This window comes from Erpetoichthys calabaricus, chromosome 17 (assembly GCF_900747795.2).
Source record: "Erpetoichthys calabaricus chromosome 17, fErpCal1.3, whole genome shotgun sequence".
NCBI lineage: Eukaryota > Metazoa > Chordata > Cladistia > Polypteriformes > Polypteridae > Erpetoichthys > Erpetoichthys calabaricus.
Window position 1 is genome coordinate 20,619,078 of NC_041410.2, and position 288,358 is coordinate 20,907,435.

The 288,358-nt window shown below is 40.6% G+C and overlaps 6 protein-coding genes across 9 annotated transcripts in view; 3 read left to right on the forward strand and 3 right to left on the reverse strand.

Moving 5' to 3' along the window:
• Positions 1 to 11,492, reverse strand: part of myo1ea (myosin IEa) — a 150,997-nt gene extending 139,505 nt beyond the window's left edge. The window contains exon 1 of one of the 2 annotated variants that reach the window (XM_028823814.2): positions 11,158 to 11,492. In XM_028823814.2, the coding sequence (XP_028679647.1) occupies positions 11,158 to 11,160 (3 nt within the window). In that variant the 5' untranslated portion in view covers positions 11,161 to 11,492. The remainder of the gene's footprint in view (positions 1 to 11,157) is intronic. The other variant, XM_028823813.2, reaches the window with a different exon arrangement.
• Positions 11,493 to 32,034: 20,542 nt separating this feature from the next.
• LOC114667981 (protein FAM81A-like) lies at positions 32,035 to 106,635 on the forward strand. 2 transcript variants are annotated; one of them, XM_028823541.2, is made up of 9 exons: positions 32,035 to 32,206; positions 45,896 to 45,962; positions 56,129 to 56,408; positions 59,927 to 60,045; positions 79,158 to 79,287; positions 89,651 to 89,748; positions 89,955 to 90,090; positions 97,289 to 97,484; positions 104,868 to 106,635. In XM_028823541.2, exons 1-9 carry the CDS (start codon positions 32,050 to 32,052, stop codon positions 105,008 to 105,010), a joined length of 1,326 nt encoding a protein of 441 aa, XP_028679374.2. In that variant the 5' UTR covers positions 32,035 to 32,049; the 3' UTR covers positions 105,011 to 106,635. The 2 variants fall into 2 exon arrangements, with proteins under 2 accessions (XP_028679374.2, XP_051776428.1); XM_051920468.1 differs by lacking the exon at positions 32,035 to 32,206 and adding an exon at positions 32,295 to 32,408 and having other exon boundaries at positions 104,868 to 106,632.
• A 5,510-nt stretch (positions 106,636 to 112,145) lies between these two features.
• Positions 112,146 to 217,984, forward strand: mtmr10 (myotubularin related protein 10). Its single transcript, XM_028823539.2, is given in 17 exon segments — positions 112,146 to 112,925; positions 125,809 to 125,869; positions 153,330 to 153,466; positions 154,513 to 154,585; positions 166,839 to 166,981; positions 185,588 to 185,678; positions 186,360 to 186,531; positions 196,551 to 196,638; positions 196,991 to 197,079; positions 200,979 to 201,109; positions 206,254 to 206,323; positions 206,475 to 206,545; positions 207,371 to 207,543; positions 210,197 to 210,367; positions 210,962 to 211,144; positions 213,251 to 213,541; positions 213,543 to 217,984. Coding segments are annotated over 17 exon segments (2,310 nt in total). The 5' UTR covers positions 112,146 to 112,868; the 3' UTR covers positions 213,852 to 217,984.
• Positions 217,985 to 218,873: 889 nt separating this feature from the next.
• Positions 218,874 to 240,237, reverse strand: fan1 (FANCD2 and FANCI associated nuclease 1). Its single transcript, XM_028823538.2, has 14 exons — positions 240,091 to 240,237; positions 238,426 to 239,774; positions 237,824 to 237,964; positions 237,541 to 237,742; positions 236,143 to 236,376; positions 233,920 to 234,051; positions 232,862 to 232,970; positions 228,841 to 228,960; positions 226,890 to 227,054; positions 224,230 to 224,407; positions 223,480 to 223,583; positions 223,065 to 223,259; positions 221,841 to 221,969; positions 218,874 to 219,066 (listed from the first exon to the last, which is right to left on the reverse strand). Exons 2-14 carry the CDS (start codon positions 239,741 to 239,743, stop codon positions 218,929 to 218,931), a joined length of 3,165 nt encoding a protein of 1,054 aa, XP_028679371.2. The 5' UTR covers positions 239,744 to 239,774; positions 240,091 to 240,237; the 3' UTR covers positions 218,874 to 218,928.
• An 8,357-nt stretch (positions 240,238 to 248,594) lies between these two features.
• mphosph10 (M-phase phosphoprotein 10 (U3 small nucleolar ribonucleoprotein)) lies at positions 248,595 to 272,318 on the reverse strand. 2 transcript variants are annotated; one of them, XM_028823267.2, is made up of 11 exons: positions 271,967 to 272,318; positions 270,754 to 271,438; positions 265,786 to 265,925; positions 264,387 to 264,561; positions 259,607 to 259,748; positions 257,713 to 257,780; positions 257,079 to 257,216; positions 256,821 to 256,931; positions 256,032 to 256,139; positions 255,389 to 255,619; positions 248,595 to 248,841 (listed from the first exon to the last, which is right to left on the reverse strand). In XM_028823267.2, the coding sequence occupies exons 1-11, from the start codon at positions 272,158 to 272,160 to the stop codon at positions 248,692 to 248,694; spliced, it is 2,142 nt and encodes a 713-aa protein (XP_028679100.2). In that variant the 5' UTR covers positions 272,161 to 272,318; the 3' UTR covers positions 248,595 to 248,691. The 2 variants fall into 2 exon arrangements, with proteins under 2 accessions (XP_028679100.2, XP_028679099.2); XM_028823266.2 differs by having other exon boundaries at positions 265,786 to 265,928; positions 271,967 to 272,316.
• A 162-nt stretch (positions 272,319 to 272,480) lies between these two features.
• mcee (methylmalonyl CoA epimerase) lies at positions 272,481 to 280,495 on the forward strand. The gene is made up of 3 exons (XM_028822824.2): positions 272,481 to 272,532; positions 276,519 to 276,859; positions 280,109 to 280,495. Exons 1-3 carry the CDS (start codon positions 272,505 to 272,507, stop codon positions 280,259 to 280,261), a joined length of 522 nt encoding a protein of 173 aa, XP_028678657.1. The 5' UTR covers positions 272,481 to 272,504; the 3' UTR covers positions 280,262 to 280,495.
• The last annotated feature ends 7,863 nt before the right edge of the window (positions 280,496 to 288,358 follow it).

Below are 288,358 nucleotides of genomic sequence, written 5' to 3' on the forward strand. Positions count from 1 at the left end.
ATCCATATTACTAACCGAGAATGCTAAACCGGATGATGGACGCAGGCACATCCGGCCATGGGCCGTAGCTGCAAAAAGACGTACTGCGCAGGCGCAAATTGAGTCCGCGAGAGTCGGCTGAGGAGCCGAGAAAGGCGGACAAAAGAGGGCGAGAGAGGCGGATGAGGGGCCGTGAGAGGCGCAGGCGCAAAAAGAGTCCGCGAGAGTCGGAGAAAGGCGGAGAAAAGAGGGCGACAAAGGCGGATGAGGGGCCGCGAGTGGCGGACAAGACCACAGTAAAAAGGAGTGAGCACATACAAAAAGGAGAAATGAGGCGCAAAGTCAAACGCAGGAAAAGCACGAAACACATTGCACACGAAACTAGACCCGAAAAAAAAAAAAAAAAGAGGCTCGCGCACAACAGCAAGGCACCCCCCCCCCCCCACAGGCACCGGACGGGACACACACCAAGAGGGGGATTCAACAAGCCCATGGAACACAAAAAAAAGAACACAAAACCACCCCACAGACCCTACAAGCGAGGGACGGGACACACACAAAGAGGGGGATTCAACAAGACACAGGAACACAAAAAGAAAGAAGACGCTCGCGCAACAACAATCCTCAACAACCCCCCCCCCCCCATCCATAAGAAGTCACACTAGACAGCATAGGTGTCAGCATTGGTGGATCTCCTTACAATAAAGCACTATTAACCGTTCAACTGCAGAAAAGGAAACATATTAACAGTGAGTGCAATACTCCTTATTACTTATCCATATTTCGCATGCTGAGAAAGAAACAAGTCATGAATACACGGTCACGGGTACAAAACGAAAAGGAAAGGATAACAGGAACAAACACACGAACACGAAAGAAACAACAAAATAGACGGCTATGCAGCATAGGTGGATCTCATTACAATAAGGCACTATTAACCGTTCAACCGCAGAAAAGTCTCCATATTAACAGTGAGTGCAATACTCCTTATTACTTATCCATATTTCTAAAAGAAAAAATGTCTCGACTCCAAAAACGCAAAGCTCAACTAAAGCTTCTAACTAACGATGTACCTAAAAGTAAAAACTTTATGAACTGCGTTAGATCCTACAATAGTTCATTTGCTTTTAGTAAATATCAGGCCACCAAAAGGCAATGGCCCATACTGCTTTCCCATATGTGCACAAATACTGCATCGCATTGGAACAGTGCACCCTGAAACAAATCAACAACGCAAATATGCACAAATCTACATCCTGGATCCACATGACGCAATCTATCAATCAAAGTGCTGCATCGCAACAGGCACGGATTCAAAACGAAACACCTCCCGTCTCAGACATACGTTAACGGCAAGGAAGGCTACAACGGGCGTCTCACACAGCGCACAGGCAAATCGATTACAGCTCCAAAACAACACGTCCCAAATACTACATATGCAACAACGCGCCTCTCAAACGGCACAAGCAAAACATACACCGGGAAAATTCATTCGGATTAATGAATGTCATTTGCAATCATTGTCATTCAGTTCACTTCCCTGAAGAAACAACTGGCAATACAAGTAATACATTTAGACGTTGTTGTCAAAAGGGTCAAATTAGACTGCCTTCTTTACATTCATATACTGAATATCTACAGAAGATTCTAACTGACGATGTACCTGAAAGTGAAATCTTTATAAACTGCATTAGATCCTACAAATCGGTATCCACTATGAACATTAACGGTGGCACTGCACGTGACATCCGTCTTCAAAAAATGTTGTTTATTGATGAATGTACAATGGCATGAAGTCACTTACTCAACACCATTCATAAACTTCTACAAACGTTTATGAATAATAATATTCGATTTGGAGGAAAGGTACTTTTATTAGGAGGAGATTTTAGACAGTGATTAGCTATTCTTCCAGATGCCATGCACTCAGCTATTGTTCAGTGCACCTTAAAATACGCAGACAATTGGCATTGCTTTCAAAAGATACAGTTAGTAAAAAAGATACGATGTCCAGAACCAGATCATAACAATTGCTTATTACAACTGAGAGATGGTACACTCACCAATACAGATGGACTTCAGCCACATATTATTACAATTCCTCAAGCCTTTATCTGCGACGACTTAGTTACAGAGAGATTTGGAACAGCAATCTCATTAGACCAAATGCCCCTTTTAACACAACGCACTATATTATGTCCAAAAAATATTAATGTGGAAAACATAAATACCTAAGTCATTCCATTACTTCCTGGAGAGACACAACTCTTTCTAAGCTCTGACAAAGTTGACTCTGATCACGATAATGACCATCTTCATTGACCTTACAAGTTCTGACCTGGAATTACCTTTTACACTTAAACGGCGTGTACAAAGAAATTTTCCAATAAACCTTTACACTGTGCCACACACTTTATTGTTTGCTTTCTATTTGCATCATCTACACCGTCACACTATTCTATATCTCATTCATACATCACGCTCTTTGTCATTCCCAACACCAGGGGTTGGCGAGCGAAGCGAGCAGGGGGCGGAGCCCCCTAGTTTCATACTAAACAATAACACAAGGCCCACTTGCAATCTTAAATGACATACTGGCAATAAATGCTTCAGTACTATTTATATTCATGCTTCCAAACTCCTCAGAAAGATTACAGGAGTTCCACCCTTTCAGTTAAAAGTTTGGTTTCAAGTTCTGTTTACACACTAGGAAAACACTGTGCTTGGATTATGTTTCAGTAGCTTAAATCAGGCAGAAAAAATTGAAATGGAGAGTAGCCCAAAACCAAACCAACTGAATTTTTCAGGATATAGAAAATGTAAATAGAATAGTGCAGACTAATGTGATGTAAAAATAGACCTACACACATAAACAATTATGGTGTTTAGAGAAAGAAAATATAATAAAAGAACAGCCACATGGAAGAGCAGGGGTTATTAACTTCCTGGGTTTAAATCGTTCACCTGGCTGTTCTCCATGTGTATGTGTCTGTGTCAACATGTTAAATCTCTGCAGGTCTATCAATATGACATAAACTCACTGATATGTACACATTGTGCATACTGTATGTAATCTACAAATGTTTACACTTTGACTATCTGTAATAAAAAAGGTTTTCTCTGTAACAGGAGAAGGGATGAAATAAAGGAGTAAGGGGGGGGGGGGTTGGTCGCTTCAGTGCAAAACCAGCTACAAAGATTGGAATGTTTGGGATGATAGCGAAAGAATGTGCAAAAACTTGCTTCTCATAAAGAGTTTCAGAATGTTATGGGAATACAGTCAAGGCCATGTACTTGTTTTTCACTTCGAGGGGCTTCATTGCAAGCAACGCTTGTTATTGTGTGTCTTCTGATACTAGGCACCATCTCAGTGAGGGCCAAGTAGAAGAAAAACAATACTGCGTCCCGTGGAAGGGTGTGTGCTGAAACTGATCACTTCTGTATACACTGCTTACACGTAAGCCATTTTGGGTAAGGACACTCAATTAGTATATAAGGGAAGGTTCCGCCCTCAGTTTCTTCGGAAGCTCAACCGTGGGGAACGTGCACACCGCCCGGTATTGGACCAGGCTCACGAGTTGATCCTCTGACGAGACTGACACGCGGGCTCCCTCAGTCTACTGGTCTAGGATGATGGCTCTGGGTCTTTTGATATTACTGTAAGTATAGTATAATTCACATATCTGTATTACTGTAAGTCAATAGTATAATTCACATATCTGTATTACTGTAAGTCAATAGTATAAATCATATATCTTTAAGTCAATAGTACAATTCCTATATCTGCATGTATATTGCTATTATATTGTATGTAACTGATATTATATTTGAACAAGTAAACAATTGAAGTATTGGACCTTTCCTCTCTGATTCTTGCCTGCTTATTTTCTGTTAAAACCTTTGAACCATTTTCCCAAACTAAAACACTATCAAAAATGCAAGACGACAAACAAGCAATTATACATTGTGGAGTTTCTTTCAGGACCCCCCCCCCCCCAGCCCACCCCACCCCACACCAAAGGGACGACATGGCGAAGCACGAGATGTGGAGGACTGCTTATTTGTTGCCGAGGCAACTGCAGGATCGCAGCGCAGCAGCATAGCGCTGCAGACACAAGTACGACCCAACTGAGATCGCACTATATGCGCCTGTCGCCGATGGGGGATGCAAAGAACATTATAAATGCAGGGAACAGTATAACTTGACCACTGACCTGGCCCCAACTCTGCCCGTTTGCTGTGTCTGTGTATAGGAGAGTGGTAGCTCCCATTGAAATAAATAACCCTGCTGTTTCTGTTTCAAGTTAAATAAAGCTGGTTTTGCTGAAGTACTGAGACTCAGCCTCGTGTTTTGGGGTGCAAGACAGTGACTCACGTGTCACATGGTACCAGGAGTGGGGTTTTGCACCAATGAAACCCCAAGAGGCATAATAGCCCGATACCAGTGAAGTAAAATGAGTCTCATGTGGGCAATCCGGGCTTCGCACTCCCTAGGGATATGCTGGTGAAGATGGCTCCCTTGCATGACCCAGAGTGTTTGCCGTTTTGCTTCAAGGGCACGGCAACATTGATGCGCTGGGACAGGGGAACCTGGCCGGCTATCGTGGCCCCGTTTTTAACTGGGGAGGCCCTACAGGTTGTGTGAAATGTCCCTCACGAAAAGCTTGATGATTATGACTTCCTGAAGCAACAGTCCTCCTCCGCATGTCTGTGAGCCCAGTGGTCAAGAGGTGCCAATTCCGTCTGTGGCATATTGATCTGTACCACCCCCTATTAGGACAAATCCAGGACTTAGTGGACCTGATTCAAAGTTGGACCGGCGGAGACACTTTCAAACACATTGTGGAGAAGCTTGCTATTGATGCAGTCCTTTCAGGGATAAACGAAAGCCTTTGTGATGAAATACTACAGAACAATGTCCACTCGCTGCTGGCTCTGACCCACAGACTAGAGGGTGCACAAACCACCTGGAAACAACAGGGCTACTCAGGCTTGACCCTGATTTCGATCCAGCCAGCACAGACTTCCAGGGTTCCTGGTGCCACAGGTAGAAGGTGCCAAAGTGGATACACCATAGTGCAGATTGAACGCAGCTCCTTTCCCTGTGATCAACAGGGACATCTGGCTCGGGAGTGCTATCTCCCACCTGCGTAAACTATGACCATTGGTCTGGCCCAGGTATGCAGCTCGCAAGTGTCCCCCAAAATGTTAAAGAATGACAGTTTTATGGTTTCCATTACATTTGCCGGACATGAATTCTTGGCACTGTTGGGACTCTGGTAGCAACCTCTGCATATTCCACCAGGACTTCCTCCGGCAGACCCCTTAGAAGACCACAGACAAAGTCCGCTGCATCCATGGGGACATTAAAACATACAAGACTACATTACTCTTTCTGAAATTTAAAGGGAAGAACTTTAAATCTGACACATCAGACCCCTCACCCTGGCCACTCCTAATAGGAAAAAGGAATGCCCTCTTCCCATGGGTCTTGGCCACCTGCAGAGCTCCTTCCCCCATAGCGGATAAAGAGGGGCTCGTTGCAAACGGACCCACAATGAAACGACTGCTGCGTCTGTAGAAGACTGCTTATCCGTTGCAGCATAGCACCGTGGAAACAACTACAAGCTGATCGAGATCGCACTATACACGCCTGTCGCCAATGAGTGATTCAAGGAACATTATAAATGTAGGGAACAGTATAACTTGGCCACTGACCTGGCCCTGACTATGCCCATTTGCTTTGTCTGTGTAACGGAGAGTGGTTGCTCCCACTGCAATAAAAAACCCTGCTGTTCCTATTTTAAGTTAAATAAAGCTGGTTTTGCTGAAGTACTGAGACTCAGCCTTGTGTTTTGGTGTGCAAGACGGTGACTCACGCGTCACAACATGTATGATATTAACAATTCATATGTATTCGTTTGTGTATCACATGCAACGCAAACTTACCAGAAAAGTGTAAAGTATACTAATGAACATGTATAAACTAATCCAAGAACTACTGTTTCCCAAAACACAGAAACAGAATAACTACCATATCTCCCAATACAGAGGGATTTGTGGCCTCAAATTTTAATCAAAAAATGGGGTGGTCTTTAAGCTTTGCAAATACTGGAATACTATAGCATTTCACTTTTGATGGGGAAGTGCTTCCATGTCTTTTACTTAACGTTTTAGGTTTCAAATACCCACACATCCAACATGAGCTTCTACTATTGTGCTTCTCACGTTTCTCTTAAGCTAGTATAACAAATATGATTTGATTTCATAATAAGGTGATGAATCACACATCAATACTGCAAATTTCAAATAAATGTTTCATCTCACCTGATGGATTTAATTACAATCATAGAAAATATAACTTATTCTAAGAAGAGATTCATATACTACTATTGTAGGGAGTATACAATTTTCACCCTAAATAGCTGCAATAGCTACAGGTTTTCAACTTTCATATCTGTAGTTCTCATTTTATTAAATTCCTAGTCTAATTTAATTATAGTTTTCAAGGTGTTCAAGTGCCCAGCTCAATATAAAATAACCATGTAACACATGCTTTTGAATTTCAACAGGTGTCTGGACTGAAAATGTCAAATTCAATGTGTTCTACGTGAAGAACTGAATTGTAAAACCTAGACATGCTCAATAAATGCCTTCATTTTGTCTAGAATTTATTTAAAAGGAAGATGATTTCTGCAGAACAGGTATATTATTGGCCGTGCCTGAAAAAATTGTCAGCATTAAATCCATAAGAGAAGACAGACATTTAGTCTACCAACAAGAATACAGTATTTGTGAAATTTACACTGGACATCAAATTGTAAAATTCATATGTTGGAATACTTTAGAAACTAATTCTGTTCCAAGCATGAACCAGCCAGTGATCCTCCATGGCCAATGGAAATTCCAGACATAGAGTTTAGTGCAGATATCATTCTCTACCGGATTGTCTTCACAAACCTGCATCTTGAACACCTCTTTGGGTACTCATGCGTTATAACCCCGCCACTCAACCCAGACAGCGCTTCTCCAACGGCGATGGCCATTTCGATGTTATACTTATAAATTTATAAAGTATAAAATTTATACTTATAAATTTATAACTTATAAAGTTGTGAATTTCCCCTTGGGATTGATAATCTATCTATCTATCTATCTATACTTAATAACATTAGAAACCTCACAACATATGTAATGTTTCAAAAGTAATTAAAACTCTTAATTTTTCCTGTTTTTGTTCTGTAAATAAACAAATGTAAAAAACAAAGGTTTTTCCTGTTGCCTGTGGCGGGGTTATAACACACGTGTACTGTACCCCTCTTTGAAATAAAAATGTTGGTAAATAAATGTAATCTATGACATATTTGCCCTAACCAAGTCTTAATCCATTTCAAAAAATGTCATCATACCCAAATATACTTGTTCATAACTGCTTTAATAATTCATTAGCCTGACTGCATCACATGTAACAAGGAAATGGTGACTAGAAGCAGGTCTGTTTTTGTCTTCCTTAATGAGACACACTCAAATGAGTTATGCACTGTCACTTAATTTCCTTCAGACAAATTAATTCAATTTCTGGGTAAGTAGTTGCTTCTTTAAATATTCCTTAAACTTACATTTTTTAAGCATAATGTTAAAGTCGAGCAGGCGTACACGCAAACAGGAATCAATTCCAAAAAATACTAATCTAATTTAGAGTTAGCTGCATGTACAGTAACTCATGCTTCAGGCAGCTGCTTCATTCAGGAATTAAAAGAAGAGTACTTTGATTACATTTAAGTAGATCACTATAGCCCCTGTGACTTACAAATTAAAAACTTGTTTTATTTCATTTTGTAGAAATGCAAGAGGTAGCCAAAACTACAGCATATAAACTAAATTCTATCAAGGTTACCATGATAAATTCACCCAGTGAATATATTAAAAACTACTCCAATGTAAATTCTTTAGAACACATTTGAGCTGGTATTTCTGGGTTCAGAGAACAAAGTATCAAGGCAGGAGTCTCACTAAAAGTTGGAGCTAGCAATAAAATGAACCAGCAACCACAAATAAGTGAAAAGGCTCCCGCAGCTGGACTCTACAGCCATCCATTCATTTTCAAAATCAGCTTTACAAGCCCTACACTAGACAAACCAGAAACTGGCTATATGTGTTGGCCTGAAAGGAATGCTCATTTAACATTTTCCTTATGACCTTGAATGCATTTTTTGTCTTACACCGAGTAGCAGAATTGTGTTTGTTTTTATTTTGTGAGAAAGACAATTTGGACCCCTGTTGGCAAATCCACTTAACTATAAACCACAAAGCTACAGGTTCAACTTCCAAAAGTGTGGAAGTCTATCTGTCTGTCTGCCTGTCCGACCTGGAAGAGAGAGGTGGAGTTGGTGTAAGGGCTCCACCTCCGAGGATGCAGAAGCAAGGCCAGCACGTCGGCAAAACGAAACCTCCGAAGAAAGAGTCACTCGCTTAGCCGCTAATACATAAGTGTGGTGAGCACATCGGCAAAATGGGATCCCTTTTACTTTTCCTCCCACCACTAATAGATAGATAGATAGATAGATAGATACTTTATTAATCCCAGGGGGAAATTCACATACTCCAGCAGCAAAAAATATTAAAGAGTAATAAAAAATGCAGGTAAAAAACAGACAATAACTTGAATAATGTTCAACGTTTACCCCCTCTGGTGGAATTGAAGAGTCGCATAGTTTGGGGGAGGAATGATCTTCTCAGTCTGTCGGTGGAGCAGGACAGTGACAGCAGTACATACACAATACAGTAATACACAAGCGAGGCAAGGCCGTCGGCAAACTGAAACATCCAAAGAAAGACAAAGTCGCTTAGCCGCTAATGCACAAGCGATCCCAGTACGTCGGCAAAACAAAACCTCCTAGGAGGGAGATGCCCAGAGTAGTTCCTTTCAATTACCTGACATCTCTACATTTCAATTTTTTTCTGACATACTGTATATTCTGATAGATGAAAAATACATTACACAACTGTTATTTTGCAAGTTTTCAAATAAACTTTATGAATCTTAGTAAGCCACTTCACCTGCTCATGTGAGGTATAAACATCTGGATATAAATGTACTTTAATGCTATGATTAGTAAGCATCAGGCCAAGAGATGTTATAAATGTACACATACACTGATACAGAAACCTTGCTGAACAGAATTATCAAAAGGTTAACAGGCTTTTGTTTCTCTAAGCAAGCATCCATAGTGGGGCAGCAGGGTGTCATTACCATCTCACAGCCTCTAGTTTGATTTCTAGCTGGGTTTTCTTTTGCTTCCAAAGAGAGGTGCTGTTTAACAGTAATATTTGGTGTATGCATGGAAGGGATATCTATTTTATAACCCTGGTCAACTTGAAGAATTCCAATCTTCCATCTACAGTATAACTCAGTGGTATAAGCAATGTTCTACATCATCTCAGATTAGAAATAAATCAAATCATCACTTAAATGATATTTGCAAAGTTTTTTTTTTTTTTTTTTTTTAGAATAATCATGCCAGGCCCATGATTGACTCTTTAATGCTTTTAATTGTTTTATCATATTTAAAAAGGTTTTTTTCTGCTTGTGTCTTTCTTGTTTTTCTCTCTTTTTGGCTGGGGTTGAATCTTGGTTTCTTTTTCCTTTGTATTTCTGTTTTCCCTGTATTAATTTCAAATTATCAAATGGCTGTTATCTGTTATGTTACTATTATGTTTGAGTAGCATGCCATTATGAAGTAAAAAACAGAGATGCTTTTGAGATAATATACAAATTAATCTGGCTTGTTGTCAGCAACAGTATCTGAATATGGGCTGGTATACCATCCATGTCTGGTTCTTGCCACAACCCTAAGCGGGACAGCATGGTCAAGAACAACTTCAGAGGGGAATGAGAAAATGCATAAATCATAATTCTGATTATTGATTAATCCATTGGAACTGTCATAAAATATTGGGGTGCATGGGGTTCAAATCCAAAATCCACCCTCTGGCAACACTTAGGTGTAAGCAAATGTTTACATTACCAATGTTTCCGTTTTAAACAGCCCGTTAAGATGCACATTAGTGCTCCATCAGCTTCATAAAGAAAATGTGCATTACTTAGCCAAAGGTTTGGTTGTTCAGAGCTGAATGGGTTCTGTGCACTCCTATACTGAACTCAAGGTTTTGCTCCACGATGTTATAAACATTTGTCCCCGTTTTCTCACACCCTGCTGCGTTTGTGGGGGAATCCCCCTAGAGTTGTCTTTTCAGTCAAACCTAACCCGAAACTGGTTAACTTGTCAAACAATGCCCACTCTAGCTAAATGAATGAATTCCACTCTCATTCCAGGACAACGCTGAATCGCCAGTCCAACTGACGTACATATTTAGTCCAAGCTGGACACGCATCCCGAACAGTGGCCCCAGTCCCCCCGTGGAGAACCGTGTGCGTCTTCACTAACGTCAATGACACGGGAGCAGGTGTTAGCGCTCTCACTTGCACTACAAAACACACCCAAACGAAAACAAACAACCTGCGTTCGCTACACCTAATGCCTTCTCCGCCTTACTGTGAGATCTCAAACAACAGGAACTTTATTTTTTAGATGACTGAAATACCATACTCTAGCCCAGCCTAATAAATAATTATCTGCCAACTGTCACATGGTCACGGCCTCTGCAGCTGACGGGCATCAAGTTGCCCGGTTACCTTCCCCAAGCCACGCACCGTTCTCGCCCTCCAGCCCGATGCACCCGTGACGGGCACGCTCAACACAGGCTGGGGTCCGCAACGCCAACTCTAGCGGTACACATCAACTTTGAACAATAACACAACTTTACGAGAATGTAAATTTAAAATACTGTCGTGTGGTCTAGTCATTAACAACCCAGCTACCATAAGTAAAAAAACATACGCGAGGAGCCGGAATGCCGGTCAGTTCAGACGCATCATGCGCGACAACCTGTTTGCGCCTAGACCTCTAAACCCAGCCGGCACAGAGAGGGAGGGACGAGAGGCCAGCACAATATATACAAGACGGACTGTTTAGACAAGTTTATTTTTGTAATTTTAACCACAAAATTAAAGTTAAGTAAAAACTAAAAAAGCAACATCACTCCACCGAAGGCAGCAGCCCGACTCATTTCCACTCCGTCTTTGAACTTAAACAAATAAAAACTCGCTAAACTCACCATCGCGTGGACGCTTACGAAGTTGCTGGGTTTTCAGTTTTATTCTTGCCTCCTTTGTATGCGCTCCCGGGATTTCTCTTTTCCACAAACCAACTGTCCCCAGTGCCAGCCAACAGACCGATGAACATTCAATCCAAATGATACACAAGTTAAATTAACGAGGACAGCTCCGGCTGCATCCGTGTGTTTGGAAGCACTCCGCTCTGCTGTCTCATATCGTCGGAGCGTAATGCGAGTGACTCCGACACTGCGGCTACTTTTGACGACCGCACTGAAACTGGTCCATTGTAACCAATGCTGCAATCCAGTTAAACAGTCCATAAATGGCGAAATGGAGAATTCGTCTTTTCATCAGCCAATAGGATACACTCATCCCCGCGTCACTCCAAAAGGGAAATCCCACCGATGACTTCAGGCTGGATATTATCTAAAAAAAAAAGGTTGGGAAAACCGAGACTAAGGAGTGATGCTTCATGGGAGTTGAAGTTTCATATTTATAGACTTAAATTGTTTATTTAGATAACGAACTATTCAATTTATGTGCCAGAGTTCCTAATATTTTGTTGCAATAAGTAGGAGAGAGGACTTGGTTAAATTTATTAAATGTCCATATTTGCACAACAGTGTTATATTTGAGCACACACGTTATTCTTTTAACATGGATTTACTTGTATTTATTTCAATGGCAAGAATTATTTCTTAACTAGGAACTTGTGTCTATTTGCCTTGGTTTTGATCAAGTATAATGTGTAGTCCACTTATTTAGTTTCTATTAATTTTCTCTTCTATTTGTTTTCTATTATTTTGGCAATATTTAGCAATTATTTTTATACATGGCCTATAATGCATCTCTACTTCCAAAAACTTTGATGGCTTTATGCACAACTGGAAGATGATATAATGACATACACTTAGTAATAAAAGGTAACACCTGAAAGTGCTACAATTTCTATAATAATCAGTGTACTGATTAAGTAATGTAACCACAACATAAACAAAAGAACCAAACTGTAGTCTTTACTATTATTATTATTATTATTTAACACCACAAACCACAACTTATGTAAAAAAATTATGTAAGCTGAACACTTCATTTTTAAGTATTTATTGACAAAAAAAAACAATGTCCTATAGTGTGCCATACCAGGAAGCAGTCAGGCTGATGTTTATCATTTTTACAATTGCTGATAAAGACAGTTATGTATATGTGGTCATATTTTATCTGGAGACCATCATGGAAAAGCTTGGGTTCCTGTTGGAAGAGGTGTTGGTGAGACCACTGAGGGCACTGATCCCTGTGTTATGTGTGTAGATCTCAATGCCCCAATGAAGTGTGAATTACAACTGGAATTGGGCCCAGCTCATGAGGAAAAGAATTGGAATGGAAGGAAACTAAATTCTATTAAACATTACAAAATTGCACCTCTGAGATAATTTGTCTTGATCTGTTAAATATTGTATATCAGATATATTAAATACAAACACTTTTCTATTTTCTCTCCTCTCCTTCTCTCTTTTCTATTTTCTCTTCTCTCCCCTGAGCTTCTGTAAAGTTTCAATTTTCCCTGGGAATAACTAATAATAATAATACATTTTATTTATATAGCGCCTTTCCAATGATCAAGATCTATCAATCTATTTATCCATCTATTATATAGTGCTTTTAAGTTCTTTCTTTCATCTATCTATCTATCTATCTCCTTCAGATGAAACATAAAACCGAGGTCCTGACTCCTTGTGGTCATCTTTCAAAAGGAGTTTCCTGATATCCTGGTTAAATTGCCCAGCACGGCCTGGTCATTCTGGCCCCCTAATCATCCTCTACCTCTCTTACCACTTCACCACCTAATAGCTAATGTGTGGTGAGCGACCTGGTCCAAGAATGGCTGCTGTTGCATCATCTTGTTGGATGCTATTTGAAGACACCAGTGGAAGTTAAGGGGAAGTGCATTTAAGATTGAAGCCAGGTAGTACGTCTTTACTCAAAGAGTTGTGGGAATCTGGAACAAATTATTGAGACATGCGGTTAAATCAGAAAACCTTGACAACCTTTAAGAAGTATCTCGGTGAGATATTGGGACAGCTTAGCTATTAGCTAAACAAATGAGCTTGACAGATTGAATGGTCTCCACTCATTTGTTAAATTTCTGATTTTCTTTTGTGCTTATTTTACTCATTGGTGGTGGTTGAGGAGGTTCCTTGATGTTCGTGTGAACACTTTGAGTAGATTAGAAAAGCACTATATGCATTTAATGAATTAATAATAATAATAATAATCATGTAAACTCGTTGACATTTACTTGTCTAGAGATGTACTGGTTTGAGTAGTGTTGTGGAGCAGATGTGTTAGAGCTGATATCATGCGAGCACTCTCAGGAGATTGCAGACATGTATGTGTTGTTGAAAAATGGCAGGGGACAAGCCTTTGACTAAACGTTGTAAAAAGAGCAATAGTATTCCCTTGATGTACTGCATCGATGGACAGTAATTCTGCTCCTAACAAATCAGAAGATGCAGCTGACTATGATAGGAGATGTCCAACTGCATCATCACACAAGCTGTTTTGCTCTGATTACACTGTGTCCACATCATATCCATGTGTAAATCCAGTGGAGAGCAAGTGTAAAGAAGAAGAGGGACTGTTCTAAAGATGATCCAATGACAATCTACAGCATACAAGGAAATTAAAACCAACACTAGTCAAAATATATGTGGTTGTAGATAGATAGATAGATAGATAGATAGATAGATAGATAGATAGATAGATAGATAGATAGATAGATAGATAGATAGATAGATAGATACTTTATTAATCCCAAGGGGAAATTCACATACTCCAGCAGCACCTTACTGATACAAAAAACAATATTAAATTAAAGACTGATAATAATGCAGGTAAAAAACAGATAGACAGACAATAACTTTGTAATGAATGGTATAAATGGAGTCTCACCTTTCGGAGTCATCTTTACATAATATGAGGCATTAACCTGCAATCCACAAAGACAAGGGAGACACACCCACCACATGACAAATCAACTAAGGATCCCAGAATAGGACCTGAATGCAGCCATGCAACGGGTGACACCTCAGCACCACACAAGTTCAGATGGAGTGGAACAGTTTGAGGTTTTTTTATGGTGACTGGAGTGCCAGTTCTGCCACCCACCCCAAGGTTTTTCCCTGCAGGTTGGAGGGACTACTTGCAGGGCTGGATGCAGATTAACATCATACCCAGGATGGAGCAATTGCAGGTTAAGGGCCTTGCTCAAGGGCCCAACAAAGTAGAGTCATTTTTGGTTATTACACTGGCAACCTTCCAATTGCCAGTGCAACTCCCTACCCTCAGAGTCACCACTCCACCCAATCCACAAAGAATTTATATTAAATGTCAGAAATTGTGGACACACACTACATTGGCTTGACATGCAGTCTTCTAGTCCTCTAAAGCAGGGGTTCCCAAACTTTTAAGCTCACGACCCCCAAAATAACCATGCCAGTGACTCGTGACCCCCACTATCCTCGGAAGTGGTTAAAATATATAAATGTTGCGCGCAACGGTGCACATGTGCCAATAGGCCTATCCAAACATGAGCATGACAACACGAAAGAACACAATGGTCTAACAACCATATAATTTATTTTAATAGTAATTTACTCATTTGTTTAATTTCAACAAAATATCCTTTCCAAACAAGAGCATGACAACAAAAAAGAACATAACGCTCTAACAACCATATAACTTTAAAAAATTGTTATTTACTCATTCGTTTAATTTCAACAAAACACCTCACCTAATGAGATGGGTGGATTAATTAATTTCTAAAAAGTTTTAAAAAAGTATTTAATTTCTTGGAAATCATCTCGCGACCCCCCCCCCCCCAATGTCTCACGACCCCCCAGAGGGTCGCGACCCCTACTTTGGGAACCACTGCTCTAAAGCAATTGTTTTTCTGAGGGTTCTATATCTTTCTCATGTGTATGAAAGCTTTTCTGCAACCAATGACAGCAGTATTCTTCCAGTGCCACCTTGCCAGCCAGTTTACAAAGAACAATAAGGCAGCTTCCAAGAAGTTCTCTCAATAGCTTACTCAACTGAAAACACATCCTTGCAATGTTTTTGGTGTACTGTAGGGGAAGCACAAGAATCTGAAGGTTGTTATTAATTACCCTTTTAAATCCGAATGGATTTTTTATGGTGATCCCAATATCTGGGCCACAATTCACAATTGCTATCGTAACGGACATGCAAACGTAATTATTTTCATACCTGAATGCCACCATGGGACATCTCAAAGACCTAAAGGGCTCAAACCCTGCAGCTGCATCTGATATCTGTATTTTCCAAAGAGGACATGTGTGGCAGGTTAAGGGCTTCTTCAGGGTATTCCTTGTGTCTCTTCATGCTATCCTTTTTGCAAAGTACTGTTTTGCCAGGCTTGCTGAAAACAGTCTTGGATAATGTATAGTATCATCATCCTTCTTGAGTCATTGAATGATTTACAAGAACTTGTTTGAGCTAATATTTAATTAACCTCACCAAACTCCTTTTGTGCCCATATATTTACTTTGGCAAATTAAACATACATTATTCTACTTTGATGACCCCCTAGTAGTTCTTCTCCTTCTTTTGTCTGCTCCTGTTAGGGGTCGCCACAGCAGATCATCATTTTCCACATTTTCCTGTCCTCTCCATCTTTCTCTGTTACACCCATCACCTGCATGTCCTCTCTCACCACATCCATAAGCCTTCTCGTAGGCCTTCCTCTTTTCCTCTTGCCTGCCAGCTCTATCCTTAGCACCCTTCTCCCAATATACCCAGCATGTCTCCTCTGCACATGTCCAAACCAATGCAATCTCACCTCTCTGACTTTGTCTCCCCACCATCCAACCTGAGTTGACCCTCTAATGTATTCATTTCTAATCCTGTCCATCCTCATCACACCCAATGCAAATCATTTAACTTTGCCACCTGCAGCTCTGTTTCCTGTTGGCCCCCTTGTACAACTTGATAAATTCAAGACCATATTTCTCCTTAGACTGACTTGACAAACTTAATTTGTTTAGAGAGTTCTCCCACTAGTTATATTCACCAATAAATATAAAGTGGTGCTACCAAACTAGGCACCAGTCTGGAAAAATATCTTTCAGCTATAACTCTATGTGGTTGCATGTAGCTGTAGCTGAAAGATATTGATAGTCCAAACCACTAGTAGTGTCTTGAAAACAGCAAATTCAGACTACACGTCGCCAACATTTCTCAAAATTCATAGCAACATTGTCCAAAAGTAAGAGTTAAACTGTTTCTAGACCTTGACATTTGTAAGACAAATCCAGGAAGCCCTCATATCTTATTTGGGTCTCCTAGTTTACTCATGTGATTAGAAAGTATGAGCTCAGATAAGATGACACAACTACAAAGGTGCTCACTGACCTTTGGTTCACAGTGCTCTGCTTCCCAGTTATGCTTTTGTGTTTAAATACGGTGTAAATTGAAAGGCCATGTCTACCGTACCACACAGATCTGATTCACCACTCATAGTCACATGAGGCTGAGTTGGTCCTCCCTGTCATGATCTTCTAGGTATCTCTTTCATTCTTTCTATGAGCAATGAGGCATCCAAGTAGTACTGCTACAGTGACAGGAGGAGAAGTCCTAAATGCACTCTACAGGCCTTCTCTAAGAAGGTAATCTATTCTAAATATTTTTTGGCCATATACACATAAACAGACAACGTTTTCTTCTTGAAATTGTTAGTATGAGTTTTTTTTTTAATGCACAACACTCATGTGGCTTCTAGTGGGCAATTCTGCATTGACTCACAGCAACCCCTGTTAGTCACCTCCACAACAGTAGAGAGATCACCCAGTTCAAGATGCTGTATGTAGAGATGAGTGCCATTATATCTGATAATTGCTTTTCAACTCCCCAAACAAGTTATACTTATGTGTTCATTATTCTAATAACATTTCTAAAATTTCTAGTGGCAGTTTCCATTTCTAAAATCTAGTCAAGTGACATATGTCCCTCAAATTCTTGTCATCACCTTTCATATTTTTGGCAGTAATAAATCCATAAGGGGGTTTCAAGGATTGATCCTGTCTGGGAAAGTTGATGAGAATTATTATGCTTTGATGAGATCCATCATGTGAATACATTTATCTTTCTTTGTGTGATTCCTCCCCTAATTTACCATGGGTAACCCTGCTAAGTGCATATGGTTTCACCAACATAGTTTTAAAAATTTCTAGGGCATGCTGACTGTTCCACTACATCAAAGCACAGTCTTAGGAGTATCTTTGGCTTTTCTGGTTGGGGCTGACAAGGCTAATGTAAGTCAGCAGTCATTTGTTGGTGACACCCACCCTGTAGCCCACAGGGTGACCCTTGTTTTGATAAGGAATATGGCAATAAGGGGTGAAGAGCCCAGGACCTCCACTAACCTGCCTAGATGTAGTCTCACCCCTCAAGTCACCCTGCTCCCAGCTACTACCTGCAGGCTGTGGCCTAAAAAAAAAGTTTAAGATGCTGGATAGTCCCAGAATATATCAAAGAGTCGAACAAGGGGAAAAGCAAACGTAAAAACTCTGGCTTGTAGAGACAAGATTAACAAATAATTTTTATAAATGAAGATATTTATTTAATTAAGTCAAAGAAGAACAAAAATTACAAAGGGGGAAAAATAAGGTAAAAAAGATTTGCCTAAAAACGGAATCCAAGGCAAACTAGTCCCAAATCACAATCCAATAGCAAAAATCCAATAAAGAAAGCAAAATAATTCAGTAATCAGAATTAAATAAAGACAAGCAATACTCACTACACTTCTATAACAAATTCAGTAATCCACTGCTGGCTCGCTCTTTCTGATTGCCAAATTTAAAACCAGAGGGAGGTCCCAGCAGTGGTGATGTCCTGTCTCCCTTCCTGTTTACTCTCTACACAATAGGCTTCCAGCACAATACCAGCACTTGCCATTTACAGAACGTTTCAGATGACTCCTACATCATAGGCTGCATTAATAATGGAGATGAGCTGGAGTACAAGAAAGTCATAGATGTCTTTGTTTTGTAGTGCAGGGACAACAACCTGCAACTCAACATCGGCAAGATAGAAGAACTGGTGGTGGACCTCTAACATGCCAAGAAACCTCTGAGACCAGTCACCATTTACAGGGAGGACATGAAAGTGGTGAAGAGCTACAAGCAGCTGGGGGTTCACATAAACAGCAAACTGCACTGGTCTGACAACACAGCGGCATCAGACAAGAAGCACCAGAGCAGGCTGGACTTGTTAAGGAGACTTGGGTCTTTTGATGTGTGTAGCAAGCTGCTGGAAATGTTCTACCAGTTCATGGTAGCCAGTGTGGTGTAATACACAGCAGTCTCTTGGAGAAGCTACCTGAGTTCAAAAGAAGCACAAGGCTTGAGCAAACTTATCATGAAAGCCTGCACCATCACAAGTCGAACCCTGGACACACTGAAAGCTGTTGTGGAAAAAAGGATGGTGGCAAAATTGGATGGCATCATGAAAAATCCCCTCCAGGAAGGTGTTCTCTTGGAGCACTTTGAGCCACAGGCTCTGGGGCTAAAGAAACACCTCTGGGGGTCTTTTCTGCTCAGTACTTTCAGGCAATTTTGTGTTTCCACCTGATGTACTCATTAAATTTATTGATTGATTGATTGATTGGCTATATTATCTCCTGTGAGTCTATATTCTTGTTTTTTATGTTTCTTCTGCTATATGCATTTGAATTTCTCATGGGATTAATAAAAGTTTAATCTACTCTATTCTATTCTACTCTACTCTACTCTAATTTAATCTAATGTCAGGTTGGTCTCACCTCCGGGGGCTTCACCCACAAAGTACAAGGAATGGCAACACATTTAAAGTAATGGCACATAAATTTTAAATCAAAAACAAACATAACAGAAGTAACACAAAAACATCCATCCATCCATCCATTGTCTCCCGCTTATCCGAGGTCGGGTCGCGGGGGCAGCTGCTTGAGCAGAGATGCCCAGACTTCCCTCTCCCCGGCCACTTCTTCTAGCTCTTCCGGGAGAATCCCAAGGCGTTCCCAGGCCAGTCGAGAGACATAGTCCCTCCAGCGTGTCCTGGGTCTTCCCTGGGGCCTCCTCCCGGTTAGACGTGCCCGGAACACCTCACCAGGGAGGCGTCCAGGAGGCATCCTGATCAGATGCCCGAGCCACCTCATCTGACTCCTCTCAATGCGGAGGAGCAGCGGCTCTACTCTGAGCCCCTCCCGGATGACTGAGCTTCTCACCCTGTCCTTAAGGGAAAGCCCAGACACCCTGCGGAGGAAACTCATTTCAGATGCTTATATTCACGATCTCGTTCTTTCGGTCACTACCCACAGCTCATGACCATAGGTGAGGGTAGGAACATAGATCGACTGGTAAATTGAGAGCTTCGCCTTGCAGCTCAGCTCCTTTTTCACCACGACAGACCGATGCAGTGCCCGCATTACTGCGGATGCCGCACCGATCCGCCTGTCGATCTCACGCTCCATTCTTCCCTCACTCGTGAACAAGACCCCGAGATACTTGAACTCCTCCACTTGGGGCAGGATCTCGCTCCCAACCCTGAGAGGACACTCCACCCTTTTCCGGCTGAGGACCATGGTCTCGGATTTGGAGGTGCTGATTCTCATCCCAGCCGCTTCACACTCGGCTGCGAACCGATCCAGAGAGAGCTGAAGATCACGGCCTGATGAAGCAAACAGGACAACATCATCTGCAAAAATCAGTGACCCAATCCTGAGTCCACTAAACCGGACCCCCTCAACGCCCTGGCTGCGCCTAGAAATTCTGTCCATAAAAGTTATGAACAGAATCGGTGACAAAGGGCAGCCCTGGCGGAGTCCAACTCTAACTGGAAACGGGTTCGACTTACTGCCGGCAATGCGGACCAAGCTCTGGCACCGATTGTACAGGGACCGAACAGCCCTTATCAAGGGGGCCGGTACCCCATACTCTCGGAGTACCCCCCACAGGATTCCCCGAGGGACACGGTCGAATGCCTTTTCCAAGTCCACAAAACACATGTAGACTGGTTGGGCAAACTCCCATGCACCCTCCAGGACCCTGCTAAGGGTACAGAGCTGGTCCACTGTTCCGCGACCAGGACGAAAACCACACTGTTCCTCCTGAATCCGAGGCTCGACTATCCGACGGACCCTCCTATCCAGGACCCCTGAATAGACTTTTCCAGGGAGGCTGAGGAGTGTGATCCCTCTATAGTTGGAACACACCCTCCGATCCCCTTTCTTAAAGAGGGGGACCACCACCCCGGTCTGCCAATCCAGAGGCACTGTCCCTGATGTCCATGTGATGTTGCAGAGGCGTGTCAACCAAGACAGTCCTACAACATCCAGAGCCTTGAGGAACTCCGGGCGTATCTCATCCACCCCCGGGGCCCTGCCACCAAGGAGTTTTTTGACCACCTCGGTGACCTCAGTCCCAGAGATGGGGGAGCCCACCTCTGAGTCCCCAGGCTCTGCTTCCTCATTGGAAGGCATGTTAATGGGATTGAGTAGGTCTTCGAAGTACTCCCCCCACCGACCCACAACGTCCCGAGTCGAGGTCAGCAGCGCACTATCCCCAAAAACATGAAAAAGAATAATTCAATATTAACCAAAACAACATCAAAACAAAATATGAATACGCCTACATAACAATCTTACCATCCATGTTTCAGAAGATGTTCCATTAAATTGTATTGTGTGGTATCCTCTCTTAGACAAATCTGTAATTGCTAACTCTAGGAAACACACAAGGGTCCAGACATTCTGGCTTTAAGTGTCACTGGACACTCAAACTCCATCTCCACAGTAAAGAGTTCAGCAATCCAGCTGGATCTCAGAGCAGTGCTGCTACTCCTGCAGTTCAATAAGATCAAATGAAAGTTATTTGGGAGGTGAATCGGGGCAGCCCACTGAGGAGAGAGGTTTTCACATGAAGATATGAATTGCCTAATATACGTTGGCTCAGTGGAAGTGAGTGAATGTTGGGTAGATGTTTTGTTGTGCCCAGTGACGGACTGGTGACTTATCTTGGGCTGGCTCCTAACATGCTGCCAGGATAGTCCCTGGCTCCTGTGTATCTCAACTGAATAAGTGGGATAAATGATGGATGCATGGCTGGCAATAGGACAATTCATATTCTGAAAAAAAAAACACCTCTTCAGACTTCATCAGGGAAAAACGTTTGCTGAGGATTTCATTTTGTTTTCAACTCTCTTTTCCTGATGATGGTTTCACAGTTTGATTGTTCTCCCTGTGTCCATGTGGGTTGTTTCCTCTTGGTGCTTTGGTTTCCACCCACAGCTCAAACACACGCAGGTTAGGTGGATTGGCAATGTGTGTTTGTGTGTCTGTGTGTTCACCCTGTGACAGACTGGGTCATCCTGTCCAGAGATTATTACTACCGTGTGCCCTGTGCTTGCTGGGATATGCCCCAGCTTCCCTGTGACTCTGCTTTGGATAAAGTAGGGGCAGAAAATGGAAAAATGGATGGATGGTTAGTGTTGTGATGTGAGATTTTGCATATAAGCTGATAAATATTTTGTATGTCTTTATTTGTAACTTAGGTAAAGAAATGCAATATTAGCGTTACATTATTGATAATAACAGCAATGATTTGATGGTTTAAGAACCCCTTCTCCTCTTTAGGACTGAGTCTCTTGGAATTTTACGACAGGATTTGGGGGAAGTGCCTCAAACCAGTTTGTAAGTGTTTCTCTGCTAAAGTCTCTCCCTCACCACCCCGCAGGAAAGCCAGGCTGCCTAACTACCAAGCTTTACCTTAACATACAGTTTTGGGGGCAGGTATGAAGGTGTTCTATTCCCCCATTGGTCTGACGTATGGCTGTTTGGAACTGGCTAATATCAGAAGCCTTTAAGTTCCATGACGTCCTATTGGCTCTAGGGGTTGGCTCTATAAATTTGCTCACTCTCTCTCTCTTACCACTGTATATCTATGTCTCTTCACTGTCTCTTGTGAATTTCCCCTTGAATAAAGTATCTATCTATCTATCTATTGATGAACTGAAAAGGACAACACAATGAAGAGCACAGCTCGGCAGCCATATTGAGACAGGCATGCAGCCTGTTCTGAAGAAAGCTGAGCACCAATGATGCCTTAACTGGAGACATTTTAAGTAACGTAACGTTTGTGTGCCGCCTGAAACTACACATCACCATTTATCAGGTTGTATGGTTGACAGTATTCAAATGTACTTTGCATATTGTTATTATTTATGATATTATCAATAATACATTGTTTAAATTGTAATTTAACTCCTGCTTGTCTTTTACTACACCTAATTGCCTGAGGTTATAGATATAGAAGGGAAGGTGGGGAGAAGATATATGGGACAATACCTTATAAACAGTGGTAGGTCTGTGAGATTTGAGGCATTCTGACAAAGGCTACATATTAATAATACGAAAGGGGAAAGTAGAGTAATATTTCACTCTACCAAGACAGTTAGAAAGGCAAAAGAACCAGTGATTCTGATCAAACATTCTTGTCCTACCACCGTCTGAGGAATTCCTGGACACTACCTGAACAAATGTGAGATATCATCTCAAGCTGATTTCAATTTTCCTTTACATTGTTTAAAGCTTGTAGAAAATGTTGTCCCTAAAACACAAACTCTTGGTAACATTTCAGTTCATCTTTCACTCCCTTTTAGAACAGAAACAGCCATAAGTCATGTAAATGATGTCATCATCGATAGAACAAAGACCATCAGTGAGTCAGTGGCAGCTATTTCTGGTCAGCTATTTCATGTCAAAAAGTAGTCATCACCAAAACAAAGTTCAAAATTGATCTAACCTAAAGAAACTATTAAGAAAAACAGCTTTTAAGTTATAAAAATGTCCATTTGAATACAGAGAAGTAAACAGGAGAGGAAAAACAGTGTAGAACATTAAAACAAGATAAAGCCTTGCAAGGCCTCCGCATTAGGAAAAGCTGGAACTGCGTTTTAGTAATTGCTGTAAAAGGAAGCCTGGCTGGAATTACAGAAAAAAATGTGCCGTTAGCCCAAAAGACATGATATGATTATTGAAAATTAACATTTTTTTTGCAAATGTTCAAAATAATTTTGAATGTTTGTTTGATACCACTGATCTCGATTTCATTTTAGAAAACTTATCAACAGAGAAAGGGACAAAGCCTGTGGTGTCCCAATATTCTTCATTCTTCCTTCCCATTTAGTTGGTAATTTCTCTCAGACCCCTAAAACTGCAGTCAGGTGCAAATAAAACTGGAGTCTGTAGGACACGTCAAGTCATTTAATCCAACTAAAATCTTAAGAAGAGTATTTGAGGTACATTGCCTATAAAAAGTATTCACCCCCTTTGACGTTTTCACATTTGTGACTGTAGATGGCGCAATACCAGCGCTTAACCCGACACAGACCAACACAGGAGGCACACTACTAAAACAAAGTGCTTTTATTTTTCTTTACTCAGGGAGAATGTCTTCCCCGTTCCCACGAGTCCACAACACACAGTCCAAAGCACAATACTGCACAATGTTATACTTCTTCACTCTCTATCTTCACCACTCCTCTCTGGCAAGCTTAGACCCTCTCCTCCTGAATTTGGCTACTGGAGTGGTGGCTGCTGGCTCCTTTTATAGCCCACCAAGGTGCTCCAGGTGTTTGATGACCTATTTCTGGCTGCACTTCTGGGTGTGGTGGAAGAACAGCACTCATTGGCTCAGGAACAACTGCAGCACCCCCTGGTGGCACCCCTGTAACCCAACAAGGTTGTAGAGAACTCCATCTCCAATGGAGACCTGCGGGAATCCGAGGCACCACTGCCACCCAGGGGGGCTGCCATCTTGCGTCCCGGGGGAGGTACTGTTTTGACCAGGCTTGCTCCCCGAGTCCATATAGTGAAGAGGCATCCCGGCCGGACAAGAACCCTGGCCATCTGTGACACATTTTATTTTTATACAACATTGAACTGCAGTGAATTTAATTTGGCTTTTTTGGCACTGATCAACAGAAAATGACTTCAATGTCAAAGTGAAAAACTGATTTCTTGCAAATTAGTCTGAATTAATAACAAATATAAAAGAGAAAATAATTGATTGCATAAATTCAAGTCAGCATTTAGTGGATGCACCTTCAGCAGCAATGACAGCCTTGCGTCTGTGTGCACAGGTCTCTATCAGCTTTGCACATCTGGCCTCTTTCATATTTTTGCTCCCATTCTTCTTTGCAAATTGCTCAAGCTCTGTCATATTACATGAAGATCGTGAATCAACAGCCACAGATTTTCGATTGGACTGAGATCTGGACTCGGTCACTCCAGGACATTAACATTGTTGTTTTGAAGCCATTCCTCTGTATGCTTTATACTTAGTGTTGGTGTCTTACTCGAAAACAAATCTTCTCAAGAGGAGCAAATTTCTTGCAGACTGAATCGGGTTATTCTCCAGAATTTCCATATATTTTACTGCATTTCCTTTGCCCTCCCAAGCCTTCCAGAACCTGCTGCAGAGAAGCATCTCCACAGCATGATGCTCCCACCACCTTGCTTTACAAATGGGGCAACATGTTTTTTTAAAATGTGCAGTGTAACATAGCGTGTAGTCAAATGGCTAAATAGCTCAATTTTGGACTCATTGGACCATAGAACCTTCTTCCAACTAACGTCAATATATCAAAAAAGACAAATTTGTGATTTAAAGTTGTCTAGCAAAAAAAAAAAAAAAAAGCAAAAACTCCTGAGGTTTGAACACAAAAGATGGAGACACGGAAGTAGATGCAAAGCGCTGCATCGGGAAGGTCACAGCAGTCTTCGGGAGGATGAACAACATCTCGTACATTGCCATCCATTATCCTGAAGATCAAGCTTCACCTGTTTACCTCTATTGTGATTCCTACGGCCATTTATACTAGTGAAGTCTGGGATGCATTAGCAAGTAGCTTGACGTCTTCCAGCAGAGGAGCCTACGCCGACATCTCAAGATCTGATAGTAACGATCACATCACTAACGAAGAGGTGCCTCGTGCAAACTCCACATCTCCATCGCCAATGAGGAATTCGACTGGCCAGCCAGGTCCTTCAAATGGAGAACCATCGGTTCCCAAAGATGGCAATGACATGGGTACCTTCTGACGCCAAACGACCAAAAGGATGCCCGGAGAACACTTGGAGAAGAACATTGGTACAAAACCTGCAGGTGCAGAACATCAGTTGGGATGAAGCCGAGACTTTTACGAAATTCCAAAAATGCTGAAGATCGCCTGTTGCCTGATATGCTATGTAGCATGTGTGGATTTAAGACTAAGACTAAGACATTTCAATAGCATCACATCCATCCATCCATCCATTTTCCAACCCGCTGAATCCAAACACAGGGTCACGGGGGTCTGCTGGAGCCAATCCCAGCCAACACAGGGCACAAGACAGGAACCAATCCCGGGCAGGGTGCCAACCCACCGCAGAATAGCATCACATTGTGATTGTAAATGTAAAAGAATAATAATAGGTGTTACGTGTACACAGTTCAATGACATTCGACAGTATAGTAACATTATATGCATCAAAGATGGACAAAGTCAAGAAATCTTTATTACTCTTCGTGGGAAATTCCCTAAAGGGCATGATGAATAAAAAAAATATATTGATAAGATATAAAATAAAAATTCTTACTTACACACAAAGGTGTGATGTTCCTTTCAGCTGTTGTTGAGGTAATCTTTACCAATCTGCAGCCATTTTTGAAAATATTGTCATGTGCTTGTAACGTCTGGACTAAGAACATAGAGAAAGTTGAAGGGCTAAATTGGAGCGTTTGAGACACCTCAAAAAGTCTTCTGTCTTTTCCTCAGGTCACGTCTTGTCCCAAGATTTTTTTATTATAATAGAGAGAGATAGATATTAGTACTGTTTTTATGTGATATTATAATTTTGTCTGATATCGTTTTGTTTATTGATTTTGCTGTTTCGTATTATAACATGCAGTGGATTTAGAAAGTATTCCAGCCCCTTCACTTTTTACACATGTTCTTGTGATGTCAATAGTGTTAAATGGATAAATTTACCATTTTTGCCCCTCAGTATACATTCAATAACTCATAGTGACAATCGGCAGGTCAGGTCAGGTTGGGGAGCATGCACTGGTACAGCACGTTGTCGCCCTCACCATATGAAGAAGCAGCTTGGGATCCTGCTTGGCAACCCCCCAGGCAGACATGCAGTCCTGTCCCACCCCCTAGAAATGACCCTCTATCTGCCGCAGCCAGGTGTTATGTGGGTGTCCCCTTAGCCTGAGTCATCTGTTCGGGTCCTCATCAATGAGAATCCTCTGAGCTGGATCACTCTTGGTGAATCGCACCACATGGCCGTAGTGCCGTAACTGATGGTCCCTCACAATGTAGGTAATGTGCCTCATTTGGGACTCCATGACCAATCTTTTGTTCGACACAAAGTCAAGCCAGTGGTACCCAAGGATTCTCCAGAGAGACCCAGTACCAAAGGAGTCCAGTCTTTGTCTCAGGTCACTGGAGAGCGTCCATGTCTCACGGCCATATAGCAAGACAGGAAGCATCAGGACTCTAAAGGCTTGGACCTTTGTCCTTTTGCATAGATATCAGGAGCAACACACACCCCTTTCCAGTGACCTCATGACCCCCTATGCTCTCCCAATCCATCTACTGACTTCATAGGAAGAGTCACCAGAGACATGAATGTCACTTCTGAGGTAAGTAAACCTCTCGACAAGGTTGACGCTCTCTCCACAAACAGACACCATGCTGATGGCCATGCCCAAGAGGACATTAAAGGCCTGGCACTTGGTTTTTATCAGGACACTCGCAAGCCCAGACACTCTGACTCCCCACTCAGTCTCTTGAGAGCCCCGATCAGAGCCTCCATTGAATTCACGAAGATCATAGCATCATCAGCAAAGTCAAGATCAGTGAATCTTTCTTCACCAACAGATGCTCCACAGCCGCTGGACCCCACGACCTTGCCCAACACCAGTCCATGCAAGCATTGAATAGAGTAGGAGCAAAAACACACCCCGACGAACCCCAGAATCAACTGGGAAAAACGCAGAGGTCCTGCCTCCACTCTGCAGCACTAATCAAAGCCACGAAGGAGACGACTCCGTCGGCAAGGATCTTCATGTCGGGTCCACTACCTCGTGTTAGAAGATCAAACGAATACTACAGTCATCTGCTGGGATTAAACAACTGGCTGAAAGGCTTCTGTGAGAATCAAAACATCGGGTTCATAATCAACTGGGACCTCTTCTGCGATAGACCGTGTTTCTTCAAGCGGGATGGTCTGCATCCAAATAGATTCGGCGCCCGGGTCCTCTCCAAAAACATCGCTAAGGTAATTCGTCTCTCTTGGCTGTCTATTTCTACTCCTGACCCTTTCCGTAATGCTTTGCTAGGACATGATAATTCTTTAACAAAGTCTTCTGCAAAAGTGCACTGCATTACTACTCTAATAACTAATCTCAATGCATGTAAAAAATCTAGGCAGTGAGACACCAAGTCTGAGAATTCCTCAAAGAAAGACGCATTAAATTTAGGAGGTCTATATACGGATAATACTAGAAAGTGAGAAACTCCATGAATAGCAACGGCAAGATACTCAAAGGACTTGAATTTACCAAAACTGAGATCTTTACACTTTAACCAGCTCGAGTAAATGTTTGCTAAACCACCACCTTTCTTTCCCTTTCCGCACGAGTAAAGCTGTAATTCAGAGGCGCAGATTCGATTAAAACATTCGCACCATCTGAGCTAAGCCACGTTTCACTTAAAATCAATTAAGTGATAATAAAATCAATTTTCCTATTACTAATAAGATCGTTGATGATAAACGTCTTGTTGGTTAATGCTCTAACATTTAATAGTGCCATATTTAATGTTTCGGAGGAGCAGAGCTGAATTTTATCTGCGTTATGGGTATCTGAAATAGAAATTAAGTTATTTTTATTAGCTCCGCTCTGTGCATATTTTATTTAAACTATAATCTGTTTTTATAGATTTAATACATTGTTCATCTATAGGTGGAATTGTAATTAAATTATTCGTGTTTATGCCATACTGCCTAGATTTTTTATATGCATTGAGATTAGTTATTAGAGTAGTAATGCAGTGCACTTTTGCAGAAGACTTTGTTAAAGAATTATCATGTCCTAGCAAAGCATTACGGAAAGGGTCAGGAGTAGAAATAGAAAGTCAAGAGAGAAGAATTACCTTAGCGATGTTTTCGGAGAGGACCCGGGCGCCGAATCTATTTGGATGCAGACCATCCCGCTTGAAGAAACGCGGCCCCTCCCAGAAGAGGTCCCAGTTGTCTATGTTTTGATTCTCGCAGAAGCCTTTCAGCCAGTTGTTTAATCCCAGCAGATAAATGTAGTATTCGTTTGATCTTCTAACGCGAGGTAGTGGACCCAACATGAAGATCCTTGCAGACGGGGTCCTCTCCTTCGTGGCTTTGATTAGTACTGCGAAGTCAGCCTTGAGAATCTCCGACTGTCGGTGTCTCACGTCGTTTACCCCGGCGGGTAATACAATAGATCCCACTGCCCTGTTCTTGTGCTTCTCGTAGACTGTCGGCGCATGTCTCATAACATCTTGGACACGAGCACCGGGAAAACAAGAAACAAAAGATTTCTGATTAGGGCATGCAATGTTTAGATTTCTTACGATTGAATCACCCATCACGATTACATCACCCGGGGTTGTAGGCAAACTGGGGGCACAGAGAGGGTCGAACCGGTTCCGTGTCGAGATGCTTGCCTGTGCCGATGGAGGTGTTCTAGCCTTAAACCCCCGCCTGCATAGCTGAAACAAGCTGAGGTCTTCATCGGTGGCGTCGTTGCTCCGACGATGAGGCGCAGGGGTGAACTCATTTGGCCTTGGAGGTGAGCGGCACAACGTGAAGTCGATGTTACTGAAACCTGATGTGTTACGTCGATTTCAAATGATGGAGATGGTTTTCCCAGCAGCCGAGCCTTCATATCCCTTAGGTACCTCCGTCTGGACAGGAGTTTCTGGATCTGGTTGTCGAGAGCCTGGAGTTCTTCTATGACAATGATGACACGATTCATCTCAATGTCGGCCATTGTCTGCTTCTGCTTCCGCTTCGTGCCCTAGGAAAGAATGAGAGAGAGAAGTTAGCCTCAAAAATAAGGCAATTTCAAAGACTCAGAGGACGACAAAATTGCTGTAGCCAAATTAACAGCTTATCCTGGTGTGCGACATGGCCATAGCCATGACTTTGGGAACAACATCAGTGCGAAAATATTCAGTGACTCTAACATTACAACTAAGGTGTCCTGTGGCAGAACTAAGAGTGAGGTTTTCGTTGAGAATGTGTTGGCACCATTTTGTCAAGAGAGATCAGCAGCGGAGTTGCAGAAAGCACAGCCTTCTCAAATTCTATGACGCCAGTTCATGGTCAGTATGACGATGCCCAGGTTTTTTGTCCGGCATAGGTGGCAAGCCTACAGACAGATGACCTTCTAAGTTGGGCCTCAAACTCCAATGAATTTCACTCCAACCAGTTTCTTAATTCGAAGCAGATTGTTGTTGTTAATTAAACCCGTTATTTAATTCCATGGCCTGGTGCTGCTCTCTTTCTGCCAAAGCAGACATTTCCAAAACCGTTGGTTTTCCTTTTTCAGAGAGCACCGTCAAAATGTTTTGTGCACCTGAGTAGACCAACATCACCGAGACGTAGACCTTTCTTTATGTTCAGATATCAAATGATGGACACAGGTTAGCTGATATGTTGGCTGGCTTTGTATCTCATTGTTTAGCTGCTAAAATAAAATCCATGAAACAGCAAGTTAATTAAAATGAAGGCAAAAGAAGTTAATTAGCAGAGAAAACTGGGCACTGATTACAGTTTTTCTCGATTGCTTTGGTTCATTTCTCACATCAGGAACTTCATTCTCGTTACTCTTAATGCGATTCTCAAATCAGTAGCGCCCACAGCCAAACGGCCGTCGTGTCTACACATATTTCACTAGTAAAGACGTTTTGTCATTATGTTGATGCATTTCTCATCCGACTCTGACAACTCATCAAAACAATTTGTACTTTCGTCAGTCAGAATTCCAGATCTCTCACTCCCCTTAATACTGTCCAGCTTGGCATTAGTGTTTTCAATCAAATCACTTTAAACTTTTTTTCAAATACCGTTATGTTTGAAAGAGCAAAGCCAATTACACACTGCCAGTGTTAGTAGTAAATTGTCCTTCAGGTAACGTGGTGCCCCAGGGTTCAAGTAACTCATTTGACCAGAGTTAAGGTCATGGGTCGCCACCGTTTAGGCCAATTAGGCATTCGCCTAGGGCGCAGATCATAAAGGATGGGAGGGTGGGACTCAGCTGCTATACGGAGCAGTCGGTTAGCCTTGCGTGCCATTTTTCGTTTTTGAAGTGATCTGTATTTGTACTCATTTAATTACAAAATAAGAAAATAAAATGGGACAGAGTGTCAGATGTCGCGGCTAACTCTCGCCGCGCGCACAAAACATTTTAAGGGTTTCGTGTCTGCGTCTTCTGTCTTTTCCGCGCAATCAGCCTGCGCAGACGTCTCGTCCGTCTGCTCCGAGTAGTTTTGGGTTTGGCGAGGGAAGCGCAGTTTTCTAACGCGCAAACAGCTGTACATGTTGGAGTATCTTGACTTGAATGGCACATTCACGCGTCGAAACTTACAAATTGTTGTATATTGTGTCCAGTCAACCGGTAATTCAGTTTAGTTTTATTCTCTGAGTTTTTTTTTACGCTATTTCTGTTTATTTATACAATTCATATATTGAAAGGAAATATTTCATTAGAGTTTACACAGCTTTCGAGGTAACATAATAAACATTAAAATTAAATGTATTTCTTTTATTGCATAGTTAACTATGTCCGATTAAAAACGGCCATGTGGAACTCAGAACCGAAAAAGAAAAGCGGAGGAAGCCAAGGAACTAGCAAAGCAAGAAAGTCCTTCCTTGAAATATATTATGCACACGAAAAATAACTGGAGATCAAGAATGTGACCGCTCACATATCGAAACGTCGAATGCTGAATATTTTCATGTTGATCCAAAAACAGATGTTTCTCAAATTAGAGAAAATGAACATATCGGAAAAATATGAGATGCTACTGAGCCTGATCTAGGTTAAATGATTGTTTCCTTTTTATACCATTTAAATAATAAAAAAAATGTAAAACAAGGAGTCCGATAATAAACTTGGCCTCGGACACAAAGTAACTTCGCACCAGCACTGCCCAAAATCGACTAAGCCTGAATTACTCAATTGTTTTACGTGGATTTTGTGAACATACTTGACTTAAGTTTTTCCAACAAATCACTTTTTTGCACTTGACACTGTCGAGAAATCCTCGGCCAAAATAAAGCAAGGAAAATGATGGATGGCCTTGTATATCAGTTGATCTAAAATGAAGCAATGATTTAAAATGGCGCAGAGGGCCTGTGGTGGCTCAGTTGTCCGAACGCCGAGCTCAGCGTGCAGTTTGCCTGTTCTCCCTGTGCTGTTATCCCCAAAGACGCCCGTGGCAGGAATATTGATGAGTCTAAATTAGGCAGCAGTGTCTCGGCGACATTAACCTCGATAGGATATTTCCTGCCATGCGCTAAGTGCTGCCGGCATTTTCATTAAGGAGGTTTGGGTTTGAGAACATCTTGAGGTGCCCCTGAATAATGGGGGAAAAGCACACCTCAAAACAGGTGCGCCTCAGAATAGTGGACTTTTGTGTTTTTGTTTTTAACATGCACATAGATGTGGCCGGAAAAAAAGCGCCATTGTTCACCACCTTGGGAAAATAAAATAATAGAGCAAAGCTTCCTTTAATGCAAATACGATATGGAAAAGGAGAACGGAGAAGGGAGGGGGGACCGGCAATGGCTGACGATGCCTGGGATACTGGCGCAGATCTTGTTGCCAGGGCAACGGCGTCACTTGTTGCGTTCGCGAGCTCGCCATGCAAAACTGTCTCCTCCACCTCCAGCGATTCGTGCAGGTAAGATACATAGTAAGAGATGCGATCCGTGTCTTTTAATTTTGCCTTGGTAGAATATTGTACGTTGTCAGCTAATTGTAGGCAAAGCGTTCAGGGCGCTTCTCTGTTGCAGTCTCTGCTTTTCTTAAAGCTTCAGCTGTAGCTTTGATTTTATAAGTTTCTTTTTTTTTTTTTTCTGCGCCACTGCAGATGAATTTCATTGGTATGTGCCGAATGTTTTTGCTTTGCATTACGGGCGAATCGCTTTGCATGATTTACCGATGTTTCTGCCTGGGCACGCCTTGTGTCACATGCGATCAAATTCATCCACCCAGCTGTCAAATGCCATTTATTGAATTGTAATGTTTACCGCTGGCGGTCTGGAACACGGGTGCCAAAGCAGTGACGCGGATTCGACGGAAGCTTGGGAGCTGTCCGCGGCGTTCGTGGGTGCGCTGCTGCTAGCGGAATCACTGCGGGCAGCTTCGCTACCCACGAGCAGTTTTCAGGAACATCGGAAAGCAAGGAATGTGCAGCTAATGCAAAATCTGTAGCCTGGCTTAATTTTTCTCTTATTATTGGGCTTCATTGCTTGCTAATTGTAATGGTAATTTGACAATCTATGCATCGCTCTCACCGAAGTCATCATAAGGGGAATCAGATATTAATGAATGAAACAGAATTGTAATTGAGGTCTCTTGTTTGCTTAGTCTGATGCTGAATTATTACTGCAGATTTAATATTAGTTGTTAGTTTTGTCATGCTTCTTTTCTTGACTTCTCTTCGGAAAGTTATATATCTCTGCTTGTTTAGTTTATAGCAGGGTTGTCGAACTCCGGGCCCTCCGCAGTGGCTGCAGGTTTTCATTCTAACCCTTTTCCTAATCAGTGACTCGTTTTCACTGCTAATTAAATTCTTTTTCTCTTCATTTTAATAGCCCTGTTTTTAAGGATTCAGTGCTCTGAATTGATTCTTCTCTTCATTAAATGACAGCCAAAAAAAAAAAACATCAGACATGAAACAAGCCAACAGATGACCAGCTAAATTGGGGCTTCACATTCCAACCAATTTCACTCCAATCAATTTCTTAATGAGAAGCCAGTCCTTGTTGTTAATTAAACCCGTTTTTTAATTCCATGGCTTGTTGCTGCTCTCATTCTGCCACAGCAGATATTTTCAAAACTGTTGATTTTCTGATTTTTCTAAGGACACTGTCAAAATGTTTTGCTGACCTGAGAGATCAACCTTACTGACAACTTCACCTTTCTTCATTTTCAGATATGCGTGATTGGCATAGATGTGCTGGTCATGTGGCGGCTTGTTTTTTGTCTCATTATTATTTGGCTGCTAATTAAGGAAAAAGAAACAACAAAGGGGCCTGAGTCAAGTTAATTAAAGCTAAGGGAAAAGAAGTTAATTAGTGGCAAAAACTAGTTCACTAATTACGAAGATGGTTAGAATGAAAACATGCAGCCACTGCGGCCCTCCAGGACCGGAGTTTGACACCCGTGATTTATAGTGAATATTCACATCTAATCTTCATACACACCTCTGCCTGGTCACAATACTGGCAGCATTTAAGAATATATGAAAAGTAATAGGTAGTATGGTGGCACAGTGGGCAGAACCTGTGGATCCAGTGTGCAAATGCTGTGCCCAGTTTTTGTGCTGGTTGAATTTAAGTCATCTCTGTGTCTGCATGGGGTTTTCAGGGTCTCTGCTATTCCTCCTTCATCCTGTAAGATGTGAGGCTAAATTAATGGGCAATACTAAATATAGTATAGTTGGAGTGGTGGCTCTGAGGGTAGGGATCTGCACTGGCAATCGGAAGGTTGCTGGTTCGAATCCCATAAATGCCAATAGGGACTCTGCTCTGTTCGACCTTTTAGCAAGGCCCTTAACCTGCGATTGCTGAGCGCTTTGAGTAGTGAGAAAAGCGCTATATAAATGCAAAGAATTATTATTATTAAATTGTGAGTGTGAGTGTAAGTTCTGGGATGCACTGGTGCCTGGTGCCATTTCTTGCCTTGTGTCCATTGCTGCTATAATAGGCTCCATCCGCCTGCAACCTTGCATTTGATTAAATGAGTCAGAGAAGGTTATGTCACAACATCATGATAAAATGTTAAAAATAAGACAGGAAAAGCATGTGTGGACCGAACATCGTGACAAAGATAGTAGCAGTAGTAATGTCATGAGTACAGAATACAGTGAAATTCTTAACTTGCTTGTCCATCCAGCATAGAACACATCTCCACTCTCTCACACCATAATAAAGCAAACATATTAAATGGAATAACTTAATTTGTATTTAATTGAAATCACAAAACAGGTTACCTGATGTTATCCTTAGTAATTAAGTAATTTAAGGGTGCTACCTACATTATAAAACGACATGATAGATAGATAGATAGATAGATAGATAGATGGGTGATAAAGGCAATATATACTATAAGTACTGATAGATAGATGTGATAGGCGCTAGTAGAGATAGATAAAGTTGAATTCAGAAATTTCCATACACTTAGGGTGAATTCTTTAAAACTCACTTTCTAAAACCCCAACCCCCCCCCCAACCCCCCCCCCCCCCTCCGAATTTTTATTCTGACAAACTATAAATGTGGCATATCATGTAAGACTTTGACTTTGTGCAGGGCAGAAGAATTTTTTTCCAACAATGTTCACAGACAGATAATTTCTCTTTTTATCGACTACTAGTTGTCCCCTGCAGCTCCGCCTGCATAACAGTGAAATAGGAAGACTTTACTAATCAATAAACAAACAGCCAATACTACTAAGTGGAGGCAAGGTCTGCTCCAAAATGTGGTGAGAGGTAGGCTGACTCGAACAGAGTGTGGTGCGTGAGTGAGGAGGACCCTGCCCGGCTCCCCACTCCTGATGTCACGCTTCCCCCTCCCCTTGGCCCACAGCCACGGTCTCAGATTAGCACAAATAAATCGGTACTGGAAACTATGATACTTAGCGCGATGAGAGAAGTCACAGAATCAACCGGAATGTTCAAGCAAATTATAGAAAAAAACCCGATCTAAATCCATTAAGTAGTTCTCTTGTGAAAAGCAGACAGACGTACAGACAGACAGACAAATGTTGGATTATATATATATATATATATATCTAGTATAAAAAAAATCTTGGAAGGCTTGGCAGGAGACAATATGTGATTTTCTTGGAGACACTTTAATGTCCCGTGAGACAAAAGGACAGCTGCTGCACAGGCTTTTAAATGACTGACGCGCAGCGCGACAAACAGAACACGCAGCTCGGCAACAGCAGCAGCAAGACAGCAGCTGATCTGACCGCATCTCCTTAGCGTGTGTTCAGCACCCCCTTCACAATGTGAGCGGCAGAGACGCGAAGTGGCTGGTGCACCCCATGGGGATGGGCAAGTGAAGCGAGCAGGAGGCATAGCCCCTTAGTATAAATATATATATATATATATATCTCAGTGGGGCACAAGTTTCCATACGCTTTGTTAATATTTGCTAGCATTGTGTTTAAATTGTTTCACTTGAGCCAAACATTTTGGGTTGCCTTCTACAAGCTTCTTACAATGAGTTGCTGAAATTTTGGCACATTCCTTTAAACAGAACTGGTATAATAACTTAAGACAGGTTCGTAGGCCTCCTTCCTTGCACACTCAATTTTTCAGTTCTGTTCACAAATTTTCAATTGGATTGCAGTCAGGGCTTTGTGATGGCCACTCCAATACCTTTACCTTGTTGCCCTTAAGCCATTTTGCCACAGGTTTAGAGGTATGCTTAGGGTCATTGTGCATTTGGAAGGCCCATTTATGACTTGAGCTTCAATTTCCTTGCAGAGCTCTTCAGATGTTGCAGCAGTATATCTATTCTGTAAAGTGCATCAGTTCCTCCCAAGGCAAAGCATCCCCACAAATTGAGGCTCCCATCCCCATGCTTGACAGCTAGGATGCTGTTCTTTGGCTTGCAAGCCTCACCCTTTTTCCTCCAAACATACAGTAATAACAGTCATTATGGCCAGACAGTTTGATCTTGGATTCATCAGACCAGAGGACGTTTCTCCAGAAAGTAAGATCTTTGTCCCCATGTGCCATTGCAACCTGCCATGTGTTTTGTTTATGGTGGCTTTGCAGCAGCGGCTTCCTCCTTTCTGAGCAGCCTATCAGGTTATGTCAATATCAGATTTGTTTTACTATGGATATAGATATTTGTCTACCTGTTTCCTCCAACATCTTCACAAAGTCCGTTGTTTGTGTTCTGGGATTGATTTACACTTTTTGTGCCAAAGTCCGTTCTTCTCTAGGAGACGTAAGTATCTCCTTCCTGAGCGGTATAATGGCTGTGTGGTTCCATGGTGTTTATACTTGCATATTATTTTTTGCACAGATGAACATGGAGATTTCAGGCATTTAGAAATTGTTTCCAAGGATAAAACAGACTTGTGGAGGTCCCTAGTTTTTTTTTCTTTTTCTGAGATCTTGACTTATTTATTTTGATTTTCCTAATATGTCAAGCAAAGAGTCAGTGAGTTTGATGGTAGGCCTGAACATACATCCACATGTTGACTCCACCTAAAAGCTTGACATTTTATAGAATTTTCTAAGCTGTTTAAAGGCCTGGTTAACAAAGTGTGTGTAAACTTGTGACCCACTGTAATTGTGATAGTTAATAAAAAAATGAAATAATCTGTCTGTGACCATTGCAGGAAAAATATGAAAGGCACTATATCATAGATAGATAGATAGATAGACAGATAGATAGATAGATAGATAGATATGAAAGTCACTATATCATAGATAGATAGATAAATAATAATAATAATTCATTACATTTATATAGCGCTTAGATATGAAAGGCACTATATCATAGATAGATAGATATGAAAGACACTATATAACCGATAGATAGATAGATAGATATGAAAGGCACTATATCATAGATAGATAGATAGACAGATAGATATGAAAGGCACTATATATATTGTACTGTATTGTATTGACCCCCTTCTTTTTGACACTCACTGCACGCTCAACCTACCTGGAAAGGGGTCTCTCTTTGAACTGCCTTTCCCAAGGTTTCTTCCATTTTTTCCCTAAAAGGTTTTTTTTTGGGAGTTTTTCCTTGTCTTCTTAGAGAGTCAAGGCTGGGGGGCTGTCAAGAGGCAGGGCCTGTTAAAGCCCATTGTGGTACTTCTGATTTTGAGCTATACAAAAATAAATTGTACTGCATTGTATTGTACTATATCATAGATAGATAGATAGATATGAAAGACACTATAGATAGATAGATAGATTGATTGATTGAAAAATGAGTATGAGCCTCTGCTGAATATACGAAAGAATACTAAATAATACTAAAGTATCAAATTTAATACTTTAACATTTGAACTTAATACGAGACTATATTGCATCTAGTCAAAATGAGAACCTGGTCAGGAGAAAGTGATTTTTTCACATTGTGAATAAGTGTTTAAATGGAATTAAACAACAGCTGGAAGGTGCTTGGCTGAAGATGGCAGGGGGTCATGGGGTAGTGCCAGCTCAAACACATCTGATTCAGTTTTGATCATTAGCTCATGAGCTGGATCAGATGTGTGTGGCCTGAGAACACTTCATGTTATAAAAGGCACACTCAGTGCTAACTTTGGCACTCTTCATTCACTCTGAGTATATCCACTCGTCCTTTTTCTGTGCCTAGGGTTTGTGGTGATCCAGAGCCTATTCCAGCCACACTGGATGATAGACTGGTGGTCAGCTCATGATGTGGCACACTTATTCACGTATACCTAGTAAATTCAGAGTGGCTGACCAACCTACGTAGCATGCACATTCTTCAAATCTGGGAGAAAAACTTTTCACACACTAGGTGAAATGTAAAATTTACTAATTATATGGCTGGGCAAGAAGTTGAACTTGGTGTCATAGAGCTGAGAGCTGAAAGCACCAACCAATGCCCACTGTAGACTGGGCATTGAAATGCAAAAGAACAATAAATGAAATTAAACAAGAAGACCACTTATATTATACCGTATACATGAGCACATTTTGGTTGAAGCCAAATACAGAGACTGTGGAAACAGACTTGGAATTGCAAAACTTTATAAACTAAATATAACCATCCATCCATCCTCGTCCGCTTATCCGAGTTCGGGTCGCGGGGGCAGCAGCTTGAGCAGAGATGCCCAGACTTCCCTCTCCCCGGCCACTTCTTCTAGCTCTTCCGGGAGAATCCCAAGGCATTCCCAGGCCAGCCGAGACACATAGTCCCTCCAGCGTGTCCTGGGTCTTCCCCGGGGCCTCCTCCCGGTTAGACGTGCCCGGAACACCTCACCAGGGAGGCGTCCAGGAGGCATCCTGAACAGATGCCCGAGCCAACTCATCTGACTCCTGTCGATGCGGAGGAGCAGCGGCTCTACTCCGAGCCCCTCCCGGATGACTGAGCTTCTCACCCTATCTTTAAGGGAAAGTCCAGACACCCTGCGGAGGAAACTCATTTCAGCTGCTTGTATTCGCAATCTCGTTCTTTTGGTCACTACCCATAGCTCATGACCATAGGTGAGGGTAGGAACATAGATCGACTGGTAAATTGAGAGCTTCGCCTTGCGGCTCAGCTCCTTTTTCACCACGACAGACCGATGCAGAGCCCGTATTACTGCGGATGCCGCACCGATCCGCCTGTCGATCTCACGCTCCATTCTTCCCTCACTCGTGAATAAGATCCCGAGATACTTGAACTCCTCCACTTGGGGCAGGATCTCGCTACCAACCCTGAGAGGGCACTCCACCCTTTTCCGGCTGAGGACCATGGTCTCGGATTTGGAGGTGCTGATTCCCATCCCAGCCGCTTCACACTCGGCTGTGAACCGATCCAGAGAGAGCTGAAGATCACGGCCTGATGAAGCAAACAGGACAACATCATCTGCAAAAAGCAGTGACCCAATCCTGAGTCCACCAAACCGGACCCCCTCAACGCCCTGGCTGCCCCTAGAAATTCTGTCCATAAAAGTTATGAACAGAATCGGTGACAAAGGGCAGCCCTGGCGGAGTCCAACTCTCACTGGAAACAGGTTCAACTTACAGCGGCAATGCGGACCAAGATCTGGCACCGATCGTACAGGGACCGAACAGCCCTTATCAGGGGGTCCAGTACCCCATACTCTCGGAGTACCCCCCCACAGGACTCCCAGAGGGACACGGTCGAATGCCTTTTCCAAGTCCACAAAACACATGTAGACTGGTTGGGCAAACTCCCATGCACCCTCCAGGACCCTGCTAAGAGTGTAGAGCTGGTTCACTGTTCCGCGACCAGGACGAAAACCACACTGTTCCTCCTGAATCCGAGGCTCGACTATCCGATGGACCCTCCTCTCCAGGACCCCCGAATAGACTTTTCCAGGGAGGCTGAGGAGTGTGATCCCTCTGTAGTTGGAACACACCCTCCGGTCCCCTTTCTTAAAGAGGGGGACCACCACCCTGGTCTGCCAATCCAGAGGCACTGTCCCTGATGTCCATGCGATGTTGCAGAGGCGTGTCAACCAAGACAGTCCTACAACATCCAGAGCATTGAGGAACTCCGGGCATATCTCATCCACCCCCCAGCGCCCTGCCACCAAGGAGTTTTTTGACCACCTCGGTGACCTCAGTCCCAGAGATGGGTGAGCCCACCTCTGAGTCCCCAGGCTCTGCTTCCTCATTGGAAGGCATGTTAGTGGGATTGAGGAGGGCTCTGTCAGACGTTCCCAGCAGACCCTCACAACACATTTGGACCTACCAGGCCTGACCGGCATCCTCCCCCACCATCGAAGCCAACTCACCACCAGGTGGTGATCAGTTGACAGCTCCGCCCCTGTCTTCACCCGAGTGTCCAAGACATGTGGCCACGAAGTCGATCATCGAACTGAGGCCTAGGGTGTCCTGGTGCCAAGTGCACATATGAACACCCCTATGCTTGAACATGGTGTTCGTTATGGACAATCCGTGATGAGCACAGAAGTCCAATAACAAAACACCACTCGGGTTCAGATCGGGGGGGGCCATTCCTCCCAATCACGCTCTTCCAGGTCTCACTTTTATTGCCCACATGAGCATTGAAGTCTCCCAGCAGAACGAGGGAGTCCCCAGAAGGTATGCCCTCTAGTACCCACTCCAGGGACTCCAAAAAGGGTGGGTACTCTGAACTGCTGTTCGGTGAATACGCGCAAACAACAGTTAGGACCCGTCCCCCAACCCGAAGGCAGAGGGAGGCTACCCTCTCGTCTACCGGGGTAAACCCCAATGAACAGGCTCCAAGTCAGGGGGCAATAAGTATACCCACACCCGCTTGGCGCCTCTCACCGGGAGCAACTCCAGAGTGGTAGAGAGTCCAGCCCTCTCAAGGAGATTGGTTCCAAAGTCCAAGCTGTGCATCAAGGTGAGTCCGACTACATCTAGCCGGAACCTCTCGAACTTGAGCACTAGCTCAGGCTCCTTCCCCTTTAGAGAGGTGACATTCCATGTCCCAAGAGCCAGCTTCTGTAGCCGAGGATCGGACCGCCAAGGTCCCCGCCTTCGGCCACCACCCAACTCACACTGCACCCGACCTCCTTAGCCCCTCCCATAGGTGGTGAGCCCATGGGAAGGGGGACCAACATTGCCTCTTCGGGCTGTGCCCGGCCGAGCCCCATGGATGCAGGCCCGGCCACCAGGTGCTCGCCATCAAGCCCCACCTCCAGGTCTGGCTCCAGAGGGGGGCCCCGGTGACCTGCGTCCAGGCGAGGGAAAACGCCGTCCAAAGTTTTCATTCATCATAGAAGGTTTGTTTAACCGCACTTTGTCTCATCCCTCACCTAGGACCAGTTTGCCTTGGGTGGCTCTACCAGGGGCATAAAGCCCCGGACAACAGAGCTCCTAGGATCATTGGGACACGCAAACCCCTCCACCACGATAAGGTGGCGGTTAAAGGAGGGGTGAATGTAACCAAAATTTTTTTTTTTTTGAATGTAACCAAAAAGCCAAAGTAGTCTTCCTGCTTACTGGGGTTCATCCATAGAGCCTGTTTGAATCTTTTACGCCGGCCTTACAGGCTGTAGCTGGACCGCTGTCCAGTGTGTGTGTGTGTGTGAGTGTGTGTACACTGAGCTAATGAGATGTTTCTACTGGTGGTGAGAGGCCCATTACTTCAATGCTGTCGACTTCTTCTAAGCCTTAAAGATTATAGACACTGTAAAGCAAAGCACATTAATGCCAGGACAGCAAAAAACAAGGCTGCTAGTTTAGATATTTATATGCCATGTTTCGTAAGTAGTTTGGGGTAAAAGTGTCAAATAAATAAATAAATAAATAAAGACCTTCCCTGTGTCAGCCAGACTACTGTCAGATTTAGTACGCACACACTGATGTATTGAAAGAAGCTTTGGCATTACAAATACGTGCTTTATTTCTAATAGAGAGACACTATGGCCAGATGGGATGCAGAATCATGTAAATTTTATAAATAAAGGAAATGCCAAAAACCTCAGGTCTGTGTGATGGAATGCAATTTTAATAAAAGCCATATTCTTCTCTACTACTTTCTGTAAGCCGAAACGTGAATAACTTTACAGCAGAGTGAAGATGAAAGGATCCTTTAATTTGTAGCCATCTTGAACTTCACTCTGATTCTGCATAAGCCAAGCAGTGCCATGCATGCTGCATCACCGTACAAGAAGATATGCGGCAGCTCTTGTCATCGCTATTTTAAATTTATTCCATTACCTTCATTGTATTTTTACAAACTCTGCTATTGACCATTAACGTTGTTTGTTCCGACAATCCAGCAAACCCTTCTGTGCTGGTCAATGCGCTACATCAACACTCAGCTACGTGGCTCTTGGCTCTCTCGGTTTGTAGTTTCTATCCTCTAGTGCTCTGTTCAGACATCTTCTTTGAGGCGCCATATATCTCATCTTTTGTAAGCACACCCTTCTCTCTGGCTTTTTCAAAACTCAAGCAGCCTCTGCCATTCATCCAGGTAGTTTTGCTCCTACCACAGTCTCTCTAACTTGGCCAATGTATCTTGAAAGTTCAACACATCAGTTTACTCTCTTTTAAAACTTTTAAACCCTGCTTTATAGTTTCTTACTACTAGGAAATACAGTGGACCCTTGACTTACGAACTCAATTCGTTTGCGAGGGCTGGTTGTAACTCAAGTTGGTTGGAAGTCAAGACTATTTTTCCCATAAGAAATAATGGAAAAACCCATAATGCAATTGTGATCGCTTTCTTTACCTTCGTTACCTTCTCTTCCTTCCTTAGCTTCTTTTCTATCTTTTTTGGGGCCATTTTGATAGCAATTATCGAAAAAAATTATATAAATCACTGCACTGAGCAAAATTACGTCCACAAACACACGTATCTGCGCTCCGACCGATGCTTACGAACGCTCTTGGCTGTTTGTTTACAATCACACAAGCGGATACACGTGACCGCATTCAGATCGTAACTCAAGACGTTGGTCGTAATTCAAAACAAAAATTTTGCTCGTAAACCAAGTTGTTCACATGTCAGGCCGGTCGTATATTGAGGGTTGACTGTACTAAGACTTCTGGTCCGTGAAGAAAGGTGGTTCATACACGTCTGACAAAACACAGTTCCGCTGAGGGTGCCACCACATTTTTCGTTCCCTAATGGTGTGTATGACTGTCTTTTGCAATAAAAGTGATTGGTCGCCCTGTGCAGTGCACTTCACTGTAAGCCCATGCTGCCATTCTTTTCTTGGCAGCCGTGACACGTGGCCGTGCTGCTGCTTGCTGAGAGGGGGACCTGAAGCCCAATTACATGGTGGTTGTAGCCCACACCTCCACTTCTTTAGTCGCTTGTGACTTTCTATTGTGTCCAGAATGCCTGACTTGTGTTTACAATGAACAAGATCAGTCGACCTGTGCAATTGGTTTCACTGTCGGTAGATGTTGCTGCAGCTCTTTTCCCATCAGCCATGGCGTGCTTGCTGTGAGAAGGACCTGAAGCCCAATTATGTGGCCAAAGTACCCTGCACCTCCATTTTTTTTGCTACAGCAGCATGTATTATGTCATAAGCTCTCGATTGAGACCAAGATCAAGGTTCAGGGTCCAGTGGTTTGCAAGCTTTTCTGAGACAGACGAAGAACCCTTATCATTTTATATCGTGTATATACTGTAGATAACTGTGTTTGGCTCATTTTGATGCTTGCCATTTAAAATCTACTCTCAAGCTGTTAGAACCACAATTCAGAAGTCTTTCACTGAGGAGGCTTGTCCTCTTCTACCAAAGGTGTGAGTTTCAGGTGGGACCAATGTGGAGTAGTGATGAAGGAAGGGGACAACCCTATTGATCAATGGAGTGACGGGTGCAATGGAGTAGCACTGCTGCCTCTTAGATCCTGTGTTGTCCATGTGCAGTTTGCACCTTCTCACACTGTGTGCTTGGGTTTTCCTTCCATAGCCCAAAAGACATGCAGGTTAAGCTAATTGTGATTCCAAATCAGCCCCTGTGAGTGTGAGTGGGCCCAGGGATGGACTGAAGGTCTATTCTGGAACTGTTGAGATAGACTAAGCAACATGCCATCTTGAATTAGAGTAAGCCAGTTGAAGAATCTTGTGTTAACATTCTAGCAAGTACCTCTTCAAAACCTGTCTGATGTCTCATATTTCCAACATTTTATTGCACTTCTCAATGAGTATATTTCATATAGTAGTGTTTTTATATATATATATATATATATATATATATATATATATATATATATATATATATATATATATATATATTAATTCCTGTATTTCAAAGGGCTTCTTCTTATATATTGTAATATTTCTTGAGCTTCCGTAAATAACTATATTTCTCCAAGTTCTAAAAAATGAGTATTTAAAAAAATAAGACTTTGTTCTACTTGTTTAGTAACTGATTATGTACAATAACCACCATTGAATCCTGTTGTTGAACCCTTTTAGTTTCCTAGATTTAATTGGAGAGTGAAAGTTGTCATGCTGTGCTAAGGGCGGCCATAGCAGTATACTGCAGTGTAGGACACTGATATATGAAAAGAGGGGCTTGGCACTGACCCCGTGAACTGCTCCATCATGCATCTCATCTAAAGAGAAGGGGCACAACTCCATAAAGTGCCCTCTGATGGAGAAAGCCTTACTGTATTGTCAGCAGAATAAGCTTGGCCTGCTGTCTTGGAAAAAATACCTTAGAAAATGTTGTCATGGAAGACTGGAGCCTAGCTAAGCAGCACTTGGCACCTGGTGGGAACTTACTCTGGATGGGGCACCTATCCATCCATGCCACTCATACAGTACTCACAAATATCCATTTTGGGCCAGCTTAGAATCACCAGTTAACTTAAGATGCTTAGTTTTAAAGATGTGGCAGGAAGAATGAAGTATCCGCAGTGGTAGTGCTGCTGCTTTGCAGTAAGGAGACTGTGGATGATTGTGGGTTCGCTTCCCGGTTCCTCCCTGGGTGGACAGCGCTTTGAGTACTGAGAAAAGCGCTATATAAATGTAATGAATTATTATTATTATTATTACCCAGAAAAAAAATCCACTGAAACACAGGGAGAACATGCAAACTGAGCACAGGCAGATGTGAACTTGAGTCACAGGGCTTGTGAGGCACTTGGCCACTGTGCTCACCTTAAAGGATGTATTTACTTAGCAAATGTATATGTGACAAAAGAGAATGGACATTACAAAGGTCTAGATCCAATGGATGATCCCAATTTGAGGGGCCTTCCTTCTCATGCTGGTTTGTTTTCTTATGTAATCAGCACATTAAAGTAATTCACATGTAAAGAAACCTTCTTAGGGGTTTGTTGTTGTTTATTATAACATTTCTTGATTTTCTGTAAAAAGCAAAATTTTCCCTGGGTGACAAATAAAGTTATCTATCTATCTATCTATCTATCTATCTATCTATCTATCTATCTATCTATCTATCTATCTATCTATCTATCTATCTATTATATAGTGCCTTTCCTACTATCTATCTATCTATCTATCTATCTATCTATCTATCTATCTATCTATCTATCTATCTATCTATCTATCTATCTATCTATCTATCTATCTATCTATCTATCTATTATATATAGTGCCTTTCCTACTATCTATCTATCTATCTATCTATCTATCTATCTATCTATCTATCTATCTATCTATCTATCTATCTATCTATCTATCTATCTATCTATCTATCTGTTATATAGTGCCTTTCATATCTATCTATCTATTATATAGTTTCTTTTCTACTATCTATCTATCTATCTATCTATCTATCTATCTATCTATCTATCTATCTATCTATCTATCTATCTATCTATCTATCTATCTATCTATTATATAGTGCCTTTTCTATCTATCTATCTATCTATCTATCTATCTATCTATCTATCTATCTATCTATCTATCTATCTATCTATCTATCTATCTATCTATCTATCTATCTATCTTGCTTGTTCTCCAGTGTACTTTGTAATGGTGCATGCTGTTAATAATGCTATTCATCTAGTGTACAGCATTGTAGTTTTTAAATTGATAATATTTGTTTATCCTTTTACACATCTACACTTTGAAATGAGTTCCAGTTTGCTCCAAATATTTAGTTTCTCTCTTCCTGTAAATGCAGGAGCTTCCTGGAAATTGCATGACGTGTTTTACAGGTCTGCTCATCTCTACCTAAACATAATTAAGTTGTTCCTTACATTTCATGCAGATGGGATTCTTGCAGAAGAAATGTCGAAACAGGGTCCACACTTTCCTTTACTTGCACCATGGGAGAGGTATGAAGATAAATGTGTACAAGAATAAGCTGTTCTAGATTTTACTTGTAATACTGACTGAGCTAAACAAATGTAAATGGTCCACAAAATGTCTTACCTCCTTAATAACTGGTACAGAACATCACATCTTGTGTACATACTGACCACACCTTGACACTGTAAGTGGCTTCTTAAATTCTTGTATTAAACAACACCATACAAAGTCTGCTAGTTTACATTAAATTAGGTCATCAAATGTCATTTATTTTGCCAGACATTTGAATTTTCCTTGTTTTTACTGAATGACTGAAATGCTCCTTATTATGTGGCCTCTGTATCTCAGCTGTGAGCTCTTGGCCTAAACTCACTACCCAACTCTATATGTTGTTTTTTTTTAGTTTTTGTGCATGTGTGTGTTTTTTAGTTTGTATTGTCCCACTGTCACTATCCTGAGGAGACATGCAAGTAAGAATTTCATTATACCAAGTACACATGACAACCCCTGTGGCCCCTTTAAGCCTCACCCTTTGTTTACGGCTTGGTCAGTTCACAGAGTCATTTTTGGAATTGGACCACTAGGTAAGCACATTAGTCACTGGCAAAATCAGCATCCTCCTGAGGCCATTGCTGAAATCATTTTAAACCAAAGTGAAAGAACCCAGGGGCGTTAGCAAACCCCAAACTCCTAAACACAATCACACCAAGAGTCCCGGGTTCAAATGACAGAAGGTTTATTAAATTCACCTCCACAAAGTAACACAAGCACACAATATACAGGTTTTTCTATCTCCACAATACCTCTCTTCTTCTTACCATCACACTGCCCTCCTCCAGTCGAGTGTTGCCCTACGTCCTCCCAGCACCAACTCGCCTTGATAAGGGAGTGCGGTCCCTTTTATTATGGACCCCGGAGTACTTCTGGAGCCAGGGTGATTGCCCAAAGGAAGTACTTCCAGGTCTCATGGAAGTCCAATAAATTAGGGCGTGCATCTCCCTACAGCGCCCCCTTTTGGCATCCAGTGACCCCAGCAGGGCTGCTTTGCTGGAGTACATCTTCCTGCATGCCCTTTTGGCTTCCTACTGGGCACTGATATCTGGGGCTGCTGCTGTCTAGTGTACTGTGGGAGTAAAAAGCCCCCAGTGACATCTTCCCTTTTCAGTGGGCTGCCCGTCCATCCCTTCTGGTCTTTCCTTCCTGGTCTGATCCACCTTCTCCTCCCCGGCTGGGATGCCTATCTGCTCGTTATTTGCCTCCCATCCGGTTAAGGAACCATCTCCTCTTCTGGCCGGGATACCTGTCCAGCCCATGTGGCATCTACAACCAGCAGTCCACTGCAATAGACAGCCAGAGTGCCACCTGGACCACGTGTGACACCTTAGTCATTTGGAAAACTTGACAGTCTGCTATGGTGTTTGTTTTATTCTGGTACCTTTGGAGTGTTCAAAAAGCTCAATGCCCCATGGGATGCCCAGTCTAGCCACATCAGCCTTCAGAGTGTGTTTTCTGACGCCATGTCATTAAACAGCTTCTGTCCACTTCTTTCTATCCCATGATACCTTTCCTACTGGACAATTTATTATTATATATACTCAGGGACCACTTTATTAGGTATATCAGCTCATAAATTCAAATAACCCGCTCCTCCATATACTGTATATATAAATATACACTAGTGGTCAGGAGTTTTAGGTTACCTTAATTTTCACACTTTTTACTGAAATTTAAATGGTGCAAGTCCAATTAATAACCAAAAATGGCACAAAGATAAGCAGTAATCTGCCAGAGTTAAAAAAAATAATGTTCAGAGTTACACAAACAAACGTTTTTTAGGGAACAAGTAATTGGCTACCAGCCTACAGCTTATCTGCAGCAATGGAAGTTAATTTAGCCTTGAAAGTTGATGCAAACAATTCATACAGGTGTCCCAAATTTTGCTGATTACTTATAAAATGTCTGTCTGTATTGAAGCAATATTGGAACAAAGTGTTTTACTACACCCCCTGAATCATAATTTGGACAATACTGCACCATATTGCCATTATAATGGTGAAAAAAAAGGCCACTCATAGAGGAGGTCAGACAGACCGTTATAATCCTTAAAAGTGTAGCTCTTTCATTTACAGAAATTGCAAAGAAAGCCAAGGTGTCAGTGAGTCCAGTTTCCTACACCAGCACATGAAACTTGGAAATTGGAGGAAATCTTAAAAGGAAGTTTGTCGGAAGACGTCTTTCAAAGAGTGAATAGCTTACATGACAGGCACCTCACAGGACAAAGAAAAAGCTACACATGAATGGTCGTCAAAACAACAATGCTAATGTCCAGATCTCAATCCATTTGGGAATTTGAGGTTGAACTTGAAAAAGGCTGCTCACTTAAAATCTACATGGGGGAAAAACTGTGGTGTCCAGATGTGCCAATACCTGTCATGGCTGCTTCTAGTAAATACTGAAATCATGGGGCTGACTGCTTATGAGTTCAATTATAATTGTAATTAATTTAGACCACTTTACAGAGATCTCAGTTCACTTGGACATTAAACAGACTTTTTCTATTGTTCAGTATAAAAAAAAAGACAATTTAAATCCACCGTGATTCAATGTTGTATAATAAATGCTGAAGGGGGTGAATAGCCACACACAAACACACACATTACATTTATATCTTCTTCTTCTTCTTCTTTCAGCTGAGAAACAAAAAATAGCAATGAAGACAAATGGAGCTCAATGTCTTTGTTCTTCTTTTTTGTTTATTTTGGAATGCTGGGACTTTTTGATGTACGCGTCTTAACTTCCCTGGCTGGTCACAGCTCATGCCCATGGTCTTCATCTTGGGATTTAAATAGCACGGTGACTGGGAGCAGCTGTCCAAGAGGCAGGTTTGGAGGCTTCATGATTCATCTGCCTTGTCAAAATCATCCCAGCTGTGGGTGGAAACAGAGAACTGTTAGCTCGCTGTGCTGCTTTCAATATCTTCCCTGGCACATGCACTCCAGAAGAGACTGTTTTTTCCCTTACGTGTGATAATATATTATAAATGACGACAGAAGAGATTATAAAGAGTTGAGGGACCGTGGTGATGCCAGTATAATTAATTGCAAAGGTGCTAAAAATAATAAACATAGCACCCAGGAGCTGGTGTCTTTTCAGACATGAGCCAATGGTCATCTGACACAAAATGGCAGTGGAGCCGGTTTTTCAGGTAGGTGAGCAGGAAGAGGCGGGTTCAGGTGGTCCAGAAACAGAAGTGATGTCATTGGTGGTGCGTCCGTCAATCATTTGCTCTGCAGAGGGAGGAAGAGAAAAGACATTAGGTGACAGTGCCAGCCCCTGGCCCAGAGTGTAATTACCTTTAGATGAACCCTGGAGCTGTCTCCCATGCACATGCGTGACAATATGCAGTATATGGATATGTGTGTGTGTGTGTGTGTGTGTGTGTGTACATATATAGCATACAAACATGGTCAAGACCTTTACTTGTTCTATGACCAAACATTAACACGGACAAAATTCATGATCAAACCTATTTGACTGTGGTATGACTGTTAGTTTCAAATGTTCTCAGAAATGGCCGCTTTCCTTGGTTTTTCAAGCACAAGAGTCTCTAGAGTGTGCAGAGAATGTGGCATCATAAATCAAAGAACATACACGGAGCGAGATTTCATTGGACAAAAACATCTTAAGTTGATTTGTGAGGTCACAGGAGAATGGCCAGACCCATTCAAGCCAGCACAAAGGCCACAAATAATAATAATAATAATTCATTACATTTATATAGCGCTTTTCTCAGTACTCAAAGTGCTATCCACACAGGGAGGAACCGGGAAGCAAACCCACAATCTTCCACAGTCTCCTTACTACAAAGCAGCAGCACTACCACTGCGCCACCAGAGCTCTTTATGTCAACAGTGTATAGAAGAGGATATATGAATTTGAACATTTTGGATATTGAAGCAGATGGGGTAAGGAAGATGAAGTCCTGCTTCTGTGAGCTATGAACAGGAAGATGCAGTCACAATAGGCACTTGATTACCAAAACCTTACACCTGATGATAGAAAAAATGTCACCAGAGGTCATAATAGGCACTTGATCACCAAAATCTTACACCTGACAATAGAAAAAATGTCACCGGAGATCATAATAAGCACTTGATCACATAAACCTAATACCTGACAATAGAAAAATTGTCACCGGAGATCATAATAGGCACTCGATCACCAAAACTTTACACCTGACAATAGAAAAAATGTCACCAGAGATCATAATAAGCACTTGATCACATAAACCTTATACCTGACAATAGAAAAAATGTCATCAGAGGTCATAATAGGCACTTGATCACATAAACCTTATACCTGACAATAGAAAAATTGTCACCGGAGATCATAATAGGCACTTGATCACATAAACCTTATACCTGACAATAGAAAAAATGTCATCAGAGGTCATAATAGGCACTTGATCACATAAACCTTACACCTGACAATAGAAAAAATGTCATCAGAGGTCATAATAGGCACTTGATCACATAAACCTTATACCTGACAATAGAAAAATTGTCACCGGAGATCATAATAGGCACTTGATCACATAAACCTTATACCTGACAATAGAAAAATTGTCACCGGAGATCATAATAGGCACTCGATCACCAAAACCTTACACCTGACAATAGAAAAAATGTCACCGGAGATCATAATAGGCACTCATAAACCTTATACCTGACAATAGAAAAATTGTCACCGGAGATCATAATAGGCACTTGATCACATAAACCTTATACCTGACAATAGAAAAAATGTCACCGGAGATCATAATAAGCACTTGATCACATAAACCTTACACCTGACAATAGAAAAAATGTCATCAGAGGTCATAATAGGCACTTGATCACATAAACCTTATACCTGACAATAGAAAAAATGTCATCAGAGGTCATAATAGGCACTTGATCACATAAACCTTACACCTGACAATAGAAAAAATGTCACCGGAGATCATAATAAGCACTTGATCACATAAACCTTATACCTGACAATAGAAAAAATGTCATCAGAGGTCATAATAGGCACTTGATCACATAAACCTTATACCTGACAATAGAAAAATTGTCACCGGAGATCATAATAGGCACTCGATCACCAAAACCTTACACCTGACAATAGAAAAAATGTCACCGGAGATCATAATAAGCACTTGATCACATAAACCTTACACCTGACAATAGAAAAAATGTCATCCTTCCTGTTAAATCTCAGTTTATGCAGCAACATTCAGGTGGTAGGATCAGAATGTGGCTTAAACAGCACAAATCCATTGATCCATCTTGCATTCTGTCCAGCATCTTGTGCTAATGTAATGGTGTGGGGAGAGTTTTTTTGAGACATGTTAAGTCTCCTAATATCAACTGAATGTCATTTGAATGCCACAAAGTTCCTAAGTATTGTTGCTGACCACATGTATTCCTTTATTGCCACAGTCCAACATTTTTCACTTGGGTGCTTCCAACATGATAATACACCATGTCACATCTCATGCTGGCTCCATAAACATGATGTTCACCCCAATTAACTTTAGTGGTGACGCACTTCCCAGATCTCAAACCACTTAAACACATTTCCGTTGAGTTCAAACAGGAAGTTCACAACACGACTGTTTTGCCCAAAAAATCTGCGGGACATTCAAGATGCTCTCGGGTCATCATTGACCAAAGTTTCTATGGAATGTTTCCAACACCTTGTTGACTTCATACCTGGAAGACTCCAGGCTATTCTGGAGGCAAATGAGGGTCCTGCTCACTACTTCATAGGGGTACCTAATACAGTGGGAAATGAGTGCCTGCATATCACTATGTGTAACAGAGCAAGTGTGCCTTCCCTCAGCTCTACAATTTTATCTCGATGGCCTTGTCCTCATTAAGACTCACAGTTAGGTGACTCTAACCTCAGGTGACAAACCGCACATCACAGATTTTATTTTGTCATTTTGTGTTCAACAGCAAAGCAACCAACATGCAGAGGCTATGTGTGAAAAAGTAAGTGCACCCTTAGTGCTTTCATGTCGATTTATAAGATAATGAGAGCCAACTGCTACTAATAAATTAGTCATCTTAGGAGTTTGTAAATACTGGATGTTTGTTAGTTATGCCTTGATAAATAAACTGAAGGTGTACTTTTTAATTTATATATACATGCATATGTGTAGCATTGGGTGTCTATAAAAATATTCACCCCACTTTCACATGTTATTATTACACAACATTGAGTCACCGTAGATTTAATTTGCTTTTTTGGCATTGATCAACAAGTGAAAACTGATCTCTGTAAAGCAGTCTAAATGAATTACAAATATAAATCACAAAACAGTTTATTGCACACTCACCACCTTTCAGTTAGTGTTAAGTAGAAGCGCCTTTGGCAGCCCACAGTCTGTGTGCGCAGGTCTCTCCCAGCTCTGCCATTCTCCTTCTTTACAAAATTGCTCCAGCTCTGTGAGGTGTCATGGTGATCATGCGTGAACAGCCTTTGTGAAGTTCCGCCACAAATTCTCAGTTGGATTGAGAGACGGACTCTGACTCGACCACTCCAGGATATTCACATTGCTCTTTTTAAGCCATTCCTCTGTAGCTTTGGCTTTGTGCTTGCAGCCAGAAAATACATCTTTTCCCAAGGTGTAGATTTCCTGCAGACTGCATCAGGTTTTCCTCCAGGATTTCTCTTTATTTTTCTGCATTCAATTCCCTCCGTACCCTCACAAGCCCCCCAGGGCCTACTGCAGAGAAGCACACACAGGATGATGCTGCCACCTCCATGCTTCACGGTGGGGATGGTGTGTTTCTGATGATGGGTAGTGGTTTGTTTAAGCCAGGGGTCCCCAACTCCAGTCCTGGAGGGCCGCAGTGGCTGCAGGCTTTCATCCTAACCCTTTTCTTAATTAGTGACCTGTTTGTGCTGTTAATTAACTTCTTTTGAATTCATTTGAAATTAAGTGACTTGCTCTTGAAGACTCGGATCCCTTAATTGTTCCTTTTTCCTTAGTTAGCAGACAAACAATAATGAGATACAAAATGAGCCAAAACCGGACCAGCCAACTGTGGCCATCATACAATATCTGAAAATAAAGAAGGGTGGAGGTCTCAGGAATGCTGATCTGCTCAGGTCCCCAAAACATTTTAACAGAGCTCTTAGAAAAGTAAAGAAAAAGTCAATAATTTTGAAAATGAATGCTATTGCAGAAAGAGAGCAGCAACAAACCATGGAATTAAAGAACGAGTTTAATTAACAAGACTCAGTGCCTAATTAAACAAATGGTTTGAGTTTGAGGCCCTGACTTAGTTGGTCTTCTCTTGGCTCACTCACTTCAACATTTAATTTCTGTTTAAGGAAAGAAATGAAGCAACTCAGAGGAACGATGAAGAAATTCTGGGGAACAAATCTTAAAAAACAAGTCAAATAAAATGAATTCAAAAGAAGTTAACTAGCAGCAAAAACAGGTCACTAATTAAGAAAAGGATTAGAATGAAAACCTGCAGCCACTGCGGCCCTCCAGGACTGGAGTTTGAGACCTCTGGTTTAAGCCAAACATGTGTGTTTAGTCTGATGGCCAAAAAGATTATTAATTAAAAGACAGAACCTTCTTCTAGCTGAGCTCAAAGTCTCCCACGTGTCTTCGGCTGAGATGTCAGGTACAGTTTTTAACAGCGGCTTTCTATTTGCCACTCTCCCATAAAGCTGTGAATGGTGAAGCACCTGACCAACACTTTTTGTTTGCATAGCCACTGTAGCCTTTAGTTCTCTGAGGTCTCTTAGTGACCTCACTTGTCTTCTTCTTGTATGATCTCCCAGTTTTTGTGGACTCAGTGTAGACCAGCATCTTTATCTTATGTTGTGTTATATACTGAATCCATCCACCTGTTCAATCTATCTGTTGTGAAAGATTCAGCCCGGGCACCGAGATACGGACTCTGATTCTTCCAAAACACACAAGTTTATTGCCCAATTCTTCACCTGGACAACACACAGTGCACAAACCACCAATAATAATGCTTACAGTCCTTTTCTTCTCTCTTTCTCTCTCTATTGATTATTCAAAATTATTATTATTATTCAAAGTTATTGTCTGTTTTTACCTACATTTTTATTACTCTTTAATTTAATATTGTTTTTTTTTTTGTATCGGTATGCTGCTGCTGGAGTATGTGAATTTCCCCTTGGGATTAATCAAGTATCTATCTATCTATCTATCTATCTATCTATCTATCTATCTATCTATCTATCTATCTATCTATCTATCTATCTATCTATCTATCTATTGATGCCTGCACTCCACTCCTCGCAAGCTCCGTCCTCTTCCACCCGATTCCAGTTCTCCAGATGAAGTGAGGCAGCCCCTTTTATATTGCACCCGGATGTGCTCCAGGTGCACCCCGATGAACCTCCCACAGCACTTCCTGGTGTGGCGGAATTGCTGCATGGGCACCTGGAAGCACTCCATGTGCACTCGGTTCCTCTTCTTGCAGCACTTCCTGGTGTGGCGGAAGTGCTGCCATCCAAGGCTCTGGGATCATCCAGACCCCAACAGGGTTGAGCTTCCAAGGTCTCCATCCATGACCCTGATGTAATCCAGGGAGGCTGCCCTCTTACACCCCGGGGAAGGTATTGCCCCTCTCCCGGTCCTTCTCTTCTCCAGGTGTCCCAGTGGGGCAAGGTCCTTGGTTGTCTGCCACACTGTGTAATCTCTCTTTGACAGGCTTGTGGTAGAGGTGCGGGTTATTTACAGTATATAGACACAGTGTAGGCCAGCATCTTTATTTTGTGTTGTGTTATCTACCAAATCCTATAGCTTTTCTAATCTACTGTGCCTCTCTGGCCTGTCAAACAGAGATTAGAGAGATAGACTGAATAGGAAGATGGATTCAGAAGATAACACAATACAAGATAAAAATGCTGGCCTACACTGTGTCTATATACTGTAAATACACCACAACTCTACCACGAGCCTGTGACAGATAGATTAGATGGACAGATTAGAAAAGATAGATTAGAAAAAGTAGATGGATTCAGTAGATAATGGATTACAAAATTAACAAGTTGGTCTGCACGGCCTGCTCTAGGTACAGAGCAGCCATACTCTTTCCATTTCTTCATGACTGAACTCCAAAGGACATTCAGTGAGTTGGATATTTTCTTGTCTCCATCCCCTAATTTGTGCTTTTCACGGACTCTTCTTTTGCCGTCATTGTGTTGTGTTAGTCCACCATACTGACTCACCACAAGCCTGACCTTCCACATTCAGGTGCCTTTAGACGACAATCGACTCAAACCCCTGACTGGTGGTCTCCATTGAACTAATTCTGTGATTTCTAACACTAACTGGCTATGCCAGTATTGATTTAGGGCTGTCATATCAGAAGTGGAGAATTCTTATCTGATCAAGTATTTAGTGTTTTTTATTTGTAATTAATTTAGGCCACTTTGCAGAGATCTGTCTTCACTTTGACATTAAAGTGAAGCCAAATTAACACCACTGTGATTTAGTGTTGTGTAACAATAATACGTGAAAACATCCAAGGAGGGGGTGAATTCTTTTTATAGGCACTGAAAGGAGGCAAAGTTGGCAGTGTGATTAAGTACAGGCATGTCGCAGTGCCATGCACCTGGGTTCAGCTGGTAGTCAGACCACCGTGTGGGGTTTTCCACGTACTCCACTTTGCTCCCACATTCATGTTAGGTACAATATTGAACCTGTGTGAGACAGATATGTGGAATGTTTGAGACTTGCAGAATTTAAAGTCAATTTTGTATTATTTTTATCACTACAAAATACTGTAAAACAGGCTGTCCAGTTCAAAAGTATTGTTTAACTAATAACAATAGCGTAAACTGTCAGCCATCCATTTTAGTTGTTTTGTTAAAAAGTATTCTAGGAGGTATAAATAAAGTTCAGAATTCAGTTCTCATAGAATGACAGATGATATCAGTGGATGATGTTCTCTGTCTATAAAACACTTATTTAACTCGTGAGTCTACTATGAGTCAGTGTTTTGTGTCCAGGGCTGGCTCCTGCTTTGCACTCAGTCCTGCTGGGAAGGCCTCTAGCCGGATGAAGGAGTTTGAAAATCTAAGGGTGGATGTTGTAGTTTACTTTGAACACAGATAATATTATCCCAATATCTTTATTTCTGTGCAGAAATGCAAATTCAGTGTTGAAATCTCACCTTCTGCAAGCCAAAGAGATGCCTCCAGACGCTAGCGTAAACAGAGCAGACCAGCTAGAAGACAGGCTTTGGATCCACGAAAAGAAGGCAGCGACTCTTGCCGAGCAGGCATTCCGCATGAAAGAAGAGATTGCTGACAGTCTACGAGATATGCAAAGCAAGGGTGCGGCAGAACAGGTGGCTCGACAGGTCCTGGAGGAGCACATTCGCAAGATCACTGCCATTGTGAGGCAGCTGAACAGAGATATTGTGGTAAGGATGTTCTTCACAAGACAGACAATTCATGCAATCAAGGTTTTCTTAGGATCACAGAGTTAAATAAGTAGAAATTGACCTGAGTATAAATAGGTTAGGTGGATAAGTAGCAGGGTGTGTGGTGCAGTGGTTAAGGCTTTAGACTTCAAACCCTGCAGTTGTGGGTTCAAATCCCGATACTGTGTGACCCTGAGCAAGTCACTTCACCTGCCTGTGCTCCATTGGGAAAAAGAAATGAAATGTTCTAATTGGGGTCTGAGTACTTTTTGGTATTTGAAATTTCATTTTAGAAGTAAAAACGAAAAAACAAAAATGAAAGGAATTTTCAGATTTTGATTTTTGATCAAAGAATAAAATGAGGGAAAATAAGGTATTTTTTAATTCTATGGTAACAAATAGCAGTCATAAACTTAAAATTTCACATACTTTTCTGGATTTATTTGTGATTCAAATAATGAAAGTGTAATAGCTCAAAAACAACAAAACGGTCCGTGTACTTTTTGGTATTTGAAATTTCATTTTAGAAGCAAAAACGAAAAAACGAAAATGAAAGGAATTTTCAGATTTTGATTTTTGATCAAAGAATAAAATGAGGGTAAATAAGGTATTTTTAAATTCTGTGGTAACAAATAACAGTCATAAATTTAAAATTGCATACTTTTCTCGATTTATTTGTGATTCAAATAATGAAAGTGTTATAGCTCAAAAACAACAAAACAGATGCATTTTTGTTGTCTGAAACCGGACGTCGTATACTTCTTCTGCGCGATTTTTGACGACACGTGCGAACAGTCCTCCTCCTCCTCACAACACATCGACCGACGGCCTTGAAGTTACACTGCATGGCATCAGCAGAGGATGGACCAACCCGTTGTTTTTCGGAACAGTAAAAGAGTGACACTCCGGGACGAGGACATGACTGCAGAAAAACTGAGTCACATCTTTCAGGTAAAAATACAAGCTTTGCAAACTTTGCTTCATTGATGTGGCAGTTCTTTTATGAACGTTATTGTTATTACTTACTGTGAAACAGCTTACATTTGGTGATTTCATTTACTACACACACTAAGTCTGGCAATTTTTATAGTGCTAGCATTCTGAATGTGTGTAATAATGTGAATTGTTGCTCATTGACAAGTGTAACAAATGTTAAGAAAACTTTCTGTAAATCATGTTTTGCGTTTTTCATTTTTCCCTTTTAAGTTGAAAATCAAATAAGTGTCTTTTTCTTTTTTAAATGATATTTTCTGAAGCAAAATTCCAAATACCAAAAAGTACACGGACCCGAATTGTGTCATAAATGTTGTAAGTTGCCTTGGATAAAGGTATTGGCCAAATAAATAGAGGTTTAACCGTTTGAGGTCCACTGCATGTTCTAGATACTTCCTTGGTCACATTTAAAATCAACCGCATACTTATATATTCATATACTGCCTAAATAAAATAAATTAAATATAGCCAGGATTAGCGTGACTCACATCCTCAGCTCCATCAATCATCCATCCATCTATCCTCTCGGCAGAATTGGCATGTTCTGGATTTTACCCCTCTACATTAATATGAGCTAAGCATGAAGAGGTGAGGGTAACAGGCAAATTAGTGCACAATTAAAAGATAAAAAGGAAATTAGAAAATGTTTAACAAAAATATATGAAAGTAATGGCTGCACGGGGCAGCATTTTAAGTCAAATGGAATGAGGTGGTGGATCATAGTTAAAATAACCAGCTAAGGTCGTAACTGTGTCAGCAGGAATTCAATCAACAAAGACCAGGATGTGAGACAAAAATCGAAGGTTAAGAAACATAGCAAGAGAGCCAATAACCCGAAGTTTTTCATGTAGCCAAAGCCAAAACTCAAGATATAAATCAAAGTCAAAGAACTAAGATGAATCTGTAACCAGAGATATCTTTAACAATAATAACACTTTGATTTATCCTGAAACTCGGACAATTAGGAAGTGCATGATGTTGACCGTTATACCGTTGTGGTAATGATGTCACATGTCACACACTTTTGATCATCCTGCCTAGCAACAGGCTGGCAACCCTGCATTAAAAACAGCAAAGAATGGTGGCACCCATAATAAAAAGTAAACGGTGCAGCAGGAGGACATATTTCAAAAATAACATCTTCAAAAGCATTTCAAAGAAAACAAATGGTCCAACCATTTAATTCCTTGACCTCTGAAACCCCCAGGACAATCTCTTTTATTTTTAGAAGACAAGTAAAAGGGCAGAAAAATATAAAACAAATGTCTTAATTAATAAAAATAACAATATTAACAAAAGTAATAAAATAATCTACAAAAACAAAGAAGCCTGAGTAAAACCTTGACAATTTTAATTTAAGTGAAGCTTGTAAGTAAAATGAATTACTCTCAGATTGTTGCAGATTGTTTTAAAAAACTGCAGGTTTATTTTCAACTTTTCATCAATACTTTTAAATGGTCTTCCGGGAAACATCTTGTCATGCATATGCACCTGGGATCCATCTTCCAGGCTCTGAAAAGGTAAGCAGTACCACCTTGGGATGAGAGGGGGCGCTGGTGCTTACCATTTCTTCTCTTTCCACCACAATTCCAGGAGAACATTCCAGGATGGCACTTTGCTCCAACCACAACACACAGAGAAGTCTTTGCCCCTTCCTCCCTGAACGCCATAAAGAACAGGTGAACCCTGAAAGGAGGCAATCATTTTGGACCAGGCCCTTAACAGAGACAGAGTTCCTGTTGAAGTACCATGCTATAGGCTGGAAAGCCTCACTAGTTGAGTGCCAAGAGCACTAATCTCTTTTTATTTTTCTTCAATGTTCATAAAACGGAGTTGCCTGATTGGTACTCCAACCTTTCTTTGGCATTGTTGGTCCGTTCACAAGTGGCGTAGTCGGCAGGATGACCAAACTGACAGACCTCCAGTGCAGAGTTGAAGAGCCTGGAAGGTGGTTCCCTGGTGTGCATGCATGATAATCTTTGCTAAATTAAACCTGATTTCTTTCCATTTTTTTAAATCATACTCATTCTTGCTCTTCTTAATAATTTTATTGCATTTATTTCATTACACTTACACTTTGAAGTTTGGTTAGAATTAAAGAGTTAACCTTATATAGTATTAGAACTACAGCTGAGAAATTCATTTTTCAGTGCTGAGATAATCCATAATGCATTTCTTTCATAGTGAAACATATTTGCCTTTTAACATTTCCATATCTGTGAGCATTTACTGTAGCTAATCAGCATTCTAAATATGCCCTTTGAATAATAGCGATAGTCAGCAATAAAGTTGTAAGTAAACATGAATATTTAAAAGTTTGATGCACTTGATACCACTGTGCATTTTTTCATATAAGTCGTACACGATAATTGTGACCCACACCCACGTTTCTTTTCAAGGTGTGTATATGACTGCACACTAACACAGTGTTGTATGAAAATAACAGAGACAGAATTACTATTCAAAAACATATTATTATGTAATCATTTTCAGTCATTAATTATGCATCTATGTTTGAATTTCAGGTTTTACAAGAGCAGATCATTGCAAGGGATAATGTGAACCTGGGAAACAACGCAGTAGTCAAGAATCTAGAGATGCAGCACATATCAAGTCTGGGTGACCTGCGTGGGAGAATAGCCAGGTGAGCCAGTGGACATGAGTGGTCTTAAAGTAGAAGAGTTTCATTATAAATAATTACAAAAAAGAAAAAAATAACATAACATTTACAACTTCAATCAAATTCAGGGTTGTGCTAAGGTGGGCAGCATTTGGTGTTAGGCACAAACCAGCTGTGGATGGGGCACCAGTCCAACTCAGGGCGTACTTGCACACACACCTACACTGTGTCAATTAAAACCTGACAATTAGACTGACACACACATCTTTGGAATGTGGAAGGAAAACCAACAAAGAGATTACAAAAAGAAAGACCGCAGTGAAGACTGTGTACATAAAGCTGGGTATTAGATTAGACAGAAGTTTTATTTGTCCCTACAGGGAAATTTGGCTTTAATAGAAACTCTTTAAATAAATAAATACATCTCTCTATTATAAAAGAAAATCCTGAAACAAGACGAGACAAGACTATTTCCAAGAGATTTTTTCAAGTCCTGCCCTCCTCTCAAACAAGACCACAGTCCTCTCACCTCTCATTCATGTGAATGCTTTTGACAGACGTACTTCTTGCTCTCTCAGCTCTTATAAATTTTTACGTTTTCCTCACTTTAAGATCCCAAATAAAGAAGACTTATTATATCCAAATCTTATTCAAGAGTTTCATCATGAAGGATTATCAACAGAAGAAACGAGTACATGGGCAATCCTATCACTGAAAAACGATGAAGTCAAATGAATTAATGTGAAAATTGTTGATCGGTTACACAGCAAATTAGTTAAATGTGTATCAATAGTCTGCTGAAACAGTTGGTGGTGATCATGCAGAAGATGAAAACATCAACTTACAATACTCTGAAGAATAACTACAACCGTTAACACCATCTGGTCTTCCACCGCACAAATTACTGTTGTAACAGTTTCCCGTTAGAATAGCTTTTGAAAAGAAAATTAACAAATCACAGAGACAAACATTCGAAAAAGTTGATTTATTTATTAGAGAGAAAGAAATGAAATTCACTCACGGGCAGTTATATGTTGCGTTTTTACAATGTAAGTCCAAACTCAGAATCAAAATGCAATGCGATATTGACTAAAATTAACTCAAAAAATTGTTTTTACAGAAGTTTTACAGTAAAAGTGTAAGTTTAAAAAGTATTTGCAGGTTAGTTTCAAAGCCAACCAGAATGAAATCGTATAATGCGATGAATATCTCTTAACGCAACATGAAACATAATTTACTTTTAAATTATTACATTTTACTATTTTTTAATATGGTTAATTACTCGCTGTAATGTAAAATAGTTATATTATGTATATGTAACAATTGCCATAAAAATAACAATTTGTTTAAATTGTACATTCGCATCCCCATACGCGAGCGGCAGAAACGCAAAGTGGCTAGCGTGTAGCACCAGCACAGGGGTTGTTGAGCAAAGTGAGCAGGGGGCAAAGCCCCCTAGTAAATAGATAAATATATATATACAGAAACAATATGGTCTGAACAAACACCTGAATGAATAAAAATGAAGAAAATTAAAAAGAAAGGAAACTTCTGTCTTGGCTGTCCCAGTCACAGTGAGGACATACAGGAGTTCCAGTTGCATTTTTTGACACACTTCTGCTGAATAATTCCTTGGATGAAAGTCCTCAGTTGTTAGTGTGTTCAGCAATGTTCATAATGCCACTCACCTTTGTTTTCATTTTCTCTTCCACTCATACCGCAGGTGGTCCGGAGTGTGTCTCATGAGAACATAAGCATAAGAACATAAGAAATTTGACAAACCAGAGGAGACGATTCAGTCCATCAAGCCCATTTGTTTTGTAACTGAGCCTGCCCTTTTAATTAGCTTGTTGATTCGGTGGGCTTTTCTTGAAGTGATGTTACCATCCCACTACACCACACTGACCATTACTGAGTTGTGGAAGATGTGAATGATGTGACTTCCCACATTAAAGGAATGCAGTCCCCTAAACAAAAAGAGCTCTGTCCTTTCTTATATAACTCCTTGGTTTTACAAGACCAGCCTGTCATTGATGTGGACCCCCCAAGTACCTGTAGGAGTGGATACCTCTAAATCCATCCATTATCCAACCCACTATATCCTAACTACAGGGTCACGGGGGTCTGCAGGAGCCAATTCCAGCCAACACAGGGCGCAAGGCGGGAAACAAACCCCGGGCAGGGTGCCGGCCCACCTCAGACCTCTAAATCCACTCTCTAAATAGTGACTAGACACAAAGGCGTTTTGGTCCAGTGAAAATCAATAACCAGTTCCTTGATTTTGCTGATGTTAAGTTGCAGGCAATTCTTTCTGTATCAAGAAACAAAGTTCTCCACCTGCCTCCTCTCTTCTGTCTCATCCCCCTTATCAGTACACCCCATAAGTGCAGAATCAGCTGAGAATTTCTACAAGTGACATGACCTGGTCTTATATTTATAGTCTGAAGTATGCCGAGTGAAGAGAAAAAGGAGACAGGACTGTTTCTTGTGGTGCTCCAGTTTTGCTCTCACAGCCTCTCTAAATGGCGGTCTGCCCAACAGATAGTCCATTATCCAGGGTACCATAGGCTCGTCCATCTGCATATCTCTGAGCTGACCCCTTAACAGGGATGGTTGGATTGTATTGAAGGTGCTGGAGAAATCAAACAACACAAACCTCACAGTGCTGCCAGCTTCATCCAGTCTTATGGAGCAGACAGATAATTGAATCTTCCATTACAATCTTTGTCCGATGGGCAAACTACAGTGGGTCCAGGTTGTCTACCACAAGAGGTCTCCTATAGTCCAGGACCAGCCTCTTAAAGGTCTTCATGATGTGAGTCGTAAGGTCCACTGGTCTTTAGTCATTAGGTCAAGAGGTGTCTGCCTTCTCTGGAACAGGATCAATGCAGGATGTTTTCCACAGCAGTGGCAGTTTCTGTACTCATCCATTAACCTCACATACTAAAACAAAAGTATATGCACATAGCAGGTAGATCCATTTGGTGTTCAGATCTTCTGGATACTAGGAGGAATGCATAGCTTTTAGCATGTTTGACCCATATATACAGATCTTACTGTATATGACCAGGGACCTCCTATAGATTTAATAGTTGGACTACTTCAGTAAATAGATGCTGATGTAGGTGAAGATAGTAGTTGCCATGTGCAGTCTTGGGTTTCCCACTGTGGTGGCTGCAAGATTTTGTTCCAAACTGTTTCACAATCAGTGGCTCATTTAATTTCATTGTTTAATTAGCTGGTTTATTGCTTTGAGCCCTCCTGCACCATAACCTATTGTCTATGGGAGAGTAGCGAAAGCCTTAAATTCGTCAAACATTTTGATCTTCGGTTTTTGATGGATCTCTACATTTTAGGGTCCCCTGTTACTGAAAACATCTCGATGATCAGTGTGTTTCTGTCTGTGTGTGTCTGTGTCTGAGGTTCACAGTTTCTTGAGGACGGTCTACAGCTAAAACAGCGGGACGGACAAATACTAAACTCGAAACTTAAGCCTGTTATGAGATGACGATGTGCTGATTAGTGTTTGAGCCAAATTGTGCAGGAGAAAGAGGCACTCTAGAGGAACCCTCAAATTAATTTTTGATAATATCTCAAGAATTATGTCAAATACCATAATCCTGCAATTAATTACTAATTCTTCTCGTCAATTGCTATCGTAATGATCTATTTTATGAACAGAAAGATCAGCATCAGAGCAGTAAATAATTACTCAAATGTTATACAATAGTTTGGGTAATTTGATTCCTAGGGTGCAAAACCTACTGATGCTCTCTTCTGAATTTTTTTTTCTTTGTTATTTTCTGGCCAAAATGTGAAATTTACATTTAAAACAAATGTATAAATATCTTTGTCATAGCTTTAAATGCTTAAGGGGCAGAGTGGTGGCTTTGAGGCTAGGAATCCTGTAAAATGCCAATAGTGATTCTACTCCGTTGGGCCCTTGAGCAAGGCCCTTAACCTGCAATTGCTCTGTCCCGGGTATGACATTAATCTGCATCCTATGTAGACCCTCCAACCTGCAGGGAAAACTTGGGGGTTGGTGGCAGAATTGGCACTCCAGCCACAATAAAAAACCTCATGCTGTTCCATCTGAACTAGTGTGGTGCTGAGGTGTCACCCATCGCATGGCTGCACTCGGGTCCTAATTTGGGATCCTAAGATGGTTTGTCATGTGGTGGGTGTGGCAATGCGCTCTATTAGTGTGTTCTCCTAACCTCTCTGTCTTTTTAAATGCTTAACTCGTTTGTTATTTTTTACTGAATTGTTTTCCGGTGTCATTGGTTCCATAATTGCATCCTATGAATCGCAATGAATAATAAGCAGAGCAGACAATAAGCAGACAATTACCACTTAATTAATGAAACACTGCTGTAGCTCCTTCATTGTCATAGCGCAGTCATTAGAAAATAACGGCTTCACTATGTAACACAATTTTTGTTCCTGGCTTCCAAGAGTTATATTTCAACTGCTTATGTCTAAAGCCTATGGAAAAACGACTACATTCAGCACAAACTTTGATTTTATGACCACAGCCCAGAAAATTTCGTATTTATAGTGACAAAACAAGGATATTGTTATCTTTTCGTTCATGCGGTCTGATAAAGAACAACACTTGCATGGTAAATAGACTAAGACAATCAAAACCACTCAAAAAGGTTCAGAAATGAGTAGGTGTTCTAGATTTGCGACTGTACTGCAAATCGCTTTCTCGAAGAAGCCCCCAAATGTAGTCCCCCATCATGTTTTCGTTATACTGTCCTTGGTAACGACGTTCAAAGTCCAGTATATCCTGATGAAAGCGCTCACCTTGCTCCTCTGAGTAAGCTCCCATGTTCTCCTTGAATTTGTCAAGATGAGCATCAAGGATATCTGCAATATCTTCCTTGCTGTCTGACTTGCTGCTGTCTCCTGAAGATGGCTGATCCCTCTTCAGAGGAGTGGGAACGGGCAGCTCGGGGCAGTATGGTACTGGGGCAATGGAAGAAGGAATGTCTGGATAAACGATTTGAAGCACATTCTTGCCAGTGCGATGTTTAGTAGGATCCACCATGCAGAAGTAGCAGTTGCTTGAGTGGTCAGTTGGTTGCCGCCAAATTCGCGGGATAGCAAACATCATGGCTCTCTTTTCTCCCCTGTACCAACCTTCAAGAGTTTTCTTGCAATATTCGCATGTGAAATGAGGTGCCCAGGGCTTGTCTTGATCCCCGACAGGCATGCCGAAGTATGCCTTGTAGGCCTCGCACATCTTACGACATGCTTTCACAGAATACTTTCTCGCTCTTGTCTTTATAAATTGTCCACAGATGTAGCAAAATGCATCTGCTGGGTGCAAGCAACCTCTTGATGCCATCTAAATCAAATCAAAAAAATAACATAAACCGAATTGTTGGTTCGAGTCACCTGTGCTTCTATACTTGTATGACTGCTATTGGACAGTCCGAGAACGTTCTAGAAAGTTCTAAAAGTTTCTTGAAAGGTCTAGATAATTCTGGAAAATTCTAGAAACTTCTGGACCATTCTAACAGTTCAAGAATATTCTAGAAGACTACTCAGTATTGAATGCGAATCGAGAATTTTCTCGAAAACAGACAAATTTCAAAATATCATTGTCCTGATCACAAAAGCAAAGTTTTTGTGGAACAACAGCTATTTTCTATTTTTTTTAGGCATGACGGGTTAGGAAAACACACTTTGTACCCAGGAACAAAATAAAAATAAAAATTTGTTACATAGTGAATCAGAACACTGGAAGGAGTGCAATGAAAATTGGAATGATGATGAACCTTTGAAATTTAATGTTACACCCCTGTAAAAAGAAGACAATACAAAGTCAGAGTGTTGGGGACCTTGTGCAAACTCTGTGTAATAAATGAATAATAAAAAAAAAAAAGTGAGATAGATGTAAAGCAATTCATCCTCAGACAAGAGTCTCTATCAAAGATGGCGGCTCCACCAGTTATGATGTATGCAGACAGGAAGAGGCGGGTTCAGATGGGCAGAACCCGGAAGTGACATCAGAGGAGGAGAGCTCCTAAGCTTCCTTTCTGCAGAAGGAGGAAAAGAGAGGCTGTTATCTCACAGCACCAAACCCTGGATCAGTGGAGAATTACTGTCACCAAAACCTGTAAGTACATGTGTGACACCCCATATGACACACTGTACAAAAATGCTTGCTATGTTCCAATAAAAATTTAGCACATTGAAAAGGCAAATCTTTGCTGTAAGTCCTTCATTCAACATCTTCTTGATCTTCCCCTTCATCTTTTCCCACTTCTGTGTGTGGTTGATGTGCTTGATCAGCCTTCACCATACAGCTCAGTCTTTTTCCTTTAAATCTACGACAAAAAATATAAGTGCTTTGTTAAAGTAGCAATTTATAAAAGGGCAACTACTTCCCCAATAAGCTCACAGAGTCTTTTTAGAGCATTTCCATTACTTTATACATAATTTTGATAAAGCAAATACATGTATTTGTCTCTGTGGTGGGTTGGCACCCTGCCTGGGATTGGTTCCTGCCTTGTGCCCTGTGTTGGCTGGGATTGGCTCCAACAGACCCCCGTGACCCTGTGTTCAGATTCAGTGGGTTGGAAAATGGATGGATGGATGGATGTATTTGTCTGACATATATGATTACAATTTGAAAAACAGTGATGCCAGAGCCAGTCAGTTCATTAGGTAACTTAGGTAGCCACCCAGGGCACCACCATCTGAAGTCATTGAACTCTGATGATACGAAGTAAGACCTGTTTATAAAAGTTAAAGTGTGCATGCTCTGTACACCAAGGGGCACTCACTCCTTAAAGTCCATGGTATATACACAAAAGGGGCTCATGCACTGGACACCAAGGGAGTCACACTCCTCAACCTCCCAAGTCCTCAAAGTCTAATAATACTGACTTCCCACTATAGGCAATGATGGGCGATGTCTGTCAATCCTCCCTAGACCTCCAAATGGGCTTTGACCGGCACTGAATGCTACAAACTAGAAGACGAACAAATGAAGTTTACTACTGACATAACAACTGATTTGTTAGCATTGTTTATTTTAAACAACTTCTAAATTTGTCAGACAGCACGCTGTGGTGAGTCAGACGGTGGGTGAAGTCACCTTTTCTGTGGAAGAATAGCAGCAGCCCGATGAGCATACAGGCTGTAGAGACTGACTCAGCCGGCATGTTGCCTCAGTTCTCTTTTATTTTCAGTTGAAAATGCATTGGATGTAAAACTGTACCGAAAAATATTTCCTTTCAGTTAGCAGGCCCTCCAGAGGAACAATTCCCAGTTTATCATACATACAAGCACCATTTCACTAAACCACCGGGGTCATTGCACTCATACACAGCAGGTGACATTACTCCTACAGCTTTCAGGCAGGCCAAAAAAAGTTTTAAAAAAGGCGATCATGAGGACTGCTACTCTTCTAATGGTAAATCTATCAGACTTTAGAATTTACTTGGTGGACTCTATCACATTACTTTTAAAATTCTCATCTGTAATCAAATTTTCGTTGATCTACAGACATGCAATCCCTTGCAGGTTTCACTGTCAGTGAGAGGTTTTTTCTTATTTGGGAATGCCCATGTAGCTTGAGAAATTTCCAGTTTTTTTACTCAGTACAGCAAAAATCATAATGGCTTGTCCTCCTCTATCCAGCCCCTGGGAATGAGTTCTTTTTTTAATTGCGGCATGTTACATAACCCGAAACTATATAGATATGATATAAAAAGGCGATATCCCTCCCTTAACGATACGGCGGTAAGAAATCACATAGGAGAAATAACTTAGCTTTGTTGAATGTCGGCTTGCGCTGCATAACAGACGAAGGAAGCCGACGGACAGATGGGAGATAACGTCATTCGATCCTGAAAATCCTTCCACTGCAACAGCGAAAATTGCAGACACTACACATCGGGCCCCAACTCCCGAACTTGGTTCTTGCCATTGGCTTCCTTTGTCTGTGAGTGCCAGTGATCCCAATTATTAGAACCCCTCATCGATGATCTTCAACAGTTCTACATATGTGACCTCTTCCTTGTTTTTTTTTGGATTTGTATTGTTGATTTGTCGAAATAAATAACATTTTGTAACCAGTAGGAAGCACCATCAAGCACCAAATCCCAGATTCAATAATGCCTAACACAGTCACAGCTTTAAATAATGGATTTATTTTAATCCAACAAGCACTAAATGCATAAAGCACAGTGAAACACAGTCAATAAACACACAAATAAAGACACTCTATCCTCTCCTTCCACTTCCAGTTGAGTATTGCTCCTTTTATTCTGGACCCAGAACAGCTTCTGGTGACCTGGCATGACTTGTGCGGAGTATTTCCAGGTTGTTTGGGAACCAGGGTAGTGTCCAGGCGCCCCCGACAGCACCCCCTTGTGGCACCCAGGCACTCTGACATGTCTGCACTTCAGTTCCCATGAACCCCTGCAGGTGTCAAAGATGGGACGCCTCCAGCACACCACTGCAAGCAAACGTATGTGGGATGGAACTGCTCCTGGCCTCCGAATTCTGCTTGTCTATCCTCTGGCACCTTCCATTTTGTCCAGAGGTCATGTGTCGCCCTGTCAGGATGGCTGTCTGTCCTCCAAGGCACTCACAAGGGCACAAGGCAGGAACAAACTCTGGAAAGAGCGTCAGTCCATCGCAAGGTAAACACACACACCAAGCACACACTAGGGCCAATTTAGGATTGCCAATCCACCTAACTTGCATGTCTTTAGACTATGGGAGGAAACCGGAGATCATGGAGGAAACCCACGCAGATGTGGGGAGAACATGCAATCTACACACAAGGAGGACCCAGGATGTGAATCCTGGCCTCCGTGTAGTAAAGCAGCAGGGTCAACACTGCGCCACTGTGCCACCCTCACTGGGAATTGTGCTTTATTAATTAGTTTTTGACTTGTTATTCCATTTTACACTGATGCCAGCATGGGGCGCTCCAGCCAGCCGTGTCTGACATATACTGTACAAGCTTGGACACAAGTGTAAAAGCACAAGAGAGTTTATTGATGGCAAACTCTTCCAATAAGTGTTTCCCACGCCATGACCACCAGTACAATAAGCACAGCACATAGTAATACTTTGTCTCTTGCCCTCTCTGTCTTTCTCTTTGTCTCTGCCTCCTCCATTCCACACAGCAAGCGTTGTCCTCCACCTCCTGACTCTGCTGCCCCAAATGAAGGCAGCAGGCTTCTTTAATGTTGCACCCGGGAGTACTTCCAGTGGCCCATTTGCATGGTCCAGAAGCACTTCCAGGTGAGGCAGAAGCCCAATGAAGTAGAGCTCTGCAGTCACCACAGCCAGGGCCGTCTTAACAGCATCATAGTCCCCCCTGGATAAAGTAGTATGCTGGGGCTCCTGTTTTGATAGCAAAAGAGAAACATACATAGGCATCAGAAACAGCTTGGGCCCCCATGCTTCTGGGTCCCCCGGCCAGTGAACATTGTGCCCATATGTTAAGACGGCTTCACTCACAGGACCAACTGGAACCCAATAGGGCTGAGTCTGCAAACTCTAATTCCTAGCGTGCCTGGTGAGAATCTGAGGCACCACTGCCATCTAGCAATCTGGGGGAGATAATGCCCTGTACACGCTCTCTCCCCAGGGTCCTTCCATTATGAAGGCGTCCCAGCTGGGGCCCTTATCCAGCCGTCTGCCACATCTGTTTATTATTTTCTTGACAAAATGAAATAAGCAGCATTGCAATAGCTCACATTCATTATACATGAGAAAGGACCTTAACTGCTGCATACCTTAATTCTGGTAAACTTAAAAGCATTTTATCACCATCTGAGATTGACTTCAGATTAGATTGCGTACTGTCAACAAGATCTGAATTTGACTTCTCGCTAGGAAGGCTCAGGCGAGTCAACCTGAAAAAAGATAAAAAAAATATGAAATAAATACAACAAGCCGCTTTGGCATTTTCATTAGAGCATTTTTATGATTCCATTATCTTTAAGACATACTGACTTCAGAATGGTAGCTTTAAAAGATGGTGGTCACACTCTTCAAAAGCATTTTGACGTTCACAACGTTCATTTATTTATCCATCTATTTCCTGAAACCATTTTTTCCATTACACGGTCACGAGCAGGCAGACTCAGTGCTACCAGGAAGTAACCCTGGAGCCGTCAACAGTTACATTCAAAACAGTCCTGTTTATTTGACTTTTTTAATACACAAGGCCGTCTATTCGTTCACTGATTTGCTTTCATTTCATTTACATTGTGCTCCTTTTTCCTTTCGTTTTGTTGGTCTCCCTTTGGCCCCAGAGGTTTGCGCCATGCACTTCACCTGCTTCCTTGATGGGGGTGTAAAATCCTAATCTGCTGCAGGTCACTGATGTCTGACCGAGACAGAGACAGAGACAGAGAGAAACAGGAGTGTCCAGCCTGAGGACAGAGGGGAGTCTTGTTAGATTAGAGATATGAGATACACTGCGAGAGCATTGTGACATTATCGTGTCATCAATAAATAGTAGTAGTACAATAAATAAATATAGTAAATAAGAGTGAAATAAAGGTAACATAGAGTATAATTCCACCTACACCAGTACACACTACAGGGCAGGTTACTGGGAGCTCAGTAGGGGGAGAGGCTGTCCCTGAAGCGGGTGGAGTGAGTGGGGAGGCTCCTGTAGCAGAAGGAAGAAATTAAAGCAGGGGATGAGCGGGGGGGGGGGCTGTGATCAGGGCCGTCTTACCAGCATCATAGGCCCCCGGGAAAAGTAGTGCACTTGGGCCCCTGTTTTGATAGCAAAACACAAACATACATAGGCATCAGAAACATTGTGGGCCCCAATGCTCCTGGGGACCCCTGCCAGTGCCCATTGTGCCCATACATGAAGACAGCTCTGGCTGCCATCAGAGATGATGGATGTCAGCTTTCCTCTGACATCTTGTGCAGTAGACGGTATGAAGCTATGGAAGGTCAGACCCAGTGATTTTAGAAGTTGTGCTTTGGAGGAGCAAGTGAGGTTACCAAACCACCACGTGATGCATCCGGTCAGGATCCTTTCAATAGTGGAGTGGTAAAATTTCACTCTCCCCAAACATCTTTGGCCTCCTTAGGAAAATCCTTGCTGAACCTCCTTTAGTATGCAGGTGGTGTTGACAGATCACGAAAGGTAGCCGGTGATCTGAGCAACCTGAAGCTGCTAATGTGCCTGCACAGGGGAGCCGTTGATGTGAAGTGGAGCGTGGCTGCCTTTGTTCCTTCTGAAGTCAAGAATAGCCTCTTTTGTTTTGTTGACATTCAGGGAGAGGTTGTTGTTATTGCACCATACTTGTTGTTATTGCACCATACAGTCGGGCCTTTTACCTTCCTTCTGTAGGCAGCCTTGCTGTTGTCGCTGATGAGGTCAATCACAGTGATGTCGGCCGCAAACTCGATGATGCCGTTGCCCGCATGCTTTGCTAGACATTCACAGGTGTATCGCTACGTGTATGAAGAGCACACATCTGCATGCTTGTCAAAGTTATTAATAACTAGTTCTTCCAGGGTGCAATATAGCAGCGTGTGTGGCAAGCCAAGCCCTCGGGGAGACTGAACGTACTGCCATGATTTGTATTTTCTTTAATGAATGTTCATATGTGGGTTTGGTAATGTACTGGTAAAATAAATTCCATTCATCCATTTTCTCACCTGCTTGTTAGATTCAGGGTCTGCTTATCGTGAAAGCATTGGGCGTCAGCAGAAAACAACCTTAGATGGAGTGCCAATCTTTCACATGGCACACCTATACTCACACACACACACCCACAATAATAACAGACATCAATTAACCTAATTTGCATGTCTATGGGATGTGAGAGAAAAACCCATAGAGACGTGGGCAGAACATGCACTCACCCCACAGATGGGGAATCTGGAGCTGGGAGGCTGCAGCAGTAACCACTGCGCCGTCAAGTCAACTCCGAGGGGTTTCAACAAAATGACACGGCAACATCCTTGTCCTCTTACTATGAAATAATTAACTAAATGAGATACTCGACAGAGATTTAGCCATCTTACACAATGGCAAAGAGAAGTCACCATAACACATAACTAAATGACTATGAATTTTATGTCATGTAACAGTTGACCTGTTTTTCTTTGCCACCTTAATAAAAGCATAAATGTCAATGTGTCCTGCACTAGAAGTCCCAAAGCCCATAAATCCCTATAAGTTTCAAAACCACTTCCAAAAAAAAAAAAAGCCCATTAGAGGGGGATATCTCCGTCAAACCCTGGCTAGTAATAAGGACAAGCACAATATATTTCTCTCTATTATAATAAAAACATCCTGGGATGAGATGTGACTTTTTCAGAGAGACACTTTCATGTCCTGCGAGACGAGACTTTGTGCCAAGAGATTTAACCACGAAATAAAAGACAAAGAGTAGAACGTTGTAAAGAATTGATCAACTCCAGTTGGGTTGCCCGGACAGGGGGATGTATGATGTTCAAAAGACCCGATGATGCTGGGTAACATCACCGATGAAGTGTCCAGGCTGCACCAGAAGGTGTGTGGAAATACTGGAATAAAAAATGCAATGCATTTCATTACTATGTGCATTACAAAATACATTCCAATAGATGGTGTGCTGCAAAAGTTAATGCTGAGATCTATGTTGTTACTAGTTTAAGTCTTAGAGGAGTATCACAGCTAATAATAATAATAATAATAATAATAATAATAATAATACATCCATCTTCCAACCCACTGAATCCAAACACAAGGTCACAGGGGTCTGCTCGAGCCAATCCCAGCCAACACAGGGCACAAGGCAGGAACTAATCCCGGGCAGGGTGCCAACCCACCGCAGGACACACACAAACACACCAAGCACACACTAAGGCCAATTTAGAATCGCCAATCCACCTAACCTGCATGTCTTTGGACAGTGGGAGGAAACCGGAGCGCCCGGAGGAAACCCACGCAGACACAGGGAGAACATGCAAACTCCACGCAGGGAGGACCCGGGAAGTGAACCCAGGGTCTCCTAACTGCGAGGCAGCAGCGCTACCACTGCGCCACCGTGCCGCCCATAATAATAATAATAATAATACTGCAGTGGGTTGGCACCCTGCCCGGGATTGGTTCCTGCCTTGTGCCCTGTGTTGGCTGGGTTTGGCTCCAGCTGACCCCCGTGACCCTGTGTTCGGATTCAGCGGGTTGGACAATGGATGGATGGATAATAATAATAATAATAATAATAATATTGACAGATGTGCTTGAATTTGTATGTATTTATTTTAAAAAATAAAAATAGGGTGGAGTGCTGGCTCTAAGGTAGGTATGTGCACTGGTAATCAGAAGGTTGCCGGTTCAAATCCCATAAATGCCCGAAGTGACTCTACTCTGTTGGACCCTTGAGCAGGGCTCTTAACCTGTAATTGCTCCATCCTGGGTATGACGTTAATCTGCATCCAGCCCTGCATGTAGGCCCTCTAACCTGCAGGGAAAAACTTGGGGGTTGATGGCAGAATTGCACTCCGGCCACCATAAAAAAACCTCATGCTCTTCCATTCCATCTGAACTAGTGTGGTACTGAGGTGTCACCCGTTGCATGGCTGCACTTGGGTCCTAATCTGGGGATCCTGATTTGATTTGTCATGTGGTGAGTGCGGCAATGCGCTGTACGTGCACCTGCTCCTAACCTCTCCTTAAAAAGCTCCCTTTTACATCAATGAATATTAACACTGGGGCGGCACGGTGGCGCAGTGGGTAGCGTTGCTGCCTCGCAGTTGGGTGACCTGGGGACCCGGGTTCGATTCCCGGGTCCTCCCTGCGTGGAGTTTGCATGTTCTCCCCGTGTCTGCGTGGGTTTCCTCCGGGCGCTCCGGTTTCCTCCCACAGTCCAAAAGACATGCAGGTTAGGTGGATTGGCGATTCTAAATTGGCCCTAGTGTGTGCTTGGTGTGTGGTTGTGTTTGTGTGTGTCCTGCGGTGGGTTGGCACCCTGCCCGGGATTGTTTCCTGCCTTGTGCCCTGTGTTGGCTGGGATTGGCTCCAGCAGACCCCCGTGACCCTGTGTTCGGATTCAGCGGGTTGGAAAATGGATGGATATTAACACTGACCATAACGTACACACAGTAGTGGCAGGTTTACTGGATTTAATGAATATTATTTGGATTTTTACTGATAGATGCCTCAAGCGGTGACAGCATATTTAACAAACTGGAGGCTTATATTCACTAGTTTGAAAATATTTCTGACATGCATTGTCTTTCTGGGTGCAGCGTACGTGGATTCCTTTCAGTTTCTTACCTCTTAAGTGAAAAACAGGCGTGTTCTTGAACACTAATTTAATAGCAAAGCTGATATTCTCACCCGAGGTGTGTGCGTTTGGGAGTGGTGCTGGGTGTGAGGATTTCACCCAGAGCCGACTAAGAGTGATTTGTCAACAAATGAACATTTAACATACACTTAAAATGTAAGGTATTATATAATATATCATAGACTCTTAAATAATTAAAATAAGAAATTGTAAGCCAAAATGCATTAGTATTACACGTCATGTTTCAAGTTGACAATAAGGTGAATATAAAACGTGCAGTAGTTAACATTAATTAGTCTGAAATATATAATACATTGACCTGAACTCAAGGTCTAGTTTGGGTGTGTTGAAGACGTTTTACTTTTGGTTTTGTCCCCCTTTTCTGTTATTCTTTTTTGTTATCTGTTGTTTTTTTTTTTTACTTCACAAGCCACGTGCGCTCTAAACACAACAATACTAAACTATATTCTCTTTGTAGCTGAGTTTTTTGTTTTGACATTTGATCCTAATGATTTATTTATGCAAGTGGACTGAAGCGTCAAGTAGATATGCTATTAATAAACAGCTTGGGAACCTGGATTACTGTACTTAATAATAATAATAAAAATAATAATTTTATAAATTCTGTTTCTAAATTGCTTAAATACGTTCACATTAACATTAGGCAAGGAATGATCTGTGCGTTTACATTCGCCTCAATAACCTATCATTCACACAAACCTGAATACCTTCCTCCGGTTAGAGAAAATGGGTTGCAGTATTGGCCTCTGAGAAACCTGATTAACAGAGGTGGATTTCTGCAGGAATAACCAGATGATGTGGGTTACTGTTAAGGATCTTGTAGTCTGCGCATGTCCGCAGCACTCTGTCAGCCTGCGCAGGTATTTGCTTTGCGCACGCGCTTTCGGCAGCCGCACATAGGAGGAGCAGGAGGCTGGCAGCGTGCACTGATGTACAGCGCGTTGCCGCACCCACCACACGACGAACCCAAATTAGGACCCGTGCAACTGGTGACTCCTCAACACCACACTAGTTCGAATGGAATGGAACAGTGTGAGTTGTTTTTACTGACTGGAGTGTCAATCTTGCCACCAACCTCCAGGTAGAAGCGTCCACAAAATACATTTCCCGAGGCAAACGTTCGGCCGATCGCATTAATCCTTTTCCTGAACTGAAATAATCTGTCTTGGTATTTCAGTTACATGTTGATGAGCTGAACGTACAGTGCTAAACTCAACAACACAATCTTGAGCGCAGTTGGGTAATACGTTTAAAGTATCGCGCGTTATGTATTCCAATTACTTTTTAAATTAATGAATAACGTAATGCAATATACCTGCGTTATTATTATCCCAGCAGCCTTGGATGTAAACCAATAAGCACACATACTGGTATGCAAGTGTTCAGGTTTTCTGTCGAACCACGGAACCTATCGAAATGTGCTTCTGCGCATGCACAGTATACATTTATTCTAAAATAAGTCAATAAATAGGTTTCTTAAATAAATAAAATAAAATGGTTTAAAACAGACCCTACTAAAAATATTATTTGTCGTTTAAGCTTTTAGGAGCAAACCTATCCAATGCCTCAATGCCTTTCCCATTTTAATCAGTTTTTTTGTCCAACATTGTTGTAATTGTAAGCTGAACATGATTGGTATGTGCAACCTTAGAAAACAATTTCGACTGATGGTAATACCATAAAAATGGTATGTTCATTTAGACGTTTTTCATTTTTAAACGTTTAAATATGTGCTTGTGTAACTTATTTCAAAAAGGCAGCACAAATCGACAGAACACCGGTCTTTTACAGGGCTCAGTTGCACTGCCAAGCAGAAAAGAGTTTGTTGCGTGCAATTTGGACACATAAACCAATAAATAACGCGTAAATTTGACTAAACATATTTATACGATACAAGAAATTACCACTTATTTTTAATACATGGTGGCCGATGATGACGTTTCTTTTTTTTCGCAGTTTGATGACGTTGAAGAGTTTTGCCAAAGGAGAACTCCAAAATAGTGATGAGCAAAATGATTCTTTTTAGTGATTCGATTCATTTCATTCAGTTCACCAAAATGATCTGAATCTTTGAATCATATTATAGTTTAAAATACAGAATAGTATTATAACTGTGTGGCAAATTTAACCACCAAACAATACAAACAATATAATAAGCAAGCAACAAAATGAGTAATAATAATAAGGGGGCGGGAATACCTGGAGAAGCTGGCTATAATGGAACCCGTGAGCAGCAGGTAAGGGGGGCGTGGTCACAACACTTAACTGTAGAAGAGCACGTTGATAGGACGCGTCTCGCGGGTGCTGAATCCATTGGCTCAGAGGTGTCACTGTCAGTGAGCCTCGGATTGGACCCTGCACTTGGGTCAGCTCACAGAGAGCTGGGGGGATACATGTTGTTTTTGACCCCTGGTCAATTAAAATGCATAGATTCATTAAAGTGAAATTTCTAACTAGCTTAACTATGAAAAGAAAATGACACATCATATAAAAGTTGATTCAAGTATGTAGGATAGTGATTATAATTGGAGACATTTTCAAATTGTAAGAGTGATTTCTTTTGAAATCATTTAAGGAATCTATGCATTTTAATGGAATTAAATTAATTCTTTTATGGGTGCCCCACAATTTTATTTTTACTCACATATCATCAACAAAATTGTAGCACAATCATTTTTTTTTGCCTTTTAGTGCAATTTTAATAAAATTGTGTCACTTAAGAGTCTTTTTATATATATATATTGTAGCCACCCTAATGCCATACAGTCCTCGACATGTTACAAAAACCTTGACTTGGGTGAGCAGGTGATTTGACAGAAATGACATTAGCGACAGAGTGGAATTGAACCTACGATCATAAAGTGAAGCGTAACATTCATTCCTGTTCATATCTCATTTCAGAAAATCCTAACCACGGTGAAACCTTACACGTGTAAAGTCCTGGAATTGTGTGTTTGTCAATTGGAGAATCGAACCTTCAGTCTTTCTTAGAAAAGCCCAACATTTTATCCACTGAGCCAATATCACCAAATCACTGAAAGAGTATTTCGCCAAATTTGTATGTAAATGATGAAAAATTGGTAAAATTTAAAAAAAAATTTGTTTGCGTACATTGATCTCGAACCTTTGACTGTTTGTTTGAATGTCCATCATGCTAACCACTTGACCAATGTTGCTTAACTGTCGTATTCAAGTAATTTGAAAAAAAAGTCAATATCAATTAATCAAAAAGATTGTTTTTTTTTTAATTAATTTGTCTACATTGGTCTTGAACCTTGGACCATTTGATCAAAAGTCCAACATGCTAACCACTTGACCAGCACCGCTAATTTTTCATGTATATGTTTGTTGGCTAAAAGCACTATATATATAAATATATATATATATATATATATATATATATATATATATATACTGTACGTGTGTAATTGCTGAAAGTATAATATAAGGAAATGAGAAATTTAAATTTGACGTAATTAATGTACAGATCCCTGGTCAAAACTGATGAAATATTGCATTGTGACCGGAGATCAGCATGCATGCAAAGTCTGAAGGAAATCAGTTTGGTTAAAGTGGGTAAAAAATTGATTGCAAAATTTGACCCAGACAAACAGAGCGGGAAAGTTGAATGAAATTGTGTAATAATGATAAAAAGTGACTTGTCTTACAGTAGGTAGCGAGACTGGAGGCTACTCTACACAAAGCTAAAGTATCAGCAACATCACAGCACGCTTAATCAGTGAGAAGGACCAAAGAGAAGAGGCAGCTGACCTTCTTCTTCTTCTTCTTTCAGCTGTTCCTGTTAGGGGTTGCCACAGCGAGTCGTCTGTTTCCATATCTTTCTGTCCTCTGCATCTTGTTCTGTTATATCCATCACCTGCATGTCCTCTTTCACCACATCCATAAACCTTCTCTTAGGCCTTCCTCTTTTCCTCTTCCCTGGCAGCTCTATCCTTAGCACCTTTCTCCCAGTATACCCAGCATCTCTCCTCTGCACATGTCCAAACCAACGCAATCTCGTCTCTCTGACTTTGTCTCCCAACCGTCCAACTTGAGCTGACCCTCTAATATACTCATTTCTAATCCTGTCCATCCTTGTCACACCCAATGCATATCTTAGCATCTTTAACTCTGCTACCTCCAGCTTTGTCTCCTGCTGTCTGGTCAGTGCCACCGTCTCCTACCCATATAACATAGCTGGTCTCATTACCGTCCTGTAGACCTTCCCTTTCACTCTTACTGATACCCGTCTATCACAGATTACTCCTGACACTCTTCTCCACACTGCCAGCACTCTCTTTTTCACCTCTCTTCCACACTTGTTTGAAATCCAGTGCCTTTGAAATCAGCCATTGGATTCTAAGCTTGAAGTCTTTATGGGAAGAACACTAAATAGCTATGGTGACTAAAGAGAGGACAAATCATATGATTAATAATAAGATTCAGTGCACTTGTAAGGCTATAAAAAGTGAAGTGAAGGACTCAGAAGGATGTGGCTGTGACACTTCTATGACCTCCACCCCTGCTTTCCTAATCGTGGCTGTTCTGATGACTGCATGTTATCTCATCTTATTAACTCCACAAACAATCACAGAGTCACCGAGCAAACCTGAAACCCCAGAGTCACTTTAACCACATGCTGATTTTTATTTCATACATTTAACTCAAATTCCTTGGGCTTCACACCTTCTACTGTTATGAATTCCAGAGTGTTTGGATGCTTGTGCCCTCCCAACGTTAAAACCCGTCTGTCTGCCTTAAATTCTTTCCGAGCGAGTTAGTCTTGATCTTTTTTCTTTTATTTTTTTTGTTTCTTCCTTTTGCTCATGTCAGGTGTGATGCCAGCATTGCCAGGTTATCAGCTGATCTCAAGTCAACATACGAAGGCATTCAAAATTTAAGTAACGAGCAGAAAAGCAATAAAGAGATTTTGGAGACCAGGATCAAGGACACTGAAAATCAGGTATGCTTTGCAAAGTATTCCAGAATCGTAAAGTGAGATGCCATGGAAGAATTAGTGATGTAAAGAAACGGGTGCCCAGTTCAGGTTATGCACAGAGTTGCTGCCTCACAGCACTTGCCCCCAGATTTAATTACCCACTATAGTGGTCTCTTTCAGGAGTCTGCATGTTCCCCACTGTGTTTACAAAGGTTTTCTTCAGAGTCTCTGGTTTGCTCTCACAGTTGAAAGACCTGCTGTTAGATTGAGTGACATCTTGAAAATGGCCTACTGTAACAAAATGGTTGGCTTTGGGGTGGTCTGGTGCCCACCTTCGTGGTAGTTCTTCTATTTTTAGCATCTGGTGGAATGCCAATGGAGTAAGTCATGAAAACAGATGAATGCATGAGATTAAAAGAAAAGGGCTGACCTGTGGTGTAATGGATGACAGGTCATCTCCTTTCTCTACTATCTTTGTTTTGGTTGGAGTTACCCAAAGTGTGAACCTTTGCTGGCAGGTCAGTCAGGACACCAGTCCCTTAATTGCTGCACACTCATCCAAACACCTGTGAGACATTTCATCAGGCGCTTATAGAAACTTTTTTCAGGAACCAGGGACTTTGTAGAAACTCTGGGACTTTTGTAGAATTCCCACTGAAGAAACTTACGCTGTCTGTACTTCCTGGTATCTTTTTTAGCTTCTAATCCAAGGTTTGCTCAACCAGGAACTGTCGTGGGTGGGGCTCAGGCAATAAATTGTGCTGATTGGTTGACCACAAGCACTGGCAGCATCTTAGATCTGGTAGTAGTTAGGAGAGTTTGGAGAGTTATGAGTGAAGAAGGAGCTCCGGACCTTGCATCCTTCATAGCCGCTGTGCAGTGCACCACATTGAAGCAATAATCTCCCCCATGATGTCGCAATCACTTCGAAGCACAGAGGTGGTGGTGACCCCCATTAACTCACTTCACACTAAATTTCTATCTTTTACATGTCACTTATTTTACATCTAGGTTACAGTTCCTCTTGTGCAGTGGGAATACAACACATGAAAGTGGAATTACAATTTGTTTGCCCTTCTCCATTTTAAACCCGTCTGGGAGTCCACCAAACACAGCTGCTAATGGATTAGGAGGGACTGTGACTCCAAGGCTGTCTGATAGGCATTTAAAAATGCCCAGAATGATGTTAATTTGGTGCAGGCCCAAATATGTGGCCCAGTGAGGCTAGAACTCGATTGCAATGTTCGCAGGTTGGCTCTTGCACGGGAAACATCTTGGACAATTTTAAATGAGACAGATGTGATCGATAAAAGATTTGAAGTTGAATAATTGAATGTTTTGCACATATGGAGCTCGAGTAAATTCTGTGCATGGCTGCCTTCCACTCCGTTTCTGAAATGTTGAGTGAGAGATCCTTTTCCCACTGTACTCTGGGATCTTTAAAAGGAAGGGACTTTAAAATGTTTTATATATTATAGAAATGTTGTCTGAGTCCCCAACACTGATCAGTATCTCTTCTGGAATAAAAATAGGTGGGAGGTGAGGAAAACTGGGCAGAATTTGTTAAGCAAAATTTCTATAGAGATAGTGGAAAAATTGTGTTGATGGGAGATTAAAATTGGAGTGTAATTGTTCATAGGATGCAAAGAAATCTTTCTATTAGAAAAAAAAACTTTGGACGAGACTTTTTTCCTGCGACGAGATGTGATCTTTTAAAGAGAGACAGAGAGACACTTTCACATCCCGCGAGACGGGCAAGTCACGTCATACTTACAACCTTTGGAAGCAAGTCCCATGATACACGTGCAGAGCAGGTTAGAGAAAACAGAAGTACGAAAATTCAAAAGTCTCCAAAAAACGAGTGTAAAGATCACATTAGTGCAAAAAACAAACAGAAAATATTACTCGGTGAAATAACGGAACAGCAAAAAGAGATCGAATAGTGTTTGAGGATGTCTGGGGGATAAGAGAGACAAGGCAGTGACTTTAAAATGTTTGAAGCGCCACGCAAAATACAGATCACATGGCACGGGAGCAGCAGCAATCCAGCAGCTGATTGAGCAAAGAGGAGGTAAAAAAAACAACTGTTATTTGTTTCCCATTATATCACCGTTTAAGAGGGGTTTTGGAGGAGCAACCGTGTCTACTTGGGGTGTGTACAGCCCCCCTGTTCATAACGGCGTGTACAAATCTCTAAATGATTTAATCCCATACGTTTTCTAAACAATTAAAACTGTAAGTTCAAGAGCGTGGAAAAAGTTGATTATCATTTAGAGGTGCCACAGATAAAATATTCTCTAACTTGAAATGCTTCCTTCATTGGTTTCATATTCTGAGTGAGTAAAGGACAATTGGGTTGTTCGTATATTGACGATATCTTGTATTTACTGGTGTACAAAGCAAGGAATATAAAGAAGTGCTGCAGGATTCCATTTCTATTGCAGACCAAGCTAGTGTGTGTTCGTCTATTTGTGTCAATGTCCTGGTTTTTATAGCTTGTATGTTTGACACCCAGTAATAAAATTGAAAATTAGGTAGAGCCGTGCCACCTTCTGATTTAGGTCATTGTAGGGTCACCCTTTGGATGGTGGATATTTCGAATTCCAAATAAATTAGGTTATGATTGAATCTAATTTCTTAAAAAAAGATTTGTTAATGTATATGGGGATGTTTCAAAATAGGAACAGAAGCTTAGGGAGGATATTCATCTTCACAATGTTAATTCTTCCTGCTAAAGTAAGATGGAGGGTAGACCATCTATGCATGTCTTGTTTAATTTTATCCATGCAGACAGTAAAATTTTGTTGAAAAAGAGCTTTATATCTAATTGTGATGTTGACCCCCTAGGTATTTAAAGTGATCTGCAATGATAAAAAAAAAGAATTGTCTGATGTTAAGAGTGGTGATCCACAGGGGTCAGTGTGGGGGCCACTGCTATTTTAATATAAGTAAATGATTTGGATAGGAATATAAGTAATAACCTGGTTAAGTTTGCAGATGATACCAAGATAGGTGGCTTGGAAGTTGAATCATCACAGAGGGACTTGGACAACAGACTGGCTTGGGCAGATTTGTGGTAGATGAAACTTAATGTCAGTAAATGTGAATATTACACATAGGAAGTAAAAAATGTTAGATTTTAATTCAAATTGGCAGGTCTGAAAATTGAAAGTACACATTATGAGAAGGATTTAGGAGTTGTAGTGGACTCGTCACTGCCAACTGCCAGACAGTGTTCAGAAGCCATTAAGAAAGCTAACAGCATGTCAGGTTATATAGCGCCATGATGTGTAAACTACAAGTCCAAGGAGGTCATGCTCAAGCTTTACAACACTCTGGTAAGGCCTCATCTGCAGTTATGGTCTCCAGGCTACAAAAAGGACATAGCAGCACTGAAAAGAGTCCAAAGGACGCGAGTAGGCTGATTTCATCTAGATTGTTCAAACTTTCCAAAACAAATCTCATAGCACATCTTTTTTTTTTTTTTTTCAATCAGAATTCCCAGAAGGAAGCAGACAAGGCTCTGATGGCCTGATGGTTAGAGTTGCATTAGACTCGCTCCATGCAAGGTTCTCAAGGGTTAGGGATTTCTCTGGAGTCATGGTCCGAGATGTCTTTGTACCTGCCTTCGAGGATCCTTGTCTGTTGAATGAAGCTTGCCCTTTTCAATCTTCCTGTAGTTGGCTGAGTCTGTCTTTCATGGGACAAACTGAAAGCTTTTTGAACTTGGAGGCTTGCATTAGCAGTTTTCTGTCTCTTTGGTCATCAAGAGGTTTCAAACCTGTAAATGTCTCCAGTTCCACTATAGGCGTGTACTTAATGTCTCCAGTGATGATTTCTCTATCTATCTAAACTCTTGTGTCTTGAGTTTAATCACACATGGATCCTCATGGTTATGTGGGATTTCTGCAACTACTCTGATGTCCTCCAACACTGTAAAGTCTTGTTTCATGCCTTGTGCTCATGTTGACTGTAATCTTGTATGAGGTTGATTTAAAAATGGAATGAATGGAATCAAGTTTCATCAAGTGTCATGTGGCGTCTGATGTTTTCCATCATTCTTTCATTTATTTCTTTTACAAGACTTATGAACAAAGATATAAAATAATGAAGAAATATGAAAATATGGTAGTCCTCCCCATCCTAAAAACACACATATTAGGTAATTTACAGGTCTAACTTTAATTTGTATGTGTGACAAATGGTTGGTTCCTGCCTTACACCCAATGCTATTAGGAAAGGCTCAGGTCCCTAAATTGGGTTAAACAAACTTGATAATGTATATAGATGTCTTTTTAGAGCAGGGGTGTGCAAAGTCATTCCTGGAGGGCCGCAGTGGCCACGGGTTTTTGTTCCAACCCAGTTGTTTAATTAGAAAACAATCCTTGCCAATAATTACATTTCATGGCTTGTTAGTGCTTTAACTCTGCTATGTCAAGTCATTCTCAAATCCTAGATTTTTTTTTCCATTCTAAAGATATCATCCAAATATTTTGAAGTGTAAAACAGATGGGTAATTCTCAATCCTTCACTTTTTTCTCTTCTCTTTCCTTCCAAGTATTTAATTAAACCAAATAGTGCCTGATAAATACACACAGGCGTAAAGGGTAACAAGCAAAATGGATAACTGCTGGTTTCTTTTGTCATTTGCATCTTATTGCTAATAAGGAGCAATTACAAACCAAGAATGCAGCTGTTTAAGACTTAAATAAGCAATAAGGGTTCAAAATCTTAACGAGGGAGATAACTAAAATGAAGCAGAAGTGTTTCTAGAGCAATTAGTGCTTCTTATTAAGCAATTGGGTTGGAACAAAAACCTGCAGCCACTGCGGCCCTCCAGGAATGACTTTGCACACCCCTGTTTTAGAGTTTAGGCTTGGTTAGCCAGATCTAAATTATACTTCAGTAAGTTTAATTAACTGCCTCTATTATTTTTCTTCAAATAAAACAATGTTTTGAGTCTTTAATATAATCTGAAAAATAGATACAAGACAGAGAGGTACAGCTTTTGAAGAAACTGAAAAGTTCTGTTTTAAATCTTGTATTCAGCATGACACAGTGCCCCCTAGTGCTCATGGATGAATTCTTACAGTAGCATTCTTTGGTGATGTCCTGCTAATTATGTTTGGCAGACACATCTCCTTAAAGAAAATCCAAGGTATAAAACCGTTGTTTGCTGTAGGGGCTCCAGAATTTTTAAAAAAATACATAAAGCGGAAAAAGAAAAGCTTTAATAAAGTGTGTTTTGCCCCAGAAATTCAAACTTTGCCTCAGAAATTCAATCTGAATTAAGGGGTTGGCTGAGGTACACCTAATGTGACCGGAAGTTCTCCCTGTTATAAGAAACCTAAACAAAGACAGATAACTTGCACCTCAACTGCAGTAGCATGGTTGCAAGTATTAGAGCACTCTAGAGTGAGAAAGGTTTCCAATAGAGGTCCATGCAGACACTCTTGGTAGCCAATAACTGCTAATGAGCCGCTCCTTGTCATAAATGAAAAAGTCTGAAAATGCCCCCTCTGCAGAAAATGCTGTTGACAAAGTCCTCTAGTAGAGCAGTTGCAGCCACGGCTCCTAATGCTTGGAAGATACAGAACACACAACTCTGATTAGTAAATGAAAGCACTACACCATTGTTAAGGATGCCACTTGAGGACTGGCGTCCCGAACAGAGCTGTATTGAAATGGCATAGAAGGACATAGAACTACTGGGGGAAGGCAGCTTATTCAGGGCATCACCTAACCTGAGCCACTAGGTGGCAGCACCCCCCGGGTTACAGTGCCACCACGGATCCCCAAAGGGCACCCTGGGAATTGTCGTTCATTGCCTCAGCCCTGTTGGGTTCCATGGGTGTTGCTGGGGACTACCGAGTCCTACTTAGTCAAGCTCCAGCCTTACCCGGAAGTGCTCGTGGGCTACAGCATTGGGACACCGGTACTACTCTGGGGTTTTATATGAAAAGAGCAGCCCTGCTTCAATCTTGGAGCCAGAGTCAAAAGGAGGAGGAGGAAGAAGCTTGCGGAGAGATGAGCAGAGGAGAGAAGAGAAAGACGACAAAGTTAGTTTGCATTGGAATTAGAGTGCAGTTGTGAGGTATGAAATGCTTACTAGGAAGAGTTTCCCACAATAAACCCTGTATTCATTAGTAAACTTGTGTCCAAGATTTTTGTGTCAGGAGTTTGGGGGACTGCAGCACATCCATGGGACATTTTAATGGAATGATATTTGAAATATTGAGACAATAAACTGATTTTATTATAGTCCATAGCAAAATCACTGAGTCTTTTAATTTTTGTTTATTTAAAAAGAATGACACAGTCTATCTACTGCTTACTTTTAACTGTCTTTCTGCACCGGCTTTATTCTGAACTATAATCACTTTATTTCTGCCATTTGCGTTTTGGTTGTTCATTTCTTCATTAGGTGTTAAGGTTTTCCCACTTGATGTTAGCTGAGCCTAACATTTTATTTTTTATACACATATTTGTTAGTTATTTATTTCACGTAAATCTCATAGCATCATGAGCAAGTGACCCGTCTGGGAAAACATTGTGAGCAAAGCAGTACGTACAAATGTGTGCGCATGACGAGAAGTTTGTACGCATGCTTTTCAGTTCCTGTACATGTAAGAATGTTTTCATGTCAGTTTTAGGTTTTACAAATCCCACTTTGTACATTGATTTTCATGTACAATTAGAACTGTTTGTAAAATCCTTTTATAAATGAGAAACCCTCCAGGTTTGTGGGTGCACTGATGGCTCAGGCTCTTTAATATCAATGAGGGTTATGGACTTTGATTTCCTTAAAAGGTTAGCAGGAGGTGGGACTGTGTTGAATGAGTTTTTGAGTGACTCCCTGACATGGGAAGCGAGTGATAATCTTTAGTTATATTAATGTCTGCTTCTTACCACTGACACAGTTTTACGCCCCGTCCCGTACTGCTGCTTTTCACTTAAAAACGCAGGCATTAGTCGCCATTTTCATCTTTTGTCCAAACTACATTTACAAACCACCAAAATGAACACTTCTGAAAATGCTCTCCAGAACCGAATGTATTTAAAAAATATCAGTGCAGCATTTCAGTTTGGACCAATGAAAACAAAGATTCCTAAAAACACAGACTCCATTGCATGCTGGTTGGATCATGCTAATTACACGGCTGTTCCCTGATTAGATTACATTTCATTCCCTGATTCGTCACCTTTCACAGAAGAAAAACATATTCCAACGCAGCGGGCATAAAAACATTGCGTATATGTATGCATCTAAATTGTGTTTTGTGTGATTTTTAGAAACTGTTAATGAATTTCAGGATTTGTGGTCAAGCGACTACACAGATGTCATGTTCGAGCCGTCAGTCGTATACTGTATATGCTCAAACTGCACGAGCCCAATGAATTATGGGAAATTTGAGGATGGCATAGGAAAATCAGTGCATGAAGCTGCTCACGTTACAAGAAAGTTGACTGAAATTTCTGACATGGCAAAAATACTTCCAATCAAACAACAACCCAAGTGTAAGATGCAATTGAGCATCACATCCTCTCTCATAATGCACGTGAAAAGGTGGCCGATGAAGATGAAACTCAGGCTGATTCAGAAAACTATTTGACAACTGCAAATTGGGGTTAAAATTGTGCCATATTCACACAGTTTGGGCCCGGTTGAAGGCATCTTATGCTGTATACATACCCAGTGTAGGCGGACAATTAAGACATATGCATTTTTGATTGTCTGAGCATGAAAAAAAAAAAAACGTGAAAATGCTAAGATCTGTGACGAGGCACATTACTGCATGACTCACCCACTACTGGTTTTCTTCTGGTTTACAAACTACTAGATACCCAGGGTCCCAGTTCAAGCTAAAGTTCTAGAAGCATAGGGTATCATATGTATGTAGTGTGGACACAGCCTTGAAAAGAAAGAGAACAGGAGAATGGAGGTGATATGGAGAAATAGCAAGCTACATAGGAGGTCTGCCAACCTCTAAAGAGTAACAGGAGCAGTCATACATGTATCACTTTATGTAGTGTTGTTGAATAGTTCCTTTTTTTGTAGAGTTTAGGGATGTTGGTGTTCAGAATTACAGGTGGTAGCTTGACTTTTTTTGTCATTTGTTCCCACTGGGAAATTTGGCTTTTTACCGGAGCTCTTTAAATAACTTAAACATACATAGATTGATAAATAGATATATATCCACATACACACACACACACACACACACCAGAATGACTAAAATGGAAGAAAATTAAAAAATGACAGTCACAGTGAGACATTACACAGGCATATTGCTATTGGCATAAAGGAGCCCCAGTCATGTTTCTTCTCACACTTCTGCTGAATAATCCGCTGGCTGAAAGTCCTCAGTGTTAATGTATCAGAGAGAGGATGTGCAGCATTGTTCGTGATGGTTTTGTCAGTTTTGTCTTTATTCTGTCCTTATCTACCACCTCTGGGAATCCAGAGTGCATCCCATAACTGAGCCTGACCTTTTAATTAGGTTGTTGATTCAATAGGTTAATTTGTTACCAGCCCACAGACCACAGTGCAGAAGGGAAGGTAAGGTAAGGTAAGAGTAGGAAAAGATAGATAAAAGAAAAAGATAAGAAAAGATAAAATAGGATAAGATACAATATGATAAGGTAAGATATTTTAAGAAAAGATAAAACAAAATCAGATAAGACAAGATAAGACTGGAATATATAAGGAAAGGAAACACATGATAAGATAAGGTGCAACAAAGATAAGATAAGATAAGCAAAGACAAGGTAGGATAAGATAAGGAAAGGCAAAATAAGTTAAGCCAAGATAAGATAAGGTAAGGTAAGATAAGGGAAGGTAAAGAAAGGTGAGTTAAGATAAAATAACACTTTCCCTGAAGGGAAAAAAATCACATTAGCCATCCATCATAGAGTTGTAGATGTGAAGGATGTCACTTCCCACATTAAAGGAATGTGGTGTCCTAAGGAAACCGAGCTGCTCTGCTATTTCTTATACAGCTCCTCTGTGTTACAAGACCAGTCCAACCTGTCATTGATGCCATTAATGTGGACCCCCAAGTACTTGTAGGAGTGGACCATCTCTACATCCACTCCTTAGATAGTGACCATACATGGAGGCTCTTTAGTGTGGTGAAAGTCATTAACCAGTTCCTTGGTTTTGGTGATATTAAGATGCAGACAATTCTCTTTCCACCAAGAAACAAAATTTTCCACCAGACTCCTTTCCTCTGTCTCATCCCCTTAGTGCAGAATCATCTGAGAATTTCTGCAAGAGACATGACTTGGTGATACTGTATATATATATATCTACTCTCTCTCTCTATATATATATAAATTCGTAAGCCTAAAAGTGCAACGATTTTCTGCAACGATTTTATGTGACGTCTTTATGTCACTTTTTTTGTCACGCTTTAAATCAGGCTTATTTTAAAACCTACATATATATGTTTGGTATCATTCTTTTCAGAATTTATTGATGTGATTATTTAATGTGATGTTGTTAGATTTTCAGATTCTTATTCTGTTTTTAAATTATAAACTAAAAATATCAAGAACTCATATCCCATGAGAGGAGACTTTGTGCCAAAAGATTTAACCACACCTGGGGCCAGAAATAAAAGACAAAGAGTAGGACAGCTGCTGTACAGGCTTTTAAATGTTCGAGATGCAGATCACGCGGCATGGCTGCAGCAGCAAGCCTGCAGCTGATCGAGCAAAGAGGAGGTAAAAAAAAAAACTGTATTTGTTTTCCATTGGATCACCGTTTAACAGGGGGTTTCGGAGGAGCGACTGCATCTCCTTGGGGTGTGTTCAGCCCCCCTGTTCACAACACAAGCAGCAGAGACGTGAAGTGCAGGCCGGGTGGGTTGGCAAGCGAAGTGAGCTGGGGGAACCCCCTAGTATATACAGTATATATATATATATATAGTCTGAGGTGTACAGAGAAAAGGAGACAGGCCTCAACCTAACCTGCACGTCTTTAAGATATGGGAGGAAGGCTGAGGTCCCCAGGGCTCACAGAGAATGTGCAGACGAAACAGAGACTGGAACTGGGCCAGGATTTGAACCCAGTACTCTAGAGCTGTTTGTTGGCAGTGCTTTACCACCGTACTGCCCCCAGCTGTACTGCTTTACAAATAACAAGTCAATTGTAGTGTGTCTTTATGATTTTTAAGTCAATTTTCATCTAAATTGTCTCTCAATCAATGAATCTGAAAATTTGAAGGCATCAGAGTGATACAATTATAGCACCTCATTATCCTGAAATGAGATGTGGTACCAGGTGTCTGACTGCCTGAGGAGCAGTAAATGTACAATATGACTGTGGTACTAAAGGGGCACAGCGGGGGGCTTTGCTAATTCTCACGCTTTTCTGATCTCCTAGTTTATAAGCCGAATTGAATTCTGCATGGCGCAGCACGATGCTAAAATGAAAATGACTCAAGAAAGCGGCACTCATCAGCTCCAGCTATTTGACTCCAAGTGAGTAGACATCTTTAAAGCAGTTACTAAAACGAGACTGGTACAGAGAGCAAAAGGCCATCTTTCTAAAGCCCAGAAATTAAATGACTGCCATTCCTGTCTTATTACAGTATTTGAGTAATGAAACACTGGCGGAATAATGAACTGCATTATGGCTGACCGGCTGACCAAGTGCTCTGTGATCATATCCTTCTTTGGATTTTTAGGGTCAAGAAAACAGCAGATGATTTAAAGGCACAAATTGATGTTTTGCAAATGTGGGTGGAAAAGGAACAAAAAAGAACCGTCATGGAATTCCTGCAGAAGACTGAACAAATGTCATCTTTTCTTAAGAACAGAATGGTGAGGTCCCCTTTACCCCATTCATTATGCGTGTTTTCTATTATTGTATTACAGCGGTTCCTAACCTTTTCCCTCCTATTTAACTCATGGCAACTTTTCAAAAGTAAATTTATCCCCATAATAAAGTAATCAACAAAGGGGAAATTTTTAGATTCTGTTTTTAACATGGGCGGCACGGTGGCGCAGTGGTAGCGCTGCTGCCTCGCAGTTAGGAGACCCGGGTTCGCTTCCCGGGTCCACCCTGCGTGGAGTTTGCATGTTCTCCCCGTGTCTGCGTGGGTTTCCTCTGGGCGCTCCGGTTTCCTCCCACTGTCCAAAGACATGCAGGTTAGGTGGATTGGTGATTCTAAATTGGCCCTAGTGTGTGCTTGGTGTTTGTGTGTGTCCTGCGGTGGGTTGGCACCCTGCCCGGGATTGGTTCCCTGCCTTGTGCCCTGTGTTGGCTGGGATTGGCTCCAGTGGACCCCCGTGACCCTGTGTTCGGATTCAGCGGGTTGGAAAATGGATGGATGGATGGATGTTTTTAACATTATTATTTTAAATTCAATAAAAAGAACAATAGCATGTAACACTATTTCACTTATTTAAAAACAACTAATGATGAGCAGATACTGGTATTACATCAGAATAAAACACACTCGTCGATGAGTCGATGAGATCAGTCAGAGAGACGCTTGTCCTTGCTTTTCACCTACGATTTTGGATATTCTTGGTGCAGTTGTTTAAAGAGCAATTTCTCCTGTCATCTTTAGGAACTAACTGAAATCTTCAAGACTTTCACATTTTTACGGAAATTTACCCCCTAAATAGGTAAAATATATCCCCTGGGGATATATTTATATACCAAGGATGCCAAAAAAGGCTGGGGAGCAAACCAGGCAACTTGTTCAAAGCACGTAAGTCCCAGAAAGTTGCAAAAGCACTTCCAATAATGCCCACTAGAGGAGGATATACCGCCAAACCCTGGCTAAATGAACGGGCAGACACAGAAACTTCATAAACCTGAAAAGGTTTTATTCTTCACAAAAGATGCTCAGAGCACAAAGGGCAAAACGGAGTTGCCTAAAAACATAAGGCAATCCAAGGTGAACAGCAGTCCTGATACAGAAATCCCAAGGCGAAGTCAAAAATCCAGAGATATCAAACAGATACAAAGCACGGAAAAACACAAGAACTCCCCAAACTCCCAGAGTGCATTCAATGAACAGCCGGGAACTATGGGAGATCCTCCAGATTTATAAGGTGGAGGTCTGTTCCTGGCGGGGATTGGCAGGTAGTCCCACCTCAAAACACATGGAACACAACTAATGCATAATACAAAATGAAGATAATAAACCAAAGAAACATTAACATAAATGAAAGAAACAAAAATGAAACAAAAAAGACATGAAACAATACTTTAAACCCCAGCCAGGTGAAGAACCCTGGCTGAAAAATTAAAATGTAGTGCTCTCAGCACTCGTTACAAAGGCTTTTCACAGCCTAAAGGTACGACACTTCAGTGGGAGCTCTGTCACCATTGAGGTGCAGGTCCAAAATGAGTCCAACATCATCCTCTGTGGACACAGGAAGCCAGCTATGACCACTAGTTGTTAAAACATGCTTGGAAAAATCTCATTTGTTAACATTTAATTAAAATATTTGTTTGGTTTTACATTATAATTTAAATGATTTTACTTTGTAATTAAAATTAAACAGACTAAGCCTAGATTTACACAAAGGCATATTTTATTGTTTATGGACAATTCATATAATATATAATCTATATAAATAATATATAATAATATATATATATATATAAAAGCCAAACACCTCTGACTCACTCATCACGAAATCTCCCAAACCATGACTTGGGACTTGGGACTTGGGACTTGGGACTTGAAATTTGGAATGTAGGTTACCCTTGGCCCAGAGGTGCTCACTAAGAAACGGTTTTAAAAATGTTGTGGTCCAAGCGCAAACTTTCTTATAGTTTTTTAGTCCCGCTTGTATGTCAGTCTGCATTTCACGCGAGAACCCCTTAACGGATTTAGATCGGGTTTTTTTCTATAATTTGCTTGAACATTCCGTTGATTTTGCGACTTTCTCATCGCGCTAACTATCATAGTTCGATTGCGGTACCGATTGGCTGCGGGGAGGGGGGCGGGGCCCTCCTCACTCACACGTCTGCCTTGGGCGTAACCTTAACTCCGCTTTATTAGCAAATGAGAGAACTATTTAACGGATTTAGATCGGGTTTTTTTTCTATAATTTGGTTGAACATTCTGTTGTATTTTGTGACTTTCTCATCACGCTAAGTATCGTAGTTCGCTTGTGGTACTGATTTATTAGTGCAAATCCAAGAGTGAGACTCATCGGGCTGCAGGGAAGGGGGCGGTGACCTCCTCACTCACATGTCTGTCTCGGAGCGTAACCTTAACTACGCTTAGTTAGCGAATGAGAGAACTACTTAACAGATTTAGATCTTTTTTTTCCTATAATTTGCTTGAACATTCTGTAGAGAAAAGCCAAGCAAAATGACACCTTTTATTGGCTAACTAAAAAGATTACAATATGCAAGCTTTCAAGGCAACTCAGGCCCCTTCTTCAGGCAAGATGTAATACAGAAACTGGAGTTCCCTATGTTTATATACACACTCTAGGACAAGAAACAACATTGGTAAATATTTAAATGAGAAATTTTAAATGTAAAAAATTAATAGATTCATTCAGGCTAGGGTTAATTTAACAAGAGAGAAAAGAACAATGTATTGTCAAGATCTCTGGATAAGATAACTGTCCAACAAAGTCTTTTGAAGTTTGTAATGAGTGAATCTATTAATTTTTTACATTTAAAATTTCTCAAGTGACCACTATTATTTCAAAACTAAAATGTTTACAAATCCCATGCTCTTAGAAGTAAACTGCACTCAGTAGTAAAGAATAGTTTATTCACATGCTCCCATAAATATCAGTTTGATAGTGAAGAAGGTTTATTCCACATAACTGTGAAAATTTAATTTCCAGATTTTCAGATTACATTGCTAATACTGTGAGAGTTATGATAGTGCCATTTCTGATATAAAGGTCTGCACCAAATATATTTTTCTAAATCTTCTGCCTCCTTCAGAGGATCACCTGCGTTTATGGTGTTGTGACTTGTGAGTCCCAAAAGTGCTTTCAAAGGTTGCCCTCTAGGGGATGAATTACCTTCAAAACCCCAGCTAGACACAAAATAGTGCCTTGAATTATCTATGGTTAACGCCAGCGCCCCCTCTCGTCCCAAGGTAGTATTGGAGCCTGATCGCTGGGCATGCATGCATGACACCCTTCTTGTAGTATATCTTAACATTTGAAGATTGTTATTAATTATATCTAAGACAAACAATAGCACAGAACTTTATTCCTGGATCTGCTCCTATTTAGGTGATGTATATGTTGTTGCACTTACATGTTCTTTTAACAAATGTTATTTTAACAAAATGCTCTGCAATGCACAAAGCTCCTAAGAGTACAAAGGAATTGCCTGAGAAGGCAAGGCAATCCACAGCGAACAAATCCCCAAAACAGAATCCAAAGGCGAAAGTCAAAAACAGAGCAGAGCTTCAAAAAATCCAGGAATCTCAGAGCAAAAAAACACTCCACTCCCTAGCGCCTTCAAAATAAATCACCAGGAACTATGGAAGGCCCTCTGATATATAGAGTGGAGGGCAGTCCTGGTGGTGATTGGCAGGTGGCCCCGCCCACAAAACACATGGGACACAGTCTAGGCGTTTTCCAATTAGAAACAGACACAAAGAAAAATGCACATAAAATGCATGTACTGCTCTTAGAACCAGCACGATTATAATATGCGCTGCCCTCCTTGAGTGGCAGCAAAGGAAAAAAAAAGTAATCCGGGCCGCAAGTGACCAACACTACTTTCCTACTACACCACCCCAAGTACAGAGACACACCAGTGAATGCAGGGTTAAGTAAAAAATGATTATTGGAAGAAGATACACACACTTCCTGTAGCAAAAAAACCCCTCTATATACATAATATCGCACTGTAGCGCTTCCCACCCAACACAAATCACGGTATAAAACACTTAAACACATATGCTTCTAATACATAAATTTGAGAAAGAAAAAAATATAATGTATTCGTAGTCCTTTAAATATTCTCTGTATGGAATGACTACCTCAGTCTGCAGTGGGGAATGAGGCGCCGAACCATACCTCCTGTTCTGGGAAACATACAGATCAACAGTTCCTTGTGCTGGCCCATCAGGTCCTCTACCGAATACCTTCACCAGAAAGGAAAATAATTTGTCCTGAAATGAACCTGGGCTCACCTGACGTTTTCCATATGGTGTCAACCTCTTTCCCTTTTGCCTTTTCCTGTGATGGCGTCCGCTTCTCACTTGGCTCTGTGCTTTGCCCCACCTTATTCCCGCCACTCATTTACATACTGTTGGCTCCTCCCCTTACAGTCTGTTGGGCCATCCAAGCCAGGTGCTTCACTCCCCATGTATAATTGGCCGGCTTTATAAATTAAGCCATTCCACTAATAACAGGAATGGGGAAAGGTACAAACTCTCAGTGGCGCACACATATTCCAGACGACCATTACCTGCAAAAGAAATGTTAATACAAATACAGTAATCCCTCCTCCATCGCAGGGGTTGCATTCCGGAGCCCCCCGCGAAAGGTGAAAATCCGCGAAGTAAAATCCGTATGTTTATATGGTTATTTTTATATTGTCATGCTTGGGTCACAGATTTGCACAGAAACACAGGAGGTTGTAGATAGACAGGAACTTTATTCAAACACTAAAAAACAAACATTTGTCTCTTTTTCAAAAGTTTAAACTGTGCTCCATGACAAGACAGAGATGACAGTTCCGTCTCACAATTAAAAGAATGCAAACATATCTTCCTCTTCAAAGGAGTACGCGTCAGGAGCAGAGAATGTCAGAGAGAGAGAGAGAGAGAGAGAAAAGCAAACAATCAAAGATCAATAGGGCTGTTTGGGCTTTTAAGTATGAATGTCAGAGAAAGAGAGAGAAAAACAAACAATCAAAAACCGGTGCTGGTTGAGCTTTTAAGTATGCAAAGCACCGTGCGGGAAGCATATTGCTTGACAAAGCAGCCGCAGGTTAGCCCAGCAAGGAAGGGAGCAATGTGAAGGTAGTCTTTCAGTGTTTTTTGAGGAGCGTCCGTATCCTCTAGGGGTGCGAACAGCCCACGTGCTCACAATATATTTGAGGAGTTTTATTTAATACATAATACGTGCTCTGATTGGGTAGCTTCTCAGCCATCTGCCAATAGCGTCCCTTGTATGAAATCAACTGGGCAAACCAACTGAGGAAGCATGTACCAGAAATTAAAAGACCCATTGTCCGCTGAAACCCACGAACCAGCAAAAAATCAGTGATATATATTTAAATATGCTTACATATAAAATCCGCGATAGAGTGAAGCCGCGAAAGTTGAAGCGTGATATAGCGAGGGATTACTGTAATAAATGGCCCAAAATTAGTCAAAACAGACAAGAAACACAAATTTGAACCCCAGCCAGGGGAGAAATGCTGGCTGAAATATGACATATGGAGCCTTCTCTGGATACTGAGGCACTATCCTCGGTTGTCTTCTTGGAACTGATGTGGGGAAAGAAGAAATGGTTAGCGCCAACACAACCGCCACTCATTCCAAGGTGGTATTGGAGCCTGGTCCCTGGGCACACATGCGTGACACCCTACTTGTTGTATATCTTAACATTTGAAGATTGTTATTAATTAAATCTAGGACAAACAATGGCACAGCACTTGTATCCTGGTTCTGCTCCCATTTAGGTGTTTTATATGTTGAGGCACTTAAATGTTCTTCACATTCATGCTGATTTCCTCCCACTATCCTGCTTTCACAGACTGGTGCTCACTATAGGGAATGCTTATACCTGACAGACGCTGACTGTTGATGATTCTGCTCAGGTACATGCAGGTTTAGAAAATGCACACATTAAACAGATAAATCAGTATAAGATGTCTGTGGTTCTGTTGGTGTCCTGATTACTCTAACAAAGTACCCCATGGCATTGTTGTTGAGCTTAGAGAAATGTCCCATAACAGAGCAAACATTCAGGTTTATTGCCATGGGCACAGCTTCCACTGTGTGACCCTGAGCAAGTCACTTGACCTGCCTGTACTCCAGTTGGAAAACCAAAAGAAATGTCAGCAATTGTGATATAAATGTAAGTTGCTTTGGGTGAAGGTGTCATCCAAGTAAGTAAATGTTAACATGTTTCCTACCAACTTGTGACCGGAGTACAATGCTAATAACAAGCAAAAAAGACAATAAACACAACAGCGCACTTTAAATGCAACATATACAGTATGCAATTTCATATACAAGAAACAGACATGAAGTTATTGTTATGACTAGTGTCAGAGTTACTGTATAAGCTGTGGGTTAAGTATAAGAAATAACAGTTTCAATTACTTCATATTTAATGTGCTTCCAATTATGAACCCAGCATGCAATACAATAATTAACACAACACTTTGAAGCTTATTTAATATAATTTAGCAACAGCAGGGGGCTGCAGCCTATAGCAGTCAAGACGTCAGTCCATTTTAGGGCACAAACACAAACACACACAGACACACACACAGAGAGACACACGCACACACACTCACACACACACACACGCACACATACACACACACACTCACACACATGCACACACAGATGCGTGCACACACATGCACTCACACAGACACACACACATAGACACATGCACACAGACACACACGCACAAACACATACACACCCACACACACACGCACCCACACAGACACACACACACACCAAACACGCACTCACACACGCATGCACACACCCAGAGACACACATGCACACACACTCACACATACACACACACACTCACACACATACACACCCATACATACACGCACCCACACAGACACACACACACACCAAACACGCACTCACACACACACACACACACACATGCACACACGCACACACACATACACACACATACTCACACAGACACACACACAGACACAAAGACACATGCACACAAACACACGCGTACACATGCATGCACACACACACACACACACACACACACACACACACACACACACACACACACACACAACTAGTAGAGCAATTCCTTCAATAAACTTTTCTCCTTTTGTATTTCACTTCAGGAGAGCAGTGAGAAGGCTTTAGAGGACAAGTACAATAAACTCTCTATGAAACTCCAGAAGATGAATGACACACAGAAAATGAATTCGGGGTCACAGAGTGCAAAACAAACCGAAGAAAAGCTGAACACCAGAATTGGCAAGATAGAAAAACGGCTGTGGGACGAAATGCAGAACATGAGAGAAGAAACCAACTCTGGTAAGATGAATCCCCCATTCCTGAGTCAGTATTTGAACAGTCTCAAACCTGAACTAGACCTTTGACAACAAAAAGAGGAATATCTCTGCTATGCTGTCAATGATGGCATTTTTCAGTTATTTCTCTAACAATTACTCAGACTCTATAGGTTGTTTAACACACATACTGTACAAAAACTTTTTTAGCCTTATTTTTGTTTTTCTTTGTCCAGCAATTTAAACTTTTGCTTATACACTGTGTGAATGCTAGAGGGCGCCAGTGATTCTCAAACCCCAAACACAAACACACAAGACAGTCCCAGGTTCAAATAAAAGGTGTTTATTACACAAATACCTTGTATAAACAAGTACAAAAGAAGTTGTTTCTTCTTCTCTTTCTGCTCCTCTCCCCTGTCTACCGCGCTGCTCTCCTCCAGTCGAGTGTTGCCTTCCTGCCTCCCAGCTCCAACTCGTCTGGACAAGGCGACACAGTCCCTTTTATTGAGAACCAGGGAGTGCTTCCGATGATGTGATATAGCCAGCTGGAAGTACTTCTGGGTAAACTGCTGTAATTCCTGGGAAAACAGGAAAGGCCAAGCTCACATATATAGCGTGTAAAAGTGTAAAAATTGATCAAGAAATAACAGAGTTATAGTTGAAAATAATTAAGGTGGCGCCATTACTGCAGCTTGCACTTCATCAGACAACAGCTTTGAACAGCAACTTGAAATTGCAATTCGTCAGTCTGTTGCATCAGCATTATCTGTGCCATGAAACTTACCATCACAGAATGATGACAAGAAATTGGATGCATCAGTAAAAGCTGAAATGGCGGTGTTTCAGCGCAACGGCAAGCGCGGGCATTGTTTAGAACAAGTGTATCAGTATCTGATGATTGTGCCACCTACTTCAGTGGAGGCAGAGCGTGCTTTCTCAGCGGCTGGCGTACTCTGCACGAAGGTGCGCTCTCGCATGGACGACCACACACTGGACACGTTAATAATAATAATTTATTACATTTATATAGCGCTTTTCTCAGTACTCAAAGCACTATCCACACAGGGAGGAACCGGGAAGCGAACCCACAATCTCCCACAGTCTCATTACTGCAAAGCAGCAGCACTACCACTGCGCCACCTATGAGGATGTTGTGCTTTCTACGCTCTTATTACCACAACTAAAGATTCATGTACTTCTATGACAGCTTGAACTGCTTGTAGATAAGGTTAGTCTTTTATTTGTGTCAACATATTGTAGTAGTTTGATTAAAAATAAGTGTTGGTCATTCTAAAACCGTTCACATGTGAGATGCCTGGGATTCCCGGGAATGAAATGCGGGATTCCTGAATTCTTGGGAATGGACAATCCTGTCCGGGAATGGATTCCCTACTTCTGGGTTATGAGAAAGCCAGGGAGATCCTCCTCCAGTAGTGTCCTCTATCATCTGCCGGGGATACCAACAGGGCTGCTCCTCCAGACTCCAACTTCCATCCAGCCCTTTGGGTGTCCAAACTGGGACTCTATATGACGTACACTGCCACCTATTAAAGTGGGGGATGAACTGCTGCCTGCCATGCTCTCATGCCAGTTCTTGTACTTTTCGGGCATCCCACCCAGATCATTATGCGTCCTGACTGAGTATTGCCCCCATTTATTCCATCCTTCCATTATGGCATACTGGCTGGGTAAGGACTCCACCACCGTCCTAGCCAGGACGTCCAACTGTCCTCTGGGGTGTCTGCAACTATAATGGGTGGTACATTAGTGATATGTTGGTATATTAGTTATCTGTGCTACCTCTGGGATCCAGTTCTGGGCTCAAATTCTATGCCAAGTTGCTATCTGTGTGGAGTGAGACCACAAGGGGGCACCACTGAGCTCTAAGCCCCAAACACATCAACAGAAACAAAGGTCCCAGGTTCAAATAAAGATTTTATTTTCATAAATACCTCTCTCTGGCTTCTCTCAAACATCACACAAGCACAAAATACAAACAGTAATCTTCTCCCACTTTGTCTTTACTCTCCATCCTCTCCTCCTGGTGAGCTTCATCCTCTTCTACTTGACCTTTTATTCCAGACCTGAGAGAATTTCTGGTGCTACAGCACTACATGTTGGAAGCACTTCTGGGTCAGGCAGAAGTTCCTTAAAGTAGGGATGGTCTGTTCCTGCAGTTCCTCCTGGCAGCACCCATTGAACCTAAAAAGGCTGTCTAATGGGACTGCAATTGCCAGCCTGCCCTGCGGGTATACATGCAAACACAGTATCCCAGAGAGATTGCCACCTGTTGTACTGGGGGAGTAAATAATCTATGTAAGTGGTTAAACAGGCCTACTGGTCAGGTAACGGCCTTAAACCATCCTGGCCAGGATGCCAGTCCATGCAAAGATTTATCACATTCTCTCTATGTCTTGATGATTTTTTTCCTCTGGATACTCCAGTTGTTCTCCCACATTCCAAAGACATGAACATTAGAGTATTTCTAACTTGCCCCTGTGTGGGAGTGTGCAGGAAAAGGCTATGAGATGGCCTAGTATCCCATCCAGGCTTGGTTCCTGCCTTGTCCATTTTTGCTGAGAAAGGCTATAGTTCCTATGGTCCCAAAATTTGGATGAGTAGGTTTGAAAATGTTGGGATACTACCATCTCAACAAGACAGGAGATTGAATTCATACCAATCTGAATATATAAACTGTCTACAGAAGCACTACTAGAATTTCATCAGGTCATGTCATGAAACTCCTTGATTTATTTTGTGTCATGGTGGTAGTGTTAGGCAGTATAAAAAAAAAGTACTGAACTCCCCAGTTTTTACAATGGTACTATACCAGCATTATGTTACATTCAGTACTGGCGCCTCACGATCTATGATTCTTAAATGTAAACTGTAGATGTCACATGGGCTGGACGGGCATTCTGGCCAGGAACGAAACAGGTAGCAGAACCTGAAGGAAGAGATGGACGGACAGCCCATGTAAAAGAAGAGATATCACTGGGGAGTTTTATTCCCCCAGCATGCTTGATGGCAGCAGTCCCGGATATCCATGCCCAGTGGGAAGCCAACAGGGCAGCCCTGGAGTGGCGTAGCTACGGGGACGAAAGGGGGGACATCTGTCCCCGGGCGCAGCATCCAGGGGGCGCCAAATTTCCCTTCCCCATTGCATTTTTGGCAAACAGGAGGGGGCGCAAAATCTTCAGTTGTCCCCGGGCGCTGAAAACCCTAGCTACGCCTCTGTAGCCCTGCTTGGGTCACTGGGTGCCACAAGAGGGCGCTGCAAGGAGACAAGCTCCCTATTATTATGGACGTCAGTGTGACCTGGAAGTGCTTCCATTGGGCGATCACCCTGGCACTGGAAGTACTCCTGGGTCTGTAATAAAAAGGACCGCACTCCCTTATCTAAGTGAGTTGGAGCTGCGAGGTAGTGGAACAACACTTGAGTGGAAAGGGATGACATCCCAACTGACTCCGATATAATGTGTGTAATTCTTCAAAGTTTGATTTACCAATTGTGGTGGAGCTGTGAAGCGTGTGTGTGTATGCATGTGTGTGTGTGCTGTAACCACCAGGGGGTGCACAGCTCCCAAACAGCTGACACAACAGGCACAGACACAAGTGCAGCACAACACATGGCTTTATTATTCCTGCAGTGCTCAGTACACAGCTCAGTAAAACACAGTCCCAAGCACACAGTACTTTGTCTTTCTTCTCTCTGTCTCTTTCCCCCTTCATTCCTCCTGTTAAGCTTTGTCCCTCTTCCTTCCGACTCAGGCTCCCTGAATGGAGTGAGGCGGCTGAATTTATAGAGCACCCGGCAGTGCCCCAGGTGTCCCGTGACCTCCTTCTGGTAGGGCGGTAGTCCTGCTTAGGAGGGCTCAGCCATTTCCCCTGCACTCCCTGGTGGTGGTCTCCATAGTTGAGCTTCCATACTCAAAACCCATGGCACCGCAGTAAGGCCGGGGGTCTGCCCTCTGTCATCCTGGTGGAGGTATTGCCCTGTGCAAGCTCCTTTCCCAGGTCCTTCCCTTAAGAAGGCATCCCAGCCAGGTAAGAGTCCCAACTGTCCATCACAGTGTGTATTGGGAGTCATGAGGCAGGAGGTGGTGGAGTTTTTTGTTAGTTGCTTTGGTTTGAGGTGTGAAAACTGGTATTGGTATCAGCAACAAAATTTTAGTATCGAAATGGGTTTGATCTTTTGAAGCCAATGGGAGTGATGCGAGGTTGGTGAGATTTCGTTGATGCCTTTTGGTAACTGCAGCATTAGCAAAACTAAAAGCTGTTTTGTTGAAGTTGTGAGAAGGAAAAACCAAAGTGATAAAGGATTCACAGTGCTTATTAGATCTGCTGCTTATCAGAGTTAAAGAATGTAGAGCAGCGGTGGGCAAAGTCACTCCTAAAGGGCCGCAGTGGCTGCAGGGTTTTGTTCCAACCCAATGGCCTAATAAAAGTAACACTTTTGCTTCATCTTAGTTGTCTTGCTCATTAAGATTTTGAACCCTTATTGCTTATTTTATTCTTAAAGAGCTGTATTCTCATTTTTTAATGGGTCTTTATTAGCAATAAGATGCAAATGACAAAGGAAAGCAGCCTTTCTCCATTTAGTTTGTTTCCATTTACTCCTGTGTGTATTTATCGTGCACTATGTGGTTTAATTAAATACTTGGAAGGAAAGTGAAGAGAAAAAAGTGAAGGACTGAGAATTACTCATCCATTTTAGGCTTCACATCATTTTGATGATATCCTTAGAAAAGGGAAGAAAAAATCTAGGATATGAAAATGGCCTGACATGGCAGAGTTAAAGAACTAACAAGCCATGAAATTAAATTATTGGCAAGAATTGCTTTCTAATTTTTTTAATCATTTTGACATCCATGGCAGAGCGACGGGTGCTGAGCAGGCTCCTGTCAATCATGGAGAATCCACTGCATCCACTAAACAGTATCATCTCCTGACAGAGGAGCAGCTTCAGCAACAGACTGCTGTCACCGTCCTGCTCCACTGACAGACTGAGGAGATCGTTCCTCCCACACACTATGTGACTCTTCAATTCCACCCGGGGGAGTAAACGTTAACATTATACAAAGTTATTGTCTGTTATACCTGCATTTTTATCACTCTTCAATTGAATATTGTTTTTATCAGTATGCTGCTGCTGGTGTACGTGAATTTCCCCTTGGGGATTAATAAAGTATCTATCTATCTATCTATCTATCTATCTATCTATCTATCTATCTATCTATCTATCTATCTATCTATCTATCTATCTATCTAATTAAGCAACTGGGTTAGAACAAAAACCTGCAGCCACTGTGGCCCTCCAGGATTGACTTTCCCCACCCCTGATGTAGAGCAGGGGTCGCCAGCTCCGGTCCTGGAGGGCTACAGTGGCTGCAGGTTTTCATTCTGACCCTTTTCTTAACGAGTGACCTGTTTTAGCTGCTAATTAACTTCTTTTGAACTAATTTTAATTGACTTGCTCTTGAAGACTCAGCCCCTTAATTGTTTCTTAATCCTTAATTAGCAGCCAAACAATAACGAGATATAAAATGAGCCATCATACAATGGTGTCCATCATACAATATCTGATAATAAAGAAAGATGAAGGTCTCAGGAATGTTGATCTGCTCAGGTCCCCTAAACATTTTAACCGTGCTCTTAGAAAAGAGAAAATAAACAATTTCAGAAATGTCTGCTAATGCAGCACGAGCGCAGCAACAAAGCCACGAAATTGACAACAAGAATCAGCACCTCATTAAGCAGCTGGTTGGAGTGAAATTGGTTGGAGTTTGAGGCCCTGACTTAGTTGGTCTTCTGTTGGCTCCTTCACTTCACATTTCATTTCTGTTTGGGTGCCATTTAAGGAAAACAATAAAGCAACTCAAAGGAACGATGAAGAACTTCAGGAGAACAAATCTTAAAAAAGCAATTCAATTAAAATGAATTCATAAGAAGTTAATTAGCAGCACAATCAGGGCACTCATTAAAAAAAAAAGGGGTTAGAATTAAAACTTGCAGCCATGGTGGTCCTCCAGGACTGGAGTTGGCGACCCCTGATGTAGAAGATACTTTTTGTATAACCACCTGGAGGATGTTAAGACTCATTATTGTTATAAACATCAGGAACAGGTCGACCCAAAGGACTGCTTTTTAGCTTGACAGGGAAATGAAGGTGCCAAAGGGAAAAAACACAATGAATGATCATTTAAACAGGCTGAGGTCTGAGCAAGGAAGTTGAAAGAAGCTGAATCACCAGAACACAATACAAGAAAGCAAACATCGAGGATGGAAAGAAAAAAAAGTTAAAGCAGGGAGGACTTTTCCGGTTAACAGCCTTTTTCTTTGTTTGTTGTGTGAGTAAAGGTGCTTCCGAATTAGAATTTTTACACCATTATTTTCTAATAAGTAAGGCGGGTTGCTAGCTTGCTGCCTTATTTACATCGTATCAGTTTTGAGATATGGCCAGTTTCACAAAGTGGGCTTACTTGTGACATGTAAGGACACTTACCTGCCTGGCGTGCTTTATAGCAGTGGTCCCCAACCTTTTTGACAGCAAGGACCACTTTATTAGATGCAAATTTTTCCACGGACCGGTCGGGGGGGGGGGGCAGTTTTATACACAATTTACATAACATTTCTATTATTGTTAAAGTTATGAAGCAGTTCGCATACATTTGCAATCTGAGATTTTTCTTCTTTTTTTGCATATAACAAAGACATATGCTTTACATTTGCCAATCCAACAGATTGCACATCACAAACATTAACACTGCAATCTTTTTTTCGTGTCTGCCGTTTCTATAGGAGGGTGACAATGAGTTAACTTCCAATGGATGTTTTTCAAATGTTGACAAGCAATAAGCAAAAGGAATCAATGAAAACCACAGACAACAAAAACAGCAAAAAAAAAAAAAAAAACAGTACGAGGAAAGTTCGAAGAAAGAGATTTTTTTACAATGTTTCTGTTTGGGGATCGTTGTGCAAACGTGCACAAGTGAGCTGCGACCACAGATCTAACTGCTCTGTGGATGATTCGTTCAAGCATTTCAAGGTCACTTCGTTGTAATGAAAGCATCTGTTGAATGTACTTCGTAGTAACGTGATTTCTATAGACTCATGTCATATGGGGAAACTGTCGGGACCATAAAAATACTTTGTTGTAATAGTCTCTCACCTCGGTCTCTCTCCTCTCTCTGCACCGCTGCAAAGCCCCGCCCACCAAGCGTTCTGAAAAGTCTGAGTGAGTCGCCGTTGCCGGCAGTTCTCTCGCGGCCCGGCTGTCAGACGGCTGCGGACCGGTAGTGGGCCGCGGACCGGGGGTTGGGGACCCCTGCTTTATAGCACCGGGATTTTGTACCCTCATTGTATAATAAGACATCTAAACCAAATCTTTCTCTGTTTGTTTTGTGAGGTTTTACCGCCATTCATGAAAGTCTGTGCTCTCTGAGACAAATAATGGAGACAAAAGTGAAAATCGAGACAACGCAGCTGCAGAAGCAGATTCGGCAGGTCAAGATGATGGCTCAGCCCATATGGAGGGATTCTCAAGGATGAAAGAAAGAAGAAGAACAACAACCTGGGGCAGAAGATCAATGGAATGATTCTTACCTGACAACTTACCGTAGGGATCTGGCTGGCATATGAGCCTTGTATTTCAGTCTTCTTTTAAACAGATTGAATATGAATGCATGTTAGCAACAAAAGAGCCTTCAAAATCACCAGGAGGAAGGGGCAGATGTCTGCTGTGGACATTAAGACAGAGCTCTGCAGAACTGATCGTGGATGTCAGTCTACAAGATGTCAGATCAAGGCTACAGATTCCCACCTTTGATGATAAAACTTGGGGCAGCCTTTGACGTGTTTGGGAGTTTGTTTTCTTCTAGATGCCTCGGATGCACTTTATTCTTGATTGTAATGTCTGCATCTGCTGTCGTGTAAATGCAAATGGATTGTTAATGTGAAATGCTGTGAAATGAATTGCTTCGTAAAACAATGTGCATTGGTGCACCGGGTCTGGCTGTTTCATTTCATTACAGATTGACTTTTTCATTTCTTTTTTTGATGACTTGCAGTCATCATGCCAGATAATATAATCTTGGTACCGTGCAACCCTCTCCTGTATGAGCAGGTTGGAAAATGGATGGATGAACATTCCCCATAAGACACAAACTGAACGTGTGATATTATTATAATATTGACATTTTCACTATTTTAGCACCATGAAGAAGCTTCATTGTGACAAGTTTAGCTTGTATTCCTCTCTGATAAGCTAAATTGCTCAGCATTTTTTTGTTTCCAGCCTAAAGACTTGGCCTTAACCATCTACCAGAGGATCTCAGGTGCAATGCCAAAAGATGTCGCCTTCACCTTTCCTCTATGGTGGTCTCCTCTCGGCTTAGTGCTTGGCTCCTCCTCAACGGATTTTAGGCCTGTGCTGCTCCCTCTACCATTGTCTTCTCTCTTGTCCTGATTCAGATCCTTCATCTTTCTTCCTCCTCTGTTCCTCTCATTTGCTTTAAAATCAGTCCCTGTGGTGGCTCAGTGCTGAATCCCCTCAAGTCCTTTTCTAACTTTGCTCCATGACAGTATCACAAGATTATTACAAGTGCTATTTTGAATTCTTATTGCTGTTTTATTCATTTGTTTATTTTCTAGACCACTTTGCCAGTTCAGGATCATTATTATTTTTATTGCTTTGATTTTTTAAAATTATTATATGGTTGTTATATTTATTATATCGCCAAAATTATTCTAAATTTTTACCATCATTTTACTGTTATGTTTATTATTTTTATTACTGTGTCATTGCCAAAGTATTTCACTGTTACAGTTTTATTACTATTCTTATTTTTCATTCTTGCATTGCTGTCATTATTAGATTACATTAGATAAACTTTATCAATCCAATGGGAAAATTCAAAATCATTATTATGATGAACAAAGTGTATCAAATCAAAAAAAGTAATAGTTTAATTTTTACTATTGCTTTATGATGATGATTTTTGATATCTTCTGTTGCTGTTGTGTTGCTATGCATGCATATTTTTATATTACTGATGCTCTTATTTGGACTTTTATCACTGCTTTTCTTGTTAACTCCTATTATGTCTGTTGTTATAAATATATAGTATGATGATTGTTGCTATCGTTCCTCTATTTATGCTCTCATTACTTTGCTGCTATAGTTATACTTACTGTTTGTGTTATGAGACGTATTACTGGTGTTCTTATTTTGTGTTGTAGCTCGGATTATAAGGATGTTGTGGCTACAATTATTATTAAGTTTGTTGTAATTGTTTTTCTGGTTGTGTGTCAAGTCTGATGTGGTTGTTGTTATTCATGTCATCGTTGTATTGCAGTTTTATTGTTGTAGTTGTTTTATGTCACCTATATTAATGTTACTGCATGTAATTTTATTGATATTTTCTCCATATAGGTATGGCTGTTAGTGTTATGGATGCTAATAAAAGTCTCTCCCTGTGCTCTCTTGCACTGAATATTTGTGGTGTTAACATTAATACAATACAATTTATTTCTGTCTAGCCCAAAGTCACACAAGGAGTACCACAATGGCTTTAACAGGTCCTGCCTTTAGACAGCAAAAGCATTCACTCTCTAAGATGACAAGGAAAAATCCCGAAAAAAAATACCTTGAATGGGGAAAAAAAAAAGGAAGAAGCCTTGGGAAAGGCAGTTCAAAGAGAAGCCCCCTTTCCAGGTAGGTTGGGGAGTGCAGTGGGTGCCAAAAAAAGGGTGTAAATACACTACAATACACAGAACAGAACACAAGTAATCCTCAATACAATAGATAGATAGATAGATAGATAGGAAAGGCACTATATAATAGATAGATAGATAGATAGATAGATAGGAAAGGCACTATATAATAGATAGATAGACAGATATGAAAGGCACTATATAATAGATAGATAGACAGATATGAAAGGCACTATATAATAGATAGATAGATACTTTATTAATCCCAAGGGGAAATTCACATCAATAGTGCAATAGAAATATTACAAATACAAAGCAGAATTCAACGATAGATGATGTCACATAATAGGAGTTGGATTTGTTCAGAGTCCTGGAGACCTCAGCCATCAAGCTGCCTCCCCCTATTGGCCATTCCACAGCTGACACAGCACAGGGCCAGCCAATCCGATGAAAGGACACCTCTACCTGATGATTCCTGCGATCCTGCATCAGAAGTGACTTTACCTTAGGCAGGCAAAACAACTAATGACTACTCAGAGAACTTATCATTAATATAACATGAATTACAACATTTACATTTATATGTATTTGCTTAGCACACGTTTTATCCAAAGCAATTTACAGATCAGTCAACATAATCAAGTAAATATTGGTCTGGGGGACTGTTAGGGAACAGGTGCAACAGGACAAGGTGACAAAACTGATCACCACTCGTGAAGAGCACAGAACAACATACAAGTGAAGAGCACGGAACAATATAAAACGTACAAGTAAGTTTCGATCTCTAAAGTATAAAAAGCGAATATTCATTGGATAGAAGTGCACCAAACAAGAGGGCCTTCAAACGCTTCTTGAACACACTGAGAGAGTCAGAATTTTAGATGGAGGTGATCAGCTTGTCCCACCAGGTAGAAGCTACACCTGAAGAGAGTCAGGATTGAGATCTGATACCTCACAGATTCATCGGCAAGACATGAGTAGTCAAGAAGGAGCAAAGGACCTCACAAGTGAAATCATACAAGTACTGTAGGTGAGGAAGACCCATTGAGTACTGTAGGAAGCTTCACGACTGTCAGGGTCAATTACCTTCATCAGGTGTCTCCACACGACTTGTGTAAGCACAGACCCTCTTTGGATTGGTCCCAGGAGTAAATCACATAAAACAACTAAATAAGGATAAGCTAAGGTAGTTTGCTATTAGGACAACGAAGGAATGGCTGCTGAAAATGGGGCATTGTAGTAATATGCCAATAACAACAGACCCTCTGGATTGTGCGCAGGAGTAACCACCGACATCTCTGCATTTTCTGCTCGTGACACGAAATTAACTATAAAATTGTGACATTATTCATGAAATAGCCCATTTTTTCTTCACGGTGTCCCTAATACATTGTTGATTCTGTGGCCTTAATCAGGCCCGGTCTTAGGTATTATGGGGCCCTAGGCGAAAGGGGGGTCCAGGGGCCCCCTGGAAGCTCTGTGAAATGCGTGAAAATTAGACCAAGGAGTCGATCCGGGGCCCCCCGGACGCCGGGGCCCTAGGCGGTCGCCTACTTCGCCTATGCCTAAGGCCGGGCCTGATTGGGACAAATAATGCTGTAGTATATTTAAGTATATATGACAATTGCTCACTCGGACAATTTGTTTTGGGGGCCCCCAAGAAGGCGGGGGCCCTAAGCTATAGCTTGTGTAGCTTATACGTAAATCCTGCACTGGCCTTAATACAACTTCAAACGCATAAAAAAAATGTCTTTTGGGGCATCCAGACTCACGGAAGGTCAGAAGATGGCACTCAACACTTTTGGAACAGCTGCACTCTACTGTATCATCATTCCGGGCATGGCAGGCACTGGAAACAGTTGATGTGGGCAAATTTTTTTTAGGATAATGAGCTCAATCTAAAAAAAAACATTTTGTCTGACCTAACAACAAACACCCCATACCAAACTCTTGTACACCGACACTTGGGATTTAACTAGTGTTACTGTCTGCCATTTGAAGACGTGCTTTAATTACTTCTCTTCCTTCCTTTTTTGCCTTTGTTTTGATTCCGCTCACAGAAAACTCTCACATATTCCATGAAACGACTGAAAATGGGTCTTTATCCCCCGAAACTTCCCAATCCGAATCGAGCCTTCAGTGTTTTGGTCCGTGCAGGAACATTTACTAACCCTCGATGCACTGAAGACATAAAAGAGCAGGACCACCTGCCATAACTTACGAGTAAAGACTGAGTTCAGACCTTAGTCATCTCGTGGAGCCTGTACAACTATGGGCCGGCCCTGCCTAAACCACCGTCCATCTACGTATAGGCACAGCCAAGGATCAGTCGCCAGGCCCTCGATTCGGCGGTGCGTTACTTTTTGACCATGTCGCAGCCGGTGGGCTTTGACTGAAGGGTCTATTTCTGTCGCGTGACGTGTAATCTTCTTTTGCATTGGGTCGATTGCGTTGCGCGACTTTTTTATGCGTGCGTTCCTATGGCTTGATTTGGGTTCTGAGTCGTCACTACATCAGGGCCAGAGGCTCGAGGTTGGCTGTGGGAGGACTGGGCTATGAAGCTCGATCCCGAATGTAAAGCACCGACATTTCCTGCTCCCGCACCCTTTTGTCTTGTGAAACTGCCCTTTGAGAAGGATTTCATGAACTCTCCGGATTGTTGAAGAAGAGCACTGCTTTGAGTTTGGGCTACGGGTTCCATTTGGCAGAAAGACACATGATTAGCAAGATGAGCAATTAAAAAAATTACGACGTGCAGACTCAGGGAAACAATAACCCAAATCAGCAGAGTGAAACCGCAGCACCAATCAGTTGTGCCACTGTTCGTTGCAGCGAAACCCTCTGTCGATGTTTTATTGGGCTTTTGCCATGCAACAAGTCAAGCACGGGGGCTCTGGAGTTTCACAGTGGCCTGGGGTGCACGATTACAATGCACACAAGGTCCACGTTACTTTGGATCCCCAAAACAATCACGGAGTGAGTGCGTCCACAACAGGTTGTAGAAAATGAACGTCCAACGGCTTTGCACCGAAACCAAAGCAAAGTTTTCGAATCGAAATTGCAGCCGACAGACCAAAGTTCTACACACAGCCGATCGATGCTTTTTCAATAGTCGTCGGAAGGAAACTCCGCCGTAGCAACGTATCTGTCACCTACACATCACACAGAATGATCATTTCAAATAGAAAATAGACACCCTGTAACTCGAGCGACGTTTTTACCACTATTTTATTATGAAAGACATTTCACAGTAGAATGCGAATAAAAATGAACAAGGCACAAAACAAAACCTATAAAATGAATAGAAACACAACGAATACGACTGTAGGGAAATTACGAATTTAAACAATAAAGTAGGCATACTGTCCACGCAATCGGGGGCGATACTAGCTGTTCTGAGATGACAATGCGACGTGTGTTCCTGAGTCCCCCTTTCTGTGTGCATTTTAAAGCAAAATATTCCTAGGAGTCAAAACCTGGACGGCTCCCCAAGATGACTAAGGACTGAACTCAGCCTTTCCTCGCAAAGCAATTAGTCCTGCTCTTTTATGTATTCAGTGCATTAAGTGCTAGTAAATCTTCCTGCATGGGAGAAAACACGTTAAGGGGGTTACGGATGTGTATCTCTCACTCATAACCTCAGATTGTGTTTTTGTGTTTATTCTGCTACCCACATGCCTGTTCCTCACACTCTTAAAATAAACAGCTCTTTAATGCCATTTTATGGTTCTTTATTAGGGTTGTGTTGTTTCTTGTAAAAACCATTGCTTGATAAGGAACCATTCCATTCAAGGGGCTCTGCATGTGAAGTTGGTTCTTTGGGCTTTGAAAAACCTTCCTAATATGTGGGAAACACGGAAATCTTGAATATATAATAGGCTACCTAATAGGAAAGTAACAAATAAAGAAAGCCTGGACTTAACCTGTTTGATTGTATGCAGGAAGAGTTCTTTTAAAATCACAATTTATGGTTATTTCACAAATCTGATGCCGTCTACGGCGGTGGGTTGGCGCCCTGCCCGGGATTGGTTCCTGCCTTGCGCCCTGTGTTGGCTGGGATTGGCTCCAGCAGACCCCCGTGACCCTGTGTTCGGATTCAGTGGGTTGGAAAATGGATGGATGGATGGATACCGTCTATTTAGCATTATTTTCTGTTTGGAGCCGTTCCAGATCTAAATAAATACATGTTCTTTCCAGAACCTTCATGTAGATCAGTCTTTTGGGAATCAAAAATGGTTTTCCTATGGTATCACTCTGAAGAATCGCTCTGGCACCTTTATTTTTAGGAGATTACTACTTGCTGTTCTTATGTAACGTTTACCTGACTCCTAAGCTTTGGCGTTAGGTTTTCTGTGCTTTCTTCATAATGCCTATGAGGAGCCTGAACAATGATTTAAGCTACCCCCTACTTCCACCTTAAGCCCCCGGCCCCGGTGAGAAACAATACTGCACAGACATCAGAGACATCACTAAGCTCTGTAGTGCTCAGTCAGGTTTTAAGGAAAAGATTCCACATTCCGCCTGAAGTTACAGTAATAATATAAGAATGAATCCTCCTTCCTAAGCAGGCTGCAATGAGTTTCAGCCATGAGGTTACTGGCCGTATTTCATGTGACAATGTCACAGTGGACTTTGCAGCAAGGAAGTCCGAGAAGGTGAAAGTGTAAACAGAAAAGTTCTCTTTGCCATTTTATTCCTTAAATCTTTTGAAATGTCAGCTGTGAAAGCTCCACAATTATTGTGTTATGTTTATGTGATGTATACAATGTACATATACTTTCAGAGTTAATTGTATTACGTTTGGCTAGCATATTTTTGTGCATTTGCCACAAATCACCTGTTTAAGTTATTATTATTATTATTATTATTATTATTATTATTATTATTATATTGGAATGTTAATTTCGGAATATTGTTTTTTAATACTACAGATACACCTTATCGGTTTGCTCCGGCCCCGCTTCAAGCCCTGGGTGGATTGAAAAATGGATGGATTGAAAATACAGTTTGTGAAAGTTGGAATAACCCCCATCCAGCAGATGGCAGCAATAGACCACTGCTCATGATCCCATCCTGCCACAGTTCAAGCGACTCATTTTAAAGAAACAGGACCGAAGTTGCAGTGCTCGCCTGCCGGTGGAGTCTTCCCATTCGGCAGGACTTGCGCTCTGTTCGGTGTGTGAGTTGTTCCGCGTGCCCACTAAGTTTCGCCTGGAATTTGGACCTCGTGTCTTCTGTCCCTCATGTGCTGCCGTAGTACGTTCATCAGTCACAATGGCTGAGGCGCCACCGTGCTGTCAGGCGTGCGGAAAACCCGGATTCACGCCTAAATGTAGTTCAGATTGATGCCACTATAGTCCATCGGATGTTTAGTCTCTTCACCCAGATAAAGTAACCAGAGTGACAGACAAAATGGAGACGATCAATGGGTGCTAATTCTCACGACACTCTCGCGGCCTGAGCTGTGTGTTCGAAGTGGGGGAAGAATCAGCCCACTCCCTCCTCCTTCTCCGCCTCCTCCTCCCTCTTGACTCCGAGTGAGTGGACGGAGAAACACTCTTCATTCTGCTACATCGATGGGAGCTTTGAGAGGGGATTTCTCTCCGATGAAGCCGAACACTTGCTTGTCCAGTGTCTGTCCAAAAGGCAGTGCCCACTGACGACTGCGTTTATTTCGGGCACTTCTAACGTGACCATGTTTTCCGTGAAGCCACCGAAGCCAACTTTCAGATGTTACCTTCCTCCACAGCAGGTACCCGTCTCCTTTTTTAACTGTTATTTATTTGTTGCTTATGTTGCGAAAGTCAACGTCTGTGTAGCCGTCGCGTGTTTCATCGGGTGCGAGTGGCTGGCTAGCCGCGACTTCGCATCGACTCGGTGACAGATTGGGCATTTTAGTGGCGCCGTGCCATCTTTAACAAGTATTACCTTATAGAAGTTCGGCTGTTTTCTCCTCCATTGTTTTGAACAATTTAGTTTTAAATTCACCTCATAAAAGCCAGCAGTAGTGCTGCATTACCTATTGATACCGAGGTTGAACAGACACCGAGCATTCCTTCATCCATCCATCGATCCATCATCTGAATCCACATTTCTGTTTCGCGGTCACAGAAAGCATAGCCCCGCAAACTCAAACTCATACACATCGGGCCAATTCCTAGTGACAAGGAAGGAACATGTCTGTGATCTTCGAAAGGAAGCTCCATTCCTTCATCCTGTCTCGAAATCCACGGACTACTGTGTAGCATTCATTCTAATAAAGTGATCTCTATAGACCTTAAGCAGTTTCGTGATGCCTGGGATTCCAGCAGCTGGCCCACTCCCTTGAGCCCAGGACATCAATGGTCATGAAACTGAAATTAATTGGGCAATGAGGACACAGCACAGGAAGAGGCAGGTGTAAAGGTGTATAGTGTTTTTATTGACCCACAACCAAAATGAAAAAGTGAAGTGCAGGTTATTTAAATAAGTAATCTTTGGTGAAAACAGTGGCTCTCTGGAGGTTAAAATTCGGTTGGACAAATAGTCCAGTAAACCGGTTCAAAGCTAGGGTAAAAACTGTGCTCTCATATCACTTCTGAGCTTTTGTGTTTCCTTCTGAAACCGAGGCCTCCTCAGCTCACCCTTTTTCGTTTTCACAGCATGAGAAGACTAGGCACAGTTAACCCTTTAAATCTGATTTGTGCCCCCACTGTCATCTCTTAGCATCTGAGAGGGCCCCGCAAGCCCTGTTCCTTCCTCCTGCCCCCATCCTTTGGCCATTAGCAGGAGCCCACTCTGAGCAGTTGGTCAGTCCGTCTTGTATCTCGGGCTCTCATGACGAGTGACCCAGTCCTGTGAGTGCCATCACTACTCCACTTGGGGCAGCATTCTTGACTGGCTGCCTTCTCCCCATAACAGGACAGACCCAGCCACGATCCTGATGCACCTGTTCTTTTCTTTATCCTTTCCGTTAGCCTCCGTCTTTTCAAATAATTCTGTTTAGTCTAGTCCACGGGTGTCAGACTCAGAAGGCTGTAATGGCTGCAGCTTTTTGTGTTAGCCGCCTTCTTAATTAGTAAGTAGTGACATGGATGGATAGATAAAACTTTATTTGTCCTCGGGGTGAATTTGGCTTTTTTACAGAAGCTCATTAAATAAAAAATACATGGTATGTGTGTGTACGTATATATTTATCTTTCTATGATCTAAACACACACCAGTATGACTAAAAAGGAAGAAAATTTAAAGGAAACAGACTTCTGACTTGGCAGCAACAGTCATAGTGAGACATTATGCAGACGTATTGGTCTGTTGGTGTAAAGGAGCCCCAGTACAGTTTCTTGACACACTTCTGATGAATAATTTCATTGGCTGAAAGTGCTTAGTGCCGGTGTGTCAGAGAGAGGATGTGCAGCATTTTCTCGAGACAAAGATTAATAGGACTCATATGCCAGTGATACGGCTAAAATATGGTATTGCCGGTGTCTTCTTACGAAAGCCAGTGGGGCAGCAGGCACAAGGTGGGTCCACGTCCTCAGCACTGGGTAATTCTTAGGAGTTAGCTGATGCTTCTCCATGTTTGTGAACATAGTAAAACTGCTAGGGAGTCCTTGGCTTGTTTTTAATCCCGAAGACCACACACTCGGCTTTTTGTTCATAATGGCACTCAGTTAGGCTTTAACAAGGGTGGCTCAGCCGCCTGCTCGCTTCGCTCGCCTACCCCCGGCGTTGGGTATCCTGAAATACATTAGTCGAGCTTGTTCGTCTTGGAGCCGTGCCCGCTCTGCTTGTGGCATTTCAGACGCGCGTTGTAGGCGCCTGCGTTCATTGATTTTATCCAGCCGGGCTCGTGTTTGTATATCTGTCAGTCGAGCTTGTTCGTTTTGAACCCGTGCCTGCTTTGCTTCCGCAATTTCGAACGCGCGTTGTAGGCGCCTGCGTTCATTGATCTTATCTAGGTGGGCTCGTGTTTGTATCGTTGAGCTGTATTGTGTTTGAATTCGGTGTAAAGCGTTCAGCCGTTTGTACAATCCCAAGCAGCACATTACTCCTAACTTCACCCCGCAGTAGTGCCACTCACAATATGGCGGTGACGCCTGCGCCTTCCGTAGTATCATTGTGGACCTGTGGGGCCGCCGTAGCCTCTTCCGTTTGACTCTGGGTTGCAGCGCAGAATCCTCTTTTTTGTATGGCTGTGTCGTTAGTCGTTAGCTATGGGCGCGTTGTTGCTTCATTTCTCATTCACGTCAGTTGAGCTCTTTTGTTTTTGGGCCGTGACTCCTTTGTTCGCGGTGGATACGACTTCGCGTGCGGTCTATGAGACGCGCGCTGTACGTGCCTACGCAGTATGTCTCATGGTCCCATCGACGTGTACCTGTGTCCATGCCATCCGGTTTACCATTCTCGGTTAGTAATATGGATTCTGTCCTTTGCTGCTACCTCCAGGGGGTCCAGAGTGTGTCCCATAGCTGAGCCTGCCCTTTTAATTAACCTGTTGATTTGGTGGACCTCTCTTGAACTGTTGTTACCTGCCCAGCACACCACTGCATAGAAAATTTCACTGGCCATCACAGAGTTGTAGAAGATGTGAAGGATGTCACATCCCACATTAGAGGAACGCAATCTCCTTAACACTTTGAGGGCTGAATGTTTTTTTTTCCCAAAAACTCAGTTTTCTAAAAATCACACAAAGCAATGTGTGCCGTGGCCGCCAGTTCACCAGAAATGCGGAGGGGGCGGCTGCGGCAGTCGCAGTTGCAGTGCATCACAATCTGATTTGTACTTGTTGTCATTGTAAGTGGGGGTCCTCCCAGGCGAACTATATCGTAGGTGCATCCGCTACATGAACCCGTTCAGCTCTATGATCAGCTGGGGACTAATCAGCTGATGTTGGTACCTCACATTCATTTTCAGTCACTGGTATCAAAATTGGAATCCAACAAGTCAGAGTCCAATTCAGCAATAACATGCAAAACTGAGTATTTTGCTTTATGCATTCGCTTCGATCTCTCGGCAGATGTCAATGCCATTTTTGCTGTTGTTTGCTCCACACTACTCACACGAGCGCGGGGAATTTCGGTCAGACCAATGAAGCTAACTTTCTAGCAAAGACAGTGCAACTAAAACATGACGGAGAGTTTTGCCACTGTTTACAGTTTATTACCACCGTCAACCCGTCCTTTTGACAAAAGTCAACATCCGCCCTGATAAAGTTAAGGAAAGTTACGAGACCAGTCCAAACTGTCATTGGTGTTGCCCCCTGAGATTTTGTAGCAATGCACCACCTTTCCATCCGCTCCCTGAATAGTGACCGGACATAGATGCACTTTGATGTGACGAAAGTCAGTAACCTGTTCCTTGGTTTTGCTGATGTTAACATGGAGACAATTCTCTTTGCACCAAGAAACAAACATCTGCACCTTACTCCAGTAATCTTTTCTCATCCCCTTTATCATTACACCCCATAAGTGCCGAATCATCTGAATATTTCTACAAGTAAAATGTTCTGGTGTTATACAGGTAAAATTCCGTTATGAAGAACTGCCATGGACCTAAAAAATATTTTGTTGTAATGAAAATTTTGTTGTAATGAGATTCTGTTTTTGTCACTATAGTGCTTTCTTCAACTTGCGTCCAGGCATTTGCAATCATTTAAATAGCTTCTTTCTCATTAATTTTAATCTCCTCCTGTCTACAAGTTATGCTGACGAGAATTTTTCTCAGCATTTCCTTGTGATAATACACTTTCAGGGTGCGAATGATGCCCAAACCCAATGGCTGAAGCACTGCTGTGCAATTGGGTGGGATGAATTCAACGCGAACATTATCGAAATGCGGAAGCATGTTGTGGGCAGCACAGTTATCACTCAGAAGCTGAATCATCCTTTTCTTCTTCTGCATATTGTAATGTTTCTTAACTCGTTTGAGATCCCCCCCCCACTCCCCACCCAATGGGAACGACACGCTGAAGTGCGTCCCGAAGCGTGATTGCCACATCTGCGTAAGATTGTTTGTCCGTTGCCAGGGCAGGGCAACAGCAGACACACAGAGCTGCAGTGAGGCACCACAGAAGTGAATCCTAAAAGATCGTGATCGCACTACAAGTCCCTGTCTTACACCCCAAAACATGAGGCTGAGACTCAGTACTTTAGCAACACCAGCTTTATTCAGCTTGAAACAGGAACAGCACGGTTATTTATTGTAGCGTGATCTGCCACTCTGCTATACACAGACACAGCAGTCTGGCAGGATTGTGACAAGGTTAGTGGCCAAGTAATCCTGTTACCTGCATTTACAATGTTCCTTGGATCACCCATCGAGATCTTTTCTGTTTGCTTCAGTGCTGAGCCGCATCAGAGCTGTGAGCCTACTGTTGCTCTGGCAACAGATAAACAGTCTTCCACAGATGTGGTGATCGCACTTCAGGACACTCTTTGGCGTGCTGTCCACATTTTCTTGAATGAGTGCCGCATTAATAGGAATGTTTCTTGAACGAGCATCACTGAACCACATAAACTGCTTTTTCGACGTCTTCAAATGCAGTTCGCATACGTTTGCAGCCCGAGATTTTTCTTCTTTATTTGCTCGGTTGTTCAAGAAAGTTGACAGGGTGGATGGCGAAAATCCAAAATTCACTGGCAATGTCTTTTTTCTTTTTGCCGCAATTGAGGGCTGCAAAAATGTAAAGTTTTTTTTTTCTCTAATATGAACTGTTATCATTTTGTCGTGTCTGCCGTTTCTATAGGAGGGTGACAATGAGTTAAATTCCAATGGTTGTTTTTCAAATGTTGACGAGCGATAAGCAAAAGGTATCACTGAAAACCACCAAAAACAAAAACAGCAAAAAAAAACAGTATGATGAAAGTCCGAAGAAAGAAATTTTTTTTTACAGTGTTTCTGTTTGGGGATCGTTGTGCACAACTGAGCTGCGACCACAGAACTAACTGCTCGGTGGATGATTCATTCAAGCGTTTCAGGGGTCACTTCGTTATAATGAAAGTATCTGCTGAATGTACTTCATAGTAACGAGATTTCTATAGACTTGTGTCATATGGGGAAACTGTCGGGACCATAAAAATACTTCGTTGTAATGAAAATTTTGTTGTAAAGATACTCGTTGTAACAGAATTTTACCTGTATTTATAGTTTGAGATGTACAGAGTAAAGAGATACGGAGATAAGACTATTTTCCTTGTGGTGCTCCAGTGTTTCTTCCTTCCATATCAGAGCCTCACAAAATGCAGTTTTCAGGGCAGACAGTCCATTATCTAGGACAGAATAAGCTCATCCACCTGCATATGAGCTTAAGCCTTAGCAGTGATGGCTGTATTGTCTTGAGCCTAGTTATTGAAGTTATTGCTGATAAATAAAAGACTTTTTTGCCTTAATTATAACTGAATTACTTATATACCTTTTTCCCTTAAATGGTAGCCAAACAAAATAGAGAGGCGAAGGAGGCCAATAGATAACCAGCTGACTCAGGAGTCTCAGGCTGTCCTGAGGGCCACCATTTTCACTCCACTCAATCGCCTATTTAGCTGTTAATGAAACCCGTTCTTTAATTCTTCTACTTGTTAGTGATTTCATTCTGTCACACCAGTCATTTCCAAAACTGATTTTCTTTTTTTCTAAAATCACCATTCTGTTGCTTTGCAGATCATCGCAGGTCAATGTTTCTCAGACCTTCCCTTTTTTCTTTTTAGATATTTTCTTGAGATAGATAATTGTATGAAAGACTCAGGTGCAAAAGGTATCTCAGTTAGCCCGGTCATCTGTTTGGCTCGCTTTGCATCTCATTATTGTGTTACTGTTGTTTAAAAAAAAAAAAAAATATTAAACAGATTGAAAGAAAATAAAAATCAAGGCAAAACTGTACTCTCCATTAACGTTAATGATTGGATCCTTAATCAAGAAAGTGGCCGGAATGAAAAGCAGCAGCCACTGTGCCTCAGGGTCTAGATGCTTGCCTGTGTCGATGGAGGTGATCTAGCCTTAAACCCCTGCCTGCATAGCTGAAACAGGCCATGTTCCTCATCAAGGAACGGGGGTAAAACTGACTTGGCCTTGAAAGTGAGCGGCATGGCATGGAGTTGATGTTACTGAACCGCAATTTGCTGTGACGATTTCAGATGTCAGGGAGTGATTTTTCCAGTAGATAAGCCTTCAAATCCCTCAGGTGCCTTCGTCTGAACAGGAGTTTCTGATTCTGGATATCGAGGGCCTGGAGTTTTTTGACAATGCGGTCCATCTCACCGTCGGCCATTGTCTGCTTCCGCTTCGTGTCCTAGGAAAGAAAGAGAGCGAAAGTTAGAGACCATGATCATCATCATCATCATCATCAAGTTCTTCCGTGTAAAGCCTGATAACCATGTGGACTGATTGAGGTCTTTTACAGTATGTTAGGTACAATGCCTAGCAGTGGCTGGGTGGTCTCGTGGCCTCGGAACCCCTGCAGATTTTATTTTTTTTTCTCCAGGTGTCTGGAGTTTTTTTTTTTCTGTTTTCTCTGGCCATCAGACCTTACTTTTATTCTCTGTTAATTAGTATTGCCTAATTTTATTTTTTATATTTTGTCTTTTTCTCTTTCTTCATCCTGTAATGCACTATGAGCTACGTCATTTGTATGAAAATGTGCTATATAAATAAATATTGTTGTTGTTTACACCTGGCATTAACATTTATTTTCTGTCTGGATATTATTTACATCTGGCCTTAAAATGTCTCTGGGCAGAGATCTGATGTCACCTTTCTAATGCAAAGTTCTGCTTATGTGGTTCTAGTATGCAGATAGAAAATGCTTTTGCATTTACATTAGAGGTAAATGAGGTTGCTGTCAGTTTCTGAACCATTTCTGAATTTGTGCTAAATGATCTGGTCACAAGTGCTTTTTTTGTGGTCAAGAGCTACAATGATTGGATCACCAAAAATATATTTCAATACCAGATATTAATTAGGCCAGCATGTCTTGGGGCTTGAGTTTAAAAGTGCAGACTTTGTAGTGGCAGTGGCCAGGTAGCTGTGTAGTAGTCGGGTAATGTTTGTTGGATTGTGCCTAAATCATTTTTTTTTTTGTAATCACAGTGGTTTAAGTTAGGGTGAGCTTAATCTGTGTGGTGCCTTATTGTCCTTTTGAATCCATAGCTCTGTCAAAGATGGCCTGGCATGCATTTTACTGCTTCAGTTCAGTTTATTCTTGTGTGTTGTTCTTCACTGAGTGCAGGTACATAGTGCTGTAACCAGTTCTTTGGTAAAATGCAAGTATAGATTTTACAAATTATTAAATAAAGAATTAGTAAAAAAAAAGACACAGATTTGTTAAGACAGAAAACAAACCTAAATGGAAACTAGCAGTATCTGCCCAGTAATAAATTGTTGAACTAGCGGAGGAGAGGATAAAAAAAACTCTTGTCAGCAGCATTCCTGGAGAAAGTAAACCTCTGGAGGGTCTATGGTCAATTATAACAGAGAAAACTGAATACGAGTTCTGGAGACCTCGACCTACTAGCTGCAGTGTCAGAATCCCACATAACTTTAGACTCCTCTGGTTTTTCATAAACTGTGAAAAGGTTATATTTAATGACATTTAAAGTCATTCTCAACTAACAGACGTCATTCCCAGTGTAGTGTGCCCAGAACTTTTTCTTTTGCTTTGCTTTTGCTTTGCCTTTAAACTTGTTTGGTTGTACATGCTAGTTGTCAATTTTATCTGATGTGCCCTTGATTCTGTTTTTTATTATTTTTTTTTTTTATTCTAAGTCGCGTACTGTCTCTTCAAAAATATTTTACACAGAAGAGAGAAGTTGTTCAGTATAGCATGTTGAAAATAATTTCCTGGAACTTCTGCATAGAATGTTTGAGTTGATGAGTGTGTCATTGTATAAATGTGGAAGAGCCACGTTTTAAACATATTTGGGATGTAGTGTACAAATATAATGAGTTTAATTGTGCACAAGGTGGAACTGTAAGTCGTGTCCCTTCATTAGAAAAATTAAAATGTTTAACGGGCCACTCAGTCAAGGAAAGTTCATCAATCCTATTCACCTGCCTTCCACATGCTAACATTAAGTCAGTTTTTGCAGGTCCCCAAAGTTCTACTCTCTACCTCAGTACTTGGTCACAAGTTACATATGTCTTTGAATCTTTGTGTTAAGAAAAACTAATGTCTGTGCAAAATTTACCCTTAACAAATTTCCATCTGTCCCCTTGTTGTTGTTGAACTTATTTTAAAGTAACCGCCTGGATCCACTGTACTAATTCCCTTCATAAGTTTGAAGACCTCATTTATATCACCTCTTAATATCTGTTTGCTTAAATTGACAAAGTTCGACTTCTCTAGTCTTTGTTCAATCCTCACAGTCCTGGAAATCAGTCTAGTTGCTCTTCCCTGTACTTCCTCCAGTGCTGCTATGTTTGTTTTTTTATTTTAGTAATATGGAGACCAGAACTGGACACTGTCCTTCAGGGGAGGCCTCACTAGTACATCATATATCTTCATCATACCCTCCGTTGACTTGCATTCTACTCATTTTAACCCAATTGAGTATGCAGATGTAGCCTTTTAACTCCCAGTGTTCAGTTCTTTACATTTATTTACATTAAATTTCTTTTTCCACAAATCTGCTCAAGCCTATATTCCCTCCAAGTCTGGGGCTACAGGGACATGTTCCCACATTTTTTTTTTTATTTTGGTCATACATTAAATCAATTTTTAGGTTAACTCTTCATTTTCGAAACCTATCCCCTGCTTTTTAAACTTAGACCAGACGGGAGTGTGCATTGCATCCTAAAATTTGCTTCTTTGCCCAAATTAACACTCAACTTGAACCGCTTGATTTTTCTGTGTCACATGTATTTGTGCTGCATTTTACAATAACTTACATTGTATGGCCAAAAATATGTGGACACCCCTCCAAATTTTCGAGTTCAATTGTTTCATTGTTAACAGGTGCATATCAAGCGCATAGCCATGCAATCCCCTTGACAAACATTGTGGAAGTTGAATAAGTGGAACTGAACGGCTCGGTGACTTGCACATGCAGCTACCATTGCCACAAGCTAGTACATGAAACTTCTTCCCTGCTAGATCTGCCCCGATCAATTGTAAGTGCTATTATTGTGGTAAACCACACAGATTCACAGAATGGGGCCACCATGTGGTGAAGTGCACAAGTTCCAAACTGCCTCTGGAAGCAGCATCAGGGAGCTTCTTGAAATGGGTTTCCATGGTTGAGCATTCTAGAATTTGACATGTCAGCTGTAGATTTTACTGTATTCCTTTGGCAGCGTTTAGCTTATGTAGTGTTTTATATTTTCACATCTCCCATGAAGCAAATCAAAGTTACTAGATAAAATGAAAGTCACAAGGGTCAGTTCAAGCTCTCCCACACTGACATGCAGATAGTGAATTAAAGAGTTAAGATTGTTTTAACTCTGATATCACTTTATTTACTGTAAGGATCTAAACTTATTTATTTCAGCATTTCTTAACACTAGAATTCCTTAAGCCTATGAAAATATCTGTAATGCCGGGCCACCTTAAATTACCTCGCACCTCCTCATCGGCGCCTTTGTTTTGCAAATGTGTCGGTCAGCACTGGCAACGGGTGGCCTGCTCACCCATACCCCACCGAGGCAGCTGAAGTCGGACACAAAATTCTCACAGCTGAAGTCTGTGTATCTGGGAGTTAGGTGTCTGGAATTGTATATGGTAATTAATGGAATACATTGTGATTCCAGTGATCTCTGTGAATGAGGGATGACAGCAAATGTGAAGCAAGAAATGTTGAACACAAAACTAAAACAGAAATGTTTCTCATGTTATAGTAATAATGACAAAATGTTGACATGAAGTGGATAATGTGTGAAGACTGAAGTCTAAATATCAAATAAACACTTTCACAGAAGGTATAACAAAACAAGTACAGTGATCCCTCCTCGATCGCAGGGGTTGCGTTCCAGAAACCCCCGCGAAAGGTGAAAATCTGCGAAGTAAAAACCATATGTTTATATGGTTATGTTTATATTGTCACGCTTGGATCACAGATTTGCACAGAAACACAGGAGGTTGTAGAGACAGGAACGTTATTCAAACACTGCAAGCAAACATGCAGAGAATGTCAGAGAGAGAGAGAGAGAGAGAAAAGCAAACAATCAAAAATCAATAGGTGCTGTTTGGGGTTTTAAGTATGCGAAGCACCGCGCAACAAAGCAGCCGCAAGTAAGGCCAGCAAGGAAGGGAGCAATGTGAAGGTAGGCTTTCAGCATTTTTTAGAGGAGCGTCTGTATCCTCTAGGTGTGTGAACATCCCCCCTGTTCACAATATATTTGAGGAGTTTTATTTAATACGTAATACGTGCTCTGATTGGGTAGCTTCTCAGCCATCTGCCAATAGCGTCCCTTGTATGAAATCAACTGGGTGAACCAACTGAGGAAGCATGTACCAGAACTTAAAAGACCCTTTGTCCGCAGAAATCTGCGAACCAGTGAAAAATCCGCGATAAATATTTAGATATGCTTACATATAAAATATGCGATAGAGTGAAGCTGCGAAAAATGAAGCGAGATATAGCGAGGGATTACTGTACACTTAACGCAGTGTTAAGATTATGTAAAATATGCATACACTAAAAAGGAGAATTCTTTTAAAGTTTCTTTAGCAAGAGTTTAGCAGTCTAATGGACTGTTTAAAGAAGTTGTTGTAAATCCTGCGGGTACAGGACATAATAATACTGCATTACCGTTGGCCCAAAGGTAACATAAAAAACAATTTTGTGGGTTGGGGGGCTGGGGTGGTGTCTTTGATTTTTCCCGCTTTCCTCAGACACTGTGCAGGATATACAAGGTCTGTCTAAAAAGAAGCCAAACTTATTAAATAGGGTGCCAATAAGGCAACATATGAAACTCGCAGTAATAGTAGTGTGTACCGTGACCTTTAAATTCCCTACTTGCTCGGTCACACCACGTCAGTTAGTTAAAGGGGTACATGCAGTAAAGGGAGAGGGTCTCCTGTGCCTTTTGTGATACAAGCTTAAATTGTTAAGGATCTTGAAAAGCAACATGTTTCAGTGAAATTGCAACAAGCTTATGGAGAAGGCTGTTTAAGCCACGTTTTACAAATAGTACAGACATTTCAAACGGCAAATAATTCAATTTGGCCCAAACTGGGTGGTGATAACATTGAGAAAGTGCGTGCTTTGATTTGTGAAAGTCGTCACCTAGCTGTTCATGAAAATGCTGAAGTTTTAGAAATCTGTAAAAGTTTGTTTCGCACAATTTTGCCTGAAAACTGCAGATGCATCATATTGCTGCAAAGTTTGTGCCACATTTCTTGACAGATGAGCAAAAAAGCGAACTGTGTAACAGTCAGTTAGGAGTTGTTAGATTGTTCAAATGTTGATGAAAACTTTCTGAAACGTGTCATAACAGGTGATGAAACACGAGTATACAGCTGCTGTGAACTTTTTTTGTTGACCAAGTTGAAATCCATCCTGAAAGGTTGCTGATTTCAAATGATGGAGAATGTGCCATAGGACCTTCCACAAAATGACATTCCAGAACTGGGAATCCATTGAAAGTGGAGTATAAATAGAGGAGTGGAATACATTGAAGGAGAAAAGTCTGATTAAGTTGTAAGCATATTAATAAATGTTTCTTGTGTTTTTTTTTTTTTTTTTTTTTTTTTTTTAAGTTCAGCTTCTTTTTGGACAGTCCTTTGTATATCCTGGAGGGATCAATGCAAAGCCTCGAGGTTGAGGGCAGATCAGTTCATATACCAGGCAGCGATGCATCTATTTAGAATACTTTCAATGATGCTACTGTAAAATGTTCTGACAATGTGGGAACTCATGCCAAACTTTTGTAGTTGTATGAGGCAGAAGAGATGCTACTGTGCGTTCTTCACCACTTTTTTTGTATGTTCAGTCCAGGTGAGGTAATTTATAATGTGCTCACGGAGGAACTTGAAACTCTTGACTCTCTCCACAAGGTATACTCCCAAGTTTTGCTTATGGTCCTTTTTTAAACTACAGTTCCTTTAAGGCCGTTTGGATGTTTGTGTGTGGTCGAGAGTGTGTAATGTGAGCTGTCTGCTGTGATGAACGGCTTTCTAGTGCAAAGATCTTTGTACCAAAGCAGCACAAATGTTAAATTCTTGCACACTTTAAAAAGTTCACTAAAATCACTTTGTCAGTAAATTTAGTCAATTCAGTTGTAGCTCCCACAAGGTGTTTTCTAGAGAGCTTACTACTGTTTTCCTTGTTGTTTTATTATCTTTTACTCTCCATTAGCCTTACCATTTCCGCAAAAGAAGGCGAACTAAAATATAAAGTAGAAATGAAGTAAAAGGAAGAAGCTGTCATAATGGTTCAGCCAGATTTGCAGTGATCGGAGATTGTTTTCTCAGGCTCTTATCTGATTACTTGTTTATTTTGCGTTCCATTTCCAGTATACTCGAGATATTTTGACACCGTCTAGTCTGATACAATCTCCTTGTAGTGTTAATAGTTCAGTCCTCTGCAGTGGGTATGAAGCTTTGTGTAGTACTGCCAAATGTGTCACACAGGCTGTTGTGCTTAGACGTAGGGAATACCTCAGATGCTTTGGTGCAATGTGTTTTTCATTGATTTATATTGAAATTTGATTTGCTTTTATTTCAGACAGGAATTAAGAAACCTCCCCTGACAACTCCAAAGAAGCTGGAAGCAAAACTACTGCCAGGTAAGCTGCGATTAATTCAGTCAAGATTGTGCTGATGTTCCCTTTTTTAAAGCTTAACTCTGTACTTTTTTTTTTTTTTTAAATTTAACGAGAGAACACCACTTTTATTTTTGCTATGATTATAATACTTTAATTAAATGGAAAATGAAAAGTCTGGAGTCAAGGAAATTAGTCATAAGATACCATTTAATTAGCTTTCCAATCAGCAGGATGTTTAAAAAAAAAAACTCTCGTTTTTAAGAGCCATCTGTAAATGTTTCCACAAAGTAAACAGTACAGTAAGAACCTTAACATTTTTCTAAATAAGCAAAACCGACAGACATGCCCAGGTCTGTTTGTTTCTTCAGACTTTAGATATCCTGGATATAATGGTTGGGGTAGCAGGAGAGATTCCAGGTCCCTTTTCCATTCTTTTTTGTCCTTAAGTGTATGAAAGCAATGGCTAATGAGTTGGGTTTGATGCCAGAAAGCTGAATTCTGATAAACTGCCATGAGTCCTTTAGCCTGCCTTCTGTCAAAGTATCTTTAATGACATACAGTAATCCCTCACTATATCACGCTTCAACTTTCGCGGCTTCACTCTATCACAGATTTTATACGTAAGCATATTTAAATATATATCGCAGATTTTTTGCTGGTTCGTGGGTTTCAGTGGACAATGGGTCTTTTAATTTCTGGTACATGCTTCCTCAGTTGGTTTGCCCAGTTGATTTCTCTCTCTCTCTCTCTGTCTCTCTTGCTCTGACATTCTCTGCTCCTGACGGAGTGGGTGAGAGCAGGGGGGCTGTTCGCACCCCTAGAGGATACGGACGCTTGTCTAAACAATGATGAAAGACTACCTTCACATTGCTCCCTTACTTGCTGGGATTCTTGCGGCTGCTTTGTCAAGCGATATGCTTCCCGGACGGTGCTTCGCATACTTAAAAGCTTGACCAGCACCTATCGGTTTTTGATTGTTTGTTTTTCTCTCTCTCTCTCTGACATTCTCTGCTCCTGACACGCACTCCTTTGAAGAGGAAGATATGTTTACATTCTTTTAATTGTGAGACGGAACTGTCACCTTTGTCTTGTCATGGAGCACAGTTTAAACTTTTGAAAAAGAGACAAATGTTTGTTTGCAATGTTTGAATAAAGTTCCTGTCTCTCTACAACCTCCTGTGTTTCTATGCAAATCTGTGACCCAAGCGTGACAATATAAAAATAACCATATAAACATACGGTTTTTACTTCACGGATTTTCACCTTTCGCGGGGGGTTCTGGAACGCAACCCCCGCGATGGAGGAGGGATCATTGTAATGCAGTAAATCAGTGCATGTCAGAAGAGAATTTCTCTAAACCTGCATTATTTGCCTGGTATTGCTGTACTGACCTTATGCATAGTATGTATCTCGGGAAATAATTGTGCTGTATGCAAGAAACATTGGGCTGGCTTTCATTATAATGGGTGTTACTTTAAATAACCTCTCAAATATGCTTCAGGATTGTGATGGTAGGAGGTGGATCTCTATCCCAGCAGCTTTGGGCACAAGGCAGGAGCCAGCCCTGAATGTGGCATCAGTTCAGCTAAACTCCTGCTCTTACACTGGACTAATTTAGAATCAGAAATTAGCCTAACACACATACTTGACATGTGAAAGGAGGAAATACCTGCAAACATGAAGAGAACATGCAAACTACACATTGACATTATCTTGGTGCAGGACTAGAAACAAGAACATTGGATCTGAACTGGAGCAGTACTAACTGCTTCAGAGCTGTGCTGCCTTCAATTCATAAAAAGTAGCTAAAAATATACTTTACCAATATTAACAAGGTTTCTTTTTTAAATCATTGGATTTCCACAAGTAGGGTGACACTGCACTATGACAGAACATTGCTTGCTTACTGAATGTTTGCAGTGTATGCCACTGGCTCTTTTGAAGAGGAAGGTCTACTATTAACAGATAAGGTTAGAAAGTCACCATCAGCTGAGCAGTCTCTGCTCTGGGCCCCGTTTTCATTTCCTTGCTAGCTCTTCATAATCGATTTTACAATTCAATACACAATTCAGATTCATTGTACATTTTTATGCAAGTGCATGGCGCTGCTTTTTAGGAACATCATAATGAGCCTAGTTTAACTTTGCAAGTACACCAACCTGATCCTGGGTGTAAAAAAATGACATGCATATCATGCAAGCCTAAATGTTATCAGTTTTCGGAGAGTGCAGATGCTGCAGGCCTCAACTCGTGTGCTTTAGCATTAGAAAAATTAAAAAAATAAACAAGACCCTGTTGTCACAAATAATGTACATGGAACGGATTTAGTTACGGAACGGAAAGTTACATTTTTAATAATACTTTCTTGAAATATTTTACAACATGAAAAACAGTCTGTTTTTAAAGGGCTTCATTGTAAAACTGTTTGTCTTGTGGTTTCCTGTTACAGTGTGATGCATAGAAGATGGTGGCATGGCTTTTTTTTTTTTTTTAGAAAATGTGCAACTTTTACTCTTGCATGTTTTTTGCCGCATTTCTCTGTGACCCACTTTGTATCTACTATTTTTATTTTTTAACTATTTTAAATATTTTAAATATCTATAAATACATCCCATAGCAGTATCACATGACAATACTTAAAAGATTGATAATGCATGTAGTAACCAAGCTTTGGCCTACAATGGAAGGCCTCAAGAGAAGACATACAGTGCATCCAGAAAGTATTCACAGCGCATCACTTTTTCCACATATTGTTGTGTTACAGCCTTATTCCAAAATGGATTAAATTCATTTTTTTCCTCAGAATTCTACACACAACACCCCATAATGACAATGTGAAAAAAGTTTATTTGAGGTTTTTGCAAATTTATTAAAAATAAAAAAACTGAGAAATCCCATGTACATAAGTATTCACAGCCTTTGCTCAATACTTTGTCGATGCACCTTTGGCAGCAATTACAGCCTCAAGTCTTGTTGAATATGATGCCACAAGCTTGGCACACCTATCCTTGGCCAGTTTCGCCCATTCTTCTTTGCAGCACCTCTCAAGCTCCATCAGGTTGGATGGGAAGTGTTGGTGCATAGCCATTTTAAGATCTCTCCAGAGATGTTCAATCGGATTCAAGTCTGGGCTCTGGCTGGGCCACTCAAGGACAATCACAGAGTTGTCCTGAAGCCACTCCTTTGATATCTTGGCTGTGTGCTTAGGGTCGTTGTCCTGCTGAAAGATGAACCGTCACCCCAGTCTGAGGTCAAGAGCGCTCTGGAGCAGGTTTTCATCCAGGATGCCTCTGTACATTGCTGCAGTCATCTTTCCCTTTATCCTGACTAGTCTCCCAGTCCCTGCCACTGAAAAACATCCCCATAGCATGATGCTGCCACCACCATGCTTCACTGTAGGGATGGTATTGGCCTGGTGAGGAGCGGTGCCTGGTTTCCTCCAAACGTGACGCCTGGCATTGACACCAAAGAGTTCAATCTTTGTCTCATCAGACCAGAGAATTTTCTCTCTCATGGTCTGAGAGTCGTTCAGGTGCCTTTTGGCAAACTCCAGGCGGGCTGCCATGTGCCTTTTACTAAGGAGTGGCTTCCGTCTGGCCACTCTACCATACAGCCCTGATTGGTGAATTGCTGCAGAGATGGTTGTCCTTCTGGAAGGTTCTCCTCTCTCCACAGAGGACCTCTGGAGCTCTGACAGAGTGACCATCGGGTTCTTGGTCACCTTCCTGACTAAGGCCCTTCTCCCCCGATCACTCAGTTTAGATGGCCAGCCAGCTCTAGGAAGAGTCCTGGTGGTTTCGAACTTCTTCCACTTGCAGACGATGGAGGCCACTGTGTTCATTGGGACCTTCAAAGCAGCAGAAATTTTTCTGTAACCTTCCCCAGATTTGTGCCTCGAGACAATCCTGTCTCGGAGGTCTACAGACAATTCCTTTGACTTCATGCTTGGTTTGTGCTCTGACATGAACTGTCAACTGTGGGACCTTATATAGACAGGTGTGTGCCTTTCCAAATCATGTCCAATCAACTGAATTTACCACAGGTGGACTCCAATTAAGCTGCAGAAACATCTCAAGGATGATCAGGAGAAACAGGAGGCACCTGAGCTCAATTTTGAGCTTCATGGCAAAGGCTGTGAATATTTATGTACATGTGCTTTTTCAATTTTTTTATTTGTAATAAATTTGCAAAAACCTCAAGTAAACCTTTTTCACGTTGTCATTATGGGGTGTTGTGTGTAGAATTCTGAGGAAAAAAATGAATTTAATCCATTTTGGAATAAGGCTGTAACATAACAAAGTGTGGAAAAAGTGATGCGCTGTGAATACTTTCCGGATGCACTGTATATACATTTCTAACAACGGGTTGCACTGCTGAATTATTCTCACTTTTTGTGATAAAATGTAGTTATTACTGTGTTCCCGCTTTGACAATCATGTTGTATTTGTGCTGAATTAGATTAATGAGCTGGTTGAGAAGAACAATGATTTTCTGGCAGAACGCAGAAGTCATTGCAACCAAAAGCGATGAAATACACTCGGTTTAGTACAGGCACATTATTTATCTGTTTTTCCTTTGTGCTTTTGCTCTTTATATGCATAATCTACTCATCTGGGGCATCTTGGCTGCCTGACGCTTTGCATTAGTGGCTTTCTCTGCTTAAGGAGATTATGTTGTTTGTTGCATTTGAGAAAATGTTATCTCGTTTAGGACACTATTTACCTGCCTTACTGTAACAACTGCTTAACAAAAATAGTCTAGCATCTGCTGAGGGTTTAATTTAAAAACACTTTATAATTTGTTATAGTTGAGTACATTAAGTGCTTTCCCCAAGGACTATGCTTTAAGTTCTGATGCCAATTGCTGCATGTCTGTCTTAACGTTTGTGTGTGCACTTTTATAGTTTGCACAATTTTTTGTCTCACCAGTCAAGTAAGTACCCTTTATGGCAGTCATATCTCTGTATTATAAAAAAAAATCTTGGGAGGGAAATGAGACGTGATCTTCTCGGAAGACAGTTTGATGTCCCACGAGACAAAAGGACAGCTGCTGTACAGGCTTTTAAATGATCGATGCACAGCATGACAAGCAGAACACGCAGCTCGCCAGCAGCAGCAAGCCAGCAGATGATCTGTCCGCATCTCCTTAGCATGCATTCAGCCCCCACTCATCCCCAGCCCGAAAAACGCGAGTGGCAACAAGACAGCTGCTGTACAGGCTTTTAAATAATTGACGCAAAGCGCGACAAGCAGAACACGCAGCTCGCCAGCAGCAGCAGCAAGACAGCAGCTGATCCGGCCACAGCTCCTTAGCATGCGTTCAGCTCCATCCCCCTTCACAACACGAGCAGTGTTATATGTCCCGCAAGAAAGAGATTTAACCAGGCCCGGGGCCAGAAATAAAGGCAAAAGAGTAGATAACAAAGTAGAACATCGTAAAGAATTCAAAAATGTTGCCGCGGGACACATGCAGAGCAGTTTAGAGATAATGTCTGTCCATTATCCAACCCGCTATATCCCAACTACAGGGTCACAGGGGTCTGCTGGAGCCAATCCCAGCCAACACAGGACGCAAGGCAGGAACCAAACCCCGGGCAGGGCACCAGCCCACCACAGGGTTCTAGGAAGTACGAAAATTCCAAAGTCTCAAAAAAAAATGATAGTAAAGATCACATTAGTGCAAACAAACGGAAATTATTACTCTGTGAAATAATGGAATTGCAAAAAGAGATTGAATATATTGTTCGGATTTAAACTTTCAGTCTGAGACTTGTAGATTGTCTAGTTCATGTTGCCAGCAAGAATTAAAAGATTCCAAAAACGTTGTTGCGGTATGAAGTCCTGTGAGACTGAGACTTTTAACATGAGATTCTTTCAAGTCACGCCCTACTTACAACTATTTTCAAATAAGACCATGGTCATCTAACCTCTCAGTCGTATGAATGCTTTTGTCAGACACACTTCCTGTGCTCTCAGCTCTTATAAATTTTATCAGGACAATAATTTTATACGTTCTAGATGACACATTAACGACTAAATGAAGAAGAAAGAGCATGGACAAACATTCGAGAAAGTCGTTTTATTTATTAGAGGGATAGAAATGATATTCATTCACAGGCAGTTATACGTTGCATTGTCACGATGTAAGTCCAAGAACGGAATCAAAATTCAATGCGATCTTGAAGAAAAGTTAATTCCAAATATTGTGTTTACAAAAGTTTTAAAGTAAAAGTGAAAATAATGCATATGTAACAATTCTCATGAAAATAACAATCACTTTAAATTGTATATCTGGTTAACCAAACCCGAGGGTGGGTGAGCGAAGGGGCAGGGGGCAGAGCCCCCTAGTTATCCAAAAATTGAAGGTTCAAATAGTTGTGTTAAAAATTAGTGTGTATTAAGAATATATACAAATATAGGATAAGAAGTCTGTGTGCTACATGTGTGTTTGTACTTATTATTTGGGTGTTGCCATTATCCAAGGTGACTTACAACATTTAAGAGGTAGAGCTGGTTACATTTCTTTTGTTGTCCAGCTGGAGTGCAGGCAGGTGAATTGAGTTGCGCGTGGTGACGCAGTGTCAGTATCAGAATTTGAAACCATACCCCCTAAACCCCCCCCCCCCCTCAGGGTTTGAAGTACAAAGCTTTAATGACTATACCACACAGCTTTTTGTGCCACACTGCCATTATGTGACTTTTGAAATTTAAATTGTTAATATTTTTACAGATGCACTGCCAGGCAAAAAAGTAATGTATTATAAGTGAGAGAACTAATTTTTAAAAGATGCACATGACACTTGAAGCATTCCTTTCACAAAAACAGGTTTCTCTGTGTGTATGTAATCAAAGAGAAAGTGGAGCTGGGCACGCTTCATGCTGCTTGTTAATGCTCATTAGAAAACCACACAAAATTACTCATGAATCCTCACACACATTAAACACAGTCATTAATAATTGATAGCATTTTCCCTATTTCTGCTGAGTTTTGTTCCTTGAGACCAGATAAGAGGTCACTGCACGGCTCTTGTTTATAAAAACTGAGGCAGTGTGAGCCTATACATGTTGCTCAATTTAAATGATTAAATTCACTAAGTTGTGAGCCTATACATGTTGCTCAATTTAAATGATTAAATTCACTAAGTGTTGCATTGCAATGATCTTTAAGTATTTTCTTGTTGTTATAATTATTAGCAAATATTTTTATTCATAGCTTCAAATTCTGTAAAGATGAGTTTAAATGTTTGTCAGGAAACTACTAAATTAACAAAGAATTCAAAGCAAAAATGTATTCACATTCCTAGTTCTTACAACAATGTAAATCCAAGAGCACAGCAGTGGGGCAGAAAACTGCATTGTTAAGTGGCATGTTTGCGAATCAGAAGGCTATCCATTTCCCTAAGGACAACACTAATCAAAATTGTGGGACGGCTGATAATGAAAGAAATGTACAAAAACACATTTATAAAATGCAACAGTATTGCATAGTGCGTCTGTATAGAAGCTGTGAACCGCACAATGAAAAAAAACATGGGATAGCCCTTATCTCATACGTGCAAGAAAATATCCTGTGTGTACGGGATACTTTCACATATATACAAGATGTTTCATGTATGTACAGCATACTTTTACACGTGTACGAGGTACTTTCACGTACGCACAAGATAAAGTTAGATTAAAAAAAAATGACAACAGTGCACATCAGGTATTCTGTACGTACGTGATTTGAAAGTATCCCATATGTACAAGGTATTTTCATGTATGTATGGGATAGGGTTATCCAGTAATTTTTTTCATTGTGTGGTTCAGAGTTTCCGTATATCTGGAGTAACACAATGCCAGAATTTGTATATGGTAAAATGAACAACTGTTCTTTTACAATCGAGTGTCTTTTTAAATTATATTTGAACCAGTAACGGCGCACTGCACGATAACGTGCAGGGAATACACTTGACTTTCTGTCTCTGTACATTTAGCATTCGTTTGCTCAGAGGTTAATGTGCTTGCTGCTTCCTGATCAGCTCTTCTTTTCTCCACCCTAGCGGCCCGCTTCTTCTCTCTTCTTTTGCTGGCATCTTTTTGCGTTAAAACTAATTAAATCGTGTTTGTGTTGCAATTATTTAGTAAGTTTTTCTTTAATTTTTCACTTAAGCTGGCACTTAAGTCTTCAATGTGCCTCAAGAGTGATTTAAGATATGAAGAGGTAGAAGAAGTGACGGCGAAGGTGGTAGGGATGAGAACGGCGCCCATGCACATGCACCACATGGCGCCCTGCTGATCGCTGCTGGGAGATGATTCTATTATAAAAATAAAAAAAGGAATAACCTTGGAGGTCAATCATCACCCCGAAAGCGGACAGTAGAGGTCACGTAGTAGATAGATAGATACTTTATTAATCCCCAAGGGGAAATTCACATACTCCAGCAGCAGCATACTGATAAAAAACAATATTAATTAAAGAGCAATAAAAACGCAGTGCAAGTTAAAAAAACAAAAATGCAAGGTGGAGAGTGCAAGGCAGGTATAATAGACAATAATCTTGTATAATGTTAACGTTTACCCCCCCCGGGTGGAATTGAAGAGTCACATAGTGTGAGGAGGAACGATCTCCTCAGTCTGTCAGTGGAGCAGGACGGTGACAGCAGTCTGTCGCTGAAGCTGCTCCTCTGTCTGGAGATGATACTGTTCAGTGGATGCAGTGGATTCTCCATGATTGATAGGAGCCTGCTGAGTGCCCATCGCCCTACCACGGATGTCAAACTCTCCAGCTCCGTGCCTACAATAGAGCTTGCCTTCCTCACCAGTTTGTCCAGGTGTGAGGCGTCCCTCTTCTGTAGATAGATAGATAGATAGATAGATAGATACTTTATTAATCCCAAGGGGAAATTCATTTCATGCTGCCTCTCCAGCACACCACCGCGTAGAAGAGGGCACTCACCACAACCGTCTGATAGAACATCTGCAGCATCTTATTGCAGATGTTGAAGGACAACAGCCTTCTAAGGAAGTATAGTCGACTCTGTCCTCTCTTGCACAGAGCATCAGTATTGGCAGTCCAGTCCAATTTATCATCCAGCTGCATTCCCTGGTATTTACAGGTCTGCACCCTCTGCATACAGTCACCTCTGATGATCACGGGGTCCAGGAGGGGCCTGGGCCTCCTAAAATTCACCACCAGCTCTTTTGTTTTGCTGGTGTTCAGGTGTAGGTGGTTTGAGTCCCACCATTTAGCACCAAACCATCAAGTCCTTGATTAGGTTCCTATACTCCTCCTCCTGCCCACTCCTGATGCAGCCCACGATAGCAGTGTCGTCAGCGAACTTTTGCACGTGGCAGGACTCCGAGTTGTATTGGAAGTCCGATGAATATAGGCTGAACAGGACCAAAGAAAGCACAGTCCCCTGCGGCACTCCTGTGCTGCTGACCACAGTTGCAGACCTGCAGTTCCTGAGACGCACATACTGAGGTCTGTCTGTAAGATAGTCCACGATCCATGCCACCACTACGTATACATAGTATATGTGTACCAAATTTCAGGTCAATAGTTCAAATGGTTTGTGAGCTACAGGTGATTTAAAATCCTGGACAGACAAATGAACAGCCACGGTAGCGTATTATATAAGAAGATGGTGACATTCAATCTGACTGCTCCTAGTACTATCTTAGACTGATAAACATATTTTTGCAAATGGTGAAAGTGTCCAGTTTCTTGATGACTAATTCATGTTCAGAAAATGTGGCAGATGATGAGCTAAACAGTAACATGAACTGAAACTTTGTATGCTGTTCTAGTGAGACATTCATTGCTAATCACATTACAAGCTTAAGGTATTTTACTGTTTTATTCTATTTTTAGAGGCTTTGTTTTAAATAATGGGAGAGAGTTCTGTGATGGCAGACACCATAAAAGGAGATATTATGTTATAATATGCAATATGTTAGGTCTACAGCCAAACACAGAAGAGCCTTTGGGGAGCCAGACAATTCTATGGAGGTTCATCATCTTCTCTGGCCTTACTAAAGTATAAGATATTGGTCATTTTTATTAATTGGATTCCTGATTTATAGGGTCTGGTATTGTCAGACTGCTGCCAAACTTAAAATGTTCCAAGATGTTCCTCTATGCAGTGTAATGTTAATAAATTTACATAGCACTGCAAACCTTTCGATAAAGGATTACAGTGCATTGCACAGTCTGGGTCTTATGGAATCATCTAGCCCCGTGACATTCCAGATGTGCTCTGTATCATGGTTGGCTATGTTGCTGAGTATTTCTGGAGACGAAGGCAGTCTTATCACCCAAAGAATGTTTTTTATTAAGGCAGGCATTTCCCACTATGGTATGATTTTTTTTTTTTTTTTTTTTGGGCCAATTTCAAGTAAATTTGTAAAGCCAAAAAATAAGCATGCTGTAAATGGCTTGATATATTCTTAGATGATGACTGTGCACCTTTGTTGTGCGGTTCTTTCATTTTTCTTTGTGTTTGGTTTTACTTCTGTGCCTTTATATATCAGCTAGGTAAGCCATGTAGATTAATTTATTCGATGTCTTTTCGTGTGAAACTGTGAATACACACACCTGGATTAATTTGCCTGCCAGATCATAGTCTGTGGACAGTTTATATTTTGTTTGTGTTTCCTCCCATATCCCAGAGGTGACTACCAACCTTTGATGCTAGATTTAGGAAGCTTCACTTTCATTTAGATGTTTATTCAGGTTCTGGGTGTAAAACAGTGTGACATGTTGCTTAAATACCATCCTCTGGTGTCTGTTTAAATTAACAAAATACACAAAGTAACTCCCAAGGGTGTTGCAGTGAAGCAAGGCACCTAAACTTCTCAATGTAAATTTAAATGAAACATTTGATCAGTAAGATTATTTAGTTTTAACTTTATAACATAAGTTAATTGACAGAAGGCTAAATGACCATCCCTAGTATTACCAGAAGCTATGTTTTAGCATCAAATAGCAGCTGGTTTAAAAAAAAAAAAAGACTTCTAGTAGCACCTCCTGGAACGTCTTTGTAGAACTAACCTTGTGGTGTAGGTGTTCAGGATAGCCTGCAGCTTCTCCCACATCATTCAGTCTGCTGGTGCCTCCAGAGAGCCCAGGCTGGTGCCAAAAACGCACACACGCTTCCTGAATAACTTGTTAGGTCTCTTAGCATCTCTTACTCTCACACTGTTGCTTTAGCATATCATGCATAAAAGAGCAGACTTAAAACCACATACTAAACACATGCAGAAATGGCCCACCCATGTAAAGGTGTCTTCTCGGGGAATGTAGTCCACCATTTTTTTTTTCCTATTTGAATTCTGTATTTTGCAACCCAGTCCAGGAGATCCTGGTACTTAATTATCAGAACTACTTTATCTTCTACTTCATAGATGAATACTAGAGTAAGAGTAGTCTGATCTCTTACTAAAGTCCACCCCCATCTCCTTGGTTTTGCTAAGGCTGAGCTGCAGATGCATCACCATGGACCGGTCATCAGCGTCATTTACTGGTGTCTGTGATCCTGCTCCCATCCACCAATTACATACCATATTTGCAGACTAGTCTGAGAACTTCCAACAGTGTCATATCTGAGAATTATATTTGAAATGTAATATGTTTTGAAGAAGAAGAGAGCAAGGATTTTTTTTTTTTTGTTGTTAGGGTAGGTGTTATCATAAAAAAACACATACTATTCCATTCCATTTAAACTAGTGTGGTGTTGACGTGTCACCTGTTGCATGGCTGCACTCGGGTCCTAATCTGGGATCCTAAGTTGGTTTGTCATGTGGTGGGTGCGGCAATGTGCTGTATCAGCGCCTGCTCCTAACCTCTCTGTCTGGGTGTTATAGACCACCTTTTCTGACGCACTAGCTCTGTAGTCTCTTATAAACTCCACAGTTTATGGAATGCCTGTTATCCATCCGCCTGTTATGTAGTCAGTAATCCAAGACACTATGGAGGCGTCCACCTTCAAAGACTTCTAGCATCAAGGGCTGTATGGTGTTAAAATCTCTACTGGAAGAAAAAATTCTCTTCACATGGGAGTGGAACTACTACAACAGATACTGTAGAAGGTGGTATCATCCACCCTAGTATTCTCCAGACAGACCAACTGCAGGGCATCCAAAGCTGTTATCACCTGATGTCTTAGGTGGCGGAGTAAACGCCTTTCCAGGTTTTATTATTCTGTGAGATGTTAAGTAGTTACCTCTACCAGACAGATTGCATACTGTAACATTTCTATTTTGTTGTTGTGTTCTAGAATTTACCATGTGAAGCTCTTAAAATGGCTATAATTTCTAAAGAGCTGTGGGATGTTGCTGTGAGCGAATACACTGCAGGCCTTTGCTGCTGCTGCCTTCTTTTTGTTTTTAATTATTGGCAGCTGAAAGCCAGTAGGGTGCTGCCTCTTAATGCAGCTTTCTGGAAACACTTCAGAGTTACCAGGTGAAACGTAGTGGACTGAAGGGTTTGTTGTGCCCCGTGGCACATACCTGCCTGCATTTTATTTTCAAGCCCAAAGCTCTTAAAAGAGAATGGATAAACAAGGCGACCGCTTTAGGATGAACATTTTCTGCTTGCCTTGTGTTTCTTTTCATGTGATGTATTGTTTAGGTGTACTGTACTTTATTCAAATTTTAAGCATTACTGACATCACACAGAATATTTAGAGAACACTGAACAGGAAGTACAGTCATTGTCTATTTGGCTAATGCCTTTGTCTAAGGCAAATTAATAATTGGTTTCATTTCTTTTTTTTTCTAATTGAAACACAGGCAACTAAAGTGACTCGTTCAAGGTCACACAGTGTCAGTAGCAGGATTTGAACCCACAGCCTCAGGGTTTGAAAACCAAAGCCTTAACCACTATACCACACTGCCTGTCCAGATAACTAATATGGAGAGCAGCATTTTAATTAATACTGCCTTCATGTGAAACAGCAGTGGGTGTAGTTAAATTCCATTTATTTAGGAAATTTAGCATTTTGCGCAGTTATATAATTAAGGCCTTTGTCAAAAGCATGAGACGTGGGCTCAGCTAAATCCACCTACAGCAACAGCAAGCAGAAAACTGCAGTTGAAACAATCAGCTGAAAAAAAAGAGCAGCTATGTTTTCAGAGTGATGGGAAATTGTGTTTATTGTGAACTGATGAGAATGTGTGAGTGCTGTGTATCAAAGCTCTTAGGCGTTTGCTGATACCCGTTTTTGAAACATAATGCTGAAGAGGACCAACCACTAAGCTGAGTAATTTTTATTAAAAAGAAAAGAATGATACTAGATTCTTCTCTCTGTTCTCTCAGGAGAAGTTTGCAAAGAAGAAAATATGTTCCTGTATGGTACTAAGGTATGGTGCATAAAACCTATCCTCTTAACCATGACTGGAGAATTACAATTCAGCAGCATAAACATCTACTGGAATTAAATAACAGTAAGACTTGTAAATGAGGGCATTACGTTTGTACTTGAAAAGCAGAATTCTAGTCCAGGTAACAATATATGGGAGTGGGACTTGTCACCCTTGCAAGAAATGTGCAAAATTAATTTTAAAATGAATGTGATCACTTACTTAATTGAGCTTAATGTGTTTTTTGCTCATATATCAGTTGTGTTCATGACATTTTCTTTTTTTTATGCTCAGTACAGTCACTTTCATGACTGTTCTGTCTGAGAGCACTGCTCATCTTTGCTTCAGATGCTCCATATCACATGTGGAGTTCCATCGTGAACTGCCAAACTTGTGTTTTTGGCAGGTTTAGTTGTTCCTGCTTCCTTTTGAGAGAATTGTTTGTGACTTAAGTATGGTAGAATTGTGCAGGTAGGTTGGTGGCCACAGCATGGATCATTATATCAGATAGGAACCCATCATTTACAGCAAGATGTAGCATATAAGCATGACATGGCATTGATTTCCAGTCAATAAGGTATTGGTAGGTAACTTGTATCCATGAGTCTCTGTGCCAAGAAGTATTTGTGGTGATCTTATTCCAGATTTTGTCATAGTCAACTTCTTTGGCTTAGTTCACACTGCAACTATTTTTTTTGCCTATTACCATTTTTTCGTTTGACTATTCAAACTAATTTTGCAAGTGATTCAGATCTGGTATGTGTGTATAAACATCTATTCTGAATGTGCCTTACATGCACAAACCTAATTAAAAAATGATCAGGTAGTTTGAGCCTAATAGACCTCCATGGACACCAACAGCAAGCTGTACTTGTGTGTAATGTATACTGCCTGAGGTCGCTGTTCTTTCCATCTGGATACATCGTAATTTCAAAACCAGTTTGGGTTTGTGGAGGGAGTGGGTGAAGCCTATCCCAGCAAAATCGGGCAAAAGCCTTTGCAGGGCTGCAGTTCATTTCCGGGCCCGTTAATTGACACTCCCACCATAAGAAGTTTGTCAAATGAGAGGAGACTGCTCAGTTCACTGGGCTTGTTTGTTCAGCTAATATCTAAGCCGTCCCAATATGTCATCTAGATACTTCTTAAAGGTTGTCAGGTTTCTGCTTCAACTACATGTTTCAGTAATTTGTTCCAGATTCCCACAAATCTTTGTATAAAGAAGTGCTTCCTAGCATCAGTTATAAATTCCCTTCTCCTTAGTTTCCTCTGGTATTCTTGAGTATGTGATTTACCCTTAAGGTGAAAGAATTTTGCTGGATCTGCTTTATCCTTGACTTTGACAATGTTGAAGATCTGGATTAGGTCCCAGCACTGTCTCCTCTTCTCGAAACTAAACAGGTTAAATTCTTTGAATCTGTTAGAGAAGGACACGTCCTTAAGTCCTTTAATTCACTTGGTTTCTCTCTTCTGCACAACTTCAAGTGCTGCATTGTCTTTCTTGTGGCGTGGTCACCAGAGCCGCACACAATACTCCAGATGCGGTCTCATTAATGCATTATATAGTCTGAGCATAACGTCCCCAGATTTATTTTCAGTGGTCTTTATGATATAACCTAACATTTTATTTGCCATTCTAATTGTTCCTGCACATTGCTTAGATGATGACAATGTTGGGTCAACATAAACCAATAGGTTCTTTTTAGAGGGTTCCTTCTTTAGGATAGTGTCTCCCATTGACGTTAGTGTTTCTAGTACTCACGCAGGACCTTTTAAAAATTGCAGTTTAACCGAACAGGTATGTGTTTGGGATTTGGGAGGAAAACCAGAGTTACCAACATTAAGTGCTAATTTCACACTGCCAGTAATCTGTGAGTATGGTAGCATTAACTGTATCCTTGAGACGGTAGTACTTACTTAATAGGGTGCAAGTGTTTGGTAAATATTTTAAAAAAGACTTAACAAATAACTTTAGAAGAAATATTATGGAGCAACCAATTTTGGTATTGGGCTATTGAATCACAGCCTTTACTTTTTGCCCTTGTGAACCAATATACAGTTTACATTTCATTTTCACAATTCTTTGAAAATGTGTCTTATTATTGAGTAAGGCACATTAGTGTAGCTTTTCCTGATTCATTTTATTTTTTGTTATAGTAGAAGTTTTCTGCTACTGTTTACCCTCATGCATTCAACTTAAAACCAGCCATGGAAGAATTGCCTTACGCACAAGTCAAAGTCTACTTGTTCTCAAAGTGAAGCCCTGCTGTTTATTAATAGTTGCTGGTAAGCTGATGCTGTCAGAGAGTTGATAGTGTTTGAACTGCAGCGGCTAATTACAGGGGCTTAAGTTATGTAATGGATAATCAGCAATCTAATTTGCAGATTAATGCCCAGCAGCCACTACCTAGTGGTCTTAATTCTTTTCCCATCCTTCTGAATGGTTTAAATTTAAATGTATCCAATGCTTTTGGTACGTAATGTGTGTGTGTGTGTGTATGTATATGTGTATAATATATAATACTAGACATTAAGCCCGTTACAATAACAGGCGCTAGAATAGTAGTGCATATGCATTAGTAGGAACAGTCTATATTAAATGGTAATGGACCGTCTATTTTCTGTTACAGTAATACTGACTTGTATGTGGCTGTAATATGCGTCACTGTATTGTGTGCCTTTAATTTTCTCTCACAGTAATACGTCTCTCCAGCAAGTATTTTAATCTGTGCTGGCGTGCAGCTGATTATTGTATGTATGGCATCTCCCCAGCAACGGATTTTATGTGCGCAAAAATAAATCTACTTTTAAAAGTCATCCTATTGTAATATCATGAAAATTCGTATATTTAGGAAAACACTTTACCGGGCCAAATTTGTTAATCGCAAATCTGACATCCTCAGAGTGAACACTTGTACAACAACAAACACTAATCCCACCTCTTTGGGGAAGCTGGTCTCCACGTCTCAGTACCCGATTGGGTTTTTCGTGCGTTATGTTTTAGGTCTTACCTCATTTACCGAAATCCGATTGGATCGGCCGCGTGATACTTTATAGGTCCTGCCTTCTCTGTCTTGTGTGACGCGTCAGGCGGCCTTTGAAACATCGCACTGTGCCCCTCGCATGTGCACTTCACCAGAAGACACACACACACGGACACATGGATGCACACAGGGATTTTATTAAAGAGTGATAATGTAATATTGTGACAGATGGCCGGGACTCCCCTTAACCACATCTGCCAGGGGGAAAAAGGGTGGGAAGCCCAGTATCTCCCCCTGGACACTAGATGGCATCCTCCCTGGGTTGTAGTCGTGCCTCGGACTCCCCCAGGGCTGCATGGGGGTTAGAGGTCTGTGCAGCTCTGTGGGGTTCTGCAGGCGCTGCCATGGGGTGCTGCAACAGCAGCGGCTGGCCCCTTTTGGGCACTGGTTTCACCTTATCCGGAAGTGCAGCTGGATGTCAGCAATCAACCACCTGGAGCACTTCCAGGTACCCAATAAAAAGGAGCCTGCGACCACCACTCAGCGGCCAGAGTCGGGTGGAAGGAGGACAAAGCTTGCTGAGGAGGAGGAGTGTTGGTGGTGGTGGAAGGGAGGAGGATAAGTGCTTGTGATTACTTGTGTGCTCAAGTGCTTGGAACTGTGTTGTGTCTGTGGGTACGGGGAAGGCGTAGCCCACAGACAAAGAAAAATAAAAGTTTTTTTATTTTACACATGCCTCCTGTGTCCAGTCTGTTTCGGGTCGGGCACTATAGAGCGTCCATCTTACAATATATATATATATATATATATATATATATATATATATATATATATATATATATATATATATATATACATACATACATACATATATACATATACATACACACGTAATAATAATAATAATAATTCATTACATTTATATAGCGCTTTTCTCAGTGCTCAAAGCGCTATCCACACAGGGAGGAACCGGGAAGCGAACCCACAATCTTCCACAGTCTCCTTACTGCAAAGCAGCAGCGCTACCACTGCGCCACCTCACACGTACAGTTTTTATGCAATAGTTAAAAGCTTGACGTAATGTTCAGTTGCTTACTGGTTTTTGCATTGTACATAATTCTGAATTCATGTCCATTTTTTTAAAGAAAGGAGGCAAGAGAATTTTTATGGCCTAGGGTGCAAGTGTTGCCAACTAGTTGATAAGTTGGACAGTTCCACAGTTGCCCCCATATTGCATAAAAATATGTGACCTTATTTATATGATGTAACATGCAAACACACTCATGTTCATTTTATGTATATAAAACAGAGACCACCCACTCCCTTTAGTCAATACTGTACTACATCATAATCTCCTTTTGCTCAGTGTAAAGATTTAACTCCTTCAGTTTTTCCTTGTAGTTTTGAATGTTCATTTTGTAAAACTGTGACCAACATTGAACACTTTACTTTAGATATATCCTCACAAGTGCCTTCCACTTTTTTGTGCTTTTTTAAATAAAGGTTCTCACAGACACCCATTACATTTCATGGTCTGCTTAGTTCCTTCCTTCTTTGTATGTGGAACCTGCACAGATTTTAATGTCTTGGACTTGTCATGTCTGATTAAAGTTTAGCTAGTTGAGCAGATGAACAGCCTGTAACTGAAGCATTGATGTGCTGAATGCTGTTTTTAAAAACTCACTTTGCATTGATTTAGTTTTGTGCCACATCCATTTTATGTGCAATACCGAGTCATAAGTACACTGAACCACTCACAAAATGCCAACACTTTATTACAGTTTGAGCTAATGACAGTGTTCAACTTTATTTTGACACTTAGAAGTGGTGCCAAGAAAGCAAAAAAAGCACAAAAAAGTGCAAGTAATTTTCTCCAGATAGACTATGTGGGTATGATGCAAATATCTTTTCACTCGAGCTTTATATAATCAAAATACAATAACTGACTGACTGATGAGTCCAGTCAGGTTCTGGTATCAATTCTTGATGTTAGTAGGAAAAGTGGTATTATACATACTTTGCTTTGAAGGCTTGTATGAGAAAATGACAGTGTGCCCTGTGGTGGACTGTTGCTTGATTTAAGGTTGGATGTCATGTAATTCTAGATGCCACTTAAATAGGCTTTGCCTCACCGTGGCCCTGATTTACAGTAAATTGGGTCAGAAAGTTAATGATACGTACCCTCTCGTCCACACTCTCCCACAGATACAAGTGCATATTTCAATACAAACCTGAATTCTTTCCAGCTCCATCTGCAGGTATTCAACTGGGTGTTTGATGATGTGCCTGATTCAGTGTCAGATTTGTAGTTTGCACTATAAATCGCTACATGATGTAAGACAATACTTTCCAAAAATATTTTTTGAAACACTTTCTTGTGATCAGTATTCGTACTTTTCAGTGTTTTGCAGGTGACATAGACAAAAATGAAATCTGTTTGATTTTGTCAGAGTGAACTACAGACTTGTTGGACATTGGATATGTGAAACTGCACAATTGGCGGTCACAGGAGTGCGCACGACTGACGCTGCCTTGCTGAGATGATATAATTAAAGCCTATAAATGAAAAAGTGCTGAAAAGGCACAGCCTTTAGATGGTTTGGCTTTAAAAGCCAAGAAGGGAAGACGTATCACATGTAGAGAGAAAGAGGTATGAAACATGAGGCTGCCATTGGACAACCTTTGTGGAATGAAGTCTTCCCCTACAATACTTTGAAAAGATGATTAGCTGTCACATTAAAATTCTAACATGGCTGGACTTCAGCTTCACCTCGGTCATGAAGAAGTCTACCACAGAGGCTGTTCTCTAGAGCAGCAAACATGGCTGGTAGGACAAGGGTCAGCCTTATCTGACCATTTGAAAATGCCAACAGTTTTAAATAAAAATATAAGATAGATAGATACTTTATTAATCCCAAGGGTAAATTCACAAAGGCTTAAATCTTAATTTCCACCTCACCTCCACAATTGAGTGTCATCTAGACTTATACTAGAAGTGACTTTGTGCATTATATTATTCATTATTTATTATTTCTGCACCTTTCAAAAAAAGATGTACTGTGCAAATTATAATACTGCATGTATATACTGTTGTTTTGTTTAAAATAAGAGAGCATTTTTTCAATAAAACTTGCCCTTTTTCATTTTTTTGAGTAACAGGTTTGTGTTTAAATTTGAAAATAATTTTGTGCTCTTTAACATCCAAGTAGTTAAATAAAATAGTAACTGACTAATAATATAGCTGTTAGCTGTTCACTTGCATTCCAATTCTGATAATTTCTATCAAGTGGTAATTGACGTGGCTTAAAGTTTATATTATGCAATGCACCAAAACACCTCCGATAACCTCTACTACTATTACTGCCATTAGCTGAATTTACAGGGCTAATTGCTGCCCCCCAGCCATCATTCCTTTCCTTCACTGATTAGCCCCTTCTCCTCCATCAGATGTCCTTGTGGCTTTATCTGCTTTGTCTTCTTGTTTTTAAGGCATTTTGCTACATGCATCCAGTCCACTGTAGTCTGTTTCTCCCCTCCACAAAATCTGGTCTCCATTCCAATCCTTTCATCTGTACACTGCTCCGTCTCTCTATCTCTGCAAACCTTAACACATTCAATTCCTGCTCAATTGCAAAACCACTGCTGTTACTGTAGCATATGAGAGCTGGATGCCCTTTATTTATAAAGCTGTAATCTTAACTTCCCCAGAATCCCTGTTGTCATGTGTTAAACTGAAAGGCCAGATGTTTATATATAATACACTACCGTGGCTTTGTCTGTCTGTTTGTCTGTCCAGGATTTTAAATCACCTGTAGCTCGCAAACCATTTGAACTATTGACCTGAAAATTGGTACACATATACTACGTGACGTCTACTATCCACTTTCGAGGTGATGATTGACCTCCAAGGCTATTCCTCTTTTTATTTTTATTTTATTGTAATCATTCTTGAGGCAGATTGAATGGCACTTAAGTGAAAAATTAAAGAAAACGTACTAAGTAATTGCAACACAAACACTAACTTAATCAATTTTAACGCGAAAAGATGCAGAGGGAAGAAGAGAAGAAGCGGGCAGCTGGGGTGGAGAAAAGAAGAGCTGCTCAGGAAGCAGCAAGCGCATCAACCTCTGAGCAAACGAATGGTAAACGTACAGAGAAAGGGTATGAAAACCATGAATGCTCAAGGCAAGTGCATTCACTGCACGTTATTGTGCAGTGCGCCCTTACTGGTATTTATACAGTTGATGAATAGTGCCACCTGTGCTATTCCAGTCCAAATGCTTTCTCTTTTTTGTTGAATGGCAGGCACATGTCCACGTTGATTCTGTCTTGCAGAGTTGATGCACTCAGTAAATATACTCAACAGAATCAACATGGCCCCCAATTCTTACACGCAGCCCTGAACTGCAGCTACGTCTTCCAGGTTTATGAGTAAGCGTATTGTGAAAGGTGCTATATAGCGCCCGACCCGGCACAGACTGAGGCAGAGGCACGTACTTAAATAAAACACTTTTTTATTTGTCTTCAGCCTTCCCCGTGTCCCACCGGCCCAACACACTGACAATCTCTACAACAGTCCTTCTGGCACCACCACTCCTCCTCAGGCTTAGTCCACCTCCTCCCGACTCTGGCTCTCTTGAGTGGTGGTGGCTGGCCCTTTTTATATCCCACCCGGAAGCGTTCCAGGTGCTTGACCACCTGGTCCTAATTGCACTTCCGGGTGGGGCTGAAGATACGACCAGCCAGGCTGCTGACTCCATGCAGCTCCCCCTAGCGGCCATCCGAGCCCCCAACCAGGCTGTGGAGGACTCTGTCTCCCATGGAGCCATGCACCGGGTTGGGGAATCATCTTCTGCCAGGGAGGCTGCCACCAAGCATCCCGGGGGAGGTATTGAACTGTCCATGGCTGCTCCCCCGGAACAGATGCAGCAGGGGCGTCCCTGCCGGGCATGGGACCCGACTCTCCATTACAGTATATTGGAGTATTTTTTGATCATTTAAATAGCATTTTCAAATTCATACTTGACACTGAAATTTCCATTTCTGTTGTCTCTGAATCACTACTGTTTATGTGATGGTCTTGTGCGCACTCTAATTACAAATCTTACTTGATTCTATTTTATGGGGATTTCCATTTTTACTGCAGAGTTGGGCATTTGTTATACTGAAAGGAAGTATGAGAAACAGTTTAAAATTCAAACTGAAAGGAACTGAAAATTATATCATTAGTTTACCCTTGCGAGAAGGAGAAGTGAAATGCAGAAGCTACAGTACAGGTGGACAGGCAGTGCATTTGTTTTGTTTACTATGGTCTCAGAATCTGCATGACCTCTAAAGATTTCACCCCATTAACTCCAAATACCCCCCATCTTAATCCTTATTTTATGGAATTTGTATGATTGTACATTTCTGAGAGAGGAAAATGTACTTTGTAGATTTACTTAATAACTTGCTGCAAATGTTTATCAACATTATTCTTTAACCAGTAACGGCACACTGCACAATAACGTGCAGTAAATACACATGACTTCAGCATTCCTAGTTTTCATCCTCTTTCTCTGTACGTTTAGCATTTGTTTGCTCAGAGGTCGATGTGCTTGCTGCTTCCTGAGCAGCTCTTCTTTTCTCCACCCTAGCGGCCTGTTTCTTATCTTCTTTCGTTGGCATCTTTTCATGTTAAAACTGATTAAATCAGTGTTTGTGTTGCAATTACTTAGTACGTTTTCTTTAATTTTTCACTTAAGTGCCATTCAATCTGCCTCAAGAATGATTTAAGATATGAAGAGGTAGGAGAAGTGATGGCGAAGATGGTAGGGAATGAGAACGGCACCCGTACGCACGCTCCGCACGGCTGCCCTGCTGACCGCTGCCGAGAGTTGATTCTACAATAAAATAAAATAAAAATAAAAGGAGGAGTATCCTTGGAGGTCAATCATCACCCGAAAGTGGATAGTAGACGTCACGTAGTATATGGGTACCAAATGTCAGGTCAATAGTTCAAATGGTTTGCGAGCTACAGGTGATTTGAAGTCCTGGACAGACAAACGGACAGCCATGGTAGCGTATTATATAAGAAGATTGATAGTTCTGCTGCAATCTGGTCAACATGATCAAGGCATATCAGGTAACCTCATTGCAGATGGAAAGATGGGGTAATCTCAGCCTGGTACCCCAGTGATGTCCCAACATGTGCATTATGTACCATTACTCAGCCTTTTCACCATTATTGTGGAGGCTGCTGACCTGCAAGGTCATCTGACCAGAAGGTGTTTATAGGATTTCAAGAAAGAATTCACAGAATTCTCCCAAACCTCAGGTGTCGGCCCAGAGTAGTCCTCTTTGATGGGGACAGCCTTGTGTCCAGTTACATGGGACAATCAAGGCTGGGATGTGTAAGTGTGCATGTACTTTAAAATTGGTATTGTGGTTTAGGGAAGCTGGTGAGCTCTAGCAGTTTGAGTGAATTTTGGGGGAAGGCAACTGGACTTTCCTGAACTCAGGAATAGCCTGAAGATGAAATAAAAGCTATCGCTTAGCCACTTGGCTTGGGAGCTTGGGTTCTGGAGGTGAAGTTGGGCAAATTCTTGACCTGGCAGTGAGGTAGTGAGGCCAGATATGATAAAGGTAGAGAGTGACAGATTTAGCGAGTGAGAGTCCATTCTTTTGAGAGATGAACGATGAGCCGTTTGGTGCTTGACGCAATATTGTAGATTATGGGTAGTTGGGAGAAGGATGGTAAGGATAGAGCTGCCAGGGAACAGGAAAAGAGGAAGGCCTAAGCGAAGGTTTATGGACGTGGTGAGAGAGGACATGCAGGTGATGGGTTTAACAGAGCAAGATGGAGAGGACAAGAAGATAGGAAAGAAGATGATCCGCTGTGGCAACCCTTAACAGGAGCAACCTAAAGAAGAAGAAGAAGATGGGTAACTGGATCAACCAGTAGACAAAGACCTTTGAACCAGAATAATGAAGCCCAAAGGTTATCAATTTTAATTTGTTGTTTTGTATTATTTTCTTGCTTGTCCCTCTATTTTATTTTGGTGTGTAAATAAATCCTTATTTTTTGATAAAGAATGTGTTTGGTGCTTTTGTTCCAGGTTAGAGTGGTGCTCCCCAATCTCAACAGTTTTGTTGTTTATTTTGATATGTTGTAATATAAGTGAATGTTCACTTGAAATAAAAATACTGATGCCGGTCTGTAAATTTATATTCAGCACCTAGTATTTATTTCAGTGGAAAAAAAATGTTAGGCAAACGTACATAGACGTGAAGTGAAGTGAATCTTTTCTGCTCTCAGACTTGGTGCGTCAGCAGGGGAAAGTGCATTCCAATGGAGAAGAGGCGTTTTAAAAGCTTTTATGGCATTAAGGGCTCAAAAGGACAAATCCTGTTACTGAACTTAGTGCAGCAGAAAAACAGAGAGCGATAAGTCCAATTCAAAAACAGGCACAGGACTCGACCTTTGTCTTGTGTACAGTTGTGGGTCACGAGTGCCCAGACCAAAAGGCACCGCTGTAAGCAAAATGCAGTTAGTTTTATTATTGTTTTCATTGTCCCTTCAGATTTTATTGTACAGGGATTATGCAAATGAAGAAACAAACTTCTAGACTTGACAGTCCACATGTTTGCTTTTTAAGACATTGCATTAAAGTGTCGTGATGGTGCTGCTGCTCTCTTTTGCATAACATTGATGAAAGTAAAGCACACACATATATCCTTGGATTGTTCAGTCTCATTGTGGCAACAGTTGGATCAGGAACTTTCTTTTTTCTTTTTCTTGCTTCTCCTAACATATGATACCAACCTTAACACTTCACTCTGGGTGGCAAACGCACATTGGGTGGAGGCGCCTACCCAAATGCTAGCCATCACACTTGCTTGAAGAAGATCGTGTGATTCAAAGCTTTTAACACGTAGCTTTATTTTCAAAAAATCAGACAAGTAATTCAGCCAGCATATGGCACAACAACCTGTGGAATATTTGCTTTTAAGTGTCAGAAGTCTGTTGTGACGTATATCGTACTGTAAGTATATTCTTTCAACACACATCTTTTAGGGTCTGTGCAATGTTTTCTCAATGGCTTCAGTTAGAGTTGCTGTACTGTGTTGACTTGAAATTGAACATCATCTACTGATATCGTGTGAGATTTAAATATTTATTTTTTCATTTGTTTGACTTTTCTTTAATCATTTTTTCTCTGTTAATGTTCTTTTTTTTATACCACAAATTTGGTATTTGGACTGTTTTTTTCTGTATAAGGCAAATTTCATCCAATTAAATTTTTGAAAGTCATGCAGGAATGTGCAGGAGTGGTGCCTCCTTCTGCTAGCCTTGTGCCTTTATTTGCTTTACTACAACATACTTGTGCAGTGGATACATTTATTCGTAAATATCTATGTAATGCTGTGAAAAGTCCTGAAAAAAGTTTTTTTTTTTTTTTTTATAAACATAAATTTCAGAACCACTTATTGCAGGTTCACTGTATTAGTGGTTAAAACCCATTTTATTTCTTGTATGATGAATATAAGTCCCATTAGTAATCCTATTAGCAATTTCTTAATTAGGTAATTATTGTTCCTGCCTTGTACCCTGGGCTATCTCAACGCATGGGCATGCTGGGCAGTTGCCCAGGGGCCCCAAGAGCATAGTGGCCCCATGCTAATCTATGTATGTTGTGACTTGCTGAGTGGTTGTGTAGGTAGGGACCTCAGTGCACTGCTTTGCCTGCGAGCCTATGATGCTGTTAAGATGGCCCTGCGTCTACCCCATGACTGCTGGGATAGGTTCCAGCTGCCCCAAATCCGAGGCCTGGATAAGTGAGTTTCTTATTCAGGGCTGGGATCTGTTCAGAACTTTTTTTTTTTTTAAATACAGCAGGATCTAATAATAACATTTTTGATTAGGTAGATAGATAGATACTTTATTAATCCCAAGGGGAAGTTCATATACTCCAGTAGCATAAGGATACTCTTCCTTCTTTGCTGCTTTTAAAGATTTGCTCTGGTTATTGGCCCTCCTCTCCTTCTCTTGGTCTGGGTTCAGTTTTAACTGTATGGAATGTTATTTGCTTCAAATAAAATTAATAAACATAAAAAGATGAGTTGATGAATGAACTGATTTATACCTTAGAGAAATCACGAGTTGATGATTATGAGAGTTCCCGTGATCTTTAAGGAAGTTGGTTGGAGTTTTTCTGATGGTTTTAGAATCAATTATTTTTTCCCCATTTAAAAATGGGGAATAGTCTCTTGCTCTGCAATTTTACATTTTTTTGACCTGTTTTCAGGAATGGATTAGAATCAAATAACAAGGGAGGACTATTTCAGTCCTCTTTAGAATGCTAGAAGAAATATTACATTTTCCTTCCTCTCAATTTCTTAGTATGGCACAGTATGTGTTCTTTTCTACTTGTATTCAAATATTTAAAATTCTTAAAAAAAGTGCTGGGCATTTTTATACAGTTGAGTTTTTGAGGCACTTTTATCAGTTAAAATTTGAAAATGAATTCCCTAGAGCAGTTAGAGCACATATTTTATTTGAAAATAAGTATCAGTTTTGTGGATCGCTAGGATTACACTGATGCCTTCTTGATAAGCATGCTCCTTATCGTAGCAGCTGAATGACACTTGGATGTCTTTGTTCATTTTCTATTTTTTGTTTCTTTTATAAATTTTGGAAAGATGTTGAACAGCTTTGTTAATTTGGGGACCCCCGGAGACTATTATTATTTGTAATTGAGTGTTCTTTTAAATGAAAATAAAATGTGCCAGATAGACTTGTGTGTTGGTCACAAGACAAGTAATCACAAATGTCTAAATCATTTTATTTGAATTAATGTATACTTTTTGGATTTCATGAAGGTTATCCAGTCCAGGAAAGAACCCTTTTGTCAGTGATATTGCATGACATTTTGGTTAATTGTTTTTTTTTTTTAAGAGAATATTTTTATTGGTCGGTCTACCTGATGTCCAAAAAATAAAAAAAACAATGACCCCCATATAAAAATGTGAATAGCTGAGGAAGAAAAAGAAGAGGAAGAAGTGCATCCACTGTATGATAAATGAAATAAGTTCGCCCCTCTCTTCTGTCATCCTCCATGCACAGTTAGACTACAGAATGCATCATGTCCTCGTGCAGATTATCAAGTAATTGCTGAGCAATGTATGTCTGAAGAGCGGAATTGTGGACCGCTGCTCAAATACTGCCTGACCTAACACGGCAAATATCTAAGATTGCAGGAATGAGCAAGCTTTGGCTTACATAATGTATGTCATTGATAACTGCTGTAATGACCCGCTGCAGGATAATGTTCCATGCACCACCACTTTGGTTTTCCGTTTCCTCCGTAGGTCAGTGGCTTGGCTGGGATTTCGTTTACAACCCCCTCGCTGTTTAATCTGTAAATCACACAGCTTCCTCCCTTAGTCAACAATGCGCAGCAGAAATATTGAAGTGCTGCCGAAATTTAAACCACAAAGAGGAGGTTCAACTGTTGGTTTGGCTACGAAACCCTGTGTATACATTCATACTTTCCATAACGTTTTCTACTACCGTGGTCAATAAATATAAACTTTGCCATGTCAATGTTATTTATAATAAGCCTCAGTGTTTTACTGTTGTACTGTTGCTTTGGCAAGTAGCAGGGCCTTGTGACTCTGATGTACAATTATGTATCCAAAGAGCCATAAGCTGTCATCCTGACATTACTGAAGGGTATCTTTTCTAAATTAATTTAAACAGCAAAAGCCGTTAATCCTTACAAGAACAGCTTTGGGCTTTTGATGTTGTTCTTCAACCCCATGTGACTTGTAACCACTGTCTCCTTTGTCTGTTTCCAAAGTCTTCTAACTCCGGTCCATGGCTGTTGCAGCCTGTTGTATAAAAGTGCCTTTCTAATGATCTAGGGAACATCATAGGGCTGGATAATTTAAATTTTGCATGTCATTTGTTAGAATATTTTATCCTTTTGTCTGAAAATGTGTTGGAACTGATAATAAGCATTCTATAAGAACAGGCGTGAGAGGCATTTTCCAGCAAGAATAACCCAACTAGTATAAACAAAGATCTCTGCTATTTTATCTTTTGGTCACTTATTTGTTTAACATTTCTGTTCAGTAACGACCAGTAATATTAATAAAAAATGTTATTTGTTTTAGGAGAAATTGTGGTTAATGAAGTTAACTTCGTAAGAAAATGTATTGCCTCAGATACCAGTCAACAGGATCTCTGGGGGAAACTGGTCTGCACAAACTTCAAGATCTCCTTTATTACTGATGACGTCATGCATCACGTGGTATGTGTGTTCTTTAATCTGACACTTGAATTTTGTTGCTGCACATGTAAAAAACGAAGTTGATAGTTTGAATATTTGTAGTTTCAAATGAAAGCAGAAATGTGTTCCTACCCAGTACTTTGCACATGTAGATATTTCCAATTGGTATTACTCACCCACTATATTAGGAGGTATTATGTATCCAAAATGTTTAATTATTTTTCTTTATCATTGTATTTGTTGGTCAGCCTTAAAGGAATACTCCACCCAAAAATTATTTTACATATTTTTATATGTAACCTACCCCATTTAGTTTGTAGTGGTGGCATGAAAAAAAATATTTTCTTGGAGAATATACACACTGACTATAACTCAAGTGGGCCCAATGTTGACCAGTTCTTGACAACAGCAGTTTAAAAATGTCCATAGAAAAAAGAAAAATTCTCACGTAACTCGTAACTAGCATAATTCACATGCCTGATATCCATCCATTTAGCAAGGATATTATTAACAGTAATTTTCTGAAACCTTGCGTGAATTTCCCCTTGGGATTAATAAAGTATCTATCTATCTATCTATCTATCTATCTATCTATCTATCTATCTATCTATCTATCTATCTATCTATCTATCTATCTATCTATCTATCTATCTATCTATCTATCGTGTATTTCCTATTGTCTGTCTGTCTGTCTGTCTGTCAACAGGGAAGATGGTATTCCCACAATGCAGTGCGTTTAAATTGAAGACTCAATTCTTAAACAGCAACTCAGTGAGAGAGGCAGATCTTCATTCAGAAGCACAGCAGTGTGGGAATCTTTCTTGTTGACATTTTATGCAGAGGTTTCAGGAAGTAACTGTTAATAATATTTTATCCAAAAACACACACATTGTCCATGTTTTGACTATATGAATGGATAGAAGACATGTTGAGATCAAACCTTTTTATTAACCACCACTACAAACTGCATAGGCTAAGTAACATTTTAAAAGTATTTTTTTCAATGGAATATTCCTTTAAAATAAAATATTATCTAATTATTTATACTAATTCTGTTACTTTTGCAGAAGTTCCAGTATAAAAGCTTTCTTTTAGGAGAACATGATATTCCCCTGACATGCATTGAGCAGATAGTGACTGGTAAGAAGATTTCTACAGTTTATTCTCTCTGAATTTCTTATCTCTTTAACTGTTTCTTCATCTCTCTCTATCATGCATTGTGAAATGCTTTGTAATGTGGTACACTCTCACTTTCAGTTTATTGTCATTGCACACATTTGTATTTACATATCAATGCATCTGTCCGACTTTGCACACATTTCTGGATCAGTCCCTACCAAAACTCTGTGTATTCTTGAAATAATGACTTCAGCTGACATTGTAGAAGTATGGGAATGAGTGTGCTGACCACCTAGGATTATGGGGAGCCTGGCATTGGAGTTAAGGTACTCTACTGTAAACAGAAAGGCTGCATGTTCAGTCCCATAGTGCTTACTCCCTTTTTTGTTCACAAGGAAGCTGAATAGCCTGCCTGTGTGCCATTAAAGAAAGAAAAATATTATTAAGGTGGCCGAGTGCTGATGCTAACCCTAAACATTTGTGCTTCTTCTGTTCTGCTGCAATTCAGTAATGAGGTAGTTGTAAAAGCCATTTGTTACTTATTTTGGTTAAGTTGCTAGAAGTATAGTCTAATTATGTTAAAATGTTTGCCAGTATATTAATGCATAGTCTATGGGAGATTCTGTTATAACCTTAATGCAATATTCTAACTGTTTTTTGTCCCTGTGACTGCAGATGTTGGTTTATGATCTGCCTTGCAGTTGGTAAGGCATGGAGAGCAAACAGTTTTCAAACCGTATCCCATAAAATATTGTATTGACCATAGTGAGTGTGCCGTATGTATAGAATGTACTGAATATATTAAGTAATGCTTATATAATTTTGCCATAGAGAAATAGCACAATGTTTAAATATAGAAAGCAACTGCAGTTTAACAAGAAAAAGCAAAATTTGCAGAAGAAACATTTTTTCCCCTTTTTGCCTTTTATTCAGCGTGTGCAATAAATATTTTGCTTTGAATTTTCACTAAAACGAGCTTTATTGGTCTGAGAAATTTCATTTGTAAGCGTTTGACTCATACTAAGCCAGTAGCTGCTCGACTTTGAGACCCTGGAAAAAACGCAGCCACAATGGTTTTAAACACACCAGGTTCCAACTACTTCATAGAGAATGCTTTTAACATTTTATACTTACTCATGTCAAAAATATCCTTCAGGTTAAGTTATGCTGTCATTCTTGGGATTTGGTAGGTTTTAGGAGAAATAGAGCAGAGAATAAAAAGAGAGAAATAAAACCCTAAAAGAGGGGGCTTGTAGCACAAAGCACGACATATCAAAAAGTACAGCGTCCATTGAAAACCTTGTGAGCAGCGTAACAGGTGAACTTCTAGAGTACACCTGATATCAAAGTTCTGTAAGAATGGCCTGTAAAAGAAAGACAAAGAAAATATTCTTTTTTTTCCTCAAATAACTGTATTTAATTATATGTTATTTTAATTTAATTAAGCTTCTATGCACATTTAACGATTTTTCAGTTTTAATGCTAGTTGGAAGCAAGCTCCCATGCCACCCTGTTCTAGATAAAGTGGGTTAGAAAATGGAGGGATGGAGTTTGGAAGCATTGAGTATCTAAAACAATTAGTTTTTAATGGAAGAAAACAAATTTGGACTTCTGTTTTAGTCAGAATTTCAGATTTGTGATGAGGACAGTACTTGTCAAAAGTGAGTAATTTTATCAGGGTCCTGTGTATTTTATCTATTGCCGTCTCCTTCTCCATACCCGTCTTACACTATATTCACATCACTTCCACTCTAAATTAAAAGGAAACCTGCAAAAAGGCAAGTGTATAATGAAGACTCATAAGGCCAGAGTCTTAATTTATTTCCATTGTGACCTAAAGGTACGAGCGATTAAACTGTTACTAGTGCACCACCCAGTCTTGTAAAGAAAAGAAATTAAATTGTGATTTTTTTTCACCCAACAGCTTCAGTTTCCTTCTATTATTTGCATGTGTGTGAGTTTCAATCCAGTTTAATTAGGTTTATCAATAAATACATCATAAGAGCCAAAGAAGAAATATAAAAAGACAAATAGCAAGCCAATGAAAGAGAGACTTCGAACACGCTTCATAGAAGTTGGCTTCATTTTTTATGCACTTTTGTCAAAATAGAAGGCTTGTTTGGGTTTGGAGTTTAGTTGATAATGCAGTCTTATCAAAACCATGTGCCTCCACTTGTTTAAAAAATGTTAAAATGCAAAAGGCAAGTTATACCTTAGGAGCACTTCTTATCTTTTATCTCATTTATCTTGAATCTCAAATTAACCATTGAACACAAGGGGAAAGCATACTTTTGATTTGTATCTTCTGACAGGCTGCCAGGAGGGAAACTGAAAACGGTTACCACAACATGTCATCCGCACATTGCAGACTGTAAAGCCCCCCGATCAGCTGGCCCACACTGATCTGTTGCACACTAGCATATCCACATATTAAAGGGCTACTAGGAGAGCAGGATGGAACTGTTAGTAGTCGCGTTGTTGGGGGTTTGTATTTTTTATATAAATTAAAAGAGGTTATAGTATCTTGTCACTAATTGGATATTTTATATTTTTTTTTTACTACTGAAGGAAAATGAGGCGCATTGCACGTACGGCTGAATTATTAAATATGCTTATACAGTAAAATTGTTCAAGAGCTGACAGTTCCGTAAGAGTAAAAAGAACTTGCTTCAGAAACTACACTACTGTTAAGCTTGAGGTGCAATATGTGATGGTTTTAATCTTAAGGTCGCTTTAAAGTGTGTTTCCTTTTTTTGGTTGTTTTTAAAAAGTAATTTTGTCAGGGTGGCTAACCCAATTTCCATATATTATGGAGATAATTAAAATCACGCAGATTTTTTCTCTTGTGCCCTCACATTTTTTTTCCAGCTGAATTTACCACAGCAGACCATTTAGTTGCTTATAGTCCTACTGGGGGGGGTAATCAGTTCATCTACAAAGCATGATGGAACTCTGGCAGCCCTCACTTTGAGCCTCAGCCTAAGAAGTGATGAAAAAGAGTTTTATTTCTGGTGTTGTTAGTGTCATGTCAGGGAGTATATACTTAGATTAAGTGTGAATCTGCATGTTAGCATTAGCAGAGGAAGCTAAAGAGAGTGTTGTCAGTGTTGTACAGGCAATTAAAAATGGCCTTTTAAACTTGGTAAAATACCAGGAGGAAAAATCTGAGAGCTTTTCTTGTTGATAATGCAGAATCAAATCACTTGACATTTTCTTGGTTTAATTGATGTTTTATTTAAAGCTGTTTAGCTGAGAATAGCATTTGAGACAGCCATCGTTCATGAGCCTTTGTCAAAGATGGAAAAAGGTGACCCTCACAACAAACACGAAAGTAACAATGGACCTAAAAATCAAACTCCACGCATTTTTTTGGGGATTTTTTAATATGACGGGATATTATGGCATTTAACCTGGCAAATGTTTTAATCATTGTGTACAGTGCTTGGTTGATACTTTAAGGATGTGCATCCAGTTGGATTTGTGGGACCTGAATCTGTGTATTTAATGTAGTGGAAGGAATTGAAGTTGGTTCTGTGCAGAACAGGGATGACACCCGGATGACAAAAGAAGGAGGTAGCAGGATAAAAAAAAAACAAAAACCAGACCAGCACAGCCCACTGCTCTGTTGGATTCATAGTCTAACATTTAATTCGAGTTATAAGACTTCCCCGATCCACTATGTGATGGGAGTGAGTGGGGCTGTGGTTAAGTTGCTTATAGCGATTCATAAGAGTCACTCTGCTTCATTTTCTGAATTTATGATGTATGTCAGGACTCATTTACTCTTAATTATGTATCTATCTTATGTAAGTGTGCAGCATTTATTTTTTGTATAAATAATGCATGTAACTACTTCTTGGACATCTTGTAAAGCACTTTGGGCAACATCCTCTGTATGAAAATGAGCTATAGAAATAAATGTTGTATCACATGTCCATACCACTTTACCCTACTTTCTTGCATTTTCTTAGACATTCTTGCTACTTTTGTGTACCTCTGATTGTCTCATTTCTGATTCTGTCCTCCTTTGTAACTACACACTTCCATTCCATTAACATTCTCATGACTGCCACATCCAACTTCTTCTGTGCTCTGTTTACTGCCCATGTCTTCGCTCCATACGTCATTGCTGGCCTTACACGGTCTTAAAAATCTCAGTTTTAACTTTGATCACACAATAATCGTAATACCTTCTTCTAATTGTTCCATCCACACTGCATTTGGTGGGTTAAATCTACAGCTAGTTCTCTATCTCGGGCTACCACTGACCCCAGGTATTTAAACATATCCATTCTTTTCAATAGCTTTCCTCTGAATTCTAAATAAACCTCATACATTCTCTCTTCTTCCAAATGATCTTCAGTCTTCTATCTTCCAAACTCTTCTCCATTCTTCTAACTTCCCCTTCAGTTCCTGCTTTCTGGTGCTACATTACACAATGTCAGCAACAAAAAGCATGCACCAGGGGGACTGGTCTTGCATCCCACGAGTCATCACATCCATAACCAGATCAAAGAGGTATGTACTTGAAGAACATACCTGGTGCACATCTACCCTAACTAGAATCTCTAACAATTCATGTATTTTTCTGTCAGTAATAGTAAAAAGAGGAAAATAAATAACTAGTGAGTTTACTATCATACAGTGTACCAGTCTACATATAGAACAGACAGTGACTTTAACATACGTCTGTACACAAACACGCCCCACCGTATAGTGCAGTAAGTGGGATCTCTCGCAGTCCTGTTATTAATGGAAGCTAGTGAGGTACCCAAGGTGCCCAGGCAATTGATGATGGCTGCTTCTTTGGCAGAACTGGTTTTGTACTCTCTGGTCAGTATTTTGACGCTGTAGTCAAAATGTAGTCCTGTCAGCCCAACCACAGAAGTGAGCTCACCGTGTAATCATGAAGTATGACATCTCATGCATTCTGAGCATTGCCTGGATTATTTACTTTTCCTATTAGTGTCACCTTATAATTGGAAAAACTGTTTCGCTGGAAGTATTCAGCAGCTGAGCGTGTTAAGACCTGTGGCCCAGATGAATTTGTTTTCTAAGCTCGTGACTGTTGTGTTGGCAGACCTTGACACTAGTGCAGAGCTTTTGTTTTAAAAATAAAAAATAAAAAAATAAGTCGCTGAGCTGAGTGATTCTTGCCAGATGCAAGACAGTGCTGCTTTATTAAGATCCGCAGTAGCTAATGGGAAGATTATTTATAAAACACTGCTGTCATTTGTACTTTCGTGATATGTCCAAGTTTTTGTGGTTGTATTTATGTTGATGTTAGACTTAGAAAGAATTGTCCATGCTTAGTTCTTGATACTGACAGTAGCATTCCGGTTAGTATATTTATTTGGCTTGTTTTTCTGTGGAAACCCCTGTGTTGGCTTCATGAGGTCCTTCTGCAGAGCACAGCTGTTTGTCTCCCAGAGCAAATTAAGGTATGATTGGTTTATGCTGAGTTGTGCGAGTCCACCATGTAAGCTGCCAGCAGTGCTAAAAGTAAAATATGGAGTTTCATAGTTAATTGATGAAACCTTAAGTTTGTTCAGACATATGGCTCATGCATTATTTTAAGGGCCCTTGCTTGCTATTAGGTAGCACTAAACAAATACTTTTGTAGTCCATACTGTTCACAATTCAACATAAACAGTTTAATTTTGGTCGTGTAGCTGTTCCATGGTTAACATTCTTCAATTTTCTAAAATCTCTTTATCCAGGTGCAGGGCTGTGTGGAGCCAAGTGCCGACCCAGCAGCATTAGAGAAACGTCATCATTACTAAACTTATGAAGCTTTTAGCTTGCTTCATAGGACAGTTCAGGCAAGAGTATGACATGTTTTCAAATAATTCCACAATCCAAATATCTTCATTTTAAAAGTTTTAGTAAAATTTAAGGCAACATTTCACACAAAAATAGAGCAAAAATTGATATTACAAAGAAAAGAGAAATTCTTTGGTATATAGAAAGTTTTGTTTCATTCCTCTCAACATTTGGTCATACAGTCATATTACGTGTGGAATGGTCAGAAAACTGTATGCCAATATCCTGTTTGCAAACTATTCTAACAGTCCATTCTTCTAGCGCGAGACTATTTCTAAGGGTGTACTCACACTAGCACAACCCGAGCACGTTTGTCCGCATGCAGCCCCCCCCAATGTCTACTTCATTTGACTAGTGTGATCACTCCATGCCGGGCCAACTGTACTGTGCCTTGGGCTGTTTGGAAGAGGTGGGCCCGAGCATGGTTCAGTAGCATTCGGGAACTGTGTGATCAGACATGACGTCAATGATGCGACAGTTCTCATTTCATTCAATACCATTTGAGTTAAAAATAGGTCTTTATACTCACCTTGCACATGAACGTGAATTGTAGTTGGCAAGAAATTGCTGCAAATTCCTCCCTTAACCTCATTTGTCACTGTAAAAATCTTCTAGTGTGTGCAGTTTGATTAACAGCAAAACACTGCACTGCACACAATAAATCTGTAAGAGGGAAGAGTGTTATCCTGTCCTACACGACTCCAAAACAACAACAAAATAAGTAAAATCATTTTAACATGCATGCTGTCACTCAGTGTTCAGATCTTGTTTTGGCTTTACGGTCATGATGAAAGTGGGCCAGGGCCCAGACGGTTAAGCACAGTGTGAGTGTAGGCCAGCAGGGGAAGACAATCGCACTTGGGCACGGTACGGAACAAACGGGCCTAGTGTGAGTACACCCTAAAAGCTGTCTTAATTAACACTCCGTTATACAAATATAGCTAAGAAAGTTCTATTTCATGTTACTATACCATAATGTAGGTAACTACGAGAAACTGTTATTCTATTGAAATTAGTAGGCACTTATGTGATTTTAACACTACCTTTCTAAGATTGGCTCTTACAGTGATAATTATGCTACCGTATTTTATAGGGAACAGTGATGCACAGAACTACATTCACTAACTACATTCCAGTTTACATTTACCAGTTGATTTAACATGCATGTCTTTGAAATAAGAAAAATTGGAGTATCCAGATAACAAGGGGCATATATGCCAACTCCACATAAACAATAATCAAAGCTGGTAAGGCAGAAAGAAGTGTTGAACACTGTACATGTGGGCTGCCCCATAATTAAAATATACATAACATATAGAAACAACCAGGTATTAGTTAGCATCTTTTAGACGGACATTAACTATAATTTAAGCAGCTTTCATATAATCAGCCCAGCACAGCTTGTAGCCTGCCTTTTTTCACTTCAGATGCTGAGCTGCATTAGATCAATAGAAGAAATAGACTCATTTTATTAAAGTCATTACAACCCTTTCTGCAGGTGTGAAGTTCTTATAAATAAACAATCATTGTGTATTTGTTGAAAAGGTCTAAAACTAGATTGCAACCTGCCTTTCCTTCCATAATGACCTCATGTCTGCAGAGATTTCAGATTATCAATGAGGAGCCCGGTGTAAATTAGTGTACTGAAGAGTTTGGCCACTAATGAACAGTTTGATCTTCCACCTCAGGACTGAGTAATATGACAGTCTGCTGGTCACTCGCCACTCCGTCTCTCTCTGGCGGTACAAAATATCGTCTGACAGATTTTAGAAGTGAGGCACCCTAAATACTTCAATTATCAGGGGGCAGACAGATTCTGGTCTTCAGGTACACGTCCGTATAATTGAACTGTGTAGACTTTTGACCCTGTGCACCACGACAGCAGACATTGTGGATGCATTCTGCATTAAATGTGAAGTGTGTGTAGCTACACACATACAGATTTAAATTCTGTGGCCATTCTAATAGGTGCATCTTCGTTTTAAAAGCAAATAGCTTGCTTCTCCAAACAGTCAGCCATGTGGAAGGAACTCAACGCATATAACATGCACACTTTGTTGTTAAACCCGACTTCAGAATCGTCAATAAGTGGCATTGAAAGCTGTATGATTGTTGGTGGTGTAAGACATGGTGGTTCCAACATGTTAGAAACAGCATTACTCTTGGTAGATTTATGCAGTGTATTCTCTAGAGCTTACAGAAAGAGGAACAATAAGCTGAAGACATCTAGCAAGTGGCAGGGTGGGCAAAAAAAACTACTTAAGAGACACATTGGAAGATAATTGCTAGCAACAGCTACCTGTAAGACCACCAATATTCAGATAACAGCACTTTTTACAGTGTTGTGCACTATGTGTTAGAACAGTTGGATTACAGCAGACGAAGTCCATTCCAGGCTGTAATCATATAGTCTTAAGAAGAGGAAGACAAGTTTACAGTGGGAACATACTCACCAACACAGGACATTTTCAGAAATCTGGAACTGTAGATAGTAGGGTCAAAATTTGGCATTAACAGCAACAATCCATACACCCATCCCACCTTACATCAACAATTCAGGCTGGTGGTAGTAGAGTAATGGTGTGGGTATATTTTCTTGGTACACAGTAAGATAAATCATATATCATTGGTATGCCACAACAAACCTGATCAATACTCCTGACCATGTCCTTCCTTTTATGGCCACAGTCCAGTCTCTTTCAAATGGATACTTCCAGCAGAATAATTATGTGCCAAGTCACAATGCACACATCTCTATACCTGACAGTACTGACTGTATGAACCCATCATAAGTCCTCAGATCAGCATCTAAAAGTGCACCTTTGAAATGGAGTGGAATGAGAAGTTCATAGCATGAATGTGTGTTTCTGTTGGAAATGCATGCAGCGAAGCTGGCATGGGCCAGAATGTTTGTAGCACCTTGTTAATATCTATGCCACAAAGAATTTAGGCTGTTCAGTGGAAAGCATCACTAATTGTTTATGAATTGGTTTAAGTTTTCTTCTTTGTCCTATTTGATTTTCTTCACTTGGGTCCAAAAAGTTCATCATAGCTTAAGGGCCTTTGACGTTATGTGGTCATTCATGCCTTAGCTGTTACACTCTGTTATTCTGAGTAACAAGTAATGCTGATCTAGGCAAATAACGTGAAGTGAGGTCCATGATGAGTGGCTCCTGGCCTCTGTCATCATCATCATCACCACAATATCGGCTAACTGATTCATCATCTTTAAGCAGAGTACATTTGGATGACCCGCTTTATTTGACTTGCTGGACAGAAGCTCTGCAGGAATCAGATACCCCTGGAGCTTAATCTGTTTTTACTCTGGCACATGCTAAAGGACTCATTCTTTTATTGCTGTCATGCTTGAAAACTTAGTCCTGGCTGTGAAATATTCTCCTTTTTTTAGTTAGAAATACAAAATAGGAAGCTATTGGCAGTGTCTGTAGTTGCTGCAATTGCAACTTTTACTTTATATAGCAAATCTAATGGGGGTCACTGAAGTGTATATAATGATTTGAATAAGAAGTTGCATATTAAAATTCATCCTAAATATTACTTAGAAGTGATAACTAATATAAATAACTATTACTTGTTACTTATTAGACTCGGTGTCTGTGCAGATTTCATCTAAACTGGGATACACGTCTATCAGTTCTTGATTTTTAAGAGGTCTTGGGAGTTTATACACTTAGAAAGGACTTATTACTGTGTGCCCCGTATATCTTGTGCAAAGTGGCATCAGAGTATGGGTAGCTGGGGCTGCTATTGCATGACATTAGTGCCTGTCTTTGTTTAGCACAACTCACACTCCTATAGGGTTAGTGTTAGTATGAGTCTTTTTAAAGTGATTATTGTCTCTTCTCCCAGTTCTTATTTTCATAGACAGGGCCTCAAGGTGCAGCTGATGTTTAGAGCCTTCATTATTTTTGAGTATCTGCAGGTCTCATTGTTTCTAATAGTGTGTGATGTTGTTCTAATCTGATGTGATTGGGGTAAGAATCAGCACTTCCAAATCTGAGCTCATAGTCCTGTCTTAAAAAGACTGCCTTACTCTCTGCAGTTTAGAGGGAACAGCTGTCCCAAGTGACAAGACTTGAAGTATCCTGTGTTCTTACTCAGCAGTTGAGAGTAAAGGTGATCAGGCGATTGACCAATGACTTACTGGGGTGGAGAGTGGTAGTGCTATCATGGGGCAAAGTTTGTAATATACTAGTGAATGTACACTTCCACCCTCTGCCATGGTCACATGCTCCATTTTTTGCTAGACTCGCCATCACAGTGTTAGAGTAAAAAGCTCAGAGGTGCTTCAGAGGAGAACTGCTGATTCCTTCTTTAATAGTTGATAGAGTTCGGACATGTAGTAGTGAAGGCAAAGGAGTTGCACAGTCCACAGGCTTGGAGATACTGGGGCAGCTCTGGAGGTGCTAAAAGAGTTATCTCTTTCTTCTGGCCTGTGGACTCTTGGGAAGTGCCCAGATGTTACCGGAGACAGCTGCTGATGACAGGGTTGCCTGTTCGGCCCAGGTTGCCCACACCAGAACTAGCAGATGTATAGGGAAGTGGTAGATTTTTGTTTCTTTTCTCCATTTATTAGTTGCTCATGCACTCAGAGCACAGTAGTAAATATGTTTAGGGAATGACATGGTGCTCTCACAAATTCAGGAGCCCAGGTTTAATACATTGCCTGGCCAAAAAAAAAAAGTCGCCACCAAAAAAAAAAGGTCACACACTCGTTGGACCGCCTTTAGCTTTAATTACAGCATGCATTCGCTGTGGCATTGTTTCGATAAGCTTCTGCAATGTCACAAGATTTAGTTCCATCCAGTGTTGCATTAATTTTTCACCAAGATCTTGCATTGATGATGGTAGAGTCTGACTGCTGCGCAAAGCCTTCTCCAGCACATCCCAAAGATTCTCAATGGGGTTAAGGTCTGGACTCTGTGGTGGCCAATCCATGTGTGAAAATGATGTCTCATGCTCCCTGAACCACTCTTTCACAATTTGAGCCCGATGAATCCTGGCATTGTCATCTTGGAATATGCCCGTGCCATCTGGGAAGAAAAAATCCATTGATGGAATAACCTGGTCATTCAGTATATTCAGGTAGTCAGCTGACCTCATTCTTGGAGCACATACTGTTGCTAAACCTAGACCTGACCAACTGCAGCAACCCCAGATCATAGCACTGCCCCTACAGGCTTGTACAGCAGGCACTAGGCATGATGGGTGCACCACTTCATCTGCCTCTGTTCTTACCCTGATGCGCCCATCACTCTGGAACAGGGTAAATCTGGACTCATCAGACCACATGACCTTCTTCCATTGCTCCAGAGTCCAGCTCCCTAGTAAATTGAAGCCTTTTTTTCCGGTTTGCCTCACTGATTAGTGGTTTTCTTATGGCTACACAGCTGTTCAGTCCCAATCCCTTGAGTTCCCTTCGCATTGTGCGTGTGGAAATGCTCTTACTTTCACTATTAAACATAGACCTGAGTTCTACTGTTGTTTTTCTTCGATTTGATTTCACCAAACGTTTAAGTGATCGCCGATCACGATCATTCAGGATTTTTTTCCGGCCACATTTCTTCCTCGAAGACAATGGGTCCCCACTATCCTTCCAGTTTTTAATAATGCGTTGGACAGTTCTTAACCCAATTTTAGTAGTTTCTGCAATCTCCTTAGATGTTTTCTCTGCTTGATGCATGCCAATGATTTGACCCTTCTCAAACAGACTAACATCTTTTCCACGACCACAAGATGTGTCTTTCGACATGGTTGTTTAATAAATGAGAAGCAACTCATTGCACCAGTTGGGGTTAAATAACTTGTTGCCAGCTGAAAGATAATCGCCCATGCAGTAATTATCAAGTAAGAGACTCGTACCTATTTGCTTAGTTAAATCCAGGTGGCGACTTTTTTTTTGGCCAGGCAGTGTGTCTCGCATGGGGAATCTGTGTATGCAGTTTGCATCGTGTCCCATTCTCCATAAGTCACTTAACTTAAGTTGATAGTGGACTTAGAATTGAGCCAGTTGGAATGATCGTGACCTTTGTTCGACTGGCCTATTGTTGATTCCTACCTATGCTGGGATTTTCTTTAATCCCAGACTAGAAAGAAGTAAGTCCTAGAAATGTATGGATGCATGACAAGGTTCGGTAAATTTCATTCAAAAAAAGGTTAGTTTTGTGTAGTTATGCCAGTATAAGCAAGTTTTCTTTTGTGCTTCTCTGTTACTTACTTCTGGTCAAATTTAAACCTATGGTTTGCTTTGCTTCATATTTTTACTGAAGATCTCCACGTGCTTGTGCAAATAGCCATATTTCTGCTCATTTTTTCTGTTTATTTTCTCCGTTTTGTTCCTCATACTTCTGTTCTGTTACTCTTAAAATTTATCATTGCTGTTTGGAGCCCATGGGTTTGTAATCAATATATTTATTTATTTTTTTTACAGTAAACGATGCAAAGAGGAAGCAGAAAGTACTCATCTCAAACCAAAAGCTCAAATTCAACCCCACTGAGTTAATAATTTATTGTAAAGATTTCCGCATTGTGCGCTTTCGTTTTGATGAAGCTGGGCCAGAGAGTGCAAAGAAGGTAAGTTTAGGATATCTGTGCTCTAATTCTACATCTGCAGTGAAAATGAAGTCTTCCATCAATTGTAAATTGCATGCCAACATAAACCCTATGGCTACATTCACAGTATCAGGCGGAAGTGACTCAAATCTTGAGTGTTTGCCTTAATGCAACACAAATCAGATGTTTTCAGGGCTGTGTGCACACAGAAACCTGATGTTTTCAAATCAGATTTTAGTCACTATGTGGTCCTAGATTAGATATGTATCCGATTTGTGGCCATGTGACAAAAATGAAAATAGTCAGATTCTATACACATGGCCTGAGCGCTGCTGTTATCAGCCAGCACAGGCAGTGCAACAGAACAACAATGGAGGAGAGCTACAGATGTAACAACAGTCATAGTCTCATCATTGCTGGCTCCTTTCTCATACTTACACAGCTCTTAGTGCTGATGTGCCAGCAAAAGCTAGCCATCTGACTTTTGTTGCCTTCTCGGCCCAATCATGTACAGCTGATGAACAGTTTGCCATCCACCAGAGCAAAATGTGATGCATAGACTAGCTACTAGCATGTCCATGTTGTTGTCTTTAACGCCATGAGTCGTCTTTCAAACATGATGTTCTATGTTGTTGGTGATGGCAGATGTCTTGTGCACAAACTTATCAAAGTGTGCATGAATGCCGTTTCGGAGGACAGATGCGTTCATATTAGTTAGATACAGGTCACTTGTACTTATGAATGCAAGCTGTCAAGATAGGCAAATTTGATCTGAGCAAAAACCAGAATTATGCAGTGAGGCTTACAATGTGAACAAAGCCTATTGCTCTCCCTGAAAAAGCTGAAAGAATTGAAAGAAGAAGTGTACAAACAAATAATGTTTCATTCTTAGTGTCTGCGTTTTTTCAGCATACATTGCTGTGAGAATACATTACTCCCTTCCTGATATCTTCTGCTTTTGTTTATTTATCTCAATGAATTGCTTCAGATCTTTAGACAAAATGTAATACTAGGTAAAGGGAAGCACAGTAAACATATTGCATAATTACATTTCTAAATTTCTACTTAATGTGTTTAAGTATTTAAGTTGTCCCATACCTCTGCTGCCCAAGTGAAAAGGTAATTGACCACTTAGTTACACACTTAAACATCTTTGCCAAAGTTCTTTGATTATTAGATTCAGTCAGTCCCATTGAATCTAAACCTCGCCATATACTGACACTTAACATGTGAGTGAAGTGGTCACTACAAGGTTTCTGGATGCACTCTATGCCTCAATCAAAGTATTGACGAGAAAAGAAGATGCTAAAAGCGACCAATCAGCAAAAGGTTACAGAGACATTTCTGAAGCCTCTGGGATTCCACCAATTCACCGTGAGAGCCATCGTCTTCAAATGGAGATTATTTGCAATTGTGGTGAATCTTCCCAGGAAAGGTTGGCTGGCTGGCAAATTGATGCCAAAGGCACAGAGACAACTCATTCAGGAAGTAGCAGAGGAACCCAGAAGAACACTTGAAGAACTGCAGATGTCTTTAGCCTTTGCTTTAGCCTTCATGACTCCATAATAAAAAAAAAACGGGATTATTGGGATAGCAATGATCTGGAACTTTCTGCTATCGAAGAGTGATATGGGTGCTTACCTTCCATTCGCAAAGATACCTCTGGCTATAGAACTGTTTACCAGATCTGGTTCCAATTGTACTGGCTCCTTGTTTACCCTGTACACCTCTGACTTTAGATATAATAATGAATCCTAACATAGTTGGGTATATCAGCGGTAGGCAGGAGAATGAATACAGGGCACTACTGAAGAACTCTCTTTAATGGTCTAAGCTGAACCATCTGCAGCTTAACATCAGTAAGACAAAGGAAATGATCATAGACTTTAGGAGGGTCAAGGCCACTCTACTTCCAGTTCTCATTGATGGTGAAGATGTGTAGGTGGAGAGGACATGAAAGTACCACGGGGGATTGACTGGAGTATCAACACAGAGGCTGTATACAAGAAGGGTCAGAGTCATCTCTATTTCCTAGCAGAGGTTGAGGTTGTTTGGTGTTTGCAGGCCACTCTTACATGATTTCTACCAGTCTGTAGTGCCCAGTGTGATTTTCTGTGTGGTAATGTGCCATGGAAATCACATTTAGTGCAGGAGATGCTAACAGACTAAACAAACTGTTTAAAAAGGCTGGATCAATCCTGGAAGTCAGGCTGGACTCATTGGTGGAAGTGGTAGAACAGAGCTGCTTATTATCCTGGACAAAGACTGTCGTCTTGGCTAAACAGAGGAGCACATTCAGCAACAGACTAAGACAACTGTGCTGTTCCAAGGAGTGCTATGTGAGGTCATTTCCGTCCTCAGCCATCAGGCTCTATAGTGAATCACCCCACGCCTGAGGTGGTACTGTGCCCTCTGTGTTCTGAATGGTACTGAGCTGGTCTAGCAGACATCTTAACAGACAATAATGACACAGTGTCTGTGACTGGCATCCTGTACTGTGCAATTGTAATCACTTGAGTAAGGCCCTTAACCTGCAGTTGCTCTGTCCTGGGTATGATGTTAACCTCCATCCAGCCCTGTTAGGAGGTCTTCCAGCTTGCAGAGAAAACTTAGGGGTTTGGTGGCAGGATTGACACTTCAGTTCCTGTAATGAAAAAAAAAAACAAACCTCAAACCGCTCCAGTGTGGTGCTGAGGTGTCACCCATTGCACAACTGCTCTTGGGTCCTAATTTGGGATCCTGAGGTGCTTCATCATGTGGTGGGTCCGGCAATGCTCTGTTATCAGTGCATGGCATGCTCCCAACCTACCTACATAATCACTTCACACTTCATAAATTCATACACTTTGGTAATGTACTTATTGATAATTTTTGTTATATATGTGTTTGTACCTCATTAACATTGTTAAGATTACGATAATTCTTCTTATAGGTATATTTATGGTTTTTGTGTCTGCAGCCATAACTCTGGGATTATGAGAGTTTCTACCAGCTTACCTACTGTGGATTCAGGATGTTTTTAGACCCCTTTACTTTTTACACATTTTGTTATGTTGTAGCTTTGTACTACAATTATTTACATTTTTTTTTCTCCACATTAGGCAACATTCGATACCCCAGAATGATAAAGTAAAAAATTAATTTTAGAAATTTTGCAAATTGATTAAAAATAAAAAAAAAAATGAAATTTTAGTGACATAAGTACTTAGTTGAAGCACCTTTGGCAGCGATTACAACCCGGAGTCTTCTTAGTTCTGAATTTGGAGATTGTCTGCCAATTTTCTCTGCAGATCCTCTCATGCTCTGTCATTTTGGATGGAGACTGTCAGTGAATCACTAATGTCCGGTCTCTCCAGAGACTTTCGATTGGGTTGAAGTCCACGCTCTGGCTGGGAAAACTCAAGGACTTTTGCAGAGTTGTCCATAAGCTACTCTTGTGTTGTCTTTGCTTTGTGCTTAGGGTCATTGTTCTGTTTAGTCTGAGGTCCAGAGCTCTCTGGAGAAGGTTTTCATTAAATGTATCTCCCTGCCACTGAAAAACAATCCTACAGCATGATGTTGCTATCTATCACCATTATTGTGCAAGTGATGAGTGGTGGCTCCAGACATGATGCTAATCAGGGTTTATTAAGGCCTGAGAATTTTGTTACTCTCAATCTTTAGGACCTTTAGGTGCTATTTTTGCAAACTCCAAACAAGCTTCCTTGCCTTTTTTTTGCCATAAAGCCCAGATCAGTGGAGTGCTACAGCGATGGTTTTCCTTCTGAAAGTTTCTGCCATCTCCATCCAGGTTCTCTGGACCTCCTCTGAAGTGACCATTGGGTTCTTGGTCAGCTCTCCTACTATGGCCTTTATTCCACAATTGCTCATTTTGACTGGATGGCCAGTTCTAGGAGTCATGATTAACTGATTCCATTTAAGAACTACGTGCTCTTGGGAACCTTGAATACTACAGCAGCAATTTTTTGTTACCTTCCCTCGATCTTTGACTCAACACAATCCTGTCTCTAAGCTCTGCAGACAGTTCCTTTGACCTCATGACTTGTTGTCGACATTATGTAGACAGGGGTGTGTTTTTTCTTCTCGTGTCCAGATTGAATTGACCACAGGTGGAATCCAGACAAGGTGTAGAAGCATCTCAACAGAATGGGAATGCACCTGAGCCAAATTTCAAGTGGTGTGAATACTTGTGTCAATGTGATATTTAAATATTTTATTTTTTTAATAAACTTGCCAAAATTTGCATGATGTGGGGGAAAATGACTGTAAATGATTTTAGCACAAGGCTGCAACATAACAAAGTTTAAAAAGTGAAGGGGTCTGAATACTTTCTGAATCCACACTGTCTTCCTCTCTACATTGCATTGTGTTGCTTTTCCAAGAAAGTTCAACATTTAACACATCCATCCATCCATTATCCAACCCGCTGAATCTGAACACAGGGTCGCGGGGGACTGCTGGAGCCAAACCCAGCCAACACAGAGTGCAAGGCAGGAACCAATCCCGGGCAGGGAGCCAACCCACCGCAGGACACACACACACACCAAGCACGCACTAGGGACAATTTAGAATTGGCAATCCACCTAACCTGCATGTTTTTGGACTATGGGAGGAAATCGGAGCGCCCAGAGGAAACCCACACAGACATGGGGAGAACATGCAAACTCCACACAGGGAGGACCCGGGAAGCGAACCCGGGTCTCCTTACTGCGAGGCAGCAGCATTACCACTATGCCGCCCCTACATTTAACACAGTTGAATGAAAATAAAAATAATGATATACTTGATTAGCTCAAATAATTTGCCCTTAATTTAAAAACTGGCTGCAGCAACTGTGACAGTCCAAGGCTACAGCTGCAGCTTGTAAGATCAAGTAGCGATGTCTACCTCACTATGAAGAGGCAGCGAGTTTGAAGTGGGGTGAAGAGAAATGTAAGTGGAGACGTCAGCAGAAAGCATTCAGACACCTCCAAAGATTTTATTTACTCTACATTTAAACTTCATGAATAGAGTGCCAGAGTTCCTGAAAATGTGGAAAAATGATGCAAGCTATTAATGGAGATAACCGTGTTCTTCCTAGTTGTGTTTTCTGAATCTCAGCTTCGTTGTTCATAGCTGCTTTCTGTGTTATTTGGGACTCAGCTCAGCAGTGAACATTTTACAAATGTATGGCATCCTGTGAAACCTTTTAGTTACTTATTTGTCAAGTTCTCACTCTCCACAAAAAGTAGACAACAGTTGGAATTTAAATTTGCATGTGTGGCAGTCTCACTCAGTGGATGAGACTTTCTTTCCTCAGTGCCTAACTTAGAGTGACAAACAGGTCAGAATCCTAAAGAAAAAAGAAAGAAAAGCTCTTTCCGTGACTCTGCCCTTAAATGCTCCCATCATGAAATTAGCGAGCCGGAGAAGCCCTCTGTCACAAGGGTGCCTAAGGGGGTTTCCCTGGGAGTTTTCAGCATTGTGAATGGCTGCTTTCCAAGTGAGAGGTCACATGCTCCCTCGCCTTCCTGACGGCCCATTCCTCAGAGGTTTGCTGCCAGAGTCGCAGATAAAAATGTGAGCACCAGGCTTTCCCTGTCAGACAACTGAGGTGCCAAGCATAACTGTGCTTCAAGCTGCCAGTCAAAATCAACCCATGGACTTGAGCGTTGGGAGAACAGATGGACCATTCATAGAGTTTGCTGTATTCCCCTTTCTCTATACTGCTGTTTTGAAAGCGGACCTTAAATATGTGGCCTTGAGCATATGGTGGAGGAAGCCTACTGAATAACTCTACACAAATGTGGCAGGTGTCTGTTGTTTCAAGTGTGCGGCTGCTGATGCAAGCATTTTTAAGTTGGCTCTTGTTACCAAAAGATTATGAAGTACGAGGGGAGTAAATATCTGTGTGTACTTACAGGCCTGTGCTAAGGTGCAAGGTAATATGGATTTCTCTGAGTAGGTGTTCGTTTAACTTTTTCTGTCGAAATTAGTCACAACATCAATGGATTTGAGAAAAAAATCCATCATATTTCCTGTATATTAAGAGGATGATATAATTAAAGTAGCGAGTAAGCAGTTACCTCCCATTTATATGATTAATCAGATTTATGTTAAAGCTGAGCAGATTCTTACTTAAGCAGTCATCACTGTGGCAGAACAGGTGGAACTGATCAATGTCTTCCAATTTCCAAAAGATAAAAGGTCTGTAAACTGGTAAGGTTGGTAGATTTTGAGCCTTTTTGGTCTTAATAATAATAATCATAATTATAATGGTTATAAACTTTAACCTGTGTGAAAGCGGGTCTGAACACCATCAGACAAACACCAGCACTTTACAAAAACACATGTTTCTTAAACTAATAAAGTCCACACAGCACACAGTGCTCCTGCACCAATCACTCCCAACATGGGCCGCCTTTCTTTCTCTTGTCACTGGAGCTTTGTCCTGCTCCAGCTCACGACTGTAGGAAGGCGGCCCCTTTTACATTCACCCAGATGTACTCCAGGTGCTTGATGACGTTCTTCCGGCGGCACTTCCTGGTGTGGTGTAAGTGCCGTATCAGCACCCGGCAGCACTCCGTGTGTCGCTGGAAGGACCTTCCCAGGTGTGGTGGAAATGCAGAGCTCCCGGGCTTTATGAGACTTGGGGGCACCCCCACGGGTTTGTGCCTGCTTGCTCCATCCCTGTGGTCCTCTGCTTATCCAGGGCAGTTGCTCCCTCGCGGCCCGGGGGACGTACTGACTGCCTCCCAGTCCTTCCAGGCATCCCGGCTGGGTCTGGCCCCCAGCCTCCTGTGACATCTGTTAAATATTACATTTGCTAAAAAATGTAATTAAGTTCACGTCCATCTTATTATCATTTTGCCCCACCATGGTCTAAAGGGCTTCACTGAGGGTAAACTAGAAACCAACACAGAACGTAATGCCAGTCCACTGCAGGGCCAGCCCATGTGCACAGCCACACACACTTGGGGACAGTATAGAGTAGATGGAGTAAATTCATGATACCATATGCTCTGCTGCTTCATATGGCTGTGCTCAGTCATGAGTCGTGTGTAGTTTGAATATTCACACCTTGTTTGTCTGGGTTATCCTCCTTCATGCTGAAAGACATTCTTATTAATTTAATTGGTGACTCTAGCATGGCAGTGTCTGGGTTTATGTAAGAGTGGGTGTTGTCATGGACTGGTGCCCGTTTAGGGTTATTTCCATACTTGTGCTCACCACTGCCTGGGTAGGCTCTAACCCTTCCTGCAACCATAAATTGAATTCAGCAGGTTAGGAAATATCATGTGACTGTCAGCTTTTACAAAGCAGTTCAGTGTCACTACGGTGGAATTATGCGCAGCATGTCTTAATGTGGGAGGAAATGTGTTGTTAGATTTTTTGGAGATGTTTTTTTATCAACAGTATTGGGTTTGTCTTTCTGACAATTTTAAACTGATTGCCGTTTTTTTTTTGGCTGATCAAAATTAAGGGCAAGATGAGCAGTGAATTAAACCCATGATTCATTAGTGGTTTTCATGGTTTTCAGGTATTCACTTTGTTTTGAAATATTTTGAACACAATATACTCTGAAACAGGGTGGGATACATGTGTTTCTCATGGAAGTGACAAAACAGCAGGGTGACCTGCTATCTGCCAGTTTCTTTCAGGATATTTAGATAGTTCTTCAGTGTATAGTAGAGTTACCAGCGGCCATCAATCAGTACAGTAAAGCTTCTGTTGTTTAACATTTTTACACCTGGCGGAATATTCTTTTGGAAGTAAAACAAGGAAGCACTTCAGATTTTGTTCTTGTTTTGTAAATCTATAATCTTCTGAGTTTGTTCACATTAAAGACTGGAAGGGGTGTCAAGGTGGTACATTGGTAGTGCTTCTGCTATAGAACAAGGAGACTGTGGCTCAAGTCCTATGTGCCTTCTGTGTGCAGTTTGCATGTTCTTCTCGGATCTGCATGGGTCTCCTGCCACAAACCAAAGACATACAGGTTAGGTGGGTTGGCATTCCTAAGCTGGCACCTGATGTGTGTTTGTGTCTTACTTATGATGGGCCATCTCCTGAGGATTATCTGGGATTGGTTCCAGCTACCCTGTGATCCTGTCTTGGGTAAGTTGGTTAAGAAAATGGATGGATAAACAAGGCAATGCTCAATCAAAAGGTTTTCTATGCCTCTTCAAACGTGTTTTGCTTAGGCTTCTGATTTTTGTCACGTTTATTTTTCCATTTAGTATTATTCATATTTGACAGTTTTTTTTTTAGTTTTTATTTTAATAGTGATGACTTCAGTTATGCTCTATTTAGTTTTTATTTTAGTTTACAAAAAAGGCCATTGGTGAATATTAACAAATGCAGGCTCTGCCTCCACAGCGCAGGAATTACAGAAATATACCCATAAAAGGCACAGTGAGTTTCTTTTTGCTCCAGCCATCTATACAATGCATTTTTATAAAATGTGTGTCACTTGCATTGCAAGTGGTTTATTTCTGCACCATTTTAAACTTTGAAGCAAGTGCTTTACAGGAAATTACAAAGGCAGCTAATTCTGAAAAACGAGTAGATGGGCACTTCAGTAAATGGCTGGACCGTTGCACACTCCGTCTTTGAGTTCAGTCGACTGAGGTGGCCAGACAGCAGGTTTCTGCACACACAAATGTAAAAGTTTGACCAACATAGTCTGCTCTGTTATCTTCTTGGGTGGGTTTGTATTTTATTTTTTTTATAGCATGTCTCAGTCCTCAATCTCTGTACAGACATCTTTGTTATAGAAGTTTAAAGATGGATTTTGAATGTGTCAGGTCTGTTGCATTTGAATTGACTACACAGTTGCTCTTGTTATTGTCAAGGTCAGAGTCAAAGTACTCCCAATGTTCAAAAAATTTTGAGCTACCTGGTGACCATTATGCTGTTTAGGCGATGTGGCCAAGTAAGAGTGTAGCTATTTAGTGAAAAAAGATGGCCCAATCAGCAGGCTAATATCAACTGATTTAGTGAATAACCAAAACGGCACATTTTCATCTTATTTTACTTATTGATTTGTGCCCTTCCCCTACCATAACCTATCATCTGTGGGGAGGAGCAAAAGCTTTTGCCAAAAGTTTCGATCTCTGGTTTTCAATGCATCTCGACCGTTTTAGGGTTCCCTGATATCGAAAACATCGATATCTCGATGATGGGTGAGTGTCTCTGTGTATCACAGTTTCTTGAGGACGGTCTGGAGCTAAAACAGCTGGATGGAAAAATACCAAACTCGAAACTTAAGCCTGTTATGAGATGACAATGTGCTGGTTAGTGTTTGAGTCAAATTGTATAAGAGAAAGAGCCCTAAAATACCGAAATTTTGAAATTATGAATTCTTCTCATCAATTACTATTGTAATGACCTATTTTATGATCAGAAAGATTAGCATCAGAGCATTAAATAATAGCTGAAATGTTATAGAATAGTTTGAGTAACTTGGTTCCTACGGCGCAAAGCCAACTGACGCTCATGTCTGAATTTTCAATATTTTTGAGTATGTGATTTTAATATCAGTTTAGTTTTCATTTGGATTTTATTTTTTTTTTTACTTTGATTACACATGTCAACAGGTCATTTTTATCAAGAGATAATTTTATGTGGGTTTTGTTTTTCATACTGATTTCAAGTCTCTGTTTAGTTTTCCTCTAACACGTCAATTTTTTGTGATGAAGCTAATAATATATTGCATGACATCTCTCTCTCTCTCTCTCTGTCTTATATATATATACACGTCTGTCTGTCTTTATGTCTGTCCGCTTTTCACGAGATAACACTTAACGGATTTAGGTTGGGCTTTTTTCTGTAATTTGCTTGAACATTCCAGTTGATTTTGCGACTTCTCTCATCGTGCTAAGAATCATAGTTCGCTTGCAGGAGTGATTTATTCATGCTAATCCGAGAGACAGAGGCTGCGGGTCGAGGGGAGGGGGGCCCTTCTCGCTGTCCTGTTTCACTTCTACGCAGGCGAAGCCTTGTGGGACGGCTAGTTTATTATAATTAGCCTAAGTGTATTACAAGATTTAACAACAGTTGTCTGTATATGAATGTAGCAGACAACATTAACTGCTATTGATTTCAGTTGTTATCATGCCTATAAATTGTATTAATCATCCAGACAGTTTCTGTTATGTGTGCGGTTCATTCACGACGATAGCACAATGTCGCCCAGTTACCGCAGATCTTAAGATATACAAATTGTAGGTCGGCTGACCACTTGGTGACCAGGATAAATCTTGGGCTCCACATGTCATCTGTGAAAATTTTCAGCCATAAGTCTCCTGCATGCAAGGAAGGAGTTTAGAATCTGCTTGATTCATACCAGAAACTTTGCTGTCGCGTATCATTGAAAATACACTTCTTACACTCACATCTAGAGTTCTTTCCAGAGAATCTTGGAATGGTGAATGACGAGCAGGGATAACATTTTCACCAGGACATTCAGTTAATGGAGTGTCGCTACCAATGCTTCTGGAATTAGAGTATGATGGCCAACTACTGCTGGATGCTCTACCATGACAATCCAGACACAGCGTACACAAGAAAATCCTACTCTAAGCATTTTTGAAGAAACAGTGGTAGCTGACTTACACCGTTCAGTATGTCTGTGCCACAGTGTGGGCCTGTTTGACTTTGCAATGAAGATATGGAAACATTTACTTCATTGGTGATTATGTTTTAGTAAAAACTTACATGCAAGTACACTGTAAACTAACATTACTCAAAACTCCTAAAATAGACGTGACTGAAAGCGGATCTGAAATCAGAATGAAAAACTGACTTAGAAAAGTGTGTCGTGGTCTCTGATTATTACCGAAAAAACATTTTTTTGTTGCTTTGTTTTCTCAAGTTTTTTTTTTTCTTGTCATTTTGATAACAGTTTTTGCTAACTACATTGATATTGCATTTGTGTTAAATAAGAGACTTTGGAAAAGTGTATATTTCATGTATAAAATTTTAACTAGTGAAAGTTTTATTATGTATTTTTTGTATTTAGCATTAATGCCAGTTAAGTTTGTGTATACTGTATTGATTAAGTTAATCAAAAACCTTAATTTGGATAATTATTTATTCTCCAATGTTGTGAACATAATTCATTTATTTTGCTGTTGACTAATTATTGCCTTTAAGTTGCATTGCTTGTAGATGAACATAGAATCTAAACATTTCAAGAGTAGGTTTAACAGTAAATTACAGGCGTATATGTTTGTGGTCCCATAAGGTTATAATAGAGTTCTGAAATCCAGAATGGAGAATCGGACACAGAAGACGTAACTGGGTGTAGCGAACACTGCAGCTTCCCACACACGCCACGTGTGTCTCTTGTATCCAAAGCGATTGCTCTACCAGGCGTATAATGGTACCTACATATGTAACCCATAATACACTTCATGCTAGTCATAATAAATGCATTTATGATTGGCCTTTATATGTACTGTACTTTCTTTCATTATTTGAACGTGAACTTTCCCTACTTACAAATAAAAAGCTTACGTTGTAACAGTGTGCCTCGAATCTTAGGCAGCAGCACCCAATATCTTGCGTATGGCACGTCTCTTGAGTGTTTGTAGCACTAGCTCTGTTTTAAATTTCCATTTGAAAGAATTATCACAAAGTGCATCATGGCTTACAGTACTATATTTCAGCCATGCATGTGTACAGTGTCACAGGTACCCAACAGTATCCCATATAGCTTCACTAAGTACTGTATGTAATACGGTGTTTGCTCACCGTCCAAATCACAGAATGCATCGTAAACGTTAAGCGATGCATACCTGTATAACACAATTGCCTGATTATCTCACTTTCAGGTTCTTGAGAGACGTTGGCTCATATTTACAGTTAACTGGCTTTGCAATTTTTATAACGAAGTGGATGAGAAATGTATGGAACAAAGCAGTGATATTGTGGAAACTCAAGTCCTGTGCAACATTTGTCAATACCAATAAATGGTGTAACGTACCTTTGGGAAAAAAAATTTTGGATCCTTCCTGCTTCATGTTTGCCTACAGGTGTTGTTTTTTTTATTTTGTCATCTTTAGTTTTGCAAGCACATTTTACATTTTTGTGATTCAAGTAAACTGTGTTGCATCTTTTTGTAGAAACAGGAAGTAAGAGAACAGATCTAGCAAGTGGTCACTGTTTCTTGTTTTGCCATTTTTACTTTGGACAGAAGCTACCATGATGCAGTCATTGCAGAACTTTTAAGTGAGATTGGGAATCCCCCTGTGACATGCACAGGACTTTGTTGTGAACACTTTAGGCCAGGGGTCCTCAATCACAGTCCTGGAGGGCCACAGTAATAATTCTTTGCATTTATATAGCACTTTTCTCACTACTCAAAGCGCTCAGCAATTGCAGGTTAAGGGCCTTGCTCAAGGGCCCAACAGAGCAGAGTCCCTATTGGTAATAACAGGATTCGAACCGGCAACCTTCCGATTGCCAGTGCAGATCCCTAGCCTCACAGCCACCACTCAGCAGTGGCTACAGGTTTTTGTTCTAACCTGGTTGCTAAATTAGAAAGCAATTCTTGCTAATAATTTAATTTCACGGCTTGTTAGTGCTTTAACTCTGCTATATCAGGTCATTCTCACATCCTAGATTTTCTTCCCCTTTCTAAGGATATCATCCAAATGATATGAAGCCTACAATGGAGGAGTAATTCTCAGTCCTTCACTTTTTTCTCATCACTTTCCTTCCAAGTATTTAATTAAACCCAATAGTGCACAATAAATACACACAGGAGTAAATGGTAACAAGCTAAATGGAGAAATGCTGGTCTCTTTTGTCATTTGCATGTTATTGCTAATTAAGAGCAATTAAAAACCAAGAATACTGCTGTTTAAGACTAAAATAAACAATAAGAGCTCAAAATCTTAGCGAGAGACAAATAAAGTGAAGCAGAAGTGTTACTTGAGCACTAATTGCTTCTTATTAAGCAACTGAGTTGGAGCAAAAACCTGCAGCCACTGCGGCCCTCCAGGTCTGTGATTGAGGACCCCTGCTTTAGGCTGTCGTAGTAAAAGCAAATACTTTAATTCCTCAGGCTTTGTCAAAGCTTTATATATAACCACTACTGCCAAAAGTGGCTGCCATGTCATTTTTGTGTTAAATTTTATGTATTAGTGTCCCTCTGTTTTAATGAAGCTGGACTTAACAGGAGGTATTACAGGAATTTAAAAAGGTTTGAATACATTATGACAACAGAAAGGACAAAGTGCAGAGCCCATCAGAGCACCTTTATAAAATGGGGGTACAGATGGACAGTGAAGTGGCGGCAACAGTTATCTGCTGGGTCAGAACCTTCTCCATGGTCCATGTAGCAGAGTAAGAACAGAGTATTAAAAATGGTCAAAAAGTGTAACGCCTAAATAGTTAATTTTGTCAGTAACAAGGGGAGGATAATCTAGTATTGTAACTGTGGCTATGTAAATGCACTTTGTCTTAAAAACCTGACTGGAACGGTTCAAGCATCTTGCGCTTTCCCACGTGACACATCAATCATAACAAAACTCCAGGACTTTAGCCAGAAACAGAAATGTGTTTGGTCTCTGCCAAATCCAGAACAGTCATAAATGTAACGACAATCATCACCTCCTTTGTTAAATGCGTTATCGAGTGTACAGAATATTTATAGGATCATTTATGGAAATTCAAAGAACTTGAAAGAAAATGAGAAAGTGTGCTTTGAGGCCCTGCACTCACTCTGGCATGCTGTCTTGTATATGGCTTTGTGTGTTTTGCTTTTAATTCCGCTCTCCTCACCAAGAATGCTTGATGTCTAATTTAAAAAAAGTGTCAACACCAGAACAAAGATGTTTCTCATACCTTTTAACCCAAATGCATGAGGGTTATGTGAAGTGGCATTTTTCTCTGGTTATTATCTAGGTCATCTTATTCAACATTCAGGACTTCACCTGATTATCTCTGTGATAATTCCTGTTTGTTTTTTTTCACACTCTTCTTGTTTCTCTTTTTTCTTGACTTGTGTTGCCTTATAGTGTGTTTTTTTATTTTTTTGGATGTGATGTTGGAAGCTCAATGGCTTCAATTGTGCTGCTGTGATCTGCAGTGTGCAGCTGGAGATTTGCACAGTTCTCCCCAGATGTGTCCTTCAGCCCAGTTTGGCAAAGCTCTAGCAGTTTTTAATTAAATGAATACATAAAAAGAACAAATTCAGGCAACTGCTCAAGTGTGTCAAATTTGAAATAGAGATGGAACAAAAAAAAATAAGTATGGTGATATTTCTTGGATACCCAGCAGTAATGACTGTGCTACAAAATTTAACATTGACTGCAAACAAATGAAATCTTTATTTGAGGCGTAATCACTCTCTGGCACGAAATAATTGAGGGCTGACGATCCACAGCTTAAGGACTATAAAGTGAGACAATAAGACATAAAGAAGGAAATAAAAAGGCAAAATTTCACGGGTGCCTGCTCTGCTTGCTAACTGATGTACAACACTGGCAGTTGACATGGACATCAGTGATAATATTGAAAAGGAAGGTTTCTTAGTGCCAGTTGTTTCTTCCACCCACCTACTGAACCCGTTCAGTACGGATTTACTCCTGACAAATGTTCTGACGGCTGAGTGGACTGGGCTCAAGACAATGACCAAGCCTGGATAGGTCACTAGTGCACTGCAGGGGACACCTATACACACACTCACTCACTCTATCACTGACACTGGGCCCTTTTAGAGTCACCAGTTAATCTAACACGCATGTCTTTGGGAAGATGAGAGAATTCTAGAGAATTTGAAAGAATGCAGCAGCTCAGTAGTAATGGGAGTAGAACCCGGGCTTCTGGGTTTGTGCGGTAGTGGTGTTCACCAGTGTGCTGTCTGCTATAAACAGGTATGGCTATTATCTGTCTAAATAGTTCATTTTAAGGTTTTATTATGCACATGACTGTTTAGCTAGTGAAGGTACGATAAGCAAAATATAAAAACTAAGCACTGAAAAAAATTTTCTACCAAAGTTTATTGAAAATACGCAGCCTGATTTTGTTATTACTATTATTATTATTAATCCTCTTTAAGGCATCGATGATTTGCCTCCATCTGGTCCTGTATTGAGTGATTTTGTACTTTCTAGAAACCGCTCCATTCTGAGAGGCGTTGTGCCTTTTCTGAAATAAGTGTGCTGGGTAACTTGGCCCCTCTGAATTGGCCCACTGTAGGTTGAACGTTGTTTTGTTTTGGTAGACCTCTATATTACTCTGCTTTCCCCTTTGTCAGAATGCCTCAAATCCCATAGACTTACTGCTGTTTATAAGGTGTTGTAGTCTATAACTTCTCCCCACCTTCCCTTCTACATCTGTAACCTCAGGCAATTACATAGAGTAAAAGACAAGCAGGAGTTAAGTTACACCTTAAATAATATATTTTTGATAATTCATAAAATAATAACAATAAGCAAAGTTCCCCGTGGACTATGATGTTTGCTGATGACATGGTGATCTGTAGCGATACTAGGGAGCCAGTTGAGAAGACCCTGGAGAGTTGGAGGTTTGTTGTAGAGAGGAAAGGAATGAAGGTCAGTAGGACCACCAAGACAGAATACATGTGTGTGAATGAGAGGGAGGTCAGTGGAATGGTGAGGATGCAGGGAGTAGAGTTGGCGAAGGTGGATGAGTTTAAATACTTGGGATCAACAGTACAGAGTAATGGGAATTGTGGAAGAGAAGTGAAAAAGAGAGTGCAGGCAGGTTGGAGAAGAGTGTCAGGAGTAACGGAGGGGATCAGCAAGAGTGAAAGGCAAGGTCTACAGGACAGTAGTGAGACCAGCTATTTTATATGGGTTGGAGACGGTGGCACTGACCAGAGAGCAGGAGACAGGGCTGGAAGTAGCAGAGTTAAAGATGCTAAGATTTGCATTGGGTGTGACGTGGATGGACAGGATTAGAAATGAGTACATTAGAGGGTCAGCTCAAGTTGGACGGTTTGGAGACAAAGTCAGAGAGGCGAGATTGCGTTGGTGTGGACATGTGCAGAGGAGAGATGCTGGGTATATTGGGAGAAGGGTGCTAAGGATAGAGCAGCCAGGGAAGAGGAAAAGAGGAAGGCCTAAGCAAAGGTTTATGGATGTGGTGAGAGAGGACATGCAGGTGATGGGTGTGACAGAGAAAGATGTAGAGGACAGAAAGATATGGAAGAAGATGATCTGCTGTGGCAACCCCTAACGGGAGCAGCTGAAAGGAGAACAACAATAAGCAAAGTACAAGTGAATACTGGCAACCATACAACCTGATAAATACTGATGTGTAGTTTGAGGTAGCACACAGACTTGATAGTTACTTACGATGTCTCTAGTTAAGTCATGATTTTTACTCAGTTTTCTTCAGAACAGGCCGCATTCCTGTCTCAATATGGCTGCCAAGTTGTGCTTCTCAGTATGGTCTTCTTTTCAGTCCATGATCTGTGAGATGCTCCTTCATCATGATGATGTGAGAGAGAGAAAGGGAGGGGTAAAGCAACCGAATTTATACATTCTTTGTCCAAATCCTTACACCAATAGGGTGTCGTACTACAGAATGACCTCTGATTCACACCAGTCCCAAACATCCATACTTCAGACCAATGGGGGCACACAATAACTTTCACACCTGCTCCCAAAACCATTTGTTTGCCAGCTCGGTAGATTGGCTTTCCTGTGGGGGTTGATAAAAGAGTCCTGCAGAGAATCACGTGCCGAACTGGTTTTATCCACTTCCCCTAATGCTTGGGGGGAATTCTTAAACTTCAAACCATTGCTGTTCTTATCAATGATATAATACTAATATTACATTGCTTTGTTTAAGTTACAAATAAAGACATACAAAATGGGATAAGTGTGTCCAGCTTCAAAGATGTTCTGAGCCCCATGATCTTAAAACTGGATTCATCTGGGATGATAAGGGCTGAATCTTTTCTTATACTTGTTTTTTTTTTCTTAATTGTCTTTTTTGGAGTTCTGCACCCAAGGCAGGGTAAACACCATGGGTTGTGGGAGAGTAATAGTCTTGCAGGGTTAAAGCACTTCTGTAGACAGTGTGGGGCAGTACAGCCTGACATTAGTGGCATCGTGGGAGGATGCAAAGGACATTATCACAAGAGAGCACTTAAAACTAATAATGTAATCAGTTCACAAGTGTTCCTCTTTGTGCCTTCTTCAAATCAAATCAAATTGTGTTTGTCACATGCAAATTACACACACAGTACAATATGTAGTGAAGTGCTTGGTTGCTCAAATCCAATGACTTTGCCTTTAAGAAGAATATAAATGAGCAATCACACTAATATATGACTTTATACATATCACTCAAAGTCATTAATAGACTTATAAGTATGTGATAAATCATAACTAAATAAATAACTTAATGTAAGAGTTAACAGTAGGGCATCATGTAGATCTGGACACTTTTCCTTATTCAAGATGCGGATGGACTGAGGAATTAAGCTTCTCCTCAGTCTCTATGAAGTGGTCTTCAGACGGTGATATCGTTAAAAACAATATGCAAACTGTTTACATTATAAAGATGAACCAAACTTAAATCACATATTAAATTTACTGTAGCTTCTTAATTAGAAATAAGTGTACATCTGGATGACCAAGAACTTAAATCAGCTGAGTGCTGCGTTAAGTGGCTGAATGCTTTCGAACGCACCCTGGTGAATCCACCAGAACTGAACAGATGTGAGTGCACACAAGAAGAAAGCACAGGTTAGCTGTCACTACAACGTAATTACATTTTTTTGTTGCACGCTTATTGTTAAGGTTACATAGGAAATGAGTTTTGATACTTTGCTGATGCTTTTGAGGTTAATCTGATAGAACAGGTAGTTGATGTTGAAATAATTCAGGTCAATTTGCCCTTATTCTTATATGTAAGTATAGTGATGCACTGACTTGTGGCTCCATTTGGGACTGGCGATTAGACTGGTCAGTCACAAAGTGTACGGGTCATTGCAGTTGAGGCTCCTTGGGTCTGGTGTGGGCCACAGGTACTTAACTGCCAGTACGGAGCAGCACAAAGTCTTGCCATCTGCATGCTGGATCTGTCTAAGACGGTTTTTCTTGGCCACTGGGCGGTGCTGTTGCTGGTTTGCGAGTGGGTTGCCTAACTCAGTGTTTCTGTTCGGTTGCAGCCTTAACAATCAGCCTTATGTTTCCTCATTTCTAAGTAAGCTTGTTTCAACGCCCAAGGGGACAGTTTGCAATAGCTGCTAGTAGGTCTTCAATGAGGGTGATGTGAGAACAATGGATGAGAATTAGACACAAGGAGCAGTGCTGATGAAAAGAAAACTTAAGGGGCCCTCCAAGAATTGGAAAACACATGAGACCCTGTGAAATAATAATAATAACAGAAGATTTTATTACTGTGGATGGCCTTGGAAATTTCTAGAACATTATTACCCTCTTGTATGATCGCTTATGGTCATTGACCTGGTTGACCGTAAGTCGGCACATGACTGCATTTTACTGCACCAAATGAAACAATTCTGCTGTAATACGGCACTTTTGTAGCAATTGCTGTTAGAACTATTGAATGTGTATATTATGATACATTATGGTGGTTTAAATTAATGACTCGCGTCTTTAAGTAATGATGTGACTCCATGTTGTCCTTCATCTTTTTCAGGTCTGTCTGGCTATTGCTCATTATTCCCAGCCTGCTGATCTTCAACTTCTGTTTGGATTTGAATATGTGGCAAGAGTGTATTATAATTCAGGTAATTAATTTTCCCAAGCAGAATGATTAAATTCAGGATAAGAGCATGTCTGCATCTCCTTTACATTAATTACTCCACTGCCTACAGTGATAATTTGCAACAATTCAGGTTAAATGACTTGTTCAGGTTCACTAACTTCCATGATTTTATGACCAACCTGCTAGCTAAGAGGCAACACTGCTGGTCAGGTAGGACTCGAGACATAAAGTTTTATTGCCTGTAGCTCTCTGTAGCTCCCCAAGGCATGAAACTCATTCATAAATACATCCCAAATGTCTGCAGGTTGAATTGAATTGATTGCTTTTTGTGTCAAGCTGAACAGAAAGGTAAAGCTAAACATAAGACATACATACAAATAACTGAAAGAAACGGGGGGCAAAACCTCTCCACACCAAGTTGAGAGCAGACAGAAATTCTGGTCCAAATACGTGCTGCCCCTTCTGAAGGCGCCTTTCAGAACTGGTTAGGCTAAGTGACATTGTCGAACTCCACACAGGGCTGGGCTCCTTCTCTTCTGGCAGGCAGGACAAAAGAGGGAGTCTGAGTTTCGTCATCTTCAGATGAACAAAAAGGAGCCTTAAAGCATCAGTAAAATCAAGATCAGGATTTTCTTTTCAAACATCTAAGCTACTACAGTCAGCCCGTCAAGGCATTGTTTTAATAAGGGCATTTTGATTTCAGGCAACAAAGTTAACTGTGTGGACCCAGGAGGAGGCGGATTAGAGAAGAAATCATTGTGTGAGCAGACCCCACTGTTTGATAAGCCCTCCGACTGGGACAGAGAAATCAAGCGTACGGGAGCATCAGAATGGCGAGTCTGCTCCATTAATGAAGGCTACAAAATTTCACCGAAGTGAGTACTCATTGTTCAGTCTCTTTTCTTTTCTTCTTCTTTTGACGACTTCTGTTAGGGGTTGCCACAGCGGATTGTCTTATTCCATATCTTTCTGTCCTCTCCATCTTGCTCTGTTACACCCACCACCTGCATGTCCTCTCTCACCACATCCATAAACCTTCTCTTAGGCCTTCCTCTTTTCCTCTTCTCTGGCAGCTCTATCTTTAACATCCCTCTCCCAATATACCCAGCATCTCTTCTCTGCATGTGTCCAAACCAATGCAATCTCGCCTCTCTGACTTCATCTCCTAACCGTCCAACTTGAGCTGACCCTCTAATGTCCTCATTTCTAATCCTGTCCATCCTCGTCACACCCAATGCAAACCTTAGCATCTTTAACTCTGCCATCTCCAGCTCTGTCTCCTGCTCTCTGGTCAGTGCCACTGTCTCCAACCCATATAACATAGCTGGTCTCTCTACCGTCCTGTAGACCTTCACATTCACTCTTGCTGATAACAGTCTGCATGGATTATTAAATATACACATGCATTAGTCGCTTAATATGACATACCCAATGACTGAAACTAACTAGTCCACAACTTGCTACAATCAAACCAAATTGGTTTGATTTTGTGTTTGGTCATAGGGGTGGGCTCTGTGTGCACAAGAGCTGTCAACAGATGAATGCTCACCCAAAAGTACAAAGCATATAATACAGGGATGAGGTGTAAGGAGTGTGGGTGGACCTCACAAACAGAAGAGAAGCTCATCTGTCTAACGTCCTGTTTTATTACGTACCATGACAGAATGGGAAAGGGGAAAAAAGGACCGAGATTGCGGCTGAACTCTTCACACCTGACAACACTTCGTACAGCACCAGCTCCATCAGGCAGCGTTATTGGCTGTGTAAGAGAACAGACAGACCGTGATCAAGAGTTAGGTCACCACCCTGGTGACCCCCTGAAATAAAAGTGAAAACAATCATAAAAAGACACACAGTAATAGTGGAAATGCCTTTCCAGATGCAAGTTCCCAATTGAAACACCTCAAGATGGCCGATCTTCTGGTCTTAAGTCCTTCCTGCAGGAAGAGGTGGATTCAGGTGGATAGACACCAGAAGTAATGTTAGTGGTGTTATAGCCATCAATCTTCCAATCTGTGTGGAATAGAGGGTCCGCGGCTGAGCAGCACAGGGTCTTTTTTGAATAAATATATACTTAGGTAGCCAGCTTGATCTCGTGGGTGTCCATGCTCACGCAGCTGTTGGAGGATGGTGGGGTAGTTGAGACGGAACACACCTGCACGGGAGGGCGTGGTCTGTCTTGATCGCTCCATTGGCTTTTTGTGGTTCGCGATTCAGCCCTATAGGGGGGAGCCAGCATGGCAGAAGGGGGCAAGGAAGAAAACAAACAGATTGAAAGAACAAGAGAAGGGATCATCCGGAGACATCAGTTTTAAAAGGGTTGCACCGGGGACTGAGTTTTAAAGGACAGTTTCCTGTCTGTGTTTTTAAAGGATTATTTATGAATCGATTTTATGATAGGATTATTTATTTATTGAAGAAGTTGCACTGCACTATTCCTTTGGAACACTGTTGGTCAGACTTTGTTTTAATAAAAGTGCTGAGTGCCATTTTAATACTACCCCTTGCTGTAAATATGTGTCCTCATTTGCCCGGCTCATCCCTTGGTTACGTTACAGGCAATGCGGGTTCAAGAGTCTCCCAAAAAGTCAAGTGGGGGCATGAAGCCAACCCGCACCATCACAGTCTACAGAGGGAGGTAGAGAAAAGGCATTTGGGCACAGCGCCAACCCCTGGAGTGGCAGCAAACTACAGTGACCGGAGCCCTTAAACTGTGCCCTCTGTGCACGCACGTGACAGCTGTTATAAAAAGGGGCGATCATGACTGTGCTGGGAGGTTGGCACACAGTTGCTAAATGTGACATGGCCTGCAAATTTCAGTCATATGTGACCCAGCAATGACATAAGCAATTGCATTCGGCAAGTCTGACATACTTAACGACTAGAAGTCATGTGCTGTGACATTGACGTTCCAGAATTTCTCCTGTCTGATCAAATTTTCTTGCCTACTGTCCTTGAATTTCCTTTTTCAGATCTTGCCACAATATTATTTTACTGTCTTTCCTAAGCACACACAACTTCTCCCTCTTCTTTCACCCCTCTGATATTTTTCTTGAAATCTGTAGGACCACAGAGGAGTATGGCTTCTCTGATACTTCTTGTGGAATAGTGGGTCTGTGGCTTAGGAAATGACGGCCGTTTCAGTACGCAAATAATTAATTGGCCGGTTTGATCTCTGTGGGTATGTGTGCTCACACAGCTGCTGGGGGTTCGTGGAGTAATTGGGGCGAGTTGCACCTGCACGTGAGGGTGCTGTCTCTCTAAATTACTTCATCAGCTTCCTTTGGTGTGCAATTGAGATGCTGAGCCCACAGAAGCAGATAAGAAAGAGCCGGTATGAGAAAAGAGAGAGGAGAAGAACGAAAGGGAGATCGGAGGTTAAAGGTAGGAGAATGAAGCAGACAAGCTCAAGTGTGATAGGAGGCAGAGAGCCGCGGTGAGAGCGTGTGGCTGGCGCTCGATGCTGAGGGTGGTGGATCGCTCCAGCTCTCGGAATTGCTCAGAGAGTGACAGTCGTTCGGATGGGGAGCCTTTCTGTGTCAATGGACGGATTGGGAGCCCTGCAGTTGAGCCATGGAAGCAGCTGGCACCCAGACCTGTTAACTGTAGTTGGATGGAAGGCTGTGTCGGTCGAGTATGCGTCTCCTTAGCTGCAAGGTCTGGTCAGGATAAGTTTGAACAAATGGCAACAGGGCTCATGTTTTAATGGACAGCGTCTTGCACAATTTTTAACCTTGTTTTAATGGATTTCTTTATTGGGTTTTTAACCTCTACCAGCACCTTTTTATTTGAATGGATTATTTATTTATTGAAGCCATTGCAGCGCACTTTAATTTGAACACTGTTTTGTTTTGACTGTTTTTAATAAGCGCACATTTAATCTCCACAATCACTTTGATTTTACTGGATTATTTATTTGATTTGATGCACTGCACTGTTTTTGGATTGGTTTTAGTAAAAGCACTTGACACTTTTTTGCACCTCCCCTTTGCTTTGTGAGTGTCTTTATCTGCGTAGATCATCCCGGTCATGACTATTGACGTTGTTGGGCTCAAGACGCTCCCGGTGGGATATGATAGCGCTTCTTGTGTTTAATTGAGCAGATCATTACAGTTATGGAGCGCTTTACTCTGTGCTGCTAATGCAAGAAAACGATGGCTGAATCCATATGCTTGAAGATGCCTTTCACCCCTTTGGTATTTTTCCTGAAGTTTGCAGGCTCACTAGTGATCAGCTTCTCTGCTACTTCGCTGATCGAGTTTTCCAGGTCCATGGGTAGAAATGTGGCCCTCATCCATGGCATTGGAGATATGATTGTTTAGGGAGTGGACAATGTTGGGATTTTTACTAATTGTTTGGCATTTTTAGTTGTGTCAAAGATCTAGACTCCTTGTTGGATTACCGGGATGGACTTTTGAAAACACAATAAATAGCAGTGTGTATTTTTTATTTATTTTTTCTTGTGATGCCCTTCCCATGAACGCCATTCCCGCTGAGCAGCGATTCTTCTGTTTAAGTGCACTCTTGGACATCAGATGTGAAGACGGGAGCCCGGAGATTCTTAGCTGTGATAATGGCACGTCCAGTAAAAGTGAGCAGTTTAAAGCTTAATGAGGTAACGCTGAAGAATGGCCACATGCAAGTGGGGTTGGTGTGGTTTGATGTATATTTTTTTTTCCATTTGTTGGTTTGGACATGTGCAAAGGAAAGATTCTGGGTATATTGGGAGAAGGGTGGTAAGGATAGAGCTGCCAGGCAAGAGGAAAAGAGGAAGGCCTAAGAGGAGGTTTATGGACGTGGTGACAGAGGACATGCAGGTGATGAGTGTAACAGAACAAGATGCAGAGGACAGAAAGATATGGAAGAAGATGATCTGCTGTGGTGACCCCTAACGGGAGCAGCCGAAAGAAGAAGAAGAAGTTGGTTGCTTTTCTTACCATAAACCAAAAAAATTCCATAATGTTTTTGTATGGTTTTCTAAGCGTTTCCAGAATGATGAGCATTTACAGCATTCTTCCTGCGGTCTCGGTGCATCGCACAGCCTCTCGTCTGTGGCTAGGACTAAACAGAGTGGCTCACACTTGCGGTTGTGCCGTTTAATAGATTTACCTGTTTATCTATAGATAGATTTTATAGATTAACCCCTTAAATTCAGCCTCAATGATCTCATTTTCTGCTACTCTTACTTCACTGGCTACAACTTCATCATCCTTCATTCAGTATTCAGGTTCTAGCCCTCAAAACAAAGGCGAGACCTTTCTAATTTCAGGATGTTTACACCTCAAGAGTTAGTTATGTGGTACACATATGTTGCAAGCAGAACAAATTGCAAAATTCAGTAAAGTTTTTTTTAATTAAAAAATTAACTTTGGTAGCCAGCAGACATAACTGTCTGCACTTCAGAACAGGCTAAGCATACTAAGGCCCGGCCAGTACTTGGATGGGAGACCATCTAGGAAAAGCTTGGGGTGCTGGTGAGGCCAGCAGGGGGCGCTTACCCTGTGGTCTGAGTGTGGAGGCCAATGCCCCAGTGCAGTGACGGGGACACTGTGCCGTTAAAATTGGCACCGTCCTTTGGATGAGACATAAAACTGAGCTTCTGACTCTCTTGCAGTCATACAAGATCCCTGGGGATCCTTGTGGACAAAGGTTTAAAGTGTGCCACTGTGATCTGTGAGGTTTATTACAAATATTTTATAAAAGAATATTCATTTATTGAAGCCACATACACACCCCAGCTGACAGGGTGAAACTGGCTAAGTAGAAGGACAAAAACATGTGAAAGACAATCCAGGCAGGCTATTTTTAAATGCTGACGTTTGCTGAATCAATACGTGGCCAGAGTGACCAACGGCTACTCTCCGCAGAAGCCATGAGAACAGGGGGATGGTGTTATCTGGGCACAGTCCAAATATAACATGGATGACTCTGTTGGAAGTTGCCCATACCTGGCAAATATGTAAATATGTGAGTGCTTATAATGTCGAGGATCCATCATGAAGCCAGAAGCCGACCAAATTCTGCTCCCCACCCTGCTGGAGGTTCATATAGCGGTCAGCATCCCCACACTGAAGACTGAGTGACACCTGTGCATTTCGTCGGCTTCTGTATGTATAAATGAATTATATGCATCGTATTCTTTGGGGGGGGGGGGCGGCACGGTGCCTCGCAGTTAGGAGACCCAGGTTTGCTTCCCGGGTCCTCCCTGTGTGGAGTTTGCATGTTCTCCCGTGTCTGTGTTGGTTTCCTCCGGGCGCACCGGTTTCCTCTCACAGTCCAAAGATATGCAGGTTAGATGCATTGGCGATTCTAAATTCTCCCTAGTGTGTGCTTGGTGTGTGTGTGTGCCCTATGGTGGGCTGGCACCCTGCCCGGGGTTTATTACTGCCTTGCGCCCTGTGTTGGCTGGGATTGGCTCCAGCAGACCCCCGTGACCCTGTAGTTAGGATATAGTGGATTGGATATTGGATGGATGGATGGTATTCTTTGGGGTGAAAATTACATTTTAAAGCATGTTAAATATATACATCTCTTTTTGTACCATATTGATACTAAAGAGATGTGTATGGCTCGAGTCTGTTCTGCATCAATAAAGAACACAATCGCAGGGAGAAAGTGCCCCCTGCTGGATATAATACTTCGAAAATAGTAGGATTTACCCAGATGTTCTGGCTAAATTGCCCACCATGCCTAGTCATTCTAGCCCCCCTAATCATCCCCTGTCACTAATTGGCTGTCTCTCTCACTACTTAATGGCTAAAAATGGCTGCCATCAGATCATCCAGGTGGATGCAGCCCATTAGTGGTGGTTGAAGTGGCTCCCCACTCATTATGCAAAGTGTATCGTGTAGTGAGAAAATGTTTATGAAATATCTACACGGAATATGTCTAGTTTTACTGTTTTGAAGCATCACAAAAAAACAGAATTCCTTTTCTCTGCTTTTACTGTTGTCCTATAATGGACACTTATAATGGCTAAGATGGACACTTTATTTAAGACCCCTAGCCCACATACCATTTTATTTTATTATTATTATAATAGTTGGTAAAGAAGCTATTCTCTATATCCAAATTACAACACCAATTGATGCAAGACTTAAAAACATTTTTACAAAAAAGACTGCAAAATTTAGAAAGTGGAATGCGGTGTCATTTGAATTGTCTGTCTGTCCAGTTGTACACATTTGATTCAGGAAGTCCTGGAAAGCCGTGTTTGTGGGCAATTACTGGGATATAGCAATTTGGCCATTGTTGGTATCAGGGTATGCTACGTGACATTTTAACGACTAAACACTGTACTTCAATTATAGCCATAAGGAAATGGATGATTTTATACTGTTTTTAACAAATTGTGCATTACTGCTCAGTCCCACCAGGATGTTCACAACAATGGGGCCAAGTGTAAAGGGTTAACACCCCGTGATGGATTGATCAGATTATTCAGATTATTCAATTTGCGCGGTGCTTTATTCTCTATTCGCTTTATTATTAATAGAATGGCAGAGTCAATATGTCGGAGGTCAGAGAGAAGCTAAGCTGGGTGGCTTTGACCCCATTTACACTGCATAGGCCCGTGCTTGGCCAGCTAGCCCCCTCTAATACTTGTAAAGAGCCAGCAGTGGGCCAGTTCACAAGACAAGGTTAAAAGAGGCTCATTTTTAATTTTTGTTTAATCATTTTTGTATTTCTCATCCTCGAGATCCTTGAACTCTGCAGCACGGCAGCACGTATTGTTTGTTTTTGAAGCCGACTTGGCACTTACTCAGGACCAGCCTAAAATCAACTCCATTCATGGGGTCCACAGCCAGAAAAGAGGCAGGCGGCACTTTGTAAGTGTCTGCTAGAGTGAGATAATTTTAGAAACTGTGACTCCCTTTATAATAAGCAGTTTGTGTTATAATGACTACCACACCCCAAAGCCAAATGACTTCAAGCCTCTGTTCCTTTAAAGTAGCAGAAGTCTTTAAAAAAAAACAAACAAAAAAAATGAAAGTAGAAGATGACAATCAACTTCACGTGCACGTCTGTCACCCATTGCACGGTTTAATGGCACTGTGTCAATGTGTTGCTTTTGAACATGGCCTTATGTGCAATTTTTATTTACAGTCATATGAAAACTTTTGGGAGCCCCTCTCAGCCTGCATAATAATTGACTCTCCTTTCAACAAAAAAGATAACAGTGGTATGTCTTTCATTTCCTAGGAACATCTGAGTACTGGCGTGTTTTCTGAACAAAGATTTTTAGTGAAGCAGAATTTAGTTGTATGTCAAATGTGAAAAACTGGCTGTGCAAAAATGTGGGCCCCCTTGTAATTTTGCTGATGTGAATGCCTGTCACTGCTCAGTGCTGATTACTTGAACCACCACATTGGTTGGATGAGCTCGTTACGCCTTGAACTTCATAGACAGGTGTGTCCAGTCCTGAGATATAATGGTATTTAACACTAGAATTACCAGAGCCTATGAAAAAACTCGTAGATCCGTCCCACCTTAAATCGCTTCTTAAATCCGTTTGCAGCTCTCCACCAGCGTTGTCCTCTAAATGTGCAGATAAAGACAAGCTGCAAACAGCCGGCTATTCCATCCCCCCACCAACTTAGAACGTGCACGAACTTCTCCCAGCTCATGCCCTGATTGATTATCTGATAGTGAAGTGGAGTTTTAGAGTTAATAGATCGTTATTTGGAACACATGCATTTCATGTGTGTTCCGTTTCTACAGTAATCTGTGTAAACACATTTTTAAAACAGAAACGTTTTTCATATTCTAGTAGTAAATGACAAAATGTAGGCATAAACTATATAATGTACGAAGCCTGAAGTCCAAATATCAAAGAAACACTTTCACGAAAGGTACAAATATAACAGAATAAGTGCGCTTTTATTCAAAAATATGACTGCAGAAAAAAAAAAAGCCACCTTAGTGTGCGACATTGACACTCATTTACTATGACTGCCGCCGTGGCGCAACAGTATCAGTTGCTGACTGGGAATCAAAAGGTCACGAGTTCGATCCTGCACGACTGCCTTTTGAGAAGTGAACTGCTCTTATTTTTACTATTTTAGAATAAAAAGATACATTTGATTTCAGTCTGTAACAGCCGGTGTAATTTATGATATTTGTAACGGTTAGCTTTGTTTTTGTTTTTTTTTTTAATTCACTTTTCATTCTCTCAGTCGCATTCAGGATCCTTCCCTACCCCATCTGACACTGCTGTTTTCACACAAAGACGTGCTATAGCTCTGCAGTGTATCACAATACATACTACCGCTGTTTCTTTTGTACTCCAGGACATGCAGAGGAAAGCATAGTAAAGAGCAGTAACTTCAGTGCTATATGCAATCTTCAGACACTCCCCATCTGACACTGCTGTTTTCACATAAAGACGCGCTACAGCTCTATTCATTATCTCAAAACAAATATATGTGACGTTTTGAAGAAATCATTTTATGACGCGAATAGTACCAATCAGAAAACATCGTCGAAGTAATGCAATATTATTTGAAAATGAACAGCGTCAGATTGGGTGTGATTTATACTGCCGCTGTTAGTTAGAGTCAGATCAGAAGCTGAATAAGTTGAATAAGCTCCTGTTCTGACTCTAAGTAAAAAAACATGAATTACTCAACAGAAATAACCGTGATCGACATTTTAAACTTAATGATTTACAGTGCATACCAATTTATAAATTTTATGTCCATTTGAGGCTACAAAGAAAAAAAAAACACTTCCTCCCCAGCGGGGAATCGAACTGGAGTCTCTACGGCGCGGCAGGGCTGCCATGCTCTTGAGTCGGCAAATTTCAGCGTTACACCACGGAAGGTGTTGTGACATCCTTGAACCTTTTGTGAAAGTGTTTATTTGATGTTTGTTTGTCAGGCTTCACACATTCTATAGTTTATTCTTACAAAATGTAACATTTATTACTAAAATATGAAAAAGTTTCTGTTTTAACAATGTGTTTACACAGATTACCGTAGAAACGGAACACACATGAAATGTGTGTGTTCCAAATAACGATCTATTATTTCCACTCTAAAACTCCAGTTCAGTCACTCCCAGGTAATCAAACAAGGCATGAGCTGGGAAAACTTTTTTACGTGAACGTTTTGCGATGGTAGGGGATGGACTAGCTGGCTTTTTGCTGCTCGTCTTAATCAGCACATTTAGAAGACAAAAGAGAGGTGAGAACGGTTTTAAGGTGGGCCGGATCTACGAGTTTTTTCGTAGACTCTGGTAATTCTAGTGTTAAGGTGGTCAATTGCAAGTTGTGCTTCCCTTTGACTCTCCTCTGAAGAGTGACAGCATGGGATCCTCAAAGCAACTCTCAAAAGATCTGAAAACAAAGATTGTTCAGTCTCATGGTTTAGGGGAAGGCTACAAAAAGCTATCTCAGAGGTTTAAACTGTCAGTTTCAACTGTAAGGAATGGAATCAGGAAATGGAAGGCCACAGGCACAGTTGCTGTTAAACCCAGCAGGTCTGGCAGGCCAAGAAAAATACAGGAGCGGCATATGCGCAGGATTGTGAGAATGGTTACAGACAACCCACAGGTCACCTCCAAAGACCTGCAAGAACATCTTGCTGTAGATGGTGTATCTGTACATCGTTCTACAATTCAGCACAATTTGCACAAAGAACATCTGTGTGGCAGGGTGATGAGCAAGAAGCCCTTTCTGCACTCACGCCACAAACAAAGTTGCTTCTTGTATCCAAACTTTTTCATGACTGTATTTATTTATTTTGCTAAGAATATCCCTGACTTGCTAAGCATCATGCCCTTTGTTTCTCAGGTCCCTGAGTGGCATTTGATATCGGCAGGGGTAATAAAATACAAGAGGGGAATTTATGGTGCCCTCTGTGCCCATGTTGTAACCAAATGATTTTTCTCTCAGTCTTTCAGAATATTTTGTGGTTCCAGTGTCTCTGGCAGATCAAGACCTCCGACAGTTTTCTCAGTTTTTCACTGGATTTCGTATTCCCGTGAGTACATGCTTGATCATTTAATAAACTGTAAAGTGAAATATTCTTCATGTACAATTAATATAGCAAATATACTGTAGTTAAACACTGACACCTAATGGGTGAAAGGCATAAACTTGGCCAGGGGGGCACTGGTGCATCATTGCATGTCTTGGCCATGATTGCACAAAGCCATAAATGAGGAGAACTTTTGATTTCATTTTGTAAACTGGGAAAGTAAATATTGCTGGAGCAAACCGGCTCATTCCAGCCAAAAAATGCAATGTGAACTCCGAATGAATACTGCTGGTTTTCACAAAGAAGCCCGAGTTTGTTGCAGTTTCACTAATGAGGTTTCTTCTGCTTCTTACAGTTGTGGTGTTGGAATCACAGTAATGGGAGTGCTTTGGTACGAATGGCCAGCATCAAAGATGTCATGCAGCAGAGGAAACTGGATCAAAGGTAGGATGTTTGCCTCAAGTTCTTTTGAGGTGCATTTCCATGCCTTCTTATCATGTCACAAAGAAAGCTGTTATGAAGTTCACAGATGATGTGTCAGATCTGCTTTTACCATTCTAGTACTGGGAGTTTAGTGTTCTGTGAGGCGTCCATAGGCTGCTGTGCGACACACCGATATGGAGGATGCTGAAAATCTGAGATTTAGTTTTCCATGCAGAATGTGTATGCTAGGCTTTTTATCCTAAATGCAGCAAGCACAACATCCATCCATCCATTATCCAACCCCCTATATCCTAAACACAGGGTCACGGGGGTCTGCTGGAGCCAATCCCAGCCAACTCAGGGCACAATGCAGGAAACAAACCCCGGGCAGGGCGCCAGCCCACCGCAGGCAAGTACAACAGCACACATTTATCGTATCTCCCCCTCCATCCTTACCTCTACCACCAGGTTGTCTTTGAGCCAGGTTATCCAGCAGTGAGGTCATCAGTAGTGCCCTGTCTTTAGAATATTCTCACATTCCATTTAACCACACAATTTACACACCATAAGATACCTCACACGTATCTTATGATGTTTGATTGTCTCCTCCATAAGGCTTTATTGAGAATACACACTATAGCCCATGATTTACGGGCTTTATTTATATAGGACATACGGGGGTACAACATGCACATAAACCTCACCTTAAAGGGGGTCTTTGAGAACACCAGTGATCATTGTGGACCAAATGAAACATGTTTTAAATGTTGAAGTGGGCCATCTTTAAAAAGGTCCAAGGGCCAGATCCAGCCCATGGGCCTTGAGTTTGACACCCCTGGTTTAGGCGACAGGTGAGAGAATCAGGGTGCCGACAGTTACACAGGATAAAACAATTACAAGGCATGAAAGAAGAGTGACAAAGCTTTATAAAAACAAGTCAAACAATTAAATGATACACTCGGCATTGCAGCGGTGAGAAGAGGCAAAAGAAGGAGAGCTGGTTGGTGGCAATGAAGGGAGGTGATAAAACCAAACCTGTGGCAAGGTGAGTAACCCGCTCAAGGCAGATATCTGATTTCATAAAAACCTCCGTTTACATGTGCAAATATGCTTCTGGGATTTTCATTTGGCAAAATGTTCCGATGTCATTAAACTGCGCCAAACAGTTAAATGTCATCATCGGCCGCTGTGAATCCAAAAACAAGAATGGAGGCTGTGCTTCATAAATATGTTTAGTCCTTTTATGTGCTGCAAAGTAAATAACATCCACACCTGACCTGAGGCCCCAGAGGATTCAATGTACAGACACTGGCCGCTGAGTCACTCGATCACACAATCTCAACATATCTATAGCAGATAGCTAGATTAAAACTAAACTGTCATTTTATTTATAGATTTTTACTACTGGATTGCATGCAGCGCACTCTTTTCTCCTTGGCTAGTGAGCTCTGTAAAGGACCACAATACCAGTATGTGCGCTTATTGGCCTAGACCCAGTGCTGCTGGGATAATAATAACGCAGGTATTTTTACTTCCATAAAATAAGTATTGTGTTAAGTTATTTATTACATTGAAAAGTAATTAGACTACGTAACACAAGTCACTGCTCTCGAGATCGTGTTGCTAAGTTCAGCACTGTACGATCAGCTCAACACAAAGTTAGCAATTTCTGTAGTACTGAGGCGATTATTTTAGGAAAAGGAATAATGCAATCATCTAAACATTTGCCTCAGGAAATTTATCTTGTGGCTGCTGAAAATGTGTGTGAAGCGAACACATACACAGGTGAACAGACCGCAACAGACATGCGCAGACTATAAAATCCTTCAGTCTAACCTGGTTAAGGGTTTACATGGCCACATGACAGGATTACTCGCAGATAATCTGCTGTCTCTAACCAGAATGCGTGTTTACATGGCGTTGTAGAAAGCAGGTTTGTGTGAATAAGCAAGTTATTCAAGCCCATATTCTGTAAACACACTCAGTGATGGAGGAGAAGGGATAGAACTGGAATTAACTAAAGGGGTCCCCAACTCCAGTCCTGGAGGACCCCAGTGGCTGCAGATTTTCATTCTAACCCTTTTCTGAATTATTGACCTGATTTTACTGCCAATTAACTTCTTTTGAATTAATTTTAATTGACTTGCTGTTGAAGACTTAGACCCCTTAATTGTTTCTTTTTCGTTAATTAGCTGCCAAAAAATAATGAGATAAAAAATGAGCCAAAACAACTGGTGTCCATCATACAATATCTGAATATAAAGAAAAATGAAGGTCTCAGGAATGTTGATCTGCTCAGGTCCCCAAACCATTTTATCAGTGCTCTTATAAAAGAGAAATTCAACAATTTCAGAAATGTCTGCTAATGCACCACGAGAGCAGCAACAAGCCATGGAATTAAAGAACGAGTTTAATTAACGACAAGACTCAGCACCTCATTAAGGAACTGGTTGGAGTTTGAGGCTCTGACTTCGCTGATCTTCTGTTGGTTCCCTCACTTCACATTTCATTTCTGTTTGGGTGCCTTTTAAGGAAAGAAATTAAGCAATGCAGAGGAACAAATCTTAAAAAAACAAGTCAATTAATATTAATTCAAAAGAATTTAATTAGTATAGAAAAATGTATTCTTGAAATTGGTAATCTCTACATATTACAAAAGTATTATAAGTACATGAGGAAAAGTAAATACTATATTTTACTAAGCATTAAGATGTAAGAGTCAGGATTAAAAAAACGTATGCCTACATATTTTTTATGATTCTGTATGAGCTACAAACCACCAGTAGTTCATAAGCCAAAGGTTAGACGTGCAGGTGAGCTGGGAAAGGATGGGCCCCTCGTTTGTAGAGGAAACGTGAACTCTTTGGCTGTAAATAATAGTAGCAAGTGCCGAGCTAGTAGGGAGTTCAGGGTAGGCCTTGTCAGACAGACATGATGGACAGAGAGAAGTTTGACTCCCCCTCAGCTGAAAGATAAAAATGGTGGAATTACTTAGGGACAGAACTAGAGCAGGGGAATGTTAGGAGTCAGATGAGGATGGATAATGACTTGTGTGATAAGAACTGTAATAAATGTAGAGCTGCCCATCGCTGCTCGCTCTTTCCATCTTAAATGAGTCTGTATGCGTGCGCCATACAATAAATCTTGATTCTGCTGCCTGTCCTGGGACTCCGAGTGCCTTCTTTGGGGTTGAGGGTGCCAGTGCCAGCCTGATTCAACATTAGCAGCAAAAATGGGTCGCTAATTAAAAAAAGGGTTCGAATGATAACTTACAGCCACTGTGGTCCTCCAGGACCAGAGTTGGGGACCCCTGAACTAAAGGATGCTGAAGAGAATCAGTCTCTGCCGCATTTGATCTTTTTACATTGTCCTGGATGATAAGAGACTTTCTCGGGTTCCACAGCCTGTAATAATGCAATAAAGCATGCAGGAAAATGAAGAGTACAAGTGACTGCCCCGAGGGTGAACACAAACATTGATGGCGTGGAGTGTTTGCCGTTTACATCTGCGGTTTAGCGTTGCAAGCAGCTGAAAACATTTTACGTGTTCAGAGCTGAAAATTCAGTTTCCGTAACTGGGTACAATGCTTTGGAATATACGGTCCAGACTTCGTCATGTTTAGGTGAGTGACTTCACAGGTTGCTGTCTATCTTCATGTCATATTAGATCACGGTGGTCTAAAGAAGTCATCACGGACCCCCTTCCTGGCTCTCTCAGTTGAGTGGGGCGTTCCTTTCACTGCTGCAGACTTCTCAGCGTTGCCTCACTTGTACAAACCTTACTCAAAGGTGCAGGCCCTTCTTTCTTGTTTCACATCTTGCTGGCTTCTGATTTTTTTTGCCTGCTTTAAATTTGCAGTTTTGTGATATATCAATACTGAATTGCAGCAGACGGTCATTTCTCTTGCCTTTTCGTTGCAGGGTTTGTGCGGCCATTACAAGAAGTCATCCAAACAGAAGTGATGTGTACAAGAGCGACTTGGACAAGAGCCTTCCCAGCATACAAGACATTCAGACTGCGTTTACAAAGCTCCGACAGGCTTCTGTCATTGGTGAGATTATCTTTAATGTCGTGTTTCTATGGGAGTTTAATTTTCCAGTTGGGCTCCCATGAACTATGAACTGGACAAAGTTTATGATGGCATATGCAAGATCCGTGTGATGATACGACATACAGTAGGCACAATTTATCATATCCAGTATACAATTTTAATAACTTATTTTATCATCAATGAAGGGCACAGGCTGGCACCTGACTAGAACAGGTGTTCTGTGTCCATTAGTGGTCCAGCTGCGGGCCCACCCGTCTGGTCCTTCAAGACTATCTGTCCATGAAACCTTTGAAAAATCAGTCATCGTGTAGTTCATGGCCCAGTCTTGACGCCTTAACTTGTGAACTTTACTTGGCGGTGGTTGTGTTTCAGCCTTCTCTGCCTTAGCCACGTCTCGGAGCACATGACACCTTGTACTTCTGGACACTCCAGGTGGGCAGCATTTCTGGATTGTGGTGGTGCTGGAGGCTAATGGGTTCCTGGTAGCTTCATGTTAAAATCTTCTCCAGTCTTTGTCATTTATTTGCACCTTTTCTTCTTGACCCTTTGTAACCCTGCTGACTATTCACAACAAAAACCTTTGATTGACCATTGGTCACATCTCGGATACTTTAGCAATTTCCAGAGTGTGGCATCCATCTAAAAACGCATTTTACAGTTTTTGACGTTCAGTGTCAGTTAAATACATTTCTTTTTTTGGCCTTTTTCACCTTAGTTAACTGTTTTAGATAGATAGATAGATAGATACTTTATTAATCCCAAGGGGAAATTCACACTTCACATTTTAGGGCGGATGTCGACTTTTGTCAAGAGTAGGGTTTGAGAGCAGAGGGGTAGAGGGCGATAATCAGTTGTAAATGTCGACATGACTCACTGTTACATTACAGGTAGACCTGTAGGAGGACCGTTAGACTCGTTGACTTGATGTCGAATTTTAGCGTGTGCATGAGTAGCCTAGAGCAGGGGTAGGCAACGTCGGTCCTGGTGAGCCGCAGTGGCTACAGGTTTTCATTCCAACCCAATTGCTTAATTAGAAACCAATCATTGCCAATCTCAGACCTTATTTAATTTTATGGCTTGTTAGTCTGTGCAATGTAAGGCTTTTATATCGTAGATTTTTTTCCTTTCCAAGGATATCATCCAAATGATATGAAGCCTAAAACAGATAATTTTCAGTCTGTCACATTTTTCTATTAAGTGTTTTATTAAATCAAACCGTGAATGATGAACACACACAGATGTAATTGGAAAAAAGCTAGCTGGAGAACTGCTGGCTGCTTTGTCTTTTACATCTTATTGTTAATAAGGAGCAATTAAAACACTGAATGCAGCAGTTTAAGATTGAAATAAGCAATTAAGGTTGGAGAACCTTAACAAGCGAGACCACTAAAATGAAGCATCAAAATGTCACTTAAGCAATATGTGGTTCATCAGCAATAATTGAGTTCTCGTTAAGGAACTGGGTTGGAACAAAAACCTGCACATACTGCGGCTCACCAGGACCGACGTTGCCTATCCCTGGCCTAGAGTGAACGCCGTCTAGAATGGCGTCGACATCAGGCGAGAGAGTGAAGAGAATGCGCAAAGCAGTATGCTCTGTGTGCATTATTTATTTATTTTTTTGCGTGTTATCTGTGGATCGGACTTTGACTTAACTAACTCTGATTTGAGTGCAAACGAGCTGGAAATCGAAAACGAAAGACAGGTAGCTGTTTTTTTTTTTTCCCAGAAAATCTCTTTCAGCTTATGAGTGATGAGACAAACAGGTATGTAGTAAGTATTTGAATTTACATACTGGAGAGGCTCTTGGAACAAAAAAACCAGAGTGACATTTGTCATAAATAAGTATTTTCTGTTCATTTATGTGTGACACCATTACTTTTTAGAAAACTGGGTTTTTTTGGGAAAATATTCAGCCCTGGGAGAATACGAAAAAAAATAATTAACCCTTAAAAGAGTTAATGAAGCTGCCCAACAATTGTGCGCACCTTAATATAATAAGACACTCTTAATATAAGGTGTTAATCACATCAAGCCACACGCCGTGACGGTCTGGGTCGGCTCCACTCACCTTTGTTACATCTGGGAGCCTCTTCAACTTGGAACTGCCGATAGTCCTGAACCGAGATGAGCCGGGCAAATGAGGACCCACACGTGCAGCAAGGGGTAGGTGCAAAACAAAGTGTCAAGTGTTTTTATTAAAACCAAGCAAAAACTGTTCAAAAGTGCAATGCATCAAATCATTAAACAGATAATCCAGTAAAACCAAAGTGAATGTGGAGGCTAAAATACTCCAAATAAATATCCATCCATCCATTTCCCAACCCGCTGAATCCGAACACAGGGTCACGGGGGCCTGCTGGAGCCAATCCCAGCCAACACAGGGCACAAGGCAGGAACCAATCCAGGGCAGGGTGCCAACCCACCACAGCCAAATAAATATCCAATATCCAAATCCATTAAAATGAGGATCAAAGTCACAGCATGAAACAGTCCTTTAAAAACTCCCGAGCCCTGGTGCGTCCTTCTAAAATGTGATGTCTCCCCAGCTTACCCTGCTCAGATGCTTCTACCTGTCCTTCTGACAGGTGCAGTCAATTCTTAATACCTGGCTCAGGTCCCCATTGCCAGTCTGGTGGCATTCGTGGGGCGCTGTGCCGAGCCACACACACGTCTCCCACCACCAGTCCTTCGGTGTCTGTGGGACAACCGGCTAACAGGCCGCTCCTACTTCCCCAAAATCACTCAATAGGAGCGCCCCAGACTCCTCTAACCGAGGTTCGCTCCCAGCCACCCTCCTCCATTCCCTCATTCTCTGCCATCTCTATCCTTCTTTCCTTTAACCTCCATTTCCTCTTCCTTTTCTTTTTCTCTCCTCTGTTCTTATTTCTCTGTTCTTCCTCTCTGCCGTATAAGCTCCTCTTATATTGGTTTAATTGGGTGCAGATGTGACCCTCAGCCCACTATGTGGTATGAATGAGGCACCTGACTGATCCACTCGCATATTTGCACGCTAGTATGCGATCGGCCAAGCGCCACAGTCAACCCTGGAGTGGTGCCGTCATGCGCACACCCACACCCGTCCTGAGCCTGCACAGATTCGGGACACAAAATTGGCAGCCATCGGTGTGCAGAGGGAAGGAGGCAGGCAGCCAGGAGGACAGCCCCTGGGAGGAACATAGAACTGACGCTCGAGGGGGCTGAAGAGGGCCACTGCAACTCAGCATTTTTGGGACGGCTGGAGTGGCCCGATGCTCACTCTCGTGTAAGGCCGAGGAGTGGCAGTGAGAGGTGGAGAGGGTCGGCTAAGTATGGCACCCAGAAAGGAAAGGTTGGCTGTGCCTGTCGGGAGGACGTCTCCTCTGGCTGCAGAATCCCAATTGGGGTAAGCAAAGGAGACGTTGGTTTTTGAAATGAAGCACCAGGGCCTGTGAAGGTTATATGGAGCAGATTCCAGCCACGTGATTTTATCCTCGTTTTTATTGGATATACCAGGCTTTTCAAAATGAAAGAGCAGATTTCAATTTTATTTCAAACAAACTGTTTAAGACAGAAACACATTCTGCACATCACTGGATAGAGGAAAGTTCAAAGTTTAAAAGCCCACTGTGGGATATGGCCAGCCGTTCATCCCGGCCAATACCCCCAGGCTGCCAGATGGAACCTTCCCGGCAACATGGAGGTTCCCCCGAATTCCAGCAGGGCATCATGGACCTTGGAGTTTTCCTTCACAGCCCTGCTGGATACCATGGGGGCCACCAGAGGACGCTGCAGGGAGGCAAAAGGATTTATATTTGCACTATAGCCCGGAAGTACGTCCTAGTCACAGGGACAGAAGAAATGAAGTACTTCCGGGATGAAGAAAAGGAGTTTTCAGCTGACCCGGAAGTGTTAAGAATCACATGGACTGAGGGATCAGAAGCACTTCTGGGTCAAGGACTTTAAAAGGACGATGGGAAATCCCAGCAGTGAGCCGAGTTGGGAGGAAGGGTGACTGAGCTGCTGGGAGGTGTGGAGGATTATTGTTATTGTATTGTGATTATTGATTTATTATTGGATAGTGGAGTGTAGGTGCTTTGTGCACACTATTATTATAATAAATAATAATTATTGGACTTTTATCTGGTGTCTGGCGTCTGATCTGAGGGTTCAAGGGGACATCAGCGCCCCCTATCTGTCACGCCACCTAAAAGTACCAGTGAATGCCGCAGAGCGCTGTTTCTCGTTTATAGTAAAATATCGACAACACCACAAGAGAAATCAGTTTGCCTGCTGCAATTTGCAAAGTGAGGTGGACAACAAGATCTTGCTCATCTCATCGTCTATGGCCTCCCAAAGTCTCCAGACCTTACCCCCTGCGATTTTTATCTATGGGGGTACATTAAAGAAAGAGTGTTTGTTCCACTTATGCCTGCTAATTTTGAAGATTTGCGACATTGAATTGCGGAAGCTGTGAATTCAGTGACTAGGGACCTATTGACTCGTGTGTGCTAAGGAATGGTCCAGCGTTTGGATGTTTGCTCATGTTGAGTACATGCAAACCTCAAGGACCAGACTTTGAACTTGCCTCTATCCAGTGATGTGCGGAATTTGTTTCTGTCTTAAACAGTTTGTTTGAAATACATTTTTGAAATCTGCACTTTCATTTTGAATAGCCCTGTATTTATATGGATATTTAAATCTCCATCTGAATGTGTTCTTTATACTTTATTTATTTAAGTAGCAGAAGAATTGGATGCACTGCACTATTTAAACACTGGCGTGTTTGTCTGATGGATTTGTAATAAAAGCACTGCCAACCCCTTGCTGCATGTGTGTGTGTGTCCTCATTTGCTTGGCTCATCTCGGTTTGTGACTTATCGGCAGTTCGGGGGCACAACAGGAAGCATGGAGCCGACCCGGACCATCACAGACCTCCAGTATGAGAGCTGGGTTTAAAATACAGTATGTGCTCCATTTGGAAAACCAAAAGAAATGGAACCAATTGTATCATAAATGGCGTAAGTTGCCTTGGATAAAGACGTCAGTCAAATAAGTACATGTCAAAGTAACATAAATGGAGTAAAAGTGTCGCGACTCACCTAGCATATCCAATTTGGGGTTTACAATTAAAGACTGATCAGCCTTTTGTGTATTTGATTCAGATCCTTTCGAAGAGTCAGAGGAGAGGTGGCTGTCTTCCATTGAGAACTCCCGTTGGCTGGAATATGTCAGGTACTGTGGGTTCCGATACTTTGGAGGGGGAGCTGGAGGCAGGAGTAACCAACGGTTGTCATTCCTTAACAGGTCTTTGTTTGTACCTGCCGATGCCGAGGTATCTGCTACAACTCTTGACTTCACTCGGGACGTTCTTTTTGCATTCCAGGTGTTGCTTGAAACATGCAGCCGAGCTGGTGTACATGCTGGAGGGCAAGCGGGTTTCGGTTATTCTTCAAGGTGAGACCCAGTTGTACGTGTAAATCTGTCCCATACAGCAGGGCTTCACTGTATATTATTGGGGGCTTTCTGCAGGCGTCCACCGTGTTTCAAGTTCTGTTCTTTAACAGCTGGTCTTTGTAAGGTCTTCACACACACAAGCCTGCTAGGTGTAGCTAAGTGTATGGTTCTAATGGTCTTGATATTGCAGATCTCCTACTCATCAGACTTTGTGAAGTTAACAAGTTCATACTATAAAACACAAAGTTGGGGACTCTCACTGTGACCTGGGCATCGTGTTGCAATCTGGAAATATTCTGCTCTGCTTGTAAAGAGTTGTAGTCGAGTGTTCACACTGACAGACGCTACATGAGAGTCACAAGGCCACAGACAGTCTACACCAGTGACTTTACTAGACATCGATCCTTGCCAGTGATGGAACACACTATCACTATTTAATTGTGGGCCTCGTTAGAGCTTTCATTCTGGCACGCCAGATGAATATTTGTAATTTATCAAGAATATCATCTCATGATTTGTGGACTGGAGCAGATTTGCCCTTTCCATTCCTTCACTTTTTTCTTTTCCATTTTGTCCCAAATATTTCATGACGAGTGCCATTACGTGTGCTCCTCTTGTCAGCTTTCACTCTGTGTCTGTGTAGAGGCACTTGGCAGTTCGACTGCAGTCCCCCCAAGCTAAGCAGGCGTCTCGGACACATCACAGCTCCTCATTCCCAACTGCTGAATCCACAGCAACATCTAGAGGGCCACGGCGGACATGCAGCCTTGACAGTTAATGGGTGCACACATCTGCACATCTAAACTACGTCTTGCTTTTTCACAGAGGAAGAAGACCGGGACCTGTCCTGTCTGATCTCTTCTCTCATCCAAGTGATGCTGGACCCCCACTTCCGGAGTATTGCAGGCTTTCAGAGCCTCTTACAGAAGGAGTGGGTGATGGCTGGATACAGGTTTCTTGATAGATGTAACCACTTGAAGAAGTCGGACAAGGAGGAGGTGAGATGGCAGATGCACTCATTTTTTTGGTTTTAACTTATGCCACCTTTGCTTTATTGACCTGTTTTGGCAGCTGAAGTTTAAATTGTGTGTGTGTGTGAATGTTGTGTGTGTACTTTTACAAATGAACTCTTTTTTTAAGGGTACAAGTGAAAGCAAATTTCTCATATTTCCAAATCTAAATTACTGCAAATGATGGCCATATAAAAGATTTCAATGCTAAATGGTATTTTTTAAACTATTTTTTCTTACTAAAGTATATCAGTTGTCAAATTCATCTTTCAATTTGTGTGTGTGTGTGTGTGTATCGATCTCCAGGCTGTCAAATAAATGAACCACACACCGTGGCGCAACATAAAGGGGCTTCACCTCTGACGCTGACATCCGAGGTTCAATCCCCGAGAGAGGTGCAGTGAGTGTGTACGCCTGATGAGCCCAGATGAGGGTGAAACACGTGTCGCGTACTCTTTGCATTATTTGACAGTAAACTATGCAACATTCTATGATCTGCTTCTCACAACTGAGAAGGCCCCGTGGCAGATGTTTGCCGACTTGCAGACCAACCACATGCGTTACCTGGTAGGTAACCACCCATACAATCAGATTGTGTTTCAGACTACGAATGCTATGAATATATATATATATAATATAGATAGATAGATAGATAGTGGGGAACAACCCGGACACAGACGGGCAGACATTGTTTAAAGCACCACAACACGTTTATTTACAAGACTATTTATCCAAATGAAGCACACACAACCCACTTCACCCCAAAGCCCAGGCCTTCTTCCACAATGCCTTTTCCTCAGGTCCACGTCCACTGCTGTCCTCCTCTTGCTCCGTCCTTCTCTGCTCACGACTCCAGCCATTGAATGGAAGGTGGCGGCCCCTTTTATGATCACCCGGACGTGCTCCAGGTGCTTCCTGATTAGCTTCCGCCGGCCCTTCCTGGTGTGGCGTTAGTACTGGCTGCGCACCTGGAAGCACTCTGGGTGTCCCTGGTCTTCTTCCCCCCAGCACTTCAGGGTGTGGTGGAAGTGCTGAGGGCCAGGGCTCCACAGGCATCGGGGCGCCCTCTGGCGGTGACCACGGGCCCCTAAGCTCTGTTCCCGTGGTCCCCAAAGCCACCAGGGCGGTCGCCCCCTCATGGTCTGGAGGAGGCGTAAGCCCTCCTCCGGTCCTTCTGGGTGTCCTGGGTACCACCCCCGGCCGCTTGCCACAATATATATATATATATATATATATATGTATATGTGTGTATATGTATGTGTATATGTGTATGTATGGTCTCGATATATATATAATATATATCATGTGTGTATATATATATATATATATATATATATATAATGTGTATATATATGTGTGGGTGGGTGGTGCGATTGGTACTCCAGCCGCTGTAAGAATCCTCCCAGTGTTCCACTACATTCAAACTGGTGTGGTGCCGAGGTGTCACGCGTTGCTTGGCTGCACTCGGGTCCTAATTTGGGATCCTGAGGAGGTTCGTCATGTGGTGGGTGTGCTGTATCAGTGTATGCACCCCAACCTCTATTCTGAATTACTGCAATGAAGTATTAAACACCGTATCATTTTTAAAGTGCTAGATAAATAAATAAATAATTAATCTCAGTGCATGATGTCTTGATATATTTGTTATGGTGGTCAGCATTGCCTCTGATTTTGTCGTTTGTCAAGACTCTTCTGATAAACCAGGGTGGGAGGGGGCTCAGTAAAGTTGTAAGGCTGCTTTGGTCCTTCCTGTGATGCTGAGGTCTCCCTGTGTGTGTGTATCCAGCAGGGGGCGCTAGCTCCCTGGGAATAAGTTCTTTTGTGATTACAGCGTGTGTCATAACCCATTTCTATATAGATATGAAATTAAAATGGCGATACCCCTCCCTTAGTGATATGGCAGTAAGAAATCACATAGGAGAAATAACTTGACTTTCTTTAATAATGGCTTACGTGACATAACATACGAAGGAAGCCAATGGCAAGAACCCAGTTTGGGAGTGGGGGCCTGATGTGTAGATTCTGCCATTTCCACCATTGCAGTGGAAGGATTTTCAGGACCGGATGACGTTATCTCCCATCCGTCCGTCAGCTTCAAAGGTGCGCCAGGCAATGTTCCAAGGCTTTATACCCTTTCTTCTTGTGCAGGCCCACACTTAGGTGAATTATGCCATTCCAAACAAGGCAAAGAAGATACAGTTTCACACTGACTTTGACACACAGAAATAGTATCCAACAGTCCTCAGTCTGACTGCGCGTTTCGCCGTTATCTTTTATCTGTCTTGTGTTAATGCTTGCCTAGCAGTTCTAGATGGTGAGCCCCTGTGCTAAATGTGGCTCTGTGTCAACTGTGCATATGAGTATACAATGACAGATTTACAAGATATATTTGCACAGAGCACATTGACATATTAAACTTATGCTTATTACATTGTGTGAATGGAGAGATGTGTCCACACTTCATTTCTGAATGTCCGAGTCCCACTGCAGCTTGACGTTCCCCTGCTTGGTCAGTTCATTTCACTAAGTTTCCAGCAGGCCTGGCCTGATTCCCCTGCCATTCTTTGCACCCTGCACATGTCCACACCCACTGAAGGGGGCCCTGACACTGACGGGATTCTGTTGTGGTCTTCTCCTGCAGTCCCCCTTGTTCCTGCTCTTTCTGGACTGTGTCTGGCAGCTGCTTGTCCAGTATCCTGCTGCCTTTGAGTTCACTGAGACCTTCCTGACAGTTTTGGGTGACAGCTTGTGGCTCTCGATCTTCAGCACGTTTCTCTTCAATTGTCCCCAGCAGCAGGATGAACACTGCAGGGTAAGGCTTGTTTGTTTGTTTCTTATTCCTCATCTGGCTCATCCCTTAAAGCACTGGGTATTTATAACAGAACATCAAAATTGTCAAAAAATGAATATCAGAGCCCCCCCCCCATCATTCCCTCAGCAGAGACCCCCCTTGCTGTGGGGGTGTATATTGAATTAACTTTGAATGTTTTCCGCTGAGGTCCTTTAGGGGACTTTTTGCAACTGTTCAGCTTGCACAATCCAGACATGCGTCGAGATTCCAGATGTGCTCTCCGTGTAACACAACTCACTCGCTCGCTCACTCTTCTATGAAGTCCCTCCTGCTGTAGCGCTGTAGATGTTCTCATAACGCAGTACATTTACATTTATTTATTTGGCTGACGTCTTTCTCCAAGGCGCCTTACACCATTTATAATACAGCTGCTGACATTTCTGTTGGTTTTCCACTTGGAGCCCAGGCAGGTCAGGTGACTCACTCAGAGTCACACAGTGGTGTCAGTAGTGGGATTTGAACCCACAGCCTCAGTGTTTGAGGTCCAAAGCCTTAACCACTGCACCACACTGCAGTACAATACAACTAATCCTGTACACCTGTTTTCTTTTACAGGAGTTTGTAAAAAGCAGGAGTATCAGCTGTGGAGATGAAAAGCCTTTACGGTTTCCTCCGGTCTGGGATTGGTCTCAGCAGTTCTCCGAGAAAGACCAGGCTCTCTTTAATAACCCACTGTATGTTGGCAAAAGTGCGAGCTGTGTGCAAAATGGAGCCGTAAAGTCGTTTAAAAGAACAAAGGTAAGTGAACAGACGACGCTGCCCGCTTCTGCCCTTTGCTCAGTACTCGGCTCCTCTGCCTTTTTATTTTTTTGGGGTGCAGCACTGCATTGTAGTAAAGCCAGGTGGCGCTGCAGCTTTACAGGGTCCAGGGGGCTGCGTTAGTGAAGTCCGAGTCATGTCGCTGTCTTTGTAAACAAGTGCCCCAATTTTCCTTTCCATGTGTTACAGTGGTGTGAAAACGTTGTCTGTGACTGAATACTGAAGTGAGCAGAAGGTAACCTGATCACCAAAAAGCATACAGTCAAAGATGACACATTTATAAAAGTTTAGTGTATTGCTTTTGTTTGGTACAATTATACAGTGAAAACAGTAGAGGACCACCATACAAAGGTTTGGGCACCCCAAGATATTTGAGGTCTCATATAACTTTTCCCAAGGTGGTCTCAGACCTTCATGAGCTCTGTAAGCCTATGGCTTGTTCACAATCATCGTTAGGAAACCCCAGGTGATGCAAACTGCAAAGATGTATAAATTCTCAGACTCCTCAAACCTTCTCCCAACTATCAGTAGCCATGGGCTCCTCTAAGCAGCCGCCTAGAACTCTGAAAAATAAAAGAATTGAGGCTCACAAAGCAGGAGAAGGCGACAAGAAGATAGCAAAGTGTTTTCAGGTTGCTGTTTCCTCAGTTTGTTATGTTATTAAGAAATGGCAGTTAACAGGAATGGTGGAGGTCAAGTTGAGGCCTGGAACACTAAGAAAACTTTCTGAAAGAACTGCTCAATGGATTGCTAGAAAGGCAAATAAAAACCATGTTTGACTACAAAGGACCTTCAGGAAGACTTAGCAGACTCTGGAGCAGTGGTGCCATGTTCTACTGTGCAGTGACACCTGAACAAATATAACCTTCATGGTAGAGTCAGCAGAAGAAAACCTTTCCTGTGTCCTCGCCACAAAATTCAGCACCTGAAGTTTGCAAATGAACATCTAAACAGCCCTGATGCATTCTGGAAATGAAGTCAAAATAGAACTTTTTGGCTACAATGTGCAAATGGATGTTTGTGGAAAAAAGGTGCAGAATGCCAGGAAAAGAACATGTCTGCAACTATTAAGCATGGCAGTGAATCAATCAGATTTGGGCTTGTGTTGCACAGAGTGGCACAGGGAACATGTCATTGGTAGAGGAAAGAATGGGTTCAAATAAATACCAGCAAGTTCCGGAAGCAAACATCACATCATCTGTAAAAAAGTTGAAGTTAAAAAGAGGAACAACATCATGAGCTGAAACACACCTGAAAATCTGCAGTGGAATACCTCAAGAGGCACAAGCTGACGGTTTTGCCCTCACCTTCACAGCCACCGACTTAAACATCATTGAAAATCTGTGGATGGAGCAGTTCATTTAAGATGGCCCAAGAATCATGCAGAGCTAGAAGCCTTTTGTAAAGGACGAATGGGCGAAAATACCCCAAGTAAGATTTGAAAGACTCTTAGCTGGCTACAAAAAGCGTTTACAAGCGGTGATACTCGCCAAAGGGGGTCTTACTGACCATGTCGGGGGGCCCAAACATTTGCTTCAGGCCCTTTTCATTTTTTTGGTATTTTGTACCTGTGAATGATGGAAGTAAAAATATAATTGTGCTAAAAATATTAAAGAAATATGTTATCTTTGACTTTGCTTTTTGGTGATCAGTTCATCTTCTGCTCACTTAACTATTCACATTAAGACATTTTAAGCAAGGGGGCCCAAACATTTGCATGCCGCTGTTTCCACACTAAAGCCCTATGGGTAGGTGAATATAAAATGCTTTCTTTGTAGACCCTGACATTATTAGAAATGCATGAAATAACAGACGCCCATCATGCTGATGCCTCTGTGGTTTTTCCTCCCAGATCCCCAAAGACGTGCATATTATGCCAATTCGAGGGGACAGTTAACCTGTGTGGGGGCTCTGTGATGGACTGGCGCCTGCCTTGTAGATCATGTTGCTTGAACGTCCGTCCCTGTGCCTTTGATTTATGTAACGTTACAATTGAGAGCAGTTTGTTTTGTGCTCATATTGAGGTAGCTCGTGTTCTCGCCCCTCTGCTTGTTAAATAATGCTGACTTCTTCTCCCTTCCTCAGAAAAACTACAGTTGCACTCTTCGAGGAACATCATCACTGAAGAACGGTTTGCTCAGCGAGCCAGAGTTTATGCCAAGGAGAAACTCTCTGGTCCTCCGCCTGAAAGCGGACTTCTCGCACGTGAGAGATTACCCAGACAGCCCATCAGAGCAGTTCTTCTGCGAGTGGTTCTCTAAGCCCGCCGATCTGCAAGGGCTTCTGCTCCCACAGCTTCTCCCATCCCACATCAAACTTTGGAAACTGTATTTCCTACGCTGGGTCCCTGAAGTACAGATCAACATGGGGGGGTCCCGTCACTGCCTTCCACAAAATGTCCGTGTTGGCAGACGAGATTGAAATGCTGCAGCAGCGCTTGCGGCAGTACAAAGGAGTGGGCTCTCTGTCGGCGGGCACTCCTGAAGCTCACCAGAGCAGGATGTTCTTCAGGGCAAGCAACTTGAGTGACTCTTCTCCGATGCCTGAATACTTGACCTCATCATTCCCGTTTTCTCCTGTTGGGAATCTCTGCAAACGCAGCATTCTTGGAACTCCACTCAGTAAATTTTTAGGCGGGACCAAAATTTGGATCTCCACAGAAACTCTGGCCAGTGAGGCAATGTGAGTCGCGCGGTGGGCAGAGCCCTGTGCACTTGGCAGTGGGGTTGGCGAGAAGTGGAATGGCTACAACCTTTGGGGGGGGGGGGGGGGGCAGCGGGCTGTACTGGTTACATATTTTGCACAAAATTCTTTAAAAAAAAAAAAAAAAAATCGGCTTGAATCGCACAATTTTTCAGGTAATACTCTGCTGCCAAGATTGCTTTTCTTACGGACATAAAATATTTTTGTAGTTGTACCGACTTTAAGGGCTCGCTCGTTCTACTGTACGTATCGCAAATTTGGCCACTCGGTTGACATATGGAATCCGCGCAGACACAAATAGAGAAGTTTGTTGTAAATGCAGCGAGCGGAGTGCGGCGTCACACACCCGGCTCTCGAACTGCTGTTCACGTGTCGCATGATGTGCCATAACGGCAAGTGCCGACGTTAAAGTCGCGGGCATCTGCCTGCATGGAACGGAGAGTGACGGCTGAGACTTGTTGACGCCACCAGTGACTCCCGCTCCTGGACTTGTTAAGGGTGTTGCCTTTAAGTGCACTGACTCTTCCGCCTGGTGCTTGGGAGAGATGCGACCTGACGCTGCTGTGCAGCTCTGGCGCGCTTTGTTTTTATTTTGGTTATAATTTGTCATATATATCAAATGATTTTAACAGCTTACTAGAACTGTCACTATTTACCAAAGTGTGAATGGATGATTTTCCTTGATAAACGTGTTTTGATTTCTGGTAGTTGTATCAACAGCCGAAGTTCAAACCAGCTTGGTTATCAAATGGTGAAACTTGTGTTTGATAGGCAAGTCTAACGCTTGATAAGCGCTTGGAGGAAACGGTGAAAAGCAGCGCAGTCGTGATGTGTAATAAGACATAGAGGAGGACTTGCTGACCACATCTAGTGCTCCAGCAGGGGGGCTTCATCACGAATTTAAAAAAACGTAAGGCATACTGCCTCAGTAAGAAAAGCAATTTAAACAAATAAGCAGACCCTTATTCAGGTTGTGTTGTTCTCCACAAATATATGAAGACGGCTGATTAGAGAAGCTCTTTTCTTGTGCACCAGATGCAGGCCTTTGGAATTTTGGGGTGTTGAAGGTTTATTTCTGGCAGAAGTAATCGCCTCTGTGTGTTTATAAGTCCAGTGATACAGTTGGGACAGCCCAGTGGTCTTGTGAGGCCCTGACGTGTGTGTGTGTGTGTGTGTGACTGACGAGACGTAGCTTTACTCTTACAGAAGCGCTCACGGTGGAGTGTTGGTGAACAGCAGCCTAATGTGCTGTGCAGATTTTAGGAGAGGCACACAGTGGGCTACACCCTCCTCTACGATGGTCTCCTTGTCGGACATGTAACAGCAAAGGGGTTTGTTTGGCCCTGTGTTTAAACTCTCTCTCCACTTTCATTGAGTTGCTCTGACATTCTAACACCGTTAAGATTACATATACTTACAGTCCCAAGTCGCAGCCCACCAAACCGTAGGTTTTGAAAGTCCCGTTTGTAGCCACTCAGGTAAGGTGTCGGCGTCCAGAATTTACTGGATTGCACAGTCAGATTGACCAATGTGGTGACTACAAAACATACCGAGGTGCAAATGTTCCCAATTAAATAGACAGTGGGGCGTTACCAGGGGCACAAGACGGGCAGGCAGTGACTGGACTATCAACCACAAGGGTGCCAGTTCTTGTCACAGCTCTGAAGCCCTGTGTGACACACAAGTTCAGCCCAGTGGCTGCCACTATCTTATTTGAAGTGGACTCCCACCTCGTAATTAAGCAAGCTGCTCTTTCACTGTTTCTATGTGAATTTTTTTTTTCCAGAAATTATTAGGCAAACATTTTACCAAATGAAGCAAACTCGTGTGTGGTAGATGGATACAAATTCTTTTGCAAGGCTTTTTAATAGTTTGTCCTTCTCTAAGCTCTCTGACTAAAAAGCATCCAAGTGGGTAACACTGAAGCACCTGCCCTTCAGCAGCCAGAGTTGTTTGGTCTGCCAGTCAGTATTTGGGTACAGGTAGGGGCACAAACCTCACAGAAAAAGAACAAAAAAAAAAGCAAAATTCTATGAAAATGACAAAACAGAGTTAAGCATTTAATGATATGGCAGAAATGCAAATATTTCTTTCTTCTAAATGTAAACACACTACCGCACTTTTTTGGAATATGAAATTAGAAAGAAAAATAAGTCCGCTAATTAAACAGCACTATCACGTAAAGAGAAAAATTGTTGGCACCAAATTGGGGTGCCAGTAGTGGAGCCGACTTGCCCTGGCAGCTGTACAGTACACTGAGCTGGCAAATCGCCCTTGGCGTACAACAAAGACAGACGAGCATCTGTGGAGAGCTCATGCCTGGCTTTAACACTTGAAGAAGAAGAGGGCCACCAGTCCCAGCAGCAGCAGAGAGGTACAGTAGAGTCTAAAAATACTAAACTTACTAACACTTCCCACCACCTGGGGTCTGGCAGGATTAGTCTGGTGGAGCAGCTGATGAAGGGGCTTCGGAAATCCTTGTGTGGAGTTTTCAATTAAACGGTTGGTATAAATTCTAAATTGCACATATTTGTAAATTGTGATCATTTGATTAACCCTTATTACAACCTAGAAGTTGACAAAGATGTATATTTTTATAGTTCCATAGTTTGGTACTATCAGTAGTGGTCATTTAGACATTATTTAAGCAAGATTTATTGTGTGATTGAAGTTTTGGATTCACTTGCATTGCCCAGCGGGGTTTGTGATAAAGGGATACTAGATATTTATATGAGGTTTTCCTTATTTGCTGATATGGTACAATACTACCGCTTTAAAAATGGAATTTTGACACTGTTTTCAGATTGTATATATTTTTAAAATCGTAAAAGGTTTCATGTCCTAAAGATATTTTGAAAAAGTATATATTTGTAACATTTCTGAAAAAAAAGAAGTTTGCGTTACCTTTGCAAAACCAGTCATTAAATGGATGAGGGCTTAAGTACTGCTCTTTTTATTTTTATAATTCTTGTTCCTGGTAGTTTCTCAATAAGGTTGGGTACAACTGTCCCAAGGCTTCTGTGGACTTCAGTCCCAGGACAGGTTACTTGAGTTCTTCATTTGGACTTAATACAGGGTGGCGCAGGGAAACAGGAAATTTTCAATTGACGTTCAGTGCACAAATAAAGATGTTACAAAATACATTTAATGATGAAATGGGTACACTTGGCTTTTAAGATGTCCTCACAAACAGTGAGATTGTCACTGTTGCATGAATGACGCGCCTTCTAAACAATCGTCGAATAGCTGCCATCAATTGTCGGGAAGTATGTGAAGTGTGGACTTCCTCTTTAAGGCTGAACTCGTTTCTTCAAAATTACACACCCATGTTGTAATCGCATGAGCAGACGGGACACGATCATGACGTCCTAACTGGTAATGACACTGAAATTCCCTTTGCGCAGCGGTCACAATATCGCCATTCTTATACAAGGCTTTCTCAGTGAACGCTTGTTGCGCACCACTCCACTGCTCCATTATAACTAACGGCAGAGGGTTCTAAACAACTGCCGACACCCCAGGGTTGCCAACACCCAGTTCCAGAATTTCCCGTCTCCCTGCACCACCCTGTATTAGCACAGTCAGTCTTGCCATTTTGAGATCACGGCTTTAATTGATGCGTCTTGACAGTTCCCCCAACCGAGAGGTCTACATAAAGCAGGTCATTTTTCTTGACAGGCCTTGGTGTAAATTATAAAGGTTTAATTTGTTGAAACCACTGCCCTGTCCACTCATTGGTTAAAGTCCTGAGATCTCAAAAACAAAGCCGTGTTGATATTCTGGAAAAGGTGTGAATGATCCCTGGCAGGGTCACTGGTACAAATAAACAAAGAAAAGGAGTGGCGTCCATGATGGGGGTCCAACAAACTGCCACTACTGAGCGGCCACTCAAGCCCTCGAGAACACAGCTGCCTACCTTTATCAAAGAAATCTGCCACCGTTTGCCTTTGGAATATATACTTCACTTGGAATCGACCTTATTTTCCTATTAGTTTTTTTTTTTTAATGCACTCTTTCTGTATTAAGGCTGTGTTATTAAAATGGCACAATTTGAAACAAAACTGTTAACTGGTAATGTAATACTAAATAAAAACTTAATTTTCAGCAATAATAATCCACACCTCTTGCCCCACTTTGCCTTTGTTTGAGTTGCATGCTTTATTCTTTTACGTGAAGCCTCATTTCTTTGCATTCTGTGATTTACAGCATAGTTGAGCGGTTAAGACACTTGTCCATCAGGAGTCTGGGTCGTCTGCTTTAAAAATATTACACTACAATCGAGTCGTCTCAATCCTTAAGAGACTACAAAAGGGTCCTCTAGCGCACTCCTGTCTTCTTAATTGAGCCAATTAACACAGCAGTCATTTCCCAGCTTGGTTTTGCATCAATCCAGAAATTACAAACTGGTTCTGCTAAACTTCTGTTTATTTTGGACTTTTTACTGTGTTGTTCTACTTTTATTTTCTGGTTATGATATTAGTTACTGGATGTAGCTACCCTTTAGCAGTCAGTGTCACTGCGGACCCTGCAGCCCGTTGGGCTTGTCAATATTTGGTTAAACAATTGAGACAACAGACACTACCGAAAAAAATGAATTAAAAGCAAAATGACAGTTAAATATCCAAAGATATGGCAAAAATTACAAATGTTTCTTATCTAATGCTAGTTCTCTTTTCTAATGGCAAAGTAAGATGAAGTAAAAAGGACAGGAAATTGAATAAAGAGATCAATTAAAGGTAAAAATGACTCACCAATTGTGAAACTGGCAGGAACAAACACCTGCAGCGACAGGGGGACCCCCAGGACTGAAGTGGGTGGGAGAATTGACAGGAATTTTGGGAAAAGAAAACCATTTAATTTAAGATGGCAGACTACAACTAACACTTGGCCCTGGCCAGACCTCAAGTCCAAGCCACTGCTTTGAGGCGCCTCTGTTATGTCTGTCACCACCCAGAAGTCCCCTGGTTTCTCTCTGTGTAAACAGATCAGGGTCCACCAAATAGAATTAATTTCATAATTTATTATATAAAAATCACATGAATGGAAGAGGCTTACAGTCCTTAGCTTACACGTAGACTCCTTGCTCCAATAGCAGTAACATGGCACACCTCCACTTGTGCTCCCAGTTTATGCAGCTCATCCAGCCAGATCATCTGCTTGTGTGACAGTCGATCATTGGGCCCCTTGACTTCAACTAACTACAAACAGAAAATACACAATTAGGACGGTCGTCTTTTACACAGAAGACTGTAACAAAGACCTGGAGATCTTATTCAACTAAAAAAAACTTGTTGAGGAATTGACAGTATGTATTTTCTTGATGGCTGTAATACGTGTATAAGTTTAATATGTCACTGAGCAAATTTAACTTAAAAATCTGCCTTTTTCTACTCACATACACAGTTGACACAGAGCCAGATTTAGCACAGGGGTTCACCATAAAAGAACTGCTTGGCAAGCATTAAGACAAGACTGATAAAGACAACTGGGAAACGGGCAGTCAGACTGATGACCATTATATACTTCTAGGAGGCTCTGTCCATTGCTCACTTTGCTTGCCAAACCCGGGGGCGGGTGCTGGGCCCCCATCCGTACCGCAGCTGAGCTGCTCCGTTAAAGAAAGCGATTGTATTTAAAATTATGATACAAGCTCCCCTGGCGCCTTTGGCACCCAACCCCCAGTTGTGGCCTGCTAGTCCGCCCCACGACTTTCTTGATATTTTAGTTTATAATTTAAAAACTGAATAAAAATCTGAAAATCTAACAACATTACATTAATGTTCGATAAATTCTGAAAAGAATGATACCAAACATATATATGTAGATTTTAAAATAAGCCTGATTTAAAGCGTGACAAAAGAGTGACATAAAAACGTCACATAAAATCGTTGCACTTTTAGGCTTAGGATTATATATATATATATGAGTAGATTTTTGTGTGTCAAAGTCAGCATGATACTGTATCCTCTTTTGCCTTGTTTGCAATGGCATGATTCACCTAAGTGGGGGCCTGCACATGGAGAAAGAGTACAAAGCCTTGGAACAATGCCTGGCACACCTTTGAGGCTGACGGACGGATGGGTGATAACGTCATTCGATCCTGAAAATCCTTCCACTGTAACGGCAAAAACAGCAGACTCTACACATCAAACCCCAACTCCCGAACTGGGGTCTTGCCATTGGCTTCTTTCGTCTGTTATGCAGCGTAAGCCATCATTAACTCTTTCAGGGCAGATGTCAACTTTTGTTGAAATTCAGAGGTAGTGGACGGTAATCAGCCGTAAACAGTGACAAAACTCGCCATTATGTTTTAGTTCAACTCTCTTTGCTAGAAGGAAAGTTAGCTTTGTTGATTTGACCTCAACTACCTGTGCATGCTTGAGTAGCGAAGAGCAAATAATCTCTAAAATGGCATCGGCATCTGGTGAGAGACCAAGGCGAATATATAAAGCAAAATACTCCTTGGACGACATTTTGCGTATTATCGCTGAATCGGACTCTTATTTTGATGCAAGTGATCTAATGATAGAGATTGAAAACGAAAGTGAGGTACTGGCTTCAGCTGATCATGGTGCTGAACACGCTTACGTAGCTGATGTGCCTACAGCAACGTTCACCTGGGAGGACCACCACTTACGATAACAAGAGGTACAAACCAGAAGACAGGCCAGGCAGCCAACCCTCCAAGCATTCCTACCAGCCATTGAGCTGCCCCTACACAGCCACCAGAGACACTGAACAGGCATCGACAGCAGCCCAGCAACAGACGTTTTACGTTGATTTACATGGGAAAGGTTTGCTTTGTGTGCTTTTCAGAAAACAGACTTGCCTGCAAAAAATATTCAGCCCTCAAAGAGTTAAAGAAAGCTAAGTTATTTCTCACTGTCGTATCACTAAGGGAGGGGTATCACCTTTTTATATTATATCTATATAAATTTAGGTTATGTAACATGCCACAATCACAAAAGAAGTCATTCCCAGGGAGCTAAGGCTGTTCAGGTTGGATACAATGGCATACCCTAATGTTTGCATTTGGCCCTCTGGTTTTAACTGAATGAACAGGATTGCCAGTCTAGCACAAGGCACAATCACACATTATCACCAACCCAGGGCTGCCAGAATGGGCACCAACTGCCCCGCAGGCCTCACATGGATACGTTTGCATGACAATAAGTACACAAGTGAATTCTCTGCACACTGCCAGTTATGGGTAATGACAAAAGTGCAACTGTAGTATAAAATTTAATGTCAGTCCTTAACCATAACGCACACCTTGGGTGCAAAGTGAACACGTGCAGAATGATGGGCCAAATCAAGATGATGCAGTGCACCGCAAGGCACACAAGCTACTAGCCTTAACATTAAACAAACCTTGTTGTTGGCCTAAACTACACATCCAGCAAACAAGTGACCTACCAGATGACAGGACGTTTAATTAAATTGATAAAAAAAAAAAAGGTTTCGTATTTATAATGCACGAATCTGGCACCTTGCAGCTTAAAGTATTAGTGACCACCCAAGTCTGACACAAAACTAATGACAAGGTAACAAAGTAATGAAAATGTGCCACAGCAGAGGAAAAACACAATGCAAGTCTCAGAATAAGAGGTCAGCTTTGAAAGTTAATGGATTATCAATGGATTATCAATGGATTAAGGTTTTGTTTTACTTTTATAGCATTAATACCAAAACCTAAATGTGCACTTAGAAGATCAAATTACCAGTGGCTACAGCATTAGAGCATTTTGTCTCAAAAATGGACACTCGTAGTCCATGAGAAATACTACTTGAACTCATTTATAATTCCAAATTAATCTGATGTAACATTTTAGAGAACAATAATTCATATTTTTAGTTCAGTGTTGAAAATGGATTTACCCTGAATATAATTTCCTAGCACACACATTGTATCCTTCAACTGTCATAACGTGCTGGGCCTTTATGAGAGTTCTGTCCGCAAAGAGGAACTCACTTTGTACTTCAGGGTTTGTGTTTCCCACACAACCAAGTCAGGAAGCCCCCCTCTGCAGTGCCTGTAGTCCTTGCAAAATCTTCTGACCATCCCACTTAGGAAGACTCCTCCAAGGCAAGCAGCTAAACTCTGGAAAAGAAGGGGTGTGAAAGTCAAAACAGGCATTATGTCACCAAGTAAACCAAGTACTGAAAAACCAATTGAACTTCTAAATTTTAAAGCAATACTCCACCCAAATATGATTAATTTTTTTAGCTGTTAAAAAATCTAATGGTTTTCAATGGATAACAGAGATAATGATTCTCATGCAATGGGTGTTGGGACCATCAGAGGCCAATGCCAAACAGCAGCAAACAACTAAACGTTATTAACACATCCATGAAATAAACACCTCTAGGTACTCGTTATGTAATTAGTCGTTTGTAAAGTCTGAATTTGCACTTTACAGGAGACCATGTCGCATTGCTTTGTATCTGTACCCAGGGATGAGCACTATACAAAAATAAACTGAAATAAAAACTTGTGTTACATAATCCTCATGTCACTTATCCAGTCATATGCTCCCATGTCCAAAATACAAGTAAGTTTTTTGCCAAAATATTCTTAAATACTTTTGAAAAGTAAGAGTAGTGCACAAAAGTAAAGCACTTTCAAGTGAATTTGAGCTGTTGAATTGAAGACCCGCCTCCCCCCGTCATTCATTGGTCAAGAGGCCTGTCTTGTTTGTTTAACCTAATCGTGCCAAACTTTGCTTTTAAAATGTTATCAGTTGACAGTTTGCATCTTTAAAAGCAACTTTTGGATGCCCCAGTGGTATACATTATACTGCAAAAAAGTAAACAGACTGTACAATCTAAAATTTTAGTGAAGGTGTGCACTGCAATTATAACAAATTAAGTGGTTACCCATAGTGGAGTTTATTTGCTGAAGTGTTGTACTATAAATGGAAACACTGTCCATTTAATCCTCACCTTGAGCGAGTCTCCAGCTATTAAACACTGCTGGTATATGTAGCCAGTCTTACCAAAACTCAGTATATGCACAGTGCTTTAGAGTTAAGTGTGCTATAGAAAAGCACAACAAAAAGTACAGGCGGTCGTTTCATTTCAAACAGCAATTTAAACCTTTCAGTAAAATGAGTAGACAGACATTTAAATGAACTTCTGTGATGAATCCCTGACATTAATCCAACCCACGCCTTCCCTTAAATGGCTTTTAACAAACCTGTGCTTGCTCAAGGGATACAAAGCGTTCCCAGTTGACCAGTGGGTTTATTTTCCCATGCTGGGAGTTCCAGGTCTCTGCCACGAGCATCTGTAGGGTCTCCACACTGGCCTCCTGCAGCAGATCTAGCCGCTCTTTTATTGGCGTCTTCCTGTTCTCATAGAAACTGTCTGTGTGCAAATCCAAGGGGCAAACCTATGTGAGAAGGAAAAACTATTTATTTTTATAATGTATTTCTAGTATGCAGAAGTAAAACATATTTGCAGAGTTCAAAATTAAAAGAGGCAAACACATTGTATATTATGAGGTACTGTATTAGTAAACGCAAAAAAAGTTTAAATGCATTACTTTAATATAAAATTTTATCATTTCTTAATAAAAAATATTCAAAAAAATATTTTTAATACAAATATACCTGATATGCGTTTCTAAAAACATCTTCAATGCCACCCATAAAAATAATATCCCACATGAAGAGGCCAAACAGCGTGGAGAATGTTGATCCTTCACCATGAATCCCTAATTGACGACATTAACAAAAAAAAAATCAAATCACATTAAAACGTCAACTCCACTCTGATTACAAGCAGTGCTGAAAACTGGAATATAATGACAAATGAAGAGACGGGACTCCCATCAGCAGACTACGTCTTGGCTTTAACTGATCGTCTTCTGCTCTTTTTTACAAAGGAGAGGCAGAAAGTTCACTTTCAGTATTTTCAAGTGTCACTCACATCTACCGTAAGTAAACATTTTAAATAAAGTGTCTTGTACCACACCAGTGCCTGTTACCATTACCAGTTCTACAAGGTGTTGTCCATTGAAAACGTTTTCTTCAGCAGTCCTTTGTCGTCACACACAAGTAAGCTGATTTTCTGGTAATCATCCATCCACCACACTGCAGAATATTAACTTCTTTTTGCAATTTGAGTGTTTTCTTTGATGAAAGTTTTACTGAGGCACTCTGCTCAAAGACTTAAATGCAATACATGACCAGGCTAAATCCTGCGAGATTGTATTAAGGAAAATGGAAAATAAATGTATTATGGGGGCACAGGTTCTTTAACTAGCTGCACGGAGGATAATAACATTCCGTTTTCACTCGAGGCATAGACTCAAACATTGAGCCACCATTAATGAGTCAATAAAAGCTTCGGTTGTATACCTTGATCAAAACCTTGCTGTCGGTAATGAGCCAGTGCCAGCTCTTCTACTGAGCACATGACAGTCTCTGATGAGGTGGAGTGTCTTTCATTTTGTCCCTGCGACTGGACAATGTCCTCCATCAAGAACACTGATTTTCCCATTCCCATCTGTGGACACATCTTTCCTCGAATGGTCACCTGCAAAGCAAAGCAGCGTCCATCACAAACTTCAGGCAGAAACTGCTATGCCAAACAAAGCACATTTTCAGGTATGCCTTTTAGATTTTCTTTTACAAACATGGCCATAACTGTGTATACAAACCAGAGGATACCCAACAGCTCAGGATGGAATCTGCCAAGAAACCACAATATATCAGGGTCCCCACTCTCTTTAAGGAGTCATTTTCCAGGTAAGCGTACTCTTAAAGCTGTCTGCTCGTACGCACACAAGCATCTTCTAATACCAACTAGGCTTTATTACTTTTACATGATTGACTTTCATATCACATTTCAATATGCTAATGACATGAATTAACATTTGAATAACGTATTTAACAAATGAATCAACAGTAAAGTAAATGTTTTACTAATCCAAATCAAATCGGCAAAGTTATGGCAAATTATATTAGGACAATTCAGTGTTTCTTCGACAAAAGTGCAGAGTTCAATACATTATTTCTTTCATTTAACAAAAGTAAATCATATGTTAAAATAAAAATATCTGCTTGTTTTCCTTTCTTCTTACATTTCCAGCTGCATCACCGTACCCAAATGATAGGCTCCTGGGTTAGATTTGTGGGGGATAATGCAGCAGCACAAGGTTAGCGATTAAAGATAACAACTTCAATATTCAATATTAGTTTTTAAAACATTGGTATGACTTAAGATTTCAATTTACTATTTTGTTTTGTTACTATTTTAACTGTAAAATAACTGAATTTCAGTAAATAAGTTAACAAAACCTTGGCTCAAACTGCCACCAAACTTTGTAGTGTGGCATCATTTTTGTAGGTAGGCATTTTATAAAGTACTGTACTAATAACGCCAGCATTTTTCAGTCCAGTAGGTGGCGACATAATGCTTTTTTTTTTTTTTTTTTTTAATTTGATTGATTTCATAATAACATTCCATACAAATAAATCAAGTTTTACAAAAATAGGTTTGAAACAAATCAACCCCAACCCCTGAGAAAGAGAGCTAGGCCAGCAGAGTAAAACTTGAAGCTAGTAAAAATAAGTGAATAGATAATTTAATGTATGGAGTAAAAGAGGGGAGAGAATCTGCTTCTTCAATTTAAAAGCTTATTCTAAAATGTTATTGATCAGGTCCTGCCAGGTTTTAAAAACGTTTTGTACAGATCGTGAATTTGATTTTTTCCAATTTAAGATAATTTATAACATCAGTTACCCACTGACTTAAAATTGGAGAGTTGGGATTCTTTCAGTTGAATGCTTTCTTTTACAAAAGTTGAATGAAATTTATTTTCATTTCCATTTTTCACACTATTGGTGCCATTAGTTAAAAGGTTTGTTAGCTAATTTGAGAAACAAATACAACTGCTTTCCACAGAGGATTATGGGACAAGCAGAATATATGAATAGGTAAGTGTGTATTTTGAAAAGGAGGCTTCTGGCGTGAGAAACATAACCTACAGATGCTCTTGGTTTTAATTCCTAATTTAGCGTGTTGGCGTATATTTACATTTTTTACACTATTTAAAGGTTTGAAAATGGTAATGCATAAAATATTCTGAATTGTTAAATGCCCTGTGCCAGTTTCGGCACCGTTGATTTCTTACACCACCAATAAATTGTGTGAGAGTCCCTCTCTTGTTTGGATGTCAACTGAGACAACTTTTCTGGGTGATGTTAAGATAAGTGATTTCTCAAGTTTGTTGTGTTACAAAAATAATTAACTTCTGAGCTGCACAGCTTATGCATGGCTTTGCTTTTTTCCAGTTGATCTTAACCAATTTACCGTTTGAATCTGCAGTAAGTCCACACATCTGATTTAAGTGTCTAAGACACTGATTTCAGCTAAAGAGGACACACGATTTTATGCAAAGTAGTAAAGTGCTTTTTCCATAGAAAGCCTTAACAGGCGCATTGGCACCATCTACTGGATCAAACGCCAAAAATAAAGATAAGCAAAAATCTACATATAGGAACTGAGCAGGATAGAGATTCAAGAGATCGATCTTGAGACTTGAAAGAATCACTCTAAAATCATTTAAATGAAAAATAATGATTAATCGGAAAAACTGATATTTTTACCCAGGCCTACTGATCAATGTATTAATTATACTTTAATACAAATAAAGCTGGAACTGAATAATACAAGCCACCTGTAGAAGGCTTGTCTTAAGAGTTATTTGTGATGTAGACAGAATAATTTTAGAAATAATGTATCTTCCTGTGGAAGTCTACATTTATCCAAAAACAACACTTCATTAGAACAAATTATGACAATGAAAAATATTGCAATACTATACTGCAATGATCTCCCTCATCACTCAGTTAACATTAACAGTTTTGTGGAACATAATGCCTTTAAGGAACTTAGAATATCAACATCACCTTGGATACATTAGGTGAACAGGAGCTAAGGACGGCTGAAAGTCCTTTACTGTCAACTCTTTATATTCCAGTTAAAATGTGAAGAGCAACACAGACTGACTTACATGTGAGACATCTTGCACATCCATAGATGGGACATCCTGGAGAAGTTTCCAGTGCTTTTTACAACTTGGTGATTCTTTCATTCTAGCAGCACGTTGGAGGAGGGACAGTCGATGTCCTGTCCGAACCAGTGGATCAGACAGACCTTCTTTAATGCAATGTATAGACTTTTGAAAAAGAGAAAGAATAGCATAGGTAGCACAGTATATATACAGGAGACTCAAAGTGTTCACACCCTTTCACTTTCTGCACACTTTTATTGTGCTATGGATTTACTTTTAAATTGATGGGCAAAATGGCAGATTTATCAATCTATACTGAATGACCCATAATAACAAAGTGAAAAAATGTTTTCAGAAAGGTTTGCAAAATTATTTACAAAAAATCAAAAACTGAAATCTCTCATTCATATACAGTAAGTATTCAGACCTTTTGCTGTGGCACTCCAAATTTTGGTCAGGTGTATCCTATGTGCTCTGCTCATCTTTGACGTGTATAGAACCTGATCACACTCATCTTGCTGAACCTAAACACAACTTATCACTAAACCTTCACAGTCATAGTCATGTGCTAGTAAGAGTGTACTGTTTGAGATTTCAAAAGACTGCTTGCAAACTGATACTGCAATATGCCAAAAAAACAACAAAAAACACTATCAGAGCTTGACAACTGAACAAAAACATCCAATGTGCACCAGTGAAACATCTCCATGGGGGCAGCAGCACATTTCAGGGCAGAACATCACCTCTAGCCCCTAAGAAGACAGGAACAGGCCAAAGACTAAGCATCACTACTGCTTTGTTCTTGTGGTTCTGAGATTAATAACCTCAGGGTAATAGGCAGCAATGGGCGGCACGGTGGTGCAGTGGTAGCGCTGCTGCCTCACAGTTAGGAGACCCTGGTTTGCTTCTTGGGTCCTCCCTGCATGGAGTTTGCAGGTTCTCCCTGTGTCTGTGTGGGTTTCCTCCGGGTACTCCGGTTTCCTCCCACAATCCAAAGACATGCAGGTTAGGTGCAATGGCAATCCTAAATTGTCCCTAGTGTGTGCTTGGTGTGTGCCCTGTGGTGGGCTGGCGCCCTGCCCAGGGTTTGTTTCCTGCCTTGCACCCTGTGTTGGCTGGGATTGGCTCCAGCAGACCCCCGTGACCCTGTAGTTAGGATATAGCGGGTTGGATAATGGATGGGTGGATGGATGGATAAAAGCCAGCAAATGCATTGTCTATTTCTGGGTACTCGTGTTACTTATGTTGAAAGACGTAACCTATATTTAGCTTTTTTAAGGTCTTCCTTCTCCGAATTTAACAGGAGCCTGTTAGATCAAAAGCTTTTATCGTGAAAACTTGTTTCATCTGTGACATCACACACACACTTCCACAGTCTCTCGATCAGAGGAAAATTCAGGCCACTGCATTTAAAAGTAGTGGCAGTGCAGGTACATGTGTAAAACAAGACAAACGATTTACTGACTTGCCAGAACAAATAAGTTTCCCTTGGTGATTCTTTAGAAAATGAAGCCCAGTCAGCCTGAACATTTGTGTTGTTTTTTTATTGTCTTTCATATGGCCATTTTGTGAAAGAACGGAAATGGTTAAAAAAAAACAAAAACAAAAAAAAACACACTAACAAAATAAATGAATAAATAAATAAATGAAAAGCACTATAGCTCCAATAACTAACACTCAAAGAATATGAAAAAAATCAGTTTAAAAAAGGAGGCCCAGAAAGTGAAATCATGGAAAGTATCAGTAAAAATATCTTGTTTAAAAAATATATATATATATCTTTTGCTCTTTTTCTTTAGATTGCCATTCTCTCATTCAATGTGGCATTCTGTTAATTAATGCAAAGTTCTTCTACAGTTAGTTGTGTGTTTATAAAGTAATTTGGCTAGGCACTAAGGTAATTTCAAATATTGTTCCTGCACTGCTGAAATTATTTTTTGTTTACACATACCTGATCGATACATTTAAGATGTTGCTGTAAATTAAGAGCCATGCGATCCCACCATCTCCCTCTGCTATCAGGACAGTAAGTAGTTTGAGAGAGTAAGTTACGAAGCTCTTCTACTGCTTCCTGAAAGAAAGAAAACATCACTGTTTATGAATTACCCTGGGAAACAACAGAAAAATGGCAGATATTAAAAATACTTGAAATTTAATGGAATACAATAATAAATCAATTTAATTACAAAACATTTCAAACTTCTAGTAGAGGTTGAAGACGGTTGTGGTGCCAACCTGCAGAATACAAGCCCAGGTGAGATTCCAGGTTAAGGTACCTCATATGTATAGCTAGAATTTATTTCCCTGTTTGAGTGAATTTATCATTTTAAATTGACCAAACATGGGGCAGTGTTGGGAGGTGTGCACTGCAGTATTCTGCTATCATATTCAGGGCTGGTTTTTGCCTTTATTCTAAGTGCTGCCAGAATAGATTCCTGCTCCTACCAATCATGACAAGTAGAATATATATATATATACAGTGGTGTGAAAAACTATTTGCCCCCTTCCTGATTTCTTATTCTTTTGCATGTTTGTCACACAAAATGTTTCTGATCATCAAACACATTTAACTATTAGTCAAATATAACACAAGTAAACACAAAATGCAGTTTTTAAATGATGATGTTTATTATTTAGGGAGAAAAAAAATCCAAACCTACATGGCCCTGTGTGAAAAAGTAATTGCCCCCTTGTTAAAAAATAACCTAACTGTGGTGTATCACACCTGAGTTCAATTTCCGTAGCCACCCCCAGGCCTGATTACTGCCACACCTGTTTCAATCAAGAAATCACTTAAATAGGAGCTGCCTGACACAGAGAAGTAGACCAAAAGCACCTCAAAAGTTAGACATCATGCCAAGATCCAAAGAAATTCAGGAACAAATGAGAACAGAAGTAATTGAGATCTATCAGTCTGGTAAAGGTTATAAAGCCATTTCTAAAGCTTTGGGACTCCAGCGAACCACAGTGAGAGCCATTATCCACAAATGTCAAAAACATGGAACAGTGGTGAACCTTCCCAGGAGTGGCCGGCCGACCAAAATTACCCCAAGAGCGCAGAGACGACTCATCCGAGAGGTCACAAAAGACCCCAGGACAACGTCTAAAGAACTGCAGGCCTCACTTGCCTCAATTAAGGTCAGTGTTCATGACTCCACCATAAGAAAGAGACTGGGCAAAAATGGCCTGCATGGCAGATTTCCAAGACGCAAACCACTGTTAAGCAAAAAGAACATTAGGGCTCGTCCCAATTTTGCTAAGAAACATCTCAATGATTGCCAAGACTTTTGGGAAAATACCTTGTGGACTGATGAGTCAAAAGTTGAACTTTTTGGAAGGCAAATGTCCCGTTACATCTGGCATAAAAGGAACACAGCATTTCAGAAAAAGAACATCATACCAACAGTAAAATATGGTGGTGGTAGTGTGATGGTCTGGGGTTGTTTTGCTGCTTCAGGACCTGGAAGGCTTGCTGTGATAGATGGAACCATGAATTCTACTGTCTACCAAAAAATCCTGAAGGAGAATGTCTGGCCATCTGTTTGTCAACTCAAGCTGAAGCGATCTTGGGTGCTGCAACAGGACAATGACCCAAAACACACCAGCAAATCCACCTCTGAATGGCTGAAGAAAAACAAAATGAAGACTTTGGAGTGGCCTAGTCAAAGTCCTGACCTGAATCCAATTGAGATGCTATGGCATGACCTTAAAAAGGCGGTTCATGCTAGAAAACCCTCAAATAAAGCTGAATTACAACAATTTTGCAAAGATGAGTGGGCCAAAATTCCTCCAGAGCGCTGTAAAAGACTCATTGCAAGTTATCGCAAACGCTTGATTGCAGTTATTGCCGCTAAGGGTGGCCCAACCAGTTATTAGGTTCAGGGGGCAATTACTTTTTCACACAGGGCCATGTAGGTTTGGATTTTTTTTTCTCCCTAAATAATAAAAACCACCATTTACAAACTGCATTTTGTGTTTACTTGTGTTATATTTGACTAATGGTTAAATGTGTTTGATGATCAGAAACATTTTGTGTGACAAACATGCAAAAGAATAAGAAATCAGGAAGGGGGCAAATAGTTTTTCACACCACTGTATATATGGATATGGATGGACACATTAAATATAACAACACTCTGTGAAAAAATTTTGAATAATGTATTTTTATGAAAGAAGATATTCTTAATTTAAAACACAATTCTATTTGGACTATTTTTCAAGAAGTGGAGTCTCTCAACACTGCTGGAGGTAATGAATGCTATAATTCAAAATACAATGTACAAGGAAAAGCAAATCATTCTTGTCCAAATTGTGAATGAGATAATTCATTCTAAATTGCGGGAATGTTTGTTTGTATCTGTGTTTGCTAATGAGAAAACGTACATCACGGTCAACAGAAAGCTGGAGCTGGGTCTCTACATTTGTTTCACTATAAGAATGATAGCAGAAACCATATTCCTGTGAAACATGGAGCTAACGTGGGGTGTTTTATTACAGCAAACAAATGACCGTCTTTTGTGACCTGAGCAGGAACCAACTAGGTATGTACGACTACTTTACAAAAGTGTAGCAGAAGAACAGGTATGCTCAATGTAATTTTTCAGGTTCATAAAAGATTGAATGCCTTTTGCACAACCTTATGTGAGAGTGCATGGCAAGTACATTTGGGCAAGACTCCTGGTACAGTAGAACCTCTGGTCACGAACGTTTCCAAACATGTACAAATTGGGTTACGATCAAAAAGTTTGTCAAAATTTAGCATCTGTTCACAACCACATGCTCTGGTGGCGAACAAAAACACTGGCGGTTAGTTTCCCTATGCGCCAATGATTTCCCATTCTCAATTTCCCATTTTCTTTTGTTTGCGTATACAGGGCCTAACAAACCAGCTGATGTTGCAAAAGGAGTTATAATGTTAACCAAGCAGAGGCCTCAAGTGCTGGAAGAGGTGGAAAACTGTTGCTAGTGTGGTTGAACGAGAAGCAACTTGCAGGGGATAGCATAAGTGAGCTGATCATAAGTGAGAAAGCCAGGAAGATTCATAGCGATTTGCTGAAAAAAAATCCTTCTTCGAGTGGCGAAGGTGAGGAATTTAAAGCCAGTAGAGGATGGTTTGAAAAGTTTTTCAAGAGAAGTGCCATTTAATTTTTTTTCCCTGTGCTTAAAACTCATAAAAAAAAGTAATAACAGCGAGTGGTTCGTAAGGGTCTAGCGCCAACTCTTACAATGTTAGTTTTCTAAGTGTTATTCAACGTTTTTACATTTAGTTTACTATTACACTGTGCATTCTATGGTATAATTACTTTTTGTGCTTAAAAAAATATATATTTACATACAGTTCGTACGGTCTGGAATGGGTTAATTGTATTTACATACAATCTTATGGGGAAATTGCGTTCGAGTCGCGACCAAATCGGGTCACGTCCAGAGTTTTGGAACAAATTACAGTCGTGACCCGAGGTACCACTGTATCTGTGTAATCTGACACTGTGCAGAATGATGTGATATTTTTCTGTAATACTGTCTTTACAGCAAGTTAAATGTACCTAAGCTCTTCATCAGGACTGTGCTACTTATTCTAATCTGTTAAAAGTACAAACATGATGCTACCAGGAATTTATAGCAGTCAAAATGTCCAATTTAAAATTACTTCTACATCAAAAGTTGCTTTACAAAGTACAGTAGTATTTTATAGTTTCACAAATATTTGTTGGAAACAAAAAATTGATAATATACTCTGTTTCTAATAAATATCAAAATTTTATTTTGTCACTATGCCAAATCATTTCAAACTTGATGAGCAAAAAATCTAAAACTCAAATCGCCCAGTCAAAAAAAGAAAAAAAAAAAACCATAAAAAAAAACAAAAAACAAAACTCAATGTCCAGTAGGCAGTTTCTAGCAATATTTTATTCAGAATTAACAGTGTTTTCACTTGTACTATAACTAGAACATTATCAAGTTATCCCAACCTTGTACATGCGTAGCCTCTGCAAAACCTCCACTCCTCGTGACAGGATTCGTGTGTAGACCCAGCCAACAGAGAAACAACGCAGATATACAGGCAGGTTCTCAAAATAGCTACATAAATACAAAAAAAAAAAAAAATCAGGCAGCACCACAATGTACAACTGTTATCACTTCAAAAGTTTAGAAATGAATCTTGAAGGTTTTGTAACTCTAATTTAGGGTAAAATGTATGAAGTAGGTTTTTACCTGAAACATGAAAGAGGAACCTGTGGTAAAAGACTTACCAAAATTTAAGCGCCCTAATATATATGCTGGTAACATGCCCATTAAAGATACTAAGATATCACAAAATGAGGATATTATTACCTAAACTTCTTAAAAGATTTAGGAAAAAAAAAGAAAACAGAACAAGAAAGCTGTAGGCAATATTAAATGGGGACCACATGTCTTTAGAATGCATAAGCAATTTATTACAATCTTACAAGTTATAAAGTAAAACAAATATGAATTTAACTTAGTAAAAGTGTCCATATATAATCTAGAATACATTAACATCTTGACTGGGCTAAACTGAAGATGCAATGGACTAGGAGCAGGCAGATCCACTAGTTTTACAATAACATGCTCACATTACTTTCCTTAAAATGAAATGATTTAATGCAATTAGGTGCTTTGATTTGATGTACATTATTTCATGATTTCTGTCAGAAAGCTGTAGCAGTATTAGCAGAAGACACATTGTGGGCCATTATGTTTCTTTTGATAACTTGCTGAGACCACATGTAATAGATGAGCAGGAACGATCACTAAAAACATAGCACACCCCACAGATACCAATTATACAAAGAGTTTGTAACATACTCATCAGTAACTATTCAGTTTTGACACAACTACATACAAGCAAGCAGTGTGCAGCTGTGTCAAGCAACTGGCCAGCAATACACGCCTGTCAAAAAAATTAAGGCTGAACTAGATGGTATCGCAGAGATCAGGTTGGTAAATGATAACAATACTAAATTATAAAAATAAAAATTCAATAGAAAAAGAATACTTCAATTACCTTAAGTCTGCAGACAATGCCAAGTCCCTCCAGCTAGCTTTCGCAGCGAGGTAAATCTGATGGGCTTCCTCCCAGTGACCACTCAGCATTGAGGCCGATATATTATTTAGCATATGCATTGCTGCTTCATATCTAGTGTTTAAACATGACACTGAATAAATAACTATTCCAAACCATGGTTACCATATTGGATTTGGAAAATTTATGTAAATCCTGCAGTAATCTTCATGACAGGTTTGGAATATGATGTATAGTCCTGTCAAGGCTTCAGCTCCAAACCCTGAAGCTGTGCCCTACTCGAATTCCAGTTCTGTTGTGGGTCCATAATTAAAAGCACTGATCAGCTCATTTTTCTCCAGGACTTGGACTTACCTCTTAACTCCAGAGGTGGCACAACCCAGTCATTTTTTTTTAAAACATAGAATTATCTACTGTATATATATAAAATCCTAAGCCTAAAAGTGCAATGATTTTGTACAATGATTTTATATGACGTTTTTATGTCACGCTTTAAATCTGCCTTATTTTAAAACCTACATATATATGTTTGGTATCATTCTTTTCAGAATTTATCAAACTTTAACGTGATGTTGTTAAGATTTTCAGATTCTTATTCCGTTTTTAAATTATAAACTAAAAAATATCAAGAACTCATATCCCGGGAGACCAGACTTTGTGCCAAGAGATTTAACCATGGCTGGGGGCCAGAAATAAAAGGCAAAATAGTAGGACAGCTGCTGTACAGGCTTTTAAATGTTTGAAGCGCCGCGGCATAGCAGCAGCACCAAGCCAGCAGCTGATCGAGCAAAGAGGAGGTTAACAACAACAAAAAAAAAAAAACCTGTATTTGTTTCCCATTGTATCACCGTTGAAGAGGGGGTTTCGGAGGAGCGACCGCATCTCCTTGGGGTGCGTTCAACCCCCCTCTTCACAACACGAGCAGCAGAGACGCGAAGTGGCTGGTGCATAGCGCAGGCCGGGGGGTTGTTGAGCAAAGAGAGCAGGGGGTAAGCCCCCTAGTACATATATACATAAATTACATACTGTTAAGTTTTTTTACACATATACACACACACCTTTGTAAACTATGCAGCTAAGACAGTTCCTGATGATGCAAATGACTGTTGGATTTTAAGTGCAATTTTTTAACTAAAAACTGAAAGTACAACATTTTACAGGCATGTGTGCTACTAGCACAATCATGATTAAAAAAATTGAAAGAAGAAATCAAACAAGAATAAAGATAACCTCTGATATCCACAAAATTGTTTTCACTGCCATATGCTTCTTGAAGCACATTAGAAGTGTTAGTAAAGGTTTTGTGAAGCTTCCCTCAAAACTTTCTATGTTGATCGTGTTGTGGTCATATGAATGAATATGAATGAGTTAAAGGCATGAGACAATGTTAGCCGTTGTATATTTAATAAATCATTGCAGACATGTGTTCTGTCTCTCCAGGATGATCTACGTTGTTACATGTGCTGTTTTTGCCATACAGTATTAAAAGTGGTCTATTCCCCCTAGATACATATACGGTGGTAGATAAGCAAAATCCTTAAAAATCTACTTACATTTTCTAGCATTCTTGTTTTTTTACCTTTTGTTTTTCAGGTGATACTAACATTACTATGTGAAAGGAGGATCTGTACATTAAATACAAAATGCTGGAAAAATATATATAAGAGTTTTGGGACTGGATATTATAGAACATTTTGAATTGGACTCAACTATTTTGTGTATCAGTGAGGAACTATACTAAGCACTATATTAGAGTGTTCGCTGAAGTCTAAACTTTATAATCAGACTTCAGGATAAATAGCCTCCAGTAAAGTGGAAACACAAAAAGACTAAGGAGTAGGCTTTATGATGGATCAGTTCCACACTTCTTATATTGTCTACAGTGAGCACTCATCGTAACCAGAACTTTCACTTTGCTAAGCCAGTTTTTGCACATTTACTGTATTGTATGGTTGTTCTTCTAAACCCCTAATAAAGATTCAGACTGAAAAAAAATTAATATAATCATGTAAAAAAACATCAACACCATCCTGCTATATACCAGTAAATACATTGCATTCCTCTTAATACAAAAAGATCTTATCCACCTTATTAGACCTAAACTTGCCTCACCACAAAGCTATTCTTTAAGAACACAATGCTAGTATTCTCCACCATTACTTTTTGATTTCTAGCATATGGAGTTAAATGTTTTACTATACTCACCTGAGCACATCATCCCGGGTGAGGAAGACCTTAGTTTTTCTTTGTACTACATAGCTAGGGAATATCATTCGACCCATGTTGACCATAAGAATGGTGTACAGCTGTCCTTGACCACCACTGGCTGCCTCCTCATCCTCCATAGAGTCAGTAAGAGAGAAGAGAAGCAAAACCCGGGAGAAGACATTACGTGGGCCTTTACACACACGTACACACTTACCAGCTAGCTCTTTGGCCCTAAAAATAAAACAACAAAAAACAAGACAAAAGGCAATACATTTATAGACAGGAAATACTAAAATCTGTTGAAAATGAGACCAGACAGAGTTTGATGTGCAGAAAAAAAAAGCTCTGTGGACTAATTATTTTAATAACAGATGTCTTTTTAACATGGTGACATATAAAAGCAACCGTCCTCTACTTCACACAAAACACAAAAAAATGGACATTAAAAAAGGTTAATTTTAAGACAGAATAAGACTATTGTCCAATTTATTTATAAACACTTACTAATACTGTTTTGATGTAGAAGGTGTGCAAAACATGGAAAAATAACTAGAGATTTACAACAGTAAAGAGGGGATTTTCTATAACTAAAGTTAACATGGCAGTAAAGATAATACTAATGAATTCACTTTCACTTATGACAAGGACTAATCCTTATGGTTCCAAATAATGTTTTTATAGATTTAAGATTGATTCCATCTTGCCTGAAGAAGGGGCCCGAGTTGCCTCGAAAGCTTACATATTGTAATCTTTTGAGTTCGCCAATAAAAGGTGTCATTTTGCTTGACTTTTCACTATAGATTTACACAAAGTCAATTTGATTCAAATGTAAATTTTAAATTTGAGTGCTTTAGTATTTAGACACTATATGTAAAATGGCCAAATGCAACGGACTACCCTAATGCCTAGCTCATTTAACATCACAAACAATACAAATTTTCTCAACTCTAGACCAACAGATAGCGTAAGTCTCAAACTCATCCAATTCATGAGCACAGAGTGGACAGACTCTAGCCCTGCAGTACTGGATGAAATGCAAGAAACAGTTCAGGACAGGCTCACTCACAATCATATGAGGCCATCTTGAAATCATCAATTAACTTAATCTGCGATTATCTGGGGATGTGCGAGGAAAACCTACAAAGCCAGGGAGAGAACATTCAGATTCCACTCAAACAACAACCAGGCAAGGGATCTGAACCTTGTACAATGGATCTTTGAAGTAGTGCCACTAACTGTTATATCACTGTACCTACATTTTCCAAGCCCTATATAGGATACGTGTTACATCATGCAGTTAGCTATAGTTTAATACAGCCTGGCTTAACACCAGTTGAAAATGACTGGCACAACATGACATCTTTTTTTTTTTTAACTAAACAATGCCAAACTCACTTCTTAAGGATTGCCAAGCCAGCCCTAGATTGTTTGTTTCCAGATTCAAAGAGTGAACGTTGTTTAGACAGACGTAGGAAATCTTCCACCAACTGCTGCTTCTGTCCACTGGGGTTGGTCAAGTGGAAGGTCTTAGCCAGAGTTTTCAGATCTGGTGCTGATAGAAGTTCAAGAACCTCCGAGACGTTATCTAGGTCAGATTCTTATTGAAATAAGAAATAAAACAGTTTTACAACTCACTACCAGAGAATGAACAAAAACTGCTGACATAAGCTGGACATACCTGCTTGCAGAAAATCACTTGACACGAGTTCGTGGATAACAGGCCCAAGGTCAGTACTGATCTCGGAGTATTCCAACTTGCTCACCTTCAACCAGTTCAGCTTCCTCTGAAAAAGCCTTACATAAAGCTTTTGCCCTGCAACTGTGATATAGAAAAATAAAATTTCTTCTGAGGAGGATTAAATTGCTCTTAACTCTTTATGATGTGTACATACTAAAAAAAGAAAAACAATTTATCAAATTATACTCATGGCAATAACCTTCAGGAACAAAGTGTACGATTAACAAAGAATTCTATCAGAGCCACTTAAAAGGAAAGACAATGATTATTTCACCCTGTATAATCGAAACTATTACAAAATATTATATGTTCACATTTAAAAACCAGATTTAACATTTATGTTACATGCATATGGTAGAGAACACTTGTTTCTTTGCACAGTGACTGTATGTTTAGTTGCTCACCTTGTAAAAGAAAACCTTTAATCACTGTAACAGTTTTCAACGTAATCTGTGAAGCCATTTTTGCAGTTAAAATTCTAACTTTAGCAATAATTAATTTACAATAGTAATGTCTCTGTAATCATGTGACAAAATGATTACCTGAAAGCTTCTGAAATGAATCGATGGCTGCAAGATCCTCTTCATTAAAAAGCTGTCTGTCCTCCTCATTTCCCATCACCGTGTGCAGGACAATTAGGAAATTGCGTAAATAGTAGGGAAGCCGTTGTAACTCTTCTGAATGGTCCTTTGCCTTTTTGCTCTCTGGAATTTGACTTACTGCATTTGAAATATATTCAGCAGCTTCTCTTGAAGCAAACAAAGATGAGACAGAAAGAGTTTGTGCACCTAGGTTTTCAGCAGAGGAGTCTATTTCTCTTTTCAAGTTTGGCATATTATTGTCATCACTGTGCTTGACCATGCTGTCTTTTAAAAGCGACAGGTTTACACTTTCTTCAGATATATCCAAGTCGTGAGTTCCTAGAGCTGTGAACTCTTTGTTTACCTTTATGTTTGGGTTTCCATTGGACTGATTCAGCTGAAAAGAGACAAGTGCCTGAAACGAAGATGAAGCAGCTCCAGATAGCAGCGGCTCAGGTATTTTACTCTGAACCGATTCTTGTTTCTCACTATTCCTTGTACATAAATCAAGCATTTCTGTATTAGTGTCATCCACATTTGTTAAATCACAATCCTCAAAGCAGTGGTTTTCCTTCTGAGAAGAACTCAGGCTGTCAGTCTCCCCCACCAAAAGAGGATGCTGGCAATCTGTAGCCTGAAGAGTTTCCTGATGAGACACCTGAGAAGAGTCTGAATGCTCTTTCGTTTTCTTTTTTGACAGTTTTGATGCAAGGCTACCCAGATTAATTTTTCTAACAACCTTTGACGAGTATTGTCTTGGTTGCGGCTGTTGAAGTGCTTGTTTTTCAAAATAAGGACTTGTCCGTTTTCTCTCAGTTTCAGGCTCTGATGATGCATTGTGACCATCGGTGCTCCTTGGTTTCTCTGGGGTGCTCACACACCCAGCAGACTTCAGGCTCTTTACTGGGGTTCTTGTGAATGAATGACTCGTTTCAGGGGTCTTTACTTTCTCTGGGGTTCTTGTGCAGGAATCACTAGTCTCTGGGTTTGAGATATCCCGCAACAGACTTTTGGAGTTAATACCTTTCAAATCCTTTCTATCACTTTTCTGCGGACTTTGGCAGTTGGCATCAATGTGTTCATTTATCCAAAATCTTGAAACCATTTCACCACAAATAGGACAGGCAAGTTTGACAGGTGGGACATTGTTGAAGAACTGAATAATAGTGGGGGTCTTCTTAACTGCATTACCTGTGACTGTTTGATTTCTACTTTTTCTATTGGATAATGATAAGGTCTTCCGTGCTCTCTTTTTTGCCGGGGATTCCTTCTCTGACATTACATAAATAATAAACAGTGCATCTGGGAATCTGTGGTTAAGCACATGAATAGATGTTATTAGTAAGAATGCATGCCTCTATTTATTATAAAGATTACAGCAATTCTGGGGTACACGAATGCCGTCTAACTTAATACGCTGGAAACAAGATGTCATTTCGTACCTACTGTAGGACTGCTAAGCAATTTACAGATTACAATTACTTTCACACTCATTCAGGCTAAAGGAGAGGTAAGAACACAAACCAGTCATAAAAAAATAAAAGAACAACCGTGACATAAAAAGTACATTGCATAACATGTTTTAACGTTAATTACCCAAGTCATAAACATTAAGAAGCCGCTCACCAGTACTTATGAAATGGATTGCACGGGCCTTATTCCACCGGACTGTTTTCATCGGCCTTTCCCGGTCCTTAACGAATGTCCCCTTCTTTTCCCAGCCAGGCTAAGCAGCACAAAGCCACGCGCAGTTGATTTCCCCAGGACACCCCGCGCGTGCGCGCGCTCTGTACAGGCAGAAGCAGTAGAGCGCCGAGATTGTCGCCTTCTCCGCTGGATTGGTGCGCTTCTTTACAATAACTAGGTATGTGATTTTACGATACTGAAAAGTTTCAAAGTGCACGTTATACCCATATTTAGTGTAACGTAGCGCATTGGATTATGTCTTATTCTAAAACATTTACTTACTTCAAAGAGTAGTGCGATAGGAATACCGGAGTACCTTAACTGCTCAGAGGATGGACGGAATATCTTAAGCGTACAAAGCAGACGCTTGTTGAACTTGTTGCTTGAAACGTCAAGTGTCCGCTACACAATAAGTACACGGCTTTCACAATGGAAATCATAAAGAACGTCTTTACATTAGGGGTCATGGAAGTCTGAAAAAAATTACCCCTCCTAAAGCTTTGGACAATCCTGACAACTTTCAAACGCCATTTGAAACAGACATGGGGACACACTGTTAACTCGTCAAAAGCACATTAAACGGAATGATTTCTAAGATGTGGTTTACAGGTGCATCTCAATAAATTAGAATATCATCGAAAAGTTAATTTATTTCAGTAATTCAATTCAAAAAGCGAAACTCATATATTTTATAGATTTATTACACAGAGTGATATATTCCAAGCGTTTATTTCTTTTAATTTTGCTGATTATGGCTTATAGCTAATGAAAATCCAAAATTCAGTATGTCAGAAAATTAGAATATTGTGAAAAAGTTCAATATTGTAGACTCCTGGTGTCCCACTCCACTCAGCCAATTAACCCAAAACAAGGTGTTCTGAGCCATTAAATGGTCTCTCGGTCTGGTTCAGTAGGCCACACAATCATGGAGATGACCACTGACTTGACACTTGTCCAGAAGACAGTCATTGACACCCTCCACAAGGAGGGGAAGCCACAAAAGGTCATTGCTTAAGAAGCTGTCTGTTCACAGAGTGCTGTATACAAACATAGCAATGGAAAGTTGAGTGGAAGGAAAAAATGTGACAGAAAAAGGTTCACAAACAACAGGGATAAAGAGAAGCCTTGAGAGGATTAAGCACAGCCCATTCAAGAATTTGGGGAGATTCGTAAGGAGTGGACTGCGGCTGGAGTCAGTGCTTCAAGAGCCGCCACACACATACGTATCTGGGACGTGGGCTACAACTGTCACAGCATTCCTTGTGTCAAGCCACTCCTGAACCAGAGACAACGTCAGAAGCGTCTTACATGGACTAAGGAGAAGACGGACTGGACTGTTGCTTAGAGGTCCAAAGTCATTTTTTCAGATGAAAGTAAATTTTGCATTTCATTTGGAAATCAAGGTTCCAGAGTCTGGAGGAAGAGTGGAGAGGCACAGAATTCAAGTCGCTTGAGGTCCAGTGTCAAGTTTCCAAAGTCTGTGATGATTCGGGGAGTCATGTCATCTGCTGGCGTTGGTCCACTGTGTTTTATCAAGTCCAAAGTCAGCGCAGTTGTCTACCAGGACATTTTAGAGCACTTCATGTTGCCCTCTGCGGACAAGCTTTATGGAGATGCTGATTTCATTTTCAAGCAGGACTTGGCACCTACCCACACTGCCAAAAGTACCAATACCTGGTTTAATGACCATGGTATCACTGGGCTTGATTGACCAGCACACATGTCTGACCTAAACCCCATAGATTGTCAAGAGGAAGATGAGAAACACCAGACCTAACAATGCAGACGAGCTGAAGGATGCTATCAAAGCATCCTGGGCTTCCATAACACCTCAGCAATGCCACAGGCTGATCGCCTCCATGCCACGCCACATTGATGCAGCAATTCACGCAAAAGGAGCCCCGACCAAGTACTGAGTGCCTACATGGACATACTGTACTTTTCATTAGGCCAACATTTCTGTATTAAAAATCATTTTTTTATTGGTCTTATGTAAGATTGTAATTTTCTGAGATACTGAATTTTGAGTTTTCATTACCTATAAGCCATAAACAGCAAAATGAAAAGAAATAAACCCTTGAAATATATCACTCTGTGTGTAATGAATCTATATAATATACGAGTTTCACATTTTGAATTGAATTACTGAAATAAATTCACTTTTCGGTGATATTCTAATTTATTGAGATGCACCTGTATATAGCATGCTCCATGATCATAATGGTCACTCTAATTTAATATACAATATTTTCTAGAAAGACAAGGTGCATATAGAAGTAACAAACCATTAGATTATTACTACCAGTCAAACGTTTGGATACACCAAGAGATGGTCATGTCTTTGATAGAATTGATTGTATTGATACGTTTTTTTATCAAGGTACAATTAAATGGACTTTAAAATGCTGCCAAAGACATTACTAGTGTTGCTAATGGTTATTACTGCTTGAAATGACTGATTTTTATATTTTTACTTATCATTCATATATGATTGCAAAGCCCCATTTTCAGCAGACATTCCTTCAGTGTCCAAATGGTCAATTCCCTTAACTTGGTTATTAGAGAAACCTTTGGAATTACATCAGCACAGCTGAAACCTGTTATTCTGTTACTTGAGTTGTAAGGTAATGGCATTCCTAAAGTTCAGGTCTGGGTTAAAAAATGGCCAGAATGTTAACAGCTTTCTCTAGGAGCATGTCACTCTATTGTGTTTTTCCTCCTTCGGTCTGAAGGTGATTTCATGTGACAGACTGGTAAGAAACTGAAGATTTCACACAAAGACATCAATTACTGTCTTAAGAGAGGAGGGCAAACTGGATTTAACCAGGACAGCCAAAGAAGGGGAAGGCCCAGATGTACTAGTCCCTTTCTTTTTCTGTCCTGGTTAAACCCAGTTTGCCTTCATCTCTTAAGACAGTAATTGACGTCTTTGTATGAAATCTTCAGTTTCTTGCCAGTCTGTCACTTGGAATGGGATAAATATGACCACAAAAGACACAAAACTGGTGTTTCACTTCAGAACTTGTTGCAATTGCATCTGAATGGGCAAAGTAGGGTGGGCACTTGTGCAGCTTGATTTAGATAGATAGATACTTTATTAATCCCAAGGGGAAATTCACATACTCCAGCAGCAGCATACTGATAAAGAACAATATTAAATTAAAGAGTGATAACAATGCAGGTATACAGACAGACAATAACTTTGAATAATATTAATGTTTCCCCCCCCCCCCCCGGGGGAATTAAAGAGTCACATAGTGTGGGGGAGGAACGATCTTCTCAGTCTGTCAGTGGAGCAGGATGGTGACAGCAGTCTGTCGCTGAAGCTGCTCCTCTGTCTGGAGATGATACTGTTTAGTGGATGCAGTGGATTCTCCATGATTGACAGGAGCCTGCTCAGCGCCCATCGCTCCACCACAGATGTCAAACTGTCCAGCTCCGTGCCTACAATAGAGCCTTTTATGTTTATGTTTTTAGGTTTATGCTTGACCCTCCCTCTAGTCTGCTAGAATCTATTCAGGAGTGAGGAGTTACAGCAATGCTGCCCTTCCTCCTGGTTTTCCTGCAGTGTTCTACTGCACTTTGGTCCTGCTGCAGTGTTAGTTTTTACACTGAAAAGGTTCTTGAGTACCATGGAAGGTTACCACTGAAAATATACTAAATTTATCTACAAATGTTGTTTCTTTTATTGTATTCACAGGTACCAGACAGTCACCATACAGATAACCAATTTACCACAGTCTTTAATATTTGGAATATGATAATGTGGGGCTGCCTCGCAGTTGGGAGACCTGGGGACCTGGGTTCGCTTCCCAGGTCCTCCCTGCGTGGAGTTTGCATGTTCACCCCGTGTCTGCGTGGGTTTCCTCCGGGCGCTCCGGTTTCCTCCCACAGTCCAAAGACATGCAGGTTAGGTGGATTGTCGATTCTAAATTGGCCCTAGGTTTGGTGTGTGGGTGTGTTTGTGTGTGTCCTGCAGTGGGTTGGCACCCTGCCCAGGATTGGTTTCTGCCTTGTGCCCTGTGTTGGCTGGGATTGGCTCCAGAAGACCCCCGTAACCCTGTGTTCGGATTCAGCGGGTTGGATAATGGATGGATGGATATGATAATGTGATGTTGTAAAGGTTAGTGGCAAGACCACATCAACAACAATTTATTTCTGTGTAGCCCAAAATCAAATACAGAATGCTGCAATGGGCTTTAACAGGCCCTGTTTTTTTAAGATAGCCCTCCAGCCTTGACTCCCTAAGACGACAAGAAAAACTCACAAAAAAAAAAACCCTTGTAGAAAATTAAATGGAAGAAATCTTGGGAAAGGCAATTCAGAGAGAGAGAGACGCCCCTTCCAGGTAGGTTGGGTATGTAATGAGTGTCCAATAATGGGGTAAATATGACACACACACAACAGACAACAAGCAATCTACATGGTCAATCTAGCAATCCTCCTCACAGAGCTAGATGGAACCTCAGGAATACGACAGTGCAAACTACAAGGCAAAATGCCACTCACCAAATACTGAACTATCACATGAGGATACAGTTATTTTTTTCAAATACATTAAAAAAAGTTCAAACTAATTAATATAAATGTAAAACAACAATATCTGTCCATCTGCCAGATTGCAGAAAAGGAGCCAGAGACAGACAGAGTCCTGGAGACCTCGGCCAACAAGCTGCCTTCCCTCACCTGGCCATTCTACAGCTGAGTCAATGCTGGGTTGGCCAGTCTGATGGAAGGACGCTCTACCCCATGGTTCCAGTATTCCTTTATCAGAGAGGACTTTTCCTTAGTAGGAAAACAGCTTGGTAGTAGAGCAGTGGCACCAAGTGCTACGTGAGGACACAGAGAAGAGAAACAGAACAGGTGAGGGTAACAGTTTATAAATATATTACTTATGTTTTAGTGCTAATGACTAACAAAAGAGATGCAGTTTGCACAGCTAATCAGCAGCTCTAGTCAGGGTATGTTAAACTGCATTAGTGAGTCTTCAGCTGGGATTTAAAAGCTGAGACTGAAGGGGCCTCTCTTATACTGTAGTAGCAAGCAGACCATTCCACGGTTTAGGGGCCCTGTAACTAAAAGCTTGACCTCCCACTGTTATTTCATTAATCCTTGGAATCATAAGCAGGCCGGTGTCTTGGGGTCTTAATGTGCGTTCTGCTATGTAAGTAATGATAAGTTCAGATAAGTAAGCAGGGCCTTGGCCATTTAAGACTTTATATGTTAAAAGGAGGATTTTGACATCTGCCCTAAAGTTAACCGGGAGCCATCATGAACAAATATACTGAATTCCAATATAGGAAAACATCACATGCGGGCCTTACAGCCTACAATGCAGACTGTTGCCATATTGTAATGATTTACATGCAGATAAAAATAAGATAATAGGATTTGTGCTCTGTTTAAAAAAAGAAAAAAAAAACTGCACATTTGTAGTTTAGTTTAATTTAATAATATACAGTGCATCCGGAAAGTATTCACAGTGCATCACTTTTTCCACATTTTGTTATGTTACAGCCTTATTCCAAAATGGATTAAATTAATTTTTTTTCCCTCAGAATTCTACACACAACACCCCATAATTACAACGTGAAAAAAGTTTACTTGAGATTTTTGCAAATTTATTAAAAATAAAAAAAAATTGAGAAAGCACATGTACATAAGTATTCACAGCCTTTGCCATGAAGCTCAAAATTGAGCTCAGGTGCATCCTGTTTCCCCTGATCATCCTTGAGATGTTTCTACAGCTTAATTGGAGTCCACCTGTGGTAAATTCAGTTGATTGGACATGATTTGGAATGGCACACACCTGTCTATAGAAGGTCCCACAGTTGACAGTTCATGTCAGAGCACAAACCCAAGCATGAAGTCAAAGGAATTGTCTGTAGACCTCCGAGACAGGATTGTCTTGAGGCACAAATCTGGGGAAGGTTACAGAAAAATGTCTGCTGCACTGAAGGTCCCAGTGAGCATAGTGGCCTCCATCTTCCTAGAGCCTGCCGGCCATCTAAACTGAGCGATCGGGGGAGAAGGGCCTTAGTCAGGGAGGTGACCAAGAACCCAATGGTCACTCTGTCAGAGCTCCAGAGGTCCTCTGTGGAGAGAGGAGAACCTTCCAGAAGGACAACCATCTCTGCAGCAATCCACCAATCAGGCCTGTAAGGTAGAGTGGCCAGAAGGAAGCCACTCCTTAGTAAAAGGCACATGGCAGCCCGCCTGGAGTTTGCCAAAAGGCACCTGAAGAACTCTCAGACCATGAGAAAGAAAATTCTCTGGTCTGATGAGACAAAGATTGAACTCTTTGGTGTGAATGCCAGGCATCACGTTTGGAGGAAACCAGGCACCGCTCATCACCAGGCCAATACCATCCCTACAGTGAAGCATGGTGGTGGCAGCATCATGCTGTGGGGATGTTTTTCAGTGGCAGGGACTGTGAGACTAGTCAGGATAAAGGGAAAGATGACTGCAGCAATGTACAGAGACATCCTGGATGGAAACCTGCTCCAGAGCACTCTTGACCTCAGACTGGGGCGACTGTTCATCTTTCAGCAGGACAACGACCCTAAGCACACAGCCAAGATATCAAAGGAGTGGCTTCAGGACAACTCTGTGAATGTCCTTGAGTGGCCCAGCCAGAGCCCAGACTTGAATCCGATTGAACATCTCTGGAGAGATCTTAAAATGGCTGTGCACCGACGTTTCCCATCCAAACTGATGGAGCTTGAGAGGTGCTGCAAAGAGGAATGGGCGAAACTGGCCAGGGATAGGTGTGCCAAGCTTGTGGCATCATATTCAAAAAGACTTGAGGCTGTAATTGCTGCCAAAGGTGCATCGACAAAGTATTGAGCAAAGGCTGTGAACACTTATGTACATGGGATTTCTCAGTTTTTTTTATTTTTAATAAATTTGCAAAAGCCTCAAACTTTTTTCATGTCATTATGGGGTGTTGTGTGTAGAATTCTGAGGAAAAAAGTGAATTTAATCCATTTTGGAATAAGGCTGTAACATAACAAAATGTGGAAAAAGTGACTGTGAATACTTTCCGGATGCACTGTATTTGCCAAAAACAAGCTCATGTGTATTGAATGGGACTTGTGTGAATGACAGACATAAAAATCAAACTTCTCATTCAGAAAACCTCTGTACACAACTTGGGTTTTTGCTGCTTTATAGGCACATCTGAGACAGAAGTGATGTAAACGAAACAGACCAGTGAGCCCATCAAGACGTGCCACCATCTTGTTGTTTACTTTATGATCTTTAGATTAGCTGGCTCAAAACCCTACAATTATTGCAGTCTTTGAGGACCAAGTATACTACCCTATCCATTGATCCCGATAACTATACTTTACTATAACAGCTTCTTGCATTATCATATGAGTGCAATTAAAAAAAGCTTTAATTGTTCTCACTTAATCTTAGAGCCTGTCAAATTACCTCATCAACGTCTGTGGGCTACATGTAGTTGTATTTGATATTCGCCTAAACCGGGGATTTCAAACTCCAGTCCTGGAGGGGCCCAGTGGCTGCATGTTTTCATTCTAACCCTTTTCTTAATTAGTGACCTATTTTTGCTCCTAATTAACTTTTTTGAATTAATATTAATTGACTTACTATTGAAGACTCGAGCCCCTTAATGGTTTATTTTTCCTTAATTTGTAGCCAAACGCTAATGAGATACAAAATAAACCAAAACATGACCAGCAAACCGTGACCATCATACAATATCTGAAAATGAAGAAAGATGAAGGTCTCAGAAATGCTGATCTGCTCAGGTCCCCAAAACATTTTAACAGAGCTCTTAGAAAAACAATTCCGGAAATGTCTGCTATTGCACAATGAGAGCAGCAACAAGCCATGGAATTAAAGAACAGGTTTAATTAACAAGACTCGGTGCCTAATTAAGAAACTGGTTGGAGTGAAATTGGTTGGAGTTTGAGGCCCTGACTTAGTTGGTCTTCGCATTCACACTTCACATTTCATTTCTGTTTAAGGAAAGAAATTAAGCAATTCAGAGAAACAATGTAGAAATTCCGGGGAACAAATCTTAAAAAACAAGTCCATTAAACTTAATTCAAAAGAAGTTAATTAGCAGCAAAAACAGGTGACTAATTAAGAAAAGGGTTAGAATGAAAACCTGCAGCCATTGTGGCCCTCCAGGACTGGAGTTGGAGGTCCCCGGACTAAACTGTGATTCTATAATCTAGGCTCTAGTCATTCAATAAATGTTTCCACAGCCCAAACTTACTAGTTCTTCCAAGATTCAATACTTCACTATGTCTTAAGAAACTTCATTTCTGTATCTGTAGTGCCTTTATGTCTGATGTTTACTATTTAATGTAAGGATTGGTGCGGTTTTTAAATCTGATTGCCTTATGAAATGCTTTGTGATGGTACTTAAAATTAAATGGACACTATATAAAAACAGACATGCACACTAAGGGTTTTAAACAAACATTTTATTTAACATGTGAAGATGTACAATGGCACATACATAAAAAGTTCAAAAGATTGTTCTGTACAAAAGTAAGATATCCTATATTACAGTTTTAATTTGACAGCAGACACTTCTTTCTTCTTCTTCTTTTTGGATTTTTCATTTTTGGCTCCTTTGATTTGCATTTTTACCTGGTCTTGCAGCACAGAGAAAAATGCTTGTGAAGAGCGCAAAGCTTTGTCCTTTCCATCATCCTGTTTAAATGAAAGAACTTAATAATCCACAATCCAGAAATATGCATATAAAAGACAAACTTTTGATTTTCTATTCATAAGCAAATTTAATAATCTTAAAATTAAAAAAAAGAACTTGCGTTTAGAAAATAATTTGTTTTTTAAATTTTACTGATTTTATTGTAATCATTCCATACAAATAGATCAATTTTTACAAAAAATAGAAGTGAAAACAAATCAACCCCCCACCCCTGAGAAAGAGGGACTGTAAAATAATTTTATATATTACAGAAATGCTGTCTGAGTCCTCGAAACTGAGCAATATTTTTTCCAGCATATAGGAAGGTGGGAGATGAGGAAAATTGGGCAGGTTCTGTTTAACAAAGTTTCTAATTTGAAGATAGTGAAAGAAATGTGTTGCTGAAAAGTTAAATTTGGAACGTAATAGTTCATAGGATGCAAAGATGTTGTCTATATAAAGATCTCTAAGTAATTTAATCCCAAATGTTTTCCAGATATTAAAAACTGTAATATGTCTGCGAGGGTTGAAAAAGGAGGTTCTCATACAGAGGTGCCACAGATAAGATTCTCTATCTTAAAATGTTTCCTACATGGGTTCCATATTCTGAGTGAGTCAAGCACAATTGGGTTATTAGTATATTGGCGATATAACTTGCATTAACAGGGGCACAAAGCAGGGAATATAAAGAAGTACTGCAGGTTTTTATTTCTACTGCGGACCAAGCCTGTGTATGTTCATCTATTTGTGTCCATGTCCAGGTTTTTATAGCTTGTATGTTTGCTGCCCAGTAATAAAACTGAAAGTTAGGTACAGCCATGCCACCTTCTGCCTTAGGTCTTTGTAGGGTCGCTCTTTGGATACGTGGTTGTTTTAAGTTCCAAATAAATGACGTTATGGTTGAATGTAATTGCTTAAAAAATGATCTATTGATGTATATTGGAATGTTTTGAAATAAAAAGAGAAGCTTAGGAAGAATATTCATCTTAACAACGTTAATTCTTCCAGCTAGAGTGAGATGAAGGGTTGACCATCTATGCAAGTCTTGCTGAATTTTTTCGATACAGACGGCGAAATTTTAGTTGATAAAGAGTTTTATATTTACTTGTGATATTTATCCCTAGGTATTTAAACTGATCTGTAATGATAAAAGGAAAGGTGTCCAATCTAATATTGTATGCTTGAGAATTCACTGGAAAGAGCACACTTTTATTCAAATTAATTCTGAGACCAGAAATCTTTTGAAATTCTGTAAGTGCTGTTAGGACTGTAGGCACAGTATTTTGTGGGTCTGATATATACAGTACCGTATTATCTGCATATAGAGAAATTTTCTGTTCAAGTCCTTCTCTGATAATCCCCTTTATCTGATAAGCATTTCGACAGTGAACTGCCAGTGGTTCAATGGCGATTGCAGAAAGTAGTGGTGACAGGGGGCATTCTTGTCTGGTACAACGTTCTAGTTTAAAGTAGTCTGAACAAATGTTGTTAATACAAACTGAAGCTTCTGGATTGGTATACAGTAGTTTGATCCATGCACAAATGTTCGGGCCAAACCCAAATTCCTCTAATGTAGTGAAAAGGTAGATCCATTCAATCATGTCAAATGCTTTTTCTGCATCCAACGATAAGATCATCTCTGGGTGTTTAATGTAATATATTCACCTGCAAAGTTAAACAGGCATCGAAGATTGGAAGCTAAGTGTCGGCCTTTAATAAATCCAGTTTGATCTTGTGATATTACCGAAGGCAGCACTTTCTCCATCCTTCTAGCTAGGACTTTGGAGAGTATCTTAACATCATTATTCAGAAGTGAAATTGGTCTGTATGACGCACATTGTAATAAGTCCTTATTTTATTTAGGAAAGACTGTGAATAATGCTTGGCGAAAAGTTTGAGGTAGAATTTTATTGTCTTTAGCTTCTGTAATGTTACTAATAGATAGATAGATAGATACTTTATTAATCCCAAGGGGAAATTCACATTTTTAATAAGAGGGGAGCTAGCTGAGTGGAGAATTTCTTATAAAATTCGACAGGGTAGCCATCAGGGCCTGCTGCTTTCCCACTCTGAAGTGACTTTATAACATCTAGTAATTCTGATAGCGCCAAAGGTTTATCCAATTCCTCTGCACTAAGAGTATCTATTTGTGGTATCTGTAATGCATCCAGAAATGCATTAGATTGTGTGTTGTCTTCTTTAAACTCAGTAGAATATAAGGATTTATAGTAGTCTCTAAATGTGTGCATTATATTTTTATGGTCAATGATTTTATCTCTGTTCATGTTGGTGATTGCTGGGATTGCATTGCGAACTTCTTGCTTGTGGATTTGTTGAGCTAAGAGCTTATTAGCTTTCTCTCCGTGTTCATAGTAATGATGTCTTTATTTAAAAATGAGTTGTTTAGTTTCTTTGGTTGTTAAGAGGTTGAGCTCTGAATGCAGAGCCTGCCTTTTCCTATGAAGAGCCTCACTTGGACACCTGGCATGTTCTCAATCTATTCTAGTAATTTTGCTGGTTAGCTCCGATACCTTCTTGGTTTCTAATTTATTTCTGTGGGAAAGATATGAAATCTGCCCTCTTAAGAAGGCCTTCAGAGTTTCCCCAGAGTATTCCTGCACAGACCTCTGAGGATGTATTTGTCTCTAGAAAGAAACTGATTTGTTTTGATATAAATTCTGTACAGTTCTCGTCTGCTAACAGAAGTGGGTTAAGATGCCATCTGCGAGATGAGTATGTGGGGCATAATGATTTTAGCTCCAAGATCAGAGGGGCATGGTCAGAAATAACAATAGTGTCGTACTTGCAAGATTTAATCGTAGGCAAGAAATTATTATTTATAAACAAATAATCAATTCTTGAGTAGCAATGATGCACTGGTGAGTAGAAGGAATATGTTCTTGAGTTTGAATTTAGAAACTTCCAGGGGTTTGATAAGTTGTGGTCAGTTAAAAACTGTGTAATTGTCTTTGCAGTGTTAGATGTCATCCCCCCTGTGACAGGAGACCTATCTAAGAGTGGATTTAAAAACACAATTAAAGTCCCCAGCCATTATACCCTAGGTTCTTGTCTATAAGCCAGACTCATGTATAAGCCGGAGACCAAAAATCATACGAATTTTTAAAATAAAATCGTATCATAGATAAGCCGGACTCATGGATAAGCCGAACGTACTATAACCTATAACTAATAGAAGGGAGGGAGGTCAGTGGTCTCACTCGCACTCATTTAATTTCTTTAAGGGGGGAGAGAGTGTGAGATATTGGCGTCTCTCTCACTCCCCGCATGGCGCCGTTGGAGCGGCCGGAGCGCGTTCTTTCTGCTCTGGGCGTCGCCGAGTCAACACACGCGCGTAGCGGTCATTTAAATTGTGATTTTATATGTAAGCATATTTAAATATATATCGCGGATTTTTTGCTGGTTCGCGGATTTCTGCGGACAATGGGTCTTTTAATTTCTGGTACATGCTTCCTCAGTTGGTTTGTCCAGTTGATTTCATACAAGGGACGCTATTGGCAGATGGCTGAGAAGCTAGATTGCTTACTTTTCTCTCACTCTTGCGCTGACTATCTGTGATCCTGACGTAGGGGGTGTGAGCAGGGGGGCTGTTCGCACACCTAGACGATACGGACGCTCGTCTAAAAATGCTGAAAGATTATCTTCACGTTGCTATCTTTTGTAAAGCTGATTCCTGAAAAGACATGCTGCACAGTGCTTCGCATACTTAAAAGCTCGAAGGGCACGTATTGATTTTTGACTGAAAAACAAACTCTGTCTCTCTCTCTCCCTGCTCCTGACGGAGGGGGTGTGAGCTGCCGCCTTCAACAGCTTTGTGCCGCGGTGCTTCGCATACTTAAAAGAAAAACAGCACCATTGATTTGTTTGCTAGAGATTGTTTTCTCTATCTATGTGACATTCTGTGCTCCTGACACACATACCTTTGAAGAGGAAGATATGTTTGCACTCTTTTAATTGTGAGACAGAACTGTCATCTCTGTCTTGTCATGGAGCACAGTTTAAACTTTTGAAAAAGAGACAAATGTTTGTTTGCAGTGTTTGAATAACGTTCCTGTCTCTCTACAACCTCCTGTGTTTCTGCGCAAATCTGTGACCCAAGCATGACAATATAAAAATAACCATATAAACATATGGTTTCTACTTCGCGGATTTTCTTATTTCGCGGGTGGCTCTGGAACGCAACCCCCGCGATGGAGGAGGGATTACTGTATAAACCGGACTTATGTATAAGCCGATATTCTATTTTTTCATTTTCACAACTTTTTTCCTTAGATAAGCCGCGGCTTATAGACAAGAACTTAGGGTAATTTTATGAGTGTTCACATTGGGAATGGATGCAAATACATTTTGCATGAATTCCCTATCATCAACATTGGGTGCATAAACATTTATCAAAATCACTTTACAGTTAAATAAATTGCCAATGATGATCACATATCTCCCTTCAGGATCAGATACAACATCGGATGCTACAAATGAGACTGTTCTATGTATGAGAATTCCCACACCTCTAGTTTTCTTTGTAAAGCAGGAATGGAACATTTGGCCAGTCCAGTCTTTTTGCAGCCGGAACTGATCCTTGCTTAGTAAGTGGGTCTCCTGTAAAAATACTATTTTAGCATTTAGACCTGTTAGGTGAGAGAATACTTTCTCTTTAATTCGTGATTCAGGCCTTTAACATTCCAGCCCACAAAGCTAACTGTACATCATGGAGACATTGATTCTGAATTTTTGATGTTATTTTGTAGTCTCAACTGTAAGTGAGACAGCTTTAACCTTAATTTCCAATTTCCCCATGAGTTATTGCCATGCAGCCTGTTGTTACGTAGGTAATTATAATGATCAAAAGGATAGATTAGATATAGCTTGCACTCTTTCTCTTCCCCCCTTATCCCCCCACCCCACCCATTTTGCCTCCCCACGTGAGGCTGGACCCCACTTCACAAAGTCCCAGTCCTCTGACATAACAGAACAGAAATTGTTTTGAATGCTAGGTAAATGTTGTTGATGTGAAGAATAAGCTCTGAATACTAAACACTGTACTGTTGTCAAGAGAAAGGTGTGTGCTAGTCAGATAGAATGTTAGCATTTCTTGGTTTTTAACTTTGGTGTAACACACAATAATAAAAAGTAGGAACAGCTGCCAATTCAGTGTTTGTTTTTAATTTTATATTAGTTTATCCACTGCATCTAGGCTTGGGGTGTAATTTTTTTTTTTTTTTAAACATCCACTACTTGGTTGCCACTAAAGGCAAATGTGGAGAATGTGTACCCTTTAAGATTATGAAGTTACAGTTTTTCTCCAGCACCTTTGATGTTTCCATTGTGTGAGCCTCCTTCAGATACGGACAATCATTCCCACACACTTGGTTATACCTCATAACTATTTTGTGGGCCTCGTGTTTTCACAGTTGTAAGCTGTGCTGTCTTATGGGTCCAGCATTCTTGGTTTGGTCAGACACACACTTGTCATCTGTGTGAAGATTGCATGTGTTTCCATGTCTATGTGTTCTTTTCTTTAGGTACTCAGTTTTCCTCACATATGTAAAGTACACAAACTGGTAAATCTCAACTGACCCTTTTGTGAGTGAGTATGTGTACATGAGCGGTACTGCAGTGAACTAGCACTCTGTCCAAGGATGGTTTCTTTCTGTCTTACACCCAATGCTACTGGGATTGGCTTCAATCCCCCACAATTCTGAACTGGAATAATCTGCTTTAGGAATGGTGTTATTCTGAGTGAGGAAAATGTGTATAAACCAAAACCTATTCACCTACCTGCCTATTATCTGCTTGGCCTAATTTACAGTAGGATAACCTGTAGATGTAACCTATGTTGAAGCCTTGGGGACAAATCAGAAGTAAATTCTGGACTTTGACCATCACAAACACATTCCCAATTACATTAAGACTTTCTGACAGACCATCAGTCTTGACTGAGACTACCCCGCCTTGTTTGTCAGCTGAGAGATACACAGCGAAGTCTATAGGACTAATACCTGCTCTTGTGCCAAGTTTTATAAAAAATACTATCATAGAACACTGCATATCTGTACAATGACTTAGTACTATATGTACTGTCAAAGAAACTCAACTCTAATAACTGATGAATGATCTTGTTTAGAGTACTGAACCATTCTCTACATTTAAAATTTCAGAAAGTCAGTTTTGGCATTTCAGAGAATGTGCTTTAGGGCCATATTACCTTTATATGTTGTATTTGCTAAAATACAGGAAATTGACAGTAAGGGTTTGGAAATAAACTGACCTGTACTCATGTTTCACAAGCATAAATGAAATTTTTAAAGGAAAACCTTGAAACTATTACTGTGGCTGTCCAATGCTTAAAGAAAATCGTAAAACTATTATATTGGTTTACTGTTTGACATTTTTGTGGCCTTGAAAAACTGAACAGTGAAAATATTCCTTAAAATCTCCCGTGACCACATACAGTATATCAATCCACTCTAACCTCTGCGTACCTGCAGTTAGAACAGAAACATGCACAAACTCACAAAGCTTGATTCCTACCTTAAGCAAAGTGGCAGTGCCTTCTTTAGCCAGCTTCTTCAGCTTTTGGGCAGCTTCTTTTTGTGAAAATTTTATATTCTTTCCTTCATTTTTCTTCTCTTTAAGTTTTAGCCGTTTCGCTTTCTCCCGTAGCCTGAACTTCTTCTGAAGTTTTTTCTTTCGCCTCTCCCTCTTTTTGTCTGTGACAGATTTTTCAGTTTCACCCTTGATATCTCCAGCTTTGTTCTTTTCCTGGACAGACAGCAAACAAGAATGTGAACTATGTCACATGCTGTAATCAATTTCTAATGCCTTTTTAAAACTTCTATATCGGGTAATTAATTTGAATTAATATACAAAAGGATAATGAGACGCAGACTATTAACTAAACACACATTACAAGCAAAAGACATGCAACTGTATAATTCTCCTTTTAATAATGTACTGATATTGAAGCTATGCAAATATATTTTTTAATATTTAAATGTGTATTTTTAGATCCACTGTTAAAGCAATTACATTCACAAGTACGAATAACTTTCCCAAAAATATGTATTTAAATACGTCTAAACAAATATTCATGTTAATTGTGCATAAAAATAATTTTTTTTAACTTTAAATTTTCCTTACAACATATCAAATAAAAGTCTAACCCATTCCTTACTTTAATTTCTTCTGGTGCGAGCAGCGTTGCATTGCTGATGCTTACTGGTGCTACCTCCTCCATGGCAATTGATGGCAGATTGGAAACAATTTTTATTTCTGGTGCAGCCTAAGGAAGAGAAATCATACCACGTGGTTATTAGATAATTCTTAAGTATGGTTCTAGAAAGGTAACCCTGCCCAAACACTGCTAAACCAATTCAAGTGAGTTTCATGAATACCAGGATGAACTCAAATGCCTTCCATAACTTTTCCAATTACAACATCTAAACATTACACTTTGAAAGTTCTGGAGGGTCATGTACAAAGTAGATTTCCACATTCTTCATCCCTCATATAACTGGAAAGTTTTCTTCTTGCAAAAATGGTGCAATATCCTACTACACTTGGATGTGAATTATTGTTTTTATGTATTGTGCATCAGACACATTAAATAACCTGACTGCTGCTTTGAGCTCCACATGTTTGGGTACAGCTAATGTTACACTCTCACATTTTGATTTTCAGACAGTAAACAAGTCATCTTCCTCAATATATGCCAGCCATGGGGGGCTATTTTAATGAATAATAGTGTGCTTCTCTCTCTCTTCTGTCTTAAGCCTAATAAAAATGTACTTGAGACTCGGGTTTTGAAATATACCTGATATTTATGAACAAATGTATTTAACAGGTTGATTTGGAATATGCTACAGAACAGAGTTTACCTTTCTAAATTACAACAAAGAAATACAATGTGTTATCTGTCAATTTACTGCCACTGTGGTCAAAAACATAAAAACAAAATACTCACTGGTTTTGGTATGAAGTGGAAGTTAGAAAGTGCATCAAGTTTTAGAAACAGAGAGTCCATTAGCTTCTGGATTTCAGTATGAGCTGGATTCTCTTCTTCCTCTGCTTTTTGCTATATAGTTAAAAATAAAAATAGTGGCAAACTCCATTAAACAGCCAATGCGTCCTTATGAACAAAAAGATCAAAATGACTTCAAAGTAAAGTAATAACTGTAAAGTACATTTCCAACAGTCCAATGAAAAAGCATTATTGTCAAACCTTGTTCTGTTTTAGATATTCCTGTTCGTACACCTCTGCTAAACTCAACTTGCTCTTCTCATGATTCAAAGTCAGCCTCTTCTTATACTCAAATGTGTCTTCCTTTGGCTTTTCTTTGCGCACCACATCATCCCAAACCTAAAAGGCAATTACTTTTATAATAACTTTTTCATTATTATTAAGCATGCATACTGAACAATGAAGCACAGAATGCTGAAAAAAAAACAAACAACAAAAACAGTAAACAAGTGTCCCAAAGATGAATTACTATATTTTTATTAGTAGAAATTATGATACCAGCAGTTCAGCAAATTAAATTCAGTATTGAATGGATGCAGTTTTCATCTTTAGGTTTTCCAGCGCTACTAATTTCTTGGAACCTTTCTTGATAAATGTTCAAATACTTGTACCAGATACAGTAAACCTAATGACAATGGATTGTGAAAGACTGTGAATTTTCTCTTTATAGCCAGGAAACAATACTCTACCAATCCAAGAGACATCTTCAAACTTCTGTTTGTTAAAATAGTATTATAAAACAACTTTAATTATACCTGCCTACTAATCAAACTGCACATTGTTTCTCACACTGCAATGATACCAATATGATGATACATGCCGGGCATATGCTTACCTGGTCTTTAATTCTTTGTTTAATAATATCTTCAAGATGAATAGTGGTTTCTTCTGTTATAACAGGAGCTACAGAATACAGTGTAGACACATTAAAACTTTTATGGTTTATCCAAGAATTACCAGTTATTTTCGCACAGTCACATGAAACTTTTAATGCATACGAAACCTCATCATTTTGTCTGAATATAAAATTGCATATGCCACAGAAGTAGGTTTTTATTGCAACCAAAATGTCACCAGAACAGAATTTGTTCTTTCAGTTAAACTAAAAAATAGGCCAGGTGCAAAATGGATGATACCAGTGTGCTGTTCTGACTTAAAGGAATACTCCACCCAAAAATGATATTTGTTTATAATGTTACATACTCCAAGTGATTTGTACTTATGACCGCGAAAACATTTTAACACGTTTTCATTGAAAACGATGGTAAGATTTATGATATAAAGCAGGCCAATTGTGACAAATGCTATACAATAGCAACCAATATAAAAAAGCATCATCATTTTGGGGGATCTCACGTTACTCATGTCACATAATCCACATGTTAGTTAGCCAATCGTTTGCTTATAACATGCAGAGCAAACATATATTTGCTAAAATATTGTTAAATAGATACTTCTGAACAAATCTGCACACATAAACAGGAAGAACACTCCCATGATACTGTGCTTTTGAATTGAAGATAGGACTCTTAAACAATGAACAAGGGAGAGAGGCTGATCTTCACAATGGGTAAGTAGCATATAAAATATATATAATCTTTGTGTGGAGTATTCCTTTAATATAGAGTGTGATACATGGCCGGCAGTTTGTCCCGGCCAATACTCCCAGGCCGCCAGATGGAGCCCTCCCTGCAACATGGAGGTGCCCATTATTCCAGCAGGGCCTCGTGGACATTGGAGTTTTAATGCACAGCCCTTGCATTACCGTGGGGGCCGCCAGAGGACGCTGCAGGGAGGCTCAAGGACTTATATTTGCTCTATAACCCAGAAGCACGTCTTAGTCACAGCGACAGAGGAAATGAGTTTTACCTGACCCGGAAGTGTTATAAAGTCACATGGACTAAGGGACAGAAACACTTCTGGGTCAAGAAGTATAAAAGGACTATGGGTGACTCCAGCAGATCGAGCCGAGTTGGGAGGAAGGGTGACTGAGCTGCTGGGAGGTGTGGAGGATTATTGATTTATTATTGAGAATTGATTGTTTATTGAAGTATAGTGGAAGTGGAGGTGCTCCGTGCACTGTATTATTATAATAAAACCATTATTTGGACTTTTATCTGGTATCTGGCGTCTGATCTGAGGGTTCAAAAGGACGACAGCGCCCCCTATCTGTCACAAGAGCTATTATTTACATTTATGGAATGTAGGTTAATAAATAAGGAGGCGATTGTTCTGAAGTGAACAGCGTAATACTTTAAGCAAATAAAAAAAACTTGTTCTTTATGACAAATCGTTAAGACATTTTATCACCATTTAATATTGCCAAAAGCAATAAATAAGGATATGGAGGTTGACAATTACCAGTGTCTTAAAATGAGTGTGGCCGTGTATGTATATAATGCATTAATTAACATTCAATTAAAATTATTGTAGGTCTTAATTCTTTATTATTAAAGTATAAAACAAAATTGCTGAAATATGAGCTGCATTTGCATTTAACCTTTGGAAAGCTAATAAGACAGCTCAGCTTATCTGCTGCCACACAAACACTGTTTAGACATGTCATGGTATTGGACCATGAAGAATTTATCATTGTTCGCAATGACAGCTTTATTTTATTTCCTTGTAAATTCTAGTAATTTTACAAACTTTTTTTCCTTTCTTAACTGGAATTTATTACCACCTACTAATGGCTTCCTTTTCCGTATGGATAATAAATAATCTCTCACCCATTTTAGCTGCTTGGTCAAATGATAAATCTTCTTCAAGCAGGCTGTTCTCAGGCCGTTTCTGTGCCAAAACCTCTCCAGTAAGTTGCCATGGTTTCTCGTCTAGTGCTGCCTTTTCAAGAGTTTTGATCTTGTCAGACATCTGCAAAGAATCATTTCAAATATCAGAGTCGTCGTCCTCCTAATTTATTTATTTTTGCATTATGTTATCCATCGCACTGTGGGCTAAACAAACTTCACCTACAGTGCAAAAGCTCTTTAATCTTTCTATAGTGTAATATATGGTTACTGTGACCTAAACCAAATATTACAGGGAACTTGCCAGTAGCTGATAGATTTACTGGCTGAATGGCCCCAAGTGCCTTTCTCACCATCAGTCACCACAACAATAAACATTACCCCAATTAATTTTTACATTAAGACGAGCTGTATATACCCGGCGTTGCCCGGGGCAGAAGTAACCTAATCGGTCAAACACTTACATATATACCAAAGTAAACCTAATCGGTCAAACAGTTACATATATAAAAAAACCGAACCTAATCGGATAAACAGCTTCATATATACAGAAGCGAACCTAATCGGACAAACAGCTAATCTATATACATAAGCAAACCTAATTGGTCAAACAGTTACATAAATACAAAAGCAAACCTAATCGATGAAACAGCTTCATATATACAGAAGCGAACCTAATTGGTCAAACAGTTATGCATGTGCACAATGATTTTACAAAGATTATGCGTGTTAACAATCATTAAAAAGAAAAGATTGAGGAACTCTTCTTGTATATGTGATGAAGCTGGATGAAGCTGACTTGACGAAGACGTAGGTGGCATAGATTGGTTTTTCTAAAACAGAAGAAAAAAATGAGTATCTATTATTATTTTAAATTAGAATGAAAATGAGAACCTTGATTAGAGATAGATTATCCGTATTAAAATATGTGCATGAATAAACTTTTGCTAACTCTGTAGCAAAAGTTTATTCATACAAATTGGAATGGGATGGCTTTGTGAAAAAGTAAAAATTACATAAAAATAAATTGAGAATGCGTACTTCCATTTGACTGAGATTATCTGTAATGATGAAAAAAAAGTTTCGTATGTTTTTTTTTCCATACGGGAAGGATGTAAAACCTTACATAGGCACCCTTCAGCCCATACTGAAGGGTAGTGTCAGATTCTTACTGACTAAAAAACACCCTTTTTATTCCACAGCTACCCGAAAAACCACTATTAGGCATTACTTTGGGGTGGCAGTAGTTTAGTTATGAAACAGCTGGGTCCTGAAAAAAATCTGTCTTATTAGTGGCTTCATCACATATAGAAGAACAGTTCCTCAATCTTTTCTTTTTCATGATTGTTAACACGCATAATGTTTGTAAAATCATTGTGCACATGCATAACTGTTTGACCAATTAGGTTCGCTTCTGTATATATGAAGCTGTTTGATCGATTAGGTTTGCTTTTGTATTTATGTAACTGTTTGACCAATTAGGTTTGCTTATGTATATATGAAGCTGTCTGTCCGATTAGGTTCGCTTCTGTATATATGAAGCTGTTTGTCCGATTAGGTTCGGTTTTTTTATATATGTAACTGTTTGACCGATTAGGTTTACTTTGGTATATATGTAAGTGTTTGACCGATTAGGTTACTTCTGCCCCGGGCAACGCCGGGTATATACAGCTCGTAAATTATTAAACAGTAAAATCTTCTTCTGTAATTTGCTACCGTGGCAATTTGTGTGTCTGTCCAGGATTTTAAATGACCTGTAGCTCGCAAACCGTTGCACCTATACACTTGAAATGTGGTACACATATAGTACGTCACGTCTACTATCCGCTTTATGGGTGATGATTGTTTTAGTCTTTTTATCTTTATTTTATTTTATTGTACAATCAAGTCCTATCTGCGCACAGCAGGGCAGCCGTGGGCGGATGCGTATGGTGTATTCACTCGATGTTATCGTGCATTGCGCTATCACTGGTATTTTGATAAAAGAATTTGAACAACATATAAGAAGCGTATAAATTATTAAACAGTAAAACATTAACATTTAAGAAGTAAAGTTACATTGAGTACTACTGCAGTGCCTTCGGGTATACCTAATTTTTTCTTTGCCCATTACATGCTTAAATGTATACATTTTTTGGTGTACCTACCCGAGAACACACGACATATAACCGACCGTGGGAGAAGCATGGATTTTAAACACGCGTTGAGTTCATCTGCTGGTCTCCCTCGTGGAATAACTGGTAATGTTTGAGTAAAATCTACAGCGAGTAAAACGACATTCCCTCCTTTTTTTTTTTTACGATCTCTGAGATCTTGGTTTTTTCGGTTCAAGGCTTGATAAGCTCTTTTATGTTCAATGTTGTACTTAATAAGTACTAATTATCCCAAACCATCATCTTTGAATGTTGCAAGACTTTCGCCTTGTATGTAGATCGGGGTAATTACATTCATTGCATTCCTAGTCTGAATCACAATCTGATTGTATGGGTGGTTACCTGGCACTGTAGGGTTGCCACCCGTCCTTTAAATACGGAATCGTGCCGCGTTTGAGAATGAAATTGCGCGTCCCGTTTTGAATCAATACTGGACGGGATTTATCCCGTATTTTTTTTATCATTTTTTTTTTAAAGCAGCGTCTCATGCAAATCATCCCACACGCATTTTATGAAGATGCCTCCTTTCCTACTTTTGATTGGGTAATACTTGATGTCATCGTTAGTTTGATTGGTGTTTTTAACTGTCCAGTGAGTAGGGCGTGTCTTTCAACCGTAAGCAGATTTTTTGCACTGGTATCACTGACCTCGACGACGGCGACGTTATACATCAAAAATAAATTACGATAAATGACGATTTTAGCGATACTTTATTACGACGGCGGCTACATAGACATGATCAAATAAAAACAAAAAAATCAAATAATCATTCTACATTTTCAAAACGTCGAAAAAACGACGGAATGAAAAAAAGGCCCACCCGACGACCCACCCATTCCATTTTTATATATATAGATTATGTGTACACATACTGTATACAAACATAAAATGCATTTTGAAATTACCATCTTATATGAAGCTACTAACAGTACAGATGAAACTCTGTCACTCAAGATTCTATGTACATGGTGCCTTCATTAAAGGAAGAAGAAGTATGACCCAAGAATTAGGAAAAGCAAACTGGTGCTAATGGGACCAAGCTGGAGACTGACTGGTATTTGAGCAGTGGTGGGGAAAAAAAAACCACACAACTCAAAAGCTCATCAGCATACATTGAGTTAATATAACATAACTACAGCTCTCAAGCTGGGCTGTGTGGGAAGTGAACATGTCTCAATTTAGAGAGAGAGAGAGAAAAACAAATTCTGACAGATCCTCTAAGACCATGCAGACTTAAATTGATTTCCACTCCATAGCCCATCTTCACCTTGAGCTTTCCTGTATTTTTCTCATGTGTCTGGTTTAAAACACAATTTTAATTAATTGTTGCCAAGGATAAAAATGCAATGATTAACTGTTCCATACGAGTGTACCTGCATGCTGACCACTGCTACAGTATGAAGATAATACAGTAAGCAAGCACCAGCTAAGTGAACACCCCCCACAACAGTTAAAGAAAAGGTGGGAAATAACTTAATATATACCATTTCTACCTCTGATAACTACATATAATAATGGGATGGAAGAGTATTTTGAAAGGAGCTACTAGGGATACCTGGCTGACTAATAGAGTGCTTTAGTGGCCCAACAAAACTCAGCCAACCACTAAAATCATGTAGTTCACGGTCACTGGCTAACAAAAATAATTAAAGGCAGGCAGCTTTCGAGGGGCACAGACCATTGGAATGAGTGATAATACTGGGCTTTTTTAAAAAAAGAGTAATGAAGCTTTAAATAAAATAATGTTTTGTTGGGAGCAACTGTAACCAAGGCTGTTGGAAGGTAACATTTAATTTGAAAGGGTAAACAATTCTACTCTGTATTTAGGCTAATGACTTTAACAAATAAATTTGTTAGTGGTATGCACTGGTATTAAATCAAGTTGGATGGCAGTTCACCAGGAAAAATACAAAGACATCCTTTCTTGCTGTATGTGTACAGTAACAATAAAGACAATGTGTTTTAGATATTTTAAATGTGCCCATGGAATACAATCAGATGAATCAACATGAGCAACTATTTGTGGTTACAAAATGTGATGCTATAGCAAGTGTCAAGGCAATACATTTTAGAATTCAAAGCTAACACTAACAATTAGTTGAAAGGTTAACTAGAAAAATAGATGCTACATTTTAACCAAGAAGGAAATGAAAGAAAGAAGAAAAAAAAAAAAAAAAAAACAAGCTATCCGACTAGAACAGTGGCTCAGACCCAAATAGTAAGGCCAGTGGGACAGCTAGGCTCCTGGTTTCTTTCATTTACGACTACCAGGGGCAAAAATATATCACCTTAAACAGCCACTCTTCCATTTTCTGAACACACTGAATTCAATCAGAGGGTTCAGGGTACCAGACCTTGTGCTGACAACAGTGGTAAATGGCAGGAATTAACCCTGAACAAATGCCAATCCACCTTAAGGCAAACTCACATATTCAGCTAATTTGGAGTCAAGCATGTTTTTCTGACATGGGAGAAAAGTGTAGTAACGGGTAGGAAAAAAAATCCATCAAGACATAGTGAAAATATTTAGACTCCACATCAAATCACGTCTTAACATATAAATTACTGGCCCCAAGTTCCCGTACACTTTACAAACTTGCATAAATTACCATTTCCTGCCGTTTTTCAAATGATGATTTCAGTTCTGCACCATCGTGAGCCTTAGCTTTTCCACCAAGGATATCAGTAACATCTTCTCCTTCGCTGTCTTCTGACACGTTAAAAGTCACCCTCTTTGTAGCGTCTTTTTCTTCCATCCATTCCTCATTGTCATCGAGATTATCGCTATAATACAACAACAATAAAAACTGAAACACAAAGCTATATATCAGAAACGGAAAAGGTCATAACACTACATCTTATGCTGTGTTGCACTGTTTGCTAGCATATTTGGGGAAAAACAAACATACAAAAATCTGTAATTGGTAACCTACCACAAAAAAACAATGACCCAAGCTACTGTAGTCAGCTGTTATTAGCTGCTATGACAAATTATCTCAAAGCTGCTTTTAATGAGGTTTTTTTTTTTTTAATGTAAGCTGATAAGATATACTGTATAAATAAAATGATCACATCGCATGATCACAAGTACATTTAACATAAACAAACAAAAAAATTACATCACCTACAATATTATCATAGGTACTAAAACTGCCACATCACAACTCCATGAACCTTTATTCAACTACCAACTTTGTTTTACAGTCTGTTTCCCCGATGTTTCTTTCCCAAAACACTCGGGATTCCTCCCATTCCGAAGACGTGCATGTAAAGTTAATCTACAATGTTAAAATGGCCTGATGAAAGTGCTGCCCAGGGTTAGTTTCATATCCTTTTGCCATAACCTGGTATGATACACTCTCTGTCTTTACAGGATTTATTAATAAAGAGAGAAGTCAGACAAACGACTGTAAATACACAGATAAACAAAGATTATAAAAAAGCACCCACTAGTATTGGGTTGCGTGTTCTTCATCCAGCAGGGACAACAAGAAAATCCACAATATCCTCTGCTGGGCCCAATCATCTGTTCTAATGCAACACTGGTATACATTTTTGAAGCTGGGATTTTGTACTACAGGGGAGTTTTTCCACAATGAAAAAAATATTTGTATATACACTCCTTGCCTATCAAGGCGATCCTCAGTTGTGTCATTATTTTCATTCTTTCTTAAGAATGATGAAAAGTAGACTATGGTTGTCTCCACCAGAACCCTATATGAACATTTTGAACATATTAAGCACAAATAATTATTGTCTAATACAGAATGCATGTAACTGTGGAGAAATTGGGGTGGTCACTTTGAAACAATATGAAACACTGAAGCTAGGCTGTTAAATTAGAGCCAATTTGTGCTTAACCAGTTCTAATTTTCCTACTCCCTGAGATGTTAAACATACTTATATTAAATATTTTGTTTCAGCAGCTGTTCATACCCTAGACACTAACAGTTACCACAATTATTACAAAACTAGGGATGTAACAGTAGATACAATAAAATATATTACTCATTTTCAATCATTTCATCCTCGTCCATTTCTTCATTATCTTTTTCAATACTTCTTCCAAAATTTTTCTCTTTCTTTGAGAAAACAGAATCCACGGGGTCAAAAAAGTCATCATACTTCAAGTCTCTTGTACTTCTGTTCTGCTGCAAAATAAGCAATCTATTAGTCAAGAACAAAATCCGATCCTCCTAAGCATAAATGGACATATAGTTACATTAGTAATTTTATGTTGCCAGAAACATTTCTAAAGATAAAAGTTAGCTTTTTAATAAAAAGAACTAGCCCGTTTGATTTGTCAAATCTTTATAATAGTCAAGAAGAAAACAGCTCTTGTATTAAAAAAAAACCAAACAGAACTGAAAACATTTCCACTTAATCAATATTTTTGTGGTATGTTGTCCACCTTAGTACAGCCAGGTAGTGTGTAATTCTTTATATTAAAGGAAGATACAAGTCCAAGGAGGTTCTGCTCCACGTTTATAACGCACTGGTGAGGCCTCATCGTGAGTACTGTGTGCAGTTTTGGTCTCCAAGCTACAAAAAGGACATAGCAGCACTAGAAAAGGTACAGAGATGAGCAACTATGCTCATTCTAGCACTACAGGGGATGAATTATGAGGAAAGATTAAAAGAGCTGAGCCTCTTCAGTTTAAGCAAAAGAAGATAAAAGGATGACATGATTGAAGTGTTTAAAATTAGGAAGGGAATTAGTCCAGTGGATCGAGACTGTTATTTTAAAATGAGTTCATCAAGAACACGGGGACACAGTTGGAAACTTATTAAGGGTAAATTTCGCACAAACATTAGGAAGTTTTTCTTTACACAAAGAACGATAGACACTTGGAATAAGCTACCAAGTAGTGTGGTAGACAGTTAAGACTTCAGGGACTTTCAAAACTGAATTTATTGTTTTTTGGAAGAAACAAAGTGGATAGGACTGGCGAGATTTGTTGGGCTGTATGGCCTGTTCTCGTCTAGAGTGTTCTAATGTTCTAAAGATAGTTTCCGCCAGTCTAGAATTTTGTTACTGATTCTGACTGTCCTGTTTACAAATGTCACACAGATGATTAATTTCATTCTTCAAGCCTTACACACATATTATATGTACCTATATTATATGTAAAATTAAGTAAATATGTACACATATTATATGTAAAATTAAGTATTGTAAGCAATGACATGTTGTTTGATGTTTTTGAATAGAAAAGAAACATCAGGTGGCAAAGAATACAGACCATTACTAAATCACTGTACAAAATTCTGGAATTAGCGCAGCCCAAGCAGGTTTGAGAACATAATATTACTAATCTTTTTTCACAAAGAATCACATAATTTTACTTGTGTTGCCCTTCAAATTGTAACTGTTACAACCATACATTTCCAAGAATGTGCTACTGTGCAGACAGACAATGAAGAAGCATTTCACTCCAACTCAGAGCCGTTTATGCAGTTAACAGTGATATGTAATATGGATTGTTACTAGTAACACAAAAATGTAAACACTGATTCACTTTTCAACACCTAGTCAAACACCTTCAGTTCCTAACTTGGACTGTGTATATTATATTTAGTTTACACTGTGTACAAAGAATGAATCACCATCAAATTCTAAGCTAACCTCCTAATATGTAATGTTACCTGGACTTGACTTATATAACAAAAATGCTCCCCACTACATAAAGCTCATTTATTAATATTTTAGTTTCAAAATATCTGATACATTGAAGACAACTACTAGCATTTTTTTTCTTCCATACATAGGAAAGTACTATATAAAAAATGTATTGCTTGTCTACTCTTAAAGGTAGCGCACCACTAACATCAGCTCTACTGTTGAAGAAACATCAGATGAAACTGCTCATCACATGCAGCCATAGTATTCACAGATGCCATGGAGGTGTTTTGTTCGCCCTTTGCTAATTATTCAAATTGTCTCTCTGGTGTGTAAATCTAGTTCATGCACAACAAAAGTAATCCCTTAAAAAAACATTTGCCGGTATTTGAGAATGAAAAAATTACTCAACAGACTTTATTTATTTTTTATTGTGAAAAAGCTGGCTAATATGAAAGTACATGTAATTCCCTTGAATTCAAAGCAAATTTGCATATATTCAAACACTATTTTAAATATGAAACAACCTAATCTCAAATACTGGTTCACAACCCTACTACAAACATAAGAACTCGTATCACAAAGCTAAACACTGAGCTAATGTCCTATCATCAGCTATGGGAATTTTTGGAGTTACCAATTGTGACATCTCACCTTCCCCTTTTGCGGAGTTCTTGTGAATTTCCAGTTGACATTTTAGGATTAGACCACGGTTGCTGTCAATTTGCTATTAATTCTGTGCAAAGAATGATTAAACCTAAGCTTATGAAAATAAGAATTAAAGTAAATTCATTAAGCATATATCACAATCCTCCAAATGAGATAATTTGACCACAATAATTTCTCTCTATTCTGATTTTTATTATTTTTTAAATTATTGACTTTAGTGTGAATTCTTATGTGTATAAATAATTGGCAAGTGTTTATGGTTGTTGATATTTTTAGCCTTTTGTTGTGTCACACAATCAGCTACCTAACGTGAAAGGTTCCATACTTTACCATTTTAAAACAACTTGATTAGCTTAAACTTGTTTTTTTACACATACAAATGCACAGCAACAATCAAATGGTTGAAGCTTCAGATCATTTGAAGGCATTGCCTTCACATCTTTGAACTGATATTTCTTTGAAGACCACTACTTAGCAAAGTGACATCTGCAATGTGATGAATGTCACAATGCATTTTTTAATGTTGAAAACAAAAGCATGTGTTGCCAAAACAGAAAAGTGTGATTATCAAATACTCTAAACTTCTCACCATCCAGCACTTAGGAGAAGTTCTTAGGAAGGTCTGATCACGAGTGTGTTTACTATGAAGATTTATTTTTTAATGGTGAAAACAAAAGATTTTGTTGCCAACATAGAAAAATTCAGTTCACTCTATATAAACTTCATTAATTTTAGGTTGACGTGTTTCCTTGGTGGTAATATAAAATACACCAGCACTACTAATTAAACTAATTTTTTAAAAACTTGCTCCTAACAATAAGTCAAAGATCATGTCTTATGTGTGTACTGACTCATTAATACTAATGTACTTTGTACTAAATACAAAGAGGACTATTTCATTTATGTTAGGTAGAATGCCCAGAGGGGACTGGGTGGTCTTGTGGCCTGGAACCCCTGCAGATTTTATTTTTTTCTCCAGCCGTCTGGAGTTTTTTTTTGTTTTTTCTGTCCCCCCTGGCCATCGGACCTTACTCTTTTTCTATGTTAACTTATGTTGTATTATTTTAATTTCTTATTTTGTCTTTTATTTTTCTTTTCTTCATTATGTAAAGCACTTTGAGCTACTTTTTTGTATGAAAATGTGCTATATAAATAAATGTTGTTGTTGTAATATTTATGCCCATGTGACAGTCTCAGTACTGTTGGCAACATTCACAATAACCAGAAAAGTTCAGTTGTTTTACATTTAGTATTTAAAGACACTAGGGGGCTTCACTCGGCAACCCCTTCTGTCCCCCCAGGCGCTACATGTCATTGTGAAGAGGGGGGCTGAACGCAACCCAAGGAGACGCGGATGCTCCTCCAGAACCCCTCTTAAACAGTGATACATTGGGAAACAAGTAACGGGTGTTTTTTTTCACCTCCTCTTTGCTCGAGAAGCTGTTGGCTTGCTGCTGCTGTGTGCTGCGTGATCTGCATTTCATGCGTAGCTTTGAATGTTTAAAAGCCTGTACAGCACCTGAATATTCAATTTCTTTTCGCTGTTCTGTTATTTCCCTGAGTAATATTTTCAGTTTGTTTGTGTAAATGCAATCTTTACTCTAATTTTTTTTGAGACTTTCAAATTTTCCTACTTCCATTATCTCTAACCTGCTCTGCATGTGTATCACGGGACTTGCTTCCAAAGGTTGTAAGTATGACGTGACTTGTCCGTCTCGTGGGAAGTGAAAGTGTCTCTCTTCAAAAGATCATGTCTCGTTGCAGGAAAAAAGTCTTGTATCATCACAAAAATTTTTTTCTAATAGAGAGATGTAATTTTTTTCTAATCCAAGTCACTGAAAACTGCTAAAAGCATAATTGGAGATATTTCAGTAGATCTGATTGAAGTATACCAAAGAGTTTCATTTGTATAAAAATGAAACTGTAGTCCCCCAAAGGTAGCCTATAAAGTGAAAACTGCAAAAGTCCCAGTACTGAGCCCTGAGGGACACTGCATCTAACTGCACACTGTGACACTGTAGTGTCATAACATTTCTTTACAAGCTGAAATTGCTTTAATACGTATGAGGTCAATAAGTTGAGAACAGAGTCTGAGAGCCTGGTTAGCAGTATCAAAGGTTGCACTTACATATAATAGCACATGTACAGTTTAGAAGCTATTAAAATCTTGTTAATAGAACTAGTTGAAGACCAGTGAGAAAGGCAGACAGACTGTACTGATTATATTGAGAGTCAACCTGCAACGCTATTCATCACCACAGTCCAACCACCCAAACCCCAAAAAATACATATATATGAATGAATGAGTTTAATTGAAATTGGTTTATAATGATAATGCGCATGTGTGTCTAATTTGTTCTGTAAAAGTATCATAATGGACTAATTTCTATCCACAAACAGGACACAGAAGCAGATAGATAGATAGATAATTAATCCCAAGGGGAAATTCACACAGTTAAGAATGTTAGGAGGATTTTGGGTTAGTAGAACATTATGCAGTAGTGTTATTATTACAACTTGAAATTTCTAGCCCACCGTTAATAAGCCAAAACAGAATTAATTAAAAGTTAAAGACTGGTGGCCTTAATGTTAAATGTGAATACCAAGAATAAATTTAAATGAGTTGCATGTTGCTGCACATCATGATTATACTATAAGTAATAACAGAAACCCGACTGTAGTCTTACCTTTTGTGTCTTTTTCTTCTTACTTGCTGAAAACAATTCTCCTTCTTCCAATTCATCATCACCTGATGACAGCTGCTGAAAATAGTCAATATCACTGCCCCCTCCTTCATCCTCTTTATCCATTTCATTCAAAAACACCTCCATTTCTGCCAGTTTGAAGAACCGGTCATCAATAGCGGACTTCCCTCCTTTTTTCTTCTTTTGCAACACAGACTGTTTGTTATGCTTTTCCAATGCATCCACGTCAAAATTTGTATCTGAATCATCTTCATCACTGGACTGCTGAACCTCCTTCAACTTTTGTCTGTCTCTTGCTGGTTCATGCCCATCCTCCTCTTCACTTAGTTCTTCATCAATAGCTTCATCATCTCCATTTTCCACCCGACTATCCTCTCCTTCTGCATCATCCTCAGACATTGAAATATCATCTTCATCATCCTCCTCATCCTGTGGCATGAGGTCTAGGGTGCCACTCTTGAGCACTCCGGCAATGACATTTTCAAAATAACTAATAACGGAACTGTTTTGTAGTTCAAGTTCTTGCCAAATTTGCTCCTCGTCAAAACATTCTATAACCAATTCCTTTAGGGGGCTGCCCACTCCATCTTCCAATTCTTGTACTTTGTGCAGATCATAAAGCGTCTTTGTAAGTGTTGTGAACTCTGATGCCAGGCCATCTTGTACACTTAAAAAAGGAAGACATGATTAATACAAACGTATTTACTGACAGAATCGAGTGCACTTTTGCATGCTTATCTATTAAAATGGCTGGGTTTTCCATGTACGTTAACGCACAGTGTTTGTAAACAGAGTGGCAGGTATGTTAAATCAAATTCTGATTTGTATTTTCTTTTCAGTGTTAACTGTGCACATCCCCCTGAGCTCGTACATGTCAAGTATGCTAAGCGTATTCAACCAGATAACAGAACTGCTTGTGTCAAGTCAATTTATTTAAAATACACTAGACGGCCATTCTTCCTCAGAATCGTCAACGAAAAGCATATCAGCAATGCTGTATCGGCTCATAATGAAACCTACACACTATTAAAGAATATATAATAAAGCTAAGGTTTAAGTTTCAGCGTTAGAAATTCATCCACATTGAACGATCGCAACTGTTCCGACATATAAACTGTTTGCTAACCACAATGAAATGGATTTATAGAAACTACAGTAGGTATATTACTTCTTGCACCGTTGTGATTAGACATACCTTAAAAACTTTTCGGGCTGAACTGTGTTCTCGTTTATAATTTTCAAGCTTTTCTCCAGCGTGCTACTCACGACTCGCCGAGCCATTGCCGAGTCTCTCTCACGTGGAAAATGTGGGTTCGCTGAAAAAATGTGTCCGGCAGGTAACACTTCAGTGCGATCCCAAAACAACGTTCCTAGTGGTATTGGTTCCATAAGTAAGAAACACTGCAATCACTGTCAAGGTATACTTTTCAGAAGTCAGAATAAAGACTTTGAATTCCGCTTTTCTACCAGAATATATATTTGCTAAAGGTTACAACTCTACGCACAATATTGTGCATGATTTATTCTGCATGTGTTTTGTCACAGGAACGGCGGAGATTTATACTGCCAGTGTTTTGTCCACCCGATCTCGCCATAAAACACGCTGCGATTGCACTGTCACGATTTTTTTTATCTATTATTTTACGCTTGTGTATCAATAAAGTTGCATTCAAACGGAGGCGTACGATTTGTTATTTTACCATGTATATAAATAAAGTTGCTTTTGAACAACGATGGCTGCTGTCTTGTGGAAGGTTACAGGTACGGCATCACTATGTAGACACAGCTGTAGTGTGTGCGATATTCAAATGGAGTGACGCTGGAAAATTTTAAAAAAAGTACACAATTGAGGTTTCATTGTATGTCTGCTTCGTAATTATTTTTAGGGAACATTAACATTAGTGATCGTGTTTGTTTGGAATGCTAGAGGGATTGGATGACCTGAACCAGACTAGTTTGCCTTTAAAAAGATTTTTGTCTTTTTCTCAGATGCACAGACAGTCTTGGAGAAGCTAGTTTTACCTGCTAATTAATTTGTCTTTTAATTAGGTGTTTTGTTTCTTAACTTATTCTTAAGCATTGTAAATGTTTGACAGTATTTGTGTAACTGTCTTACAAAAGTGGGTAAAACTTGTGGGGTGTGTTCTATGAAGCGCGTTTAGGGAGTACGCGCGTTAGTAATGGGCGATACTTCTGATTTTCTTTTCGATTCGATACCGGGTGATGTTGTGGCCAGTATTGCCGAAACCAATACTGATGCAGAGTGTTGTCTTGCATGAATGGTTAATCTTCTGTAAAAACTTACAACATGTGTGGACATCAAAAAGTCACAATTTAAAGACTTTGCATTATTAGACTATTACACATAGTTACAAAGATCTGACTTTAACTGTTTATTAACAGAAATTATTAAACATGTTCAGTTCTTGCAAACGATCTATGGAACAACAACCGTTAGCGTTACATTTTTATCTCGGAAAACGTAAAAAGCGTTGCATTTTTTGGCTCAGAAATGACATTTTTATTCTTTAAAACGTTCAGAACACTAAAAGTATGCAGTCAGATGTGTAAAAAGTATAATGATCCAAATACCGAGAAAGCGTTACTTTTGGATTCATCAGACTTGCTTTCGGTTACACTGCCCGTTTCAATTTCACTGACTGAAGTGAGATTCATGTTGTCATCACTGCTAATGAAATGAGAGGCTCCTCAACATCACTGCACGAATTGCTGTCAAGAGCATGCAATACCTGGACTGGCGAAAAACGTTATTTTTTTACTGGACGCCATTTTTACTAGGCAAGCCTACAGGTAAGAGGAGAACACGCGGCTATACCGTTACTCGGATAAGGCTCGGGGCTACCACTTTTAGCTCTGTTTTCACAGCGCGAGTGACCCTCAGGTCTAATGCTAGGGAATGGGATTTAAAAATAATACTTGCCTAAAGAAGGGACCTGAGTTCATACTGTAATCTTTTTAGTTAGCCAATGAAAGGTGTCATTTTGTTTGACTTCTCATAAGATAATACTGATTAATATATATTTTATTTATTTTACAAAATGGATATAATAAATGTATTAAGTTTGTGAAAATGTGTTCCAAGTGTGTCCATTCATCAAGCTATAAATGTAATATACTCCTCCCAAAAAACAGACATTAATTATTTTTCTATTTAAACAATTACAGTCACCTTACATCAGATGACAATGCTAACGTTGCCTGGTACTGCCTGCCTTTATGGAAGTCTTCTTTAAGAGTAGACTGTAGCCCGAGTGTCAGTGCCCTCTTCTGAACTCCTCCGTTGTAACTCCTCGTGCTCAGCAACATGACTGACTTTTGTGTGTTTTACCAGGTTTGTGGTGTTGCTGTAGTAACATTCTGTATTCTGACACGTATCACATTTTGCTTCCTTATCACTGGAGTAAAATAACTCCAAATAACGCTTTGCTTTCTTTCTGCCATTGCCTCACATACACAGCTCCACTGCTTTGGCTGATGGGCTGCAGCTCTGCCAGTGTGAGTGCCAGGCAATGAAAAACACGTAAGGAAAAGCAGCTCCTGTTTTACACAATATGACACGTTTAATCATGTTCACACCATCAAATGCTTTTTTAAAAAGATAATTTCTAATAAACTTGCATATTATTGAAAATGTGTAATATCCATAGTTTTAATGTGAGCATCGATGTTTAAATTAAAATGTCAGGATCTGGATTGATCCATCCATAAAGGTGAAAAATGTGGTGTAGTTCATTGTTTGTCATAAGGGAGAGTGGCAGCTCATCATGTCAAGATCACTGAAAGTCCTAGAGGCCCTCGGAGGAAATGCCAAGTAGTATAAATCCATGTCATTCCACTTATCAACTGAGAATTTCTACTAAGATCAGGCCATCCCACCCATGCTGACCTAAAGGTGCCCACTGAAGTCTCCAAGATTCTTGGTTTTAATGAAGCAAAGGCACCTGTTTTAGAGTCAGTATCACCAGATGGAAGAAGATTGCCCAAGCTTGACCTGCATCAGACCTTAAAGGAACACAAGGGAGTGAATGGACTTTATGTGCTTTAGTAAATCCTTTACTTGCAGCAAACATGCAATGTCTGAAACAGTGTACTACCAATATCATAAATTTATGGCTGCTTTGTAACAGTGAATTAAATATGGGGAAGAAAACAAGTTAGTTGTATTCTTTATAAAATATGAAAATGTTTTAAGTAGGATAAACTTAAAACCAAGAAATTTAGATAAAGGACGAGTCAAAATTAAGCCTAGGCCATATTGAGCTAAATGTACTAATTTAGTCTGCTTCCACCCACCCTGTTTTCCACATATTATTGATCTTGAATGATGGACTGCATGCTGGGTTCATTTTCCTGCTTGTGTACGTGCTTTGTAAAGCTGGACTGGCCTCCCTGTGACTGTGTGGGTTTCCTCAGAGTATGTAGGGTTGGTTTTTTTTCCCCAAACATCCAAGAAAGCCAAGAGGATGAACAAGTCCATTTAATTAATGTATATAGATAATTCTCAAACTCTTCAAAATCTGTTGGGTTGATGTATGATGCATATTCTTTGAAATTCAAGCTACATTTCATGCTGCTTTAGAGGTATTGGTGGCAAATCCATATCTCCTGAAGAAGGAAAAAATATGAATAGATGAGGAGGAGTTCCATCATAGAATGAGAACGTCCCTCCATTTGTTAAATGACCACCAGACCTGCAGATCTTTTTATTATAAGTTATTTTGGTGTAGATTTGTCCTAATAAGTATTACTTTAAAGACTGGATGACTAATTTTATAGAACCATCAGCAGTGTGTCTGTTTGCGGAGAGAGAGTTGACCTCGTCGAGAGGTTTACTTACCTCGGCAGCGACATTCATGTCTGTGGTGACTCTTCCTACCAAGTTCTCGTCGAGAGGTTTACTTACCTCGGCAGCGACATTCATGTCTCTGGTGACTCTTTCTATGAAGTCAGTAGACGGATTGGGAGAGCATGGGGGGGGGGGGTAATGAGGTCGCTGGAAAGGGGTGTGTAGCGCTCCTGATATCTGCAAAAGGATGAAGATCCAAGTCTTTACAGTCCTGGTGCTTCCTGTCTTGCTATATGGTTGCGAGACATGGACGCTATCCAGTGACCTGAGATGAAGACTGGACTCCTTTGGTGCTGTGTCTCTTCAGAGAATCCTTGGGCAACACTAGTTTGACTTTGTGTTGAATGAGTGGTTGCTCATGGAGTCCCGAATGAGGCACATTAACGACATTGTGAGGGAGTGTCAAGTACGGCACTATGGCCGTGTGGTACAATTCCCAGAGTGTGATCCTGCTCACAGTATCCTCATTGTTGAGTACCTAAGTAGATGGAGCTGGCGAAGGGGACACCCACTTAACATCTGGCTCTGGCAGATAGAGGATCATTTCCGGAAGGTGGGACTGTACCACATGTCTGCCTGGGGGATTTCCAACCGGATCCCCAGTTGTTTCTTCATGTGGTGGGTGCAGCAACGTGCTGTACCAGTGTCTGCTCCCCAACCTGACTGACCTCACCCGATCATCATTGTAAATGATTGCTTACAAATACCTGTACTGCTTGAGATTTTACCCTAAATATCCGTGATTCATTCTTTTAATGCAGCATATTAAAGACACTTTCTTGTTTGAAACTTGTAACATTTCATTTATTTGCCTCTGTGATTTTGGGACAGGTGGTTATTTGCCAAATACATTAATGCTGTATTTTCTTTATAATTTCAGGTGTGGCAAATCATTTTCGAAAAGTGGTCCCAACAGTTAGGAGGCTATCTCTGTCAGCATCATTAACTCAGGGACGTCCTAGTCCAGTATGGAAGCTGGGTCGGCTAAACCATGTTGCCATTGCTGTGCCAAACCTGGAGAAAGCCACTTCTTTTTACCGTGATCTGCTTGGAGGCCATGTCAGTGAAGCTGTGCCTTTGCCAGATCATGGTGTTTATACTGTCTTTGTAGAGCTTGGCAACACCAAACTTGAACTGTTACATCCGTTGGGGGAGAAGAGCCCAATTTCAGGGTTTCTGGAGAAGAATAAAGCAGGAGGAATGCATCATATCTGTATTGAGGTAACCAGAATGTGAGAAGGAATCTTGAAAGTCAAGGTGTATGATTTTTTTTTCCCAGAAACTCTGAAACTGAACCAACTTAATTCACATTTTATGGTCTTGTGTAGCTGCAAACACACCCAACTCCTCACTGGGCACAAGACAGAAACCAGCTATGGATGAGATGTGTGGGAAATATAATTTAGAAGATAAAAATAAATTAGAATACAGTCAAAAAGATCTGATTGAACTATTCAATAGATAGAGTAAATGTCAGTATTTATGAGGATTAATGCATCAGGTTGTTTTAGGCTGCTTTTTGATAGCCATTGTTACTCCTCACTGAGGACAAATACTAGGATTTTTTGTTTTGCACCAAGGATGATTATGGGAATTTCTGCAGAATTAATAATGTTTGTGATCAGCCATCTGTGCATTTTATTTGAACATGCATTAACACAATTAATTCAAACAAACGGTGGACTCCAAACATTAGCATTGCTGCAGAGGTTTCTTTACCAGATGCCCTGTACACATTTAAGTTTGGGTTCATTTGTGGTTTTCACGGTGTTAGGGAAGAGCAAGCGTGTCATGAAACAATTCATTGTAAAACGCTGTCAAAGTATAAACTAGTACAATGTCTAGAGATGACAGGAAGGCTTGATTTACACTAACTTTTAAAACTTCTAAACTGTTGTAATCAAGGAGAGAGCAGAGAAGCATGAAACCACCTTGGAAATCTTTCATCACATACAAGCTCTTGTTGATGCTTGGTGTGTTTTGTTAATTTTTTTATTTTTATATATAATATATGACAATGAGGCGGCACGGTGGCACAGTGGCAGCGCTGCTGCCTCGCAGTAAGGAGACTTGGGTTCACTTCCTGGGTCCTCCCTGCGTGAAGTTTGCATGTTCTCCCCATGTCTGCATGGGTTTCCTCCGGGTGCTCTGGTTTCTTCCCACAGTCCAAAGACATGCAGGTTAGGTGCATTGGCGATCCTAAATTGTCCCTAGTGTGTGCTTGGTGTGTGGGTGCGTGTGTGTGTGTGTGTGTGTGCCTTGCAGTGGGCTGGCGCCCTGCCCAGGGTTTGTTCCTGCCTGTGTTGGCTGGGATTGGCTCCAGCAGACCCCCGTGACCCTTTTGTTAGGATATAGTGGGTTGGATAATGGATGGATGGATGGACATGTCAATGGTAAGTCTGCCAAAGTCACCAACAAAGCATTCCAACTAGTGCAGCAATAGAGAGCAGTCCTTTTTTTTTTTTTTTTTTTTTTTTTTTTTTTTAAGTATAGTGAGCTACTGTATGTACCTAAAACAGAGGGATAATGAGTGAGAATCCATTGGTACTTAGTAACAACACTGCATTGGTGTTAGCAGTGGGATCAGAAGGCCTACAGTTCAACTTAGCCAAGCGCAGGGTGCCAAGGACATCTGAAGTGGACTTCTGAGGAGCTGCTGGGGAGTTTCAGAGTTGAGATCCAAATCTGGAACCCCGATTGCAGCATCAGTTTAGTTAAAATAGACAGCGAAGGGACTGTCCTATCAGGGGCTCCAAAAGTGAGCTTCCTCGGCTCACATATAATGGACAGACCACAGCACAGAAGTGTAGTGTTGAACACCTCTGCTGCACCAAATGATAGTGTAGCACTGAACATCCCTTCAGTGTATAGCATTTAACATTCTTGCTGCACCACCTGACAACAAAGCATTCAAGACCCCTGCTGATGCTTACAGGGAAGTAGCACCTGTAATCTTAAGTCTAGGCTGTTTATTTTAACATATTGCTGCAGTCTGAAGGGACATAGTTGGGAAAGAATTGTACTCTTAACTAGCACAATAGGACTGTACTTTGTTTGAATATATATATATATATATATATATATATATATATATATATATATATATATATATATATATATATATATACACAGGGTGAGCCAAAAAGAAGTGCCACATTTCAAACGTTTATTCTACAAAAACACTACAAGGTAAAATAAATTTCATTACGACATGAGAAAGGGTATGCAAAATAGATTTCTGCGATTTCTGAACGCTCACATGAATCATTCACCCATTTATAAGGGAATAAGCAGCAATTTCGTGGCGAATAGTGTCCTTGAGGGCTTCAGGGTTTTGAGGTTGGTATGTGTATACCTTCGACTTGAGAGAACCCCACAAGAAGAAATCGCACAAAGCGAGATCAGGCAAACGTGAAGGCCACCTGACATCGCTGTGCAGGGAGATCAGCTTCCCCGGAAACATCTCCCTCAAAATTTGCTGTTGCTCCATCCTGTTGAAACCAGGCATCCATACATCCATTTCTTCCAGTTGGGGCCGCAAAAAGTTTTCTAGCATTTCAATGTAATGTTCTGAAATGACGGTGAGCGCTGCTTTGCCCTCCTCAAAAAAGTAAGACCCTACAATGCGAAATTCTCCAATGACACCAAACTGTAACACGCTCACTGTGCAGGGGTCTCTGATGTTCACAACGGTTGATTTCAGCCTCATAGCGAAAGTTTGCTTATTTATACAACCATTCAAATGGAAATGTGCCTCATCGTTGCACATGACGATGGCATTTCGATGAACGGTTTGCAGAATGTTCACGCACAACTCTATGGCTCTCCCAGTCTCTCTTGGTGAGTTCCTGCACTACCTCATTTTGTATGAATGGAAATTAAGGTCCTCACGCAGAGTCCTCCACAAAGACATGTTGGAAATGCCTAAGGCAGAAGCAGGTTTGTGTGCTGAACGTCTAGGAGACTGCAAAATGGATGCCCTTACAGCTTGGATGTTTTCAGGTGTTCATACAGTCCGAGGACAGACTGAAGGTTTTCTGTTCAATGTTGTACCCGTCTGTTTAAATTTAGCCGCCTACTGAAGTATTGTGTTCCGAACGTGCGTTCGGAAGGCGCGTTGCGTAGTGATGATGGATTCGTTGTTTTTGAAGAACGCTTCGACAGCGAAAGCACAGTGCACACCAGACCAAGGCATGTTGCCGACTGAAAACTACAAGGGATCACCTATCAAAGGACCCCCACACCAACCCACTCAGCTGCCTCCTCTACCTCACGCAATGACCTTGAGAAATGTGCTACTTCAATTTGGCTCAGCCTGTATATATAATGACCAATAATTTGGTTTAAAAAGTATTAAACTGGAAGTGGATTATTTCCAGATCTCTTAAGTACCTCTGAAGATTTTCAGATGAAATACAATTTGTTTTTGTTTTTAATTGAAGAATTCTTCTTTAATTTTGCATGTTCCAGGTGAATGATATTCATTCAGCAATAACTGATCTGAAGGCCAAGAATATTCGGATGCTTTCTTCAGAGCCACGCATTGGTGCACATGGGAAGCTGGTGATGTTCCTTCACCCTAAAGATTGTGATGGGGTTCTAGTGGAACTTGAACAAGCCTGATGTGCTAAGCAGCTCAACATCGGAGCTGAGAGTAGGGTATGGATTAAAGACTTTAGAGAACCGTTTAATGATCGAATGTACATAATATTTTGTACAAGTATTCATATCATAAATTATGATGATTTTAGTAGTCTGTATAGGTGAACTTGAGTTTTAATTGTGAAGTTTTTTTTCTGTTCTCCAAACGTCTTGTGCTTTCTGTTATGTCTACAAAATAAAATTATCCACTAGTCAGTCTTTGTTTGAAAATGAACAACTCTCTGTTGTCGTCGTCTTCTTCTTTCGGCTGCTCCTGTTAGGGGTCGCCACAATAGATCATCTTCTTCCATATCCTTCTGTCCTCTGCATCTTGTTCTGTTACACTCATCACCTGCATGTCCTCTCTCACCACATCCATAAACCTTCTCTTAGGCCTTCCTCTTTTCCTCTTCCCTGGTAGCTCTATCCTTAGCATCCTTCCCCCAATATACTCAGCGTCTCTCCTCTGCACATGTTCAAACCAACACAATCTCACCTCTCTGACTTTGTCTCCCAACCGTCCAACTTGAGCTGACCCTCTAACGTCCTCATTTCTAACCCTGTCCATCCTTGTCACACCCAATGCCAACCTTAGCATCTTTAACTCTGCCACCTCCAGCTCTGTCTCCTGCTTACTGGTCAGTGCCACCGTCTCCAACCCATATACTGTAACATAGCTGATCTTACTACCGTCCTGTAGACCTTCCCTTTCATTCTTGCTGATATCCGTCTGTCACAAATTATTCCTGACACTTTTCTCCACCCTGCCTGCACTCTCTTTTTCACCTCTCTTCCACAATCCCCATTACTCTGCACTGTTGATCCCAAGTATTTAAACTCATCCACCTTCGCCAACTCTACTCCCTGCATCCTCACCATTCCACTGACCTCCCTCTCATTCACACACATGTATTCTGTCTTGTCCCTACTGACCTTCATTCTTCTCCTCTCTAGGGCATATCTTGTGATATGTTTAATTTGATTTAATATTTTACTTTGTGGCAGGGTTCTGCAGATTCTTTGGCCCACGACTTTTTGAAAATTGTGTTGAGACACGGCAGACTTTCTTTAAAGGCAAACCGTGTTTTGTGTGTTTTTTGGTTAAAACAAAACTCTTTGTTTTCTTGTTTCTGATCAAAGTCAGCATTGAATTATAGAGTAGCAATACAAGCCCACACTTAATGAGTGCTGCCCGTGTGTCTCTTTGGATTTCACCTGTCTTGGTCGTAATTTTTAAATGACTCTAAAACGAGTGATAATATGAGTTATTTTGAATACTGTGCTGAATTCTGATCAATAATATGTGGCAGAACTTAGTAAGTGTTTTTAAGATAATGCCTTAAGGGTAGGGATGTGTTAGGAGCTTTAATTTTTCATGGTAATTTTGGTATTTGTGAGTTAGGCATGTTTTGTAGGAAAAAGCAGGTGTTTAGTTGACAAATTTGTGGCCTTGTCGCTCCCCGTACTGCTGAAGCACACATTTCTTAAGATGCCTGATTATCACCAATGATGATTGGGAGATAAAAAAAAAACCCAACAGAAATTAATCTTTGCAACATGTTATGTTGTAAAGCACACACAGAATGTCACTGGGCTTCCAAACTGAACCCTATGCCCCTGTCCTGGCATGCTTCAGTTGTGACAGAAAGAAATGTGAATTCCAGATGGGGCCAAATGCAAAGATTCTGATCAAGATATTTTTGTCATCTCAATAAACAAATTCATCTAACGATCAAGAGTGCCAGGAAGCCTTAAACATTTATGACAGTTATGATAACCTGTGTCCTGTAATGCTATTAAACTCACTTGAGTGCTGAAAGTAATTGATTCAGAGTTGTGGAGTGGTAACTAACAGCAGGACAGGATGCTCAACAAATCTACTGCCATTAGCATTGTAATGCTGATAATTGTTATGAAAATTATTTTTCTTGACATTTGAACAAAGTTGTGTTACTGGATACAGCTTAGATAGAAATGGGTGAAAATTCAATGGGGGCAGTTGAAATACAGTTCAGGGGAAGGAACTTGTGTGTGTGTGTGTGTGTGTGTACGTATGTTCGAGTGCCTAAGAAAATGAAGTAAACTTAGTGATTAGGTAGGCAGGGCACTGAGCCTCCAGCATAGCTGCAGTGGCCGTTTTCATAGTTTCTGTGAGTTTCCAGAATTGTATTAGATAAATGTGACACCATTTTTTCCATAAGAATTGTCATGATTCAGTTTCGGGATGATGGTGACAGGCAATGTTGTGTCAGGCGCAACTCCAGAATCTTCTGAAATGCTCAGCTGAGTTGTCATCCTGTGACAGGAACAGCCATGGTGTGTGGTTTACTTCTTTCTCTTGCTCTTCCTTCCTTCAGTAATTCTGTGGCACTATAATTTCTCGGTGAAGTGCCTCAGTGATCCGCCATCTATCATCGTCAAATGAAGTCAGTAATTTTAGCTTAAGACTTCAGCACAGGTTTTAAATCTCCTTTGGGTATTTCTTTCAAAAATATTATGTTTAAGAAATTTGAGCGGCGGTCATTGACAGACGCGCCACATTGAACAATTAACAACAGCACAGGAATCTGCTGTCTTATTAAAGCAACTTCAGTCACGTGATATTGTATAATGGTATTAAAAAAATATTTGATGTGCACATCTAATACATTTTATCACTGTTATTTTTGAATATCACTCACCGTTTCAAAATAAACAAACAAAATTGTGATAACAAACTCTTTGATGAAGGGACTAGAACGGTGATTCCCAACATGGAGCGCAGGCCCCACTGAGGGGCAATTTTATTTTTTTAGGGGGGCAATTTGAGAATTTAGGTATGTTAAACAATTTATAAAATGAAAAACAGAAATTCACTGTTAAAAATCATAGAAAAAAATAAATAATTTTTATTTTTTACAGAGACATTTATATATTTATATAAACATAGAAGGGATGGTGAAGAACCCTTTAATTTATGATTTTACAACCGGCTTGGGTTTTTCTACTTAGAAATCATTTTTACCATTAAAAATAATATGAATTGTAACAATGATTATAAAATTTTGAAATATAACAAAAATATAAAATGATCAAAATATTACAGAAAAAGATGTCATTAAAGTTATTTTATATTTATGAATATCATCTTATGTTTTCAAAACTGTATTTGCTGTATTTTCATATTACTTCATATTTTTTTAACAGTTTCTTAGTGATTTCTTTGTCAGTACTTGAACTATCCTTTCCCTCTTTTGTTTCAATGTTCTTTAGAAGCTTGTTTAGACCAAATTAATGACATTATGGGCTTCCTCCACATGAATAGGAGTTCACTTTTTGAATAGGTAATAATAAGAATAAGGTATATGTTACAGTGGGGGACATCATGATTTTAGAGAAGCCTAGGTGGGGCATGGCCAAAAAAAGGTTGGGAACCACTGGACTAGAACATGATTCAGACCAGCTAACCAAATCATCAAACCCAATTGAATGTTGCGCCATTTGTACATTTGGGATTAAGTGTTTTGTCACTCCTTGATATGGTTCAGGAAGGTGAATGGATCTCTTCAACATCTTCTCGCTCTTGTTTATGGGTTTGAAAGCTGTCTAGTGGTGTTAACTGACTGCAAGTGCACTTGAGGAGTGGTAACTTGACAAACCACTAGATGGCACTCATTAACATTCTAATAGCCCAAGACTCTGCCCAGATTTTATAATCTTGAATTATAAGACATCCATTGTACTGCTGTGTGCCCTCTGATGAACGGGCACCCCCTCCAAATTTTGGTCCCCAGTTAAGCGCCCACCTTCCCACAATCCTGTAATAAATGGTGGTGGAGAATGAAGCCATGAATTATGGTTGTATTGTGAGGTGGTTTAAAAAGGAATCCACACAGCCTTATCAAAGTAAAACGTGTTATTTCCCTCTTTCAAAGAACATTTCTATTTTTTCACGCCTCAGTTCATTATCGCTTATCTCTTTATTTATTTATTTTTTTTAATATTCTCAGCTTAGGTAGTTCCAAGTGCCTGCTGATAGCATCGTAGTCAATAAGGATTAGGGTCTTAGTGACACAGAGGCTTTTCAGACTGTCCTGAGAGTGATTAATCACTATATTTCCAGTAATCAAAGATCGACTACTGGGATTTTTTTTCCCCAAAGCCAATGAAGAAATTTTATTATGGTGTTAAATTTGAAAATTCTAGTTTTGATAGCCAGAGGACATGGAATTACATTACATTTTTTTCTAATCTTGACACTTTTATCCAAAGCAAATCAAAAGTGGTATGCATTTTGGATTTTGTTCTGTTCTTCCACAACATGAGCCATAGCGCATTAAATTACTTTCTCAATGTGTGAATTTCCCCTTGGGATTATCTATCTATCTATCTATCTATCTATCTATCTATCTATCTATCTATCTATCTATCTATCTATCTATCTATCTATCTATCTATCTATCTATCTATCTATCTATCTATCTATCTATCTATCTATCTTTTTTTGAACCCTGAACCAAACTGTTAGCAATGCCAGCCCCTTGTTACCCAAGTGAACTGAATAACAGGCTTCATTGTTGCTAATGCAATTAGAAAGGTTTCTCTAATAACCAATTAGCCTTAAAAGATGACAAAGTAAGGATAAGCTAAGGGAGCTGACCATTATGACACTGAAGGAAATGGGGCTTTGCAGTCCTGCGTGAATACCGGTAATAAATTAAAAATCAGTAATTTCAAGCTGTCATAACCATTAGCAGCACCAGTAATGTCTTCACTGTATTTTTTAATTATTTTGATGGTGTCTTGATTAAAAACGGGCATCAATTTCTGTCAAAAACATGACAATTTCTGGGTGTGTCCAGACTTTTGACTGGTTGTGTTCAACATACAGCACTTTGTTTGTGAAGTTGTGAAAATGGCTCTCAGAAGTGTGTATTTAGTTCAGCCAATCCTTTATAATCTGCTCCACTGTTGGTGTTAAATGCTGTCATGTTTAAGGTTCCCAATGTTTTGCAGTCTCTTACCTTGATCAGATCCGTCCGTTAAAATGAGATGTAAACACCTGACTAAAATAAAATAAATAAAAATAGATGGAAAGATTTTTCTGACAGTTTTATGCTCAGTGTGCAAGGCACTCTACACAGCACAGCGTGATTGACAGACGAGTATCGATTAAGCTTAGAAACAAAGGCCGCTGCTGAGCTAAAGAGCGCTTATTAAATGTCATTTAGGAGGAGGATAGTATATGAAATTAAAGGTAAAATGGCTGTGCACTATGAATGTTTTTTTTTTCCCTCATGTTCCTCAATTCTCCAAACTCTCCAGTGAATTGTAGAGCACATTTATTTATGAGTGGATTGCTCATGCAGTGTCAAGTGACAGCCAGAAGAGGGTTCTGAATATTTAGCAGTGCCATAAATCTGGAGATCTGCTTCCAAGATAATCACATGTAAATATATGGACATCGGAGTTCAGTCTCCCTCTGGTATCTGCGTCAGGTCCTCTGGGCACTTTGGTTTTCCTACCAGACGGCCAAAACACGCAGGTTATTTAAATGGGTCTGATCTGAACTGGCATGGTGGGTATGGTAACACTTTAAAGCACATGCTATAATATTGATTGATTCTCACTACTCAAAGCACTTTACATAGTGAGTGGGGAGACGCTTCAACCTCCACCAATGTGTAGTAGCCACTGGCAGCCATTTTGTGCCAGTATGCTCACCACACATTATTGGGAGGTGAAGGGGTGAGAGAGAGCCAATTACAGACAGGGAATGATTAGGGGGAGAGGCCATGGAAGGCAATTTAGCCAGGACATCAGGATACATCCCACTCTTTATGAAGGATGCCCAGGGATCTTTTATCGCGTCAGAGCCTCAGTTTTACATCTCATCTGAAGGACAGCACCATTTTACAGAACAAGTGACCCTGTCACTGCACTGGGGCATTAGTGTCTACATTCAGACCACAGGGTAAACTCCCCCTGCTGGCCTCATCTACACCTCTTCCAGCAGCAACCCAAGCATTTCCTGGTTGGACTCTCATTCAAGTAGTGACCGGGCCCAAACGTGCTCCGCGTCAGGTGGATGACCTGTTTTGTTCTGCTACAGACATCTGTTAGACATCTGTAGTTATGCATCTCAAGCCTTTGTTAAGCTCTTTCTAAATAGCAGTAGGGTATTAAAGACAGGTAGCCCCTCATGTACTGTGCTCACTAATGTCTTTTCAGTTTTATTAAGACCAAGCAAAGGGTTGATGTCCTATCAGATAGCAGAAACTGACTAATAATAATAGGTGCTTGGCCCCTTACTGTTTTTAATATATCTGCTCCCTTTGGGTGGCATTTTTAAGAAATTTGGAATTAATGTTCATTGTTATGCAGACAATACTCAGCTCTCTATATATCTACAAAGCCCAGCTCTGTCCTTCCTCCTTCCTGCTTCAATGACTGTCTGTTTGAGGTAAAATCTTGGTTTTCTTCTAATTTCCTCCAACTCAATAGCCATAAGACACAGGTTCTCCTCATTGGCTCCAAGTCTGCTTTATGAAAATCTAATAATTTTTCACTTATTATTGATGGTACATCAGTCTATCCCTCCCCTCAGGTTAAGAGTTTGGGGGATATCTTTCATAGTACTCTGTCTTTTGAGTCCCATATCCAATAATGTTATACGGTCATCCTGTAGCATTGCACGCCTGCGTCCCTCCCTCACACTAAATGGCACCGCCATCCTTACTCATGCATTGGTCACGTCCCGCATTGATTATTGTAATTCTGTTCTCTTTGGTCTCCCACATAAGTTTTTCCATAAACTCCAGCTTGTTCAGAATTCAGCTGCCTGCATTATAACTCCGACCTTTTCCATGCAACACATTACCCCATCTCTTAAAGAGCTTCATGGGCTTCCTGTAAAATTTCACATTGATTTTAAAATTCTTGTACCCTAAGTTCTTGTCTATAAGCCGGACTCATGTATTAGCCGGAGACCAAAAATCATACGAATTTTTAAAATAAAATCGTATCATAGATAAGCCGGACTCATGGATAAGCCGAACGTACTATAACCTATAACTAATAGAAGGGAGGGAGGTCAGTGGTCTCACTCGCGCCCATTTAATTTCTTTAAGGGGGGAGAGAGTGTGAGATATTGGCGTCTCTCTCACTCCCCGCATGGCGCGGTTGGAGCGGCCGGAGCGCGTTCTTTCTGCTCTGGGCGTCGCCGAGTCAACACGAGCGCGTAGCGGTCATTTAAATTGTGATTTTATATGTAAGCATATTTAAATATATATCGCGGATTTCTGCGGACAATGGGTCTTTTAATTTCTGGTACATGCTTCCTCAGTTGGTTTGCCCAGTTGATTTCATACAAGGGACGCTATTGGCAGATGGCTGAGAAGCTACCCAACTTACTTTTCTTTCTCTCTCTCTCTTGCGCTGACTATCTGTGATCCTGACGTATGGGGATTGAGCAGGGGGGCTGTTTGCACACCTAGACGATACGGACGCTCGTCTAAAAATGCTGAAAGATTATCTTCACGTTGCTATCTTTTGTAAAGCTGATTCCTGAAAAGACATGCTGCACAGTGCTTCGCATACTTAAAAGCTCGAAGGGCACGTATTGATTTTTGACTGAAAAACAAACTCTGTCTCTCTCTCTCTCTCTTTGTCTGCTCCTGACGGAGGGGGTGTGAGCTGCCGCCTTCAACAGCTTTGTGCCGCGGTGCTTCGCATACTTAAAAGACAAACAGCCCTATTGATTTGTTTACACCTTTGAAGAGGAAGATATGTTTGCATTCTTTTAATTGTGAGACTGAACTGTCATCTCTGTCTTGTCATGGAGCACAGTTTAAACTTTTGAAAAAGAGACAAATGTTTGTTTGCAGTGTTTGAATAACGTTCCTGTCTCTCTACAACCTCCTGTGTTTCTGCGCAAATCTGTGACCCAAGCATGACAATATAAAAATAACCATATAAACATATGGTTTCTACTTCGCGGATATTCTTATTTCGCGGGTGGCTCTGGAACGCAACCCCCGCGATGGATGTATAAGCCGGACTTATGTATAAGCCGATATTCTATTTTTTCATTTTCACAAC

Bases quoted from the DNA above. Each gene is read 5' to 3' on its own strand.
- mcee (XM_028822824.2), top strand. From the start codon at position 272,505: ATGGCTGCTGTCTTGTGGAAGGTTACAG. The intron at 272,533-276,518 runs GTACGGCATCAC...TTATAATTTCAG, and splicing joins TGTCTTGTGGAAGGTTACAG to GTGTGGCAAATCATTTTCGA. The intron at 276,860-280,108 runs GTAACCAGAATG...TGCATGTTCCAG, and splicing joins TGCATCATATCTGTATTGAG to GTGAATGATATTCATTCAGC.
- fan1 (XM_028823538.2), bottom strand. From the start codon at position 239,743: ATGTCAGAGAAGGAATCCCCGGCAAAAAAGAGAGCACGGAAGACCTTA. The intron at 223,584-224,229 runs GTATACAACCGA...GTCGTCAATTAG, and splicing joins ACAGCAAGGTTTTGATCAAG to GGATTCATGGTGAAGGATCA. The intron at 221,970-223,064 runs GTTTGTTAAAAG...CTTCTTTTCCAG, and splicing joins TATCCCTTGAGCAAGCACAG to AGTTTAGCTGCTTGCCTTGG.
- LOC114667981 (XM_028823541.2), top strand. From the start codon at position 32,050: ATGGAAAAGGAGAACGGAGAAGGGAGGGGGGACCGGCAATGGCTGACG. The intron at 60,046-79,157 runs GTGAGCCAGTGG...TGCTCATGTCAG, and splicing joins CTGCGTGGGAGAATAGCCAG to GTGTGATGCCAGCATTGCCA. The intron at 97,485-104,867 runs GTAAGATGAATC...TTGTTTTGTGAG, and splicing joins GAGAGAAGAAACCAACTCTG to GTTTTACCGCCATTCATGAA.
- mphosph10 (XM_028823266.2), bottom strand. From the start codon at position 272,160: ATGGAACCAATACCACTAGGAACGTTGTTTTGGGATCGCACTGAAGTG. The intron at 265,929-270,753 runs GTAAGACTACAG...CTTATTTTGCAG, and splicing joins AGAAGAAAAAGACACAAAAG to CAGAACAGAAGTACAAGAGA. The intron at 257,781-259,606 runs GTGAGAGATTAT...TGTATTCTGTAG, and splicing joins TGACCAAGCAGCTAAAATGG to CTCCTGTTATAACAGAAGAA.